The following is a 288,358-nucleotide window of genomic DNA, read 5'->3' as shown; positions in this document are numbered from 1 at the left end:
GCTTTTCTCCCTCATTAACACCCACCCCAGTGCAATTAATCAAGCCCTGATTGTGTCAGCGACTCGGTGAGTGTTACCTCACGCCTGGGCCTCTCATTAGCATGCGCACCAGGGTGACTCATCACACCCCGAGCCTCCCATCCACTTGGCGGTTGCTGCTTTTGCACAAGCTCTGCCTGGTTTAGAAACTGAGAATAACGACAGCTACTGTATGTCCATCCATCACGCACAACCAGGCTGCTTGGAAACTATCATCACTGTGCAATGCAGCAAGATACGTTTAACGGTCACGAAAAAAAGAAAAAACTAAGGAGACTGTGAGCTTGGACTGAGTTTCACCTTTTGTGCCCATGAATGTCTGAAAGGGGAAAAACGTCAGGAGAGAGACCCAGAATATCAGGCTATGGCCAGTGGCTGCTTGGTCTCGACACATGCCTGTAACCCCCCCCCCCCGCGGTGTGGGACACCAGCTGCTCTGCTTACAGCCCCCAAATCAACAGGAAATTACCAAAGTGCTGAGTTGATTTTAAGAAAGCACCCTGATACTTGTCCCTTTGCATTGCAGCAGTTTTCTCAAAAGGTCAAAGACCAGCCTTTGTGCATATGGGGAACATCAACCGCCAGAGGCCCCTGGTCCTGCCTCTTCCACATCCTCCTCCAGTTCTTCAACAGTGCGGGCGCCGATGTGCACATGTCCTCCAATGCCTTGCTAAAAGCAGCATGCGTGACAGTGACACATCGGACACCACACAAGGCACAGGGTTAAATATATCTGCATGATTGAACGGGTGCACACGGTTAGGGCCCCGCCCCCCACACTGACACATTGTATTATTCATCTCCCCCACGCAGATGCTGTTAACAGCGTTAGGGGGAAAAACATCTACAGAGCCAATCAATCTGGCCACGTGGAAGGAAGAAATGAACAAGTCAAGGAAGGGAAACAAACCCAGCTCCGGGAGAAGCCACTGGCTGAGGGTTCAGACACGAACCCTCACACACGAACAAACACAGCAAACAACCTCCAGGACTCCAGTTTGGAGTTTGCTGGATATCAGGGCAGGGGCACGGGGTCACATGTCAGAAGGTGTCCAACCTACCCACCGCTTTGCTATTTAGTCCAGACAAGTGAGAAGACGAGTGAGAAGAAAACACTACCATCGGCTGTGCTGCATGACTGGGGCCTGAAGTGGAAGCAGGCCAAACCCAGTCTACCTCCAACATGCTCTACAAGCATACGAGCTTCTGTTTCACTCACTGTGGTTTGCTTTTAAAGGCTAACCTGGCTAACAGCGAGCAGAAAATGGGACTGTTTATGGTTTTACTGACATTGCTTTGCATAAGTAATCACCCCCTTGAACATTTTCATATCTTGGTGGTACATCTTGCAACTGAAATTAACTTGTTGAAGTGTGAAGTCAAAATAATTATAATTATTTAACTTATCCATACATAAAAAAACCAAAAATAAATAAATAAATAAAATAAAATAAACCCCATAGAAACTGATAAGCATAAGTATTCACTAAGCATGAGCATTGCTGTGAACACAGTTAAATTAGTTCTGGTGCATTCACTTGCCATCAGAAGCCCCCTAATAAGTTGGGTAGAGTACAACTGTGTGAAGTTAATGTTGGGAGCAGACTGCATAATATTTTTGTCTTTCATGATGGTCACTACCATGTTCGCTATATGTAAACAGAAGTCCTCAGAGGGAAAAAAATGACTGGGTTTTGGGAATCGCATACTCTAATTAATAAAGAGGAAAATATGTTTTAAAATCAGGTGGTTCCACAATCACTATAACTGAAATCATCAACAGCATCTCTCTCACTTCACTGTGTTTACATACTTGTGCCAGACAGCAGTCTGGTATCCTATTGGTCAAGGAACACGTCGTAGGAGAGAAAACGCAAAAAAAGTGAGAAAACACAATGTTCTGACATATAAGATTTTCTGTTATTGCTGTTCTTTGATTTTGTTGCACTACGAGGCCCGTTCCTTGTTATTGACACTCATAATGCATGTAGTCTGATTCCTGCATAAGCTGTCATATGATCATAATAGAAGTACACCTTGACACCTTGTCCTGAAATGTACCAGAGTTTGAGAGCACACCTACACAAATGTCATAGAGCTATTGAAATATGTCCAAGACAAATGTATGTTAAAGAGTATTAATCAGGGTGTGGTTATAAAAAAAAAAAACTTTGAACATTCTTTGGCATACTATTAAAACCATTATTAAATGAAAGGAATATGGCACATTTATGACTCAGGCCATTATATGTCTTGTGATTAAGGAGGGTTGTAATCAGAGGAGCAACCAAAAAGCTTGTAGTTGACTCTGAAGGACCTGCAGAGATCCGCGTCTGACATGGAAAAACTGCACAGGACAACTATTCCCCAGAAACTAATTTCCCTAGAAATGGTGGGAACAAAAGAGTTCTCATCAACCTGAGATCACCATGGGCAGTGGTAGCTCAGTGGTTAAGGTACTTGAATCAGAAGGTTGCTGGTTCAAGCCCCACCGCTGCCAAGTTGCCACTGTTGAGCCCCTGAGCAAGGCCCTTAACCCTGAAGTTGTACTCAGTCATAATTCTAAGTCTCTTTGGATAAAAGCATCAGGTAAATCTGTTGTCAAATATTCAAATTGTAAATAACCCAGTTAAGTTCAATTTTACTCCACACTGTAACACGACAAAACGTGAAAAAAGGGGTGTTTGTGTGAGACTTGAGCAAGGTGCTGTCCATAACACCAACTGTCTCCACTGGCTATCAGCAACACCAGCATGTCTGGTCACACTGTTAACGCACAGGAGAGTCTTGTGAAAATCCGTAGGAGAGTCTTGTGAGAATCCGTAGGAGAGTCTGCAGGAGCGAGACAAACCCAGACCTACAAGAGGACAATGACATGCCGGTGGCTGGGCCTTCTTGAGTTCACCTGCTTCACTATCTGCATAAAATCTTGCATGCGTGTGTGTGTGTGTGTGTGATAGAATAGGTTAAAGTCCCAAACTTTTGTAATTCAGGCTGATAGACGACTCCCGTGCACCTCATTCATCTGTGAGGATGAGGGTGTGTGTGTGTGTGTGTGTGTGGGGCGGGGGGGGATGAGGACAACATGCATCCATGTCTACAACCCTCACTGATGCCTACTAATTGTAGGTGCTGGCAACTGTTCAGTCACTTCTGCTTCCAGCCTCTCTAAAGGAGATAACCAGTTCACTTCACTCCATGTCCCTAGGTGCATTTAAATAAATGGCTGAACCTCAGTTAAATTCTCATTTCCCAGCAGGCATAGAGTGCAATGTATGCAACCACTAGGGAAGATCTGATAATGTTTACATTTTCTACACAAAAGAAGTGAGAAATTCACTGATCCTAAGTGCTAAAAAAAAACGCACTTCCTGTAGTTGCACAATAAAGTGTGAGTATTTACATAGACATTCCACCAGTCAACATTACACAACACTAACCACACAACAGCATGGTGATAACAGCTTTACTCATTTGCACAAGCACATTTGTGCCCTGTCTGTGACTTTTAAATAACTTTGAGCCTTACACTGCTGGAATTTATGCCAGAAAAAAAACAGTAAAACCAATTAATCCTAAATCTTCTGGGCGAGTCGAGACCAAGAATATTTACTTTCAATTCTGTGACACCACTGTTAGAACCTTCTTCCCATAAATATGGTATTTGTGTCCTTGGTTGCTGCTCGAGTCTGTGATAAAATAGAGGCCTTTTTAACATTCACAGCCATTTGTAATGAGTGAGGGTCTTGCATTCCTGGTCCAGACTCCTGGAAGCATTTCCCTCGCAAGTGAAAGCCACACGTCTCTTCCTTGGTCTAATTAACCTGCTTTCCAAAATCGCCAATTACTACACAGCAGGAGGGAGCTGCCGCTCATTCTTTGCTTTGTTTTTTTAAATCCTGCTTTGTTGAAATTGATTTTTTTACAGCAGTACATAAATATTGTACTCGGTCGTCAACAGATGAGTCTGTGCTCTTGTCGAGGCTGCGGGAGTTTGCAGTTGCGGCCGCTCTCACTGGAGAGTCTCCAGGCCGGGGCCGATCTCTTTAAGCAGGAATCAGGTGGGTTCTAGCAGGAATGGGGCCCTGTGCGGGCAGAGACCTGGCTTCCTGGGAATGAGAGAAGAAGGCCTCACACTGCCAGGGAAGGCTGGTGAGAACCTTTGAACTCTTATCGCGCTACACAACGTACCGACCTGTCTGGCACTTGCAAGTGGTGCCGGAGTTGATTTGCATATGATTTGCCAAGGCACCTTGGCATGATTCATCCTCTCTGGTGCTGGTCACCAAAGGTGAATGTTAACTAGACATGTGCTCAGTCATTGATATTTAGCTCCTAGTTCCATTTTTAGGTTTAACTGCATTTTGTTCTTTTGGGGACAGGACCACTTTGCTGTTGGCTTTTTATTTATCAACTTACTTTGGACCAGAAGTATCACACATGCACTTACATTCTTACATTCAAACTTACATTCCTATGTTACCACAGTCAGTAGTGCATGCCAAGACATCTACAAGTGCATGTGTCTCTTTCTGGGAGGCACTTTTAGCTTCTAAGTATCAAATTAGTTATGGCTTTAGGCCAGTCTGCATGTCCATTGGTCTGACGTGTAGCGTTACGGGGACATGTACAGTGAAGTGGCAATTTATGTATAGCGCTTTTTACAACACGCGTTGTCACAAAGAAAATGTTTAATCAGCAAGCCAGTGGCAACATTGTGGTCGTTTGTTATGCAAACATTGGGCTTATCAAGTGACAAATGCATAGGCGGAGGAGGTATACAGTAACACTCGGGAATCTTAAGACGTTATTCCAGAATGGTAAGCTCGGCCCGTCAGCCTGTGCGTATGGTAGCATGAATGTACCACTGTAGTGTATAACGACACTATATAGATACAACCCTTCGTGCCGTACTTTAGCAGGCAACATGCAGCCCCACAAAACTGCTCAGACGCAGCCACCATGCTGTCGGTCAACGGACTTTGACTACCCGCAAACTTTCCCCACATCCCACTATACTACAATAATACCATACAAACGCGCCAATTGGTCCCTCGCACTTGCACTTTGGAGTACAGCCACGTCGCCTTGTCCGTTTCCACGCTTGGTAAAGAAAACTTTAGTGCTTCAAAAGACGTCTGGAATGCCTTAGTCCTGCCCCATTCGAGTTCAAGCCATAAACGTATGAAAACTAATAAACAACATTTTGCCAGTGTCAAACCTGTATCGCGTGTCTCGGCACTTCTGGACTCGAATGACAGTTCGGAATCTCGCGCCGCTGCAGGCCAGATTCTATTAGAAATCGCGTATCGGAAAGCTCGCGCACTGTTGCCCGTCAACGACCAGATGTAGTCCATTTTCCCGTCGCTTCCACACGACACTGGGAACCGGTAGGCTAACCGAAAACCGTTGACGAGATCGCGGCGTTATGCGGCGAAATGTCAGCGCACACAGAACTAGGAACCGAAAGAGACAACAAACTGCAAAACTTTCTGTCCCCCTCTGGCGTCAAAGCAGCGCGCTGAACTAACCCTTTCGTTGCAAAACAGCACGCAGTGTTTCGCGGTACCTTTACGTAGGAATCCAACCAACCGCACGTTGCCTACTCAAGGAGGACACCAAATCGAAAAGTTTATTTTTTTTTATTAGTATTATATAATATAATGCATTGGATAATTTTTTCCCCGAACATGCCAATGACTATACATCGCTATTGCTTTAATAAATTCGGCACGTAGCAAGATTCCTTTTAATCAGCTTTTTTTTCTGCCTCTCATCACGAACCAGAGAACGAAACACCGTCGTCAGTGCAATCATTGCTATGCCGTATGCCTAACAGCACCTTACTGCAATCCAAAGTGCACTCGAGTTGGCCTCACCAGATCAGAGCGCTCGATGCGCGTCCACCGTAGGCACGCAGGAGGTTGAAACCTCGAGCAGGTCTTAATGCAGCAGAGGGTTTATGTACTGGGAGGAACAGAGCCCCATGCGTTATTCATAAGGGATGATACTGGAGAAAATTGATAGGAGGAAAAAAATAGAATAGACTGCATACAGCATGATTTCTACACTAATGCAAGAAAACAAAAACAACCCCCCCCCAAAAAAAATGACAGTATAAGTGTAGTGTAACAGGAATTTGTAACCTTGATGGAAAGTAGAATCATGGTGGCCACACGTTGCCAGGAGTCTCCAGCCTCAGACAGCTTCCTCCAGGCCCAGGCTAGCTGCTCCATGTTGCTTTGTTTATATGCACTTGGTGAAGAAGAGAAATTCAATGTGGCTAAAAAAATAAGTCAGGAATGTCTTAGTCTTTCTCTGTCTATCTGTTACAGGCCAGGGCAGGTTGTCCCAGGCCCAGGAGTATTATTTGGGTAGGCTGTTCCAGGCCTGAGAAGGTTGCTTGGGCAGAACTAGGAACCAAGATAGCCACAGTTCCAGGCCCAGAGACACCAGTAGCTATATACCAGTCAGCATTCTCGCCGTTCATCAAGGATTAAAGTCAAGTAGTACAAACAAGTAATTGTATTTATGGCACCAATTAGATCATATCCCCCTAAAGCAGAAACCAAAACACTTCACACACACACACACACACACACCATAAATGGACTCTGAGGAGAAAAGGAATGGATGAAATCATTTCAACACATTCAGAATCACAATAATATTTCAACCCACTTACCGCGTGGAGGGTGACTAATCAGTGAAAGGGCCATTCTATAACTATCTATACCTCTCATAAAATGTGAGCAACTGCTGCTTGCTAAGACTGTTCAGTGTTTTTTTTTTTGTTTTTTTTTTAAATCATCATGTTAATTACATCCCATGCATTTCCTGCAGAATTTAAACCATCCTAAAATTCATAGCACACAGGCGTCTCCCCCTCTACTGGTGAGCTAGAATATTGCGGGCAGCTAGATTCTGGAACCACGGTTTAAAGCCCATATCTAGGAGTCAGTCCAGTTTTCTTTAACAGTGCAACAACATAAATCAAGGCAAAAACAAGCAGAGATGTATTTACTATGCTATGTAGTAATAAACACACTCACAGCTATTTACTGCTATTTACTGAGGCTGCTGCACTTTTTTAGTAATTAGTGACTTGGCCCGGAAACCTTCGGCGAGAGTGTTGCCAACATGGCAGGTATTAAAAAACAACTGCAGAGATTCACCACTCGGAGCGCATTATCATTATGGAAACACTCGGCCGGTGGATTATCGGAGAGTCTGAGGCCAACATAAAATATTAGAAAAGAATTGTAGAAAACACATGACTGAAACTTGGTAATGAGGAAGCGGCAACCATATAGCCTGAAGCAACAGGAAGTGCAGCAGGCCAGACTTGGAGCCCAAATATGGCTGGCGAAGGCAGGGCTTAAAAGCTCCCCAGTCTTCACTGTGACCTCACAATTTGGCTCGTGACCCAGCCGGATCTGCGGAGGGAAGCTGAGAGAAAAAAACTTTTTTTTCAAGCCACTAAAGGTTGCGTGAGGGCCTCCATGTGCTGTTATGTGTGCACACCTGAACAAAAATGTCACGCAGTGTGCTAGTCCAGTCATCCATTACAATCTGGACTCAAGGAACTATCCTGTTTCATATCAGCAGGGGGGTGGGAGGGGGACGACTGGCACAGAATGGAAGAGAGAGTGAGAGAAAGAGAGGGAGGAAAAGAAAGGAAGACAGAGAGAGACAGAAAGAGAATGAGAGGTAAACATTCACCTACACAACCCTCCCTGCCCATACACTGGGACACCCAGACCTGCGTAAGATCTTAAAAGGTCTTTGATTAGGAGTTCTCAGTAGGCCCCATTGTAATTAAGGCTCAGTCTGAGCTGACCAGTCCAAGCTCTCTCTGCTGATTCCAGAGATGAGGAAATAAAACCAGCCTTAACAGCACAGGGAGACTAAAGCAGACCTCCACCCCCCTCCCTGTTCCACTCCTATCAATCCCAAATACTGCAGCTTTCCCATGATGCCACTCTAACTCTCACTCGGTCCGATGTGTGTTAATGGACTCTTTAACTAAAGTCCTACTGAGTATAATTCATTCATCTTGCGCTGCAAATGGCTGGATAAATGAGCATTACGTGGTTTGTGCATTGTGTTCTTTAATGTATTTATAACTTGCAATAGCAAAAGGATGGATAATCCATTGGGGAACTATGGGGTATAAAAATCAAGAATTATTTGCGCTGATCTAGTATAGCGATATAGTTATAAGAATGTAATCACTGGAATGCAAAGTGCAGTCATTAGCAGAGTTCAGCATGCTACAATAGCGACTGGGGAAGGGGTCGTAATATCAGCTACACAGCTGACACATTTTTAATGGACATGTTTAATGAGAATGTTTAATGGAACTTTGTTCTGAAGGGGACACATATTTTTACTGGTGAGAGGCTGGGACAGAACGCAGAGCTGGATGTTGGGGAGAGAAGGACTCTGTTGCGGCTGTTACCCGCTTCCAGCCTTAATTACACACTATGTTTAATCCTCAGAGGAAGAAGGATTTTATTATAAACCAACAAAGCCCACCCCATCAGGGACAACACACACACACACACACACACACAAACATTATATAATCAGGGAGCACACTTCACACACACGCAAACATTTAGCATGATCAAAAAGCATGCTGCACACACACACACACACACACACACCCCGACAAATTCACAACCACCACCACCATGAAGACAAAGCAGCCAGTAATGAACCATTGTGGTGAGCTTTTCACGGTTCACTGGACCAACTAGCCAGAACACACCAGGCCCCGTGCACATGTGCACTTTGCAGAGGGGGCAGCCAAGCACTCCTGATGCTCCCAACATGAGAGGATACAGGCATGCGGATCTGGTCCCAACACTCATGGCTAATACAGTACCCAAAAAAGAAAGCAGCAACACTGGCAATTCCCTGCCTTTTTTTGGGCAACATTTGTAGGCTGTGAGGGTGAACCCATCTGAGCGAAGTGGTGGTGGTGGTGGGGGGTAAGTGTGGAGCACGTCTCCGCTGAAGTCCACGTCCATCCTGTCAGACGTGCTGGGAAAACCCCTCTGGGAGTCTCCCCCAGGGCACAGCAGCTTGGGGGCACAGCGAGCAGGCTGTCAGGGGGAGGCTCCTGCTTTGCGTCTCAGGTGTAAACCGAGCAGTCATATAATAGCCCGGATCGGGCTGCCTCGTCGGGAAAGTACTGCTTTCACTCCCCGCGTGCTGACAGCAGCGTCTAACAGATGATTATGTTGTCCAAGCCGCCACGGCAATTCATGAATATTCACAAGGCGAAAGGCAAGGAGGGAAGCTGCTGGGGCTGGAGCGATCACGGAAGAAGGGGAGGGAATGTTACGGTGCTTACGCGAGATACAGGACGAGCATCACCCACCTCTGCCCCGGCCCACGGGCCGGCGGCTTGCGCGAGGGCGTGTTCGAACGAGGCCGTTTGTTGGCCATGTGCACAAGGAGTGGTGGGCGTGGCTCTCCTCCACTTCTCCACCTTGACTGCTGGGGGAAGCTGGCCGGAGTGGTTTTAATGACACGCAGTTTCCGTCTTCTGGCCGATTGACCCGAGCGGTTGTTAGGCTAGCTCCGCAATTACCCGAAAGCCCCGTGACGGCCTTGGCCGATGAGACTGCGGAGACGCTGTCATGGATGGTCAGCTGTGGGGGCCGTGGGCAGCGTGGACGCCTCACGGCTCAGTGTCCTAAGCACAATGGCTATACACCGAGCGGTTTCTGGTGATATTCGAGACAGGAAAGGGAGTGAAGACAGGGAGGAACACAAAATAAACCATACCCTCACACGCAGACAGGCCGACAGAGAGAGAGAGAGAAAATTCCAGAACAAAGATAATCGCATCAGAGACACTGAGCTATTTCTAGCAGATGAAACCCCCTCCGTCACACTGGATTGTGTTCAGGTCTGTATCAGAATATTCCCTCCCCCAGTCTCTCGCAGCCTTTCTGTTGAGGCGCTGAGTTTGCCTGTGCCATGGCTAGCCCTGCTTCCGGAGCACATGCTGCGAATTCAGTCTCAGCTGTGGCAGTGGATTACAGCGATTACAGCATCCGGATACACGTCCACCTGCCCCCATGGGGGGGGGGGGGGGGGGGTGGGGGTGGTCCCACAGAGCTGCAGTGCATGGTCCCCCAGAGCTGCAACATGTGGTCCTGTGAAGGCAGCATGAGATCCAGCAGTGGCCTCACATGGTCCCACAGAATGGCACCACGAGGTCCCGATGGCAGGCTTCCCTTAAGTGCAGTCACTGAGCCATCACCTGCTGTTCGGCTTGCAGGCCTGAGGTCCTGCGTCTACACCGACCGAGTGAATTCGCCGCTTGTCGACTGCTCCCAACCCCCGCCCGGTGCCACCGAAAACGCTGACCCACCTCCTCCCGAGAGGTCGTCTCCCAGGTGGCCTCATTCATTGCCGGCTCCTTTGTGCCACTGCCCTGGGGCTCTTCTGCGCACAGAGTCCATTAGCGCCATCAATCCCTCCACACGCCAGCCCTCCCGCACGGCCAGCTCACCTCTGTAGACCCTGTCAGCAACATTTCACATATGCTGGTGTGAAGGCCGTATCTCCTCATGTGTTTTGGTTAAGCTTTTAGGTAATTAATTGTGACAGCCATACCGAGATCATTTTGCCAATTTTAGCAAATGACATTGGTGGGACAGAAAATTGTTTTATAGTAGATTGAAATTCAGAATGTGAATGTGAATATAAAAGAGACTAGGAACCCATTTGGACATACAGGACGGATTGTTGGTAGATTGGGAGCAGGACTCTAGTACAGAGAAACCGGGTTCCTGGCTGTATTAGTGGCCGTTTCCCTCAGCGTTGGAGGAGCATCCTGGGTGGAGGTACAAGACAGCACAGTGTAGCCACATAATTGTGGTGACGTTCATGAGACATCCCTCCCTCCCATAAGAAGTCCCTCCCATCAGGCCAGTTTATTATGTTCCAGGGTGGGCTGGGCAAGAATAGAGCAAGGTCTCGAGGAGAACAGTGTGTGTGTGTGTGTGTGTGTGTGTGTGTGTGTGTGTGTGTGTTCAGTTTGGAAGGTTGTTTGGGTGTAAGGTATGTAGGTGACAGACAAAACCCAATTCATCTTGTGTTGAGTCATTAACCTCTGCTGGGGGTTGGGGGGCTGTTGTTTCATTGCTTTCTCTTTGATAACAGACACGGTCATATATTCCACCATTATGTGAAGCCGCGGTGTGTGAATGGTGACGGCCGCAAGGCCGTCTGCTTTCATTTGGAGATGAAAGAAAACTGACAGGTGCCTTGAGATGGGGTGGCAGGGGGATAAGGCGCATGAGCAACGCTCGCCTCCAGCTAATCGCGCAAACGAGGGCGAAATTAAAAACTGCGGCGGCGCGTGACGGAAGGGTGGAACTCTCAGATCCATTCGACTGATTGAGGCGGCATCTACATATATTCGTTTTTGGGGCGAGGCACGCACTTCGCTCCGGCTTGGATTTGCCGGGCCTTTGGGTGACATAACTAACTCCTCAGGAGGCTTCCTTTATCTTCCCTGCACAGATTTCGCAAGACTTCTGGCTGCTTTGTTTCGCCGCCGCGCCTCTGTAGTGGAAAATGACTTCTGCGTTTCGGATATTACACAGCTGGAGGACACGGCGCTATTACAACCAGTCTTTGCATAATGAGCAAACGAGTATGGGGAAAACTCGCCACCGATCGCATGAAAACAGCACCTCATTTGGGGTTGCTTGGATGTAATAAATATTCAGAGTCAGTGATTTGGGAAGGAATACTGAACATTTAGCTGATATTGCAGTTATTTTACCTCAAAGATGCAGTCTGTTTTGTAACAGATTGAGTTGGATAAGTAGAAGAGGGAAGGAATATATTAGACGTGAGAGTTTATATAGTGGGCTTATTCGGTTGTTATTCGGTTGTTGGGTTCCTTTATCAGACTTCTGGTAAGCTTGTCTGTTTAAGCAGTGCTAATGCAAGCCCCGTTTGGGTGTCAATTATCATGTCAACTGAGGTGCATTACATAAAAAAAACCCAAAAAAAACCTAAATGTGTGCCTCAAGAGTGCATTTAACACAACCAACCCAACGAAATTAACAGTCCACCCACTGCGTTGTAATCATTCCTGGCAAACTGTTGTCCCCATGGAATTCGCTGTGAATAAGCATGAACCGCCGGGCCCCGACGGTCTGGAGAGCGGGCATTCGTCACGGCGGATGGGACGGAGATTTGGGCGGCAAGGGAAAAGCTGGGGGTGCTGCGTGAGCCGAGCTGCGCTATGCGGCGAACGCTCGGGGCATTGCAGGCCGGGCGGAAACTCAAACGGCCGTGGGTTCTCCGGGCGCTGCGTAGGAATCGATAGGCATGTCGGAGAGGCGCTGGGGAAACTGCTTACTCGTCCACTTAAGATCCCTGCAATCAATCGCTGCTCCAGTCCACAGCGGGACTGAAAGTGTGTCCAGGCCCGTAAGGACGGACAGTGCTCAGGCATTTAGAAATTGCGCGATTGAGTGGAACCCTGGAGAGTGCCTGTACGCACGCATGCGTGCGTGTGTGTGTGTAAATGAGAGAGAGAGAGAGAGACAGACAGACAGAGAGAGTGTAAGAGAGATATTAGAACAGACAGAGAAAGAACGATAAAAAGTGAGAGAGAGAGAGAGAGAGAGAGAGAGAAAGCGAGAGAGAGAGAACCAGTTGCCATAATTATAGGCCCAAGGCGATAAATCCAGCCTCACGTATCCCTCCGTGGGCACACGGCTGTAAATCCAGGCCTGCAAGCAAAGCCACGGCCAGGAAAGCAAACTGTTTGCCTTCTCGCCCCTGGACCACACCATGAATCTTTGAGGCGCGCAGCTCTTTGCTGTTGCCCAGAGAACATGGGATGTGTTGAGCTGCCAAATGCGGGTAAAGGAACACAGCGAGGTGCGTGGTGGCCACAGGGACCAATCAGACTGCGCAGTTCACACTGTTCCTCACAATCTTGGCCTTTGCGATACTGAAATTGCATAAGCAGATGAGCCTTCAACCAAATGACAATATATATTTTTTACTGCATGCGTAGAGTTTTCTGACCAATGTGAGACACTCCAGGCGAGGATTCTGTGGGTGTTTAGTTGACTCACAGTGTCCAGACGACCCATCAATTATAAATGCTTTCGGTTAAAATAATGCGGGACAATTTTATACCAAATCACATCAAGGGCTCACTGCACACTGCATTATACTGCAGACCAGTGGTGTATTATTCCACATAATCAAAACATTTAGAATAGTTACATGCAAATGATGTTTTAATTAGCCATGTGATATGGCGTAACATAATATTCCAACAATGCGGGGAAAATGTTGAATAAGTACAGAGATTGGAATTAAATATCTTTAGACATTTCTGGGTTACCTTTGCAGAATAATGCTGCCCCGTGTGACAAAACTGGAGTCCCCCCTCCCCCACAAGGGGAAGGCAACATATTGCCTCTCCAGACCCTGGTATGAATCATCTCCACTCATGGCCGTCTTTGGTAATATTTCAGTCAGCATCCAGCAATGGAGAGATGCGTCATCGTCACGCAGGGCCAGCGTAGTTTCTTTGCCTTACCAACTTACTATATTGTGGAGTTGCTTTGCGATTTAACCATATATTCAGTTAAAATGTAGAGAATTGTTATGAGAAAACAGGTCCATTTGTGGTAGGATGAAAAAATGCAGACTGACAAAACAAGATAGCGAGTTGACACTGCGTGCCTGACAGCAACAGCAGCATCGTCACAATGGCGTGACTGCTTGCAGGGCAGGGGTGAAAGGTCACACCTCTCTTGGCACATCTCGCTCCCTTCTGTTTACAAGGCACACTGCTCCTAAAGGTCAGTTGTTCCACACGGCCGTGCACTGTAAAACGGAATTAACACAAACACAAACAGACGTGCTTGCATACATGCGTGCACGCACGCGTGCACACACACACTCAGAGCAGTTTGTGGTCGTAGTGCTATGGACATGGAGGAGCTGAAGCATGAGGGTGGGTGTGTGTGTGTGTGTGAGAGGTTTCTTAGGGCAGACAGAAGTGCTGACGAACGCACTGTCCTTACCTGAGGCTCATCTCAAGCACAGCCACAGAGAACCTGTCTGAAGCCTGGACAATACTGTCATATAACACTGCTGGATACAAGAACTGCTGATCAGTGACAGACCCCTGCTGGACACTGCTGGGACCGACAGATACCAAGGTGTAGCTCTCAGTGCGTTTGTACAAGTTCACAAAAATGATGACTCTGCCATTCTAAAACCAAGGCTTACATAATCCCGCTGGCCACCTCCCCCGCACAAAAAAAGCAGAAAAAAGAAAGAAATTAAAACACATAATTCAAAACTCAATTTATTTTAGAACAACATGCACAAACGCTCCAAAAATACCCCTGCGGTACCACTAATGCTGAGCCAAAACCGAGCGAACCAGTCGCCACCGCTTTTTATTTATTGTCAACAAAACAATAATAAACGGCCGTTCTGGGAGAGGTGTTCCCTTAATCAGCACGGATATGTAGATCTTCACCAGGCTAGCACCCAGCACCACTGAGTCTAGCTGAGTGAAGAGTGCTGAGATGGAGCCTCCTATTAGTCGAGCTTGTAGAGCTTAGAGGAGGCTCATCTGTAGCGGTGTCCAGCTCCTGTAGGCAGTAGGCTACGATCACACCAGTGAGACGCCGTCCGTCAGAGAGCTAAACACTGCGGCTCTGGACGTCAGAGCTGACACCTCAGCAGCTCTGGATGTCAGAGAGCTAAACACTGCGGCTCTTGCCAAGCGAGGTTCTTTCGGATCACGGCCATTTTCCAGTTCTTTAGCGTAATGATCATTACCCATAAGGAGGCTGATGTGTCGTTATGTTGACACTGCCCCCACCCTCCACTCCCGAGTGAAGGATGACACGACTTTCCAGTGACACACCCCCTGGTGCAGGCACAAGTGACTGTCAATCACATTTTCCCCGGGGGGCCAGGGGCTGTGTCCCGTCTCCAGCTGATGTAGCACTGCAGGGAGCGGGGGGTGGGGGTGGGGGGTGGGGGTCAAAAATTGGTATTCGCAGGTTCTGCACGTGTTGCCAGCTACAAAGGCAGCGGGGGGAGCAGCACTCTCCCCACTTGAGGCAAAAACACAAGCCCCCTGGAACCGCTCATGTGCTCACCCATCTGACCGCTCCATTTCACGGCCTCAACCACTCCTGCGCTCTCAACAATCGCCCAGAGAGAAGCCCAGAGCCTGGTCTACGTGATCTACTTAGCCACTGGCAGATTCCAGCCAGAGAGCTGGGTGCGTGCGAGGTTGGCGCAGCTCTGGTGTGGGTGCTCACGTTATACAGCCGCCTCTAACCCCCCCGTACCCCAACTCAGATACAGCCAGTGTCATGGGTGTGATGTCTCAGGGAATAAGACTGCAGGGTCAAGCTGTGAAGGCCCCTGTTGTATGTAAACATGCTCAGCGTAAGACTGCTAATTAGCTTCTCTTAGTCATAACCAGAGGCTATGAGGAAAAGTACAAGACACAAAGGAGGACACGCAAGGGCGGACCACGTACGCTCCTGAAGAGGACATCCTCATATGTGTCATTTAGAGAATGTGAAGTACATGCTTGCATTACCAGATTCTTATGAGGATTATGGGTGACGTATACACACCCAGTTCACTCCCTCACTCTCTTGTAGTGCGTTCCTCTTCTTGCCGCCTATCTGCAGGTGGCAAGCCGTGACGTTGGCAGAGGAGCCTGTCACATCTGTAGGATCGGCGGGACGAGGAGCACGATTTCACCCCTCAGATGGGACATCTCTCCACTGCCCAGCTGTTGGGCTTGTCCACGGTGTCTCCAACCACTGCATCTGACCACTCTACCTCCTACAACTGCACCTCAGGTCAGACACTCTGACCATCCCAGGCCTGTTACGACGATGAGCTGGGCCCACGCGGCCCTCCAAGGCGGGGCCGAGAGAGGAGTGGGAGTTGGATGAGAACCAGCAGTGCGTCCTCTGCCGATACTGATGGAGACTTGGAGATTCAGGCAGGAGAAACCCGAGGTGGAAAGAGTTTATGTGCAGACACAACAGCAGAACAGGAAGTGGAGAAGTAGGGTAGAAGAGCGTGAAGGAAGGGCTGACAGTGTTCGTGTCAGAGAGCTAAATGCTGTACTTACACAAGCATTATGACACACACACACACACACACACACACACACACAGGATTATAAAATTATCAAGTTTCAAATGGCCCTTCATCTGTACTTCACAAGAGTAGGCGTCCATTGTTGCCTCGGGTTATGACAACTGCTATTTTTAGAAATACTGCATCCATTTACTGTCATAATAAGTAACACTCGGACTCATTTCTGTACTGTTGCAAAACAGACATGGTTGAGACTTGGTTTCAATACCTGTATGTAAAGAATGCATTTTCCTGTTGACATGTTATAAGCCATCTGGATACCCACTGTGAATAGCGGTTACGGTGTGTAGTGAAGACAGATCACATCGTGGTTGGGTAAGGCTGAGCTGTCTCACCTCCTGCCCATGGACAGAAAACAGGATCCCTGTGGTGTGACGACGCCTAGCAACACTGTCCATAAAATGCCACCAACTCAGGCTTGCCACCCCTGCCTGACCCTCTGACCTTTCCCTCCAGTCTTCCAGGACATTCTTAGTGTCATAAATCCACAGACTGGAATGCAGGAACCTTCTCCCAGCCTGGTTATACTCCTGGAACCATGACTCGAAATTCCATCAGACTTCAATTTACCAGGACATCCAAACATTTCTGTGCACATCCCAAGGACGAAGACACTTCCACACGAACGCATCTGCAGAAGCTGTCAATATGTACATTCAATTCTTTTCTCTTACAAAGGTACATTGTGCCAAATGAAGAGCAGAAATGCTGATATATATACACGTTTCTGTTCCCACAGGTTTAAGTTTAGCATGGTGTTCCCATGTCCTCAAAGGGTGCAATACGCTCCAGTAATGTCTGGTTATCTAGCGTAATCCTCAAATTGTGATGTCTATTCATTTGCATAATTTGTCCATTGTTTCCTTATTCTCTTCATTGCTTGTTCATTATTATTCATTATAATTAACTTCATTAAAATGTTGCTTACCTCATGCTTATCGTAAACAAAATCGTTAACCAAGTCCAATTGTGTTTGCTAGAAATCTTCTTATATGAACCAATTAGACAAGTTATATAGATCAAAAGTTAGCAGTTTGTAGCTTCAAGATAGTGGGAAAGGAATTAAAATGATTGCGTAATCGCTTTGCATATTCCACGTGTGTGTATGACACTCCACCACTTCATAAACTTCATTCAAAGACTGTGAGGTTTGGAATAGTTTAAGAAATATGTTTGATTGTTTTACTCCATTTAATGAAGGTGACTGTGAACCTCCTTAGCATGCCCTAAAGGAATTTCCCCATCGTTAAAATGCACAAACTTTGATAAGAGGCATGCCCAATCCCTTGATGCATACCTGATTAAAAAAAGGGGTGTTGATAGTTTGAGAGGAGACAGAGGGGAAAAAAGGAAGCTTCTGCAAAGCTTACGCGAGAAGAAGCTAAGAAGTTTCGTTTGTTCCGAGGGACCGGGCAGACAGCTTCTCGCCAAGTCGATTAAAACAGACCCGAGTCATTTTAGTTTGTTTAATTCATCTTCAGTACTGGTTCATCTGAATTCGCCGATCACCTTTTTGGTGACCTACAGGCCCGCTCTTGATCAAGCAAACTCGTTTTTGTGTGCGCTGATGGAGACTGAGGTTTTGTTGTGCGTCTCTCTGACTGAGCCAGCTTTGGGAAACCGGTCCAGGGCTCAAGACCGAGCCGGGCCGTTTCATTGCTTGTGAACCAACCAAACTCTCCATTATCCGTTCAGATGGTTCGACGTGGTTGAAGCCACCCAAGCGTGGGTGAGGAGCTCATACGTTAATGTCTGTGCGTTAGAACTGGATGAGGTGACTTCTTTCACCCATCTGCTAAACAATGTTCAATTGGGTAGTTGATTTTTCTCACAGGTTAATAATAATCTTTAGTTATGTAATTTTTTAATATTTCATTTTTCTTCTTGTTTTAGCCACACTAGGCTCACCATTAATATTGTGTTGGATGATTTTGTTGTTTTTCTATAGCTCCATGTTAGAGGATTTGATACCTCTTGTCATTATTAACACATTTCTCAGTTTCCTTTATCTCCGATTACTCAGTAAACATATCCTTAGCTGCAGCGCTTGTGATTGTGAGCGGTATTCCAGCTAGACGGGAAATAATCACGTCGTCGCATTTGCTGCTTTTATGAGTTGAGGCCGAATTAACAATCATTAAGGAAATAATAATTAAAATGAATTCATTTTCCCTGCTAATCAGGGCAGTGCCCCCATTAATCCTCCCAATTTTGATGGTCAATTTATTAAGGTGTTAATATTGCTATAACTGTGTGAACTTAATAATGAGAAATAATGAGCTTCAGGTGTGTTTGTCAAATGCTTTCAGAAGCTTGTGAGGGGTGTCATGATTAATGAATGATTGAACATCCCATCAGTGACACCCACACTGATCACTCACCCGTGTCCCATTTGTGGGTTGTTACTGCTATGGTTATTGGCAAGATTCCTCCATGACTCAGACCAAGACTCCAATAACAACCCTCTCTAAGTGATGAGCTTTTGAGACCAAGATTAGTGTGCATTCACAGACCAACTGCAGACATCACCAATCAACTCCAGAATCCCAGTAATGCTAATGCAGGCCTTTAATCTTAATGAAATCTTAGAATTATGGATTATAGACTGCGCATCCAAAGTAGCGTGCCGTGACGTTAAACGCTTTCTGCACTGCAGACTGCCTGAAGCGCCGTGATGAGGAGAAGGAGCATCTCTGCCTTAATCAGTACAGCTGTTAATTTCCTGCCTTTGGAGCCTTCGGCTGTGGCCAGGTGCTAGAGACTGCCCTGCAGGAGCTGTCGTAGGCCTGTCAGGTGGGTTGGTAGCTGCCTGCGTCCTGCTGTCCTGCCTGAGCGCGAGCGTGTCCGCCCCCCAGCACCCGTTGCTAACTGAAAGGTCCCTCCCTGAAGAAGTCTAATTTCGCTCCGCTTTTGGTCTGATTCACTTCACTTTTGTGTACAAAAATACAGAACATAATATCTATTTTGCAGAATACAGAGGAGAGTGTGCTGAGAGAGAGAGAGAGAGAGAGAGAGAGAGCTGAGAGAGAGAGAGAGAGAGAGTGCTGAGAGAGAGAGAGAGAGAGAGAGAGAGAGTGCTGAGAGAGAGAGAGAGTGTGCACGTCACACTCCTGTTCTTCTGCCACTGTCTCTCCTCCATCAGGGGGCTTTCTTCCCGCTGCTAAAGCTCGGCCAGCTTCCTGATGGGGGAGCGGCGCCGCGGCGCCCCCTAGAGGGTCGTGTGCCGCCTGCCCATCTCCTCCCGCCTCCTCCCGCTTGCGCCGAGACGGCGGCGCAGCCGGCAACGCCTCCCCTCGCGCTTCCAGTCTGGAAAGAACGCCGTGTGTCCTCCAGTCGCACAACCACTGTTTGCACAGCAGACTCCATTGCGTAAGCTTCTGGTGAGCGTTTGTTTTTAAAAAGATTGGTCAGAGAACGATGTATGGCAGATACTGAGGTTGGAACAAAGTCCCTCGCTTCTGTTTTATTGTGCTATTAGTCCCTCATTTTGCACCACCATTTTGCTGTGTTTTCTATACACTTAAAAAAAATGTAGGCACTCATTTCAATAAAGTGGTTTAAATGCGGAAAAACGAGAAGTAGACGTCATTACCCACGCTGCCTCCAACTGCACGCATTTCTATTCATGGCTGTATAACACAGATCAATCACCTTAACACTACAGCAGTCTTACGCAACACTGCCTTACGTCGATTAAGGCGATGTCAGCCTTGTTATTTAATGCACCCTGAGCGCCTCTTTCCCAGTGTAGTCTGAGTCCCTCTAACTCTCCGCAGTACTGCACAGCTACCTACAACAGGCGAAAAGTCCTCGATCCTTCACACAACTGAAAATGATCTTCAATAAACAACAATAACAACAACAACAACTCCAAAGCCCTTCATTCCCTTGAGATGGGTGTGGTCTGGAGGCTCGCGCCAGGGCCAGGCATTAAAATGCAGCAGATGGAGCGGCTGGACGGCTTTAACGGCACCGCTGTCTCAGAGCCCAGGAGGGGGGCCCAGCACGGCGCCGGCAGCATCCAATGCGAATACATTAGTGCTCTCCTCCAATTAGAGGGATGAGTGCTCCGAGTGAGAGAGTCAGACTGCACTCCAACAACTTTCATTTTCTGCATTTATGTCCAATCCCCACAGTCGCTAAACCGTAAGACACAACATTCTGCCGTATTATTACAGGGCAATGTTACGCAGCTAATTTAACATTGCCTGAACCAAATGGCACAAAAGCACTTAATATGAAGGCAATATGAACGTACTTAACAACGGGTGAGACGGCGAAGCAATCCAAATAGCAGCCATTTACAACCATATGTTCTGTCTGCTACTGTCTCTTCAGTGCTACTTCAGTAATTCTCTTCCTCGCACACATCCTGCTTGATGTCCAGTCAAATCCCACGGACCTGGACCCGTACTCGGAATCCTGACAAACATAGTCCGTTATTGAGGCAGTTATGTGCTCCAAAACGGAAGGGAAGCAGCTCTCTCTCAAGTGAAGCGACCTCCCGGATCACTGATGAATGCTGTAACCAGACACCAGATATGTCCGAGGGCATTGCTCTGCCATAGTCATGCTTCCAGTGAACGGGGATTTCTTAACAGAAAACATTACAATGAACATAATCCCTAAAGGCTGTTTTATACCAGACGTGGTAACCTAAGCACGGCACAAGCAATATGTTAATGCTAATTAATGTAACCTTTGTTGGTGCATTTATGGTGTAATTTGATGGTATAACCGTTGGTCTGGTGCGATGATAAATATAATTGGATACCTCCTCTTCAGCTGGGCGTGAACAATGTGTTCCCTGTGTCATCCAATCGAAATGAAAAGTTTGATTGAGCTTCTTAACAAACTAACTAAACGAGTACGTGAGCAGAATATAGGCTAACAAAATGTAACTTTTTGTAGTAGTATGCAGTAAGTGAACAATACTCGGATGATGTACTGATGTACTACTACAAATATTCTAGTACATGAACAGAGCTTCGTGGTGTACTGCATCCTGCCATACAATGGTGGCAGAAAATCTTTCACAAGTGTGTGGAACCTTCGTACGTTCGCGTGACCTTGTAGTATGGTTTGCATTTTTCACATACTGGATACTATACTGCACACTACTACGGGGACCAGTATACACTATATATGGAGTACAGTACACAGTATGCAGTACAGAGTATGCAGTAAGCCATTTCGAACTTAGTCACGCACTGCATCACCCAAGTGTGATGGGACTGACGTGTCCCACTGAAAATGAATGGGATCAGACACCATAATGTCTTAAGAAACGGCTCATCTAATATGCCGTCACTGAAACACGCCCAGCTAGCAGGGGTGAGTCAGCACCATACCACGGTAGGTCATACTAAATGCTCAATTAACTTCACTTCTCCGTCAGCTGGGTACTTACATTGTCAGCATTTGGCAGACACTCTTATCCGACTTACAAATTACTTACAAATATATTTATCAAGACATCAGTATGCGCGTTGCGTAGGGTTGCTGCCTGTCCATTTTTCACTCTGTATGTCTCGTTTTGACTTCTATATGTCCTTTTTTTTTTTTTTTTTGCCATGTTCTCCCGAACTGCAGTGGGGTTTAGTTTGTCACTCCTCACTTTTTCCTTGTACCGGCAAAGTCAAATACAAAGTGCAGGTGGAAGACACCTTAGTGGTGAGTCCTATGGAATAGGAGGGTTCAGTTTTGGCTTGTAGACAAGGTGGCAACCCTAGTGCCGCCTGAGAAGCGTCGCTTTCTTAAGTCGTTCTTCAGTCTTGTGGCGTCTTGGGGTATTGGGGCGAAGCTCTATTCATCAGTACATGCCTTGTCCAGCCTGTGGGGAGCACGCACGGTCCGGACCAGATCAGAAAGAGAGGCTACACGAATGGGTTAACTGAGCTTCTGCTGTCTCCATCCAAAGGGGAACTGGGAGTGTTTAATGGTGTTTATACTCAATATAGTTCATTATTAACACATATGGACTGCAGTTCCATTGTTGAAGCACAAATTGCATCACTTCAAACTGGCAAACCATCAGTATTAGTGTTTTCTACTTTAATAGACAATGTCACTCAAAAATGCTAATTCTGCTAATCATAAATAAAAACTGGACTGGATGGCAGTGATGTAAAGTGAAACAGTGACAGTGATACAGTGATGTAAAATGATACAGTGAAATGGAGTGACACAGTGATTTGATACACAATTTGGTGATGCACAGTGATGCCGTGATGTGCACTGATACAGAGTGAGAGTGAAGTGCAGTGATGAGCACTGATGTGCAGTGATAGGCAGTGATACAGTGATGCACAGACAGAGTGATATGCAGTGATACAATGATCTGCCTTGATGTGCAGTGATGCAGTGAGGTGCGGTGATGACCAGCCTCGCTCCCGGATAGCTACTACAGAGTTTAGTTTCCACCCTACCATCTGATCCTATATCAGCTGTATAAGGTGTATTAGATTGAGTGCGGAGATGGAATCCGCAGGACAGGGAAGGCAGTTCTGTAGGAGGAGCACTGGTAACCACTGGCTTTGTGTTCTAGAAATGAGATTATTGAATGCGAGTCATTGTCTGCCAAGTTAATGTTCTCATTCACAGTCTGCCTTAGCCTATGGGGCCTTCACCAAGAGTACCACTCACACTAGATGAGATGAAGAAAGTATTCATGCCCTGCAAGCACTGGCTGCGCGGAGGGCCCTGCAGGGGCCAGTGTTAGTCAGAGCACTGGGGCAGAGTGTGAAGTGGGAGAGGAAGAGCGAGTATGAGGCTGGCTCGCAGCGCTGGAGTCAGAGTGTTCAGGCATCACTACAAGTCAGGTGAACAATGATAACCCATGGACACACACACACACACACACACACAAGTATGTTCAGTGACCCCCCCCCCCCCCGACACACACACACACACACACACACACACACACACACACACACACACACACACACACAATGTGCAAATCAGAAAAAGCCAGACGCTCGTTTACCTATGGTGTAGTCCCTTCTCAGTTCACCGCATCGGGGACTGCACCGCTGGGAGTTGGCTGTGTTGTTTTCCTGCACCTCGAATGTGGTTGTCCTGGCAACGGGTGGCGAGGACCGGTTGATGGACAGGCCTGGGAACAGACTGGCAGTGAAGCCCTGGGAGTTGATATCCACCGACTGCGATTTCTTCTGTAGCCTGTGTGGAGGAGAGAACCAAGCAGAGAACCCAACTCAGCCGGTGTGGGGGAGATCAGAGAACCCAACTCAGCCTGCGTGGGGGAGATCAGAGAACCCAACTCAGCCTGCGTGGGGGAGATCAGAGAACCCAACTCAGCTGGTGTGGGGGAGATCAGAGAACCCAACTCAGCCTGCGTGGGGGAGATCAGAGAACCCAACTCAGCCTGCGTGGGGGAGATCAGAGAACCCAACTCAGCCTGCGTGGGGGAGATCAGAGAACCCAACTCAGCCTGCGTGGGGGAGATCAGAGAACCCAACTCAGCCTGCGTGGGGGAGATCAGAGAACCCAACTCAGCCCAGTGCACATGACACTAGTGTGAGCAAAACAAGCATACAGTGCAACACAATATCAGCATGAAGGCTGGAACTCTAATCCATGATGACTGAAGGAGGATTCTTTCTGCCCTGAGCAAATACGTTTATCTAGTTATATCTTGATTACACACTGAGTGCATTTGTTTCATTGTGCCACACTCGCCTTAATAGACAGAGATGAGCAAGGAAGGCGGAGGTGACATTTTGACCCTGGCAGCTCCATCAGTTTGGTCGACCAAAGGCCAATCCGAATACAAATCGCTTGTTCTGGTCATTTTTCATGGTAATTGAGACACTTTAAGTGTTTGTCTCCTGGGGAATAACAAAAACACTGCCTTGGCCCAACATAAATCCAGCACATCATAAGCTTCTGGATACACACATAAGGCACCTGTCCTTGCTGTGCCTCAGTGGAGGCACTGCAGGTGGTGTTGATTAGCCAGGACATCGGGATCAGATACGTGCCATTTGCAAAAGGAAGCCATTAGCGAGCAGGCAAATATCGTGATATCGTGCATGTAACAATGGCATTTACCACGTACTCAAGAAGCCTTTTGTAACGGCGTCAAATCGGTGATAAAGGATACAAAAAACGTACAAGCGCGCGCATAAATTCGGTCAGTTGCCGGACTGGCCGGAGCTGCGTGGTCCGCGTGGAGCCGAGGCGGGAAACCGGACTGGTGCAAGACGCAGGATGCGAGACGAGACTGGGAATCTTTCCTGTGCGCGGTTACGATAGAGCGTGCAGTGACGCTGACTCGTCAGGCATTTGTGCACGTGCAAAAGCGTCATCCAGGCGATGGTGCACCCGCGGCGTGCGCGCGGGAGAGACAGAGTTCGTTCTTCTCAAAGGCGCGGCGGATGTCTCTTCGCTAACATTAATTAGTAATCACCGCATCGGAAGAGGCCAACTTTTATTAACGCATATTATCGATTGTGCAGGCGAGTGGAACGTTCAGAGCGCCTGCAGCCTCCTTTTCCCTTAAACAGGCAGAGACAGACGGAACCACTGAAACGCGGAAAACCGCTCCGCCTCGCTGACAGGCTGCGGGTTCAAACGCTTTCACGACTTTGGATCAGACGGCTGCAGGCGTTAATATACCTGCTTCTCACTGTATGTTGCTGGTGCAAGGTTAAATAACGTTAAACGAGGTTAAATACGGTTACATAAGGTGTCTCCTGGAGCGTCACATCCGTACGACATACATATTGCGATAAAGTTGCTATACATTGTAAACACTGCGTGTGTATGTGTATATATATATATATATATATAAAAATTCCTTGCAAATGTGCATTAGGAATACCGTGATATGACATAAGTTAAAGACCGGCCAACGTTTTAACGAAGGCAAATAATATTCTTTACGTCATGCGAATTCATCCAAAAACTTTTTTTTTTTAAATGTCCTTCATCAAGATTGTTTTCATTAGTTTAATTATGGGCCATTAAAACACCCACTGAACGCGCATGTGGGTTTGTCACACGGTTTATGTACCTAATGTATCCTTCCGCGGAGTCTATACTGCGAAGGGCAACATTGGGATAAAAATCAACAGACAGTGCACTGTGGAGCGCTACTATCTAGCGTGGCAGGAAATTGGTGTTACAATACATATATTACGGCTTTGCGGGTCACTCCGGCATGGCCGCAGCACTCCTCCCTTCTGCGATCCTGCCGATCCCGAAAGGGCTGACGGCATCGGGACTTAGAGGAGCCGGAGCGGGCCGACGGAAGACGTGGCTTGGAGTTGAGGCGGCGTGGCAATGCGGAGTGGTGGGGAGAACCCGAACACACGCACCTAAAAAATGATGTTTCTGTGGCAAACCAGACGCTTACAATGATTGCGTGGACTAGATTTCACGTTTAGTAGTGAAAATGACCGCGTCGAGTGCTCTCGATCAGGCTAACGAGGGGATGAGATTCCCAGGCTGGGGAGGAAGAGTACTCTCGCACCTCACACACGCACACAGTGCTCCAGAGCAGATACACACGACACTTAGCCTTCCAAACTCCCAATGGCAGTTTGTTTACTTTTCTCTTTTATGAGTCAGTAGAGCAAAGGGATTTGGGGACAGGGAGAGGAGGAGAGACAGCGCAAGAGAGAAAGCGAGCTGGAGAGACACAGGAAAATGAATGGGAGAGAGGGAGTGCGGAAGAAACTCAGAGGGAGAGAGACAGAAAGGGAGAGGAGAGAGAGGAAGTGAGAGAGCACAAATGACAGCAGAACAGCTTGCCAAGCATGAAAAAAAAAAAGTCCCACAACCCCTTGCAAAAGTACAGAAATGAGTGAGTGTTACTTATTATGACAGTAAATGGATGCGGTATTTCTAAAAATAGCAGTTGTCATAACCCGAGGCAACGATGGACGCCTACTCTTGTGAAGTACAGATGAAGGGCCATTTGAAACTTGATCATAATTTTATAGTCGCGTGTGCATGTAATAAATGCCTGTGTAATACAGCATTTAGCTACCTGACTGAGGAGCAAGACGCCAGTGGCTGTGTTGGCCTTATCTTTGCTGACGTGTGTGCTCTCAGAGTCATGGTGCAGATTCCTCAGTAAATTCCTCTGCTCACCCCCCCCTCAATCCCTCTATCACACCCCTGCACACTAGCTCGGGGCCATAAGCTACCCCGTGCCGCGCCCTACACCCAGCCGGCCGGAAAGACCCCACACCGAGGCCCCGCCCACCGGCTCATGCCCGTTGCCGACCCCTCTGCCCAATCGCAAGCGTCGTCTTGTTCTGGCTGCAAGTTCCCCGTCTGGTTCGGGTTACGTCCGGCGCGTCGAAGACGATGGAGTCCTCCTCTCCCCCTCGCAGTTCTTCTTCTTCTTTGCGTGCCGCTTGGCGCCATCGATTGGCATCAGAGGAGTAACCGGAGTCCGGTTCATAGAGACCCGAGCCCAGAAGGCAAAGCAAAGACGGGCTCGCTGGGCACGCGGCCGCTGTAGCCAGCCATACCGAGCAGACAGCCAGACAGTGGCACTGACGCCATGTCCCCGAACTCCCGCTGCAGCAGACGCCAAAATGGAAAATAAGTCTGGAAACCCGGGCTCAGCGGGTCTCTCCCTCTCCCTTTCTGTTATTCTCTTTCTCTCTGACCCTGTCTGTCGCTCTCCCACTCTACGCTGCATGATGTGCAAGAACCGGATCTTCAGTCACTTCTCCGATACCAGTCAACGGCGCCAGGCCGCCGGTTACTCCCTGCTCAGAGGGCACGAGAAGGAGAGGAGAAGTGTGTGTGTGTGTGTGTGGGGGGGGGGAGGAAAGTCTCCAGCTACCCCTTGAGACCAGATGTAAACAAAACAGCTCCATTCTAAACACCACCACCACAAGCAGCTTGAGCCTTGTGGGGGCTCTAATTAAAAGAACTCCTTGTGTTGGGATCCGTGTGTCAGAATCGCGGCCGCATGCCTGTTTGATTAAATGCCATTTCCTCTGCAAACACCAACGAGATTACCTCACTGAGAATAAAAACACCACCACCACCACCACCAAGCACTGGCACAAAGGACCTCGCTATGGCTGTTAGAGTTCGCTTTGACACTAGTTCCAACCAGTGCTACTCACAGTAAATCCATGCCAAAAGAATGCTGGGACAGCCACAGAATGTCTTCGCGTCAGCCACAGCCTGAGCATGAAGCCAGGGTTACAGTACGACAGATGGCCTGGGTGTCAGTGGCGTAACGGCGAGCTCGTATCCGGGGTGCGTATTCATCGCTCTTGCGCCTTTTCCCTCTCTCAGCCAACAGTCCTGGCTGGAGCCTGGCCGAGGGGGGCCCTTTGGTGTTGGGGGTACCAAGAGCCTCTGGGTTGAGTTGAGGGGAACGGGTGGATGACTCACGGCTGAAAGCAAAGCTCCCTTTCTTTTCATGTGTGGCAGGCCAGGGAGGAAGAGGAGAAGGGTGTACTCACAAGGGAATGCTGCCCGGTTGGCGTAGACTGCTATCTCCCAGGGGCTAGCTGAAAGAGTTGGATAGTAAGGCGAGGGAGGGTGGAGTGGACTCGGGGACAGTTGGCGATTTGTTCTCCTTCTACCCATCGAGTCTACTACCCAAGCCCCAGCCGGTATGGGAATCGGAACCACTCTGTAGGGATTCACAGAGTTTGGAAAAGCTAGGGTCTTACAAGATGGGGAATTTGGGACAAAGTCGATTCTCGCTTATCTCTCCCAGCAAGATGGATTAGGATCCCGGAAAAGCAGATGGCAGCGGGCGGGGTTGGGGGGGTTGGATAGAACAAAGCACGTAAGGCCTGTCAAGAAGCGGACGCTCATGGACCTGACCACGACCAGTGTCGTGGTGTGCCACCTTTTTTCTGAGGTAAAACGCGACTGTAATTACGCCTGTGTGTCCTGTTACTGCGGCGCAGAGAACCGGAGATGGCGAAAACAGAGCCGCCACAAAAGGCTCGCGAAAGGTGACGCTTATCTCCTCACGGCTGTTTAAGACAATGGCCCCTGGGGCAGCGTTACGGCAGGCCGGCCACGAACAAACACAACACCTGATGCCATGGGCGTAACTTTGCTTCGAAAAGTGCTGGGGAGAAGAACATGGCCCAGGACCTGCTATTGCGCTCAACTCGGCTGCCCCTCAGATTTGCGTTCGAGGCCTCACTGTGCGTTCGCTGAAAAGAAATCTGTGCTGGGACCAAAAGGAAGGTGGATCACGAAAAGGTTTTATGGCTGTGCTTGTCAAGGCATTGAACAACACAAGAAATATCAGTTCTCACACAGCTGACGTACGGTGACGTCACATTGGACACGTGGGACCAAATACATGATCTTAGTACTGTTTTCACAGACTATTTGGACAGACATTGGCAGCAAGATGTTAAAATAGTATACACTAAAAGTGGCAGGGACAAACTCAGCCATCTCAGAGTGATGTGGACGTGTCTGACGCCTTAATTGAGTGAAGGAACGATAGGGATTGAATATGTCCTGATAAGTATTTATCTCTGCAGCTTTGTGACTGTGGAAGAACGCTTTATTGGTGTGAATCATATTCCTTCCAATCGATATGTAGTTTAAAGTGGCATTTAGTAGACAGAAGAAAAAGAACCTGGGGGGGGGGTAATCGGGCTGCAGTCTGATCGCTGCCTTAACGGCGCTTAATCAAATTCCACTTCATCTTCATTACAAAATTTCCATAAATGATATGAGCAGCATTTACTTCCAGAACACAGCCGGTTTTACATTTTTTGCCTCAAAGCTTTGAACACTGATTAACCTGTGGTAAGAATGTGAAGAACATGGTGAATCTCAGCAGATGAATTTGGGTCTACGTGGGCCCCAGCTGACCGGCGCTATGCTGTCCGGGAGAGCTGGGGGCTGCCGGCAGGTCTCAGTGCTGGGTGAAGTCATCTCTCTGGGACACTTTAATGGACATTTCCACTGATGTGTGGGTGGGTGATGAGCAAACAGTAGTCAGTCACGCGACACTGAAGAATACGGCCATGTTCCCGCTCCAGCAGATGGAGGAGCTAAAAAAATGGCCAAGGAAAAGTTTACAATGTAGGCGACGTCGGCCGGATCAATACACGTTACATTTTTTCCTCTTTTTCTCCTCCCTCTGGGATTTGAAGCAACACCTTGTAAACCTTGGTTGGAGCCAGCAGAAAACCCCACATCTTTTTAAATGTTTTAGCCTTTTTGTGTGCATGTTCTTTCGTTTTATTTGATTACCAGTAAATGCATTCTGCTTAGCCAGAACTACAGTAGTGTGAAATCGGAAGTACACTCTATGAAAAGGGTCGTCTTTATCATCAATGTTTGTCTTTTTTGGCATTGTTTGGCTGTGTTTTTGTTACTATTGATGAAATATCCATGTATCCAAATATGTTGAAAAGCACACACTTTTTGATGGGTTGAACTCATTTTCCCCTGGCGATGTACAGAAAAAGTGTCAGTCTGAAATGGCACTTGTTCGGGGCTATTATGTCATCACTGAAATGCCTCGCGGTTGCTCTCTCCCTCTCAGCTGTCAGGCTTGACACCAGACGCTCACAGAACCACACTGAAACTAAGGTTACCCGAGATGACGGACATTTCAAGACTATGCCTTGTAAAAGGGTTCTTTTGCTGCAGATACACTTTTCACGGAAGATATAAAGTCAACAGATGAAGCTTTGGAAGAAGCCCCGTCATTTCTGTCTGTCTAACCAACCCCCAGGAACATTAGCTTCTTACTCATTCCTTCAAATAAGAACATTTAGAGCAAATTATACCACTTGCTACACCAAACAGCATGGCAAACTCCTGAAAGTGAAGAACAATATTTCAAAAAAAGTGAATTTATGCAGGTTTGCGACATATTTACACAGCTCGTGCCAGAGCTTACTGCTGCGCTTTCCGTCAGACTCTCCCCATCTGCTTCTGCTTGGTAACGCAATAACTAAGGGACCACTGTACCCTGAAGAGCAGGGGAAACAACCCTTTCAGTGAGTGGGCAGATTTGTTGTGAATTAGATCTGCATTGTTCTCTTCTCATCACATTTTGATGGGATCTTTCATTCTCAGCGGGGCTTTGTCTGCAGCTGCCAGTCTGCCGGAGCGCTCGTTTGCCACGGGCTCCACGCTGGGCTTCCTTTATTTCCAGTCCCCGTGCCTTGCGCCTCCCTCTCCCTCTCTTTCTGCGTCTGCCTCTCCTCCTGCCTCTGCCTTCCCTTCTCTCATCCTCTCTTTCTGCCTCGGCCTCCAGCGGCAGACGGCAGCTCGAGATCGCCAGACTGTCACGCTTTGTGCGTCGCCGTGGGACGTCTCACCAGGCCGTGAAGGAAACTAAGGTCTGCGCCGGCATGCGTAGTCCTGCACAGGTGTGCGGTACTGGTAGAATCTTTTCATCGCAGGTAGAATTCTCAAGAAATTCACCATGAAAAAGCCTATTCCTAATGGCCTTATTGTAGAGAGAGAACGTGACCATCACACAATAACTTCTCATTAACTGCTCATTACTTCCATCCCAAAATAGTGTCCTGAGCATATTAGGAGCTCAATTGCTAACGTTCTGACTTCACCTCTTCCTGTTCCTTCTTGAAATACTCCTCTGTATTGTGCCTCACTTTGAGCAGTTGTAGACGACGTTTTTTATTGCTTCGTTTTGTTTATTGTTTGTAGGGTTGTAAACTCTGTCTTTTTTTTGTAAGCGTGATCGCTGTGGTTATTTGGAGTTCAACTCACATCAGGGGTCTTTGGAAGCACATGGTCAATGTGTGAACAGCTCATGGTCAGCACATCTCAGCCTATACAATCACTCTAGGGAGTGTGGGATCCTACATGATCGATAAATGATTTTCCATTTGGGGAAGGGCTTCTTGCATTTATCACGTACAACATGTTTCACATGCAAGTGATGTTATATAAACAGGGAAATACCAGCTACTCTCCAGTGCCAAGACTTACATTCTCATTTATAAGGCAAACGGGTTTGGAGTTTTATTTCATCATTAAATTCAATGAAACTTTAGCCAATAACTACACTAACCGAAGATACTCATGGGCTTAATCAATTTGCAGCTTAAAGTGGGACGTTCCGAGAGGAACAGATTTCTTGTCAGATTGTTCCGCTTGCTGTACATCACACCCTTCATGGTGGACACGGTTAATGTGGTTGGATAAAGAGTTAGCAGAAGCCCTTTCTGAGGGTCTCTGCTCATTATGATCTTTCTAAGAAGCACACGTAGAATGGCCCTCTACACCCCAAATGCCCTAACAGACACGTCATGTGTTACACATCCGGGGCCGACACGATGGACCTGGGGCTCTCGTACCTCACTGCCTGCTTCCTTATTCTGGACTGGACTCTTGTAGATAAGGAGCGTGGTGGCGCTTGGTGCAGCGGTTCTGAGCATGTCGGGGATAGAGCGGCGCTGCTCACAAAAACACGCCCAGCACACTGACACGCCCACCTCACTGTAGCCACATGCCAGCTGGGGGGGGGGGGGGTTGGTGAGAGGCTTTGTGGAGCAGGAAGCTTCACTATTTACTGATTGTGCCTCACAATAAATCACAACAGGGAGAATAAACTTGACGCTTACTCTGCTATTCATTTTCCCAATTCTGTCAGTGTGGCACAGGCAGACTGTTGGCTCAGATAAGAGCGTGGAAATGGGGAGACATGCACACCTCAGAGGATATGGCTCTTTCATTGCAGATGCCTCTCTCTCTCTCTCTCTCTCTCTCTCTCTCTTTCTCCCTCTCTCTGGCCTCCATCAGTCTAACTGCAGTCTCACAGTCCGCTCCAGTTGCTAGCCACACTCCTGCTCTCCTGCGCTCTTATTGGTGGAGAGTGGTGGGTGACTGTAAATGCAATTGGACAAGGACTTTGATGAATTCAGTATGAGGCAAAGGCAAGATTGAGTCGCTGCAGAGAAAGCCAGGAGAGCAGGCAGTGTGTGCGCGCACACACACACACACACACACACACACACACACACACACACACACACACACACACACACGTTACAGTGCTCCCTAGCACATTTCCCCAAACAGATTCATCTTCTTTTCCAGATACTAAAGCCCTATGATTTACTGAACTGGCCTCCAGAATCTTCCCTTTGATCGAGACACACAGGCATATTCAGTTTCAGATCAATAAGTAAAAAGAAAATCAGGGGAATGTGGGAAGAGGCACATGGGAAAAACAAAACCAAGGAAGACGGAAGAGAGCCCAAACCTGACAGGCCACGTCCCCCGCATCCGGGATAAGTTGAGGTAATAGTTCAGAGCTACACCAACCTTGCTATGCTTTCACCACACTGGACGTCTGCTCTGCCACTCAAACTGACTCTCTAATCTGACCCCGAACCCTTATCAGTCTTTCCTGCAGCTCGTTGAGTCATCAAGGCATCATGCTGTCCAGAATCCTCGATCTGTAGCTTCACAACCGTTTCAACAGCAGACTGCAGGACAAACCGTATGTCCACGCTCAGGCAGGTCAAAGGTCACGCTTCCCACGTGGCTGACCAATATGTGCTCATTTCGTGCTAGTCTAAGCTAAAAAAACAACAACAGCATTTTGGCTTGAAGCAGGACAAATTCGTATGACTGAGACTTTGGCTGCGAATAGGTTTGGGTTACAGAGATGACACACTCTTCCTATGCAGGGGGGGGTCTGCAACAAGATGAAGGCAATCTCATTTGTTTAGGGTGCATCCTTATTAACGTCTCAAACGAGCACGGACCCTCTCTCAGCCCAGATATGCGCCCCTGAGACCCAACTACACCCACACACAAACTGCTATGACTGCTCAAGAGAAGAACAAAGCGCACTGTTGTGTCCCTGGTGCAGTGGCACTGCGGGGCAGGCCGAGGTGGCAAAGGCCATGGGACAGCCGGTCAGAAGCCTAACAGGCTAACAGGCTAAAGCATGACGGTTTCTGACACCATGGACTGCTGTAAGGAACAGAACAGCTGATGGGCCATTAACACCAGGACAGAGCAGCTGATGGGGCATTGACCCTTTAAAGCTGAGAAAAACAGCCCCCTCCCCTACCCCGGGCCATTTCTGAACATTGATCCACTTCCCTTTAAATGATGCAATATTTTACTGCAATTATTTTGACATGAAAAAGAACACAATGAAACAAAGCTGAATATTTCATTTCTGTCATGTTACCATTTTATACAAGTGAACAGATGTGCACAAATAGAATCACACTTCACTGGCTTCTTATTGGTCGTCCAAGTGGAATGTTTCCCATATTACATGCTGCGCAGGATCTGGATCCAGGCTTACATATCTGGATCCTTGATCACATATATGTCTACGCTTGTTGGGAAACCTTCGCACTGATGGTAGAAATATTAGGCTCCCTTCATATAGCCCTAGAACAACCAGCACCACACACTAAAAGCTCCACTTTCACAGGCAGTTTACTGTTTTACTGTGTTTACTGTGCTGAGAACTTGTCACATTCACCAAATTGCTCATATTCGGCATTTCTCATCTTCTCTCTAAGCTGCAAACAAAGTTTACGAGTTGTATTGTACAACTGTTCATCAAAGAAAAAATGCATTGATTTATTTAATAAGCTTAAATATGAGTTTGGAAAAATAAATTAAATTTCATGTTATTATTATCCTCGACAGGGGTGTTTGACTTTTTTTTCCTGCTTTCTCTGATCTAAACCTAAATCACAAATTTACGTAGTCACAAATGAGTATTCAATTAAAATTTCCCTGATGCCGTTTAACAGCTCGTGATGATTCAGTGTCCATGGAAAGGTGCTCTGTTGGAATGCCTGCTGGTGCAACATTACCTGTCTTGACTGGTATTTTCTCCTTCACCTCCCCCCCCCCGAGCCTCTGTTGTGTTAGTCAGGTACCATCTTGAGTGGCTAGTCTTTGTTATAATATAATTTCATATCTTTTATTATTTCTACAACGGTCTGCTGGTGCCAACGAGACCACCACGAGTGTCTTTCACTTTCCATTTCTTGGCTTTTGCAGCTCTCAATTCCACTGCTAATGTCGTCATAATGATATGTGCTGGTCTGCTGGTGTCTGAAAGCAAGAATATTTTAATACATTTTTACCCCAAGAGTATATTTTTATGAATGCCATTCCCAGACCAGACAGGCCATAGCACTACTTTATAAGGCATTTTTGGGATGTAAAAATATGCTTATTCACGATTCTCATGAACACGTGGTCTTGAACGAACAGAGCCGTTTAAGTTTTGGATACACTGGTGAAAGTTTATGAACTTATTAACATTGGGCCACATCCAATTCAGCAGTCACCCAAACTGACTTTACAAAAAAAGTCAGATAAAAGTGAAATAAATATACAAAAACTATGAAAAGATCTTTTAACGGTTTCCTCTGGATCAAAAAGTGACTCATCTCTTATTACAATGCCAATGGTGCCCCAGATATTCACACACACACACACACACACACACTCGCTCACACAGATACACAACACACCCTTCGCTCAACGTGCTGGCAGAGAGGGTTGGCGTGAAAGCGTCTCCCTCACATCTCACCAGCTGCCACTCAGCACCAGCAGGGACCATGTTGGCATGACTCGACACAATCTGCGCTCACAGACACAGAGAGAGAGGGGGGGGGGGAGGACGAAAGAAGGGGTGTGAGAAAGCAAGCAAGAGAGGGAGAAGGATAGAGATGGAGAGCAAGCGAGCATGAGGAGGAGAGAGAGAGAGAGACACACAGGTATGGATAGAGGGAGGGTGAAAATTGAAAGAGAGACTGAAATTTATGAGGTGTGAATGCTTGATTGGAGAATCAGTGTAACTGCAAACAGATGTGTCCACTGGTTTCAAGCTGTACTCTTTTAATGTGAATTAATTTCAATAATTGTATGTGTGTGTATCCTAAAACATGAACTTAAGTTACCGTATTTGTAATTTTCTTCATTCATTTGCAAATGACATCTGTACCACATGACATAGAGATCACAGGTCAGAGGGTACAAGCATTTGATTGCCAATAATGTGCGTAGAGGACTTAAGCACGCAGTTCTTCAGTTCAGCGGTACTTCACTTGACCAATGATCTGAGAGGCTTCATATGAAAGGAGAGGTGAATATCCGCAAACGTTTCCTGCCACTCGGCGGGGCTCTATTCAAATTCCATTCAAAAGGTCAGGCCTTCAAAAGCACACACAAAACTCCCACAAGAGCAACTCTCCCCCTGACCAGCTAGTGCAGCGTGGTGGCCCTTACGATTCCCGTCACGTGGTTGAGCTCCAACAGGATGTCTGCCCGGGACGGATCCACCCATCAGGCATCGCCGAGACACGTGGGATCATTGGCCTGGCTCACTTCCCACATTAAGCGGGCAGACGAAGAACAGTTTCAGAATAGGCGTCCTGGGGGCAGGGCTACGAAGGTGCCCAAACTGCTGGGCCCAACCACAGAGCCCCAAAGGACCGTTGGAAATACGAGTAAGCTGTAGGCTCCAGGACTGTGACCGTGAGCCCTGGGGGTCCACCTTCAAGCAGGACTTCCCCTTTGTTGATCATGTTTTTCAGCGAGCATCCTGGGGGTGGCGGTGTGAGGGTTGGGGGTGGGCTGCGGTGGCGTGCTCCCGCCACCCCAACTTGTGCAAAGGGTTCGAGGTTCGAGTGGATACCAGAGGAGCTTTCCACTTCTCACTGTGACTTTCCACTTCTTACTGTGTGTGCGAGCTCGTCCTGAAGCTCGCTCACCCCCCCGTTTCATGCTCTCTGGCTGCCCTGGCTGGCCGTCTCGCCCTCCTGCTCCGTCTGGGTTTCTCCAGTTCTCTCGCTTCTCTCCTGATCCGTCACCCCCTGCGACAGGCTCGATTGCGGGAGAGCTTTTGCCCGGCTCGTCCGCCGGGCTCCATCTGGAGGCGGCAGATGGTGGTGGATGGGGAGATGAGGTCATCTCCGGGCAATCGGCTCCTCGAAAGCTTGGTCCAAACTGGACCAGCCAAGAGAAGAAGGAACAGTCGTGCACAGACAGAGACTACGACAGGCATGGCATGGCTGTTCAGAGCCATCTTCACCACACCAGATTGGTTGTGAATTGGTTTTCTTAAACTGTAAAGCAGTGGTGTGCTTTACATTAAAAAAATACACCCCAACAGCCTCACAGTGTCGGCATTAAGGGGGAGGTGCTTTGGTGGGCGTGGCATTCAGGCTTAGGGCCCGCCTTCCGTTAAGCCCTGCCCCCACCCCCCGGCCTTCATGGGCGACCGTTAATACGGTCAGCCCGCGTTCCACCCGTGCTTCGCCAAAGCCCAGCTTCTGCACGGCTTCCAGTCTTAGCTCCCGTGGAGATAACGCCATCACCATCATCCTTGATTTACAGCGCCGATATAGCATCCAGAGGGCTCTCTATGTCAGGAGATAGAGGCACAATATATGGCAGCCTAAGTGAAACTGTATTAGTTATTAGCCATTAGAGCCCAAGGTGCAAGCTGACATACCCACCACCCACACCCACCACCCACACACACACCCAGCCACACTGCCACAGACATACCCACCACCCACACACACACCCACCACCCACACACACCCACACATACCCACCACCCACACACACCCACCCACACCGCCACAGACACACCCACACACACACACCCAGCCACCACCCACACACATCGCCACAGACACACCCACACACACCCACATACACCCCCACACCCAGCCACACCTCCACAGGCATACCCACCACCCACCCACACACACACCCACCCACTACCGACACACACACCCACACTTTCTGCTGAAAGACGTACAAGCAGACTTATGTTATTAGGTACTGTGTAAAGGGGGGGGGGGGGGGGACACAGGTTTGAGTCTTTATTTTGCTAAATATGCTACCAGGGCTAAAATCTGGATCCGTTTGTTTGGGGAGTTGTACAACAGCCCAGTTGAGTGCATTCTCTATTGGTGTGCTGCCATGTAGTTGGAATTGTACATCAGCAGTTTTGCTTCTTTAAAGTGTCTGGAGGTGGGAGGCTCCTGACCCGTCTCATTCTCGTCTCACTCCCGTCTCTCCCCTCTGGCCGATCTCTCGTCCCCCACCATGCTTGGGGTTGTGGGACGAGGCCACTTTCCCAGCTAAGAAACATAGTCCAAGGTGTAATGTGTGCCTAGATGTACACACAGGAGTTCATACTTCAGCACTTTTATATCATTTAATAGGAATTTGTCTGCTAAAGATCCATTAGAGCTGCACACAGAAAATATTCATGATGACTTTTTGTTCCTTTGAAGTAAATTCTTGGTTAATTGGATCAAGGTAAAAGTAATTTAAGATGAATTATGTAATAATCCTTGATGTATCTTAAGGTGGTTTCATATGAGCCCTAGGCTTGCTATGTGTGTGTGTGTGTGTGTTCATATGTACACCAGTGTACGTGTGAAGCTGGCCTCTCGGCACTGTCTGTTCGAGTCAGCAACTTTGGCATCAGCACTCTGCCACCAAACATTCGTCACAGGATCTCTCCCAGGGCAAACACACACACACACACACACACACCCATTCGCGCAAACACACACGCACACACATGCATAGCCACAGAAACATGCTTACCCACACATTCACACGCACATGCACACCCACAGACATGCTCCTTAGACCAAGACGCTGCCCTTGGGGAGGCTTTCAAACACCCAAATTCCACACAACCAAAAGTAAAATGCCCACGCACTCCCAAACGGCCCCGATTGCTGACAGCAAGATTCCAGTTTAGACATTAAATCACTGTTAAATCAGCTCCAGCCAGTAAATACCAACACATTCTCTAATATTTTTATCCTAAATTGCTTTTCAGGCCATTAGGCACAGCGAAATCACAAGAGGGCTGATCCCTTGGCCTGTGCACTGCAACCTGCCCACATATGTAACGAGCCACATGTGACTAACAGGAAAGGTGCAGAAACCCAAACAGCAGCTGTGTGCTGAGGATGGACTCCAGTCTGTCAGCTATTTTTGGCTTCAATTACTGGTGCCAGGCACCTCGAGGCACAACACGACTGCGTCCCGTTCAGCCTGCGCAGGCTCGGACGATTTCGATCCACGGAGTGCATCAGAGCATCCTGAACCCAGTTTCAGTTACTTGTAGTCCTTGTGGGGCGGGGCCTCACAAAGATAGGCAGGACTTGACAGAAAGGAGCGGAAGCTTTAAATTCCTACGTTTGGCATGGCTATTCACATTTTGAATGTGAGGACGAAGGACACCACAGTGATGTTAACAGAGCACGATTTTGCAATGAAACAAAAGTCTCATAGAAAAGTTGAGACACTGCCAGGTGTTACAGTACGGAAGATGACCCTCAATCCCATCAGTGTGCGTTTGTCATGCTCTGTGTGTCAGTTCTGTGTACATGTTTCATGACAACACAATTTCATATAGTCAAATCAAAGGAATGCTTCCGTTTATAATAAACCATAACGCCTTAATCCTCATCAAATGAACGTAGGTGCGTGGACACAGAGGTGGATGGATGGACAGATGGATGAGCTTATTAATAGGGAGTAGAAGAGGACACAACCTTTGCCAAGTGCCATTGCCATGGCGATTTAGGATGCCAGGGTCATAACTCATGACGGAATCCACTTTTTCTGTATTAGCTTTGTCACGATTCATTTCAGGACTAGGACGCTTTCCAGGACCTGATACCCAGGAAGCAGATAAACAGAGCTGGAGTAGAGCCTAGAACACACACCCACCACCCACACACACCCATCACCCACACACACACACCCACCACCCACACATACCCACAGACATACCCACCACCCACACACACACCCACCACCCACATACACCCACCCACACCGCCACAGACATACCCACCACTCACACACACACCGCCACAGACATACCCACCACTCACACACACACACCCACCACCCACACACCGCCACACACACACCCACCACCCACACACACCCACCCACACCACCACAGACACACCCACACACACCCACATACACCCCCACACCCAGCCACACCCACCACCCACCCACACATACCCACACACCCAGCCACAGACACACCCACCACCCACACACACCCACACCCAGCCACAGCACCACAGGCATACCCACCACCCACCCACACACACAGCCACCACCCACACATACCCACTACCGACACACACACCCACACACCCAGCCACAGACACACCCACCACCCACACACATACCCACCACCCACACACACACCCACACCCAGCCACACACATACCCACCACCCACACACACACCCACACTGCCACAGACATACCCACCACCCACACACCCACCACTCACACACACACCACCCAAACCGCCAGACACACCCAGCCACACACCCACACCCACCACCCACACACACACCCAGCCACACACCCACACCCACCACCCACACACACCCACCACCCACACCGCCACAGACATACCCACCACCCACACACACACACCCACACCCAGCCACAGACATACCCACCACCCACACACACACACCCACACCCAGCCACAGACATACCCACCACCCACACACATACCCACACCCAGCCACACACATACCCACCACCCACACATTCACACCCACACCCAGCCACACACATACCCACCACCCACACATTCACACCCACCACCCACACCACTCACACACACACACCACCCAAACCGCCAGACATACCCACCACCCACACACACCCACCACCCACCACCCACACACCACCCACCACCCACACACCACCCACACACACCCACCCAGTCACACCGCCACACACCCACCCACCACCCACACACACCCACCCAGTCACACCGCCACAGACACACCCACCACCCACACACACACCACCCAAACCGCCACAGACACACCCACTACCCACACACACACCACCCAAACCGCCACAGACACACCCACTACCCACAAACACCCATCTGTTATTGTCTGCATTGTAGTACATCTACAGCCTGTTGGAAATATACTTATTTTACATTTAAAAATGTACCAACAAAAAAAAAAACATAAGTGTTCACTGGTGATCAAAAAACTCAACTTTGTGAAAACAATTCTCAACTCAATGTTTACAGGTAATCAAAAAACTAAACAAACAGAAAAAACAACAACAAAGGTAAGCCGATGACAGGATAATTCATTGATTACTACTAACATACACACTCATTGACGCCTGAAAAGAAAACACACAGTTTACAATTCCAGAATGGGAAATCATTCTGATAATTTATCCGTACTGCCACTGGGTACAGAATAGTTAACTTGGTAGTTAACATACTACATAGTTCCTAAAAGTATCCAGGACAAATACAAAACAAACCAGGCACAACCCCATCAAGGCCAAAACATCCAAATCCTCCAGTTAATCCCTGTGTTTTGACTGCCTGTTCTCACCCCGTGGCCCCTGTGACTCAGCACTGTCGGAAATCAGCTTTCATTTACGGTTCCCCCACAAACAGAGGCATTGGAGATCTCTCAATCTGCACAAATCCCTTAATTCCCCTCTCAATAGGGTTCACATGGCTAAACTTCTGACCTGAGGCGTATCAGTCATCTATTGATCGGATGGCTTAAGGCAAACGTATTTAAGGGTGCTTTATGGGGAGACGGGGAAGGGAGTTTCACGGCAGCTGCCATGCTGCACGTTTCTTCCTGTTCAAAGCTCAGGCTTCAGGAAGAGATCCTTTCCAGAAAGACTGGCGCTCGTCTGCCTTCAGTTTCCACAATGAGAATACTGCGCGATCCGGAGCTAAGCCTATTTTTTCCCCGCCTGCCCTCCAAACAACGATGTCTTTTTCAAACAGGAGAGGGCATGAAACCACAGACCTGATCGAAACCGACCCTCCCAGTGCGACACAGCACTGCTAAAGCGATGGGAAAGTGTGTCCAACGTCCGTCTGGTCCATGCGCGTATGGCGGGTGATGCCAATTGATCTGGCTCTGCCGTTTAGGTTAAGCTATGGAAAGGGAAGTCATGTGACCAAGGAGTAAGGAGAAGGAAGCGTTCAGGCACGCGTTCGGTGCTCTTCTGGAGTCGCAGGAGAATCTCTGCTCCCCTTGCTGGTTCTGGAAGCCCGGGGCCATCCGCCCTACCCCACTGGTAGTTGTGGGCGCCCCGGGGCCATCCGCCCTACCCCACTGGTAGTTGTGGGCGCCCCGGGGCCACCTGTGCAGTCCAAGTTGATCTTTGATCTTTGTCTTTTTTCCTTGCCATTTCCTTTTCTTCCAGAGTTCTGTCCTAACAAGGCCACTTTCACAACCTGAAAGATCAAAAGCCAGAGTGGCTGTGATTCCATGTATCTATCCTTTCCTTCACGCTCAGGAGTCTAGCTTGTTCAAACGCGCACACACACACACACACACACACACACACACACACACACACACACACACACACACACACACACACACACACACACACACACACACACACACACACACACACACACACACACACACACACACACACACTTGGCTTGTGCGTGGCGAAATGGCTAAACACAACGCGGCAAAAATGTGTCCCACACACACTCGTTCACACACGTGATCGCCCATCCCCATACACATACATAGATGCATGTACACCTGCCCTTCACCCCACACGCACGCATGCGGCGCACACACACGCATGCGTGCTTCTACCCAGCAGCCCTAATGCTAGTTCGCGATATCAGCCAGCCACATTTCAAATCCGGTTCCACTCAGTGAGGCATGATGGCAGGCACACTGTAGAGCAGTGATAACCCCTCGGCAGCCCTAACGATGCTTTATGTATCGTTTATGAACAGTCGGCTCTGCACGCCACTGGTTCACGTTACGCACGCATCACCTCAAGGGCCCTTCAGCCCATCTCCTTCAGTGGTGTCAGAGTGAGCTGCTACAGTTCGTCATTCAGAGCTGCCGCAGCGTGCGTAGATTATGCTGCAAATCGACGGTGGGCCATTAAAGAGGTCGAGCCACTTATGTAGTGGAATGAAAAATTTGACCATTTTATCCTTAAAATAAAGTAAAGTATCCAAAAAAAAAAAAAAAAGAGAAGCAAAACCTTTGTGGAACAAACACGTGATCCGTTTTCACGGCATTGACTAACACCAACCTCCACACGATATGTTCCGTATTTATAGACGTATAGGTCAAAGTGATTCTCCCTCTTTGATACTCACCATTGGAACAATATGGAACCTCACCCGTTGACTGTAAGGGTTATTACCTGTTTGGAAAATACCATCTGGAGGAAAAGACATGCTTTGGGTGATGCCTCCCAAGTCCTGAGCCCTGGTAGATCCCACCTGGTGACCGTGCTCAATTTGATTAGGTGTGGGTGTTCGTTCTCATGCCCAAGAACAGGACAGGGTAGACCAGCCTAGACACAGGGGCAGAAGGCGTCCTGGACACTACCTGTCATTTAGCCTGGTCTTAAACCCTTACCTTGTAAAGACTCTACTTTAGCAAATTTAGCTGCACTGAACTCGCACGGTGCACCTGTAGGCATCAAATCCAACTCTTACACAGGCTGATCCTTCATCCTGATACCGAAATACGTTAGTCATTCTGCACTACATTCATATCCCCCGGACAGGAATAGACGGGATCAGTGCCAACAGAGCATCTGAACATGGAGATGGGATATATTAAACGGCACACGGGAATCAGCTATCGCTAAGTGTGGAACATCTCATCGCCATTAAATGATTCATTTAGCCACTTCCTCGATATCATCTGTTTCCGTTTAAGCAGGTGAACGAAACGGCAAGCGGAGGACGCGTTCCCGCACGAGGAACTGCATGTCTCCATCCAGCAGCAGACATAGCGAACGACGCGAGGCAGCTCAGGACGCGTGCACAGCAGGCCGAACTGACCGCGCACACGAAATAAAACCTTTGCCGCTAGACAGCTCTCGCTAACAAATGGGTCCCTGGCGGAACATCTGTATTCTGCTCCGCTTGCTGTGGGTGGGGTTGGGTTGGGGAGAGGAGAAGAGAGATGATGGTTCTGGGCCGGCCTTGATATATGGTCTGCTCGCGAAGGGCCACAGAGAGGAATCAACTCCCCGCCCACCCCCATCCATTTCAGACCTCCATCTGTGTGCGGCAGAGCTGAAAATACCCATGCCGTGGCGGGTCGACTCGCACACGCACCTGCACCTGCTGAGCACACCCATGAGACCTGAGTTTTCACAAGTGGGATAATTACGTCATATTATAAAATGAAACGGCAAGAAAAAAAAGAAAAAGCGAAGTGTGTGACTTGTGTTGACTGATGAAGGATTTATGCAGATGCTTTGCAGTCTCTATAGTCCCTATAGCAAAAAGGGGCGTGTCTGCCATACCCACTTGCGACAGTGAGCGGTAGCAGTTCAGCTCAACGGCGCGCAGCCTGAATGAAAAGGAGAATTTTCTTTCCTGCATTTCGAGCACTTGAGAACCATGGAGAGAAAGACATGCACTTTCAGGCGTATATCAGAAATGTATGTACGGCAGGCGCCAAATGACCCCCCCCCCCACCGCAGAAATCAGCGCAGCTACTTTCGGGCTGACTCGGACGAACGAGGTCGTCCGCTTTTGCTTGCAGGAACAACAGGATAGAAAGTCCGTTCTCCTTCATTCTCGCTCCCCACCTTTCTCTCTCTCTCTCTCCCTACCTTTTTCTCCCTCTCCCCATCCCTCTACTCTACAGCTCTCTCTTTCACCCTTCATCAGAGAACTCTCCCTCCTTCTGTCCTTTCATCTCTGGGAGCGGAGAGAAGGCCTGTGCTCCAGAGCCGTGCCACACGTACAGTGGGTGCGTGTTCCTGCGAGCAGACTGCCCTCATACAGCTCTCTCTCTCTCTCTCTCTCTCTCTCTCTCTCTCTCTCTCTCTCTCTGCGGCCACACATCCATCTTCCACTGACCACGGCAGTGGAAGAGCAAAGCCAGGATGCTTCATTAGCGGCATCGGCGGATAACAGCCCATTCATGTCCTCGAATGCCTTTCCGGATGTTAGATACACAGGCGGCGACACTGGAGGCAATGCAAGGGCGGAGAACCGCAAATAACACACACACACACACACACACACACACACACACACACACACACACACTTTCAGACAGAGGTCCTTCATCAGCTGTGCAAGCAGTGCTTCCATGTCTACATCTTTAGCTACAGTACACTGCACTTACTCCCTGAAATCTTTTCTGTTTTGTTTAACACTTTCAAATAACCATAATTAAGTATTTGTCATTTCCATTGGCAAGGCATTTTAATGCTAATGGACACTGCATTAATGACACATCTGTATGCGTTGCCAGCTGTTGCTATGGCAGCAATGAAGAATCTCAAAGAACTGATCTACACTCCTGAGATTCTAAAACCCCACGGAAGGAATGTTATGATTTAAGCATCTAGCTACTTTTTCTAATATAAACTGGTTCCACCTCTTAGAACTTCAGAAGTGCTTTGCTGGCACAGCTTATGAAGAACTCTGGAATTCTCTGGAAACCCTATGCACTTATGTATTATGTACCTATTTACATTACAATTTTGAAAATTTCTACATCTTTTCTATAGTACACTGAATTGAGTCACCTGGAATCATCTTTGGAAATTCTCTCATACACACACGCACGGACAAACAGACGTGCGTGCGCGTGTATGCATACCATACACAATAAAGCCTGCATCACAATAAAGTTACTATTATAAATTGTTACTGAACTCTCTCCAAGCTAAACATGTTCCCCCCAAAAACAAACAAAAAACCACCCAAAAACAACAATAATCATTAACCACAAACTCGAGTAACCACAAATAAACTCGCCTAACAGCAATCTCTGACTTTCCAAAGAAGCGAACCACATAAGCAGAAATGTCAGCGTAGGAATAACTCATTCTGGCCCACAGCTCTGCTCCGCGAAACAGTGCATAACCAGAATGCCGCACGCAACAAGGCCTGACCTTTCATATTAATTAGAGTCAGAGCACTGTCCTGAGGCTCCTGAACTTAAGCGAGACTATTATGCAATCCAGTGATGACTACAGCCTGCATTTCCTTTGAAATGTCAGACTTGTCTTTCACTAACTAGCATGCGCCGGTAGCTTTCCTCTGCCGCTGTTGCGTTTCTGTTTTTTTTGTTTGTTTGTTTTGTTTTGCATGCAAACATAATTATGCAAATGGAGTTCGAGTTGAGATGTTAAAAGTTTGTTATGCCACAGAGCCTACCAAAGGGCCACAGGAAGTGGCCTGGCACCCAGCCAGGGGCAGGGCGATCAGAGGGTGCGTCGGGTCCATAGCGCGCTCCGCGCAGGACGTGCCAGAGCTGACGACATTGCTGAGGTATAAACATGGACACGCTTTATGCAGAACGGCACCGAGTCTGCTTCCATATTTGTGGGCCAAAGCTCTAGCTAACAAGATGATGAACTGGTGTTTCAGAGATATAACAGGACTTTGGAGAGCAAACATTTCAAAGATGGAGAAAGGGGGAGAGAGAGAAGGGGGGAGAAAATAGCAAAGGCTGCCAACATCTTGGCAGATGTAGATATTTCCATTATAGCTAGATAGATCACTTGCCAGATCGCCTCGCAGTTAAAAGCAAGGTGACATTATCAACCAAGTCCCCAGTCAAAGCAGAACCTCCAGCAACAAATCTCCTTCCCATTTCTGAATCTGAGAGAGCCTTTGCTAGGATCATGAAGGAATATTTCAGCCAAAATATCACAAATAGCATTCATGGCTAGCAGTGGTAGCACCTCTGAGTAGAATGGCATTACAGTCTGTTCAGGCATGATTCAGCAGATCAAAAAGAGAAAAATAAAATTAAAACAAAAAGCCACAAAGAAACCATAATAATCAAAATAACTGTGAACAGAAATGTGTGATGAAGAAAAATACTATACTGTGATTACATAGTTGCATTCAAAAGTCAATGATTAGTTAGAAGACTCATTTACATATTACAGCAAACACACAATATATATCAGACCAGCCCTCATTTGCCAGAACATTTTAAACAAACCATCATGTGCAAACCCCCCGTCCAGCAAATTAAGGGACTGGAGGCCTTCTTAGCCATGCTTGTTAAAAAACAGCCTTGTAGTGGAGGGACCAGTTCCAATGAAGCGCTCTAAAGAGCTCGATCTTAGCTGTATGACCCAGCCGGACCTTGGGTCGCCATGGCATGTCCCAACGCTCCTCCGCTGAAGTCCCTGAGGCTCCCAGCCAGCAGAGACGGGAGTGGGTCTCTGGTCCATCTGACCACTGGGCCACGGTTCTCCGACTCTCTAAATTGCAACCAGAGGCTATCCCAGGACATGCAGTAACACAGTGATTCAGCAGTAACACTAATTAATCAGTGGAGCCTGATTTCTAATAGATGGCTAGTCCAAAAAATAGTAGACCATATTTACCAGCCTTCTGTAATCATGCAATATTGAAATGCTGTTGCTACATTGTATAATTTAAAGTTAACTGAAAAATGAAACCTGCTAAAAGGCAGCCATCATTAACTCTCACAGCTTCGCAGTCCATGTACTAATTGACTGAGATATAAACAGCACATTCGAGTGCTCGGGGCCGTAGGTGACCCTGGGTACTGGTGCTCAGGACTCGCACGGTCCTTCTCCACGAGCACCTTCTTCGGCTTTGCTCGCATGCTGGAGGAAGGACGGCACAGCAGCTGCCGCTTCGTTTCACCTGAATCAATTCGCTGCCGGATCCGGGAAGGCGTGCAGGGCAAAACAACCTTGCGGAACAAAATGACCTTTTCCATGAACTTTTCCACTATACTGTGATTACGTAGGTCACATGCTGTGTGCATCAGACAGTTGGTCAAGTTGGTCTTTCCCTCAAAACTATCCGGCACACAGGAATGCTGAGGAGGTGGAGGATGGCTACCACCATGGCAACAGATGGGCAGTGTTCTCTAACTGTACACCTAGGAGATGTTTCTAATTAATAAATGCTTTTATTAAAAGTGGGAAGGGAGTGAAGAAAATGCTGGCCTGGTCTTCACAATCTGTCTTCGGTAATGAAAAATAATAAATCCTAAAATTAGCTTTTATGCATGCCGTGAGGGATGAGACAGTTTCTCATACAACACAGAAAATGTCTCACTTAAATGTCCTGCTGAAGCTGTTTCTCTTTAAATGAGATTCAGTAATATTTTAAGTTGGTTTCCTTGACTTTGGTGCATCAGATAACAGATCAATTACATCACGCTGAATAGCTCTCTGTGTGTTTGTTTGTTTTTGTTTTTTTTGTGTGTGTGTGTGTGTGTGTGTGTGTGTGTGTGTGTGTGTGATTGAGGAGAGGAGCTGCCCAGGTATAAGCTTAGATAACACATCAAATATGAATGCTTCCATATCTTCTTCTAAGTGCTCACAGGGGAAATTCTCCACCAGTGCAGCAGGGGGCACTCCTCTATATGGGTTGTCAGTATTTCAGTTACATTTCTTTTCATCCTTTCCATGTTCACTTCCATTTTTTCTAACTGGTTAATTACCTCTTAATCTATATTTTTGGTTTGGTATTTGAGTAGCAGTTTCACACATGTTCTTTGCAAACCTTTACCTGTCTCTCTGGATTGCAATTCTGAACTTACCCATTTGTGTGTTTTTCTCCTGCTCTCTGGCACCGTCAGAGAGCATTTCTAGATGGTTACTCTTCTGCCGTTGGACTATAGTCTTATGGACTTTCCCGTTCGTGCCAGCCTTGTGTGTGTTTTTATTATTCATATATATTTTTTCCAGGTTTCCCTCCCCGTTTAGTCAGTATGCCGGTTCCTACAAACCATCCTCCCACAGTCGTGACAACAAGCATATCCATGATTGGCTAGTGTCGCAGTGAATGACATGGGGGTGGGGTAATGCCCGCCCTCTCACCAGAGAGCAGTATCAATTTGTTCCTTTAGACTCCTGGAAGCCGGAGGAATCCTTGGCGGTCCAAATAAGGTCCAAGTAAGCTTTTCTGTCGTGACACTCGCGGGCCTGCCAACCGCACAAAGTCTTATTGGATTCTCTGGATTCCTGACTGTGCTCAATACTGTTAATTCCTTTCATAGCAAGTCTCACATGTTCTCTGCAATTGGGGCTAGTCACCGTAATTCCCCTCTTCTCTGGCCCTGCCGCCTACCTAGCAGCGACTAAGCAGTGCGCGTGAGGGGTGAGCGGGGAGTTTGACGCAATACCACACCCCACAGTTCTCGTTCTGCCTTGGCGGAGCACTTGATATGAGAGCTCAGCTAGGTGAGGAAAAGCAATATGTCACCTTCCCCATCTCCTTTTTCATTTAGAGCTTGCTAAGCACTTAACACCACGAGCGCGCACACAAAGAGAAAATGAGAGAGAGAAAATGGGAAAATTGTCTGCCGAAAAGACGAGGAGAAAGATTCAGAATATGAAACTGTGGGCACAAGGCTGAAGTGAGGTGGACAGTTTGTTCCTGTATGTTACACTGGTGAGGGTGTTTGCACTGCTGTATTTCTTCCTCCCATCACATGCTGCGGAAGAGCCCATCTTCCATCTGGCTTAGCCCAGCCCAGGGTGTGTGTCTACATCTGCTTGTCTTCCTCTAGGTCGCTCTCTCCCCCGTCTGTCTCTCTCTCTCGCTCTCTCTGTCGACTCTGCTGCCTACACGATGAGCTGTGCTTTGAATTGGGTCTCGGTCAAGGGGAAAAGTGGGGAGGTGGCGAGGTTTATTGGGAACCGTTTAGCTTCACTGCATTGCTTGTCAAATCAAATCAGAAGATGAATCAACTCTCCAGTCCTTTATGAGGCCTGTAGGAGGTATGCAAATATAGATACTATGATGTACAGTGTGTGTGTGTGTGTGTGTGTGTCTGTGCGTGTGTGCGTGTGATTTCAGATCCACGATCGAAATGCAGCCCACATCCCCCAAAAAGAAAATTGCCCGATTCATGATTTTTCTTCACCTTGTATCAATCCTTTTTATCTCCTCTCAGGAGAAGTTATTAAAAGGTGCTATGGCAACCAGCAGTTTTCCATAGCTTGGGATTCCTGCCTAAAATCATGAAAACCCAGCCTTTAAACTATTAAAGGTGCTCTCAACCACACCAATGAATCCTGTACCGGGCGTCCTCTTCTTCGTGCCGGTCTCCCACAGTGCCGGTGGGAAATCAGCAGACCAGGGCCCGCCCTCCACCGTGCCTCTCCTAACCGTGGCACTCCAAGACCCGAGCAGGACGTTGTTTGCCGGCCCACCTCTTTGAGAAGATCTCTGATCTCAAGAGACATACAAACTCCCTTGGTCATCTTTTGTAAGTTGCTGTGGTTTGGCCTGGAATAGGCCATCAGCGCAGCATGCACATGAGCTTCAGGCCTTCCAGCTGATGCCTTTAGCTTCTCGGGTTTTTGACTGTATGTGAAGCGCTCTCCCCCCCGCTTTGACCAAGGCAGCTCACAGCACGGGCGTCACCCGAGTCGCACTGCACGTCACCGTTAAATGAAAGTGAGGTCACCCAAATCTGCATGGACCTATCTTCGTTTTAGAGTTACTTAATGTGGTTAGAGAACAAAGAATGACGTCGCAAACAAAAGTGACACACGTTGCTCAAAACAAACAGATCAAATGAACAGATCGACAATGGTGTCAGTTCCTCACCTGCTACCAATTAGCCTATGTTAACTTGATTCCCAAAATTCCTAAAAAAAAAAAAAGAAGAAGCAACTCTCCAACCATCTTGATTGGCACCTTAAGCACAGGTGAAAGTCCCATGTATGTTACTACCTTTTATCTGGTCTTCAACCGTGGTCCAAACATCCTCGTGTGTAATAAATTGCTGGATTCAACTCCCAGATATGTAAATTGCTTTTGGATTTTTTTCACAAACGCATCATCGCCATTGATTCCTTTCGTGAAGCTCCACGGTGGTCCAGGCATGGACACAGGAAATGAAAGGGTGTCACTTGTCCAAACGAACACAGGCCAAGACTGCGTTCACCGTGTGACCAGTGAACACAGCCACATTCTCCGCCTGGCCGCCCGGCTCCGCTACTGTGGAGAAACGATTCTGTTGGCCATTTCTTTCTTCGGGTGAAGTAAGAAAAGCCTCTGAGAAGGGAGAATGAAAATTAGAGGGATGCAACAGCAAAGGTTTGTGTCATTGTGCCAGCGTTGATGTCAGGGCACAAAAGGTACTGCTACCGGATACAACTGGGATAAAACACGCATACGTCAGGACATTTTTGCGGCACTGGCTCAAGGTTTGGACAGCTTCCTCTTCACGTCCCATGCTCCCCCCCCCCCCCAAAAAAAACACCCCCATGCCGCCATAGGCAATCAGAAAGTAGCACAGGATGATAACGTCGACATGATGAAAAAGGAAGACGTCACCGGGGGGTGGGGGTGGGGTGGGGTGAGTTCATTCAACACACGCCCTTGTGCGGTTATCGAAAGAACACAAGACTCTGATCTCTGCAGTAATTCCAGCAGGCAACATGGCACGCGTAGCTCCTCAGCAAGCAGCTGACTTCTAAGCGGCCTTGGCAGAAGCTGTTGTGCCTCAATGAATGTTTAAGGCAATTAGTAACCTGCCGTATGTAAGGCATTAACGCCAGGACGTGGGGGTCCTTGGCATATGGACATGCCCCTTTGCCATACCGTCAGCTTGGAGCTGGCAGCGTGGCTTCCACAGGACGCTGCAGGACTGAAAAGCAGTTCAGAATCCCTTTAAAAAGATACAGCGTGATGAGCCCAAGTCATGAGGCTGCACATCTCAACCAGGATAAACAGAAACGCAACCCAACACTTGATTCTGCTCATGACAAATGCATGTCGAACTGACGGGTGACATTAAAGTCATTTCAGTACACAAATGTAGATTACCCACACTTCTTAGCAGGCGAAGCATGCGAGTTGTGGATGAAATATTACACTGAGAAGGATAAAGAAGGGTGGTGTAAATGGCTTTGAATGGTAATCAGTGGATGACGCCGCACGTCTTGGCAAAACCCCCAGCGATTGCGTGGGACTCTTTGAAGCTGGAAAGTACAAATGGAGTTCTACGTAATGGAGCAGAAAACTGCAAGCGTCAGTAGCCTCTTGGCTGGCTGCTGGCTTAGGACTGAAGCTGGAATCTACACTGCATCAATTCAGCCAATTGGAACAGAGGAACCTGCCTTTGGAATACTAGTTCTGTTCATTCAGATTTTTTTTTTTTAAATGCTGTATGACTGTGGGAGCCAACAATGGCTGTGGTGTGCTGTCATGAGGCTGGCCCAAGAAGCACTGAACCAAAACAATAGGTAGGGACAATATTAATTAATAAAAACGATGACTGCAGAACCAACTGATCAATTTTTATTTCTGTAGAAGATTTAAAAACAACCATATTGGACCAAAGTGCTGTACAAATAAAAAGATCTAAGAAGAAAAAAAAAAAACCAAACCAAAAAAAACCACACTTAAGAGTAACCAAAAAAAAAATAAAAAAATGCAGACCGCACAACAATAAAACACAGTAGCAAAAAAAAGGTATAGTCATATAATAAGCTCATGCATCAGTGGCCAGCACTCCAAATGGGCTACTATGAGCCACAGCTAGCAAAAGACGAGGTGATTGGCTGCATGTGCCGTGGAGGAAGCATGTGATGGGCCTCACCCACTCTAGTGGACAACTGTACTGGAATTGGTGAAGAGGCTGAGCATGAGTAAAATGGCACAGTGGCTGGGGTGAGGTAAAAGCAGTAAATCATTTGTTAATTTAAGAATCCTGGAATCAGGATACTGATTCTTGTCCAAATGATTGGTTTTCACTTGGATGTGAAAAAAAACAAAACCCTCCAACACTTTAGATAGAAATTGTCATTTGGAGATTTTGGTTTGTAATTATTCAAATGTTTGGCTTTTTTTAATGAGAGTGTGGATCAAAGACTATGTTGACTTGGTCAACATACCACAAGGATCAAGCACCACAGCACAATCTCATGTGATCTAAAACAGCCCTGAATGGCTGGACTGAGTGCCTCTTGTTCCTTTAAATATTAATGAGCCATTACTCCCCCCCGCCACACACACACACACACACACACACACACACACACACACACACACACACACACACTTTTTTTCATATATGTTGGTGCAACCATATATGAGGCAAAGTGAGATTTGAGAGTTTGTTTGAGGTCAGGTCGCATCTTTCAAAACTTGCATACCTGCACCCTGCCTTCTGTCATCTGACAGACAACTCCCAAAAACCTGACTGGATTGACTTATTTCAAAGTAGGTTGGTAGGCATTCCAGATACTGCAATGTATGTGCACAAGTACAGAAAAACTGAATTTCTCATGATCTACCCTTAAAAGTTTCAAAGCACATCATTCACGTCTCCTAGTCCATATATGTGGCATCTAAGCTGCTACAGCTTGTTTGGAAATCACAGTTTCTCTGATGTCACAAGAACAAACTCATTTACATATTTCTGCCCATTCAGCAGTTTAGCTCCGCCCTCTTACAGTGACGGTCTCAGGCATGCATCAGCTCTGAGCGCTGTTTGAATGAGGTGCATTACAGCGCAGCCAATCAGAACAGAACTCATTTATCTTATATACATCACAGTAACAAACAGCCTGTTTAAATGGTGATAAATAAGAGGTTAGAAAGATTATAAAATGGTCATGTAAAAATGAATTACGGAACATAGACCCACACAAACATCGTAAGTGGACATCAAGGCGTGATATAAAATAAAGGAAATGGTTAGGATATGGGCCCCTCAAATCGCCTTTGAGTTATGGATGTTCCTCAAATCTGAGCAATTTAGCTCGTTACTTTAACCGAGTGCCGGTACATGGTGAGACAGTTCCTTAATATTTCACATGAAACGAAGTTTGTTCTTCCATGTCCACGTTGCCTTTCTGCTTTCCTGCCTGAGGGTACAGTAGTATACCAAGGGCTGAGTTTCAACATTTGCCCCTCTGACTCCCAGAGTAGCTCAAGGATATCTGTGTAAGCACAGTTAAATTAAAAGGACTAGCTTATCCAAATCCTTGGAAGGAAGGAAGACGCTGATGTTAACAAACAAGGGTGAGACTAGGCATGCATAGCGATAGAGGAGGTAATGTAGCAGGAACAATGATCCACAGGGCTAGAATACGAGCATGGCAGTGTGGAGCTGAACATGATTGGTCTACGATCAGGTCCTGCATTTCCAGAGTCCACATATTAAAAAGCACCAAGAATCAGCAAATCAAAATCAATCAATACTAGGAACAATCGAACACAGACTGAACTTTCCTGTATAAAATTCCCGTTTGATTGGGGAATCAGCAGATAATGGTGCACTTGTGCCTCGAAACTCGCATATTTTTTCCACAGGCATTGATTGGCATTTAAAGCAGCTGCCAAAGATAGTGTGCCAGTTCGCCACGCCTTCCTGAGACTCAGTGAGCTGGAAAAGTTACAATCTACTGGAGAGAAGATGAAGGCATGAGGGTAGGAGAAAGTAAGTTAAAACAAGCAAAACAGCCAATGTGTGTGCACGCGCGCGAGCGCTACATCACTCTGTCAACTACTCAAATGTCCACTCTATATTCAGTGTTCACGCAAACCTTTTAACAGAGTTCCGTTTACTCATATTTCAGTCTCTCATTTGCAACAGAACGCTCTCTCTTCTCATCACTCCGGAGCATTAAGTACACCCAAACTACTTAAGGAACGTTTCAATATAGGCCAGGGTGTCTCAGCCAGCCCACATGCCATGTGGAGGAGGGAAAAGCAAACATCTCCGGTAGGAAAGACGAACATACCCTGGTATCAGCTGCGTTCCTTTAATCATTACGGCACATCACCATTAAAGACGCATTCCAAGCACACTGCTACAAGAGCTGAGGAGAAAAGATGAATGTTGAAAGGAGAGAATACCATCATGCAAACTGTGTTGTTAGCATTTTTGGGGAGAGCTACGTTTAATAGATAGATGTCTTTAATACTATCCAAACTCCAGAGATGCCAAGACACCGCAAAGGCCAACCACTGTCAGTCAGAGTTCCCTTCCTTCCTGTTAATAATGACAAATTAATTTTATGAATAATACAATTATTCATAAACAGACTGTAATATGAAATTCTTTGGAAAAAGGGGTGTTTACATGTATTTAATCACGTTTCTTATTTAGGATAGTTTTTAAAACAAGAATCTACAGAACAGTTTTGGCCCCAGTCCTTCCATGACGAGAGTATTTGTCTTTTGATTTAGCGACACATACTAGAAAGACATTCAAGCAGAAATTAAAAAGGCTCCTGTCACTATCGGGTCGCTCAAAAGCCTAGTGTCCCTTTGAGGGCCCTCCACTGCTAGGCTGACTGTGGTCCTGCACATAAAAATGCCCTTTAATGCTGAGTCCAGACCGCACAGGCCTCTCCGATGAGTCTCGGCAAGGTTGGTGTGGGTGCGTGATGCCTTTGGCTGCGCTGGAGGAAGTGCAGTGTGTATAACGAGCAGCAGGAAGCCCACTCTGGTGAGTGCGTTCTCATAGTTTTTCTGATGAGAGAAAAGGAGGACATCCTGGATGTGTGTTAGAGCAAGATCTACTACTAGTACTAGCCCTGCAAAATGTCCTTGTGCGGCTTGAAAACTAACATGGACGAAGGTCGATGGAAGAATTAGTGGGATGTTGATCCCAGCTGAAGTCTTCTCTCTCCTTGACTGATCAGCCAGTTTCTCTGCGCTTGTGGTGTGTGGGTTCTCTGGCACCTATTACGTTTATGTTTTACCTGACAAACCTTTGCATGCCCTCCGGTCTCTCTCCATGCCTCTTCGGCTGTTGTGCATCTCTCTCTCTCTCACACACACACACACACACACACACACACACACACACACACACTCACACACTCACACGTCTGTTTATTTTTGTTTGTTTTTTAAGAGAAAAATTATCCCAGATACGAATAATATGAATAATAATAATAATAAAGGATCAATGAATAACAATTCATCCCATAAAATCACAACAAGTGCAGTTCCCAGTAAACGCAAAAATCGCTAGACTTTTTAAAGCGCCAACCAGAAAACATGGCCAGGACCTGAAACACAAGGGGCATGAAACAAATGGAAAGGCAGAAAGAGAGAGCGAGAGAGAGAGGTGAGAGAGAGTGCGAGAGAGAGCTTCCCACTGAAGTCTGTGATTGGAGAAGCACCCTTGAAGACTCCACTTCTCAACCCTAGTTTCGGAAGGTCATACAGGACACTGACAGACTATCAGCCTCCATGTTATTAAAGCCTGATTGAGCCATCATGGTTTTGTAGGAGATTAAAATATCCCACCAGGACTTGTGCTCCCTGGGGTGTTTGTGGGGTGGAGGGGATGGGGTGCTTGCCTCCAATCCTTCTGCATACATAAATAATTAAGTACAGAGCCCTTGATGTTATTCACCTTACAGTCCTCTAGAGAGGCAAGCTCTGCTGTAGTAACTACATACGGTGAAGACCAGGAGTATATGGAGGACAGTCATGATAATGAGATGTAAAGGCAGTGCTACTTGTAGTGAACATTGGTGTTATTCCCTGCAGCCATCCTTCACACAAAACTTCCATGATTCATAAACTAAATCTTTTAAGCAATAATGTGAAGGCAAGAATCAATACCATTTCATACAGTAAAATGTTTTTGTTTTGTTTTTTTTGTTTTTTTTTACATAACCTTTCGCTCATTTAGTCACAAATTTCCTCAGATACATTCAGCTCGTGGCACAAATGTGACTCGAACCCGAGCCCCAGTGCCAGGGCTCTCCTCTGCATACCGAAGAGAACATTAGCTTGAATGTTAGCTTGGTTCTGTGCTGTGCAGGTTTTCACTTATTAATGTATTCACGTGACATTCATCATCCTGTTTGAAATTTCCCCTCTGAGGACTGCAGGCTGACACTGGTTCCCATTAACGTACGTGCCACTCAGTCTGCAACGACGACGCTCTAATGTCAGATATGCCAATTTCCCCTCATCCTGCCCTACACTCTGGTTAACGAGCGCAACTCGCACCGCTTGCGCATCGCTCCCATGGCTAGCCGTTTCAAACCTCAAGCTTCACGCCAGCAGGGTTCCCCGTCCAACGCAGGCTGGACGACATCCCCTCTCGTGGTTGTCCGTAACGACCGTTCAGCTCGGGAACGGGAGCCGAGGACAGGGGACACGCGGCCCCGAGATCTGGCGAGCGAATCCCTGGCTCGTTACGTCTCCCCTCAGCCGTGCGGCGCCGTGGGTCAGCTGGGAGGTTTTAAGTGACAAGGAAGATAGCTGAACTCAATCCGGGCACGGTGGCTCAGAGATGATGGGCTAGTAATGAGTCCAGTGCCTGGGGCAGCAGAGGAAAGGGGCCTTGGGTTGGTGCTCTAAACCGCCTGTAGCCATTCTGAGAAGTAAACATCAATGAGTCTCATTAGAGCCTAGCCTATCTGTGCTGCTGGGCAGATTCGAACATGGCTCCAGCCCCAAAGAGAATTAGGGCCCCTTATTTTCATACGGTGGGGGTGGGGTGTGTGTGTGAAAGATTTACAGTGGCGTGTCTGGGCGAAGTTTTTAATGAGTTGCTCAAACCAATGGCCCTTGCAAAAAACAGTTTCATTTTACATCACCCTCGTTAACTTCTTAGCGAGCACATCTGAACATAAGCATTTATAGTTTCAGCATTTCGCAAAAAAACATGCAGAGCAATGTACATATTTATTGGTATGAACGTTGGTATGAATGTGTGCTTCCTTAGACTCAAACCCATGACCTTGTTGTTGTTTATTATTATTATTAATAATAATAATAATAATAATAATAATAATAATAATAATAATAATAATAATAATAATAAGACTACCTGGTAGTAAACAAACTCATCAGTAGTTCTGTAGTGGAGAGCATCTTGGGATTTATTACATCCTGTCACTGATCCTTACTTCCTTCTAATATAGTCAACAATGGAGTGCTGTCAGCGGCTCAGCTGATTAAAGTTTCATGGGGGAGTGTTAATTAAAGGTGTGTTCTGTGTATTTCACGGTCAGCTCCTGTAACTCACTGGGATGCACTGGGACAGGATGTGCAAGGCTATATTAGACTAGTAATGCAGCTGAGCGTAAGACTTATAAACTGATAAACCCAGAGGAACAAGTTCTTTCTCTCTCGATCAGATTTTGAGATTTTCGAAGTCCCAAATCTGCCGAGAGAAGGTCTTCTACTTCTTGTCACCTTGGCTTGGTAAAACTGGTTTGATGTATTTCCAGTTTTTTTTATATTCCTACGCATATTCCTAATTTAGTATATAATTACTATTACAATTACAATGTAATTAATATATATTAATAAAATTATATATTCCTAATATGCTTATCATTACATCAGAACAAAGAATCCGTGCCCTACTGCAGTTTTCTGAATGAAAAAGAGGGTCTTTCAGTGACTTCAGTGCATCGTTTGAATGTTTGGTAAAAGCTGGGTTCCTTCCAATGAAGTGTTCCATTGCAGCAGCCTGGTGACATATGGGGTCTTTCTTACTCCTAACAGCCAGATTAAAAGCTCGGTTATGATGGCTTCATGGGAGAATATTTTGCTCTGGGTAAAGTTAATAACATTAACAACAACAACAAAAACAAACACAAACAAACAAACAAACTACAATGCAGGGTGGTTTTGTTTTATGCGGTATTGGACGGAGTAAAAAGGTAAGGAAACACATGCCATAAGTCAGCTACACCAAACCACAAATGTCCTTCTACTTATAAACTTTTAAAATTTATTTATACATTTCCTTAACTGCGTATGTGAGCAAAAATTGCAAATAAAATTGGGATCAATTTGCCGTATTCAAATCCAAATGCAAGGCTCACGCTTCCATCACTACAGTGGTAAATATCACTCTGCGTTTGTCGGATCCTTCGTATAACGCGTGTCATAGTGGTTACCATGACAACAGCACCATGCGTTTGCTTTCGTTTCGCTTTCGTTCAGTCTTGTGTTCTGTATTCGCTACCCTTCATTGTTTTCACTGAACTTGAGTTGTCCCCAGTCTACTTGTGTATATACACCCCTCATCTTCCTGTTTGTCATTCGTCGATTCCTAACTATTTAGCAACCAATTTTCCTGCCATTGTGTTCATTTATGTTCCATGTGCCCAGTTTCTCTGTTGAAGCTTCAGACATCAATAGTCACATGGTAATGATAACAAATGTTATCAAAGTTAACTTTGAATCAGTGCAATTTGTAATAGTGAAACAAGCTGTGTTTCAGTATTGAACATCCTATCGCTAAAAATTTGGAGTTACCTTCATAAACATTGCTCTCAAGCGCACTTCTTTCCTGCCTCAACTTGCTATGAGACTGACCGCTCTACGCAGAGAGGGGATACTCTGGTCGCTTCCTGTAGCAACACATGTCTTTAGACATATTTACACGTTCTTCATTCTGAGCCATTCTCCCACGTGTTGGTGGACTGCGTGGGTACTTTACCAAAGTCAAAGCCAGTGAATCCGTTTCTGCTTACTACAATGTGTATGTTAACATGTTTTCCTGAAGCTATTCCTGACAACTAAATTAACTGCTGTTGCTGTTAAGGCCTTGATTTGCTACTGATGTGCTTCCTGAGGTTCTTCAGACAGACCTTGGTAATAATATCATCTTGTCCATGTTGTTATAACCAGGGCAAACATCTTATAAGGTGAAGCATCACAAGGAGCTATTGAAAGATTCCATCAAACCTTGAAGTCCACACTTCTTACTTGCAACATGTGGCACAGTTCAGGAATCTCTTGGCCTTAGCCCTTCCGAGTTAGTTTATGCTGTGGTCCTTTGCAGGTTTTAAAGGAATCAGATGACAAGCCAAAATGAAATGTGTCATAGATCACATCAGTAGATTCAGAGCGAGGCTCTGTAAGGCATGGGCATTAGCCAGGGAGACACTTGGAAGTAACCAAGGCTCCATGAACAAGCATTATCATGAGAAAACGGCGAGCAGACATTTACCTCCTGGTGATGAGATTTTGGTCTTGCTTCCAGTTTTTGAGTCATGTCTCTTACAGCTGGGCTTTCCGGCCCATACGTGGCCATAAGCTTAGTGATAGAAACTGCCTTTTCACACTCAAGACAGAAAAGGGAAAATGCATTTGGTTACAGGTGATAAAGTGAGAGAGCCAGTTTTAGGTAGAGGCATGTAACTGGCTCACCTAGAAATGATGGACAATATAGAGTCTCTTCTTGGCTATTCAGATGTAGCTTCCCATCAGTATTCCAACGTTCACCTTCTCAGTGCAGTGTTTTGCAGCATGATGTACTACGACCTTCCCATTAATCAGTTTCTTCATCATGCCAACGTGGTTAACAGAGAAGCCTTAAAGAAGAAAGTCTCCTACTTCCTTGAACATGGTTTAGCGAAACAGAGTTTGATCCCCTTGCCCTACTTGGCATTTTCACAAAGATTGTATTTGTCGATTCTGCACAGACTATAGATGATTAAATTCAGTTTCTGTCTTGCTTCCTTTGCCTTGTATGGAATATTGTATACACAATTGGTTCACCTCATCACGTTCGTTACAATTGGTTCACCTCATTACGTTCGTAATTTATATCTACTTAAAGGTCACTGGCAAGTGACTCTTGCTCCCTTGAAGTGTTTGCTTTCGTGACTCCTGATTTCCTCAAGTATGTAGTAATGGATTTTGGTCTTTGAGATGTCCCAACTCCATTTCAAAAGTTGGTTAACAAGCACTGTCGGACGAATCTGGTCTGGCTGTGTAACATGTTTAGATGATATAGTGGCGTAATGGTTAAGAGCACATGAATTCTTTTCGGTTGGGGTTCTAGAAGCTGACGTTAATGCTTCCCATACGCTGAATTTAACCAAGTGTGAATTTGCCTGTGAGATGTTCAACATGAGTGGTTCGATCCAGTAAGTGGGGAGAGAAAGCCTGCTGGCACAGAGAAAGAGACTACAGAGGGGACACTGTGGCTGTGAAGGACAACCATCAGACGCAAGCATGTGCAGTGAACAGAAGAACATTGAAATTTTGTTGCACTACTGTTACGTGCATCTGCTGAGGCACTCACTGTAATCTACAAAGATGATCCTTTATCTGGTTTTTACATCATGTTTTCTTTCTTTTTGAAATTCCCTGAGGTCAGAAGTAAATTTAAAAACCTGAGTTTTGCTCATTAGAGACATATCTAGTCTGTCATGGATATGGGTACTGATATTAAGCTACTAGAAAGTACCAAGAGGTATTTTTCTGAACCAGACAAAACTGAAAAGTACATCCTAGGACACGCCCTCCACACAGGCTCCTCTCACGGTTAACAGTGTGCTCACCAGACCAATTAAAAAAAAAAAAAAAAAACACTGGGAAGGAATAGAGAAGAATACAAAGAAGAAAAGAGCATTTTGGTTACTGTTAGATGTGATCAGTAACTTCTCTTTTTCTATCCGTAAATGATGAGAAGCACTTTCCCCTCCCACACAACGGAGTACAGCCCGCCCCCTGCCTGTGCGGTCTGTGCATGATGGGATATGTACAAGTAAAGTCTGAAATCAACAACAATCTCCTCCACAACAAAACACCACAATGAAACAACATTTTCCTGCATAGAGAACTAGGTGTTTGCTTCCATCAAAGCTCATGCCACCTTCAGCTCCCAACCAAACCGCCTTGTGGCTTTATGAAAAACACTACTTCTCAATGAGCTTTGCACTTGCATTTTTTTTCCTTTTCACCCATCTGCTCTGAAGACAGACAAGGCAGTGTACTGTGGTAATTGAGTTATTAACTAAACTTAAATCCGTAAAGTGTTTCTTTTAAAGCTTTGCTTAATTCATTCAACGATTGTTCACATACTAATATGATTGCCTTGGTCAATAAAATAAAACTTATGTTCCTAATGACAGAATCAGAAAACATCCATGCTTATGTTTGTCACATGATACCAAGATAATAAACTAAACAAAACAAATGAATTTGTCAATGTAAATAGAAAACAATTGTACGACAAATGGGCCATATTTTAAACCAATAGGCTTGACAAATGCAGCCATAAAACCCTTTTGTGAACTTCTCCATTTCTTTTCAGTGAACATGCGCAAGGGGTGACGATTTGTTAAAGGGAACATGAATTTGAATTGAACGCAACACCGGGTCTGCATTCCTTTCCCACCACTTTCCAAAGCAGTTATGCCCAGGAAAAATAATAATTCATGTTACTGACAAGTTGGGGCCAATTTGTTTTGTATTCAACCATCATGCAAAAAGGCCCCTGTGAATTGTAAACGAAAACAATAACTTATGTTTGATTTGATTTTGAGCAACTTCGCTTTTTGTTAACTGTGTTAATTAACACATCACTTGTGTTTTATTTTTAATTTAATGTTGGAGTGCACTTTAATTTTCTTTAATATAATATGCTTTAACATAATTGTCATTCTACTTAGTTCGATAGAACCAAAATGCATGTTGTTGAAGCCACAGTATACTTGCACACGATCGGGATGCAACCCACTCTGCCTCATTTTGAGCCAATAAAATCTCTGCACAACAAAACAACAACAAAAGCAAATCAACTGTCACTTTAGCCCAGATGCATTAGCCTTTCCCAAACAGCCCGCACAGAGGTCTCGTAGGTTTTGTTGTTGTTATTGTTGTTGTTTTCCCTTTCCCCCTTCACAAAGCACCAAAAAAAAAAAAAAAAGACGAACTTTGCCGGCCTCACCTTTTGGTGCTGAACATGTTGACAATGTCTCCGGGCTCCTGAGTGGACAGTTCTGGAAGTCAAGGGGAGAGGCTTTTCCCTTTAGGGAGCTGACCTAAAAAAAAAAGGAGACAGAGAGAACCATTAAAGCAAAAAGAGCATCTTCGAAAGAGAGAGGGTTTTGAGGGTTCCACAAACAGCCCCAGACTGTTTGTTTTAAGGGCATTCAAACTGAAGGATCCTGCTAGCTCAGGGAGGACTCTCAGTAGAGGTCAGAACACCAAAATGCTTTCCTGCTGGTTCCTAATGAAATATAGGTCTGAGTCATTGAATCTCTAAGGTTTTTGGAAAGTCATCATTACAAATGTTGGGGCTGACCTCACTTTGTGCACATTCAAACACTGCAAAGCATTTCCAGGGACCAAAACCGGGTGTGCAAAATAAAATCCGGAAATAAAAATATCCTGAGAAAAGGAACACGGCGAACAACCAATCTTCAGTGGTGTTTCCCATAAACCTTCATCAGTAGCTGAATATTAGCTGCTGATTGCTGAATGCTACAAGCTGGGCACTTTCACAGATTGCACTATGTAGGTGATCAGGGCTACAATGCGCTCTATTGCAAGTCATCATAATCAAAAGTGCCCTCTTTCTTATCATTTAGATTAAAAAAAAAACAAAAACCAAAAAAAAAAAAAACATAGCAGACACCTGCTAATATCAGAAAGGGCAGCAGACATGTGCTAAGACTTAGGAGATGTAGGGAAAGGTTTTTCAAGTCTAGACAGAAGGGGTCATCACACAGCACGGTTCAATGCTCTCCTTGTATTCGACACACCCCATTTGTGATGCCACCGGCAGTCAGCTGATGAGATGAGCTCAGCTTCATTAGCGCAGAGAAGACGCTACGCATGCAGCGCCGTTGCCCTCGATGACTGGCGATTGCCGAGGTATTTAGCAGAGCTATCCATTTACACACAGAGGCAGTGGAAGGTATTAAAAACACTGAACACAGACTCTCACGGATCGACTTTCTCCTGCAGGTCTCCATTCATTTGGAACGCAGTGCCTTCTGGGATACAGGGCATAACGTGTTTGCGATTGAAGAGGTTAGTTCACTCGCAGGGAGGACTGGCCCACGTCATTACTAGTACAACTAGTAATTCCCCCCCCGGGAATGCCTGGGAAGAGAGGGAGAGAAAGTGGGTAGCGTTGGGGACGAGAGGCTTTAAAGCTGACTTCCGTTCGCCAGAGGGTTCAACCGTGCAGAGGTCTTCATTTTCATATCATGCATCCACACTGTGTGTGTGTGTGTGAGTGAGAGAGAGAGAGAGAGAGAGAGAGAGAGAGAGAGAGAGAGAGAGAGAGAGAGAGCACACCAGGGCAAGATGATTGAGAAACAAAAGGGGGAATGAGTGAATAGATAAAGATTACAGAAATAAGAGCAGGAGAGTAAAAACTTAGAGAGGGAGGGCATGAGCGAATAAGAGAACAAGGCATGGCAACACTGCGGGAGGGTATAGATGACACTCCTTTTTATCTTCGGAGGACGTGCTCCTTTGTGGCCGCTCAGACAGTCCCCACTCAAGCTCAGTTGGGATCTGATGTTGTGGTTGCTTTAAAATGATTCAAGTCTGACCTTAGAGCCTGAAGAATTCTGAGCAGGCATTACATTTTTTTTTTTTTTTTTTTGGGGGGGGGGGGGGGAGGAATTGAGAAAAATAAGCAAACAAAAGGTGGACACACAAGCCGTTTCATCCTTATTTAATGACCTAAACCTCATCAAAAACAGTGTTCCTGTAGGCCAGTGTTATAAAATGGGTCAAACACACAAAAACAGTGTTTTGGGGGTCCACATCTTTTTATAAACTAGTAAATCTGAGATGTGCTGACAGGAAAGTATACATGATTCAAATTTCTTTTCCGGTTTCTGTAATGTCCTGGCATAAACTGGGAAAATACATTTTAAAAAATAGGCGGTACCTTAAATACACTTTTGTAATGTGAAAAGTTATTTGTGCGTGTCTTTGTGTTTGGGAAACAGGGCATTTTCAGAGGACTTTCTTCCTGGCCTAATAAAAACAGATTTGCGTCCCTCATCTGACCATTCTGCAAATATACAGTAATTAAACTTGGAGGATTTGAAAAACAAACAAAAACAAACAAACAAACAAACAAACCACAACAACCCATCTCCCTACAGGATACTACAAAAAAGCAGCAAAATGCACAATAAAAACCAGCTGATTCAAATAAAAAATCTTGACTGCGCTAAAAATCTGCACGGCGTACATTTGAATTGCAAGTTCCTAATGCATCAAGCGTAATTTCATCAAACAGCTGATGTGAGAAATTGCTTCTTTATAGTAAAATGCCTCTTGAGGCCAAAACACTACACCACCACACAAACAAACTAATTAAATAATTAAATTACATGTAATTTAATTAAAAATCCTAGAACACTGAAGGTGGAACAGACGAGCATTATTAAACTACAAAAAAAAAAAGCTTCCCCCCCCTTCCCAAATGACTTGATCTTACACACTAGTTACAAATACTTAAGTAGACTTGGTGTTGTGTCTCCACTGGGTGGGAGAGAGGCTGGCTTGTTGCTCGGTGTAATTGCCTTGGCAAACTCCAAGTCCACAGACAAACACAATTAGCATCCAGGCAGCTGACGCGCAGAAGGACTACTCCATGTGTCTCTTGGGCAGGGCGTGAAACACACCCAGCACTCCCTGCACTCCCTGCACACCTGCAGACACAGCTCCCACACAGCAACGGTTAGCCGAGACACCATTGCCGCTGTGTCCATGATCAGCGTCCGTACATGTGTCCATGACGTGGAACATCTTTTCCATTTGACGGACAGGTCCATGCTTCATGCTTCAGAGAAGAAAGGACATTTGACGGACAGGACCATGCTTCATGCTTCAGAGAAGAAAGCATCCTTGTTTTTTCTGCCCTGAACGCATAAGGAATAAAGTAGAAAGTCAACAGTTCCATTTGTCCATTTTGGTCTCAGCAGTGAGGACTTGGCTGTTTTTAATCACTGGCCAAATGACTGATGGGGGTGCGAGTTGAAAACGTGTTCTGTCTCACTCCATCACTCACTCACTCCCTCCCTCCCTCCCTCCCTCGCTTTGTCTCACTCTGCCTCCCCCCTGTTTTTCTCTCAGGGTCTCAGGGGATGATTGTGATTTTAGACAGGCCCGTTGGAGGCACCCATATTCCCCTCTCTGCTTACACATTAAAGGTAGACCATGTTTCCAGAGATTAGAGGCCCCATTAGCCCTGCACAAGACCCACAGCAATTATGGAAATTCCTCCCACAATTACAGCAGATCTGTGCATAGGCCTGGTGTGGTTGCTGAACTCTCGCGTTCACATTGGCCTGCCCAGAGGCCCGTTATCACCTCAGGGCATCGCTCTCTCCTGCCTGTCGGCTCTCTTTCCTGCCTGCGACCTGCTGCGTGATCAATAAACACAGAATTGGGAATTTCTGGGGGAAAAAAAACAAAACAAAACAAAACCAAAAAAAAATAAAATAAATAGTGGTAGATTGATGATCACCTTGGGATGCTAAGGGGAGGTAGAACAAAGTGCAGGAGGACTGCACATTTGAACAAAGCTTAAAGGACGGACTGGTTTTTGGGTAAGCAAAATCACGACTGCTAGTTTGAAACATTTTTTGTTGTAAAGTAGATTTAAAGCAAATCTTCACTTGGGTGCCGTGCTATTACGCATCACAGACATTCATTTCGATGTTTAAACCTGTACTGCATACAAATCAGGGGAAATTCTTCAAGCTGCAATGAGGCCACTTACAGGCCACTCTCGGGTACTGAAGTAAAGTGGCCTGTTTAGGCATGGAAGTCTGAAATAACTGCTCACCAAGGCTGCTTCCTTGACTTTATATTACATTACATTATAAAAGCCTCAAGCAATATTGTTATAGGTCAGTACTTCTGGTTGCACCACAGTTACATGCACGAACATTAACTGTAGGTCAACGCTCTACCTCATGCAATTCCCTTTTTATGGCCGCCCTTGCTACGACGCAAGGTCGAGACCCCACTGATCCTGGCAGGAGGGCATGACGGAGCAAAGCCTCCAAACCATTGGACAGCTTTCGCCCTTACAGATCCACAGCCTCTGCTCCCCAGCCACGCCCCACTCATTTTCTGCAGCTGAAGGTCCTCGTCTGTCACGCCCCTGACAAGAGGCACCCAGCCCCCTCCCTAATTCCAGGCGCCGCCACTACGCCCGGTCATCAAAAAGAAGGCTGGGCGAGTGGCGTCGCATCACTCTCGGACATTAATCCACGGCTTTTCTTTTCCCTTTTGGCATGGCAGGTATGTTTTTCAGCTTCGCATACACATGCTGCCAAGCTGGGGAACAATGCAAGACCTCTGACTCAGAAAGGTGGGTTGCCTGCCAGTACTGTAAGACCAAGTGTAGATATTTGCCAGGACAATCAATCAGAGAGAGCATCTGCACAGGCCGCTGTGCGAAGATCTGCACTGCCATAACACTCTGCTGGACTGGTGGTGATCGAACGAACCGGTGATTTGATTGACAACAAGCCAGATGAATGAAGTGCTTCTGAAATCCAGCAGAGCAAATGAGAAACAGGAAAAAAAATGGCACAGATAAAGTCTCCTGTAACAAGACCATATGACCTTTAGCGGGATAAAACATGGCTGCAACTGATCTGAGCTGATGTGCTTAACAGTTGTATGTGGATGTGGGTAGAATACAACCGTCAAGCGAACACCCGGTGACAGCAAACAAGGCAACAGGATGGCAAAAACACAGAACATTTGCAGAATAGTTTCCCCTCTGTATTAGCTGAAAACAGAGTGCACAAAATAGGATTTGATTCAATCACCATTAACAGCTCTGTTAACCCATCTGCACCCTTGATTCACTGAATGGATCTTTGGGTGTGCCCATGCATGCATTCAAAAACAACCCCCCCCCCCATGCTTCGGAGAAGACAGCCATTTCTTCCATCCTTTTCTCCCAATTAATTAAGCTACTTTAATACAAAAGCAGGAAAAACATCTGGACAGATGCTTGGAGACAATATGAAGAGCACAATTTGTTTAGCAAAATGAAACTTAAGGAGTATCCAGAATTCTTCTGCATTTGTTTGTTACTTTTTGAAAACTAAGGCAAACTAAATCCATTTCATAACCCCAAAAGATGCCAAGAGATCTTCTGTAAAGATTGGTGATTGATGGAGTGCTTATATTACAAGATACTCTACCTCGTTTAAAGGAAGAAATGAATTGAGATGAAGTGTTTCCCGATTTCCTAAATTCGATCATACGGAAGGAATGGATGCGGCCTATATTTAGTGGAAATAAGCCTCTAGCCAGGCTGAGGCTCTGGCCAAACTATACGCTCAGGAGTGACGGCATCAGCAAAACAGTGGAAAACAGCCCTTAGCAGTGTCGTGGCTATTCAGCCATGCCCCGTAAGACTGCCTGCAACATGAAGAGACAAGGTTTAGGGTTCTTTTCGCCAACTCGTTCCACCAGCTAATATTCTGTTGATGGAGGCAAACACTTCTTGGGGCAACTGTTCTCCACTGTGACCTCCACTCCTGGTCGTGATTTCACCGGAAGTGCTGCGGAGAGAGCGGAGTGGCCTGGGAGGTTCTGCTTAGTGAAGGAAACGTACCACAGATGGACAGACTTCCACTGGAGTCATCAAGCTGTTTGTAATATTTATACAAAGTAAGGACACCTTCGTCCTAGGATGCTAAGCCATCTAACAGTTAAGGCCAGTCAGTACCTGTAGTTCCTTGTAGAGGAAGGTGCTGATGACACCAAGATCCTGGGTTTTGATTTCTGTGGAGCGCACATACTGTCATACTGATGAAAAGATGATGAAAGTTGAAATACTTCAGCATAGCCTGCACTGCTAAATGGTCCTCACCAGTTTGCTGCAGTAGCAACATTAGCATTTTTGGGTCACTGGCTACTGGTGGAATTAACTTGTGTAGTTACAGAGGCCCCTGCTTTAGCTGGTCCTCTGCCGTTTCCAGTGATTTTGTGTGTCCCCCACTTACGCCATTACAATGTCTTGAATGCTAATATAATAGAAATCTATAAAGAACAAACTGCATCTTAAATGTTGTTACAAACAACTATTATAAGAGGAAAAAAAAAAAAAAGAAAGTTGAGACTCTGCAAAGCCGACAGCCCGTGGCAGTCGCACAGCATTGGAGTACCTGTTCATGAAATTTTTAAAATCTGTTGATCTCTTCCTGTGACAAACAGTGAGATCATGTTTCCTCCTGAGGCATTTATACAGAGATAGGGCATGTGTGCCAAAACAAACAGCATCCTCAGCATCTGCAACCAAATTCATTCAAGCTCACGCATCTTACCAGTAAGACTATTTATGTGCAGGACGGGGATTAGGCGTGCTGACCCAATAGCATGGGTTACTTGAGTTTAGCTATCCGAATCCCTCCCTAATCCCAAAACAGTGCCATCCTGTTAGGTGTTAGTCACAATCTCCACTGCTCTCAAACTGCTCCCAAACAAACTGGCTACTTCAACTAGTTACCACCAATTCTTCTACACCAAAGCAAAAGGAAAGAAGCTTCCTGATTATTAATTTATAGAACAACAAATCAAAAACCACTGTGTTTACTGGCTCATCTGAGACATCTCCAGGACAGCAGGAAATTCACCAACTAAGGTTAGAGAGGACGGAAAAGTGTCGTTAATAACTGCCAATAATCAGACGGCTAGTCTAATCCATCACTAGTGGCAACACAGGGAACACCCACAGCTAATAAAAACTTGTCTATAGCCATGCTGCAGACACGGGGTCATACACAAAGGTGCACTGCAGGATTAATCGCAATAGTTTTGAAAAAAGGTTTGGGGTTTTTTTTGCTTTTTTTTTTAAAATCCAAATATTTCCATGCACCTTTTAAAACCGAACTATCTGGCAACCTAAATCCACAATGTTCCCTTTTCAAAAAGCGTCTTTCCATGAACAGTCCTGCTCATGTGGGAAAATCCTCTCTCTACTAAGATTTACCTTGTTATGCAACTCTGTGGGGTGAACTGCTGATACAGCTGTGTACAGAGGACAGCCACTGGGGTGTCCTAACTGAGCCATGTGCAGATATTGCATATGCACACGTACGGTGTGCTATTGTGTTCATGCATGGCAATTTAAAGCCTGAGCTTTAAATAAAACTACACCTAATTCAATCAAAACCCATTCAAATCAAGTAGCGGTTTGTTTTGCTGCTACTAAGTCATTGTGCAAAGCCGGAGCACAGGCACAACAAAGGACAGGGTTGTTTCGTGGACATACTGCAGATTACATCTAATCTTGGTTGAGTGCTCTCGTGAAAAAGCTTTCTGATCAGACAAGACTCATACGGGGTGCGGTGCACTCTAAGCCGAACACGCAAACGCGTCTCACCTGTATAGCACGTGACAGCGATGTGCTTTCAGCAGTAAAGAGCGTCTGCTCAAGGCCCGCCACACGCGCGCCCGCCCGCGCGCAAGCACTTAGCCTTTCAGTACAAGGTAAACTGTCACGTTTGCGTTGCCCCTCGCGCTATGCTGCTGTCCTATTTTGCAAACGTGAGCTGAAATTAGCCGTGCGTTTTACCCCGTTCACGTAGCCCTGTCGTTACAGCGATCGGACATCCGGTGAGGTAACTCTGGGCCGCCCTGAGTGGCTTTAAATATTTAAGAGTCAATGTGTGCAGAGGAGACAGTACAGGCTTTGGTGCAGTGGCGCTCTACAAGTTTAGCGCAGGTCGTGTAACTTCTGAAGCATGCTGCCTCTTCAAGAAACACTGACGCCAGCGCCTTTGTTAACAGTCGACAATGAAGTTTCGGAATTGTACGCGTTACTCAATTCACAGTTACTTCGGGCTTTTGTTTTGTCGCCAACTCATTCCATTTATATATATTAATATTTATCTACGACGGGACGCATTTTGAATTTGTGGCTTGTGCTGAATGCTCACGTAAGGGAACAGTCTTGTTTTCGCACATATAAGCGGATTTCCCCTTCTGTGAACTCCAGCGGCGGGGTTTCTGCTCTAGGCGGGTTGCTCAGACAAGCCCCCAGGAATTGCTGTGCCCTGCAGGCTTAGTTCTGTGGTACTGTGCATCCGCCCCGCAGGCAGCCGCGACACTATTATGAAGCCACTCTCACATATGAATAATAGAGCACCGGCCTGCCGTCTGTATGCAATCTGTGAGGCAATGCTGCTTAAGTCATGCCACTTCAATCAACTTCAGAAGACGGATCCTCACTGACGTTGATTTATGTCTCAATTAAACGTTAAAGCACCGGAGAGCTGCCATTTAATCCTGATGTTACATATTCCAACTTCAATTAGAATTTTAGTTACAGTTGTGCTAGTGGGAGGCGTTTAGAAATTGGCTAATTGTTACAAGTAAATCAAATCAAAATTTATGTATACAGCGCTTTTTACAACAGATGTCACAAAGCAGCTTTACAACTGTCTGAGTCCAAGCCCCCAGTGCGCAAACCAAGGGTGACAGTGGCAAGGAAAAACTCCCTAGAGCACGAGAAAGAGGAAGAAACCTTGAGGAATTGAAGAAGTAGAGCCATCGTGATAAAACATCACATCACTTTTTCTATATAAACAGAATCGGGACCAAACATTTTCAGCTAGTTCACCTGACTCAGACTACTATAAGAATCCTGGGACGGCTTACCCCAACTAATACCTGCTTCTAATCAACCATTTACAGGCAAAACCACTGTCCATGATGTAATACTTCCTTTGATCACATGCATTAAAAAAAAATTTTTTTTGAAACCTAAATAATTTAATTGTTAATGTAATTAATTAACTGTAAATGTCTTCTTACTCACCTATTATTAATTAGTATTGTTGGTGTTGGTAATAGTATTGATATTACTATCGAAAAGTCAAGAAGCCATATTTGTTTTTTCGGCCGCATATTTACATTACTGTTATATGCAAAGTATTACTAACTATAATGACACTTCTCGGAGCCACAAGAAATGAATAACCATCAGTACTGAGTAATCATGCACTTGGCGCATTTCTGAGACGTTAATTTAACAAAAGGTCCAACTAACCGGTTCCTATCCCAAGTTGCAGCAGCATTTAAAGTTGACGAAACGCTATCGCGGTTCATCGCGTACAGTTGCATAGATAAAACCCAGTGTATCCGCTCCGTCCGGTATCTGGGCACCATTCAGATCCACCATACATAATGTCTGTCGAATGAAAAACAGCAGCACAAAATTAACGTTCAAGAGTTGTGGTAGTAGACTTTTCGCTGTCCAGGCAAACCGGCTACATCATCTAAGGACCTTTGCGAAACAGGGCAAAGCCGAGAAATATTGTTACTTACTTTTACATTAACGCGTCTGGCATGTTCCAGCGTAGCTATTCGCGGAAAGGTTCACCGAAGAAACGCGCAGGTCCGGCGTCTATCAATCTGACGGGAGTCGCATTTCTGCAGAATGCGGGAGACATGCAGAGTAATTTGACCTTCTCAGAATAGAAAGTACCATTCCTCCCGGGCGGGGGACAGGCTCGGACCATACCAAAGCGCGGCACACTAGAATATATCAACTTTTTTCCTTTGTTGCCGGAAAGGGAACAAACACCTATAAAGTTATTTTAAAAATCAACATTTTTTATTTGTCCAACTATATTACATGCTCCAGATTAGCATTTTTTAACGTCCCAGCTAGCATCCTAAGGATGCTTGTCCTGCGAGTACTCTGAAATAAATATGGAAAATTCCTGCGGGAAAATGACGTTAAAGTACAGCTGTCTTTCTGGCTGTACTTTATACACATAGGTGTAGGTCAAACAAACAAACATCTCACGAAGGACAGTCCATGTGATATGTGCATGGGCAGGGACACAAGACGAAAGTTACTGGCACTTTTCTGTGCTGCCGACGGGAGCTCGCGCTGTCACTGCGGCACGCGGCAGAGCTCGCTGACTCCAGCGTTCTGGTTTGCTTTGAAATGCCACTGTGCTCGTGCTGGGAACCGCCCAGAGACTCCCACCTGGCGTGCAAACATCAGCCACAGACACATGCATTATCAGGATTTGAACCCTAACTGATGCAGTTAGCAGCTTCTCATTTGTTAAGCAACCATGTCGAAAGACACGGCCATGGAAAAGATGATAATCTGTTTCAGAAGGGTCAAATTATTGGCCTGCATCATGCAGAGAAAACATTTAAGGAGACTGCTGAAACTACTAAAATCAGGTTAAGAACTGTCCAACACATTATTAAAACGTGGAAGGACAGTGGGGAAACATCCTCTTCAAGGAAGGAATGTGGTCGGAAAAAAATCTTGAATGATCGTGATCGGCCATCACTTAAACGTGTGGTGAAATCAAATCGTAGAAAAACAACAGTAGAACTGAGGGATGTGTTTAATAGTGAAAGTAAGAGCATTTCCACATGCACAATGTGAAGGGAACTCAAGGGATTGGGACTAAACAGCTGTGTAGCCTTAAGAAAACCAATTGTCAGTGAGGCTAACCATCTTTAATTTGCTAGGGAGCATAAAGATTGGACTCTGGAGCAATGGAAGAAGGCCATGTGGTCTGATGAGTCCAGATTTACCCTGTTCCAGAGTGATGGGCGCATCAGGGTAGGAAGAGAGGCGGCTGAAGTGATGCACCCATCATGCCCAGTGCCTACTGTACAAGCAGTGCTATGATCTGGGATTGCTGCAGTTGGTCAGGTCTAGGTTCAGCAATGTTATGTGCCCAAAGAATGAGGTCAGCTGACTACCTGAATATACTGAACAGGTTATTCCATCAATGGATTTTTTCTTCCCTGATGGCACAGACATATTCCAAGATGACAATGCCAGGGTTCATTGGGCTCAAATTGTGAAAGAATGGTTCAGGGAGCATGAGACATCATTTTCACATATAGATTGGCCACCACAACCTGAACCCCATTGAGAATCTTTGGGATGTGCTGGAGAAGACTTGGTGCAGTGGTCCAAATCTCCCATCATCAATACAAGATCTTGGGGAAAAATGAATGCAACTCTGGACAGAAATAAATGTTGTGACATTGCAGAAGCTTGTGGAAACGATGCCACAGCGAATGCGTGCTGTAATCAAAGCTAAAGGCGGTCCAACGAAATATTAGAGTGTGTAACCTTTTTTTTAGACAGGCAGTGTATATGTGTATGTGTGTGGCTGGGATGTACTACATCAGGAGACAAGTGGCTGGCATAGTATACAGAAAAAAGTGGGATACACCCCCAAAGGTGGTGGAAAATGACCATAAGATCCCGTGGGACTTTGAGATACAAACAGTCAAAGATGGTAATGGCTAACCAGCCAGACAAAGTGGTGGGTAAACAACAGAAGATGGTGAGATAGTGAGAGATGTGGCAATCTCAAGTGACTGCAACATCGGGAACAAGGAACATTAAAATCTCGAGAAATACCAAGGGCTGAAAGAAGAGTTGTGGAAGGTGAAGGCAACTGTGGTTCCCATTGTAACTGTAGCACTAAGGGCTGTGTCCCCCAAACTGAGAAAATGGCTCCAGCAGATTCCAGGAAGAACATCCGAGACCTCCGTCCAAAAGAATTCAGTACTGGAAACAGGTAAGATACTATGCAGGACTCTCAAGCTTAAGATATATACATATAAAAAAAACACAGACGTGTGTGTGTGTGTGTGTGTGTGTGTGTGTGTTTGAGAGAGAGAGAGAGAGAGAGAGAGAGAGAGAGACAGAGAGAGAGATAGATAGCAGTGAAGTACACCTTTCAAGAAACAGAATGTTTGGTCAGATCCTTTACCAGTTGTGCCAGCAAAGCACAAATATACATATAAATGTCCCATTTCTCTGGAAACTTTGTGTGCTTCATTACAATTTTGAATCTTTGAATAAATAAATAAATTATATATATATATATATATATATATATATATATATATATATATATATATATATATATATATATATAGTAGATGGATAGATATAGATAGATAGTGCCATATGTGCATAAATATTTGGGGTGTGCCTGCAAAGTTCCCTATTCTTACATGGCTCTTTTCTCACTGGTCAGATACTGCTTAACTACATAATCCCACTCTTTGAGCTGTACCTGGTTGCTATGGTGATCCAGTCCAAACTCCTCCTCAGTTCAAAGTGACCATACAGTCCCTAACATACAGGAAGGAAGTCTGTTCCCAAGGCTCGATGAGGCAGAAAAAGCATGTTAATAACATTGCTTAAAGAACCTTCCTCATTGGTTAATTATTATGATCATGTTGAGCCTGCCCAGCCCTTAAATTACTTATCCCAAATCCACACAATCATGGCAAACTACAGCTTGTGACATGGTGAGGTAAGATTGTATGTTCACAATAATAATGCTTCCAATGACACGAACCTGAATCGGCAGAATCCGTTATAAAAGACTTAAGTGTCATTTTTCTACACGTGATTATGGTCGGGTTGTCATGGTGACCATAAAGAATAATTAATAAAGAATTCGATGTAAGGCCCTCACACTTCATACACATGCAGAAAATTATTTATCTGAAGAGATAAATAAGGGATGTTGTATGTCACAGTGGGCCTGGAACAAACTCCTGAGTGTGAACGTAGGCTACTACTTTCAACAATGACAATATATTCTCACAAATAATTGACGTTAAAAAAAACCCCACTTTGTTTCTCATAGGTTTGTTTTCAGGAGTTGATTACCACACTGAAGTGATTCACTCTATATGAATGTGTTAACATTTATTAAAGTCCTGTCTACAGTGTTCCCTTAGATAGTACACAAAAATAGCATTTCATATTAGAGTACCATTCACAAAAAACAACTACAGATGAACAGCCAATTTTGTAGCCCTATGTACCAAATACCTTACAGAATATCATCAGAAGTGATTTATAGCAATAGTTGGTTCATGGCTAGGGTGGTCACTTTAATGACCTCTACAAGGAGCACAGACAGGGAACAGGAATATGACACTACAACACACAAAATTAAAAACACAACCTAACTAGCATTACAGAGGTGACCTATTTGATCTGTAATATAAATTAATGTTTACTCACAAAACTTAGCAACTATGTGCAATATTTAATCTGGCACAGTGTACAAAAGGCATGAAATCCATCTTTCCTACTCTTCAAAAGGGAAGGATTTGCTGACCACTGAAGTTATTTTTCTTTTTGCTGTTTCCAACTGTTGCAAATATCCTAACTGTCTAGCATTTAGATTGCATGGTTTCTGTTGTTAGCCGGTGGGTGAGGTACACATCCATCTGTTAAACCAATGAAATGCAAGTTATTTTCTTCACATTTATAAAATTGGCAGACAGTCTTATTTAGAGCAACTTACATTTTCTATCATGAAACAAAGGTAGATGAATGTAGTGTCAGTAGTCTTGCCCAAGGACTCTTATTGGTATAACCAGGCACTTGTCCAGGCAGGGACTTGAATCCGGGGAGGGGGGGGGCAGCATTATTACCCACCACACTATACCAAACACTGTCCTAGACTATAACCTACAGTACACAGACCAGCTCATCTTGACTAGAAATAGGTGGTGACTACTGAAGTTCAAATCACAGCATTCTTGCTGGATTCACATGAGCCGCCAAGTCTAACAGTTTTATGGATAACACAACACTTACATCCAGCATGACTCATACAACCAGATTGTCTTAAGTAATAACTCAGCCAAAAATTCACAGTAACAGTGAAAGAAGGCTAGCAGGCATGAATGTCAGCAGTTAGCATATTCTCGTCTGAGCTAACAGCATGAGCTAAGCACCATGCAATTTCGATTCTTCTGTCTACCTCAGACCTCTTGGCTGGTGAGGATAAAGGCTTTATAATGTTTTGAATACCTATTGTTTTATGCTTAAAATTTGTAATTAAAATTTTTCTTTCTTCTTTTTTTTTCATTCAAATATCTGCATTCCCGCTAAACCACATAACTACATTTCTACGTAATTCAAGGTATATGGAGTAGTCTGGGCTACATAACCTTCGAGATCAAACCCTTATCCAAACACAAGCCACTATCATGGGCATAACTTTACTTTGAAAAGTGCTGGTGACCAGAATGCGGACCGGGTGTTGCGTTCAGTTCGGCTCCCGTCGCATTCCCTTTAAGAAACATGGGTACACATATTCACTGACAGAAAGGAAGAGGTTCAAGTAAGGTTTTATTCGCAGATTTGTCAAGCCTATCGGCATTGAACAACAGCAGAATTAAGGTTTAAAATATATTTGTAGTACAATTGTTTTCTATTTATTCTGATTTTAAAAGGACTAATGTGTTTAATTTCACAAAATGTCAGTTGCATTTATTATATTTATTATATAATAATATATGTAGCATCAAGTGGCAAAATATAAATACTTTGTTTCTGTCATTAGGAACATAATAGATTTCATTTTATTGACTAAAACAAGCAAATCATTGATTGAATTATTATTGAATAAATCAAACAAATACTGCTTGTAAAGGAAATACTAATATTTTCAAAAGTACCCTTTCAAGAAGTGGTGGGAAGGTCAGCCATTTCAGAAGGTGGTGGGGATGTCTCCAGCGTCCCCAGCGTAATTATGTCAATGGCCACTACACTTACTACACAATCACACCACTTTAGTGTTAATCACTCACATAAAAATCGGACATTTTTGGATTTACAATTTTCAATTTTAAAGTCCATTTTTGAACAAACGCACCCCAAAGAAAGCAAACCAAACTCTTTGGGCGTGTGTCCGCCAAATTTGCTGCTGGCAGTTGTGGAAGTCAGGGGCCGCGGGATTGAAAGTGGCGCGTTTTCTGAGCAGAAATGAAGACTTGTTATCGTATTGATTGATGGGGGTGTCAGAGGCGAGAGAAGGAAATCAATGAGCACTGTGTGGAGTCTGAGGGTCTCCGTGAGTGATGTTTCTGATGCCGCCCATGAACACCCTGCTGGGCTTCCATTAATAAGTCAGGGAGCTGGCAGGGTTTCTTAGCCACAGAGAGGGCATTTAAAATAGTATTTTGCTTAAATTGCTAATGTCGTTATTAACGAAGGCCACTGGGAAAGGTTGTTATAACATTATTCAAATGAATCATGTTAAGCTGTCCCCACTAGCGTTCACTGACTGCTAAGCATCGTTAGCAATTTTTGGATTGCATATCCTTTTTAGGTGGATTTCAATGGCCATTCTAGCTTTGCGAGCACGTGTGGGTGACATCTGCACATGAAACGGCAGGGGTCTGTTAATGCATAGTTCTTCAGAGACCCTCCCAGAGCGTTACAGACACTCAGCCTTATCCCCTTCAGTGTACACGAGCTCTGGCCTGTGGGAGCATCGTTATCAGTCCAAGGATTGGGGGGGGGGGGGTGACACTCCAGGACAGGTGTGGAAGCAATAGAGTGCAAACGCTATACCTGTGTGACGTGACCTTCGGAAAGATCAGTGCCAAACACATCGCCTCTCCCTCCTTACACTTCTGCACTGCACTCAACATTTGGAAAACCATTTTAAAAAGGAAGAAGAAAAAACAGCCTTGCATAAGAAAAGGAGACACGTTCACAAATGTCAGGTTAACCTGAAGCGTGATAATATGCCCGTGCCCAATAAAGCACAAGGAAAAATGGGGATGTTTTTTTCAGAGACGCCCTAATGCACGTGTATTCGGACACTGGAAAGCTGCTGCCTGAGATGTAAAGTTGGATTAGATCCATGCAAAATTACCACTTTGAAATAGTGTTTGATTGGATTGCACACTGCTTTTGTGGTCATTGTGTAGAGAAATTAGGCTTTATTATATGTCTTGCCAGTGTTCTGCATAAGTTGTTTTCTGTTCTGGCTCTGAAATACCCGTTGCACTGCACAGTTTGAATCTTTCTACTGCTTGAAGACTCCAGCGATTACATTCTTGATGAGTTGAATGAGTTGTGTAATTTCTATTCTATATTTATTCCTACAAAATCTTTGCAATGCTTGAAAGTAGAACAATACAAATACTCAGACCTTTTCATGTGAGCAAAGGTACATAATTAGTTCATAATTGTATATTTCATCTCTTATGGAAAGGAGATGCAAGCTTACTGTACTTATAGCTTACAATACAAAATGTGTTGAGAGGGTCATAAAAGTCCATAGGAGACCAAAGTTTAAAAAGACTTCTCAGGTACTCCTCTACATTAACATATGAATCAGTGACAGGGATAAATCTAACCTGCATGAAAATAATGCCATGCTTTAAAAAAAAACCCAAACCCAAACAAACTCCGATATGTATTTTACATTAGAACAACGGGAAACTTGGAACAATGGGAAAACTGAAAGAACTAGGGAGGATGCTGACCTGCACAGAGCCAGAACCAATGAGGGAAAAGGAGGCGACGGAATTTGACGACTGCGATGTCCAGGGCTGAATTAATATTGGCAAGGAATCCGGTTGGGGTGGGGGTGGGGTGGGGAGATATGAACACCTGCCGCTTTTCCAGAGGGTGCCTGGCAGAGACGGATGATGCCCTTCTGTGATAAGGTTCACCCTGCGTGGATATGTTTTCCTGTTAACCCAGCCTATCTGATGAACAGATATGGCTTATAGGAAATGGGTTTTCACAGGCTCTTATGTTATCTCAATTACTGCTACAGCTCCCGCTGTCACTGTGGAAAAATGTGGAGAAATGTCGGGGGGTGCTCTGATTTTGGTTTGCTAATGCCACCACTGCTCGCTAAAATTCAACTGCAGTTTTGCTTTTTTAAATGCTCAAAGAAGTATCGATTAAGTTCAACGGACAATGCAGAGAGACATTTAAAGGTCTGCTGTAGATTATTGGGAATTATTGGGAGTCAAAAGACAGACTTGGTGCTACATTGTTACCAGACTCATAAGCATGTGTGAGTGTTCTATTGTTTAGGGTGTTTTTTGTGTATGCACAGATGAGATCTGGACTTCTCTTGTTGTTCACAATGTGTGTGTGTGCAGTCAGTTGCACACGGGAATGCAGACCAAATATGAAAAACCAGTGTGCTTGCGTTTTTTTTTTTTGCCAGTGTTTGTGTTAGTCTTCCAGTGAGATGTACCGCTGGTTGTTTTTGAGTTGCATCTATCGGGGCCAGCTTGGCAGTGAGGAGTAGGTCCTTCCTGCAAGGTGAGATAAATCAGACTGCGCGAGCTGCTACTTCATGTGCCCTTGTTTGTTAAACCTTTTAGAGCGAAAATAAGCTCACCCTGTCCACTAAACTGCACTGAAACTAATATGGAAAAAAAGTTGTCAAATAAGCATTTTTGGAATTTTGATAACTACGTCACATGAAAAAAACTCCAGACTTGTGGGGGGTAGGTGGGGGGTGTCTGGCGTATGAAGACACAGGAAATGTCAGGGAAGATGTCAAGGAGACCTGGCTGTGCTGTGCGTTTCCATCTTAGCAACTCGATTATGCTGCTTCCATTGTTCTGGCAACTAGAGAGAGGCGAAGTGTAGAGGGGAAAGGTCACGTTTTATGACACTGTACAATAAAGAACTTTGGAAAATTACACTGAAATGTGTTTGTATAATTCTGCATATGATTGGCTCTCTAATAGTTGTTCATGGATTTATAGAACAAAAAAATTGGATCATCATGCAATGCATAATCATTTTAAACCATCTAGTTCAAAGTCTTTTTTTTCTCTCTATGGTCTCAAGGCACTGTATTCTTTCTCTGTATTATACAATAATTTGAGAGCTCAAGCACATATAAGCAAGGATATATTCTGTCCCCCTTTAACACATAACATTCTGTTAATGCCTGTACTGCATAGGAGCAGATCAGTCCACTCTGGAACTAAAAACACGGGGGAGAGAGTTGGGGGGGGGGGTGGATCTTGGAATCTCATTCCCATTTTCTGAGCATTTTATCCACAATCTGCAGTGTGCAAGGCTTGGATCTGCGTGCGGGTAATCCAACAAATCACGAACATGTCTGCCAACAGCCGAGCATGTTGAGGACATCTGATGTGTAAATAACGAGACGCCGGCTACTCAAGTCCTCTCGGCAGTCCATGGGTGTCCTTACCTCTTGGCTTTACTGATTCAGTTCAAAGTAGACTAGCGGGATACTTCAAGAATTCAAACCTGCCTCGAGCCTGCAGCACCGTAGGAAAGGAGGCTGGATCAGAGGTTAACCATATGACAATGCAAATTTATGAGTATATTGGTTTTAGCAGTCAAAAGTTGAAGAATGGAATTTTCAAAAAGATTGGTGTTGAGTAACTGCCAAATGTCTTTCCTAAACATTAACTGAATTCTGCTTTTTACCACAGGTTTCAAGTTTCAAGTTTGGTTTATTTGTCACATACATAGTCATACACAGTATAACTCGCAGTGAAATGGTTGAGAGTGCTCCGTCCAAATTGAGGAAAAAGAAAAACAGGGGTGCACAGAGAAATATATATCTATATATATACAAAATATATTAACAATGTATGTACAGTATATGTATATTATGTTTATATACACAATGTACAATGTATATATGGATATGTATATATGTATGTACACAATGTACAGTTCCATCTTGTAATTGAACATGTTTGCAGTTATATGTTACAGGGTGGTGGTGGTCCCCACAGTTTATCAGTTTCCCTGATTCAGGGCCTGAATGGCAAATAGCGTAGAAAGTAATCATAGAAAATACACTGCAGTCATTGTGATGTTAAAATGTGTGGTGAAAATAAAAGGTGTTATTAAGGTGGGGGGGGGGGGGGGATATTATGCTTTTCTGTTTTATCTCTTTCCTTTAGTGGGTTATATTGCATTTCGTACATTTAAACCTTCTTCAAAGTTACAAGGCCCAAAGTACATTCCAGAGTGAGTAACGCTCCTAAAGAAACCACTTTTCTCAGCTGCCTGAAATACCTTGTTTGAATTTCAGCCATTTTCTTTGTTACAATATGATGCAATCTCATAACACTTACCCACCTACCGGCAAGTTTCGGCACACCCTCACACAACGCATGGTAAATACTGCTGTAGACTTCTCGGCTAACAAGGATAGCTTGATAACTAACCTTATTGTGTTATAATGGATTTGTTAATCAGCTGCAGGACAACTTTTACCTAAAATTGTGTGTAAATATTGCAATGTTTTTTTCTCAGTCACTAGAATTGTGGATGTGGATTTATCATCACAAGCTGTAATATCATGGTTATAATTCATTCTACTGTAATCTTCTGCTAACCGGCTAGCTAAGTTTCTAATGACCTGTCACTGTCTAATCAGTAGAGAACTAACTACAGGTTTTCACTCCATTTTGCAGAATTCCTGGGAGAATCAAGAAAATTGTCACAGCACACAATCAGCCTATCTGGAAACAATCCGTACATCACCCTCTCCAGAATACTAATTGAACTCACCTGTTTCCATTTTATAGTCCCTATAAGGACTCTCTGGTTAGATTCTCGCCTTGTGGAGTACTGCTACTGTTTTTTCATTGGCATACAATGGAAAAAAAAGAAGAAAAACACAAAACAATTGCTGTTTACCTGTACTTAGTTGTTGTTTAAAAAAAAAAAAAATCTGGTCTAGTTGTTATTGTTTGGATTGCCCTTAGGATTTGCTTGGTATTCTTTTGCACTTTAGTTATTTTGTTCTTGGATTTGGACTGATTTCTGACCCTGGCTCTGACACCCCTTTGGCTGATGGTTCTCTGCTTTCTGGTTTTGCGTACTCACTACTCTTGTGGACTCATTTTTTCACATTAAAATGTTTGGTCCTTTTCCACGAGCATCTGCTTGTTTGAGATCTGTCACACCCGGGTATTTTTACACACATATTGCGCCAAGTTCTGCCTGCCTGCAGATAACTGCATGTCCGTTTGGAGGGGCTTAAAGACACATGAGCTCTAACAGACCATTTCAAACAGAGGGTGAAAAGAGATGCACATATGAGAAAAATAATGTGTGTTTGGAAGTATGTAAATCTATACTAGTAGATCCCAAAAATTAAATTATAAACACTGGAAATTAGCATAATAGGTCCCCTTTAAATTATACAATAGGCAATGTCATTGTGACAAGTCAAGGTCATTTTGGCTTTGATCTCACACACTCTATAAGAGCACTCAGCCAAACATGAAACATTTAATACGAAACTGGCCTATTAAATGGCTGTAAAGTGCTGAAAATGATTACTAATGTATCACAAGCGCACGTCAGTTTGAAATGCCGCCTCTTTAAAGTCGTGTAATGAATGCTGAATCCGCCAGGGTTTGTTCCCTCCCTCTGTTAAATGATTCATGAACAATTTATCCCCCTTTCCCTGAGCATGGGGTCCAGCAGGATTCGTGTAAGTGGGTGTACATGAAACAGAGAGCTGGCGGTCGCCGCGTGTGCCTGGCCCTGGGTCTCCTTCTCCACCGACCTTCCGACAACAGTGCTGCCAATCTCATCTCAGCAAAGCCGGCAGCGTGATCCACATTAGATTGGAAAGACTGAACTATCGTGTCTTTTTAATTTTTGGAGCACTCTTTCAGGGCGATGAACATGCAGCAAAATTACAGCTAACTGTTAAAAAGGCTCTGGTGTTCTGTCAGAGCAATTTAACATAAAGACCTAGTTTCCAAGGGCCAGCCTGACCATGGCCATCCGCTAAAAGCTGATTTTTCAACAGAGAAAGGCCACTTACGGTGCTGTTTAACACTAGAGTGTGTCTGCAGCTTGAAGTGAACCCAAATGAAGAGTGCTTTTCACTTATATACAAACAAACCAAGTGACCAATGGCAAGACACCTGAAAATACAGCACACAGCTGACTGACATGACCATTTTGCACTTCTCTTTTGCTTGCTTCCCTCAAGCATGTCTTGGAGTTCATTTCGCAGGAGTAATTATTGTAAATCAATGACTAGTAGGAGATAGAGTACCCCAGGATTTCAACCCATTTACATCGGCTGTCGGTGAGACCCAGATTATTATACCCTGAGACAACATAGGCCAAATATGAACAAAAACACAAGATGAATAACAGTTTAGAGAGCGGGAAACACACATCTGACTAGGACTAGCCATTCTGTTGGGCGTGGTACAAATGTGGGTAAAGCAGGCTACCCTTGCGAAGTAAAAATATGGAATTACAAAGGCGCGTTTCTATGTCCTCATGTTGGAAGCCTCTCCTCAGGATTCTATTTTTACTCAGTTACTTAAAAATTTAATTATCTATTGTAACTGAGTCTTCATTGAGTTGATATTCTTCCATAAATTTAGCAAGGTTGGATTAGGCCTACATATGAGCAAAAAATATGTATGCAAGACACTGTCAAGACACCGTTCTGTCATACAGGTTTATTTAACGTGCCTGGAGATGACGAGCAGAGCTGTCCCACGAAAGAGCTGAAGGAGGACGCGTTCACCGGCACACCCTCCTGTCTCAGGAAACATAACCCTCCGCTAGGCCTCAGCTCCGCTGCTTGGAAATACATAACCACGCCACCTGACATCCGAGTGAATAACTGCCATTTATCATTCTTACCTGCCTGCCTGTTTTTAATTACCGCAGTGAATGAATGCGCTGCTCCAGCACCCTTCACATGTGACATACTCGCTTTACGCCTTCTGAGGTCTTTTGGTTCCCGTTGTACAAAGCAGTAACAGGCTCCATGCTCGTACAGAAGCTGAGCATTTGAGGTGTTTTCTGTTGCAAATATCAAAGGTGTGTGTGGCAATATTGGTTTGAAATAATATAGACTATCTTCCCAGAGTTGTCTGAATAGTGTGTGATTGGCAGGTGAAGATTACTCCTATCTGCTTCCATGCAGCGGTGCTATCAGGGAAGACATTGCTTGTGCTGAACGTCGCAGACAAACTGTGTTTGCAATTATGTGCGATTTGCAGACCCCGATTCCAAACATAGCGAGGATCTATTTCTCTAGGCCTGGTTCCCTTTTACATGGTTTCTTTATCTGGAAACAGGCCTGGTTTCATTTAGCCTACCTCAGTGGCCTCCTGTGGAGAAGTGTTATTCTTTGCCAGAGTATAGTTTACAACAGTCAAATATATTTCAAAGGTCTTACAGAGGATGATACTGCTTTTGACTTTTCATTACTTCACATGAAGACACTATTTCCCTCTTGGAAATTCCACTTATCATTGCATACATAATTACAAATCTAACTGGACATTATAGATACACGGCTATAAGCCTCTGCATGTTCAGAATATATTCTGTTAGCTATGACTAAGACTAGCTATGTTCAAATTTCTCTGTTGATGCAGTTTTGAGCTCAGTCTGTATATAACTTTGCTCCAAACACCAATCTCAGTGGAATTCACCCGTTTTTCAATCTCGAACATGTGATGTTACTGACTAGGAGCGAGTGCATCAACTGCTGCCAAGCTGCAGCCCAAAGCAGAGGATGTTGGTGGGAGACTCCAACAGGTCATTAGTGGCACTGCAGGGTGGACCTATGACAAGTGAGCTCCCACTGTCTGGGACATAACACAACAGAATGAGGATAAAGTCATCGCGGTTAAAGTTTCACATGTGGTTGATGGTTGGCATGGGGTGAAAACATGTGTAGATCAATCATGCAGTAATAAAATAGGTGTTCTTCCCCTTTAAGACAGAGGGCATTGGAGCTCTGTTGTATTCTCAGTGGATGCCACTCACCTACTTCCCTAGTGACAGATGCATCTTCCTCTAAGAGAGTATTAAAAGCATCTTCTGGAACTGCGGTCCACCAGTGGCCCAATTCCTGAGAGAGTGAAACCTGCTATATCTAATCTGCTCCGGAAACCGGTTAGCACAGTAGCAGATGGAACAGTACAGCCCTATATGAGAACATTCTAATTACTACACATGCTAAAAGAAACTCTGGATACTCCTGTAAATGATACATGGTGTGATTTTTCAGTCATATAAGAATGGTTCTAACTGGTTTATGATTGTGGTCAGTATTGTTATTTCAAAGATAGGGTGGAATTTAAATTTTTTAAATATGTTTTTGTATTGTGGGTGAAACCTGTTTTACCAGTTGCCAGTTTTAAGTTCATTAGATACACCTACTCTATACAGGCACCTATACGCAACCATGTTTTATGGGGTTAATTCTATAATCTGAAGTTAGTTCACGGCACACTGCCTTGTTTCCAGTGGCATTTTACATGAATGGGCCAGTGATGTGGGCATATTCTTTGTATGTATGTATACATAAGAAAACTGACATTTTTGACCTTGTGGTTCCCACTGTTACAAATGTGTACATATATATGAAGACCATTCCAGAAAGCAAGTGGAATACTGTTAAGTTAAAGAATGCAGTATAGTTTACAAGGTTTCCAGAGAAATAGGAATATCCTTTATCATCTGTGCGAGAAGTGTTTTTGTTCATTTCGATAACATACTTTGCAGTCCAACGTGTGCACCTCGTTGAATATAGCATCCACAAGATCGAAAAACGAAAGTGAAGTGAAAACAAATATGTTAACGTTAACAGTGAAAACTGGTTTCACGTTACCCAAATCTTTGTGGAGCTGTCATATAAACGAGCCAGAGGTCTCGATTAGCTTCTTCACGCACTTTAAGCTGGCAAACTGAGCTAACCTACATGACCTATCCAAATTTAGTATATCCACCAACTCCTATTCGCCAATTTAACGTCCAAAGGCACGCACCTGATCATTGTTTTCCTGCCCAGACTGCTTATGTTTGCTCTCCATTAATCTGCAGTAACGTTAACTAGTGCTTTTGAAGAGTATACGGAGTTCTGGTGGCTGAAAAAACATATCATTAGTGACCCAGCTAGGACAGTTAACGTGCTATTGAGGCGTCAGCACAGACGGTCCCCTACAAACCGAACGTAGTTTGGTCTCCGGCGGCCACCGTTCTCTTCTCTTCCCCATTCATTCGCCGAACCGCGGCTCGGTTGAGCGCTGAAAATGTCACGAAAGAGAGCAGTCGCCCAAGAAACCGGTGAAAACGTTCGGGGTGACGGAAGGAAGGTTATATCCCTTTCCAGTCTGCGATTTCAAAAGCTTGGATTGATCATATATTGGAGTAATCTGTAGCCATACATAGCTAGCGGTTAGTGTTGAGATAGGTTAGGTTAGCACTAATGCATCGTAGCGTCACCTCACATCAGCCCCTGGCAGTGGCTTGGTCAGCGGAGGCTTGTTTTGCTGTCACTGCTCAGGCCAGTAATGATGGCCTCTGGGTACCGGGTGCAAAGTAGTTTTGGCTATTTTTAAAAGGCCAACTTAAACGTTGACGTAGCGGTTTCACTGAGCATTACAAGAGCATTTCAGTCTAGCGAGGTTATACAGTCAGCGTTAGCTAATGTTTAATATTAATTGTAACAGGATAGCTAGCTGTCCAAATAATATGCTAGAAGAGTGACCTCAGATTAAAGGCACAATAAAGATAGATAACAATAGATAGCTAACGTTATTTGATTGTTCACAAGAAAAGGTTAGCTATTTGGCTAGCTCCGCAGCTGTCGTCAGCGGTCATTCCATATGTAGCTTAGCTAAACTTAAATCCTACAAGGATCACGTCCGTTTACCTACTAACGATTTGCTATAGCACGTACAATTCATGCTAAAATGATACTTCCAACCTTAACAATAGTTAACACAGGAACCTCCATGTTGTATAAGACCCGTATGCAAGTATGTGAAAGGGCTCACGTCAAAAAATGTTACTCTGTATGAAATAAGCATAATCATGTAAAAATGTACGTTTTGTATAACCCAATAACAGTGCACACAGGACGTTTTCTGCATTTGTGTACGCTTCAAACTCATTTTAAAATGGATTAAACTCCTCCTGCCTCATTACTCTACAGAATATTCCATAATATTCAACGTGGGCAAATATTCAGACCCACAACTCTTGGAAGACTTAGTGGTTATAAACTTCCATTTGAGACTGATGGAGACCCTGCTCTTGGACACACACACACACACACACACAATATATATATATATATACACACACAGATGCTTCATTGTAAAATTGTGTCCTGCACATTAGTATGTGTTGTTATGAATGGAAAATTATGGTCAAGCAGCATTAACAAGAAGAAAACATTTCTCAGCTCAGTTGGATATTGGACATAAAAAAAAAGATCCTAAATGATGGAAGATATTGGAGAGGTTGATTTAAACAAGAAGTCCAATTCTGTAAAATGTGCCATGTTTTTTCTTGCAGGCCACAGAGGAGCCATTTACTGTGAAGCAACAACAGCCGGAGAAGAGCTGCTCAGCCACGTTTATTTTTTTAGGCAAAATTGTCCTCCTCGTTTTCTTTGTACCACCTTTCCTCAACTATGCTTCACTCCAACGAGAAGGACAAGAGCTCAGACCCAAAGGTAGGGCTGTCACCTTACCTGGACTGCACGATCTCAGTGAAGCATGCTGGCAAAAGTATTGGGACACCCCCCGGAGATTTTGTGGCGTTCCATTCTAAAGCCACAGGCATTAATATGGAGTTGGTTCCCCCTTTGCAGCCATTACAGCTTCCACTCTTCTGGGAAGGCTTTCTACAAGATCCTAGAGTGTGTCTGGGAATATCTGGATATTTAATTACATCCAGGATAGCATTTGCGAGGTCAGACGTTGATGCTGAATGAGAGGGCTTGGCTTACAATCTCCATCCCTGTTCATCCTAAAAGTGTTCGATGAGGTTAAGGTCAAGTCCAGTTCTCCCACACCAGGCTCACCCAACCCTGCCTTTATGGACCTTCACTTTGTTAACTGGGGCACAGTCACATTTCCAGTTTTCTACAATACCACTCACAGTTGATCGTGGAATATCTAAAAGGGAAGGCATTTCTGGCTTGTTAAAACAGTGGTATCCTACTACTGCACACCACTTGTTAGAAGGGCCCATTCTTTCAAAATGTTTGGAAAGGCAGACTGCATGGCTGCCTGCTTGATTTTATACACCTGTGGAACTGAGTGAATCATCTGAATTGAATAATTAAGAGGTGTGGCCCAATATTTTTGTCCGTATAGTGTATCTGTAAGTCAATTTAATCCAAAAAAAAAAATGATATTGCAATTTGTAATATATTTTTTTCTTCTAGGTGCACAAATGGTAGATATAGGTCTTGGCCAGAAGATCAGCCTAATTTGCAAAGGACAAGGACAACCAGTTGGTAAACACATTACTTGTTTTGGTTGTTGCTGCTTTGTTTTGGAAGTTAGGGCTACACAATATATTGTTTGTTACTTGACATTGCAATATTGGCTCTGAAGGTACCGATATTACACAAGTCTGCAATATGCAAATGAGATGTCTGACATCACAACACTACTTCTTGTTTGCTGTGAGCATGCTGGCCAGTCTCAGTCTTGGGAGATTTAATGAATTATAGGAGTATTCTAAAAAGAGTAAATAAATTTGACTATAAATAATAAAAGCTAGTGTTTAATTACATCAAGGGGTCCTCAGAGAATTCTTAGTGTTATCACAAAGCATATCACAATCATCGCAACGTAGTATATTTCTGCATCGTCCACTGTGATGTTCTGCTGGAAACCGCCAGCAGTCAAAAAATACATCCGCATATAAAGCTGTTGCTCCACGGCCTAAACTGCCTTTGCTCTCCACCCATTTGTAGTGATTCTCGACGCACCAACGGGGATGTCCTCCGACATTTGGCATCACGTGCAGGAGAGTGTGTCGCAAGCAACCAAGGCAAGTTGAAACAGGTTGTTGACTTTCTAGTGGTTGCCTAGCGATGGCAACACTGACAGACTACTCAACCGTAGGTCTTTCTGCAGTCTTTCAGTGGCGCAGGCGTCATCACACGTTGCTTGTGCGTGCGCACTTTATACACTGAAGCTGGACTAAACTAGACTGAATGTTTAAGAGAATAGTTGGTTGTTTTGGGATGTGTCCTAATGATTCCGGATTAGGGACCGGGAAAGCGCATGTCATGCGAAGTGATGCCGGGAGCACCGCGGGACAGATGGGTGTTACGGATGGGCCGAGAGCGTGTGTCGGCAGGTGTCTGTGGTGACTTGATGTCGACCCCACCTTTGAGTCCGCATCAGTCGAGACCTTGCTTACAGCCAACAGTTACGCTAGGCAGTTTACTTGTTTGTGGTGGCACTGTAAGGACTAGTGAAGACTAATGAATTTGTAATGTGTGCAGTTATTATCAAGAGATCAAAAGACCGAGACCTGCTTAAGTCAACTGATGTGAGATTTTTGTACTTATCTGCTTTTGCATCTGAGGATTGCGATTAGATTACGATTGCCTGAGACCTGTTTTTGAGCAAAATATAGCATTTTAATAGGTTGGCTAGTGTCAGCTACTTACGTCAGCCAAAGAAGAACACACAATATCACCTCTTTATATCATCAGATCTGCTAGTTTGCAGCGTCTTGTTTAAAGGTCACTGGCTTTGTGCGGATCGTTACGTCTACACCTCAGACTTGAAAAGCCGTTTCCAAAATAAATAGCTCCATCAAACGTGATTTAACAGACAGGAGTGAACCATTCAAGCAGGCGAAGCACGATGGTGCTGAGGTAATGCCCCCAGTGAATCGGTGTGGTGTGTGTGAAGAGCCTGGGCGGCCAGCCGCAGGTGCGGAAACATCTGGAAGGACATGCCGCAGAGCTGGACCGCGTGGCTGGCCCATCCTTTCTGTATATATAATGGGCTCGTGATGAGACAGTGAGCTCGTAATGCCAGGTGCGCGTGCCAACTGAAAGCAATCCCTTTCTGCGCCCAGCTGCTGGCAAACAACAGAAATAGTAGCTCACCGAGTGACCTGATTGGATTGTGCTGGCACTGCAGCCAGGGTGCTTGGTGCGGTCCTTAAGGTGCATTGAGAAGGATCAGCAGCTATATGGTATATATGGTCAGGATTATTCATCTTGTGGTCTGACCGTAACAACATGTAGATCTGTCAGCCCAAGGCATGAAGACATCAGCCTAATACCTCTTCAGAGTTCTTTGTTCTTCTGTTGTGGCCTTTATTGTGTGAATTTATGGCAGATTCATGATGGTTAGGTTGGACAGTGGCCACCGGAAATTTCCGTGATACTGAGATGTTTTCAGAGGTAGGTCTGTGGAGTAGAGATGGCCATGACATTGGTTTGTCGTAGATGTGTGGCGCTGATATACGTCTGGTGCTGAGATGGGTCTCTGGTGCTGACATAATGATATATGTCTCTGGTGCTAATGTTGGTCTGCAGTGCTGAGGCATGTCTGTGGTGCTGAGGCAGGTCTGCAGAGCCGAGGTAGGTCTGTGGTGCAGAGGTAGGTATGTGGTGCTGAAGTAGGTCTGCAGTGCCAAGGTAGGTCTGCAGTGCTAATGTTAGTCTCCAGTGCTGAGGTAGGTCTGCGGTGCTGAGGTAGGTCTGTGGTGCAGAGGTAGGTATGGTGCTAACGTTGGTCTGCAGTGCCAAAGTTGGTCTGCAGTGCCAAAGTTGGTCTGCGGTGCTAACGTTAGTCTGCAGTGCTGAGGTAGGTCTGTGGTGCTGAGGTAGGTCTGTGATTTGTTCTCTTGCAGGTGTGTGCCTATGACAGAGCTGGACTGGGCTTCAGCAGGCGAGCCATGCAGAACGAGACCACAGGAATGGAGAAGGTGTGGCAGCAGTCAACATCCGGAAGGTACCTTGGCTTTGAGGCCACGCCCCTTCTACACCTACCCAGCTTTCTCTTACAGACCTCCCATGACCTCCCTCTCCTGGTTTACCTTTCCACTTAACGGCCAGTTTTGCTTGGAATAAGAACTAAACCTATCGAAGAAAAAAAAATGAAATTAAAATATAAAGTGGATTATAAACTTAAATGAAATTAAAATCATCATCACAGTGCTTCATGGTGTGAGGAGAAAAGCTAAATGCTAAATGTGAAATGCTAATTGATGGTCTGTATATTAGTGGCTACGTGAGTACTCTACTATGATCCCTAACTAAAAAAAATACATAAACACTTTCAAATATTCAGAACTACAACTAAATGAAATTTGATTGGATAATGGAAAACCTATATAAATAAAAACCATCATATACTAACAAATGTTTGACTAACTCGAAGCCTCACAATCCAATTTTCAGATGCACTACAGTGCCGGCGTCTCTCTTCCCAACGCTGCACTCTGTCACCACAGTAATTGGAAATCTACAATAAGATATTCCAAAAGGGATTGAGACTTTTCCCACAATAATTGAAGTGATCATAGGTCATCCACAACATTCCAATGCAATATGCCGGATGAATCGGTGACGGGAGATGTCGGGCTGGACGTGATTTAAGCTGACATTGGCACGGCGGTGGGTCATGACGTCCGTCTCCATGGCGCGGGGCTTCTGTTTGCCATAATAACTTGCTTGAATGCTGTGAATTAATTTGAAATGATTTCTGAAATCTTTCCACAGCGTTCAGCTTGTTAAATGGACCCATCTCCGAGCAGCTGGCCGCTATGTCACCGTATCCACCACGGTGACTGTTCTCTTGTATCGGCTCTATCAGACTTTTCCCAAATGAGCCTGTCTGATATCTGAGCATCGGTCTGCCCTGTAGCCTCGAGGCGGCGATCCTTACCTCTCCCCTAGGGAAACCTTTCTCATCCCAATGAGGGCACGCGGCCGGCCCCTCTCCTGCGTGAGGGCCGGCTCCTGTTTTCAGGCACCGCAGGGCTCCCCATTTAACCATGTCGTAGAGTTTAGATGCGTATGTGCGCGCCCGCGTGTGTCCTTGGCCTTCCACCTTTTTCCGTCCTGCTCCGCTGTGTCCATGATTGTCCGTGATGCTCGCTTGCTGTTATGCCGTCGACACAGGTTCGCTCCACCCACCCGTCGGGACAGTGACCTGACTCCATATCAGCTGCGGAGAATGCAGTCCAATGCTGTTGCATTCATCAGTTTTTAGCGATGCTGATTAGTAATACTCAACACAGCTGCCTGAGCTTTCTGATATTTCTTATGTGGCTTTTATGTGTTTTGTAATACACATTTCTTGGAAGTGACTGTAAACAGCTTGCAAACAAAAAAACCCCACAAGTTTAGTTTGGGCACTGGACCAGCTAAGACAGTAATAACTCTGCCTCTTTTGTGCAGAAAAAAAACCCTCACAAATAACTTGCCAATTCAACAAATAGGAAGGGCGTCCTAAATACAGCCTTGACTCGCTTATGTTGACAGTTTAGGTACCGAGCATCAGTAACAACGCTCTTACAGACATCTGAGGTGCCTGATGTCTTGTGACTATTTCATGCAATGTGTCACTGAAAATGCTTCCAGATGGCATTGCACAGGACAGAGTTGTCTAGAAATCAAGACAAGAATCATTACTTTTTTTTTTTCCTGTCTGGTAATTCAACATCACGCCTGTAACGTCAGTCCAAATGGCTCAAAGATTTATGATGCCTTAAATCTTCCCAAGTATGTGTTTTGGGCCCTCTGGCTAATGACAATGTCAGAAAAATTCTCCCTCTCCCTCTCTACATGGTGCATATTGCTAATTGAATTTATATGTTTTGACCTGGTGGGTCTCCTGTGTCACAGACGAGGACGGAGCTGACCGCTGAGCTAATGACTGCTCCTCTGTCTAGAAAATCTGAGCTTGAGGGGGGTGGGGGGGGGTGTCGTAGGTCAGCGGACATGCTGAGTCTGGCCTCCACTCACTGCGGTGCCTATTCGCTGGTGCGCCTCCAAGACGTCGCCTTATATAACTCCTCTTCCTCCCTCTCTCATCAGGATGGTGGACGACCTTCACCGGTTGGTCAAGGCTGCCGAGATCGCCACGCCCTTCATCCTGGTTGGCTCGGAGCTGGGCGCGCTCAACGGCCTGTTCTACAGCCACGTCCGTGACGTGTAAGTCTTCTCGCCTCAAATTGCTTGACAAGGGTTCGGCAAACTTTTGGACGGTAGTTCGGCAAACCTGGAAAGCGGCCGATTTGGAGCGTTGAGGTCACAGCCTGGACGGTTCCCTGCCTGGCACGTTTTAACTAATGTAATCATTCAGTGGGGGAGAACAGTACAGGGATGATGCCAGAATCACAATTCTTTTTCTATGAGATTGCTCAGAAGTCATTAAGGTTGATGTCTCCAGCAGTCTGGAGGCACTCAGCGGAATGAGTTTGGTGTCTGCGGTGCCCGGTAACAGACCCGTAATTGGTTATCTCCTCATTATCATGCAACACATTCGGTGCTTTAAAAGGCTAGTTCAGTCAAAAATGCTAATTTTCTCCAACAATGAATAAAAGTGCCTCGCCACCAATAAACATTATGCAAATGACAGCGAATGTAAACTGGTAGCCACCAATTAGCATGTTTGATCGAGCTGTTCCTTTAAAGCGCTGAATGGGGTAGATAATTACAAGGAGCAGGGCCAACGCGTCGCAGCTCTGGGCCCAGGACTAAACAGCAATTATAGCTGGTGGGGGTGATGGTTGCTGACCAACTTCCTGCTGTGATGTTAATTTCACCTTGCTCTGATTTGCAGTAGAGAAGACAGCTCGTTTGTGTTTACTTATGTTTGCTCATTTGTGTTTACTTTCGTTTGCGTTTACTTTCATTTTCTCGTTTATTTACTTTCGTTTGCTCATTTGTGTTTACTTTCATTTGCTCATTGGTGTTTGTTTGCTCGTTTGTGTTTACTCCCATTTGCTTGTTTGTGTTTACTCCTGTTTGCTTGTTTGTGTTTACTCCTGTTTGTGTTTGTCTTCTGCGCTCTTTTCTCTTCCCTTTCGTTTTTTTTTTTTCGGCTTTACCCATGGGGCTACTGTGGGCAATTTTGTTTTGTGTTTCAAAATTAGCAGGACTAAACCCATCAGGCCAAATAAGAGGTAGCTCAGCAACCTCTGACCAGTTTTCTGTATTTCATCTCATTATTATGGAGGAAATCCTCACATTGTGTTTGTAGCCCCCCTCGTGAGTTAAGGAGGTTCTTTCCAGTTTTTCATTTCATATTTCATTGACTCTATTTTTTTTAATCTATGTTTGTTGCCCTGACACGAGACAATAGATCAAGGGCAGTTCTGGAATAACAGATCCTCAGGATTGTAAGGTCATGGAGTGTACTGTCAGCAGTTGCTGCATTTTAATGTTTACTCCCATTCTAAGACAAATAAGAGAGCCAGACCTAGTAGTGGCAGTGATCCCCTCTAACCACATGAAAGAGCTTTTGGACCTTTCCTTTAGGGCTGTGTAAGTTCCCATTACTTACACCTGCAGGGCTAATCCACGCCTCCGCCTCCACCTCCACCAGTGCTGGCCAGAGGCGCAGCGGTGAGCGGTGGCGCTCCATAAATCCCATAAATCCCTCCTCCACCGCAGGTTAATTATGCTGCCTCCCTCCGTCGGGCAGATTTAGCTCTCCATCATCGGCGATGCAAAACCGCAAACCCCATAAATTTATCCTGCGCCGCAGAACGAATACGCCGCCCCCGCGGCACCGCCAACCCCATCTGTCCCGGGGGCGGGGATTGGCCCGGTGACGGCGCGCGGCCTGGCCCCCTCGTTAATCACCCGGGGAGGCTGCAGCTGGACCCCGCCCCCGGCCTGCGCTCGCGCGTGCTCGGCCTTCCCGTGCGTTTCCTCTGCGATGACCCAGCCCTCCGGTCGGTCATGCCCAGCACGCCGGACCCAACTGCCGTCTCTGTCTCCGTTCAGGCAAGTGTCGGACCTGGTGCTGATCGATCCGATTCCGGAGGACATCTTTGAAGATGAGTCGTGGCAGCAGTACTGGTGAGTCATCAGGAGAGTGAGACTGAGTGAGTGAGTGAGTGAGTGAGGTGGAAAGGACACACTGGCATAGTTCTGCTGGCCATTCGCTTCAACATGGAGCCCTCTTATTGAGTGGGCAGACATGGTTAGCGTCCCTCCTTATGTCAAGAAAGATCCATCTCCTTTGTTAAACTCGTCCCAGCCAGCAGAATCGATAATACATCACTCATACATTTTTTAGCAGAGCAGTAATTGGTCATGGAGGCACAAAACACACACAAATATTGTCCTTATAATGAATAAATATTTGCACTGCAGTTGGATCAAGAAATGGTGAATACATTCTGTATGCAGTACATTTACCGCGTTTTGCAGACGCTCTCATCCAGAGTGATTTAGGTATTTGTCAGTATAACGGTACATGCGTACCCTGGGGTTTGAACCCATGACCTTGGTGTTGCCATGACCGTGCTCTTCCTGTACTATGTGGAGCTACATTTTTTATTCTAAGAAGCAGAACGGAGTGGTGAATAGGGACGGTGTGCCAGAGGTTTGCTGCGTCATTCTGAGCAAACAGCCAGGGCTGCCTGCCCCTACCATGTCCCGTCCCGTACCGTTCCGACTCCCAACCTCTTGACAGCCGCTATTTATCCCCCTGCTTCCGTGACGCCGGCCGAGCTTGGCGAGATAAGGCATGAATTCTTCACGCTGGGCTCATTTATATGTGACCGAAAGTGATGCAGGCGCCATTTATTTGGGATGCGTGTCCAATTACCCTTTGATTAATAGGCGCTTGGTCCCCGGCAAGTATGAAATGGCGGACATGGAGTCCAATTACTCAGGCACGGCAAATAAATAGCCGGGATATTAACTTACGACTTAAGTTAATATAATGTACATGGAGTTGTATAACTGATTTTGTTACTTCTGTAACAGGAGGATGTCTCCCACAGCAGGCTCCCTGAATTAAAGATGCCCGTGCAGACACCTGATACGTTGTTAGCCCTGTGCTGTTTAACCCGGGCTGTTGCTTGCTTGATTTATCGGAAACAGGTTTTATTTGTAAGAGAACCCTTGCCGTCTGCGCGCCGCTGTGACGTGGCGCAGGATGCGGTCAGTCACGCGTCGCCGTGGTCCGTCGTATCCGAGAGATGTAACGGCATCGTCAGCCTTTTGGGTCTCTTGACGGACCCTTCACGGGGTTTCGTACCAACGACATTAACAGGAGTGGCGAAGGTTTTAGTGCGCGGGTGAGCGCAAGGCGTTGATCTCACACCAAAGTATGAAATGCGTTCGTTATGACGGGGGAGATTTTGGTCTTGCTGAAGTGTTCAGACTGATGTGGGGCCCCGTGTGAGTTAAAAGCAGCGAACTTACCGGCAGGTTTTGGCCCGAGACCTGCAATCCCAGATACATTTTTCAATATTTCACACCACAACAGTGACTCTGTGAGAGGTTTTCCATTGAGTTATAGTTCACAAATTGTCTCTTGATTAAAATAAATGTGAGAAAGAGTTCTAAAATGAGTTTAAACGTGAATGAATATGTGCTGTATATAAAATTTTAGCTGCTGAGTTAACAATAACCTGAACCTTAATAGCAATGAATGCAATGAACATAATAAACAGTTGATCTTTTTCACCCACAAATTTACACGGTACCGTCACTTAGCGGCTACTTCATTAGGGATTGGATAATGAGTGTCCGATTACAGCCTGCTGCCTGTGTGTTGCCATACTTTTTCCATCAGCCCTCTCTGTCCCAATTAGAATTGTAGTTTTAAATGATTATCAGCTGCCGTGTCCATTCCTGTCAGTGAATGCTGGATGGGCGTCTGTTTGCCTGGCCTCCGGGCCTGCTCTAGGTAGGAGTCTACCTAATAGGAGCTAGAGGGAGTCCTTCAAAGCCGTATTGATCCAGACGCTTCCTGAGTTTACTCAGCAGGCTACGGGGAGTGGACATCAAACCCGTTTTATTGACCCGGCCATCGAGTGGGGCCGAGGCAGACGGCGTGTGCTGGCTGGTCCCGCCGCCCGGCCTCGGAGGAAGAGGGCCAAATGAAAAGACTACAAAAGAAAAACCCGCATCGCGTCTAAAACCCACCACCACTTTCAGTTTGAGACGTTGGTGCCTCAGGCCGAGGACCGACAACTAGGCGGCCCATGGAGGTGTCCTAGATGAGGTGACGCAGATTAAGATCAGCCGCGGTCTTAATTACATGGCCAGTGGAGATTTGCGTTTGAAGATATCTGGGACAAGGTCGCTCTACATTTGGTAACAGGGTAGAATCCGTTGCGCCCGGCCCCGGTCAGGGAGCTCAGGTTTCTGCTGGACGCTACGCCATATTTAGCCCCATATTTATTCTCGATTTGCTCCTTCTGACAAGTTTTCCAAGCTGGAAGTGAATTTCCAGGTCGGGAGCTCGATTCGACCCGACTGTCGCTTCATCATCTTGTAGAATAAAGGGGTAAATGAATCAGTCTTGAGCCTTCTTATATTACTCTAGGGTGATGAGTCCTTCAGATGTTACGTTTTACAACATTTAGCTGACGCTTTTGTCCAAAGCGACCTACAATTATGGCTGAATACAACTTGAGCAACTGAGGGTTGAAGGCCTTGCTCCGGGGCCCCACGGTGGCAACTTGGTGGTAGTGGACCATGAACTGACAACCATCTGATTACTATTCAGGTACCTTAACCACTGACCTACCACTGCACCAGATGTTTGAGAATGTACGGAATGTAGTGAGAGATCGTAGTTGATGTATTTAGGCGACTAATACGTGCAATACAATACAAGGAAAAATTATTATTTGTAAGTGATGTATAATGTAATCTTTTTATATAGTGTGCACACCACAATACACTTGTGTGTGATAGTTCATCTAGTGACTGGTATTGGATTGTATGTAACCTAAAGGAATACTTCTGCAAAGGATCAAATTGTTAACCACTCTAGCTCTGACATGTAGTCATTTGTAAGAAACAAAATGCGTATATAGTATAGATAAAAAAGCTATCCTAATCCTGCCATCGTTTTTTTAGACTTGTATATTAAACGTTTTCCATTTTAAATGCTTTCTCTGACAATTTAGCAAAATGCATTAATTACCTAAGAATATCTTTTGAACAAAGTGTGATGCTGTAGGCACAGTGCTTACTGGCAGCTGTTTCTTTTTACACGCGTTAGCCCGGAGGCACCAGTGCAAAACCGTAGACACAAAATCGAGAACAGGACTTTATGGTATGGTAAGACATACATGAACTAACTAACTAAATAATAACAATTACAGGTATTGCTCCTTCTAATGGTGTCAGCTTAAACATACATTTTGACCATAAATTGCATTTTGTTCATTGTAACATTATTGTATTTTGACAGGGGACATACTAACTGAGATACAAAAGTAGGGATTCAACAAAATATGGCGTCCATAAAACAATTGCAGAAAAATAATCAAAGACAGGAACGAGGAAATAAGCAAACAGCTTGCACGATGCCTAGCCATCAAAGTAACCCGTACTTTGGCATTCAGTGTCCATGAACCAGCAACCTACCGATAACAAGTCGAGTACCTTAACCACTGAGCTACCACTGCCCTTATGTAAAAAAATTATGTAACATTTAAGGCAAAAGAACCATATGCATGTCAGGATTTGCTTAACTTGGACTATTTAAGACACGTCCCCAGTCCCCGTTCTAGTGAATAAACGTGTCTGAAGGTTTAAGAGGATACAGACTCACTGAAAGGAGAGCAAAGCAGGTAAAAGAACCACGCCGGGACTCAAGTGCTCCCATGTCCTTGGCCCCGCCCACGGCCTTGGCCCCGCCCCCGCCCCGCCCCGCCCTCGCCCCCGCCCCCGCCCCCGTTAGGGCTAGTGGGGAATGGCACTAGACGTCAGAGGTCTGCGGGGTCTGGGGCTGAGATCGTGCGCTAGAAAACGACTTCAGAAGCACAAATATGAAGAAGTACGGCTGCTACACACTGAATGTGTGTATGTTACATTTGTATGTTACAACATCCTTTGTATATCTTCATACATTATTTATGTGGTGAGTTCGTTGTTGTTTGTTTTTTTTTTGATTACTTATGTGTAGGCTAACGTGTGTGTCTGAAAAACAGAGTGAGAGAGAGAGAGAGAGAGAGAGAGAGAGAGAGTGAGAGTGTGGTCTTTGCTATGTGAATTAAAGTAACTAAGTTTTACTTTAGTACCAAACACAATGGCCACGCATGCTTTGTATATAGCAGTTCTGTTCAAATCTCAGAGGCGATCTGTTCGTGGTCCGATGAACACTGCTCTGAATCTTACCTGAAGAGCCAGCCTGGCTCAGCGGCAGCAGCTTTTGATGTCCGTGTGCTCATTAGCATAAAGTATACGCTACGGTGATGTGAGAACCCCTGTGAGATTTCAGAGGGGAATCCGGGATGTCGTTTAACAGCAATTAGCACTCCTAACGATATAACTCCTCCTGCCGTCTCCCTTAATGAAGCAGACTGTACAGAACCTTATGTGTTTGCCTCTGCCTAATCTATAGTATTGATTCACATTTAGAGGGAATCGCAGGGCTCGGCGATACTGCAATAATGCCAGCGAGTGGACCTCTATTGCCCCCTTGTGGCTGTGAGGGACACTACGCCAAATGCATGCTGTCGTTCTTTTATTGCGGTGTCGAGCTAGGCTGACCTGCGATTTTCACTTACAACATACACTTCTTGTTTGACGGTTACTGTAAGAATAGTTTCGCAATAGGCTTTGGGAGAGAGATACTGTGCTCATCCAGCCAAAAGACCACGTGTACAGTATTTAGTGTTTGTCAGATGTGTTTGGACCCAGTGACCCCACCAGGGCTGAGTCCAGTAAAAGGACCATAGCACAGACACTATTGTAACATTATTATAACGTCATGGTAGTGATACTGTTCTGCAAGTGTCTCGTCTTTAATAGTTGAGATAATCTTGCACTCGTGCGTTATCTGTACTCTCATACCATGGACGATGGGGAGGTGTCCAGGCACCCACACACACAGCCACGTAAATTTCTAATGGTCCTTATCGGACCTGAGGATGATCGGACTGTGTGAGCGTGTGCGTCCGTGCTTGCGCGTGCGCGCGTGTGCGCGAGTGGCAGAGAGAGTGAGTGCGTGACATTCCGACAGTGGGTCATGCGTTTGCTCCTTACAAAAGAAACAGACTCCATTCAGCCTGCACTAATCCAGATGGGAAAGTCAAAGAGCAGAAAGTCCACAGCTTCAACCTCATTTCATCACTTTCATCGCTACCAAAGGAGAGGGAGAGACAGGAGGAGCGAGGGGGTGGGGGTGTGTGTGTGTGTAGGGGGCGGGGGCGGGAGAGGAGCAGCTCAGGAAATGACCAACATCGGCGCCGCACCTCGCTCGACGGCGCCTCACAGGCCCGGTCCTCTGTGCCTGTTATCTGGTTAATTCATCCCACCAATCTGGGCTGTCTTTTCCCTCGCTAAATTGCCCTTTGACACGCATGCCTTCCCGCGCATAATCCAGAACTCCCGGGCTGAATTTAAAAATTTTTTTAAAAAAAAACGCCCGTGAATGGGACCTGAAGATGACAGGAAACCTCGAAATAAAATGTCAATGCCGGCGGAGTGATTTGACTCCGAATCAAACCACCTCGGCAGACACTGGATGTGTGTGTGTGTGTGTGTGTGTGTGTGTGTGTGTGTGTGAGAGTGTGTGTGTGTGTGTGTGTGTGTGTGTGTGTCGGGGGGTGGGGGTGCAGGGGGGGAAGGACACGTATGCAGATGCAAAGGTGTCAGAGGAGCTCTCAAGCCTCCAAAGTCTCCATGGCGATGGGGGAATCTAAATTGGGAGTGGAAATGACTTTGGAAACGGATGGCAAGGTAGCGAGAATGAGATGAGTGTCAGAGCGGCTGTCTTTAATTTTCGGTATGAACATTTCCCCGTGCTAAAGGTGGCAAGCGAAGCAGGAGTGCAGGTTTCTCCGTAACACCGGGTTATCATTTTGTCACCGGCTCCGAGGAGCTTCTGAACAAGTAGTGCCTGAAAAGTTTCTCCCTCCCAGTACTGAAACGGAGGAGAAAGGCGTTTTCTCCCAGGTTCAGTCCCGGTCTGGCAGCGTTTTCTCAGCTCCGTAACCGCAGAGCCAGTATTAACCTGGCGAGGGCCTTGTTAAAGGGCTGGGGAGCTGAGGTGGAGCTGCGGTGAGCCGTGAGCTCTCTGCGCTCTGCGGTGGCCAGGACCTCCGTAGCCACGCTGGCAAGGATTCATCTCCTACAGGATCCATTTCAGCAGGGCACGGAGCACAAATAAAGTAGCAGGCTTTACGGGAGCAAAAGAATAAAGTCTGCAACTTTACGGGTCGCGATAAATCTCTCGCCTAAGTAGCTCTTGCAAGTATGGGCCACACTGCTGCGCCTGTGGGGATACCTCTGTGTGTGTGTGTGTGTGTGTGTGGGTGGGTGGGTGGGTGGGTGGGTGGATGCCTGTGTGTGTGTGTTTGTTCTGTATTTATTGATTGGGCTCAGTAGGCTAAGACTAGTCAATTCACAGCACCAGTGAGCCGAACCGGATGGGGCCACTTGATTTACAAAGCCCCCAGCAGCCGACCAGCCCGCCCCCGTTTCCCAGTCGCAGGGCAGGTGGAGGCCCAAGAGCCAATAAAGACACGCTCATACTCAGAAACGTGGATTATGGAAATAGACGCAAGACTGCCGGACTCTGTGCGGCAAGTCCGTTTTACAGGTGAATGTCTGTGTTTGACGCTCCTGTTTTTGCCTTTACGGATCTGTTTCGGAAGCCCGGAGTTTCTTAATGTCTCACACACACACACACACACACACACACAGAGTGCTTACACAGGCAATGACCAGCTAAACGCTTCTGCTTTGACCGGTGGCTCGTTTCGCTCCCTTAAGCCTCGGGGGGAGAGACGTCTTCTCCCACTACCTGCTCACATAATAAGCGTTCAGTCGCTGCGGCCTGTCCAGCACAGACACTCGGCCTGTGCACACGGTTGCCACGTTTACCGTGTTGTGCAGTGTAATCTCCACACAGGCTCTCCTGTGGTAATATACGATGTGCGAGTGCTGTCTACCCACCTGGCCTGTCTTGTTTTAATCACCTGTGTTCTCGGGGATAGTTGAGTGTGTTTGCCTAAGCGCTGTGCATCTTTGCGATGGCACCAAAGCCAATCTCGGAGAGGTATGGTGTGTGTTTCAGGTCGGCCCACCTGGTTCCCTCCCTGCAGGCGATGCAGCTCTCTGCTGCGGCGGGCGCGAGCCGCCTACTCCTCATCCTCGGCCTCCTGCGACCGCCGCTCGACGGAGACGCCGTCCCGGAGGATGTGCTCCAACGGCAGGTAAAGTCCCAGAGTCCTCGCCTGCAGGCAGCCGTCTGCACCCATGCGTGCTGCGCACGCTGGAGCACTGCTACAGCCGTAGTGCAGGTCTTTGCGGCCCGACCGCGCAAACCTCACGAGTCCACATTATAAACCTGAATTTTTACGGCAAACTCGGTTACATCAGCTCTAGTGTGTAAGAACGTTCCGTTTAAAGATGGCTCATTCGTTGGAACTTTTTAAGGAACTTTTGAACTTTTTTCATGCATTTTAAGTGCATTCGTGAGCTAGTTTGCGAAGACTGAACCGGACTGAATCGGCTTCCTGACTTTGCTCTCTTTTTCATGTCTGACTAACTCTTTCATCCAGCATTTGATTATGACCGTGACAATGAATCTCCAGACCCTGTCCTTTCCTTAAACATTACTGCCCAGGTCAGCACAGGGTCAGGTCGTCTGAAGCCCCTCCCCCGTCTGCTGCCCGTCTGGCCCACGTGCACTCTGACTGGCCGTGTTCTTCAGCTCTTCTGCTCTCTGAACCCGAATAGGTTACTCTTACACCATCACCTATGGGTTTTTGGGTTTTTTTGTGTGTGTGGAGGGGGTGTTGTTTTTTTTTAGTGCACACACCGTCTTCACCCCTGCTTGATGTTTGTCCACCTCGCTCCACGCAGCAGAAAACGTTAACCAAGCCGTGCGATTCACGATCTGTGACCACGATTTTGTGCGTGCGCTTCTCCCAACGGCCACATGGTGGTGCTGTAGCGCAAGCTATAGCAGACGCCGACGGTTTGACGGAAGCGCGGGCAGCAACGCGAAGCTTAACGACTTCCCACCGATTTGATCGAGCGTGGCGGCGGTGAGGCCCCGGCGCCGCGGTCCATTCGGGTCTTCTTTTTTTCCCTTTCGTGCTCCCTTCTTTTCCGTCTTCAGACAGGCTCTCCGAGGTCGAGGCGGTCAGGGTAGCTGCCTGTTCTCCGCTCTACTTCCACCCAATTTCATGCACGTTAACGTGTGTCCAGGAATATGCAAACCGCTTATTAGAAATTTTTAATTTTTTTTTTTTGTATAGCCACTCTGCCTCTCAAAAGGCCGCCGATTCCCATTTGCGACATGAATCGAAAGTTGACCTGAGTAATAGAGAGGAGCGATACAGGAGGAATGTTTGGCTAAAGGAGGTTGGAAATAATGAATGCTAGAGAACCGGCAGCAGCGGTGACGGTGGTGGTTTTTTTTCCCCCCTTGATGCGTCCATCACATTTGCTCTATCTGTCCAAACACACCCGCGACGGTTTGAAGGCCTCTGTCTCTTTTGTATAGGAATGCTAACAAGCCGCTGATGGAAGTAATACTAATTAACGTCTGCCTCTTGTAAATAAACAAACAAGCAAACAAAAAGTCCAACAAAAAAGTTTTCCTGCGCCGATCAGAAGGAAAGGGCCGACGACTCCGTAACACCACCTACACTGCGTAGCTTTAACCCCACCTATGCTGGGTGGTTTTAATCCCATTGAACTCCATGCTGTCTTTGGATGCGACGCCACGTTGGTGTGCGTGATCTTTATGTCCATAATCCGTATTCTCTCGTCAGCAACACGTCAGATCATCACAGCCGTGACACTCGCCGCGGAAACGGCGCCTACGCGCTCACGCTCGTCTCTTCCGTGAGAGACGGGAAAATCTGCCGGTCACGTGGCTCTTTAGTGCAACCGACGAGACGGACCCCAATGATACAGACTCCCGTGGGACAGACTCTGTGATTGTTCTTCGCCAGCAGGACTGGGACATTTGTTGTGCAGTGGAAGCGTTTGTGTTGAGGCATGAGAGGGCGGGAGTGGGTCCCCCTGTTATCTGATCCGACCTTACCAGTGCCAGGTCATGGGATCGCTGGAGAGAAGGTCACCAAGAATAAGTGTTTCCGTTGCCCAGGCAGACAGGTGAAAGAACACTGCCAGCTTCTCTAAATGCAGATGTTTTAGCTTATTCCAGTTTTCATCATGTTTATTAAAATGTCACTCACGCTGTTGGTATTACTGATATCAATAGGGAATATTAGAGAATATAGAATAGCTCATTGTAAATTGCATGTCTTTTAACGAGATGGCGTGTAGTCATACTGCACGTTGTACAAATGTCAGAGGAAAAGTGATGTGGTTCAAACTCAAATGGTTCAAAACCACACTGTTCAAAATGAACCCAGTGTTCCTTGGCGTCAGGCCGTGTGTATGATTTTAGTCATTGCCCCTGTGATGGTCCTCTCTGCTTGCTTCAGAAATACCTCCTGAGTAACCCGGCCCACCAGAGCGGCGCTGTGGACGAGCACTTCTTCCTCAATGAGAGTCTGGCTCAAGTCAGGTACAAAAATCAACCCACAGCAACAAGCTTATTATTATTAATGGTTCCAGATCCAGAGTGCATCTGGATTATTTTTTTTTTTTACCTCCTTTTCCTTGAAGTGTTTGTGTTGGATTTGCGTCGCTTTGCCCTTTATTCAGGGAGATCTCCAAATTCAAGCCACTTTCTACACAAATCTCCCTGAGCGTCATCACCGGAGACTGTTTCGACGAGCACCTCCCTACGCACCTCAACCAAGTGAGTGTTCCCTGTATGAACAGCGCCTGACTTAAAAGTGACTTTAGTTTTTTATGAGGATTCTGGGAAAACTAGTTGACGTACGTTACTCCCTGCTTTCTCTCGGCATCAGGTTTTTGCTGAACGTCAGAGCAGGGCTCTGGCGCGCATCTACCCCCAGGCCTCGCGCATTCACATTCCAGGGGCGGACCGGCGCGTGGTCTATAAAAAGCCGTCATCTGTGAGCAAACATTTGCTGGAGCTGGTGTCAAAAAGACAGACTAAACAGCTCAGGCAATGAGGCGCCTCTCAAACATGCCTGACTTCCTAACAGCAGCCTGAGGGGGGGAATAGTCACTGGCATTCACAGCTCTGCTGCGTCATCAGAATCTGTTTTGCAGGCTTTTATTTTATTTTTTTTATGTAAATAAACGACATAGAATGTGAAACCTCAACAAAATGTAACTTGTCAAGTTTTGATGCTTCACTATAAATGTAAATAAAAAGTTTTCTGAATTTTTTTTGATGAAGAAATCACATTTGTTGTCGTGAGAGAATACTGTTTAATATTTTTTAAAAGAAAAGAAGACAAAACATCATCAGATTTATCCTGAGGATTGAAGTTTAATTATGACACCACATCAAAATAAAAGTTTCCAACAGCTCTGGAATTTTATTCCATCCATATACATGCATAGCAACAACATTTTTAAGAAATATTTTTTTTCTTCCATAATAAGGACATTGGAATGATCATCTTTACAGGAACCCTCCCAAAATCCCCTTGACCCTATTTAATAATTAACATCAATAAACTTACTTTCATACAATCGTTTTTCCCCATGGATTAGAAATACTCTGCCACACTTCCATTGCCGTAATACTGCTTTCCGTAATGTTCCCTTGTTTTTTATTATTTTTTTTTTTACAAAGTATTGCGTCGAGAGCAAATTTTAAAAAGGGAGACCAAAATGTTTCGCCAACTGAAATACGAGTACTATACAAGAACGCTGCCGTCCTGGTTATAACATCCACTTCTGAATTGAAGAAAAGGAGACAGAGACCAACAGCTACATACAAATGCAAAGCCATATGTATATGCCAAAACATGAGATGCAGAGTTGTGCCTGGTTATCCCTCCAAACAGTGTTTTAAGGCTGAGAAGTCATGAGTATCGCACTGCAAATGACATTTAGGCATATACAAACAAAACAACAACAAAAAAAACCTTACAGCAAATGAGAATACACAAGTGCTTCAGTAGCTATTTTTGTGTCTAAAATGCATTTAAGTTTTGTATTGTGTCTATCGTCTCATCGAACCTACAATACAGTGTAAACAATGTTTGCTACACAAGAATGACTATACAATAACATTACAAACAACTCTGATATAAATTTGCTTTGTGTTTAAATTAAGATCACTACTCCTATTAATACTGATTGTAAAATAAATAAATGTGAAAATGGCACCAATATTACACTTTTTTTTCTTCCCTTGTCGATTTTGCATTAAGTCGTGATGAAAAATGACAAAAGATGAAGCTTCTCTTGATTGTCCACAAGCAGCTCATAAAACTGCATGATGCTCTATTCCAGACACAACAGTGTAGCCAAAAAGATGGGGGGGGGGTCGAGGGAGGGGCCGATTTCATTTCACATGCTCGGCTGCATGTGATGAGCAGTAAAACTTCTTGTGAGTGATAAAGTTTGACAAGTTATTGAACTGGATGTCACAGAGGCGGCAGTACTTCCCGCTCCCTGCTGGCTGGGCCGACCCATTCATGCCTTTGGCTGCGGTGGGCAGCGTATCCTCGGCAGGCGATTTAGACGTGGGCGATGCATTGTCACTGAGGTCCGGGGGGTTCTCCGAGCCCCACGTGGGCGACGCTTGCCCGTCTGGTGGCGAGGTGCTGTTGGGCTGGTTCTCTTGCTGAGTGGGTCCCGGCGCCTGGCACTCGTCCAATTTGTGCCCGCCGTTGACGATCACCATTCCCCTGCTTTTCGGGAGCAGAGGCAGGGCCTCTTTGCCAGGGTGTGGGCAGCCGTTGGCCGCCGGTTGCTCCTTGCCTTCTTCACCTGCCCCGTTGCTGCCCTGCTCTTGCTCGCTGGGTTCACCCTGCTTAACCGTGCCCCCCGCCATGTAATCACTCGGCTTTATCCCGAAATATGGCGATATTGGCTCTGCGCCTTTTGCTTTTTTTATTGCTCCAGGATAAAGGCAGTGAGGCAAAAACATATTCTTGTTCTCTTCTTTGGAGGGCAAGAGCTGGGGGTCACCGAAAGCCTTCAGCTCCGGCATGGTCCCGAGGTGTGGAGGGAACAAACCGCCGTTCTGCCCCATCGGCTTGGTGACGCCGTTTTTCTCACATTTCACAGGGCTCTTGTCAAACACGTCATCGGGATTATTGCCTTCGCTCTTCATGCCTGGAAACACGGGCTGATCCAGGCTGGCGAGCTCGCTGTGCTGAGCAGCTGTAACTGGGCAAAAGTTCTGTTTATGGGCTAAGTAATTCTCCACCTTGTTAAAACTTATCTTGCAGACGGTGCATTCGTGATAGTCCAAGAGTCTTTTGGGCGAGTTGCACGTCTTGTCAGAGACCGGCGAGCACTTTTTGCTGAGATCGATCGGCGCGTCCAGCTCGTGTGGGTCGGTAATTGCATTGCTTTTGGGAGCAAGAATGGATTTCGTGACCGTAAGAGAAGCCTCGAGGTGTTTCGGGACCATGCCCGGAAAGATGTCGCAGCGGGGGTGGAAGCGGTCAGCGAGGCTTTCCACGCTTTCTTGGGATGTGCAAGGGTTTCCCAGAGTGGTAACGCCCAGGAATCCAGGCTGTGGTCCCATGGGCTGTCTCTGTTCCTGGTCTGGCAAGCACATTTCGTACATCTTCCTACGCTTCCGTGTCCTCATGGTCCTCTGCATGGCGGGAACCTTGTTAGAAGACATGCGCTTCATGGGAGGGTCATGGCGCGTAGCGCAGTAATACTGCTTGTGTACCATGTAGGTTTCATGGCGACTAAATGTGATGTTGCAGGCCTCACAGGTGGTCTTGTTTGGGTCAATGTCATTGTCCACCAATGAAGTGTTTGGGCTTTTCACCTCTGCCTGCTTGCCGTTGAGCCTGTCCTCAGCACCCGTTGGCGTGACGACTTTCTTCACCTGTCCCGTTAGGTCTTTTTCAGGCACTTTGCCACCAGCATTCATAATGTCCAAAACTGATGAATTCAAGCAAGCCGAAGGCATCAGATGACTGTCGGCGTCTGATGGGAGGCATCCGGTGAGCATTCCGACTGAACTGTGCCCACTGTTGGGACTCACAGAGTCGGTCACCTTGTCTGAAACGCTGGAGAAATCTGGAGACTTTGCCATATGTTGCCAACGACTGTTGCAGTAGTGCTTCTTATGGACCAGGTAGTTGTCCAGGTTATTGAAAGTTATGTTGCATTCAAAACAGGTTGCCCCTTTGGGCATCAGGGGACTATAAATGACCGGTGGGTAACTGTTCCCACCGTGGCGTAGTCTTCGGTGCACGAGCTCTGACATTTTGGCTAAAATTTCGGACGCTTGCGGCACTACTGAAATGTCTTGGGAGAACGCGAACTGCGACAGGAAGGGGCCCATGGGAAAAGTGGGTCCCATGTTGTGCTGAACCGGTGAAGAGGCCAGTCTGGGACTGGAAGGCTCCGATTTGATCCTGGTGTACGAGAAGCTGGCCTTGCCACTGGGGTGGCCTTCTCCCTTCTGCAGACCCAGCGAGAGCTTTTTCTCTGTCCTGTCCGGCTCTCCGTCGGGGCTGCCGTCCTTGTGGGGCGTGCCCTTGGGACTCTGCATGACGACGTCCTTCCTGGCGACCAGCTCGGCCCGGGCCTGCTGCAGGCTCTCCTCGGCGCCCCGCGGGGAGTGCTCGCCGTCGCTCTCCCGGTGGAGCTTGCCGGAGTGGCCGTGCAAGTCCTGGTGCTGTGAGAGCTCCCTGTGGTTCTGAAAGCTGATATGGCAGTGATTGCATCTGAAGGCCGCCTGAGAAAGGTGAGTGAGGATGTGGTGCTGGAATGTAATGAGAGAATCCGCTGTGTAGTTACAGACTGTGCATTTCAAGCTGGTGCCAGGGGGCAGAGTCTCCTCCATTTTGACACCTGTGAGTGAGATAAAAGGCGCATTTCAGATCCTTTGCTCTCACGTCTCCCTTAAAGATAAGTACAACACATCACAAAATCTTGCATTATGCCAAACGTACCCCCCACCCGCATGATACTGGACTCAAATCACACAGAAAACACTCAAGAGAGTTGGCTAACAGAGACGGGTACATTTCTGAGACACCGTAGAGCTGTAATGCTAAGTGATTTACTATAAAACATCAAACCATCAACTAAACCATTCAACCAAAGAACACTTGATCGCTGTGGAGACCAAGCACACTTCGCACATGAAGGACACAAAAGCAAAAAGCCGTTTAAAATGTGTAATTATGTCACTTCTTTGAGGGCGTAGGCTTAACGGCTTGATGACATTTCGCTCACCGCTGTGAGTGCTGAGGTGCATCTCCATGGCACGGGGGCTACTGAAGTTCTTGTTGCACTGTGGAAAAGGGCAGATGCTGGGGGTCTGCTGGGGGTTTGCCTCGTTCTCTTCAGTCACACTCTCGGGCTCCCTCTGCCGCCCGCTGCAGTAGTACATCAGATGAGCCTGCAGGTTCCTCTCGCTTCTGAACCAGATCCCGCATGCCTTACAAGGGAAGATGTCCTCTGAAAGACAGGTGGAGAAAACCGAGTACAAAGCTGTTCAAACCAAGTATTTAAGCCAAGTACAAATGCACTTTCATTCTAATTGCATTCTGGGGTTCGGGTTTGGGATTTTTCTCATAATAGTTAAATGGAGGAGGTTTGAACAGCTAACAGGAATTAGATACGTGGGTAACCAGAATTTTCACTGTAAATTACGAATAATTACAAATCATAAATGACACATTTAGTCTCTACATGATGTGTCATCAGCAACTTGCTAAATGGCTCTCCATAACCTCTTGGTTCCTTTATTACCAATATTAACCCCTTTAACATATCTGGCTAAAACATTTGCTTCAACAACAATCCTGTCATGCAAATTTGAACAGCAGCTTGAGAAACTTCCAGAAGGTTAGTGGCCTTTCCTCCAGGGCAAAGGAAAGCAGAGCACCATCTATTAGTAGAAGCCTCGCTGGCATATTCGAACTCTAGACGGGTTAATCTAGTCAACAAAAACCATCTTGAATTTGTCACAGGTCGGTCTGAACGAACCGCGCCGAAAGACGGCTGTTCTTCCACGCTACAGCGACTGATCCGTGAAAACCTGATGCGTGCGGCACGTCGCGTTTTGTAGGTGACTATGTGACGGGGGCCGGGCTGGCTCAGATGGTCGGCCAAAACGGGGGACAATAGGGGTCGGGGGAACAGGTGAGCGTCCGTACGAAACGCCCTTGCCGCCAAATTTACAGCGGGGGTGAGTGCCGTGGCTCTACCAGGACACTGTGTGACTGGGCTCGCGTGCCGTTGAGCCTGCATGCCTCCCACGTACCATAGCCTGAGAAGGGTCCTGGCGTGGGAGCTAGCTGCTACTCACTGTTGACTATAGCAGTGGGGAGGATGGAGGCCATGGCAGCTTGCTGGGGCAGGAGCTGGATGGTGTCCAGCAGGCGCGCCGGGTACATGCCCTCGCTCAGGGACATGTGGTTGACCGCTTGCAGCCGAGAGTCGAAGTCCACGACGAACGCCACCAGCTCCTCTCCTTCCATGATGTTCTTTGTTGTTGTGCACCATAGCTGGCCGCCTGCAGGAGAGACGAACACAACGTTGACTGGCTTCGCACTCGTTTGTTTCCGAGCCCATGCGGCAGCTGGGCACAGACATATATGAACATATTGTTTAATGAATTGTTTGATGCTTGCGATACTGGTCACCGTGCCAAATCATATGTGGTAACACATTTAAAGGTGCATGTGCAGTTAGCGTTGCGTGTTTAGACTTTTACATAAATAGACATGTCGGCATATGTAAAACAATTCCGCTACGTATAACGCTGAAGGTAGCTATGTTCCCGCTGCTGTTGCTTTCGGAACCCGCGGTGAGGATGTCGGCGGATGATTCACGGCAAACAACCGTCGTTAGATTAGAAGCTGGTGTGTGAACAGCTGAAACTTTTCTTTAATCAGTTCGTTCCTTAGCACTGCGGAGGTTCAGGAATTCATCGATAACGCTGAGAGACTACAAAGGAGACGGGTAGAAGCGTTTTCCCTTCAAAAGGGAACATCCAGTTATGTACAGAACCAAAAAAAAAAAAAAAAAGGGGCGTACTACTCTCTAGCCGTGGGTAGATGAAACATTCGACTGGAGTATTCTGAACACATTTATTAACGAAGAAGAACAGAGACAGCGTTGGTGGTGGCGTACTGGAAGGTTTAAGCTCAGATAATATTTATCTCTGCACATGACAGGGCTTTCACTGGCTCTTCATTTTCCATTCAAGAGATTAAAGTTTTTAATATGACTATTTACAAAAATCTGGCTGCCGAGATAACAACAAACTATGATATGCCGGCACTAAACGGCAGAATTAGGACATTGTTTCGGAGGGAAAGCCGGACAATTAATTAAAGCGCTCTGTTAGCTTTCAAAGATGTGCAAACACTCTGACAGAGTGTAAGAAGGAAGAAGGACCTGTAATTTCAGTCCAGCTGTTGGCAGAGGGAGACGAGGGCTGGGAGGGGGTGCATTCGTAAGAGCAGAAACAAGAGAGGTACAAGAACGTTAGTTCCAAACCCAGTGCCAAAGGAGCTCATTAGGAATGTTTATAATAAGAGGAAACTTGAAGTGAGGTCGCTGCACGCACACGTCCTCGCCCCGCAAATGCAGTCCTCATTCTCAGTGGGTTTCATTCTGCTTCCAGACCTTTTATACAAATGCCACAACGCTGCAGAGACACGCCGTCGACACGGCCCACCCAGCCGGGAACGGAGGGGGTAAAGGAGCGCTCGAAAGCGGGCCCTATCTCTCGGCGCATCTGCAGCGAGGACACGCACTCTTCACCCCCCCCCCCCCCCCCCCCGGCCTCTTCATCGGCTGGAGCCTGTCACCCATGCTGGCTGGAGAGACTCTCTTCATCCTTATCTCCTAATTAAAAAAACAGGTAGCATCAGCACAGGTTCAAACTGTCACCTTTGGGGGGGGGGGGGGGGTCAGGGCCGGGGGTGCTCTCCACAGCACTCGCCTGAAAAAGTGCCAGGCGTTTCATTAAAAGCTCGTCACTTCACCTGGTGAGGGTGGAGATGAAAAGGGGCCAAAAAGGCAGAAACGTTGCGGGGATGATTTCCTGTCAAAACATCCTCTGCCAGTTGCATGTTTGTATTTTCCCAAACCAAAAGGCTTGTTTTCTCTTTTTAAACGAAATAGCCACTGTTATGGTGAACAGAGCTAGATGCAAACATTTTATGAATGGTAATAGTCGCTTCTTGTCTGTTAATATGTTCATACCTACAACATAAGCAAGAACACAACTTAGAGATGGTCATACTGGAATGGGAACACTGGTATTGGTATTTATTGGAGGCACACTGATGATGTAACTGAGCATGAGGGATGACCAAGAAGGCCAGCAGAGTAAGAACAAAGACTCTAATGATTCGCATTTTTCATATAATTAGAGTTTCTCTAAAAGGCACTTGCAAATCAGATGTTTTGTTATTATTATTACTACTCTCTCGCTTGTTTTATTACTTAGAACAGATGATAACACGTCTATCGATCATCCAAGCTATAAAAATCAAACCATTTGTAGGTGACACTAGAAACCCACACGTCATGCCGATTTACTGCAGAGCCCAAGCAAGGCTCGACCTCGTTCAAGACTCAAGAGGCAGCAGTCGTGGAGGAGCAATGGCTGAGCACAACCACACCCAAGAGCGACCATCTCCACTTCTCCACTGCAGCCAGGTCAGATAAGCTGCAGGCAGCGGCACGGTGGTCACCGGCGTTACCATACGCACCGGCGCGGCACCTGTAGAGGCCCGAGGCTGCCCAAGCGATTCCCAAGCGCGTCCGCCTCCCGTTTGGAGGCTGACTCTTGCTCCCCCGGCGGGAAGTGGTCGCTCGAGGCTTCCGGTCCGCTTCTCTGCGTTCTGGTTGGCTTGGAAGCAGCTGGGAGAGCACGGTCGAGGCTGGGGTTTGTGGGTGGTGTCCACACCTACCACGCGCACCCCCCACACCACCCCACCCCCACCCACACCACCCATGACAAGCAGCACGCAAGTGCTGAGGGCCTTTGTGTGCCGGCCACTGCCGCTGCAGCATGAGGCTATTGTCTACCTCCTCCTGCATTGCACCTGATAAAAGAATAAAGAACTCTGACATATTCCAAAAACAATGGAGCAATTAAGGGGAGACAATAAGCCAGCTGCTTCATTTAACCAATCAAAACCTCGGCATCCTGTACACAGTCCAGATGATTAAAAAAGGAAGTACGTTTTTTTTAAAAAAAAAAAAAGCCTTTTTCTGCATTCCCTCAGTACAGCATCTGGTAGCGGACCTACATCAGGACTACATGTGCATCCAGTCAGCAGGCTAATAAAGGCTTTAAACACACAGAAACGAGGAGATGGGAAAAGAACAGAAAGCAGAAAAGGTTGTTGAGTTGCGCAGCTGAGATCCCTCCCCCCAACACACACCCACACCTCTCTGGCGATCCAAGGGATGGGGTCCAGCCCCCCCCCCCAGTGTTCACAGGGGGCCCGATTGCTTGGACGTTGTAGAAGCACATGAGGGGGCGGGCCGGCACACGGAGCGCCAGTCCACTTTGCCCAAACACTGGAAGCATACCTTAATGCTAATGGAAACACACACCGCGTCCACACACTCGCCCACGCCCTCCCCTTCTCCCAGGGAGATGAGAAAGTAGTGATTGCTGACAGAAGGAGGAGGCTAATGAAACTGGCCAGAAGACAGGTATTCAAATGTTTGTGCGTCTACACGGCACCGAGCCTCCAACAGTTCGCAGTAAAACGCGTAGTTAAGCACACCAGCTTGTCCCTCGCCCATCTGTCCAGACGCGCGGCCGTGGCGCGAGCCGTTACAGTGTACAGGAAAGCCACGGCACACGAAACGCGAGTCCAGGAGAAACACCCACTCTGCCTGTTCCAGCAATTACGGCGGGTTAAAAGGTCCGACAACGATCAGATCTATCGAGCTGGGCTCCTACGTTCGGTTCTCCACGCCCTGCTCCAGTCGGGCCACAACTTCAACCACTTCATACGAGCGTGGGCCTGAAAAATCCTTTTCGGATCCCCTTCAGATCTCACCATGCTTTAGGGTAACGCGCGATGAACGACCCGTCAGCGAACATGGGGTCCCAAGTGATCAAATTTCCAGTTCCCACCTCTGAATGCCAGGAGACAAGGCCTTGGAGTGACTCACACTGACTGCAACCCCTTTTACGATGATCTTAAGAAACAAATAACAATAAATGTGGTGTGTGCGTTCCATGAGATGCACTGTGTGGTACCTGAAATTTAACAGCTGCAGCTGTCTTCAAACAGCTGCAACAAATTGAAATATTCGAATCCCGGATAGATTTGGGCACCATTCCAAGCGCTGACATGGTGGGTAATACCTTCAGGATGTCCCCAAACTAAAACGGCTTCTCTTCAAAGCAAAAGTGGGTTTATGTGGACGAGAGGTGCAAGGGTCGAGGCGATCCGGCCAGCGGCATCGGCACAGCGGGGAGCCAAACGCGGATGCTGGTGATTCCGGTTTGTGTTGATGGAGCTCATGTCCATGCCCACTGTTGGCCTGCTAAAGGTGGCGTGAAATTGTATGGAGAATGCAATCGGGCCTGAGGCTGTGTGCTATTAAGGTCCTCCTTAAAAAGTGCAACTGACTGCAGCGCACTGGCGGGGCTGTCCAATCACATGCTCCTGTCCAATCACGTATTCTGGTGATAAGTACCCAGGATTCTCTCGCAGCCTCTAATGGGCTTTAGAACCTGATATCTAGAATCTGGAGCTTGATGGTACACACGGTACTAATCTCTGCTGTCGCGTTCCAAGCGGGAACAGGAAACCTCGGGCTGCGGCCGGCCAGCCTGCCTGCTGCTGCTCTGCTTCTAACCATAAGGGGGCACTGTTCCCATGCTGCAATACAGTGGTGAGGTTTCATGATGGCAAATTGGGGGATTCTTAAAAGCTCTAAAAGCCCTAGACAACTGAAAGGTGAGAGGAGAAAACTAAAAGTTTTTCTCCTTCCCTCTAGCCAAAAACAGGAACCTCAGCTTTAAAACACAGGTTTTGTTTGTTTAACGTATTGAGGGGGCCTGTGTGGCATGCTATATGTATGTAAATACATATGTACATGTAGGCATGTCTGAAAACATGAAATCAGACTGACTACCTGTAACGCACGAATATAACCATGGATTCTTCAAAAGAAGAGAGAGCTTACAATCTTTCATCCTACAAACCAAATGTACAGTGATCAGTCTGTGCCATAAGCTGCGTTTGGCCAATGCAAAGGAAACAGGATTTTTTTTTTTTTTTGTATCTTTGTTTTCAATAAAGCAAGACGCACGTATCCAGGTCACTGAGACATAACAGGTCCTTGAGAGAGGACCCGAGAGAGCCAAGACATCAGGCTCATTTAGAGGAGTACAAGAAAACGACATCTTTCATCAGTTCCCTTTTATTCTTTCTCTGTCGCTCTAAGTCACACACACACACACACACACACACACACACACACACACACACACATTGCTGCTTAGAAAATACTCTAGCTTCAAGTTCTGATCTGATAAAGCCAATGATTCATAGTATCTAAAATGAGATATTTTTCCACATAATGAAATGCTGTTTCTTTGATAGGTCTCTGGAGATGCCAGCTCGTTCCTGACTGAAACTGATACTGGCTCAGTTTGCGGAAATGGTTGGAATAAAAAGAGCTATAACGTGAATTACTGTAAACCATTCTACACGTCAATTAGTGCAAAATTACCATTTATTTATACACTACCTTAAATAAATAAACAAGAAAGAAAGAAACAAGAATCTCTAGAAATTGTTTTTTTTAAATGTTAGTTAAAATAAATAATGTAATAGCTAATTTCTAATTGTAAATCATTTTGGTATGACCAATATATACTATTCATTTACAACGCAACAGTTTTGTATAGCTTTCTTCTCAAAAGAGCACGCATACAAACGAAACAAAAAGCAGAAACAAACAACTCAAAGTCTACATGCTAGTTATGCTAACCATTAGAAAAATAACCGTTAGAAAAATGACCATTAGAAAAATAGTTACAAATATTCCGAATTCAGCAAAGGGCATTCAACAGCCAAGTGAAGGCCACAGAACGTTCCGCAGTGGCTTTGGCAGAGGGATGAATTTCAGCCACATTTATCAACACAGTACCAACTAATCTCTCCGGCGCTTATTTCTAATGGCCATGCCACAACCTCCACGGGAGTCAGTGGGACTCCGAGACCCTGAACTCCTGCCTTTTCCCCAGAATAGCAGGTCGCGTCTTATTTGTTTTCTTCTCTGTGTACTGGTTGTGGCTAGTCGACATGTGTTTACCGAGGCCCCTGCTGGGATTCTCTCTCACACACACACACACAGCCCTGACCAGCACCATTAATGGGACACTAGTCTCCCTGCGGCAGTGGTAAGAGGCGCAGGGATGAGCGGGCCGCTGGACCCCCAGCTGTGGCCGGTGGCCCGTGTCCCCCCTACCCAGCATGCCCTGCTCTGGGGAGCAGGTGAGCCACGCGGCCCGCCTCCAACATGGCTGCGTCTCCCTGCCACATGGGCCCATGGAACACTGCCCTCCCACAATTGCGCTTTGGCCTGGATGAGGCCGGGGGGGGGGGGGGGAGGCGGGAGACGAGGCTCTGGCTCCTCTTTGGAAAAGGTCCGTTCAGGCCTGCTGGCAGGGCCAGCGCCCGTGGGAGAGTGCGCCAGATTGATGCACCTGTCAGCCATTTCGGAAGATGACAGATCGCCGCGACACGGGCTAATCGGCGGAGGAGAGCTGACAGAGATGTCGGCTGGGTCTGCGCCGCTGTGATCTGGCATTCCGGGATGGGCAGGGCGCTCACACACGCGCACGTGCCACGTGCACGCCCCACATCCACCCAGAGACGGGACCCGCGGCGGCCCCCGTGCCGGCCCGCAAGACCGCCCCCCCCCACCCGAACCGTCCTGTCGTGCCGTGCTCCCGAGCCCCTTCCGCATGTTACTGGGCGAGGGTGCTAATTATGCTCCGCCGCCGCCTCGTGCGGGTAACCGCTGCCTGAAGGGGCCTAATTGCGTTTGTCGGCTGGAGCGGAGGGAAGGCGCCCGCCGCCGTTCTGTCGTCCTGGCGCGTCCCCTCTCCTGCCCCCAGGTAGCGCGGCGTGGCCATCTGGAGCCGACATCTGTCCTTCCATTGATCGTGAGGGTTTAGCACTTGATCAAACACACGGCGACAGGAAATTGCTCCTCTCCCTGCAGGAAACGGCGCGGGGCTTATGCGGGGGTAATAGAGCGGAACAGAGCTCCTCGGCCCGCTGCTAACACCGCCACGGGCAGCGGGCGTGGCCCCGGCCGTGGGTGGTAGCAGTGCCGCTGCCACATGAGCTGCCAATGTGTGTGTGTGTGTGTGTGTGTGTCACGGGGTATTTTAGTCCAATCTACATATCATTTCTTGTCTTACTTTCTCCTTTTCACCTCTTTGTCTCTCTCTCTCACTCCTTCCACCACCCCCCCCCCCCCCCCCCCAAGCATCCTCAGAAGAAGAAGGAGGGGAAAGGGGGAATTTGAAATTAAAATCATCCCCTCAAAAGGTGTCAACACGGCGTTAATTGTGGAGAGGAGGGAAAGTTGGCTCCTGTGAATTCCGCAGCGGGCTTCACTCCGAAGGCACGCGCTCGGAAAAGACGAGAAGCGGGAGAGGAGATCGAATCGATTTGAAGAAAAATAAAAATAAAGAAATAGAACGTCAAACGTGACTCTCCCCCCCCTGCAAAAAAAAAGACTCCTGCAAATCAAATGCACCAGATGGTAAGCAGTTCTTCTTTGTCCAGGAAAGCGCCGGTATCTTTGTCCAGGAACCGGCAGTATCGTTGTGGTCTCAGCCTGGTGATGACTGTCATTTTGAGTTTAATGTTTTTGGAACAGCTGCTAAAATTCCTGAAAATGCCCATTCCAGATGTCACTAAAAACTCTTCCGACTGTTCGGCACTGCCACCTAATGCCTGCGTGATGATAAATATTTGTCTTTTCTTTAATAACACAAGCCAACTAGTCAATCTCAACAGTGCGTTAGGAGCTAAACGTGTGAGGCATTTACTACAGCGTGTCGTTCGACAGGAGAAAAGAATATAAATGACCCTGCCTGAGTTCATAATTAACCTGAGTTCATAATTAACCCTGCGGTACAGGGGCTGTGGTCTCCTAAGCCAAATAACCACTTGGGTGATTTCAGTGGTTTTTGAAGGCTTCTGTGCGCTACTCACTTTTAAACTATACGTACATGCTGACATCACAACCCAAGCAGCGGGGAACACTCATCACATTCGGTCCTTGGAAAATACCGCGTCCGACCCGTGAAGGTTCGCGGACCTTTCCCACTGGCGTGCTCACAGCACGCGCCACCCTCCTGGGAGAACCCGAGCAGCTGCACCCAGCCGCCGCGCTGCCTCTCCGTCACGCGACCGCACGGGCCGGCGCGGTGAGGTGCTCCGTCACTTTCGGGGGTCCCCTCCGCCCAGGGAAGGAAGTGAGGCGCGCGAGCGCGCACACGCGCGTCGGCACTCGCGTGTTTGCGTGCGTGGCGAGGAATATGACCAGGGGAGGTGATAAAAAAAATTATCAGCGAGTATGTTTTCCTGTTTGGTTTTAATCTACATTTAATTAAATTCTTATCTACTGTGTGCTTATGGGTGCATTTGAATTGCGTTCCTGCATTCATTATGAATGGTAAAATTGAACGGGCTGCATTGTGCGCGACCCAATAAAGAGGTGCGACTCGTGCTGTACCGCGCGCACGGGGCTCGGGAGAGGCGCGCAGGAAAAAATAAGTCAATTAAGATGGGTCGTTAAATTACTGCTGTATGAAAACAAGGGGCGAGGGCGGGCAAGTGGGTGGGTGGGGGCAGGGTGGTGGTGGTGGTGCTCCATAATAGAATCCTGACAGTCGGGTTGCGCGGAGCTGACTGCGGCTAATGTACATCACATTCCAAACAGCCAGCCAGCTTGTTAGCGCAGAGCGCGGGTGTAGATTTAGCGTTCCTGGTGCTGATAGGGTAAAGGCGCGGAGTCGGGGATGCTGTTTAATAAACACAACGAGGTCAAGTTAAATAATATTTGTCAGGAGCGCAAAAGTGAATTAGCCATTGCAGGAGGTAATGCAGGAATGCGGAGAAAATATGTGCGACGAAGGTGACAAGATTAAACGCTGGTAGGTAGAAGACACACACACACACACACACACACACACACACTCGTCTCTAAACAAAGGTTAAGAAGATATACTGCATCCAGCTTATGGCCTGTGTGCTCCTCCATAAAGCTCAGAGATGGCGTGGGGCGTGACAAAAGCAGGTGGTGGTAGAAAGCGATAGACGCCTGTGCTCGGCGAGGCCGGCCTGCCTTTTCCTCGCGCCTGCCCCTGCTGGTCCTTCTGCAGCCACCCTGCCCTCGCGCTCTTCCTCATCTTCATCCTCATCCTCAACTGCATACAGTACTAGCGGCATACCCCTGGTTGGAAGCACACATCAGTGTGTGTGTGTGTGTGTGTGTGTGTGTGTGTGTGTGTGAGAGAGAGGTGTATGCGTAAGGTGTGTGTGTGTGTGTGTGTGTGTGAGAGAGAGGTGTATGCGTAAGGTGTGTGTGTGTGTGTGTGTGTGTGTGTGTGTGTGAGAGAGAGGTGTATGCGTAAGGTGTGTGTGTGTGTGTGTGTGTGTGTGAGAGAGAGGTGTATGCGTAAGGTGTGTGTGTGTGTGTGTGTGTGTGTGTGTGTGTGTGTGTGTGTGGGAGGATGAACGACTGCTGCGTCGGTGAGGGATCGCGGCAGATAATCGCTGCACGGTGGAGCGCTCCGATCCGCTCCTCTGAAGTAATGTGGGGAGTGTGGAAGGTCCAGACCCCCCCTCCCCCTCCGCTCCCCAACCCCCTCACCACATGCTGCAGGTTATCTCACCCCTCCTCTGTCTGCTGTTTAAATCTTAACGGGACACAAACGGCCGTGGAGAGCAAATACGTCTGGAGTGGAAACGGGAACTGGAGTGGAAATGTTCCTGCAGGGGGGGAGGCAGAGATTAGCTGTCGCGCAGGCCTAAGGAAATGAAACTCCTGTATTGCAACGGCTTTTGCTTCCTCCCGCAGATGAGCAATAAGCAGAGGTGGAGAGTTGGGACGTCTCACCTGCCGCCGTCCGGTCTGACGAGCCCCGCCCTGTCCGTCAGCACCGCATTAGTGCATGGACCACGGAGACGCCGCTAACCTATGGCGCCGAGGCCGTGAATACGTTACTGCAACTATAGGAAAACACTTCTGCAATATTTATGCAAGTATTTCAGTCCCAAAGTAGGTCAAAGGCATAAATTCTTTAGTTTCTTCGATGAATACGAGTGCCTCTTAGTGCTGTCGCTGCCATCACTTGAAGTTTTGTAAATCTTTTAAGCGCGCCCAGGCGCGCGCGCGCACGCGCCCTCACACCACCCCCACGCGCCAGTTGATAGCCGTCTCGTTTTGTTTTATTTATTTTTTGGGGGTTTTTTTTTTTGCCATGCTGTCTGAATGATTCATTTGTGGCACTGTTTCAATTGTCTTTGTAATTGACCGCTGCCACGGGTCCAGAGCGCTGGCATACGGCCGTTATCAGCGCGGCGTGCCCGTCCGCGAGGCACCGCGGCGACCTGCGCGCTCGGCCCGGCCTCCGCTCCGCTGCACGCCGGCCCACTTCATTACCATCACAAAGCTGAGCGTCAGCGCCGCGGCGACATCCGCCAACCTTTATTTGCGCGCGCTAAAACAAAGGCAGACGGACGCGGGGGGAGACAATTACCTGTGCTTTTATCCGCCAGCTAATGTATGCGCCCATCAAAGCTTACGGAATATTCATTTTCCCAGACACTGGATCTGGAAGGGACAGCATGTGATATTTACGCAGTCCATAAGGATGGAGCGAAGTTCGAAGAAACGCGGCTCGGGGCTTTTTAGGAAGGATTGCGGCCGCTTCCGGCTGGCTGTCGGTCCGGGTAACCGGCTTGCTGTCGTTCGGTGCCACTGCGCTGCCCGGCTGGACTAAGCTGCTTTAGAACGGACACTCTTCGATAGGCCGGCGCTTCCCAATAGAGCCTACCCGCGCCATCCAGCCTCTCCGGGAAGAAAGGCAGCCTGCCTGGCACGCACCCGGAGTGGCTGCGCTGTCGCCGGGGCCAGGGGGGTGGGGGGGAGACAGGGAGGGGCTTCAGATCGTCGCATCCGGGGCTGAGGAATGCGCGGCGTGCCACACGAGATGCCCCTGCCTCTCAGATGCCCCCAGCTGGATGTGGGGATTTCATCAGGGCGGCGCAGTGGGTGGACCGGCGGCCCTGCACCTCATTAAAGACCCTTTGACAGACTACGCCTTTAATGCTCCCTTAATCTGCTCCAAATCACTCTAAATGTCAAGCCCGGGTTGGGGACTTAGAGGCCGTTGCGTCAATGGCTTAGCGGAGGAGGAGCCCCGCCTCCCCCCCCCCCCCAACACCATACCCAACACCGCGGACGCGCAAACTTTTGGAGCTTTTGTTAGAGAGCTCTTTTGGAACATGGCGAAAGTCTGAGAAAAGCAGAACCTCCACCCATGTAATCAGAGCCTCTACCCCAGCGAACAGATCCTCCACCCATTTCCCATCTTCCTCACCTGAAACCGTCCGAATCTGTTCTCTGTCGTTCTCCCTCGGATTCTTCCTCTCTTTCCTAATGAGAAGCAACGTCCCTCGCTCATCTGAGAGAGCCAAGGGTGGGGGGGTGGGGGTGTCGTCAGAGAGGGAGTTTGAGAGGGACAGAGAGAGAGAGAGAGACTGGGGCTGTTTATTAATAATGAATTTGGATGTTGGCGTGGAGGAATGTTATCACCCCACACACAATCCGTCCAATAGTCTGCCCTGATGGGCTAGCTGGGTTCCTCATTAGCCCAACATATTTAATCCAGAACTTTCTTATCAAATGTCACACCTGCATCTCCAAATGGCATTTTCACATTGAGTCGCATGTATTTGGGAGATGACGCTCCAAGGTGCTCGGCCGAGATTATGCGCCCAGTAGAGAGAGCGAGCTTATTTTATCATTCCACGGGTCTGGAATGATTCCAAGCAGTTTTTGTCTTGTTGTTGTAATTAGAAAGCCTTTTAAGTGATAACGCCGGCATCGGAATATGAATATGGAGCGATCAGCTTTGCTCCATTCTCCTGTTCCCCCACCCCTTCCTGTTTTTTCTACCCCCCCTTTCCCCATTTAATTGTTGAATGCAATGTGGGCTTTTTTTTTTTTTTTGTATGGTGAAGCAAGGATTAACTCCAGCTTCAGAAGTTTAATGAAAGACTTGAAAGTAGGCAAACACTCCACTAGGGAAGTCAAACATTTTTTTTTTTTTTTTGCTCTTGACAATTTTTTTTTTCCTTCCATAAAATCGGAAGGCAGCCGTGACCAGACCCCTCTCTTTGCGGCCTCTGTGGGACTACAATAAGTGAGCGTCTCCCCTCCCTGAACTCGAGGCGGGCGGGTTAGGGAGGGGCGCCTGTAGGGCTGCGGCCTCGCCCCTGCCCTGTCCGAGCTCGTGCGGGGCGGGGGTGGGGGTTTATCCGCGCTAAAAGGGGGCTTTTACGGGTGCAACCTCGGACGGGACTCCTGCACGTGACAGAGACACCCCCTCAGCCTTGTGAGATGAAAGGGGGGGGGGTTAGAGAGAGTGAGGGGGGCGGCAGAGCGCGAGTTCGGTCCCTGGTGTGCTTGAGGTGAAGCTGCTAACCACTGGGCCTGAGATAAGTGCAGAAGTGAGAAGTATTGATCCAGTAATAGCAGCGGGTGCTTTGGTGGAGACACCTCGCCCTGCTCTGCCAGAGTGACAGGGCCTCTCTGGCCCGCCCCCTTAACACCTCTCTCCCCAAACCCAACAGGGCGCACTCGCGCACCGCTCCCAAAGTGCCCTAATTCACCCAAATCATGGCATTTTCCCCATATTGGTTATTTTTTCACTTTTAAGAGAGAGGAAAGTGCAAAGTGAGTTAGAGTTCAAGAAAAAATGGTTGTTTCTTTTTTTTAAATTACTAATCCCCAGTTAACCTGTTTAATTGTTCCTTCTTTGTATGGGGTGCAGTACAGCAATTACCATGGAAATGGGGGGTAATTGTTTGTGGCTACACCGCATGACATGCGGCGAGGAGGGGGTGGGAGTGAAGCGAGGGGTTGCTCTGCAGTGCTCCGCCTTCCTCCTGCATGTGCCGGAGCTCGGAGCAGTGTGGCGGCCTTCCATGTCGTCTCGCTCACCGCGCAGAACTGTGGAGGGCCACCTGGGTCACTCGGGCCACGGACCAACCGCAGCGTCCGACACCCTCACAAGTATCGTCTTACCCTCACTGCGGCTAGCAGAACCGCAACGGTAGTCCAGGTTTTTTTTTTGGCTTTGTGCCTTTTTTTTTTAACGAGCAAAGGATGATGGGAGACTGCAGGAGGGTGGCGCCAAACGCTGACATTATATGCAAATGTTGTTTATGAACCGGCGGGCACTGCGGCGCCTGGCGCGGCTGAGCTCGAGGAGCCCACGGCAAGTTCCCATCGGCGTGGCAACGCCGGGGCTCCTAATGAGATCTCCGGGGCCGTAGTTAGCGCGCCACTTTGTTCCACGGTAGTTGGGAAGTTGTGCAGCAACTCTGAGCCTTCCACACATTTCCCAGGAGGCTGGGAGATGAGTGTAGTGGGGTTCAGCAGCGCACACAGACACACAGACACACACACACACACACAAAGGTAAAGAGTGCATGCTATACCAGAGGGGATCATTGTGTGTGTGCGTGCATATTTTATATATATATATATATATATATATATATATATATATATAATAAAATAAAATTTGATGGCAAAAGAAAAGTTAAGCAGCTATGAGCACAATGGATATGTATGCCTCTGATTTAAGAACTAGGCAGACACACACACTTGCTACACACACAATGTATACTACAAAATACTACAACGCAGAACTACAAAACTCATAAGAGATGACTAGTACCCCCCCTTGTTCTGCCTGATTCACTGGCTGGAAGTGTATTTTTCACACACACACACACACACCCATCTTGAGGGTTGCAACGCCGTGTCGTTACTGGCCACTTGACGTGTACGTTAAAATCCAGCCCAGCTAGACCCAGGTCCATGGAGGCCCTCTCCCCATGCCCAGTCAGCTTTCCCATCAGCAGGCCGGCTCTACCCTTCAAGCCCAGCACCTGTTCTCACGCCGGCCGTCCCTCACCTCAGCCTCGCCGTGACGGGTCACGGCGTATGAATGGAGAAAAGGAGTCTGTACGGCTCATTAGCTGAGGTTGAAACCCCCCTCCTCGCAACCCCCCACCCCCACCCCCACCCCCTGGGGTTTTTTGTCTCATCCTTCGAATCCGGTGCTAGATCTCTATGTTAAGGAACGAAAAGGCGGGAGATTAGCATCGCGCATACGCCGCTAGTCTCAAATGAAGAGGTTCACACCGAGCAGATAAGAGAGATGCGGGGAGATAGTGGAGACACTGTCGAGACTTTGTGCGGGAGCTAAAAAAAAAAAAAGGGCAAAGAATGTGTGCAAATTGGGACTCACCCACTGCGCTGCCGTGTTATTATCAATTAGCGCTAGGTTTTCACTGACATCTCCGCACAAAAGCCTCCCCCCCTCCCTCCCATAGAAAGAAAGAGGCTATTGTGCGGTGCGTTTATTCGAGCAAGTGCACCAAAGCCGCTCGCACTTTATTCGCGTCGCCAGAATGCGAGCGCTTTAAGGCGGAGACCGCGGCCTGAAGGCCGGCGAGGAATCAACCAAGCGCAAAGCGATTAGGGAGCGCGTTTTTCTCTCCTGGGTCGAGTCGGGTGTCGGAGGTCCGGAGCCCTGCTCCCTCACGAGGCCACTATCCAGCCCGTGCCGAAAACGGGGTTAACGACTCTGGCGATTAGCCGGTGCGGAGTTGGGGACTGATCGTGCGTCACCGTGGTCCGATATGCCGCAGACCGCGATAAGGTTTCGGATACGGAGAGGAGTGTTCCTGTGTGCCAGGACGTTATCGCCATAGCGACTGAAGACAAAACCAGCATCAAGGTGAATGGACCGTGCGTTATTTATTTTTTACTTCCGTGCGCAAATTCGACGCCTCCCGCTGCGATTAGACTGGCTTAGCTCTTGTAAAATTGAGAGTGAAATGTGTATGGGGCGTCCATGTGGGAAACGAGTCTGGCATGGCGGGGGAGAGAGAGAGAGAGAGAGAGAGAGAGAGAGAGAGAGAGAGAGAGAGAGAGAGAGAGAGAGGGAGAGGATGAGATTGCTGGCAGGCGGGGCTGAGGCCATATCAGCCATGCCAGCGCCATGCGGAGAGGCGGGGGAGGAGGGAGCCAGCGAGTGCTGTGTGAGGAGAAAAGATCAAACAACCAGGGCTGCAGATCTCCGCCAATCTGCTCCGCGAAGGCAGCGGAGCCAAGGGGGAGGCGGAGCCAAGGAGAAGGCGGAGCCAAGGAGGAGGCAGAGCGAGCGGCGGCCACGGACGCGTGGCGGGGCGAGGCGAGGAACCAGCCTGGGCGGGGGACGGGACGGGGGCATCGCTAGCATGTGCGCAAACACGCACCCGCGGACACACAGCCCATACAGAGCCCTTCTGCTCCAAACACACACACACACACACACACACACACACACACACACACACACACGTCGGTCCAGCTGTGTGCAGGCTCAGACCCAGCTGCAGCTCACAGACGCTCAAACCACTCCGCGGTTCCATACAGCCCCTTCTCCACCTCCTCTAACATATGCCTGTTCTGCAGAACATTCAATTAAAAAAAAAAAAGTTTTTTTTTTCAAAAATCACCCTGAGTGGAACAGAAGGTGCTTCCTCACAAGGTAGAGGCATTTCCTGAGCCGGCTGCCTTTTTCCCGGAAGGCCCAGCTCTGCGTTCTCACACAGCCGCGGTGGGGCGCGTCAGCGTGGGGCCCAGGTTCACCACGCGGCGACACGCTCCAGGAAGCGCCCACCGCAAAAAACAAAAGAAAGAAGTAACCCACAGCAGACGGCGTACGGACTTGGGAGGGGCCCCTCCATCTCTTCCTCGCGGACAGATGGTGGAACGAGACAATATGCTTTCCAAAAACACACACATAAACCCCCCCCCTTCCACACACCCCCGGCGGCTGTGGTCATGTGCGCCGGGTTTGGAGTGGCAGCCCTAGCGATGCCGGATCTGATGGCACGCGGGAGCCAGGGTTGGGGCCAGGTTTGGCACGGTCAGTATGTGGGTGGGGTTGTGGCCATGGGTGAGGGCACCCAGCAGGTACGAGTGTTTCTTGGGAGCTGGGGCCTGCAACCAAACTTTAGTGGTCTAAGAGAGTGAGAAGGGCAAGGAAAAAGAGATGATGATGATGATGATGGTGATGATGATGATGGTGGTGATGAGGGGCCTGGCCTACTGAAGATATGAGGTCAGAGACAGAGAGGATCTCACCTGCGGTGATACAGGAAACAAGATACAGATTTGAAAGAACAATGCTTCTAATTCTCTCTTAATGTGTTAACATGAGACCCAATACCGTGCAAGACATAAGGCTCTGGAGATTTATAATAAAATAATGCCATTAATACGTAGCCTCCTGTGTGAGCCATCTCAAATCTATATTCAGCACACGTGGTTATCACATGTATTAAAATTAAAATATGTCCTACTGTATTTCCCACAAGAAAGCAAAAGCTTCTTTGTGTCAGAAATTCTATGAATTTCATAAAATAAAGCATATGAACCTGATAAGAAGGAATGTTGTTGTTTTGTTTTTTTTTTAAATAAGGAGTGAGAATTCAAGGCATTTTTAGGGGTTAATTACAGAGCGATGTGCTGTAAAATCAAATCTCCTAGGACTCCCAGGCAGCAGCGAGGACCCAGGTGACTGGAGCCGACACGGCCCCCGGGGTCCCACCGAAAGGGACCATCCTTTGTACCCCCCCCCCCCCCCGTTCAGGCAATTAAGCCCCACGCGCTGTTTTCCGAGCGGAGCGGTGGAGGGGGGGGTGTGAGGCTGTCACATGAGGAAAAAGTCATTTTGTGGCAGCGAGCTCCTCAGTTCCAGTTCTGCTCCATACCGGGGCAAATTAAAACCTCCCGCTGGCCCGTATGTAAATACGGCCCAGCGGCCGAGATCCGCTTTAATGAGCCGTGATATGAAGGACCGGCGGTAGACTCGCACAGTGCTCACTAGCCACTTGGCCACTCACAGGTGTGACAAACTTTGAAGACGTTGCGGGGGTGGGGTGGTGCTCTGGAATCTTCCAGCAAAGTTTGGGCGCGACACGGAGCAAGCTCGAGGCACTTTGGAAGGAGGATTGTGGGTAGAGGTGGGGGGAGGGGATGAGATGTGTACTTTCTCCTGCTCTCAGACGCTTTTAGAGAAGAAACAGAAAGAATGCACATGATTCAATCCTTAAATAAACTAACTGCTAAAAGCGTGGATTACCAATCGCTAAATCTGCTAAATCATGCAGTGGGCTAAGCTGTGAGGAAACTGAAACTGATGTATTTAATATGACGTCTATCACGGGATGCTGCACCTCCGATTAATCCTCGAGGCGTGCGCCTGACACGCCTGCACTACACGCTGTATCGCAGGAACCGTAATCAAGAATGGGCCAATGAGGTGTGGGGGAGTGGGGGGTGGGTGTGAGGGTTGCAGTTTTGTTCCATAACCTTTAATAAGGGGCAGATGCACATGTTTGCGTGAGGCGGAAGATCACCGTGACACTCGGTGGTGAAGGATGTATCAGCTTCGGCTGGAGCATGGGACGCTGCTGCTGACCCCGTAACGGACACGGTCGCATCGGCTAGGTAGCGGACGTGCAGGAAAGTGGTGTGTTGTGTGTAGAGCTAATTGCGTTAATTAAGATTTCCGTGTTTGCTGTTGAGATTATGGGCTTATTTGTGTTAATGCCAAAAAGGCAAACAAGGTCTATGACTGTCAGTGCTACTGGAATAAAAACATAATCTAGTCAACTGGGGGGGAGATGTATGTGTGTGTGTGTGGGGGGGGGGGGGGTAAAAATAAATACTTTCCTGAAGTAGTAGTGCATACGAGTATACTAGTAATAGAGTATCTGTGTACTAATGTAGAAGTGTACTAGTGTATTAATGTAATAGTGTAGTAGTACACTAATGTAATAGTGTATTAATGTAGTAGTGTACTAGTATACTAATGTAGTAGTGTACTAGTGTATTAATGTATTAGTGTAGTAGTACACTAATGTAATAGTGTACTAATGTAGTAGTGTACTAGTGTATTAATGTATTAGTGTAGTAGTACACTAATGTAATAGTGTATTAATGTAGTAGTGTACTAGTATACTAGTGTAATAGTGTACTAATGTAGTAGTGTACTAGTATACTAGTGTAATAGTGTACTAATGTAGTAGTGTACTAGTATACTAGTGTAATAGTGTACTAGTATACTAGTGTAATAGTGTACTAATGTAGTAGTGTTCTAGTGTAATAGTGTACTAATGTAGTAGTGTACTAGTATACTATAAGTGTACTAATGTAGCTGTGTACTAGTATACTAGTGTCATAGTGTACTAATGTAGAAGTGTACTAGTGTATTAATGTATTAGTGTAGTAGTACACTAATGTAATAGTGTACTAATGTAGTAGTGTACTAGTATTCTAGTGTAATAGTGTACTAATGTAGTGGCGTACTAGTATACTAGTGTAATAGTGTACTAATGTAGTGGCGTACTAGTATACTAGTGTAATAGTGTACTAATGTAGTGGCGTACTAGTATACTAGTGTAATAGTGTACTAATGTAGTAGTGTACTAGTATTCTAGTGTAATAGCATACTAATGTAGTAGTGTAATAGTGTACTAATGTACTAGTGTATTAGTGTAGTAATGTAGTGTGCCAGCATCTCCGGAATGAAAACAAGGAGAGCAGATATGAAGATTTGGGGATTTTGAGGCCTGAACCAAGCAAAGTCATGTTAAATCCGTTCTCTAAAGTACCAGAGCAACTACAAAGGTGTTCCAGAGAAATGAAATAGTTCTATTGTTGTCTCATCTGACAGCTTTGCGCAGGAACAGCAGGGGTGGGGTGGGGGGTGCGGAGACAGAGAGACAGAAAAATGGTGGAATGTCATGAATTTAAACTGAGCTGCAATTCAGAATCCACCATTTCATACCAAATTCCCAAGGACTCAAAAAAGACAGGGAACAGGAAGGGTGTGTACATCCAAATATGAAGGCATCACACGCTGGTCTAAAGAAAAACGGGTCAATATGTGTTAAGCCACCGTTATATGAAAACAACAGTGGTTCCTTTGAATCAGTCTAATGGTCCGTAAAGTACTAATTCCAGGGCGGAAAATCTTAAAATGCAACCAAACTCCAGTTATAGATCAAGAGTGTGGTAAGGAGCCTTCACGGACCAATGGCTGTGGCTCTCAATGCACTGACAGCCAGCACTGTTCAGTTCTCTTCCTTTCTCTTTATTTCTCCCTACGCACTGCCAGCTAGCACTCAATTTCTCTTCCTTTCTCTTTATTTCTCCCTACGCACTGCCAGCTAGCACTCAATTTCTCTTCATTTCTCTTTATTTCTCCCTACACAGTGCCAGCTAGCACTCAATTTCTCTTTATTTCTCTGCATTTCCCTCAATTTCTCTTTGCCACTCTGCATTTCTCTTGATTTCCCCTAAAAGCGCTGATAACTTCATTTCTCTTCGTTGCCTGGTCCATGGAGGCTGTGGAGCACTGATCATGGAAGCCTGCCTTTATTGATTTATTCAGATGTATTTTTTTATTTTTAACACAAGCGGCTGGTTTGTCCTGACAACTTTGCCTGACCTTGCATGAGGTGTGAACACGACAGTAAAATTGATTGAGCTCCTGCTAATAAAAGGGCTCCAGCATTATCTGCATTCTAACTCTAATGAACAGAAGCTGGGGCGGATGAGTGATTCTTTACGAGGAGGCCGAGGGGCCGTTCAAACCCCATAATAATCAGGGTCCTGTATTTCTGTTGATGTGTTGATGAATGACTATTTTAAAAAAACAAACAAAAAAAAACAAACCTGGAATGTCTCATAGCACCAATCACACACGTGCACACACACACACAAACGTGTGTTTGCTAGTACAAGATGCACCCTCCCTCCCTCCCTCCCTCCCTTTCTCTCTCTTTCCCTCTCTCTCGCTCTCTCCCTCTCTCTCTCTACTGTTCTTTCATTAAGTCTTTCTGTGTGGGCATCATCTCACTGACCTGAACCTTCATCTAGGGCAAACGGTTTAGGTGATCAAATTGCCCAGGCCAGATAGAGCTGAACCTTCCTTGAAAGTCACATATAAGCACATGGATGCGCATACCCACACACACTTTTTAAAATGTAATTTTAGGGACAAATTCAGCTGTATACATTCAAGGCTATAGCGTAAACGATCACAGTAGCTCGGCATACTAATCAGATAACATACAATACATGTAAAACTGTATTATAATACTGGGCAACACACAGGAGCCTATCCAAGTACCACAGAGCACATGTCCAGGAAAGGCTGGCAGTGATCTGGTTAACCTCGACAGTCTGAGGTGAGGTGCTGGACACTCCGATCCAGCCCGCCTTGATAAATTGTGGGGGAGGGGGGGTGCATCTCAGTTATCTCTCATAATTAGGAGCCCGTGAAGTCAACACTGCCCCCCTCGGTAAGATAACTGTGGTCCATCCTTCCTAATTTTGCTAAGGAGGGAAAAATCCTGCATTTGTCCCCAACGTCTTATTAATTCTCGCAAATCCTTGATTATTTTCCAATCTTTCACTCTGATAGGATGCCTCAGTTTCCCCCCCCCCTCTCTCTGGCTGGCCTGTCTGCCTTCTCAATCGCCTGTTTTGTTTCTCCTTTTAATGAACAGTTGGATTCTTTTATTTCCCTACAAGGGCTGGATTTGCCTTATCAACCCCGCTCCCTTTGAGGGTTGCCAACTGGTTTTATCCGTGGATGTATCACTTCTTCGTCTCTCTTTCCCCCTCTCCCTCTCTCTCAATCACTCTCTTCCCCTCTACATCTCTCTCTCCCTCTCTCCGTATGGAAGAAAGGGAGCCTCTTCGTCAACGAACCTCTCTGGTGCGGGAGAGATTAAAAACCTCGGCATCACCTAGCTTCCAGCTCTGCTCCCGACCAGCACGCGTAAAACTCAATTAAACGCGTCCCCGCTGAATTCCACATTACAGAATGTTAAACGGGAATTCTTCGAGCGTGATGACAAAGCCGCCGACGTCAGCCGTGCCGATTCTCGCGCCCTCTGGAGCCTCCGCGGGGCTCGGGCCTCTTCCTACACAGCCACAAACAAAGCTGGCGATCCGCTGAGGGAGAGGACAAAACTTCCGGTTCTCCGTCTGTAGAGCAGGGGCAAAGTGCGGGAAAGGGAGGTCGGATCAGATCCGTCCGTGGCCGCCGTGTGAAATCCCAGCTTTTAATGGCTAATGAGGGCTAACTGGAGGCCGCTGGCCCCTTTGACAATTAAAGGTAAATATAATCATATGGTCTCCCGTGCTGAGAAATTGTGTCCACGGTGGGATTACGCCTTAATAAGGTGAGACGGTTCCCACGGTTACGTGTCTGGCTGTGAAGCTACTCAAACAGGCTTTAATGGCATTTTGCTGGCAGCAGTATACTGCTGGCTTGAGGATGGTCACATGACCGGTCACATGGCTTGCCCTGACAGACAAAAAAAAAAAAAAAAACAAAAAAAAAACCCTACATGTTGACTTAGCAACTAGAAAAAAACCCATCCTACTTTCCCAGTCTATTATGTTCATTGCTTCCTACTTACTACCATGAAATAATATTCATTTTTTATAAACTTATCCATGTTTTAATGGATATTTCCACTTAAAGCATTTCCCCTTTATGTTGACATAGCATAAAATCAAGATAAGATGATGAAAAACAGGCCAATCTGATGACACTGAAAAATATCATAATTACAGTTTTATAATAATGGATGAAGTGTTATCTAATCCAGGCCTAAGCGCTCTGCCAACACACAGATAAGAGCCTCGCACTTTAAACATCTCAATCTTTAAAAATTAAGGCAGGACCAATTATTTTGGGATCAAAAGAGGGAGCCAACCACACCGAATTCAGCTGCAGCCTTTAAACTGCATGGAGGATCTGGCCCCCCACTTCAGTATGTCATTCTTATCAGGGAGGGTGTGTGTGTGTGTGTGTGTGTGTGTGTGTGTGTGTGTGTGTGTGTGTGTGTGTGTGTGTGTGTGTGAGAGAGAGAGAGAGAGAGAGAGCATGTATTTCCTCCTTTCCTGCCCTGGAATGCAGGAGAAGCACCCACACACCCTCAGACACACACACACCCACACACACATCCACACCAAGACACACAAACACACACACACACACACACAGTGTGGTTTACTCCCAGGTTGGGTGCAGGCCCAGCCGCCCTCCTTCATGTCTAGAGTGGTTCCTGCGTGGCCCAGCAATGGCCATTCAGATCTGCGCATGCGGAGATACTTGGGATGAAGGTCAGAGCATGCACACATGCGCGCGCATGCGCGTGCGCACACACACTAAAAAACACCTCACTCCAGGAGTTTTTAGGACTCATGTTAAGCATTTAACTATCAAGGACATGGTTTCACAAACATCCAGGTGGCTCTCAACTTTGCACCCTCCATGGGTCAACTCCGCATCCTCAACTCCACACCCTCCGTGGGTCAACTCCGCATCCTCCATGGGTCAACTCCGCACCCTCAACTCCGCACCCTCCATGGATCAACTCCGCATCCTCAACTCCGCACCCTCCATGGATCAACTCCGCATCCTCAACTCCGCACCCTCCGTGGGTCAACTCCGCATCCTCCATGGGTCAACTCCGCACCCTCAACTCCGCACCCTCCGTGGATCAACTCCGCACCCTCCATGGATCAACTCCGCATCCTCAACTCCGCACCCTCCGTGGGTCAACTCCGCATCCTCCATGGGTCAACTCCGCATCCTCCATGGGTCAACTCCGCACCCTCAACTCCGCTGCTTTGCGAAGCCTGTGAATGATTCGGTGGGACAGGGCTGTGTGCGGCTGGAGCCCACAGAGCCTCCCACCGAAGCAGAGCCTCTCTGAGCCTGTAACTCCGTCTATGCTCATGGCTCCGTGCTCTCCCTGTTTAAAAGTACTGCTCTGTCATTCGCCTTTGTCAGAGAGGAATTACGGCACATTTTGGAACACATTAATGAAGTTAATGTTGCGTCCCCCCCCCCCCCCCACTGCTGTGAATAGGCTTGGGTTGGTGTGTAAAAGATTTTCACCAACACACTACTCACCCACACACACACCCACACAAACGGTCTACTGTCGCCTGACAGCTCAGGCTTGCTGAGGGAACTGTATTTATGTAAAATGAAAACACACACACGTATACAATGCTTATAGCCCTTTAAGTCCTTAATGACTCACCCATGCCTATAACAGCATGTCTGAAAAGCCCCCCGCCTCTGAGACCTCGCGCTTCCGAGGAGATGATAGATGCTTCACTTTTCTACTTCCGTGAAAAAAAGAAGAAGAGAAAAAACAAAACAAAACAGAAATCTCACAGTGCACGTCGGGGTGCACTTGCCTAATTCACAACAAGAAATATTACCTGTACCGTGCAGCGAAAACGAGCATCTCTGTTCGGCGGGGGCCGATAGCATCCGTCCGCCCGGCCCGAAAAACCAACAGCAAAAGGATGGGGGAAAAAACAAAACTCTCTGACCTTTCACCTGACACAGGAAGTACAACTGATAAGTCCCTACCAGTTTGGTTTCTTTGTTTTTTCTCCACATGTGACTTTTCCTGGCTCTCCCTCTTCTCTGGCCCGAGTTTCACCTTGCTGAGCGATTGCCCTTCCGTTAAAGACGGGAGCGGCTGCCAGCCTCCTTTCTGCTTCTCCCGATTTGTCAGTCACGAAAGGGGAGCGGGCCGGATGATAAATCTTATTTTGCCAGCTAAGGGCTTCTATCTCACCGAGCGGAGAAACATCCGGAGCCAAAAACACTTGCTGTGTGCGCTCGGGAGCTCCGGATTTAAGCCTTGTCCGCTCTGATCAAACCAGGATTTATAGAAGCATCATAACTCCCGACAACATCCAGCAGCTTATTAATTTTATATATTTCTGTCTGTTCCCTGATATTCCTGGCCTTGACAGTCACTCAAGATAAGCCAAAAGCCCTCTGACAGGATAGAGTGCGTATATATTTTTCACTGCACGAGCTCCCTCTCTGTGAATAGGTCTGAGCTGAAACCTTGAGAGAGCGTTCCTGGAGTTTGATTTGTCGGGCCCCTTTTCCCTTTTTTTGTCTTCTCTGGCAGGTCTGTAGAGCTTTGCGGCCTTTAAATCAAGCCAGAGTGGTGGAGACCCTCACGGTGACTGACACACACACACACACACGTGCGCACGCGCACGCCCAACATATACCCCCACTCCACACACATGGACACAAAACATCCAGAATCACTACTAGTTGCCAGATACTAGTCAGAGATTAAAATGCTATTTATTGGGACACCCTCTTATATGAAAGGGGAAAGATGCTCTTGGAAGTTTGATTTCCTCCATGCTGGGATTTAGGGACCACCGCTCGGAAAACCTCTCCGACACATGTCCTGAACACCTCTCCGGTCCTGAACACGCCTTGAACACCTCTCCGGTCCTGAACACACGTCCTGAACACCTCTCTAGGTCTGTTCTGAGCACTGCCCTTAACACAGTTCAAGCTTAACTTCTTTCTCCTGAAAAGCTGGAAAGATCCCCTTTAAAGACAGAGGGAGAGCATACTGAACGAATGTCTTACAGGGTGCTGGGGGGGGGGGGGGGGGGGGGGCGCAAGTTCGAGACCACCACTCCAACAGCAGGCTGCTCCAGCACATCTGAAAGCCACCTCCAGGTCCTCTGTCTTCTTGACATGAAATTCAGTATTTACCGAATTTCCTTTACAATATCTGAGCCATCCTGACATCTACTAAGGGTATTCTTGTCAAGTGTGTCATGTCTTGTTGTGAACCAAAAGAGGTTTGATTCCCCCAAACAGAAGAATCAGAAAAATTATTTCTTCACTTCAAGAATGCCCAAAAGGTCGTGTCGTCATTTGGCCTTTTGGTGAGACTGTGTTCCAATGTTCGCCTCATTGATGACTCGTGAGTTCATCTGTCATAAATTTTCATGAGCCTCAATAAACCAGGATGACCTCGGCCATGTAAAGTTTATGACCGCATTATGGCCACTTTATGATAGCACCCCTAGAGACCGTCCAGATGGCAGTACCCACCGTCTGGTGGAAACGTGACTCCCCCCCCCCTTACACACGTGTGTGTGTGTGTGTGTGTGTGTGTGTGTGTGTGTGTGTGCTGGGGCATGGAGGGGTGTCCTCATCTGAGTGATCAGCTGATAAAGAGCAAGCCTGTAATTTTTTTCTTGTGGGGGGGACAGTGGGAACAGGATTAAGGGTGAGGGAGATTATAGCACCACTGACTTCACACAGCAAACACAGCATTAGCAGCGCCCCCTGCAGGTCTAGCAGGTCAGGGCCACAATCATAGGGCTCTCGGGGTGACCCCGGGTGACGGGGTGGTCCCACGCTGCAACATAACTACACCATTTGCACAGAGGGTTGTGGCGAGCACTGCAATGCACAAACAGCAGGGCAAAGATAGGGAACGTACACACACACACACACACACACACACACACGTGCCTCCGTGAGGACGTGACAAACGGCCTCCACACGGATGGCTCACTGGCAGAATGTAGAGGAAGCAACATGACCCTATAACATACCCCCTCTATACACACACACACACACACACACACACACACACACACACACAAGGATGGATGGTGCTGTCTAGCCAAGCAGACACACACTGTCATCCAGTCTCCTGTACCTACAGCAGGTCTGTACACCAAGCAGCAGCCAAGTCCTGTCAGCAAGTGCCCACACCTCCACAGAGAGGTCACTAGTGTCTCTCTCTCGCTCTCTCTCTCTGTCACACACACACACACACACACACTATTATCAGCATTATGGCCACTTAAATCAGCAGAGGCACAATATCATTCTCAACCACACTCAGAGATGCCATGACTATACAAATCCAATCATATCCTTTAATTTTAAATAATTTACTTTTTAAAAAATATTTCAAGTTTTTTTTTTCTTTCTTACAATTTTTTTGTTTACAAAAAACAACTGCTTACATTGGCTATATGGTTGAAAACATAATATGCTTATGGAGGTCAGAACAGGACCGTGCCTTCAGAAAATTGTGATTATGTTGTTTACAAACAAGTTACAGCTTATTCACACAAATGACTTGAATCAATCTAATATTCGCTCAGAACAATGGCTCTCTGATCTGTAGATGAATTCAAGCCTTTCCTTCACATTTGTAGAAAATAAAAGCAAATCCTTAGCGATAACTATCGCAAATCTTTCTTCTTCTTCTTTGTTTTTAGATTTAAAGCGAATTCTAACACAGCTTGGGTCTCTATAATAGTCACTTCCTTCAGCCAAGGTGCTTGGACAGCTCCGCGGACAACCGGATGCCCACACGCCGCTGACCGCGTCCTCCCGGACAAGACCGAAACCTCAGAACCGCACGACCCCTCAATTACACCGAGCCAAAATGCCCGGAAACATCCGAGCGGCGTTAAAACGGCATATAATCACATTAGTCTTCGGCGAGTTGTTGTTTATTATTAACGCTCGGAAGCGGGCACCGGGTAAAGGGAGCGGAGACCCACGAGGAATCTGCACGGCGGAAAGATCCTAAATCCACTTATCCTGATCTCCAAACATGCAGCGAGATAACCGCTGTAATGCACTTTCCAGCCGCGCCGGAGGGGCTGGAGAGGGGGCTGGGCCCGGGGCAGGATTTCCGCGTTCCGATGCTCCCCTCCGTCCTTTACAGCGCGCGGCTGAACGGGGAGGCATTACAGAGCACAAGCAAGATGTCGCGCGCTGCACACAAAGCGGAATTAGAATGTAAAGATTAGAACGCTTAAAAAAAACAAAACAAAAAAAACCCCAACAAAAAACAAAAACAGGAGCCCAGATGTCTTGTATTTAAAGCCCTTTGCTATATTAATTTGTCCTAATGTAATATTAAATCTAACTCTGACAAACCCCGAACAGCGCGAGGAAGGTTTAATGTTAGAATACAGTGTGCTGATTTGCCTAACTGTTAGAAGATAAGAGTACCTTTGTGTATTTTGTGTATGTGATTGTATATATGTGCATGTCATGTGCACACACACACACACACACACACACACACACACACACATATATATTACACACACACACACACATATATGTGTGTGTGTGTACACACGTATGTATATTGTGTGTATTTGTGTATGCGTCTGTGTCCTGCTTGTGTGTTACACATGTATGTTGTGTGCATGCAGTGTTTGTGCGTCTACACCTGTAATGTGTATGAGGGTGTGTGTGTGTACTGTGTGTGTTTTATTATGTTTATTATGAGTGTGTATGCTGTGTGCATCTGTTTGTGTTTGTGTGTATGTGTGTGTGTGTGTGTTGTCTATGTGCATGATGTGTGTTTGTATTTGTATGCATGTGTCTGTGTGTGCTATGTATGTGTTACGTGTTTGTGTGTGTGTGCGCGCATGTGTGTGTTTGTATGTGCATGATGTGTGTATGTGCATGTGTGTGTATGGGAGTTGTCTATGTGCATGATGTGTGTTTGTATTTGTATGCATCTGTCTGTGTGTGCTGTGTATGTGTTACGTGTTTGTGTGTGTGCTGTGCGCGCATGTGTGTGTTTGTATGTGAATGATGTGTGTATGTGCATGTGTGTGCGCATGTGTGTGTATGGGAGTTGTCTATGTGCATGATGTGTGTTTGTATTTGTATGCATGTGTCTGTGTGTGCTGTGTATGTGTTACGTGTTTGTGTGTGTGTGCTGTGCGCGCATGTGTGTCTTTGTATGTGCATGATGTGTGTATGTGCATGTGTGCGCATGTGTGTGTATGGGAGTTGTCTATGTGCATGATGTGTGTGCTGTGTATGTGTTACATGTTTGTGTGTGCTATGTGCGCATGTGTGTTTGTATGTGCATGATGTGTGTGCGCGCAGGTGTGTGTGCATGCGTGTGTGTGTGTGTACACGTATGTATATTGTGTGTGTGTGTATGCGTCTGTGTGCTGCTTTTGTGTTACACGTGTAGGTTGTATGCATGTGTGTGTGTGCATGTGTATGTTGCGTGTATGTGTTTGTGTGTGTGTGTGTACATATGTATATTGCGTGTATATTTGTGTCTGGGACTGTGTGCTGCTTGTGTGTTACACTTGTATGTTGTGTGCATGTGTGTGTATGTTGCATGCATGTGCTGTTTGTGTGTGTATGTTGTGTGCATGCAGTGTGTGTGTCTATACCTGTAATGTGTATGTGGGTGTGTATGTGCTGTGTGTGTGTTATGTTTATTATGAGTGTGTATGCTGTGTGCATCTGTTGTTTGTGTGTGTGTGTGTGAGTTGTCTATGTGCATGATGTGTGTTTGTATTTGTATGATGCATGTGTCTGTGTGTGCTGTGTATGTGTTGCATGTCTCTGTGTGTGTGCTGTGCGCGCGTGTGTTTGTATGTGCATGATGTGTGTGTGCACACGTGTGTATGTGTGTGTGTGTGTGTGTGTGTGTGTTCAGATGAAAGCCGAGACCAAGGCAGTGCTTAAACGTCCTCGCTCCCATGTTGACAGCGAGCTCAATCTGCCTTCTGTGAATCGATACGCAGGCATTTCTCACCATCGATTATATAATTATGCCGGGTTAAGTCATCACACCCACATACACCATTTAACGACACACACACACACACACACAGACGGAGCTGCGGCACTCCAGGTTGCAGGTACTTCACAGAGCTGATTAGGATGCCGTTCGGGTGCAGTACATCACTCTTATTAGCCCCTCTGCCACACAATGGGATCATAATTAATGTGAGCAGCAGGACCCAGCCCAGGCCAGACACAGGGCGAAGCACAGCGTGTGTACGCTTCATAGCCACTGCAAACACACACACACACACACACACACACACACACACACACACACCTCGCCTCTTCACTCCGCTTTCACTGGTCTTCTCTCTCCCTCTCTGCTTCACTATCTCTCTCTCTTTCATTCTTTCTGTCTCTTTCTCTCTCAAATAAACCTCCACAGCACTGATGTAAGTGCCTACAAAATTAACGCCCGGCATTTAACTTACAGGGGGAAAAAAAGTCATCAGTCAAAATACACAATGTGGTGCTATTTATTGATACTCCCAAGTGGATCATTTATTTTGGGTGAATTTTGTGGATTTATACTTACACATCGGTGGATGCCTCCTAAAGTAGTGTCTGTTTGTGATCAGTGGGGGGATGAGTGATGTGGTGAATGGGAGGAAGTAAGAGAGACTGGAGTGAGTGTGTGTGTGTGTGTGTGTGTGTGTGTGCGCGTGTGTGTGTGTCCATGATTTTCCCTCCATGCATGCAGGTTGGTTCGAGGTTTGCATTTTCTCAGCTACTTACATTTTCCGGCCTAATATACCTCACCACACTTTTACACACACTTTACACAGATATACTTTCACACAGCTACACACACTTGTACACAGCCGCACACGTTCTAAGCTTCACAAATTCCAAGCAAAATGGCACACTGGTTTCAGCATCAGTACCACTCCTCCAGTTACATCAAAACACCACTTGCCAAAACATAGCACACATCCTCCTTTTTGCTACAAATTTGCTACAAGCAGACAAACTGACAAAACAATTCTTCGTGTTCTGCTGAACTTGCGATCTCCACTCATACCTGAATAAATGTGAAATTTCATTCAAAGATTAATTTTCTGAAATGTACTTTGACATAAAAGGGAAAAGCAGAATTAAAAAAAAATGACATTCTTGGGAAGAAAATGATCGTCCTGTCCAAACAAAGTTAGAGAAAGGCGCTGCGCACCGACAATGACACGCTTCATCTCCGTGGGCGTGTAGAATCATCGACGTGTACTCGCTACCGTCCCTGAGATCCTGTTCTTACTGGCAGACGAACCGGCTGCCTCAACGTATTCCCTGCTTGCAGATTACTTAGCGGGATTAGATGGCAGAAAGTGTTTGCGTTTCGGGGGAAAATTGCGTTCTTGCTCCGTCACGCTTTACTCCCGATCAGCTCTTTTGACGGACTGGCGGATCTTTTTCCTGCCTTTGGACTGGGAGGAACTACGACAGAGAGGTCACCGGTCTGAAATGTGGGTCTTTTTTATTTTGCTGTGCACATCCACTCAGGATGCAGACGTGCCTAAATGTCGCGTCGAGTCCGGCGTCGGGCCAACTGAAGGCATGCGCACTAGATTTTTCTTGAGCGACTTCTCGAGTGTGTTCTGACGAGCTGTGAGAGCAGCTAACGGCGCCGAGGAGTGTGTGTTTTTAAAACAGGACTCGTCAAACACCGGAGATACTGTCACGAGTGTTATGCTTCCAGCTCGGGGGGTGGGGTGGGGTGGGGTGGGGTGGTGGGAGGTGTTTTGCAAACAGCGTTTTGGGAGTTTGTGATTAGAGAGAGCGAAAAAGGCTGGGGGGTGGTTTGGACGAGCGGTTCCTGGAGAAAGGCAAGGGTGCAGCCAAGCGCCCGGATCCGTGTGAAAACACTGAGCGACGGCGCGCAAGCAATCAGGAACACTTAGAACTCCCGTTCACCTTCGGGGTACAGGGATCTTCTATGTGGATTTTCTCTTTTGAACAGAAACTCTTGCTCTGCCTACACAGTTGCTTCTGAAACACCTCAGCTAAGAAACAGCGTCTCGAAACCCCCCCCCCCCCGGCGCCCTCGTTTAGTCAGTCTCTCTCTCTCTCTCCACACACGACCCTGACCGCGCACACTTATCGCCTGGCTCAGTGCAATCAATTATTGTTGCGGCGGAATCATTAATAATTTCCTAATGAAAACGATTCTGTTGATCTCCGTTGTGTTTTAATTAAACGTAATTACGGCGCTGCTCGGCACTGCGGCAGGGACCCCTTCAGGGTGCCGCGAAGTTTTAATACACTGATAATGAATTTTTTACATTGTGTTGGGTCGTTCGGTTATTATGCGCTCGCGCTATTTCCCTGTGTTCGCAGATACGAGATAAAAAAAAGTAAAAAAAAAAAAAAAAAAAAAAAGAAGAAGCAAGAAAAGAAAAAAGAAATCCCGAGCAGCTCTCCGTGCTTCGTTGCCGTGGCGCTCAAAGGGGAGGTTCAGACGGAAAAAAAAAACAATTATGGCTCACCGGCTGTTTTGAAACCGCGGCCTCTAGCTTTTGCCGAAGCCGTCCCAGAGGCAGGCGGCCCGGGCGGAGGCTCGGTGTGCCGCTCGCCGCCTGGCTGAGTCGTTTCGTCCGGTACGTGCCTGTCGTGCGGGAACGGAGGCAGACGCTTTGCTGTGAGGTGCTGATTTGTTTAAAAAAAAAAAAAAAAAAGGCAGGATGGGAACGGTTTGGTACCTCGTGGCAGGGGAAGTCGGGGCGACAGAGAGGGAGGGACTGGAGGAACGAGAGGGGGTGAAAAAAATCCCTCGCTGGGAACAAAACGAGAGAGAGAGAGAGAGAGAGTGAGAGTGTGTGTGTGTGTGTGTATCTGGGGTAGAGGGCTCCGAGACCACTGTGCATGAGGGCTGAGTGAATTAGTCTGATCCAACAGTGCGCAGTCTTATGTAAAACACCCTCGTTACACTGGTCAATTTGCACTGGCACAAAGGCAAGCACTCAACCCCCCCCACCCCCAACCCTCCAAACCCAGCCCATCAAGAGTCCTCCGGCTGGCTGTAGCTGAGCGGATTTGGCCTAAGAGACTTAACACTCAAAATTTAGGTGACCTTTGCAGAATAATAACACCATTGTGAGATATTCATTGTCCCATGTCCGAGCTCAGGAGCGCTGTGATATCAGGTGATGGCAGTGGAAAAGACTAATTGTGAGATTTGTTCAATGAATAGATCACTTCTTTCCCCTTTGGAAACACTTTTGGAGGCACAAAATGTAGTAATATTGTTCTGACGTGTGTAGAATATTGCATAATCCATCTGATTATTTTGGTGATGTGATTATTTTGTACTTGGTAAGAATGCAACAAAAAAAGTCCAAAAAGTTTAATGCATAACATACAAAGGATGCTAAGCTTAATCCTATTTTTTCATAAAAATGTCTTAGTTCTAAATGTTTAGTGAACAGTATTTTCAGTTCCCTTCACTTGAGCCAGTAGAGCCAACACTGCTACCACTGCCCATGCAGCATCACACTACCATCTGAGCGCTAGCTCAACCCTATTTGCTTTTATTCATTTTTAGCCGAGTTAGCAAGTTTGGCTTTACAGGTTTAATGGGAGTGGAGCGGTATGGGAAGGGGCGGAGCTTGTTGGAGGGGAGGAGCTAGAAGAAGCTACTGTTGTTTATACATAGTGAGTGGCTAGGGGGAGGGGCTTAGCGCAGGCTGGCTGGAGCCCGGGGGAGGGGCGGGCAGTAAATACGGTCATGCGAACTGCAGCATGCATGGGCAAATAAACGCACGCACGCGCGCGCACACACACACACACACACACACACACACAATCTCTCTCTCTCTCTCTCTCTCCTTCTCTCTCTCACAAACACACACTCTGTTTTACCCTCAGAAACACAAGCACCCCCGCACACACTGTATTCACACACGCCACAACAGATAAAAAGAAATGCTTGAATGGACAGCACAAGGCAAAAGTAACTGCTCCTCCACGCAAGTGTCAGTCTGAACGTACGAGACTCCGCAACCAAAGATCCATCATCAGCCTGTGTGACATGAGTTCTATTTTACAGTACGACAACCAAACCTGGAAATGTAATCTGGCCCGATAACTCTACTAACTTGGCTCGCCTGCTTGCTGTAGTTATTAGCCAGTGTTCTATATATAGGACCGAGCCTGTCCTAGCTGCTCAGCGCCTTACAAAGAGGACTCGCACTCGACCAGCAGGCTTCTATATAATGAATTAACAACCACATGGCATGCTGGGATACATTCATTTCCAGTGCATCCAAACATTTTTCATACAAGCCCCTCTCCTTGCCGAGCACGTGGGGCCTGGGAAAGGTGTTGCCAAATGCAGGTTTGATACACGCTTGTGAACGTGTGAGGCGTAGAAGATTTGACTACGGGCTGATGCAAGTGCTAGCAACAGAAGTGTCGCGTCTGTACGCACGGTGGGCATCGCGCTCCCCCAGTGCACTCGGGGCACTGGGGATTGTCTCGGGCAAGCCGGTGGAAAGGGAGAAGCGCCGTGGACCTCCGGCCCACGTTTTCCACCCTCCCTCCACCCGGCAGCAATGACACAGTGGCGGCCCCGTGGCCTTAATGAGCTCCGTTAATGACTGGCGAAGACTAAATCCAGGAGTGGATTTAGAATCAGTGTGCCGAGTTTAATACCTGTGGACCTGTTTAGGCAAGCTGAGAACGCAACACGCACACGGGGGAACGCACAGGGACCCACCACCACAGCCCTGGCGCTCCTCTATTAGTGTTCCTTGCTTCCGTTTCTTTCGCTCCGTTATTTATTTATTTATTTTCATATATTTCAGTCCTCTGCCGAAAAGACCGGGTGACTTTAAAGCACAGTGTAATCTTCTCCAACAGCTTATCAAAAACTTTAATGATTTCATTGATAAAAGAGCAGAAAGTTAAGTAGCCGGTTAAGAGGATAACTCCCTCCAGTGCCGGCTAGTGATTAGCAGTCGGGAAGCTGAAAATCCCGGCCGGCAGATCCGGATCCTGCCTCTTCTTGCCGAACGGAAGGAACTCCGTTCTGGAGGCGAGGTGCAAACGTGGAGTAGTCGGTTTGGAGGCTGATGAACGCGTCCCGCCGAGACCCCTCCTCCACCTCCCCCTGTCCCCTCCCCTATTTATTCATTTATTTCCCCACCCGGATGTCTTGTAAAGGAGCATACCCATCAGGAGGGAATTACCAGCCGGAGCGTCGTGTATTCTTAAAAAAGCGAGGCCTTGAAATTTGTGGTGTCAGCGTGCCACGATCTGTAACCGCGGCGCGAGCGCGCCAGCCGCCTACATCCGGGATGAGATAAATGCGTGTTGGCGGCGGGTCACGGATATCATCCTCGATGCTTTGTTGCGTCCTGACAGCGCGGTTGGGTCACGCCGCCTCACTATGAAGATGTTCGTGGAGGATAACGCGCGAGGCGACTCGACAGGGCGGAAAACGACAGGCGTTCCTCGCTTGGGACGCAACTTACTTACTTAATGACTGACTTGCTGGCTTTGGCGTTTATTTATCTCAATTTGCGTTCTTCTTGCATGGCGGCTGCGTGGCTCCGGGAAGGACCGTCCCGGTCCTGCCTTCGCCTGGCCTGCGACTGTCCCGGGCTGCAGAAGCGGGGCTCCTCTCCAAAGCTACATGCCAGCACTGGGAGCAGGAGAGATAAAGCCAGCCACTTACCTTTGCTGTACACCACACAGTTGTTTTTGTTGTCTTCTGCTCCCTGCCAAGTGACATCCAGAAGCCACCTGGGGCCTGAGCTCAGAACTACTGGCACTGGAGCCTTGGTCTTCTGCAGGAGGAGAGATAACACACACACACATGGCATTAACTTATTTTGGCGGTGATTAAGGAGCACATTAATAAGTGCGAGATACGCTCAACTGCCATGAAGCTATAAACATGAACCCTTTTTGTAATGCCGGCTAAGGGTGGGATCTCGTGTGCCTATGGCAGGAAGGGGAAGGGGGCGGGGCCTGGGGTGGGGGGGTGGTCAGGGGATCGAGGGCGAGGGTTAGAGAGTTGTTAGGGCTTGGTGCAAACCACCCCCCTCAATCCCCCACCCCCAACCACACTGTCCTCACACAAGAGTCCAGAGCAGGGAATTGTGGGAATTTTTCCCCCTCAGAAAACCGGTATCAGATCGCCCCGATTAGCTGCTGATCCAGGGTGCTTGGGAAAATTACGAAAAGAATGCAGATGGCTTTGGGCGAGGCGAGGAGCCGCGGGCTGCCCGCTGAACTTTGGGCACATTGTCCCGTGCTTATCCCGCCTCATCTCGCCATTTCCTGCAAAAAGCGGAGGAGCCAGGGAGGAATGTAAAGAATCGTATCCGTTTCAAAGGCCGGCAGAGGTTACGTTTCATAATGCGCTGGCAAATTATTCCGAATGGGTAACGTCATTTTTCTTCCTCGGGAGCCGGGTCAGAACCCGGAGCTTTGAGTTATTTCTCTAAATCAAAAGGGAAGATACCGGGCCAAGCCTCTCCAAACGGGCCGCTGCACAGGGAGGGGCCCAACCCCCACCTGGGATTCATTCTCCATCTGATTACTCAGTTTGTTGTTTGTTTGTTTTTTTTGTTGGGGGGGGATTATTTGACACCCCCCCCCCCCCCCACATACATAAAGGGCAGTGAGAGCTTCGAGTGCATCCTCTGTTCGGGAGGGGTGCGAGTTGGTCAGCTGTTACGGCAGCCTATTACCAGCAGGCAAAATGTCAGACTTTCTAGGCCATTACTTGTGAAGCCTGGGGCTCTGCTTCATTAGAGAGCCACAGGAACGCTTTAGCTAAGAGGAACCGGCTCGGCGCGCTGCCTCCTCTCCCTCGCCAGCGGGGGCGCGTTCTCACGTGAAACCAGGGCCGCCTGGGCGCGCCGCCGCGATCGTGTTGCGGGAGTGGCGTGTGTGCCCCCCACCACCCCGGACTCAAAACAACGTGTTGCATGCGGGCATTACGCAATCCTGCCAGGGATCCGGGCCGTGAACGTCGTCAGCGACGGGGCTCTGAACTGGGCGTCGGCCGGTGCCCGCTGACCCTCGCTGCACCCCTCCCCCACCCACATGTGCGTGCGTCTCCCCGCTGACAGCGAGACCGCGGCGGTGGTCATTCATGTTGGCTCTCGTTTCACCAGCTCAAATTAGCCGGACAATAACGTCTTACATGCAGGCAAACCTGCAGATCCCGGGACCTGTCACAGGAGCAAAGGACACGGCCTGATTGTTGCCACGGTTACTATCTAAAATGAGAATCGGATTAACCCTTTCTCTTATCCTCTCCATCCAGAGCCGATCTCTTGTTCTAAGGCCTGAGGTTTTTTTCCTCCCTCTCTCTCTCTCTCTCTCTCTCTCTCTCCTATATTCAAGTTAAAAAGATGCAGATGTTGCTGACTGGTGTGCGACCATTTTGATTCTGATATAATTACTGGCGTAAATCAAACATTTGTTTCACTAATATCAATGGCAAGATTTAAAATGATAAAATGGAGCTTAATTAATTGAACTGAAATCCTGTTAAATAGATATCAAATATCTTCTTCTGTGCTTCACTACATTAGTATTTTCACAGATGCAGTGGTAATAACGAGATGTAAGAATATGTACATGTACATATATTACATGTTAACATAATAATAACTACTACTGATGTAATGACATATTAATATATCAGGTTGATAAACCAAGGGCTAAAAATGATAAATGTACAATTAAAGTGATAAAAGACAAAAAGTCAAAACACATACTTGGGGGGGGGGGGGGGGGGGGGATTAATCTACCTGACATTTGTTATATACAAGTTGCTTAAGGCAAGAAAGGGTACAGTTTAGCTTCCAGTTTGCAGCAAATATAACAGAGGATTAGGTGGTTACAAATATCTGAATCACGTTTGGTGGTTGCTGACAAGTTGTTAAACAGTGACGGGGTAACAGTGCAGGTTTAATAGTAAGCTGCCCTCTCAGCAGTGTGTGTGTGTGTGTGTGTGTGTGTGTGTCCATGCGGGTCTGCATGTGCGTGCGTGTCTGTCTCTGTGTGTGTGTGTGCGCGTGTGTGTCTGTCTGTCTCTCTCTCTCTCTCTGTGTCTGTCTGTGTGTGTGTGTGTGTGTGTGTGTGTGTGTGCGCGCGCGCGTCTGTCTCTCTCTCTCTCTGTGTGCGTCTCTGTGTGTGTGAGTGAGTGTGTGTGTGTGTGTGAGTGAGTGAGTGAGTGAGTGAGTGAGTGAGTGTGTGTGTGCGCGCCTGTCTCTCTCTCTCTCTGTGTCTGTGCGTCTCTGTGTGTGTGTGTGTGTGTGCGCGCGCGCGTGTGCGAGTGAGTGAGTGAGTGTGTGTGTGTGTGAGTGAGTGAGTGTGTGAGTGAGTGTGTGTGAGTGTGTGTGTGTGTGTGTGTGTTGGTGGCGGGCCTCCAGGCGTCCTCTCCCCTCCTCTCCGTGTCCACGCGGCTCTCGTTTTTCATCCGAGCTCGGCTGCCTCTCTCCGTGTAAGAGATACAGTGGGCCAAACGGGGCAGTCCGCGGCCCAGTCATTACAAACTGATGCTCCAAATTCGCTATAAAATGAAAATCAATATTTCCGCGAGTTGCTGCAACATAAAAGATAACCTTCATTGATTTTCCCTGACTCGGGCTCGTGCGATAAAATCTAATATAAATTTTCAGCCGCTTGGATTTGGATCAGAACAGGAGAAGCAGGGCTGCCGATAAGTTTCCCTCACACATCTGTTAGAGGTGATTTTTTGTTCCTTCTGCCCTTCTCTGAGCCACGGCTGTACTATTTATAATTGCCCCGATGCGAGCGGAAAGCTTCTATCAGGAATCTGCTCTAATTTTTTATTTATTTTTTATAACTGAGAAGCTAAAGCCAGTTCCGGATAATTTGGAAATTTCAGGGGGAATTGTGATGCCGCTGATGTCGGCGGTGGCGAGGCTGGCGCAGAAAGACGAGCTAACCTGTAATAGCTTGTGCGCCCGACTCTGATTAAATGATGAAAGACCCTGCCTTCGCTGCAATAAATTAACCAATCGCACAAATCCCAAATCACGGCTAATCCCGCCTTGATACCATGATCCTCTGATCAGCTGAAGGAGGTGAGAGGAGACAGAGTTGCTGGTGGCAGCCGCGACCCTCCCTGACTCCTAGCTCCCGGTGTAAACAGCCAGCTAATGATAGCACTCCTGACCGCCTTCGTGACACCCCAGGAGCCTTTTAAACCCCAGTCTTTGCTTTTTCGAGCTGCCAGAAACAGGAGTTAATTTGTTTTTTCCCCCCATATTCCTCTTTTTCCTTTCCAAACATTGAACTCCCCCCCCCCCCCCCCCCCCCACTTGCTATTATCTCTGACTGTTAGGCGTTGCATTAACCTTGTTTTGTTTGCTTACCCCTAGAACATACAGTCATTTAGAAACGATGGAGGATGAACTATGAAATCCTGCTGTTTCTTCCTTGGGCCAAGCGTGGGTTGAGGGATTCCCCCCCCCCCCCCCCCAAAAAAAAAGCCAAAAAAACCCCCAAAAAACAAAAAAACAAAAAAAATTAAAAAATAATAAAATCAAACAAACAACCCCCCCCCCCAAAAAAAATTTTAGTAATGCAAATTCAGCACCACGAGCAATGCTTTTGGTAAAGGCAGCATATCCACGGTAAGACTCCCTGAAGAAACATTTTAGAAATTTGGGTTGGACCAAGATGGTGATGGTGGGGCAATTTATTCAGCACTGGAACATACCATTGGCATTTGGTACCTTGCACGCACAGACTACTCTAAGACTTTATTCAGTATTGTTTTCCAGGAACATGTATTGTTAATAAGCATGCTATGGACGATCACAATCATAATATAATTATTGTTAATTATGTAAAGCGATTTTATCAAAAATATTTAACAGATTATTATAGTTGTGTGCAGTGCTGGAACTGTGTATAAAGGGGATTAAAATAGCTAAAGAGAAACCATCTGTAATTCCATCTACATCTACATCCATTCGGTGTCTCGTCAGAAAACGAAATGCTACATAATACACTGAACAGACCTTTTGTTTTTGAAGGAGGACAAAATAAGGGTTAGACTTGATCATTATTTCATACTTCCTATATACCTGAGACCTCCGTAATATCTGCGGCATGTGAAAATGGTACGATAGAGGATAACACGTCTTTCTTCTGTCCTGGTCTCATGGACAACCTTCAGATGCAACGCATCTGCCCTAAAATCACGTGTAACGTACATCATCGATTAGGATATTTAAACCCACAATCCAAACCAAATAACAGCGATTTAACTACACAGGAACACCGTTAACTATTTACAAATGCAGTGAGAACCAGTACAGACCAGTAAAGAAATGGAGTTACTGTGTTGGGCTGATACGGCTCTCTGCTCCAGGAGGGACCCTCCGGCCCAGATCCACGACGTCAGCGAGCAGTCAGCGTGAAGCGGTCATGTGCGGGGTGGGGGTGGGGTGATCGCGGCACGCACGTGTAGGACAGGACGACGGCCGTCCCAAAGATTCTGTTTACATCCCGCCTCGTCCTCCCACGCCCCGATAACGCGACCCGCAATTAGTTGTTCGCCATGATGAAACAAATTGCATGTGGTCAACTGGAACTTTCATTAAGGGAGATTTACCTCCAGCCGGCCTTATCACTGAATATTAATATTTCCCCCTGGCTTCTGGCATGGATGACTTACAGGGAAGGTTTCCTCCCCATTTGCAGACGAAAGGTCCCAGGCCTGTTACGTACACACGGAGGCGATCGTGGATTGAACGTTAAAAAAAAACCTAAAAGAAGCATGCCACATTTTATTTACATTTTCTGTCCCACTATTTAGAAGGTGTGCGTTTTAAAATCGCTGTCTGCCTAAGAAACGCGGCTTGTCGAGTAGAGGCCAACATCTGCTTTGCTTCTTCCCTCATTTAAACAGCGGTGGCTTCATCATCTAAAAAGAAACGATACCTTCTTAGTGCTTTATTACTTGTTTATTTATTTAAATGATGCATCCCCCCCCACACACAGCCCCCCCACCGGCATCTGCTATCGGGAGACTAAATAACAGAAATATGCAAGAAAAAGGAATTGCACGCTAATTCCCTTTGGAGATAGATCTTGGCACCTGCCCTGTCATAAATCAGAGAATTTTTTCGATATGAAATGAAGCAAGCTGCTCTAATCATTTCTGCATTTCAAATTGGATCACTGGCTCAATCGCTTGGCTTTTAAACTGCTCGCCTAAGAGCAAATGTGAGGTGTGAGATAATGGGGGAGATTTGGAGGTGTCGGGTGGGGCTGGTCTCGGCAGTGCCGTGCTGTACTTAGTTTACTGCTTGAGTGAAAAAGAAAGCGTTTCTCTGCCCCGCTCCCCTCCGCTCCCTGGCTTTCTCTTTTCAACTTTGTTAAATTGACTTTTTCTTTTGAAATCGATAAAATTGAGAATCGCGGCGCGGCCGCCAATCTCTTAAGGAACACCCATTAAGGTTCCCACAAGCCATTATTTCCTGCCATTCGCAGTCACTATAGGGACAGTATGTTGCGCACTGATTCAGAATCGCCTTTTGCAAAACACCATTTGATTGTATGCTGATTCAGGCTGCAGAAAGGCTTTACATTCCCTGGGATGGCAATTTGCGCAATGCAATGTCAACATTAGATACTGACTATGCACAGAGAGCGAGGAATGTAAAGATTACACACATGGCCAGATGTCGGTAATGTGACAATAGGCACAAGGCTTTAATGTGCGATTTCGTAACAGGCCAGTTAGCTGCTCCCAGTCCTTCCTGACAAGCACGGCCTTAAAGTGTTAATGACGAGTGTTATTAGCGTTTATCTGATGCTGCCCAGGAATCATTTCGGAATATCTGTGTTATCTGTGCGCATTTTCTTCCTGAAACGTAAGACACAATAAAGTGTCAGCGAATGCAATGAAAAGAGTGAGGGTAGAAAGGAAAGGAGTGTGTGTGTGTGTGTGTGTGTGTGTGTGTGTGTGTGTGTGTGTGTGTGTGTGTGTGTGTGTGTGTGTGTGTGTTCATGCGGGGGATGCCTGCCAATTCCAAGCATCTTACATTCTCACAGAGCTTCAGGCATGGAAGTATGCTCCAACTCTAAAGCCATCAAGTTTAGTACATGCTTAGCCTGCCTTCGGGACAAGAACTCTCTCTCTCTCTCTCTCCCTCTCTCTCCCTCTCCTTCCCAATGCTTTGCTCACAGTACTAGTTTTAAAATACAAATTTTATAAAAACTTATTTTGACAAAGCTCTTGAGACATTTACAAAATGCATCTTTAAAAAAAAAAGTTATTTGCAGTAAAGCACTTCGCAGTACTGGACATGTTTATGCAAATATATTTACAGTACCTGAAGATACATGCATTAGGTGAACTTCACAAATAGAAGATGACCAAAACCAACTCATGAAATACAGACATCCTAGACGGTGGTAGCAAGAAAAACCACCACACACCTTAACCGAAGACGAATCCGCCTCCAACATGCGCGCAACAAAGCCACAAGTGTCCGGGACTCGGAATTTTTTGCTCTGCATTCTAACAGTGACTGGAAGGGACGGAGCGCGCCCTTTCCTTGGGTCCCGAAGCAACGCGCAGTGACATGCCTGTTTGCGAAGACCTCGCCATTTCAATTTGAATGTCCCCCTCCTCGCTCCGAATCCCGCCGCTGGTCTGTTTGATCTCGTTGCGGGGGGAGGGGGTGTCGGCCGCCTCCCGCGGTGGGGGTGAGCAATAATGGGGCTGCTCCCTGCCAAAGTCCCGCCAACCCGTGCGAATCATCCCGACGCCCGAAGGGGAGTGGGGTGCATTCTGACCGGCCAAGCCAGGCACAACACAGAGGGCCAAGTCTCCATATATGCCGCACTGCACCACAGACAGGCAAATAAACCCCCCCACCCCCACCCAAAACATTAAATGCCAGACTTTTCTCAGAACTCCTGTTGGAGCGCGCACCGGAGAGATATGGCACCCATGGCCTCCTGAGAAGGGGTTATTAACACATGCCGGGAAATAACACGCAGGTTATTATAGACCTCCAGAGATGGGGCAGAGAAATTACTTAACGATGCCCGAGTCAAGACCGTATGCGAACCTTTCGCACCTTTGTAGGAGAAGCGACAATTTGCATAATCTGACAGAGGCTGTACTAAAGGTGCACAATTTGAGCAGGGTGGGTGTTTTTTTTTTCCTTTGAAGGATGCACTTTGGAAAGATGGGTTCTTCGCAAATGTACTCTAAAGAGCAGCAATATTTACTCAGAGGTAAAGCTGATAGATAACCGGGGTGAACCCGGCCCCCATCTGAATGCATTAGACGTGAACTCCCTTATCGGGGTGTCTCGGCACCACGGCATGTCACTCAAGGACGGGCTTCCGGCCCCTGCTATGCTCTTTGTTACTCAATTAATTTACCCACGGGCCCCTGCGGTCCAATATTCCTGCTCCGACAGCCACATAGACACGGGCTTCATGTGCTAGACCGCCAGCACAGACGGCCAGACGCCGTCCAGACGTCCGACTCTCCGGCCCCTTCTCGAGCGTTTTCATCTTACGAGAGAACCGGCTGCGATAGCGCACCAGATGACTGCCATGAGGAGAGGGAGAGGAGACGAAAAAAGGAAAAGACAAAAAAAAACAAAAAACAAAAAAAAAAAAAACCCACACAAAAAAAAAAATCCAAAAAAACTAAATCGCCAACGATTTTCGCACTGAATACTTTCATTCTGTGCTGTTCGTCCATCTGGAGTGGCAGGGGGCTGGCGCAGGGGGGCTCGCTGGCATCCGACAAAAGGAGAGCGCGTATGGATGACCACGGGTTTCGGGGGGGGGGGGGGGGGGGGGGTTGGGCTTCAAGTTCTGGGGCTCGGGGACGGCGGTCGGGGGCCAGAGCACGAGGGCTGGGCGGCAGAAGGGCCGCCCTCCCGCTCGGAGCAGGGCAAGGCGAAAGGTTTGAAGTCCCGGCCAGAGCGGCACGTGGGGACGCGGAGAGACTGAAGTGTCGGATCTGAGAACGGGAAGGGAGTCGCGCAGGGAGAAGCGCGCCGCATTCGTTACAGGCCCCCGCTCCGAGACGGCGGCAGAGTTTACGGCGACCGAGTCCAAAATCAGCCTAGATCAGAGTGGCAAAGCCAAAAAACCCCCCCCCAAAAAAACAAGCAAATTCCTACGGAAGAACGAAGGTTTCGCGTTAACCGCACACGATGGGCTGCCAAGGCTCGAACGCGGCGGGCCGGCGGCGTCCCGCTTCACACTCCGCGCTAGCAATTAGCTCGCTCGCCGAGCGGAATGCCGAATTCCGGTGGGGGTACCGCGTTCGGCAGCGAAAAAACAATTGCGGATTATTTCCCCGACTGCTTTCCAGGGAAGTTGCCTGGGCGTCCCATGCGGAGAGCCTTGGCGGCGACAGATGGAGAAGCAGCTGGCGTAGCTCATGGCCCTCTCCATCCCACTCGGCTCTGTTTGCCGTGGAGTTTACTAGTGTACTGCCGCACCTTTGGCTGGAGCCTTGCGCGCAGGCCAGGGAGAAGACAGAGGGCGCGCCGTAACCGGGGCCATCTCCACCGAAGGCGAATGGCATTGTGGAGATAGCGCTGACGTGCAGTTTGGTTTTCTTTTTTTTTTTTTTTAACGATCGATTTCGTAACGGATGTGGCTTCTTCTGTGTTACGGAGGCGCGATCTTAAACGGGCTCGTGACTCAAAGTTCTCGCAGGGAATTGATGACAGACTATTATGTTGTTTTATAGGCAAAAATAACGAGAAACGCTGTACTTTGGGAATCCTGAAGGATGCAGCACATGCTGGCATGTCGTTGGCACGGCTCGGATCCCATGTTCCTGTCAGTCTCCAGGACCCCTCGCTACCTCCGCCGGACACAACGGAATTGTGGTAGAGAGACGTCTTGCCAACTCTTGATCTGGGATAGGTTTCAAAACACCTCTGTCCTGTTCCCAGACCATTTTCCTTCAGAGAACTTTCCCTTACTGGCTTCTCCCTGAGCCGAGACCAACCGAAACTATCCATGCAAACAGCTCCTCACGTTCCCAGTTCTTCCCTGATCTGAGACCAGCCTGAACTTTTTATGCAAATGGGACGGTACTGTTCCTGGGAGCTCCCCGTGTTCCCAGCTCTTCCCTGACCTGAGATCAGCCCAAACTGTCCGTGCCAACAGCACTATCCCGTTCTGTTCGTGCTGTCCAGATAAATCAGCTCTTAACATGATTCAATGATCTCATGAGCTTCAGGTTCCGGCTCGTAAACAAACAAAAACCACCTTGCTGTTTCTCATTTTTCGCTCTCGAGAAACACTTCTGGCTGACTGTAAACACACAAAGAGGGAGGAGCGGGGACTACGGGAGATGAGATCTTGCCAAATATCAGGCCCTGAAAAGCGAGCGAAAGAAACCGAATGGAGATGAATAAAACACAGCGAGTAGCGAATAAACATCACTATCTGGCACGCTGCCCCCCTCTTTCCAAAATGAGACGCTATCGTATTATGGCCCAATTTTTGCCACTCTGTGTCTGGGAGCAGCGTTCTCCGGCCGAGCGTCGCGAAGCTTTGAACCTGCCGCTCCGCCCGCCGTCCGACGAGCAGGGGTACGACAAGGGCCACGTTCGCACGGCACGCAGGATCCCAGCATTGCTCATCTGTGGCCCCCAAAAGAGGCCCGCATGACGAACGCTGTCTGGCCAAGAGCCGCGGGGGAGAGTCTTTAGAGGGAAAAACGAAGAAAAAAAGAACCCCCGACACCTACGTATCACAACACCCCTTCCTCGGCGGGGTCGCCCACCCCTGCTAATCTACGCTTCTCCACCCTCTGGGTTGTCAGGGTTTCTTTGAGGAGAAAGAGATGAGAGAGAAGCCCGTCTCGAGGAACATGGCCTCTGTGTTTGTGGTTCCGGGTGGCGCCACACGCCGCCGCCTTCTGATCCGAAATCGACGCCACACCAAGCGCCATTTATTTATCTGCCGCCGAATTCTTTTGCTTAATTGTAAATGAGTTTGCGCCAAAAGCAAACTGCAAAGCCGAGGTCCAGGAGCAGCAGATCATTAGAGACGGCCCCCCTCCCCCCGCGTCTGACGGCTGGGCAAAACCCAACAACGTAATTGGTGCATGCAATCACAAATTGGTTCTCCGCCTAAAATTTGGGCCTATTATTTCATTAGATAAAGCCACACTCTGGATGCCAAAATCATTTGTGTGTCCAACATGGAATTAAAATCCTGTTATTGCCTGATACTAGACCACATTACCAGCCTCTGACGGGGAAGATTTCCACTCGGATAAAAATAAAGTAAGCCGACGGAAATATGTGAGAACGTTGTAAAAGAAGAGCGGTTTGCCCAGCTGTGCTCAAGTGCGCTGCGCGTCTCTACGTCAGTACTCCCTCGGTTACGATTATATAAATACCACTTGCATATATAATTAGATGTAACTGTATATAATTGGTTATGCATGTGTGCACATGAGAATAATGTTTGTGTGTGTGTGCGCGTGCATGCCTTTTTCGGGGCGTGCGTGCGCGTGCATGTGTGTGCGTGCGTGTGTGTGTGTGTGTGTGTGTGTGTGTGCGCGCGCGTGCATGCCTTTTTCGGGGCGTGCGTGCGCGTGCATGTGTGTGTGTGTGTGTGCGCGTGTGTGTGTGTGCGTGCGTGTATGTGTGTGTGTGTGTGTGTGTGTGCGTGTGTGTGTGTGTGCGCGCGTGTGTGTGTGTGCGCTCCAACCATACTCCACTCTCAAGTCCCACTGATTCTGGGTTCCAGCCACGCTGAATCCTCTTTCCTTATCAGGCCAGCCCAGGCCTGCATCAGGCTCTCCTTGCTATGACAGAGGCTACAACAATGGGCGTGCGATACCGCTGCTTAGCGCTGCGTTTCGGAGGGGAAACCTGCCACGGGCACAGATTAACAACACACACACACACACACACACGCGAACTCTCCCTCACAAACATACACTCGGTATCACACGCGCACATCCCCGCGCATCCCACAAGAACAGATTGCAGCCGCCAAAACAAAACATTTTTCAGAAGTTCGAGCTCTTGATTAATGAAGTAATGACAAGAAGAAAAATATAATTTGGGCACGGGAAAGAGGAAATAAAAACGAGCCGCGGTCCGCCGCCGCCTGCTCGGGTTTGGGGCTGTGAACAGCAAGCCTATGTGGAGGAAGAGGGGAGGAGAGAGGGAGGGGATAAACAGAGGAGTGACGGCTTGAAGAATTCCTCCTGTGCTTTGCCTGTGTTGGACCCTCTTGCACCTAACCTCCTGCCAAATTACAGAATAAAAGCCTCCAGTTCACCCTCTCTCTCTCTCTCTGCAAAGGAAGACACTATCTTGTCATTCTGCACTGGTTATGTGCTCCACAGCCACCGCCACTGTGACTGGCTACAGGCTGATGCTCTGTCGGTCTCATTAATGGCTCAGAGAAGGCGCAGCACACTCTGGACCGTACAGTCCAGCTCTTCAAGGTTCTACAAGCCACACCTCCTGGACGTAGGACGAACCTTCTGGACAGAGGACATGCCTCCTGGACAGAGTGCACATCTCCTGGACGCAGGGCACACCTCCTGGACAGAGGGCACGTGTCACGGACAAGGTGCACATCTCCTGGACGTAGGACACGCCTCCTGGACAGGGCGCAGGCGTCATGGAAAGAGCGCAGAGCCGGACAGAGAGCCCACACGCCTACTTGGACTGAGCTGGCTCAGGACGGGTGCCCTTGCCTCTAGCTGGACGTCTATAGCCTCTGTAGGTGTTTATCCAGTGCTACGCCCGTTCGTTAGCCGCCGTTCAGCAACGGGTGCTGCCCCCTGACCTCCAGCCACTCCCCTGGCAGAGTCTGGGCTCCGTTATTAGTCGGCTTCCGAATCAATTATGGGTTCTTAAAGTGGGATGCGGGCGGACGGGCAACCCGATGCCGTAGGGCACCCGCGAGGGCCCCAAGGGCCGGGTCTGGGCCCCGTAATTATCGCCACGGAGACACCTGCTACTCAATAACCCTGACCTAGACTGGCAGGCGGGCCGCTGCTTGGCACACATTTGTGTCGGCGTGTTTTCATTAATTTGCGTCAATTTCGGTGGTGTGTTTGTGTTTGCACGTGTTGGGGGTGGGGGGTGGGGATGGGGATGGGCGGGGGGGCGAGCTCATAGCTCACCTGGAAAGGACCTGCTGGGTAATTGAGCTCTAATGACCTGATTGATCTGTGAAGAGAGAAAAGAAAGAGAGAGAGAGAGAGAGAGAGAGAGAGAGAGAAAGAAAAAGAGAGAGAGAGAGACGGAGAGACAGGGAGTGGGAAGAGAAGAGGGAGATGAGGACAGAGTGACAGAAAGAGTGGGAGAGAGAGAGAGAGAGAGAGAGAGAGAGAGAGAGAGACAGAGAAAGATGGAAGCATTCAGCTCAGCCAGCCCTAATCACACACACCTACGCAGGCAGGGAGAAAGAAGACACCTCAGCAAGACCAGGGGCGTGAACATCAGCACTGCCCAGGGACTTACAGCGTGCTGAACATGCAAAACACCACAAACCTCCTTCACCAAGCTGCCTGATTCAATTTTCAGCCTATAGTCCTTGTTTCTCGGTTTCTCTCCCTACACGCGCTGCTCCTCCTCCCAATCAAACGCTCCACGACCTGCCCAGAAGTAGATGAAAGTGCGCAAATTCTTATTTGAAGAATGAAGCTCTTTTTTTCGCCCCTTTAATGCAAAACCTTAATTTGAACGCACAGGGCTGAGCAGAACAGCAGCAATGCTGCTTGTTTCCTGAAGGGCCAATATTGTATGGAACAACGTCACAGTCCGAATGATTCACTATCCCGACATCTTTCAGGCAAGCACTTCAATGTTTAATCAATAACTGGAACTTTTGTGAGAGATGACTCACAGAGTCATACATTATTCCGGTGAGTCATTTAATGGCATGGTGGATGGCGTCCAGGCTGCATTGTGTTTTGTGTAAACACACACACACACACACACACACACACACACACACACACACACACAGAGACCCCCCCAAATACACACACACACACAAACAAACACACACACAGACCCCGACTCCCACACAGAGACCCACCTCCCCCCCATACACACACACAGACCCCCCCCACATACACACACAAACAAACACATACACCCCCAGACCCCCCCAACATACACACCCCCACACACACACACACACAGACCCCCGCACACACACACACAGACCCCCCCCATACACACACAGACCCACCTCCCCCCACACGTACACACACTATCACACTGTCCTATCAGCTGTGAGATCTGCCCTCCATGCTGGCCAGGTGTCGTTACGTCTCAGGCCTGCGGACGCCCAGATTTGGCATTGCCACACTCGCTCCGTCTCTCTAGCCCCGATTCCATGACACCATTGCCCCCAAATCTGCACCAGGCACTAGCCCCACCTCTCTGCAGTCTCATCCATCACCCCCAGTCCGGGTCTGGCCCGATCGCGCCGAACCCGCGACCTCCTCATCTCCGCGCACACGGGCGATCGCGCGACGATTATTCAAAGAACTCATTAGGGCAAAGAGATAGTGGGGTCATCGTTCACATCTCGTCACCCGCATAATAATAAAATCGCAGATCTGCTCCGCGGCACGGCCAAGATCACCCCGGGGCGAGCCGATATCGGCCCGCCCCTGCAGGCGGGCCTCTCTCCCCGTGTCTGAGGCATATAGGAGGGGTCGACCTGCTTCAAAGTCAGGTGGGGCAGGCAGTCCTCCGAATGGTTTAGGGATCCCTCGGAAGGGGGGGGGGGGGGGGGGGGGGGGCATAAAAATGGTGATTTCTCCCACTGACACGAAAGAACCAATCAGCTGATCTGTGAAACCGTCTGGTTCTGTTTCTGCGGTAATAGCCCTCCACAGACGCAGTGGCGCATTTTGGACAGAATGGTTCAAATATCTCATCTCTCGGTTATCAGCCACACCTGAGACCTCACCAAGGCAACTGATACAGTACTGACATATACTAACACTTATATAACAAAGAGCAATAAATTGATTTATTCACATAATGCTATAATGCATTATAAAGCATAAACTTATAATGCTGATTGAACATGTTTTTAAAAACGTACTTCCAGAGCCTCATATAATATATAAAATTGTATACAATTTAAATGCCAGGAATGTGTATATAGAGATTTCAGCACAGATTGTACCTTCAAGCACACTAAATCCTAACTGTAAACGTCTGAATAATCTATAAACAAAAATCTAAAAAGAGTTTTGGTGTTGAATAGAATGTCACAATCATTGAAATTACAATAAATTAAAAGCTATTTCAGATTTCTATTAAGAAACTGCTCTGAAATGTTATGGGGAAATGATTTAATAATGTATAAAGTTACGTACTTAAGTAATCCCTAAGAACAGCGTCTCAGAGTGCAAACTCCACCCGGACTCTCCCTTATGTTTTTAACAGGATAAATATAAGATTCGTTGCAATTTTTAATAAGTGTTTCTTAATTAATCCACATTTCAAATGGGGTGTTAAACCCTAATGGACTCTTCTTTCTTCTACAGTAGCCAGGTCAACATGTCTGTCTGTCTCTCTGTCTCTGTCTCTGTCTCTCTCTCTCTCCCTCTCTCCTCTTTCACAGTTTTAAAAGCAACTGCCCTTTAAACATGTGGGGCCGATTGATTGATAAAGAGGCGGTCTAAGAATACCATCCAATACAACAGATCATGAATCCATTCTATCGTGTTCTGGACTCTACTCAAAATCCACCAATTAAAGTATTTAGACATAAAATATGCAGATTAAATGGTTAAAATGGATGCACTTCAAAGGTTTTTGATGGAGGCCAATTTGACTCCAGAACAGTCAGAGTGATGAGTTTGTGTTCGAATGTCATGGGAGGTTTTTTCCCCCCAACCTTTTCTCACTCTGTTCATTAAAACGGGCATAACTAGCTCAAATGTATTTGTGCATGGAACTGTCTACAAAGCAGGAACTGAAAATAAAAGGCTTTGAGGAAAACTGGCTTCCGGTCATCAGCACACCCGAGGATCAACCCCCACAAATATTTATCTCTATAGGAGCTCGCGTGGAGAAACCACAACTCGGAACATTGCGGACGGTTCGTGCCAGGGCTGAGTTCGGTGCCGGAACGGAAGGCGGACGTACCAGGCCGCTGGCGTTGGTGCTCATCTCAATCTTGCCGTCGAACGGGCCCCACGTGGTGCCGACGGGAAGCTGCTGCCGGCTGTGGATCCGCCGCTCGCCGTCCTTGGTCTGCAGGTCCAGTTCTCCTGCGGGACAGAAGGAGGAGCCCGGGTCACTTCCTGTCACCATGCAGTTGCTGCTAGAAACTATTCTAACTAGCTCACGGTGGACCATGTTTATCATGTTCATCTTCTGTACTGATCTGACATCAGTTTTGTGCCTTCTAATGCGGATACATTTATATGAGAAGAGGCAGATGATCCGAGATCAGTAGGGTTTTTTTTTTTTGTAAAGCTGGATAGTTCTGGTCATGTGAGTAAGTCTGTAGGTGTGTGGGACAGTTTTCTCCATGGGGCACCTGTTCCCATAGCTGCTCTCCATCAGCCAGATTGTGTCCAAGTGGCGTGATGCTAGTCGCTCCTGACCAAGCAATGCCCCCACCCCCCACCCCGCCGACAATAAAGCCTCGCTGTGACGCGATATGCTGTCTGGCTTGCTGCGAGGGGGCCTATTTCAGTTTTTCCGGGAACGGGCCCAGGCCTCTTGTTAGCGACGGGCAGAATGCGGCCTTAATTAGCCGTCCTGCGACACGGCGCGGTGCGGCTAGCTCCCCGGACGCCGCTATCTTATCAGTCCGATTTAGTGGACTTTTTTAGGACGGTGATTAATCTAATCTAACGAACTGCCTGCTCCCAGCTCCTCTGTCTCATGCTGGCGCGTGTTGGGGGGGGGGGGGGGGGGGCACACGTCTCCAGCGCATAATTCCGGATCGGAAGTCCTCGAGATCAGAAGTACCGAAGGAGGGGTGGAACTCGGAACTCAAGGGTCGTCCTCTCCATCTCCCCGAGGGCGACCCGGATGGATAAGGGGGAGCTTACAACCACACAGCCCCTCGTTTCAGAGACCTTGAGCATGTAATGCCCAGCCCTAGACTGTAGCACCAGATACGCCAATGACTCTACAACCGCATAGCAACAAAATTCACCTACTGTCAAATCCTGTCCCCACCCCCCCATGCCTACCCTTGCCACATTAGAGCTCAGAAAGTGTACCTCCCTCTGAGATCTGTAGAAAACACTGCGCTGCCAAGCTCACGTCCCCCTGACATGCTCTTTGTATAAGAACCAACATGAGGCCTGAACTTTATAATGACCTATTCAAGTGCTTCTTTCCCTCTGTACATATCAGCCGTGTATCAGCGACGCCCTGCCTTGTTGCTCTGCTGGCGTGGAGCTTCTCTGTCACACCGCTGCCGGCCGAGGGAGCGCCGTCAGGTGACTTGTTTGTTAAATATCACGGCCACCTCCGTAAAGGCTCACGCGGCAGGTCAGGGAACAAATGTGGATGCCTTTTTTCCCAGCGGGTAAATGTCTAAACCCGTAAACGCAGGCTACCTGTCAGTGGACGTAACGTTGCACGGCTATGTCAAACGCTGTCTGTCATAAAAATAGACTTTACAATGAATGGAGTACAGGATGTTTTACTGTAAAATTAACAGGATTCCAGTTAATGTAAAATGCATCTCACTGGGTTATAAATCTTGGGTCATGGATGGTAGACTCCTCCTTTACTAAATGTAAATGTAATAAATGAAAAAGGATCCAAAGCTAAGCATAACTATGTTGACACTGAGCGGGTTACCCATAATCCCCCCACATAGGTTTGGATTTTAACCCATAAGCCCTCACACAGGTGTGGATTTTGGTAGGACTGCAAACAGAAGCAGGGGGGAATCCAGTGGCACCGCGCGCCCTGAACGCGAGACGGCCCCACGATCGCTTGTACATCGGGACGGAGAAACGAGGCCGCGCCGGGGTCTGTGGGAGATTTTGCGGTGAGCGGGTCCCTCTGAAGCCTGACGCGGCCCCCACTGCTCTGTCAGAAGGTGGGCAGGCTCATTAAAGGGATGTAATTAAGCAGTGGAGCACAGCTGGGCCACATCAGAGACAGGCTCGCTCTCCAGCGCCTGACGCTTCCTGTTCCCACTCCGATAAGACCCCATGGCCTTTTGCCATGCGCACACACACACAGACACACACACACACACACACACACACACACACACAGGGTCTTGCGTCCTGCATGCATACACATTTCTCTTTAGCCTCCGCTTGACACTTTCAGCAAAGTCCTTTCAGCGAAGCTGTGCCATGACGATGGAGTTGGTGACTGGCCGTGTGTGTGTGTGTGTGTGTGTGTGTGTGTGTGTGTGTGTGTAAGCTGCGCGTGTGGCAGTGGGGTGTTTGAAGTCGGATAGTGATCGACTGCCAGTCGTCTGTGGGCCTGCATCCCAGCTGCTGCGTGTTCTTCACACGCCCGAGAGACCCAGCGTCACGGACCGCCCCCGGGGGTGCATAATCAACCCGTCCGCTGCCAAAAAAAAGAACCCCCACCCCCCTGCACCACCACCGTCTCCTTCCCCACCAGCATTCAGATGCCGCACTTCTTTTGGTAACGAGACAGAAAAATACGGGAGGTTATCCAGTCCTGATCCCAACTCGGGAACGCCAGGAACCAGTGCCGGAATCCTCTCCGACAGCCGCCTCTATTCCGGCCCGTCAGGAGGCGTAAGCTCACGGGGCCGTGAAAGGAGGATGGGGAGTAGGGCAGCTGCCCCGCTCCGCTCCGACCTGCCTACCATGTAAAGCCCCGGTTTGGGGGCCTTTTAGGGGAGCACGTTCCTTCCCACATATTGGCTATAGGAGATGGCACCCATAAACTCCATATCCTTGTTCAGAATACGGGCATCGTTTGAGTCTACAACCTTTATCTGGCAGAAAACTTGTGTGTGTGTGTGTGTGTGTGTGTGTGTGTGTGTGTGTGTGTGTGTGTGTGTGTGTGTGCGCGTGCGTGCGCACGCTTTACAAGCAGAGTAATCAACATGGACACAACTAATCTACAACTACAACGCAACTCCAACCACAACACTTCTAATGGCACATTCACACCCGAGAACTCCGAACGATGGCGACATATGAGAGATATTAGGTCTGATATACAAGGCCTACATGATCCATTTAGTTTTGGAATCTAATAAAAAACTATACTGTGATCCATTTTAATGTTGGCGCGGGCTAAGAGGTCCCTGAGCTGGGATTTGAGCTGCTCCGGGGTTCTCCTCGCCATGCCTGTCGGCGCCCTGTGCCGAAATGCCACGATCCTGGCAAGGTGCAGCCGACGATGCGACCAAAGAGTGAGCTCTCCTCCACCCTTCCTCTCCTCCCTTGATAAGATCATCATCTGTCGCTCCTCCTTGGGGCCTGCTCCTCTCTGCAGATACTTGGCAGGGGCATGAATGTCCCTTTTGTTGGGAAAGGGGGGGAGGTGTTGGGTGGAGGGGTGAGATCCTCCTCCCGATTGCAGCCCCGAAAGACACTACGTGCAGGCATGTGTCTGTCGTCCCGGTAATGGCGGAACGGTCGGGAAAGGGGAGACGTCGTACCCCGCATCCTCGTTGCCGGGGTACGACGTGGCCGCCGGCCACAGCAGAGATAGTCCAGAAAAGGCCATCATAGATGGGACCGTGTCTTGACTATGGGATCAATTTCTCATAAATGCCATGATCAAGGCTATATAAACTATAATGAGTGGGTAATTTGAAGGCTGTGGGGGTGGGGCTTCTATTCATTACTATTCATCATCATTGTTTCAGTCCTTCAGTGCTGCTCGGTCCATTCAAATTAATTTAAAACATTCCCGTGGAGAAGAAAAGACTGCGTGAGACCAGCCTGGCTGGAGCGGTCAGCGGGATTGAGGGGAGAGGGAGGGACGTGGAACCCCAGTAGGAGCACTGCTACGGGCTTTCAAACATCTGCAAGGCACATACGGCACGACGTAACAGAATGGCTTTGCCATGGTCCAAGAAAAACAATAAATCTAAATGTAATATTAAATTGAATAAAAATGTGACAAAATAAATATTCTATTTTTATTCCAAAGTGCACATTTCAAAAATAGAAACGGACATGAAATGAGATCGAAATACGTTACTGCCGATCGGTTAGTAACTAAATGTTTTTTGTTTTTTTTTAATTGCGAGGCGACGTTTAAAAAAAACAAACAAACAAACAAAAATGAAATGTTAATGATCCAAACTGAAATGGTACCGCAGGACGGCAAAACAAGAGTTCCTCTTTTCTCAGGCCAAAAACGACAGCCGTCCAAACAGCCGGCTTATGCCGAGCGTCTTCTGAAGGCATGAAAGCGAGGCCGGGTCCAATCGGGGCGTCTCGGAATCAGCTCCGAGACGCGCGGGCAACCTGCTGTGGTGTGGAGGCCGTTCCGGGCCGGAGCGGAGGCCTGGGACTGTCCCTTCTAGGCGGCGTCAGACGGGATACAAATTAATATACCGACTCAAGAGCGTGTGGGCGGGGGGTGGAGACGGAATGTGTCGTACTGTTCCACAAAAGGGGTCTTGAGCTCGAAAAGAGATACGCGATATGAAATTTTACAGCTGAAGGAGAAATGTCAGAGCGCTTTGATAAGGGAGCGATGAACTTTCCCCCCGCTTCCTCGCCCCCCCCCCCCCCCCCCGCAAAGCCCCATTATCGGGACTGGGAGAACCAAATGCATCATTTATATCCCACAGTCTCTATTATCTCTGCTTCAGACACTTGTGTTAAAACACAGGAGGACCTTTTTACCTCTCTCTCTCTCTCTCTCTCACGTGCGCGCTCACACACACACACACACACACACACACACACACACACAGCTCTCTCTCCCCTCCTCCATCAGACCCCCCCCCCCCCTCTGACTGGAGCCTTCCTCTGAACTGAAATTCCCCTTCTAGCAGAGGAAGTCCGTACCATCGAGCCTGGCTGTCGGGAGACGCAATCGGTCTCCAGCTCGCTGCTCCGCCCACCCTTCTCGCCAACGCCACAAAACACTCCGCCTGCCGTTTATCTGCGCGCTTTGGCACGGGCGCATCAGCGCCGATCCTGAGGTTACCACCGGGTGGGTCCGGAAGCGGCCCGAGGCCCCGGGCTCCGCTACGGCCCCGGCGCCGTCAGGCGCGGCGGACGCGATGGCGATCTCCCGGGTGCATCCATCTCGCTCGCCACGTGGCGCCGCCGGGTGCTGGCGCGTGAAGCGGGAGACGGCGGTGCGGGGGAAGAGGGGCTATCTTCGGCGTCATCTAGAGGACAGGCGGCCGTTCCCGGCCTGACGACTCTGCCTTCCTGTGAGGTGGAACGAATTCCGAGCGCCTGTGAGGGATATAATTCCTCTTGCCTGTCAGCACGAGCTGAGTAATAGCGGCTATATTTACGGGGAGCAGCACGATCGTGCCTCGTTGATTTTGCGCCGATATCCGTCTGATCCCGGCCGCGCGTCTTTGCGGAGAGGCAGGCGGGACCTCAAGCGAACACACCGCATGCGCTGCAACCGAGTGATTCTGGAGGGTGCACAACCCTTCACACTTATGAGCGCTCACTCAACTCTTAATGCGCCAACGACCATCAGAGGATTCGCCCCACATATGTCTCTGTTTCCAGGTGCCATTTTCATATGGCCAGCCCTAGTGAGTCATTAGCCCCTCCCCCAGACTGCCCTTCCAGCCAATTACAGCTTCTCCCACTCCCCTCCTGCCTGCGACGGCCTCGCCCGCCTTGCCTGACCCAGTTGTCTTTTGTGACAAGGTCTTAGCCCCAGCAGTTTGACAGTCAACAGATAAGATGGATTAAGGATTTTTTCCTTCCCCTCCCTCTCTCTCCCTCTCTCTCTCTCTCTCTCCTCTCATCCAGTTGGGATAAGAACAGCGTAAAAGGCAGGGTTAAGTCAGCTGGCTTTCGGGACGGAGTTTTTAAATGACTGGAGGAGGGCGGAGGATCTAAACCTATGAAAGGTCAAGGTCAGGGCTCCTAATCGCTGGCCTGCTTCTGATGTGGGGCAGGAGTTCTCAGGGCGGGGGGGGGGGGAGGGTTTGAGTGAGTGCAAACAATCCCCCACGGCAGAGTAATGGCCCTGGGTCGAGGCCGCACAGGTGCCTTGCGTCCAGACGCGCTTCATTCGAAATCACAGTGGCGGCATACGTGCGGCGCGATGGGTCATGCCGGCCCCCGATGCACGGAGGGGTCGAGGAAACGTCTTTGCGGGGTGAAGGGTCAGGCTAAGAGGGCTTACCGCTCCCTTCATCCTCTGGCAAGCACAAAGCCCCTCCCCTCTGGCCCCTCCCCCCAGCCTTGATGGCCCATAACCTTCCTGTTCCTACGGGGCGCTATCGCCGACGTGCTACCAGAGGAAAACGAGGGGAGACGTTGGGGAAGAGACAAAGCGTTTAAGGACATGTTCGGAGAGCATGAGCTTGAACGTGGCGCGCGTGTGTGTGTGTGTGTGTGTGTGTGTGTGTGTGTGTGTGTGTGTGTGTGTTTCTCTTTTTGCTCCCCTCATGTCACTGACAGGGAAAAGTAATCCTATACACGGGCTGCTATTGTGAAATGGGAAGCTAGCCTCCTTGGCTGCCAGGGAGCAGATGCACCTCTCTCTCTATCCTAATCTGGAAACGACTTAAAGGAGTCTTATCTCCAGGCTCTCCTGCTTCATTTCATGCTTGATTTACTTTAATTTGTCTGATAGGGCACAAGGATTTGGAAATGGCCCATCTTTCGCTGGAAAATGTTCTGATTTTTCTCTGGCATTGTTACGTGGAGGTTTTTTGACTCTCTCTCTCTCTCTCTCTCTCTCTCTCTCTTCCCTCCGCGTCTTCCTCCCTCTTTCCCTCTTTCCTCTCTCTTTCTCCTTTTCTCTCCCTCTCACCCTTCCTATGACGAGGCCTCTCCGCTCTGGGCCTGCATTCCGCTCAAGTGTGTACCGACTCGGGCAAACGTGGCACCCAAGTAGAGGTCGTGGCGCAGGAAGTCTTGTGGAGGAGGGGGAGGGGCTAGCGGGTGTGGGGGCAGTATCCGGGGGGGGGGGGGGGGGGCAAACACGGGTTCTGCTCAAACACGCACTTTTATGAGCAGGCGTCCGGGTGAGAGCACATGTCCGCGTGCGAGGCCAGTGTGGCGATTACACTGCACTTTCGTTGTGATGGCAAGAGGAGTAGAAGATTTTGGGGGGGTTAAACCCCAACGCGCCCCTGTTTGACTGCTTCTGGAGGCCGTTGCTCGTCCACAATCTGCTCAGCGAGGAGCTGAGGGGAGAGGAGGGAGAACTCCAATACCCCCACCCCACCCCACCCTAGCTTCTCCATAGTAAACCTATGCCTGTTCCTGACCCCAACTTTACACCTTTGTCGTACTTTAAAAAAAAACAAACCAAAAACAACAACAACATTGCAGAGTTCATTATGCAAAGAAGCTCACGCTCAAGGTTACCAAAGTGCCCTGACATCTAAATACATGCAGATACATGTGGATACATGCCTTCTACTCTAAACAAGATGGTTAGACAGTCCATGGATTGGATGTCGGTGTAAGGACAGGAGCGATTTTCTGAGAGCTACATATTTGTCCAGGCATCTAATGTGATGCGGTGTAAATGCTGATATCAGACAGACAATAAGCTGAACATCTATTTCAGATTGCGTTTACTCTGACAGCAGGCAGGGGTGAGTCACCCAAGCAGCTGACACAGGCAGGTTCAGAACTCCTTCCCTCTCTTTCTCATGCACACACCCACCCACACACACACCCACACACGATAAGCAAGAAGAAGGCAACATCAGTCTGCTGCAACTAATTACAACACAATTCGTCTCTATAAGCATGCAGACCTCCTCACAATGGAGGAGTCTCTCCTGGACTGCCGAGAGGCCGCGCTGCTTCCCGCGCTCCCGTATTCCTGCTCCCTCTTTCCCACTTCCCATCACATGCAGCACAGCGCAGCACATGCTTGCACATGTTCATGAAAATGTAGCCCCCCCCCCCCCCCCCCTCAATTTCTCTCTACACCCCCCCCCACACACACACGCAGATTGCCAAACATGGTGGGAATAAAAGGCAGGGGGAGGACATTGAAATTCCTCTCACAGGCTGAATTTGCCTAACTGCGGGTGTGTGAGCAGCGATAAACAGAGTGATGATCCGGCAACACGTCTTTATCCGCGCTTTGCTTTAATTAACGCCAGCATGTTTGGTGAAAAGATGATTAATATGCCAATGAAAACTGCATAATTGAATACCGTAACACTCTCACAGTGAGAAGTAAAGTATCATTTTTCAACTTCTACCAGTATTATTATTATTACAAATATTACCCATTCTTTAGTTATCGTCGATAATAACAGTGGTTAATAAACGTCTGTATTTATGTCGCAACCCAAGAGCCGCAAGTAAGCAAGCTGCGGCTGCGGGTGTGGGAGGGGCCTTTTTTTGCTAGATTCCTCCATAAAGCCCTCCCCGCCCATTCCCCGCCCCTTACTCTCACGTCACTTCCTCGTATTTGATTCCCTGTGGGAGAGTTAGACCAGAAATGGACAGCCTGAAGCTGTAGGAGTTCCTTTCTGAAACTAACAGCAAATCTAACAGCAAAAGTGTAGTATGGTAGCATTTCAGTCTGTGTGTGTGTGTGTGTGTGTGTAAATCAGTGATGTGGTCAGAAAAATGTAATAACATTTGTGGCCGTCCTTTAAATGAATATAAACTAATATATCCAACAGTGTTCTAATAAAAATCACAGCTTTTGTCAATTCATGGAAACATATATAAAATATTTTAAATTATGCACGTACAATAAATACAAGTGTATATTATCCAGTGTGTGTAAAAAAAACAAAAACAAAAACCACCCTTCCACAGGACCTAGGCTAAACTGTCTAAATAGTAATTACATTAAATTCACACCATAAGCACCTTATTACAATAAAAAAAAAGTCAGACTACAATCTTCAGATGTTAAGAAGAAGGGCGAAACGAGTGCGCTGGTTTGGGCGCCGTCTGGAACGTGTTGCGCTGCAGGATGCTAAACACCTGGAGGCACGCGACAGCATCCAGCCTCGCGCACAGATCCCTGAGGCGAGAAATTCTGCCCCGAGCCGTGTCAAAACATCGCCGCCGTATTTAGCCGCAGAATTTCAAATCCTGTTGAATTAATCGCACGCTGCTTGTCGACGGAAGGCGGGGGTGGGGGGGGGGCAAACAAAGATGGGATGGCGGGTTGCTTGGTCTTTCCGCGCAGAGAACGGAAAGGGCGAACCCCGCTACACGGTCTCCGCACTTTCAACAGCTTCCTGGCTGGCGGAGACCACTGCTCATACGGTCTTAACGCATCGCTCCGTGATGAAATAGAATAGTCGTATCTTTGTTTCGATTATAATGGGGAGTGTATTTAGTGCCTTCAGATTGCATTAGGCCTATTCCAGATTGCTTCCATAACTAACAAGCATAAAGTTTTCTCTTAAAGCCTCTTAGCGTATCGGATCAGTGGCTAAATTTGCATCAGGGCACTTTAAGACTGCGAGCGGAGTGATTTGTCTAATCTCTTGTTGCATATTTCATCGCCCCAATCAGACACTGTGCCTTATTTTGAGGGTGTGAGTGTGTGTGCGCCTTTCTTAGGGAGGGACTTTTTAAAGGCACGGTAAGACAAGGTAAGTTTTTTTTTTTTTTGTATATTTGACACCGAGGTCATTTGTATTGCTTCATACAGGGATATTGCTTCAAACACTAAGAGCATACGGTTCTTAGAAGTATAAGACAAAATAAAGAGAGTTAAAAAAAATAAGACCAACTACACAGGCATTTAAAAAGGTATAAAGCATACAATTTGAAGGCAATTTACAGTGATTAAGAAAAATCTGAAACATCAATTTAAAGAACAATGTTTTCAGTCTAGATTTTAGTTTAGCTGAGGGGCTAGGATCTCTAAGATTTTCTGAGAGTTAGAGAAGCACTGGCTGTTATTACAAAACTATTAAAAACATTATGCTCTTTAAATAATTACATTATTTTAAAAAATACCTTTTTGTAATATTATGCTAAATGCTATTCCCTAAGTGATTCTCAAACTACAATCTTGTATCCTAAATTGCCATATCAAATAAATAAAAATGGACATCTCTGCATGGCTAATAGTTTTTACCTTTTGTTATTGCCCGGCAACAAATCTGCTTTGTGCGTGTTTGTGAATGAGGAAGCATGTTTGCCCTTACATAACACATCTGGACTGGGCCTAATTAAGACCCTCTGCTATAATAAGGGCAACGTTGCGATGCCGTTTCCAAACAGTGCGCCACGCACATACAAGGCGAGCGCTGGATTCTACTGGCTCGGTGATGCGATTTCGCCACAAAAGCCCCCCACCCCTTGCCCCCGTCTCTGCCTGACTAGCTGAAGCGCTCGCCGCTAAAGCTGAGTGAAAGGCAGGAAGAAGACGCTCTCGCTGGGAGACAGCGCGGCGGCGAACCGTGCCGCCGCTCCGCGATTAGATCGGGAGCAAACAACTCCGCGCCAAAAAGCTTCCTCTCCAACCTGCACGCTCCTTCACGCGTCGAAATCTCTGGGGCGAGGCGCATTAAGACGCCTAGCGTGCCCCGCCGATGCTCCCTCCGGGTGCCTGCCGCCTGGGAGTTCCGGCTGTCGCGGGTGTCGGCCCTGGCGGCGGCTCGGACCCCGGGACGCGCTCTCGCCGAGGCCCGAGCCGGGCGGAGTGCCTCGCCTTTTTAATCCGAGCCTTTCCGCCACGTGATCCGTCGCCGTCGCCATTCCCGGCCTCGCCGGCAGTTTACCAGTCTCTGCTTTCTAAGACTTCCTCACTTGCTCTCTTTTTCTCCCCCTCCATCTCTCTCTCTCTCTTTCCCCCTCTCTCTCTCACCCCCCCCCCCCCCCCCGTGTGTTAAAGGCTTGAGGGGTTCAATCAATGGCTCTTTGATCTCGGCTGGAACTATAATTATTTAACATTGTTACAAGGATTTCTCTAATCCATCGTACCATTAAATCCCCTTTACACCCTCATCTCCAGGAGTCCCTAATCTGCATCTGGGCTGCGCGTTCTGCCTCTCGTAACCCTTCTGACGACACCCTGAGTGAACGGACATCTGCGAATAATTAGGCAAATTTATTTTTTTAGGAAAGTAGTGAAAGGGGAAGGAAAAAAAAGTCTTTGGCTGTGTGAACAGTTGTTGGCAGGTGTCTGGTAGCTGGAGGAAGACTTCGATGCTGCTGCTTACAGTATTTACCTGTTTGGGTCATTCCCACATACCGCGGGCGAAATTTATGTGCAATTCAAAGAGATGCCGTCGGACATCATTTACCGGGCTCGTCCAAGGAAATCGGAAAAAAAAAACTCCGAAAACTTCCACAGAGCTTTCAAATAATGATTTAAGCATTTTTTTTTTTTATTGAGCTAACTTCTCTCCATCTCCTCCCATGATTCCACTGGAGAGGCTTGTGCCCCCGACCTCGTCTCCTGAAATCCAGACATGAATTTCATGCTAGCGACATTGACCCTCTAAGTGCCATCTGTTTGTTTCTGGGTCTGGGGCGGCGCAACCTGCTCATGGATCTTCCTGACGCACGTCAAAAGAGAGAGTTCCCGCCGGCTCTCCGCAAATATTTGTGCCCGGGCCATTTCTCGGCGATATAAATAGCAGCGCGGCAAACGCAAACATTTGCCGGGGCACCTGCCGTGCCGCTGCGCCCATCTGCTCCTCCGATTCACTTAGTGTGACATATGTGTGTTGAAAGCTGAGGTGGGCACTACCTTGTGTGCTACAGGGAGCTGGACTTGCTGGTTGCCTGGGGTGGAACAAGCAGGGGATTGGGAGGGGGCAGGGAGCTGCTTTGTACCCCTGTAGCTGCCTCCCAATTGGGCAGAGAGAGCAGCCTGATCTGATACGTAACCCCGCCCCCCCTCCCCTCCGCTGATCCCACAGCTACTTCCCGGCAGTCTGCTTGCAAACTGGGCCAAGGCCAGTGGCTGGCACCCAGCTGGCATGGAGGGATGGGTCAGGCTCAACCGGGCACAGAGCTTCACCTGCTCTGAAGTTTGTGAGGCTCACAGATCTGGCCGACGGGTGATAAGCTCTAGGTGTGGGTTACTTAATGCTCACTGGGTGGTTCAGACACCTTGACCACTCGGAATAATTCTTACGAGAAGAAAAACTACAAAAGAGCTTCCTAGTTCCTAGTTAGCTAGATGTACTAGATGTACCACTGGGGGAGGGGTTTAAATATGACCTCAATTTGCCCTATAGCAGTTTTAGTTGTGTTATTTAACATATTGGGTTGGGATAAGGTAGGTGAAAGGAATGAGAGATGCAACAGAACCATCAGCGTGAGTCACAGACGTTTTGCCAGTATATCTTGAATAAACGTCCTAATTAGGATAAACTGAGATCTAACCTGGCTTCTAAAACACATTCATCTACCGTGACAACCGTAATAATCCAGCCAATCCAGGTGGGGCACGTATTCATGCTATGACTCACATAATGAAGAAATATACACTGTTTCGTGTTTATTAAACTGCACCTTATTTTGACCCGTTCTTTAGACTCCATGGTTGCTGACAGTCACTGTCGTTTATAGTTTCTCATGTGCAGGCTTCCTCGTCCGTTCTTCACCCTTCAGCGAGTGCAATGTGACCCAGGCCTAATTACTCGTCATTTCCACCCCGTATTTCACTCGGTGTCATCCAAAGGCTCAGCGTAAAAGAAACCATTTTACATTTACGGCATTTAGCAGACAATCTTATCCAGAGCGACTTACAAAAGAGCTTTGTCATCTACTCATAGAATACACCCCAGCTAGTAGAGTAGGTTAGAGTCCAATGTACCAATGATCTAGAATACTGTAGAAATACAGTAGTAGTGATGGTAGTGATATGCTTCTGTGCAACATATAAGACGGGCTTCTAAGGCTGTTCACTGGAGTATAATCTACTGGCCCAGCCAATAGGAATAGCCTGAGCAGTGCCTCATTACCCCCCACCACCAGCTTCTTTCTGCCTTGAGGAACATGTCGAGATGTGTATCAAGCAAGTCCGTGATAATTAGCAAATTGCTGTACAAGCCATCACCACTAATGTACACGAGGCTGCAAACATCCATGACGAGGCAGAACAGAGCGGAAGACGGAGGAGATAAGCGAACGTGTCCAACAAGTGGCTACTGAGGAGCATGCAGGGAGGTTCTCCAGGTTCTTCCCTGAGGAACCACGTTTATTATGGTTCAGCAGGGAGGTTCTCCAGGTTCTTCCCTGAGGAACCACATCATTATGGTTCAGCAAGGAGGTTTTCCAGGTTCTTGCCCAAGGAACCACCTCTACTGTAGTTTCTGAAAGGTGGAATGCTGGAGGACCTCGGTAAACCCAAGCACTTGAGACAGACAATGTTCACAGTGATACTGTGATACAAGGATTACAGGAGGAGTCCAATTAGGGCGATGAGTTGGCCTTGGTCACTTCTAGCACCGGAGACGGATTGCAGAGTTGGTTTTAATGGATTCTTCACAGTAGGTGGACTTGGTCAAAGTCACTTCATTAAGAAACACTCCCTCTTTTAGATGTAATGGCCATTATACTTCCATTCAGATACCCTTGCTGGGAGTGATTAAGAATTATCTGTTACCGATCGTAATCGCACCTACTCTAACTTAAGCCTAGGAATAACAAAGGGGATTGGAACGTTCCGGATCTGAGCATTCACAAAAAGAGAGCGATAACAGGATCGACTGCCTCAAACTAAATAAATTTGCTTTTAATCGCTTTGAACAGGAAGTCATGTCATTTCAGATGTTCATATTTGATTGTCTGATTTTCCACTTTATTCAAATTATAACATGCTCATCTGACTTTTCCGACACAATGGGAAAGATGAAAAGGGGGAAATGGCCTTTCAGGGAAGACATGATGTGAAAGTTAATGTGCTTATTACGTGCAGAGATTAATGCCCTGCACACTGTACTCCTGCATAAAACACAATGTTGTCATTTTCGGAGCCGTGTCATTTCCTGTTTTCGGGGTGGACCACTTCCCATTGGGCGACCACGGGATGCCTCTCATTTACATTCTGTTCTCCCAGAAATCCCCAAGCACGTAACATTCCCCCGATGGTCTGTGACACTAATGTGAGTGTCTGTGAAAAAGGTGGGGGGGATGTTGGGGGGTGTTGCGTGTATGCAGATGAGATCTTATCTGGGTAATGTAACAAGATTATCAGTAACATGGACAAGCGTCGGTGCTATTGGTGAAATCTCTGCCTGTCTGAAAAATGTAATTCAAAACTAAGATGAATCAGGCAAATTAGGTAATTAATTAGGTAGATCTGGGCCAGCTTTCACAGAAGTATCATAGTGTAACAATCGCCATAAATGCCAGAAATATAGTTTAAGTGCATAATAAAGGTACTGCATTATAATGAGCTTTGCACTGTGACGCTCTTGAATAAGCAAGAGTCAAAATTGATTCTGAGTTCAAGTTTTCCAGACATATAAAAAATAACTTGCAAATAATATGATGTAAACAAGAATTTCCTAGGCCAGAACCAGGCATAACCTGGATCTGATCCTTTCCGGTTGGACTTTCAGAAAACGTGTAACACCAGCAAAGCAATCATTTCTTTTCTCAATAAAATGTGCACGAAAGGTTAGTTCAACTGTTCAGTGTCTGTCTGTCTGTCTGTCTCTCTCTCTCTCTCTCTCTCTCTCTCTCTGATGACTGGACAGGACTGATAATTACAGTCACCCTAAGCTACAGTATCTACCACCCCCTTCTTTCTTATTCCTCCTCTGCTTCTTTTTCAAAAGCCCAATTTGAAGATCAGCGTTTCTGCAGTCCTGGTCCGAACGTGATGCTTCCTCCGTTTTTTTCTTCTCCTCCTTCCCCCTCCTCCCCTCTGTGCCCCCCGCGGTTGCGGGCCTGACCCCCTCAGCCTCGCCCGCCGCCTGATCAGAGTGATGGTTTATTACCGCCGTCGCCGTGCTCTTATCGCCCACTGCCAACGCTCATTTCCTTCCGCAGATTGAAATGCAAATGTGAAATTTAATGATAAATGCATTATCTGATAGGTGCTGATAACACTGATTCACTGTCAGTGTAAAATACACACCCCGGGGGGCTTCCCAGCCGCCAACTTGCCCAAATCCACTTTTTTTCCCTCTTTTTTTTTTCGTATATAAAAATAACTGTATGTACCTGCAATAAATTCTGGAGGTCATATGCATTAAAAGGGGAATCATATTTTGTGCATTCAGCAATGTGACGCCACTGGCGAGCAGTAATTGCTGGTGTTGCTATCTTGTTCGATGCATTATCCATCACTTTGATGAAGTGACTTTTAAGAAGAGAGAGAGAGAGAGAGAGAGAGAGAGAGAGAGAGAGAGAGAGAGAGAGAGGAGGAAAAAACCAAGATAAAACTATTTTTTTTTCTCTTCAAACCCTCTGAGAAAGCATGGGGGGAAAATCTACATGGTAAAATGAGATTCCTCAAGAAGAAAAGATAAATATGTTTTTATGCGTGTGTGTGTGTCTGTGTGTGTGTGCGTGTGTGTGTCATAAGCTTTCTGTTGGGGGTGCACAGTCCATGTGGAAGCACACATGCAATAAAGCTTTGGAGTAAAGCTATTTAATCCATTCCATTCAACCCTGCTAACTTTACTTATAATTCATTGGTGATAATAAGTTAATTTAAGTCCATCGTTCCAATGGTCTGCATTGGCTTTCCTCAGAATGCAATTTAGTCCAACTTAAGATGCTCATGGGACCACTGAAGCATGCAGCTGCTGGGTTTTTACACACGTCTCTCTGTTTACTAAAAGGCATGTTTATGTTCATGCCCTAGAAGAAAAAAAAAAAAACCACATCAAAGTCTTATCTATGATCATTTCAAAAAGGCATTTTGATCAGCCTTGTGAAATTCAGTGCAGTAAGATCCCAACTACTGTTGAAATGCCAAACCCTCGTCATAAACTTGTTACTTTGTTAGAATCGACATGCATGTATACGTTGACTCGGTCAAAAAACTCAGCATAGCTTTTCTGCTTGCCGCGCAGTTTTGCGGTAGCCATATTCAGACTCTGTGACAACTCTCCCATTCATTGGCGCCGAACTTCTGACCACAGGACCGCCGTTGACCAGATGTTACTCGTGAGCCTGCCCGTCTTCAACGCAGAGGGGCACAGGTGGCTAACACTCTGTATGATGGCAGCAATTTGGCTGCAGTGTGAAACTGCACACCTGTAAATCGCACCTGGAAGACAGGTGCACCCAGGGAAGCAGCCGGGGAGCGAAGGCGTAAGGACAGCGTTTCTAATACAGAATGCGGTTTGTTTACAGAAGGTTCGGCGTAGCCAGACTTCCGTGGAAAAGTTTTAATCCAAACGATGAAGCTTTGGCTACTAATTTTGGCCCTTGTTAAAAGCTTCTCGGAGCTCAGGGTTTGTACCTCTGTACGGCAGCCTTGTCAAGGATATCTTCAGATGCCCTGCCATTGAACAGCTCCAATCCCCTCGATCCCAGATGGATTCGTTTAAACCGTGTCGTAATGGGCCGCTTACAAGCGATTACTAGCCACCGCCTAATGGGCTGTGAGCTCGAAGAAAGGCCAGGGACAATCTGATGTCAACCAGACCTGGCCAGATAGGACCTCGAAAGCCCCGTCACTGAAGGCTTGGCCACGTGTTCGGTCCTTTAAAAATGTAAGATCGAGGCCACGTCGAAAAGCTGATCTCAGCCCGCGATTCTCCGTAAGCGGCGATGGTAACACGGTCGCTGTAGTGGAGGATGAATCTCCAGCCTGTTACAGTCAAGGTTCCTCACTCAGATGTCTTCTAACCCTGAATGATGTTCGCTGGGCGCTATGTAGACTACGATAAAACCACACCGTTAAAAGTATAATGTGACCTCGAATGACACCGTATCTGACTTTGACTGAAAGTCAGTAGCGGCGCTAGGAGCGACACGGCTATCTGCTCCCACGCATGAGCAGACGCGACCTTTCCCTTCGCTGTTCATTAAGTGCACGATGCAGGAGACAAACTTGGGCGTGCGGAGCCAAAGGGCCACCACGCCACGGCTAGTCCAGGACACTTACTTGGGCCGTCCCACTCTTCTGCTTCCAGAGTGGGGGGTCTGGTCTTGTCGTTCACTCCATCCACATCCGTGTTCCCCAACTCTCTGCTGCTGTTCTCTGGAACAAGGAGAGAAGAAGCGGGGGTTATTCCCTTTTTTCCCCCGACGTGTCTGTCTCCAGATCTCGGAAGGAGCCGTGACCCCCACAGCTGTGGATTAGCGATTGTGAGTATGTCTTAAGGATGCAGAAATGCTATTTCATGTAAGCTACGGTCACTGCGGAGCTGGAAAAAAACCAATCACAAGTCATTCCCGCCTGCGGCAGCATTGAACCCAACAGTTATATTCAGCTGGATGTGCATCGCGTTCCTCAATTCAAACAATTACGTACCCAGTAGAAATAACGCGAATGACACAATGACATATACCCCAAACTCACATGGTACGCATGTTAAACCTCACATGGACAGAAAGCACTAGTCCTTCAAATTCTGAAATCACACGGAAATGATCCGGGTACTTGTCCTGGTGGTCTGTACTGCGTAGCTGGGAGCAGCTGCAGTGGAGTTGGGTTTTACGTTCGGAGGCCCGTCAGGCTGTGTGGAGATCTGGGAAGGTCTGGGCGGATCCTCCTCAGAGTGCACTTCAGAGTGGACTTATATTCACTGTTAACCCCATTACCAGAGAACTGTGGGTTTCAATTAGTCTTTGCTACATTTGTAAACACTCCCAAATACTTAAGACTGGCACTTTCTCTGTTCAAGGGGAACCTTGGCCAAGACTGAATATATATGTGTTTGCCATCTCACAGAGGTTTATGGTTGTCCATGTGTTCTATGGCACACGCGCAGCGGTAACACGGGTCCTCTGCGGCAGTGGCCGAGGTCTGTACGGTAAAAATCTCAACCGTCTGGCCTCCACAGTTTCTCTGTTTTACAAACAGTGATAGCCAATGGAAAGATAAAGATAAAAAAAAAAAAAAAAAAAGCAAATGTCAAGCTCAAGTTTTGCCTTGCAAGTCTCCAGCTCCTGTGTCCGGACCCTGGGGTGGAACGGCGCCCACACGCCCATGCTGGTCACATGTCGGGGACCAACAGGCATTCTGCTTGACACTCTGACCTTCCCTATAGGGAATAAGAACAGCTCTAACAGTAATGAGGCAATTTTTGTGACGCTGGTTTATGACAACATGTGTCAAAAATGTAAAAAAAAAAGCTGAATTGTATTACAATGTCTTATACATGCAGCTTCTCCTTGAAGAAATGTAGCAGGGACTGCTTGCAACTTTCTCACCTAATGATATTAGTAACACAAATAAGAACGAAACGTTAAGAAAATTCACACCCATTTTGAGCGGAGGATTAAGACATTGCAGCTCTGATCCAAGTGATTTCACTGTGAAAAAGGGGGTCGAGTTGGTATTCGGCTTCTTACAGCTGTTCTGCTCCCACAGAACTGGGCACTTACGTAAGCGTCTCTGAACCGCAGCTGTAATGGAAGCAGAAGCGGACGTTTGCTATGCTGCGGCGGCCGATAAGATTTACTTCTGAAGGGGAGAAGATCGATGGGCTGGCATTGATAAGAAACCCCGCTCGCTTGCCCTGCCCGCGCAGTAACGAAGACGCGACCCGCGCGGAGGCCACCCGGCTAACGCACCGGAACGGCCGGCGGCGGGGGCCCGTCCAGGCGGGTTAATCTACAGATCGAGATGCCTCTCCATGGTAGGCTTAAGCCAGTTAGGACATGGCGCACTTCAAAGGCGGGCAGAAAGCAGAGCGGCTCCGGGCGCGCTGCGCGCCGCCCTACTTACCCATGTGAGGTCGCCGCGACCCAGATTCCCTTACGCAGGCTTCCAGCCTGGCTCGGCTCCTTTCCGTCTCTCTCTCTCTCTCTCTCTCTCTCTATGTGCCTATCCCCACCCCCCACCCCTTACAGTTATTAAACCCCCCGAATGCCTGTTTGCACTGTCAGGCCAGGGAAGCCTCCTTAAAAGAGCCTGCATGTGTAAGAATGAGGAGAACGATGCAGACTATCAACAGTTGCTGGGAGGTGTATAAGAAGCAAGGGGTGAAGCGAGAGAGATGGAGAAGAGAGAGGGAGGGAGTGAAAGACAGAGATGGGGGGAGAGAGAGCGAAAGCTGGGGAGATAACATTAAAAGCACTACCTTGATCTGAGGTGAACACGCTAAGCCCTGTAACGAAACACACTCGCGACTGTTTAATTACTGCTCAGGAAATGAAACTACAAGATGATTCCTTAATTAACCAGTGATTAAGGATTTTCTGCCTTCTATCTAACACAGTTTGCAATGCATTTTAAACACAATCGCCACGGCAACCTCTCCGGGAACAATGTCGACAGGCTTGATGAAGTTTTCTATATATTTTTTTAATTCCAAGAGAGCGGTGGGAATGGGAGGGGGGTGTGAGGGATCGTGCACACTGGCACATACTGTCCCGGGAGTTATGCTATTCATCAGAGACTAATCTGCACCCTGCCATATAGGTCGGTTCTACGACTGCTGAGGCAGAAATTTCAGCAGGGCCATCACTTGTTTAATAATATATGCCCTAGTATTTTGCCATATATTGAGAAATTAGCTGCTTTCCAGGTACAAATATTATAGTCAACGAATATAATATGGCAAAAGACCTTCTCATTAGTGAAAAATCGGTGCTTTGCATATTGCAGTATGAGACGATAGAGTGTGTGTGTACGTGTCTGTCTGTCTGTCTGTCTGTCTGTCTGTCGCCGGTGAGAGGGCTATCAGTGGCCTATCAGAGCGCAGCCCCTCTGTTAGGCCTAACGGTAACCAGGGACACGCAGGTCAATAAGCTTAAAGGCGATTTCCACAAATGCTTCCTCCAGCAAGGTAGAAACAAAGTCATATCGGCTCCCTCCCCCCTCTCAGACTGAATTCATCGGCCGAGCCCTTGAAAATGTCAATCTGACGCGGCCACGTTTAAGGAGATGCAGAGTTTCCTAATCCAAAACAAAGTGAGACTGAAAGAGAGAGAGGCTGAGGCACAAACAGAGAGAGAAAGAGCGAAAGCACGCACATGAGAGAGACACAGAATGCAAACAATTAGCTATTAAGGATAATTAAAATGTTCCCACTTTCTTCCCAGTGTTCAGTAATCACATGATTGAGTCCATTGTGTATTGTTTTTTGTTTTTTTTCAATGTTAACAAGCTAAGGAAAGCTCACCAGACATAAAGAATAAACAACCGAGTCTCGCAGCGCAAACTGACAGAGCACCAACACTCAAGAGTTCAAATGGGCATCGGCAGGACTAAACCGCCGATTCACAATCCGTCCTCAGCTCAATTTCGCCCAAATCTCTCCCCACAGTGACGCCCAACAAATATGAAATGTTGTCTGCTAGGAAAATGATGGGGAGCATGAGATTGGGGGGGGGGATGTGGAATAAACCCTGCAAAATCCCACCAAGCGCCCTGGTGGAGAGAGGTGATTAGTGAACGATCCCGCCACGGTCTCCTCCGAGGCCTGTAAATTCGCCGTCATTACGGCATCTGGCAGGTGGGCCAGCCTCTGCTCCCGGCCCGCCTCATCTCCTCCAGCTGCTGCCGGTGAGGAGGAGGAAGATCTGCCTCGTCCAGGTTGTCATACTTTCCGAACGTTAATGAATAGTTTCCCCCGGCCCAGCCGAGCGGAGGGTCGAAAGGGGACGGCTCCGCTCGTCACACCGCTCGGCAAATTAGCGCGTCCCCGCCACATCCCCAGACCCTGCCGCGGCGTTCCGGTCCCGACTCCGAGGCCGGCTCCTCGTCACTCTGCTGAGGGAGGCCTTTCTGCCAGTGGATCTCACAATTAGCTCTGAAATGGCGCAAAACAACAACAACAACCACAACAACCACCACCACCACAAAAAAGGAGCGTAATTAATACTGCCACTTAACTGCTGGGCGGGCACTCCGGACATTTCAGGAGTGGCGCGGGGAGCAGGTGGGCAGAGCCGCGGGGTAGAACGACTCCCCCGGCCACGCTCGAGGGCTATTATCTGAGACGGTGACGTGTTGTCATGGCAGCAGCCTTCCGTGGACGAGAAAGTGATGCGGCTGCCTCCAGTGCTGCTGGATACTGGTGTTAATTAGCCTGCAAGCCGTCTTGACTGGGACTAGTTCTAGTTTTTGAGTGGCACCGAGTCCTACAGGAAATGCGTGGCTAATGGACAGAATTTTCACAAGACATTTGTTATTGCAAATGTGTGTAATTGGTGGGCAGGAAGTGTATTACTGGATCTCCATAGGTTCAGTGCAGCCTATACGCATGATCTTATAACGTGCCTACACCCGGCCAACATTCCACTGTGTGTTAACAGTCTCAATTATTTTCATTATCTATTCATTCTATTGCAGATTAAGAATATCTGTAAAATTTTGACATGTCCTGGTATGTTGGCAAGGGCAACGTGCTCTGCGATGCCTCCCCTCGTACCACGCTACCGTGCACCAATCACAAAATCCATCCAATCACAAATTCGTCTGCGGGAGCAAGGTGAAATTTCATAATTTCTATAAAAACGTAAATAAATAAATAGAAAGCCCTGTAACAAAGCCCAGTTAACAAAAAAAAAAAAACCCCACATCGCTCTTACAATTACAGATGAGGGTGTGACAAAAGGGTGTAAATTCTGTGGGACTTGGCGTCCTGGAGCGCCCCCCACGGGAGGGGAGCTGTAAACGTGGCCTCGGCCTGTCCTGGGGTTTCAGAAGGGCTTCTCTATTCGTCAAGGAGAAGGCAGGGTCGCCTCTCCGGAGTATTTGGGTATCTTGCGTTCTCCATTTTTTTTTTTTTGTTTGCAGTGCGTGTGTGCGTGCGTGCGGGGGCGTCTGAACGGGGCTCCGTCATGTTTAGTCCCATCCTTCTCCTCAGTTTTCCCTATTCAGTGCCCAGAGTTCATTTCACACTGTGCTGTTTCAGCACCATTACGTGCGAAGCTGCTGACGGGGAGCCTCAGATCGTTCCACGGTACGTGACTGGGCGGGGCTCCGCTCAGGGTGGAAACGCTGTCCAGATGGTGGCCACCAGGGAGAACGCTTCTCCCCTCAGTCCGGGGCCCCTGCAAAAACGCTCGGGGGTTCCCTTTCCTCGAGATGTCGCAGTGGCCTTACCGCTGCGGTCGGGAGGGATCCGGCGTCGTCGCGCGTGACGTTTTTGACGGACGTGCCCGAGCCAAGGTCAAAGGGCACGGCTGAGGGCGAGCTGCGCTCACCAGAGCCTCCCCCCAAAACAACCGGCCAACGAAAACGATAGAGCTCCGTGTTTGCTTGCCACACCGTGGATTAAGGAAAAGGAGAAGGTTTTTTCGTAAGTCGCGACGAGGCCCTCAAGGTGCATCAGTTATCGGGGGGGGGGGGGTTTGGGGTGTCTCGCATCCCCCCGCATCAGGTAGACGGTCGCGGCCTCTGCCGCCCTTCCGTTTCCTGACCTTTGTGACTATAAGCGGCTTTGCGACTCTGCCGCGCTCCGATCGGAGTTAATAAGAGTGGCGCCGTGTTCATTAACACGCCGTCTCTGCTCTTTGTGTTCCGACAGCTTTCTAATACCTCTCACGGCCCCCAACTTTTAATGGAGGTTTTAGGCTCTGTTTGACAAAGCCCCGCATCGGGCCGGGAGGCTGGGCTGCTGTCGGGTCTGACGGGGACTTCGCACGGCACGGCGCTGGTTCTCCGCCCCCACCCCGACCGATAACGGCCCGACGAAGATCGGCTCCTCTTAAGAAGCCCTGCGTGAGATTCAGCACTAAGACTAATTTCACATGGGCATTGCACTGCGGAAGGTTTCCTTAAAGAGGAGGCCTTTGCTCATATGTTCTTCTAATGGGGCAAGAACACTCGTACGCCGTTTCAACGTCGCCAGGGCGGCATTTACGGTGGCCGGAGAGAGTGGGGCATGTTTGAGCCATTTTGATGCAGGGCTGAATGACTTTTAAATAAGTCTACCTGAATAGAGGATCATGGGGGAATACGGATACACCTACACTTGCTTGCCAAGTGGATGAACAATTACTGTGCTCTGGTGTGACAGGAACGTGGGAGACTTAGAAACAGAGCTGACTGGAGAACAAATTGACAAACAGCAGGTCTGTGACAAAGGAAAGCTTTCATAAGTGTCCGAAAAATTAAACAGCTGGACGTTTGGGCCACAGATGGTCTTAGTTTGGACCCGGACATCAAAAACATTAAAGGAGATTTAAAGGTTTACTGCTAAATCTCTTGGTGTCGTCAAAACAAAAGTTACTGAGTAAATAGTAACACACTCATTTTAATTCAGTGTAACAAACTGCTGTGGCGTTATTGCTTAAGGCAAAACTAATCTGGCGCCTATGCCCGACCAATCATCTTGTTCCATGCAGTTATCACAATCCATTTCTTTTGCAGTGGTAACATTCTCTATATACTACGTTTGTATGCCTAATTTCAAGATTTATTCAATATATAAAAAATTAATATTCAACATTGAATTTTAAATATAGTTGCTCTATAACTCTGGCTATAAAACTGTTTTTTTTTTTACTGAATAACCACTAATGCAAAAAAAACAAAAAAAAAAACCCCACACAACTTTTTTCCTAACCCAGCAAATATTACTCCATCTGCAATAATTCTTAACAAAAAGTTTTTTTTTAAAGTTGAAAAAACTTAACATGCGTGTCTTGTATGTACTTACTGCTGATATTGTACAAGTCTGTAAATGTCCCTTTGAGTCAGAATGTCAATTACAAAAGCATAAACCCTGTTTCACCTTGAAATGAGACACCGACACTGTCATCAATATTAATGCCCTCAGACTTACCTGCTGTTTTCTCTTCTTTTCAAACAACAGAAGGGAACCATCATTACGCTGCATAGCTAATGTGGAACATAAAAAAGATGTTTTTCAAAGAAGCTCGCCATGCAAAAGTCCCGGTAGGCACAATGGTGTTTAAATGGCGTGTGACAGAATCGTAATTCAAAAAAAAAACAAAACTTCCGTTTGAAGGAAAGGAAGATGTTCAGGGCAACAGCCGTTCATTAAAAAGTCAAATGTCTGGCGAAGGCAGGCGGAAGAAATGGGGCACTTCTGGGGTTGTGCGTCCTGGAGCTTGGAGGGGTGAATAGGGGTGTGTATGTAGTGTGTGTGTGTGTGTGTGTGTGTGTGTGTGTTTTGGGGGGGGGGGGGGCTTGATTGACAGCTCTGTCGTCTGTCCCCATAACCCGGAGCAGGCCGCAAATCAGCTTGTGATGGTGAGGTGAGACCAAACACACAATATATGTAACGCATCTGAACAGCTGCCTAATTGAAATTGGAGTTCAAAGAGGACCAGTACACTGAGCTGGCCTTGGCTTTGCTAGTTTGTGTGCGCTCGCACAGTAAGCCATACTACTTTTGCTGGTAATAAAGTGATGCTTACAAATGCCCAACCACACACACACACACACACACACACGCACGCACGCACGCACGCACGCACGCATGCGCACAGAGCCTGGCTGCAGTAAGACGGAGGCTAAGCCAGGTCCGTGGCCGTCTCCCAAATCAAACTGCCATCCTCAGGTACGCAGCAGACATCGTGCATCAAACAGCGCTTCTCCGGACCTGGGTGCAGAGGTCCTGGAGGCGTTCCCGCCTTTCCCCTGGCCAGGATCACGCTGGCCCAGCCGAACCAGACAGGAACCCCAGTTCTGGAGAGCCCGGCCCGCCAAGAGAGACCAGGCCTCTACTGGGAGCCAATTATCCCAACTGGGTACTTCTTTCGATGTTAAGTGCTTAAGATGTTCGGCCACGATTCATCTCGCTCACCGTGATGAGCGCCGCGTTGGAAGGATGCTTCGGTCCTATTGGCAGGAGGGAGGGATTTCGGGTAGGGAACGGGTGGAATTCCGAAAGCCCTTCGCCACGCACTGAGGTGCATCCTTAATGTGACGTGTAGACACATTTATACTGCGAGAACTTTTGCCTCTAACAAACCTAACTTTGTGCAATGATCTCTGATCAGTGCTGAGACTTCCCATCACATGAGACATGTGATGGGAAGTCTGCGTGTTAAACGAAGACTTTACCCAAAAGGGGTGAAGTTACAAATAATTAACCAAAAAAACAAACTCTCGACTTATGCTAGCTGCACTAACGTCCAAGTCCCTGTTAGCGAAATGTCCCCGTGAACGTGTTCTCCATCTCTCTGGGAGGCCGACCTTTATTGCAGAAGTACTCCACGTCCTCGCAGGTGAGGTTCTCTGCCTCGAAGTCCGCCGCAAAGTTCTCGTCCGCGGAGAATTCCTCCTTGGCCGCCAGCTCGTTCCCCTCCGATATGCACTCCTCCTCCTCCTCCAGACCATCGTCCAGGGGACCTACGCACACAAACATACGGTCGCGCACCCTCATCAAATGCCCCAGCGTCATCGTCTGCGTCACCAATCGGTCGCCCTCGTCGCAGGACGCCACGGCGTAACAGCTGCATATTCTTTAGTCAACGCCAGGGACACCACCTTCACTCCCAAATTAACTGTTTGGCTTCGATCTCAGAAATACTGTCAGAATTAGCAATCCCTGCGACATTACACCAGTCAGTCAATCGGATTCTGTAATTCCAGTTCTGATGGAACAAACAGGTTTCTCCCCAAAATGTATGCTGGGACTTCTGACAAAGAAGGGATGCAGAGAATGTAGCCAAAATCTAGATTGATGAAAAAGGTTTGAAAACGGTACAGAAAACTGACCGACTATCAGAACATACTCTGATACGATCACCGTGTCTGAGGGCCTTTCTTGGAAAGGTAAAAGAAAGTACTGTAACATTCTGCAGCATCTCAAATGGTTCTTCCTTTCCGGAAGCAAACAGTAATAGCTGGGGCCATCGGCTTTGTAGCAACCGCAGAAGAGCACCATCCCACACGGGTCACCCCACGGTGCCCGCACTCAGAGCTGATGACTCAGACGTGGTCTCTAAAAAAACCCCGCGCTGTCCAATACGGTGCGCACACTCGTTGGTGAACATCACTATTTCCAGGAGAGGTAGTGTGGCTGCGTATTCAAAACACACACACAGACACCCACACACAGCCTTACTATAGAGTCAAATGTACACGTCCAGAAGCAAAACCAATTGCTCATAACCAATCACAAAAATGCAATAAATCAGCTCATAAGCACATGCAGGAAGAGCAGGACTGGGAGCCACTGCGTGTAAACTCCACAAGCGTCAAACCGTCAGGACAGGAGAGGAAAGTTGCTCGATGCCTCTCCACTCCAGAATTAGCACGGGAGCGGCAAAGAAACTACTTTTATTAATTTGTTCGCCTTATCACGGGGTGCAATGTTGATTTTCCATTTGCGCTCCATGCCTTTGGCTACTACAGCACCGCAGTCTTAAAGGCGGTGCTTTTTCCGTATGATTAACAACCCCCCCCCCCCCCCCCCCATCCCCATCGCGCAAATATTATTTCTTTAAATCTAAATGCTTTCAGGACTTTTGGCTTGTAGCTGTACATCTCTCACACTCTGATAATTGCATGTTACAGTTTAGCAGCAATCAGAGGCAGTGACGGAATTACATCTACCTGTATTACCTACCACCGGGAAAAAATACCAATTTGAATAAACCACGCGGCTTTAATCCCAAAAAAGGGGGAAAAAACCCGCCTCACTATAAATTAGGTGCATAGGGGAAGGTGAGTGATTGCAGAGCATTGTCGTGAGAAATGTAGACATTCAACATCAGTAGTGAGGTACACCAGGTTTCCAGAGAAATAGGGTGTTTCCGACCGAAGTCCTTCATCAGCCGTTCGAGCATACGAACTACTGGGCGATTATTCCGGTACTTCTTTTATTCGGCGGTCCGCTTCGCCGGAGCCGTCGCTGCGTTCGTTGGACGTTCCCTCGCGCCAAAGTAGCGGGGTTCCCGCGTTCACAGCCATCCCGGGAGGAGAAGGCCCCGGCGCGCCCACACACCGCAGTCCGGCCTCGGCGGTTCAACCCCCCCCCCCCCCCCGAGCGGCTTTTCTTCCTGTGAAAGACCGCCCCTCCCTGCCCCCGCTTCCCGATCTGCGGCGGCTCCTTCCCGGCCGACCCCCCGCCCCCCGTCGCGGCTCTTTTCATTAGCGCTCATAAGCGCGTCCTTTGTAGCGCGGCGGCATCCGCGCTAACGTGAAGAGAATTAGCGCGCCGATCTCTAATGGAGCGCTGGAGTGCCGCACTTTAAATTAGCGGACGGCTGCGCGACGTTATCGCGGCACGGGTCCTTTTGCGCCGACGCACGGGAGCGGGGGTGAGCGAGGGAGGGAGAGAGAGAGAGAGAGAGAGAGGATGGGGGGGGGGGGCGTTCAGGCGCCCGCTCGATACGTCTCAATATGCTAAAGTGCTGCCGTGGCGATAAGCATCGGACGGCGTATCTAGGGGAGACCGCTGAAGCTCGACATGTTTGGCAGTGTGGAGGAGAATGGAGAGGAAATGTTTATAAACACATAGCACACGCAGAAAGCACACGCGCTTGCGCACTCACGCACGCACTTTTTGCATTACTCTCAATGGAAATATCCTACAAAGACTTGGACATGGATAGACAAATAGTGTTGTTCCTAAATCTAACCTGAAACTGCACATTGCTTTTAGTTTTTCAAGTTTTTATTGGATTTACCTATATGTTTATTTTTGTAGAAAAACATTTTTCCTTGTGGGTACCAACATGTCCACGATTTTATCATGATTTTCTATTTTCTTGGGGCCACAGGGGTCCCCACAAAGACCTAAATACATGCCCACCCACCCACATACCTACCCACACGCATACCCACACACCTTTCAAAGAAATAAATTCATGGCACCAAGAGAGGGGACCCCTGTGGTGTGGGAGAATGCTAAACAAATCTCCCTGGGCCCCGGTCAGCAGAGCAGAGCAGCTAACGCAGCCACTAAGCACTCCAGCTACGGACGCATGGCGTCTACGGGACGCCCTCGGTCGATCACGTTAGACAAATGTTCGACCCGTTCCGCCCACTCCGACAGGCTGCTTCGTACATCCAGCTGCCGCCCGGTTCCAGTAGAAGTTCTCAGGTCCTTGGTACACATCTGGTTTATTATACTGTACCGAGAGGCTTTGCGATAACTTCAGACAGCAAACGAGAAGGAGAATGGCTCTCTGAACAACGGGCGCCTCTCCTCGGTTCCTGACAGGGCTGTCCATTGCTCTGCTGCTGAGAACCTCGCCATGCTGCGGTCACAGGCCTGTAGAGATGAGACTCACTGGATGCTGGCAGGAAGAATTCGGTATCGCACCCCTTTCAGCCAGCAACGGACCTCGGGAGGCCATGGCTCTGTTTTGTCAGTGTTTGGGGAACACAGAGAGCAGTAGATAGAATGGCCGTCCGCAGACAAGAACTTTATAAAACGCATCTTAGAAAGCGCCATGGTCTGTCATGTACACTGACTGTCTGTCTGCATATTACTTATGACGAGTCATGTATGTCCTGAAACTATTTTAGAAGATGTTTAAAGTCTAAACCAAACAACACTTAAACTAACTGCTGCTGCTGTAACTTGTAATTAGCTGTAATTAGCGTTATAATCTGGAGATATAACTGGTCTTCTGAGCTCTTTGGGGACTTACTGAGTATTACGAAATTGCAGCAAACTCGTATTACCAAACTTGCTGGAGTGAGGGGAAAGGAAGTGTATCATGACACACCAGAGAGCACCCCAAAATGGCACGGAGCACTCCAACATGGTAGAGAGCACACCAAGACACACTTGTCCAGATTAAACAGTGGAGTCCTGCAGCGTACAGTCACGCACCAGGTCCCGTGGGAACACCACCAATGGAATGAGGACTGTATACTCACTGACAGAACCTTGTCCTGTCCAGCACACACACTCCCTCACTCTCTCAAATAAAAAATCCCACCGTGGATCGAGCTAATGTGTCCAGGCGTGTCCAAGAGCTGTCCGGACCACACCTGCCTCTCGTCCCTGCGGCCTCTGTCAGACAGGTGTGAGGGAGTCCAATCCGGAGATACCCTGCACGGCCGCCTGGAAACACCCGAGCGTGAAAGCGAGAACCTCAGCCGACGCGGCTTCGGGAACATCGGACCCCGGGCCGTTCACGGGGCATGCTGCCTCAGAGAAGCGCTAGCTAAACAGGATCAAACTGAGGAGGGGTCTGGTGCATGGCAGGCCGGCGCCGCTCGGTGGCCCCTCTGATGACAAGGCTGCTTGATCAGCGCCAGACCCGGCAGGTCACCACCTCCCCTCCTCCGCACCGCCTAATTAGGGTGGAGGTAATTGAATCAGGACAGAACAAAGCATCAGATATCAACAAGCATGCAAATCACTTCACTCCCACCTCCATCATGTGGCTTTTTAACATTCCCCTTAAATCTCACCATGCCCGTTAAAAGCGGGGCTAAACGCGGGGGTGGGGGACAGAGCGCGGCGCTGTGACATCACAGCGACACACGCGCGGCTGGTCGATGTTCACGTCGCCGCTTCCACGGGTTTTGCCCATCATCCCCACAGGAGAGAGCAAATCTCCTTCAGCTAAGGACGCTCGACAGGAACTGATCGAACATAACGGTAGCGGAAGGGGACGAGAACTGGCGCTTTCCAGTGTGGAAGTGCGGGGGTATGCTGGAACATCCGTCCGCCCACGTTGCTTCCCAAGACGGACAGGAGGGAGGCCAAGATCTCCCCCGATCGCCTCTAGGAGCCCAGGAGACACTATTAGGGACATGCATCTGCACCTCCAAGGCCCACGCGGTACAATCTCGGCACATTGCCAACGATGCTATACGTTACACATACGAAGCGGGTACTAATGCGATACAATACGATTCACCCCATTGCAATGCTGTGTGAACTGATACGATCTGATTCAACACAGTGCGATTACAAATGATACGATAAGGTGCAGAAGTTCACCACGCCGTGCTGTTCAATATGAATATGATGGTTCGACTTTAGATCTTGGTTCTTCTTCTAGCTTTAATTATTAATTCGCCTCTCTGTGCATCTTTGGCTCTCTCTGTATGTCATGTAAGTGGCAAGGTCAAAGTAACTTAAGGTGCTGAGACCTATTCATTAATAGGAGTACAAACACAAACCACACATTTATGTTTATGGGAATTAACGCTAGTTGACGTCTGAGTTCATAACATTTGCCAGCTGGTCTGAGGTCAGTGGAGAACCAATCATGCCATTGCTGAGTGAATAAAACTTGCAATGCAACTTTAATGCAACGTACGCTGCGCGCTGCCATAACATGACCTCACTGTTTCCACATTCAATTTAACATTTAAAGATATGAGAGTGGGGGAAAAAAGCTTCTAAGTTGTTGGTGTCCTCACGGGTAGTTACTGCCCTGGCTGTGTGTGTGTGTGTGGGGGGGGTGGGGGGCGTGATAAAGTAAGAGTCGACCGGCCATGCCTCCGGCTCACGCGAGACTTGGCAATGAGACTTGGCAAGAACTGGCCACTGACAGCAGTGTTTAGAGAGGAGGGCTCAAATGAAATATAAAATTGCTGGTCACGTTTCCAAAAAATAAAGACACAGGGCCTCCACTAGTGATTCTATTCAGATATATTTAAATCAGATTTTACTGATACAAAGACGTTAGAAACAAGGCATTTATCCTCATTTTTACCCAGTGCACACCTTTTTAACAGGCGTAGTCCCATCTTGAACTGTAATGCCAGTAGGTACCTTTAACTCTAGAGTCTATACGTTACAATAGGTTCCTGCACTAAGAGGCCAAAAACTAATACAGCGCTAAGAGTTCTGCGTTTACTCTGATGTATCGCTGCTGCTCTAAGAGGGGACACTGGCCCTTTTATTTCTGTGGCTTGTGTGAAAAATGAAACCAGTTTATCCAAGTCTGTGCAGTGATCAGAGGAATGGGGGCTAATATTCTGATCGCAGGCCAAAGCTAGCGGCCATCTGCGAAGCCGAGGTTTAGTGGAGGGTGGGTGTGCAGGCGTGTGTGTGTGTGTCTCTCTCTCTCCGTGCATGCGCGCGGGATCAGTTCAGACCGGTGTTCTCCCGTAGCTGCAGTCTGTGACCGAGAATGAACGGTGGCATTGTTTAACTTGATTTTCCAGTTGCTAAGCAATGTTATTCCCGGCGATTAGAAATGGCCATGCTCCTGAATTCGTTCAGCTCGCAGTCAACAGTCAACAAACCGTTTCCGAAGCCTGAGCAACAGGACCGGAGAGTGAATGTCTCGGAGAGGAGAACGGTAATCGGGGCAGCAGGCACACATGCTAACGGCGCTGCGCGAGTGGCAGCGGGAATGCCCCGTCAGCACCACGGTTGACATTTCACAGTGCCACAAGAACAAAGAAAAGCTGCCGTTACTAGAGGAAGACGCTAGTGTAAATGCGTTTGTTGGAGTTCTGTGCGAACACTTTTAAAATGCCAGATGTTCACTTAGAGAGGGATCTCTGTGCTAAATTACCCCAGTCCCTGACCAAATACGCTGCGCTTCTAGTATTACTCTTAAGAGTTAATGAACGCAACAATTTGGAAGTTCAGTTTCAAATAGATGTTTGTTAGTTATATCCATTAAAGGCAAAGAGTCCTAATTATAAGATTCGACGTTTATCACAGGTCATCAGCACAAATAGCATTTCATTATAATCACTGTGGGAAATAAACACGCACGCACACACACACACACACACACACGCATAAAACAGAAACACAAAACCAAAGTCAGCATATCCGAGTATGTGTGTGTGTGTGTGTGTGTATCCTGCTGATTTCCGTGTCCAGCTCCACCAAGCAGGAGAGGCATTAAATCCTGGCTGCCATTTGTCTGGCCTATTAAAAGTCTGGAAATGCCAGCCTCTCCCAGCTCCTGAGATCTGGCCATGACCTTCCCCCACCCCCCACCCCACACACACACACACACACACACAGACAGACACGCGCGTGTGCAGTCTCACCCAAATTGGCAGCTGCACCAATCACAGAGTGGCGTGCTCCGTGAAGCTCAGGTGTGAGCTCTTATTAGCTCCTGCTCTCGTCTGAGCGTGAGCCCAGTGTGGAGCGTGGAGTCTTCCGCACGCCCACGCACGCTCACACGCCCACGCATGCCCACTGACAGCTCTGCACCAGTCCACACGACCCACCAAAGAGGAACAGGCAGGCGAGTGCAACTCCGGCTTTGTTTGTCTGTTTGTTTCATACACTACTCCTTTCACAACTTCGTTGTTCAAAGGGTGAAGTTCTGAGCTGGTAAACCCAGGCTGTGTTGATGCAGAATGGTTTAGGCAGGAATGATGTTCCAAAACCCAAGTGGGGGATTATTCCAGAATGGTTTCCAAGATATGTAATTTACGTTAACTGTCTGGTTGGCGTCTGTGATGGGGATCAGCTGGCCGAGCTCTCCGAGGGCAGCGTGGCCGCCAGCGTCAAACTGTCGCTGCGCCCGTCGCTGTACTTTAAATCAGTCAAATTCCACATTAATGAACCAAATGGGAAGCCTTGGAATTAAGCGTGTCAAATACTCCAGATAAGGGATACACATACACTTTTCTTCCATCAAGGAGCAGTTTCCGAGATGGGTATATCTGACACGGCAATTTCATTCCGACAGTAAAAGACAGTTTCTTTTGCAATAAATTCCTCATTAATTCTAATTTGCTTCTGGTTCTCATTTCTGCTATTGATAGTGCCGCTTCTTAACATCCCGGCCAAAAAATAAAATAAAATAAAAAACACACAGTGTAGTAAGTGTGTGGAACCAGAGTAAAGGATAAGATCTAAATATTAGCCATGCCAAAGAGAAGTGCGATGAACATTTCAAAAGAACAATTCTTTATGGATCAGCTAAATCTTTTCCACTTTTTAATTAAAAGTAAAGAAAATAGAAGTTAATTATCCTGTAAAGATTAGCTGGTGGGCATCTTTCTGTAAATTAGTTCTAATTAAAAGGAAATTGTCAAATGACATTCAAAGTGCTGTCCTTTAAAAGTGAGACAGAAACAAGCCCCCCACACCCCCTCCCACACACCCCGCCCCTCTCTGGTTCCTAATTCTAGCCTCTTGAAGCTTATAGTTGGAGATTAGAATTCTGTCTGCGGCAGCAGGGCAGTATAAGGAGGAAGGGGACATGGTAGAAACACGTAGCCCCTCCACGAAGACTCCTCGCTGGGGAGCACCTCCTCCGCTCGGGGTGCTCACGGCTGCTAGGGGAATTGTTTGATAGTGCTGATTGTTGAGTGCTGTTTTAGGGTCAGGGTCAAAAAGACAAAGGGTGGTTCAGGTCCGCAGAATGTGCGCATGACGGGACGACACGGCTCTTCGGGGGGCGGGGGGTTGCCTGGACGAGGGACAATGCCCAGTGACCACTCCGACGACGCCTGCCGTGATGGAGCTGAACACCACCCTGCACGGCTGACGGTCGGCGATATACACACCGCCCTCTTTACCTCCTCACTTCATTTAGCCAGAACAGACTAACGCAAAAGCTACAAAGCCAACATGGGGAGGGAGAGAAGGACCAACTGCAGGCCTTGCAGGTTCCCAAACGCACGGCAAGCGTCGTCGTCTTAGTCACACGTCATTACGTGACATCAGTGACGACTGAGAGTGACGTAGCAGAACAGCAGGGCCTGGAAGAAACTAAAAAACCCTTTTATCTTAAGCTTCATTCACTGCACGCTGACTGGTGATTAGACTTCATAAAGGAGACATAAGGAGCACTCAAACACTGCTTATTACGTGAGAAAATTTAAGCTCAGGCTATAGATTTGAAGACCATAAATGGCAGCAGTGTAGTTTGGCAAAAGGTGTCGACGGTCCGTTAATTAGGACAAATATTTTCTTGAAGACGGCGGAAGAGGAATCAAACGTGTCCACGCGTTTTATTTATTTTTAACCTTTTCTTAAAGGTCTTTATTCAGCAGAGTTGCCTAGGGTTGCCTGTAGAACCAGAGATCCAGCTCTCCCTCAGAGGAGTGTGTGGTGTGTGTGTGGTGTGTGTGAGAGAGAAGGGGAAAGCCTCCTCCATAGGGAGGAAGAGCTCTGGCAGAAACATAGAAGACTCCACAGTGACCTTTCAACAGAGCAGAGGAGAGAGAGGGCCTCTGTCAAAAGACTCCTCCAGAGATGACAATCCACCCTGCATTCCACCTCACACACACACACACACACACACACACACACACACCACTATACTGCGACCTACTCTACACCTAGACAACCTTGTGTATTGCAGCTCTTCAGTCAGTAGAAGATTATGGTCTGATGTACTTCACCACTGCCCTAGAGCAGGACCTAAACACCAATCATTTTAAAGAATCCCATCCATTTTCCATCAAAACCAAAACATTTCAAAAGGACAACAAAACTATAATTGCTCGCACCGCCAACGCCATCCTCATCGTCATCTCCGTTACCGGTGTTACCGTTCTAAACGCCACTGTGGAGCTAGCAGCCCTGATGATAAGAAGTAGTATATTTGTTACAGCACAGAGCCGCGGGACAAAGGAGGGGTCCATTACAATCGTATCGCCCAGGCCCTGGGAGAATACTCCATCCCAAATATCCCAGGCTCCCTTTTACAGAACGCCACCACATTACAAGCAAATTACTAGTGCAGCACGATCGCGGCAGGCTGGAACAAAGGCAGGCCGCCGTAATTATGCCCGGCCGTGTGTGGCATGCGAATGGGCGCCTTCCTCCAGCGGGGCGCTCCCTCGAGGACCCCGGGCATCAGGACGCCGGCCGAATCATTTTGCGCTCGGGCCCCTGCCCCGTTATCGTGTTTGCCGCGGGTGCCCGGTGTTTACACCTGACTCGGCCAGAGAGGGTGACGCTCGCTCTAATTGCACTCTAATGTAGGAGCTCGGCGGTGGGGATTTAAACAGCGGTCTGCGGCCCGCTTCCACCCCCGGGCGAACCTGTACAGTCCCCCCACCCACACCGCCCCCGTCCCGGAACCCGTCGTTTCTCCGTGTGCTCCTCTTCGACTTTGCTCAGAAACCCACGCGACAACGGAAGCCTTGGCCACTGCAGGAGTGTGATATGTGCAAATCACATTTTGCAGATGAGCTCGAGACTCCTTAATATTCAGATATCTGACGCGCCGCTCTGCACACCCCCACTAAGATCTGGGGGGGGGTGGGATGGCTGGCGAGAGAAGAGAGAGAGAGAGAGAGAGAGAGAGAGAAGAGAGAGAGAGATCTGCTCATCATTACAGCGTGCATTTGCCAGGTTTACACTATTAGATGTTTCTCCCCGCAAATTTGCAGCCGGATGCATACATCGTACTTATCAACGGCAACAATGCAGGGAGTCAAAACCCTCCGGAAGATTCGGGGCGAAAATCCAAAGTCGTTTTTACCAAGCCTTCCCCTCGTCTGCGGATTACGGGTGCCCCCCCCCCCTTGCAGAGGAAGTTACATGCCGTAAGCTCACTTGGCAAAACGTACTGTTGCCGCGAGAAACGCAGAACGCGTGCGCCTCCCCACCGCTGGCAGCGGAGCGAGCCCAGTTCGGGACGGCGCCATCCAAATGCGCCCGGGCCATTTTTAGTCCATTAGCTGCCCGGAACTGCGACGGGGCCGAGCCACTCCCGCTCAGCGCTCGGCTTCAGAAAGAACCGACCCCGACGTTCACTCGGCGAGTAAAAAGCTTTCGGTCATTCCAAAGAGCTTGAGCCAATCAAGCGGCTAGTTTGTTAGCATTAGAGAGTGGTGACCGGTGCGGGTGTGCCCCAGGGGTGTCTGCTCGGCCCCTTGGGTTCCATTACTTGCTGACATCTGCCCCCTTATCTCCCTTAAAATTTCATTCCTCACTAATTGGTTGACAGCAGCGCTGCAATTTCGATAAAGCAACCTCCCCTCCCTCCCCTATCCACATCGTATTTGTCTCCGGCTTGTTACACCCTATGTCAAATTTGTCTCCGTGCCATTTTAATTACAGCCTCAGCAATCTCTCCCGTGGCATTCTGGGACAACACTGATCTGCAAAAAAGGTGATAAGTGGCAGACGCCACCCAGCTTTGGTATCAGTCATAAACAGACACTTAATTGAATCATTTGACCTCAGAGGCTGATCCGCATGCGGTAGTGCACGGCAAAGAGAGGAGAACGATTTTGGGAATATCGAAGGTGGTTTGGTCTGCAGCCCGACGCCCGCAGTAGGTAAAACGCAGCGGTTTTGGCCGCACGCCCACACTTCGCCAATGTGGGCCACCCTATAGGACTGATAAATGTGTCTGGTTGGCGCACGCGCATGTACGTATGCGCGTGCGAGCGCGTGTGTGTGTGTGGAGGTCCCATGTTCCCTGTATTTACTACAGCAGTCTGCTCTTTAGGGATAGCTGTCAGGAGATGATGGCATGGGTTCAACACTGCAGCAGGTACACACACACACACATATACACACACCCAGAGTTCAGCGCCGATTTGACTGCTAGCATTCTTTTCTGCCCCCCACCCCCAACAGGCGGGCCTCTTCCAGATGCAGCCCAGTTATCAATCCGAACAGACACGCAATCCGGGTCCAATGTCACTTCTCCTCATTATGTTAATGGTTAATACATGCAAATGAAAACATTCCGGCAATTTGATTTCTTTGAAGATAGTTTGCATATTGTCTTAGCCATAATGACTGCACACTTTGCGCCCTGACTTTCGATTTATGCAAGGCTAGTTAGTTCATTTTTATCAGCACCAAGTTCATTTCTAGGGCTACTGGAATGTGGTGCCCCCCCCCCCCCACACCCCTTCTCCTCTCCTCACTATTTAACTAATTAGGATTCAGGTAACATAAGCAGATTTTTCACGCTATTGGTGTTTTTCTTAATTAAGAAACAAATGAATTCTCCCCAGCAAAATAGATGGAACAGCGGGATACGGTGCCAGGGGGCAGATGCCACTGGTCTTAATTAGAAGTCACTCTATTGTCTGAGCCTTTCAAATGGAGCTCCAATCTAAATGGATATCAAAAGAACTGCTGGAGTTGTGTGTGTGTGGGGGGGGGGGGGGAGGATACGACCATGTAAAATAATAAGAACATAAAGATAATGGAGGACAAAAGATTTGTCCAGGCATTCGGAGACTTCAACCTACGGGGGAGCGGGGGTTACTTACGCACACACACAGAGTTCATGGGTGGGGCTAGCGACTCTGATCCCCGGCAAAGGTTGTTTGTCGCCAAGCGGCTGCTCTGAAGAGAAGACATTCGTACTGTCGCCAAAAAAAGCGGGAAAAGTGTGGTGCAGTGAGTAGGAAGTGCGAGCCCCTTCCCCCCCCCCCCCCCCACACACACACACACACATCAGGTTACCAAAAGTTACAAAAAGAAACAAACTACAAACCACAAGGGGGGGGGGGGGGTGTCTCAGGGCGGAATTCTGTGCTAAGTGCAGCCATTTAGGTCAGCTGGATGTGTGCGCTTGCGTGTGTCTGGTGGCGATAACATCGCCGGCCCGTCTGCGTGCCCACTTGAGCTGCCAAGCCCACGGGTTCTTCTTCAGACAGCATGGCTCAGGAGCTCCCAGCGGAGTGGGCCAGGGGCGGGCCATCCGTGCCCAGGACCGCCCGCATCCGGGCCAAGCCGCCCGGTGCCCAGGGGCTGCGCCATCTATGCCCGCCTGGACGCAGCCCAGCGGCCCAGCGGCCCATTTCAAAGGGGGTGGGGGCGGTTTGGTGGATCAGGTATGCGGTGTGATATCCTTTTCTCTTTGTAACGCACCCTGTCAGAGACAGAGCCAGATGGACGGTTAAAATCGCACAGAGTCGCGCTTTTCATTCAAGCCTCGCTCTTGTAATTGATTTCGGAGTTTTTCCGGAGAAAAAAAAAAGTCCGAATGCCATTTGAATGCCGGATGCCATTTGAAATTCCGAACGTGGGGGAAAATTCTCCTCATTGCAGCTTTTGTTTCAAAAAGTCGGCTGTTAATTGAGGTTACGTTGCAACACCTCCCCCCCTCCAAACATACTGGCAGAAAATTTGAACAAACTATCTTATCAAGGACTAGGCCAGATAAGTCAAAGAGGATTTGAGCTTTGTACAGCTTTACTGCTTCACACTACAACTTCAATCAAATAAATTAGCCAGAAAAATGTTTCATCACAACACAAAACATGTAATTTCATCCATACTGCTGGCAGTGTGCTGTCAAAACATTTCCAAGAGAAGGGGGGGGGAACACACTGAACCATCATTCAAAATCTAACAGTTTCATGCAAAGCTATGCACATATGGTTGCCTAGGCCGTTAAGAGTGTCTTCCTCATTAAAACAGGCACGTTTTAAACACCTCTACTTATCCCGCCAAATTACCATAATCCTCCCTCCGTTCACCCCTGAGCTCTCGCTCATCTGCACTGCCGTTTGTTTATTCCCGTCTGCCCGGGAGATTAGGAGGGGAGATTACCTAGCAGCGAAACACGAGACGCCATCAAAGACGGCTGGGATAATGTCGCCGTCTCCGCGGCCCCCCTCGTGGTCCCCTCTGCCTGCGACTCACCGCGCACTCGGCGGAGCGCGGGAACAATGGCGGCAGAGGTGCTCCGCAACGCGTGACAGCGGGACGCGCTCGTCCTCCGGGACGGGCCGCGTGTCAACGCTCGGGCGGGACACGGCTCCGCGCTACGTCCCGACAACCCCCCTCCCCCGCACGCCAAACAGCACCCGCACCCCAACGTGGCTGCTAGACTTCTTCTGCCAATTTGGAATATTGTTATTATTCGAATCACTCGGTGGGTTTACGTATTGAGAACCGCTGTAAGGGAGGGTGGTTTGCCCTTCTATAATCAGTGACTGACTTATGGTTTCAACTGCAAGTAGATAAAAATGTGACTAACTTTTAAAAAACAGTGCTGGCAAATGTTCCATGCATAATCGAAAGATTTAACTACATATACTACATAAAAACGCTGATACCAAAAGCAACAAATAACGAAATAACTAATCCTTCAGAGATCCTTCTTAAATCTGTCACACTAACTCCCCCCCCCCCCCCTCACAATCTATGCACAGAAATGCAAAAATAGAAAGGACATTCAGCTTCAAATATCCAATCTGAATGATCAAAAACTTAGACAATGTCGCCTTATGCAGCGCTTTTCTGTTGCTGCCTAATTATTTGTCAATTTATTTATTTATCAGGGCAATACACATTGATCAGCGTTAAGTAAATGTGCCAGCCTTCATCCTTGGGATCCTTCATGGTAGCCTAGCAGTGAGCGACAGAACGCTGCGTGTATCTGATCTGATCACCCATGGGGGGGGGGTCAAGAGTCGACGAGGTCGCAGGTGTCTGGGAGAGAGAGAGAGGGCAGCACACCTCTCTCACGCCGGCCGGAATTTACACAAAAAGAAAAAAAGAAGAAAAAAAAACCAACCGCCTGCACCCTGGATCCAGGAAAACTGTGTCACCCTGGGTCTTGGAAAACTGAGAAAGCCGCTTTAGCCCCTCTTGCAAGGACTCGGCAGTTCTCCTGGTGAAGGCGCGGCGGGTCGGGGGGGGGGGGAATTGGAGGAAAGACAGATGGAGCAAAAAAGGAACAACAGAAAGAAAAGAGAAAGAAAAGGCAGAAGGGGTGAGACGGGGACACTAGAGCAACTAAAATAAAAGCGAGATTTCAAACCTTTTTAACAATTCTACATTATAGCTCGTCACGCTGTAATGGGATCTACAGGTTGCCCCCGACAACCTTGGTCGAAAAAACCAAGAGTCATTGGATTGGAATCTGCCGGTGAGCCCAAAGGTCGCAAGCTGGGCCTGACCAGTTCACACCATCTGTGGCTCAGGGCACAAACGCTTGAGTCCTCCGAAGTGCATGAAGATGGACATCAGCTTCCTGCGTTACTTCCATTGAAGCATTCAGACCGTCAGTCCGGGTCAGACCAACTCTATCTTGCGGGTAGAACTGATGAGCTCCAGGTGTGTGAGACGACGGCCTCAGGCTGCATTCACACACTACCACAGGTGTTGGCTTCAGCTCTACCGAGTGCCGGAGCTCAGCTACACACGCGCTTACTGGCCGGACGGAACCGCCACGCCAGTCTTCCCCTACCGGACGGACCCCCTTCCCCCGTACGACAGCCGCGCTCAGGAGCTTTCCGCACAGAATCCTGCTCGGCTCGTGAGGGCGAGGGACGTCTGGTGGACGTGTGAGGACTGAGCCAGCTGACCAGCGTCTGAGGAGACCGGGTCTTCAGACTGGGACGTGCACTTCGGACACCACCATAAAAATAAAAACAACAAACACCAACTCCTCTCAGTTCCTGTCAGTGATGTATTGTATTGTACACTATGTCATGATATATATGATGCGTGTAATATATTGTATGTTAACTGCTCTTGCAAAGGCCTACTGGCCTTTGCAGTATTGATACTCTATTGGTTGCAATATGCAAATGATTCCTCAAACAAGACTTTTTTTTCCCCTAACTGTGGCACTGTGGCTTCGGATGCCGAGGTCGACAGTTCTCTGGATGTTTTGATGAATAAAGGCAGTCTGGTGATCCAACGATAACAAACATTTATCTCAAAAATAACGCAGGCCAGTCTTCAACACAGTCCCATTTAAAGGTTCGCAGACGTGTTTTATAAATGACGTTTTGTTTAGATTTTTAAAAAATATGTTGCCAGGCATAAGCACTGCGGCAGTGCGCAGCAGTGTAACTGCACCAGGACGTGCTGTCAGTAGCAGGCAGGCCTAGTTGCTACCGCACACGCAGAAAAAGTCCCACTCGTGTTTTTATTTAGCAGTCGGGAAAATCGGCAACCCACCGCAAACGCTTTGAGGTCGTTACATGGCAAATAAACCCGAGGGCCTTTTTGCTCCGTGCCATTCCTGACATCTCCTCCGACAGTCCGGGGATGCCATAAGCACGATGCAGACTCTTCCCGGCCGCTCCGAGCCGTGCCGTATGCCAGCGAGAGTGGAATACGGCAAACACGAACGGAAATTCTGCGCTCAGTACACCGTCCCAGGAGCACGCGTGCTGATACCTCGTCGAAGGCCCATGGCATGGACGGAAGCCACACCACAGTCGCCCTTCCCTAAATAAGAGATTTTTTGCATCCGGAGTCACAAAGCTCAAGGTCAAAGAGACATAGCTGTGCCAACATCATATATCTGAAATAAAAAACTCTACATAGATGGAAACCTCGTGTTCTCTCCTCTAAAAATAAAGATCATATTCTGTGGTACTCATGTCATTGACATGTCATGCCAATTCTTTTAATTGCACATAAACACAAAGTCTCACACACGAAAAAGTCTCTCACTCAGAAACTCTCTCTCACTTTTTTTTTTTTGCAGTTGCATGAATAGGTTAATCATTACTTGCAAAATCTGAAAAGAATCTGGAATCTATGACCGTAATCTACACCTGTAATCTATGTCTGGAACAAACTATACAGGGAGACAGTAAGATAACTGCTGCATCACCTTTTGATGTAAAAACTTCACAAAAATGTGACAAATATAAAAGCAGGCAGACATTAGAAAAATAAATAAAAATATGACCGTCAATAAAATCCCAGTGGAATCTGATATTAGTGAGCAGGCCAATCCTGTAAGGACTAGATAGCTTTGTTATCCATCGTTATCATCCTACAGTCTTAGTTTCATATGGAGTACTATGGACATAGATTCCATACTGTAAACACACACAAATCAATGATTGGGGGACCCTGCAGCTCAAAACAGGTTAGCTGAGAACAGAGAAATGCACCCAAAACACAGAGCTAGGATCATGTTCTCAGATGGGTTTCTCAGACGGGAACCTTACGGAAGTTTGCGTCAGTCTAATCGCGTATACTGTGCAAGACATGCCTGTTTGGCTTATTAGTACCAAACATCCCACATTTGTGCGCGCGCGCGCACACACACACACACACACACACACACACACACACACAGAGAGAGACAGCATTTTAAAGGTCTCTGGACCTGTGCACTATTATTGATAAGAAACAGAAGCTGGTCAATATACATCATCTAGCTGAAAGGATTACATTCTTATCTGAAATGATATTCAGTAAAGTATGACCACAGAAACGCTACTGGAGTGTTCGTTTGGATCTGGTCTTGTTCTTATTTTTAAAGGGGGAGTGGACACTTTATTGGAATTAAGATCCGTGTCAAGATTAGCCGGAGAAACAGAGTGTGATTCTCCTTTAAGCCTCTCCTCCGCCGAAGTTCCTCGCGCGTTTGATGCGGTTTTCCTCCGGCAAGCGACCGATACAGGAAGTTCCTCACGTGACGCATTCGGTAACGGTACTGTGTCTGCGGCTTAAACGTGTCGCACTAAAAAAACAAAATACCCCCCCCACACACACACACACAGGACAGTTCTCCTCGCTGCTGCTACTTCAATCGACATTTTGGAAAGAACTGTGCTAAAGCCGAGCGATCTCCAAGTGTCACGCTGATAAGTGAGCGGGGCGGGGGTGTTTTTTGTTTGTTTGTTTCCTGCCCTCAGCACTTTATTATAAAACATATTCAACATCAACAATAACTTAAACAACAACAACAACAATAATAATAGGCAATAAATTACTTTGATCGTGGGGTTAGATGGCTGGTGCAAACTTGTGTGTGGCTAGTGTTTCCCCCACTCTTCCCTAGAGTAAAGACCACCATATTATAACCCGCTGTTCTAATGTTATCGAGTACGGCCCATATCACTCGCTCATTTGCGACGCTTAATTAAGAGCCTCTCCTCCCCTCCGGTATGCCCACCAATTACAAAAAGATCATTTGCATACTCCACGCAGGCAGTTGGTGGGAGGGACCTCGGACAAAGAATCTGCATTCATCACCTGCCTCCGCCTCCCGCTGGTCAGCTACTCAGCGAAAACAGTTTGCTGTTAATGCCGCCGACGTGAATCCACCACTCTGCACACGTGCACCATCATTAATCACAAACCACTTGAATCAATATGAAAAATACTGGAATACTTTGATCTGATGATTAATTACAAGGTCAAGTGTTGAAAGCATCTACTTGGCAGGTCTCTTATAATGCAACCTGGACAGCTATAACTAATAACAGCGGTGTAGCATGTATAGTAGGGCCACATCAGGCCTCCTCCTCCTGAGACGGTTCAGAAGCAGAGCTGGACGTGTGTGTGAACAGCTTCCCGGGAACTCTGGCACCTGATGAAGGGCACAGTCACACACACCCACAAGCCATGGTCAACGCACCTGGAATCAGCTTGGCACTAAGGAGAGGGGTGTGTGCTAAAACAAACACACACACACACACACACACACACACATGCGCGCGCGCACAAACACAGACCCGCACACACACACCCACGGCCGGCGTTTCTAATTGGCTAATGTATGCAGGAGCCTCTCCAGGTTGGAGGGGTATCAAAAAGCAATCAACGCTCCATGCTTGATGAGGCCGGCGCCGCAACTCGGCCAGGCCATGAGGAGGCGATGCTCTGGCACGGTGGAGGACCGCTCGTCTCCAAGCGCCGCCCCCCCCCACCCGCCCCTCTCGCATATCCACCGCCCCCGCCCCATGCCCCGGCCCTGCCGAAATACCATGCTGTCGCAAGACATTGTGCTCACATAAGGAATCCAGGAAAAAGAGAGAGAGAGAGAGAGAGAATGAGTGCGGGTTCATCATTCCCATCACAGTCGGAGCGGGAGAGACCCATTTGTGCACTCGTGCATGCGGCCGCTGGAAGCCAGTGGCCTTAGCGTTGACTCGGAGGGGTGGGGGCGGGGTGAACGGATACCGCGGGAGCCCCGGGAATGATGTCTGTGCTGTGAAAGGAAGGTTCAAACAATGGAAAGAATAATTATCCTGAGAGGTTTTAGTGCAGTCCTGCCATGTGCGCTGGGATCGGACAGGACTGAGGGCATCTCCAGCCTGAAAGCAGCGCTTCTGTTTTGACTTTAGTAAAGAAAACCCATTATTGGGACCTCAATTTCAATTTTTCCATGACTGAAAAAACATAATAAGGGATTTCTTTGGGGGGGTGGGGGGTGGATAATTCTTCAGGTTGCATGTGTGTGTGTGTGTGTGTGTGTGTGTGTGTGTGTGTATGTGCGCATGCGTGTACATGTGTTTTACTGTGTTTGTATAACTGTGTGTATATGTCTTCAGGATTCCATAAAATCTCATTTCATGCACAAAGCTGCCTGCTTCAGTTATACAAGGTACAGATAGGCAGGTAAAGTGGCTAAGCTGAAGGAGTGCGTGTGTGTGTGTGTGTGTGTGTGTGTGTGTGCGCACATGCATGCGTATACGTGGGTGTGCACGCATTTATTTGCATGTGCTTCCATATGCATGTGTGTGTGTGTGTGTGTGTGTGTGTTGTGGTATAAAATCACCGGTCAAAAGCTAAAACACACAGAAGCTCCTGCACCTCAGAAGAGGTCCTGAGGGGTTGTGTGTGTGTGTGTGTGTGTGCCTGTATGTATGTACATAAAGTACGTTAATACAGTGTGAAGAAGTCCACACGCATACAGGAGGAACACAGCGAGTCTATACAGAGCACACTGGACCCTCATCACTCCTGATTCCCCCCATCGCATCTCTCTCTCGTATCAATCTCTTTCTCTATGTCCCAACCCTTCTTTCTCTCTCTCTCACACAGACAGAGAGAGAGAGGGGGGGGGGGGACACTGGGATCAGAGCTCCACTTAGACCCAGAGCAGGAGGATTTCACAGATGGCCACAGCCAGACTTCAGCCTTTGCCGAGAGGAGAGTGAGAAGCGCAGGCCTGATTTCACACCGGAGCACGTGTAGATGCGCGCGTGTGTGTGTGTGTGTGTGCGTTCATGCCTTCCTGCAAAAAGCAGACCTATAATCCACCGCCTGTGACAGGCCTGGAGCGATCCAACCTCCCAGCCTCCGCCCAAACCCCGGGTGGAGCCACACATGAGCAACGCCTTGCCGCTCATGCCCACCTCTGGGCCACAACCCCCGTGACCGACCCCCTCCCCCCCCCCCAATCACATTGCCCTACATCTAGCCATGAGACGACACTTGGGCTAACGCGACCCTCCGACCGGAAAACTGCACGGACACTAAACCCGACGGAAGCATCTGCAAGTGTCAAAAAAAAAAAATAAATAAATTTTAAAAAGTAGAAAGATGACTTGCCATCAGAAAGGAAAAGATCCTGAAATCTACAAACAGGGGGACGAGTTCTAAAGAAATCGCCGCAATGAAAAGAGGGGGTTCGACTAAGGGAGCGGTGGCACGTCGGACGTAGCGGGACGGCCGCGGCCGGAACGCCTGGGAGACGGTCCCGCAGTTTCCAGACTATCGACCGGGATCTGTCCGCAAGATGGCTCATTGTTGCCGTCAGAGGCAGTCACCAGGACCTCCGCGCGAGGAGCAGCTGAGGTCCTGCTTGCTGGAGACAAACGGTCTCCGTCAGACGTCTCGTGCACAGCTCGGGCAGGACCGCCTCCCTTTGGCCCACTATGTCCGAGGGGTAAAAGGAAACGATCCTTTAACAATAAAGGCCCGACTCCCTCAGTGGAGAAGAGGCGAACGCTGTCAGGCTTAAAGATAAGGGCGTGGTTTTGGATCCAAAGGTGGTAAACACTAGCCAACGTGCCCGTTTAACCCAACGGCGGCACCGCTTGGAGAAAAAGAGGGACTTTTATGCTGACAGTTTGTGAGGCAATTTTCTACTGAACTCGCCACTCAAACCTACTTGAGGCAAAGCAGAGCAACAAACTCACCCCCCCCCCCCCCAATGTCCAAGGCATATATCCTAATGTACATCCTGCTTAGTAGGTGCATGCTAACAGTTCAGGGTAAAGTGACCAGTATATTAGTGCGACACATAGTAACACTAATATTAGTGCTTGTTCAGGAAAGCCTGTGATGACTAATAAAACACAGCACTGCATAACAATGTAATGGAACATGTGCTCCAGCCCGCGCCATGACCCGTTTTCCAAAGCCAGTTTCCTGAAAGCGCACAAAAGGTGGAGCAGCTGAGAGGGGAAAATACGGAGAGAGAGGAAGGGAGCGAGCGAGAGAGAGAGAGAGAGAGAGAGAGAGGGGAAGACAGACATCTGTGACCTTCACGTCCTTTGTATTTGCTTAGTTTCCTCTGCACTTCAATCTGAGAGCGTGGAATCATCGGATCCCAAACGAACTGTCAAATGTGGGTGATGGAGGCAGAACTAGGCATCAATCAATCAGGCCCCCACCCACACACCCCCTTTTTTTTTTTTTTTTATCACCCGGGTTTTTCTGCTGTTCCTCTTATCGTCTGACCCAGTCATCCTCTTGATCTTAAAGCTTACGGTGAACCGGGCGATGGTGGACACCTGGGCCAGAAGCTGAGAGCACCACACAAACAAATAAGCACTCTTTCCTTCTTTCTGTTCAAAACAGCATTAGGAGACTTCTGTTTTTTGAAACTGGAATCATTCAAAAAAAATAATAATTTTTTAAATCCTTCGAAAAATCATCTCATCACGGCCGAAGATCTTTGCGAACTAGCTGCCAGCAACAATGGGAATTATAATGGTCAAGCATGGACGCCATTTCGGCTCATATCGGCCGGGGTACAGTACACACGTACAGTAGACTACACACATATACACAGCCAATCATAGTCACTGTCATTGCTTGCTGTATAATCACCCCCTGCTCCCTTCCTTAAGGACTGAGGTCAGGAACGTCCCGTCGACTCACCCGAGTCCTGACGCTCCCGGAGCCGACGTTCGGGAACAAGCGAGCGGCGCTAATGCCCCGGGAAAGCGAGACGTCTTGGCAATCAGCTTACTCTCGGTGAGGGTCAACACTGCTCCACAGTAATAAACTAACACTTTACTATGAGCTATTAAAGACACTTGATATGCAGTGAAAAAAATTAGGTGTGGGGGTGGGGGGAAATTCAAAATAAAGGCAGAAATCATCTTCGCTGAAACGCAGAGCAGGCTGCATTTGAATATAACTCAACTCTTGAGAATCACCGCTGAGTTTAAAACCAGTAGCTACTGATGAACCGTAGAATTCACCCTTACAAAGGACACAGTCCCTCGACTGTCATTAAGCACGTGTGTGTGTGTGTGTGTGTGGGGGGGGGGGGGGGTATGGTATGAGAGGGGCAGCGTGTGGGCCCGACGTCTGTATCCTTTACACGCTGAGATTGCAACGACAGAAACTGCTCCGGCACGGAGAGAGCGTTCCTGCAGGCCGGGCGGCTAACCAAACACACTTAATTGAGCCGTATCCGCGCAGCGGCGGCGTGCGCAAAGGTGAAAAGGAGTGCAGGAGTGAAATGAATGAATTCGTAATGCAGACGCTGCCTCCCCTCCACCCGCCTCCTTCCACCTCCACCCCACTCCCCACTACCTCCGGCCTGATGCCCCTTTCAGCTGGAGCCAGACTCGGAATGTTAAATGAGGCAATTGTGTCCCCGAGGCAGAAGTGTGAATGTGTGTGTGTGTGTGCATGCATATGTGTCCGTGTGTATGTGTCCACGTGTGTGTGGGGGCGGCGGGGGGGCGGGGGTGTTGGGATTGGGGAGAAAACAAGAAACGCAAGTGTGTGTGTGCGCTCCTTACTCCTGGGACTGGTCTGAGGTTATGAGGATTATGAGTGCAATGGGTATACCAGTATACTTGGCTTTCTTTGGGAGAGAGAGAGAGAGAGAGAAACAGCAGATAGGAAAGACGTAGGAGGGAAGAATCTTCAATGATTACAGTGTCATGTGATATTTATGATATATGTGACTCTGTTTGGGAATATTAAGTGATCTCTACCCATATTTGGAAAATGAAACTTTATTAAGCTTATACTAAACTGTCAGAAGAATGAAAACACGCCGTAAGGAAAACAAGACACTCCATGAACCTCGAGAGGTTTTACATCACACTGTCCGTAAGGAGGAACTGAGATTGATTTATCTCAGAATTACTATTCATCACTGATGTATTCAGTTCAGTCAGTTCATTCTGACGCACTGTAGGTGCATCACAGCAGTAATGTGTACGTGTAGTTTACCTAAATTGCACTGTGTGTAAAACACACCCACTGACACAACACGCACGCGCGCACGCACCCACACACACGCGCGTGCACTCTCTGAGGTGGCAGGCTGATAATCAGGGCTTTGTTTGGGCTTTAAAAGGACGTACTTGAGTCGCAGGACATCTCCAGGGCCCTCCAGTAAGAGCGTCAGAACATCAATATTTAAATCTCACATCTCTGTTCTGATTAGAATGCTGAACCGCCCCTCCCCCTACCGTTAAACAGCAGCGAGGGGGAGGCGAGTGGCTAGCGAGACAAAAAAAGCCCAATCGATGATCTTAGAGTCTAAGCTAGATTCCTAAGCAGTTTGTCACTCTCCGGCACAAGATACGATAAACTTCCTTTGACCTCCGAGATGAAGTTGCCATGGCGATCAGGGGAGTCCACTTTCTCTATTGATATTTTGCTGATGTTACAACCAGGCGAACGAGATGGCGGGGATGATAGCGCTGATTAATTAATACCGATATTGATCCGCGCGGGCACGAGACAGGGCTGTTAACTGGCCGGCTGAAAGTCGATTGGTGCCCGCGGCCGAGTACGCACCGGCGATATCGCGGACGCGAGCGGCTCGGCGACAAGCGGGCATTTGTTGAGCGCGGGTTCGCCGCTCGATCTTGACGGGGTCCTCCGAGACAGAGACGGAGCGCGTCCTTCTGCTTCCCGACAGGGCAGAAGAGAGCCAGGACCCGGCCGGGGTCGCCTGGACGCCTCCGCGTTCCATGCTGCCGACAAGGGCTGTTCGATGGCCAGTTCCCTGTCGTCGAGCAGGGGTCAGGGGTCACTCCCGGTGCATGGTGCCTTGTGGGAATCTTGGCAGCAGAATTCAGAAGGAAACAGGAAACAGGGGATGGAAGTGACCTCCACCTGCGGACGCCGGCATGACATGCTGTTTTCCAGGACCGACAGGGAGAGAAACACATGCCACGTGCGTCTTTCACACAGCGGTATAGACTCCCGACCCCCGCACACAAACGTCTACGTCTCCGTTACAGGAAGCCGCCATCTGCTCGCGCTGCGCACCCCGGCCCCTCTGACACTGCAGCAGAGTCGGTGAAAGCCTCTCCCGTGAGATAAATGGTTCCTGATCGCTTCCCTGTCTCTTCCGGACGTACCCCTACTGCCGAGCGGGCAACTGACGATAACAAAAACAACAATAACAAATAATCTCAAACGAATAGCTGGTGCGATAAAAAAAAAAAAGAAAAAAAAAAAGAAAGATAAATAAAAAGAAAGACCCAAAACAAATTGTCTGTATATTGCTCCGGGCGGAATTTGCATATGCCCATTTGCATAGCATAATATGGCGGCTTCGAGCAGATACTCTCGGAGGCAAGCGCCGCTTCCTGAGCAGAGGAGAGGCGAAATAAAGGGCCAAGCTGTTAGCTGCCAGCAGATGTCCGCAGAAAGCTGGCACGTGGCGGGCGCTTTGGCCGCGCCGGGGAGGGACGACGGCGGCGAGCACGGAGGCAGGAGGAGCACTCGAGCGCGAGAGGACCCAGCCGGCCACGGCGGGAGGGAGGGACTTCAGACCGAGTCAGAGACGCGACAGAGCGGCTTCGGGTCCGGCGTTACGGCCAAACGTGTAGGCGAAGCTGAGGGGGGTGAACTACAGTTACCACAATGCACTACAGTTCCACCCCTCCATGTTCCAAAAATGACGAATAAGCGTCAGTAAAAAATATAGGCCAAGCCACTAAAAAAAAAAGAAAAAAAAAAGAATGACGCTTCAAACGTCACATGCCGCTGCAGTTTTGAAAAAATAAAGACACACACATGCCCACACACGCCACCCCTTACTGTTGCTAAACTAAGCACTTTCCCGTCCGTACGCTTGTACAGGAATCTATAACTCTTTTCCTCTGCAGTACCAACATTCACATCCATTAGCGCGCGCGCACGCGCGCGCGCGCACACACACACACACACACACACACACACACGTTGGCAGCCAAGTCAGCAAACACTCTCACAGCACCACACCATTATAAGCTGCGATAAATCCCGCCCAGAGATCTGAGTGTCAGCTGATAGGCCCGAGCTTTGAAGTGACATCATCGGCTAACGCATCGCAACGCAAAAAGGCTGCACGGGTGCGCATCGGCGAGAAGCTATGATGTCAGAATGACAACCTGTGACATGTGCCGTTACCGCGAAGGCAGGAGCTCGGTCAGAGCTCTCCATCTTGCCAGTCCCACCTCAGCGTGCGAGGCGGATGTCTTTGGTAAGCCTCGAGGCTCCCGGTTTACCCTGCACGTCTGACTAAACCCCGATACGACACATTTAACACCTGCCTTCCTGTTCATTCCACGTTTACTCAAGGTGCTCCCTCACCGCACCTGTTCGCACCTGATCATCCGACGAACCGATCCATTCCCTGGCTCCGCAATTAAGACGATGGATCAAAAAGTTCTTTGCAACAACTCCACTAAAGGACGCGGATGAGGAATTTGGCCATATAGCAGAAACACCTTCACATACATTCACCAACATACATGCATTCCACTGCGTCCCTCTGTAATGACGGTGAATCGCTTGTCCAATCACTAAAGCGCAACAGGCCTGACGTGGCACACGGATGCAGCATCAGACCAAGAAGCGCCGCGCACACACGTACAGCCGAACGCCGCTACACAACAGAACGCGCAGCCCCTATAACTGGTCCATTTCCCTCCCTGTCTGTGGAGAAACAGAGAGGCACCCTCCTTAAGTCGGCCAGCCCTCTCCACAGCCCCTATCCCCAATGTTTTGGGGGGTGGGGGTGGGGGGGTCAATTTTACAGACAAATTCCACCAAAGGCCATGGTTTCATTTTAACTCCCTGCATGTCCGCCCTGCCAATTAGAGCAGCAGAGTACATCCAGTGTGAACGCACCAGAGAACCTGAACAAACGCTTTGTTTGGGAGGTGGGGTGGAGAGGAAGAGAGAGATAGGAGTTCACACCTCACACATCAGCCACGGCCGATTGCGAATCCGTCCGGCATCGGCTATATTCTCGACACTTTCCATCATAAATTTGACTGCCTCGACGCGGCTAACAATCCGGGCGATTTATTGGCACACGGGCGAGCACGGCGACACGGGCCAAGACCACAACAGCAGGCCTCTGGCGCAGAGATACAGGCCCGATAACGCTGAACTGAGACTGCATACACTCCCATAGCAAACACCTCCGCTCCTATCAGCTCACCCCATCCAAATCTTATTACAATACACAATAATAGTCAAGAAATAAAATTGGGGGGATCGGGGGATGTGTGGGTTCTTTGTCTGTGGCGGGGGGTGGCACAGAAAACACCAACCTCCGAATATATAGATTTATTTTAAAAAGATAGCGAGTGAAGAAATCAGATGTAACATTTGCCCACCAAAAAACAAGGGAGAAAAATACATAATTTATCAAGGTATTATCGGGATATCCAGGCAGGCCAATCAAGGAGCGGAGAGGGACCCTTTTTTGCCTTATCATCCAAAGGGGTGGAAACGGAGAAGGGAATTATCAGGCTGCTGCAGATTGCCGAGCTGGAATTTTAATGGTAATAATCGGGCCCTCTGATGGTATATCGCTCCGTCCTATCTTTCCCATTATCGGCCGCTATCTCCCCAGTCATCGGAGCAAATTAATGGCGCTCTTTCACCATCTCCTTTTTATCAGGGCTCCGAGAGCGCCCGAGGGGAAAGAAAAGGCAAAATATTAAAATACTGCATAAATCACAATTTTAGATAACCGGGGGCCCGACGTGTGCCGGTGGACGGGTGGGGTGGGGGTTTAGGTTGTGGGGGTTGGGCGTCAGACTGCCCGCCCCCCCTTCTCGTCCTTCAGAATGACTCTGACTCGCTGGTTTTGATCCCCCCCCAGAAGCCAATGGTTCAACCCGATGGCAGCACAGCACAGTGTGACCTTTCCTCTTTCAAAGTGGTGCGCTGCAACAACGTCTGCGTTTTTGCGCTTTTGATTCGGGCCTGCACGACAGGTGCTTGGGGACGGACCTCGTGATTGGCTCGCCTGCCCGCCACTCCTAGCGGTGTTCCCCTGCAGTCCAGCACCTATTCAAAATATTTTATACCATCTCGTCATGCATGTTCTGATGCTTGTATGTTACAGGGCCAACAGCACAACCAGTGTTCGCTGCATTCCATCAAACACACCTTACTCGCTGAACTCTCTGGCCCACGGTTCGATCAGTAACCATTGTTACTGCACACTTGGCAGCCTCCAGTCTTTACACCACTGACCAAAACTGAGCAAAGCTTCTTATACAGCCAATTGGGTTAATGGACATCTACCAGCCTCGATCCGTTTTTACATTTCAGTTTCCTATACCATTTGTGGAATAAAATAACAATTAAATGCTAATAGAAATGTTCATGTGAAAAATCCACCTTCTCATTTGTAAAAAAAAAAAGTTAAATGAATTTAACTGGACATAGATTATAAAAAATAAATAAACAAAACCTTTTTGACTGTAAACAGCTTGAAGAAAACCTGGACTGTAAACACACACACACACACACAAAAAAAAACACTGGTACAAATGGGCATAAACACAAACAGACAATATTGATTTGAGAAAAAAGGAAATGAGTTTAAGACATACTATCCCCTCAATCCGACTGAGGAGAATACAGAGTCAAGTAGTCCAGGGGGAGAATTTAACCTGTCTCTCTAAACAATTAATAACAGTACAGACACAGTATATACACACACACACAGCTACTTTAAGGCCTTGCCTCCTGAATATCAAACATTCCATTCAGTAGTGTATAAATCACACGAAATGCACCAACGACATTTTGCTGTCTTCAAACTGTTCTTCTTCTTTAATACATCTACATCACATCATATGACAGATTCTGAAACCAGACAAAACATCCTGAAACCAAAACATCCTTTGCCAAATATTAAACAAGGACCCTAATCCACCTTTGTTCTGTTTATGTATTTTCATAAAATATAATAATAGAAATCACAATGTTTACTGTTATACTGATCATTTATATTTATTTTTATACATATTTTGTGCCACAAAAGCAATCAGAAAAACTCAGAAAAGGTAAATATTTCTGCTTCAAGCAATTATAGGAAAATAAGTTCACACACACACACACACACACACACACACAGATATTTAAAAAGGAATGCAGTTAACTTCCTGATATAATAATAAACCCTGTAACAAGGACAATCACCATTATTGTTATTATTATTGCCATCATCATCATTATGGTTAAAATAAGTTATTATATTGTTTACCAAAATGATATATGCCCAAACCTTAAGATTTAAAATGTGTGTGTGTGCATTCATATAAAGCAACATATCTTGAGTATCCCAGATGATATGATGGCATGCTCCTTAAATGTACACGTACACACACTCCCTTTTTTCCCCTGTCGAAATGACGACTCTGGCGCTTCAAAGCATGTTAAGATGAAGATCTGCTCAACGTGGCCCTGTGGCGTACAGCACCATAGTCTGACCGAATACCTTCGATGGAAACCGTGATGACATTTCTCCAGGAACAGCAAAAGGAAACGCAACGATTTGTTTTTCACGGTAAGCCTAAAAGAGTGACGAAACGCCACAAAACTAACCCCAAAGTCACACACATATACCACAGCTTCCTCCACAGAACATGGCATGCATACACACACACACACACACACACACACACACACACACACACACACACACACACACACACACGCGAATAAACCCCCACAACAGCCCCGCACCTGCCGCCTAGCCAGATTTCAACCATGCTTTACAACTTGTGGGCCGTTATCATCAACTTTTCTCCCCCGAAGACGCTGGCCTCGCTTGAAACCCACTCGAATAAACGAAGTGAAACTTACGTTTGATTTGCCGGGGGTTGCTCTGCTTTCGTCGGGACATGCCTGTTGTAAAGTGGCCAGTGGATCCAGGTATGACACGGACAGAGCGATAGGTTATGCTTCATCCAAGACACCAAAGGGTCGATGATGAAACCGAGAGGGACGGCAGCGATGGCTTTCTGCTCAACTGTTATTCACGCCGCCTATCGCTCCGATTCTCCTGTCCTCTCTCTCTCTCTCTCTCTGTTCTCTGGCACGCTGCTCCCTCCCTCCCTCCCTCTCTCTCTCTCTCTCTCTCTCTCTCTCTCTCCGTCTCTCTCGCTCTCTCTCTCTTCGTCTCGCTGTTCTCCGAGGCGAGGCTTGCACAGTGCGGCGATCCGCTAGGACTGACTGGAGAGGTGAAGGCGTGTGTCGGTTTTGTTTGAAGATAAGGTTTGTGCCTGCCCGGGTCCCGTAGGCGCTACTGCTCAACTTTACCACCGAGTTCCGCCGCTCCGGTGCATCCAAGCGGAATAAATGATCATCCACGTGTTGTTTGCTCTAATGCATCACGCACGTCGACGCAACAAATTTTCTTTTATGTTTTCTAGATTGCTTTGATAGGTTGGTATCATGGTTAAACGATTTTACCGCGATCAAACCTGACTGAATAATAAAAATGTTTGCATGTTATTTGAGTGAGCTTTTTCCACTGTTGACCCAGCATTGATGCGCGCACGTGGGATCATTTTTCTTCACCGAACACATATTTCTCACATAAAGTTTTATTAGGATGAGACTTTATCCTCATTAGAGTCTGTCCAAATGACTGGTTTAGATTTGGTTTAAATATCCTCCCCTGTCATGCGCGGAATAAACTGCAGGACGCGAGCACACAAGTGGCGACTTTTCGCGTGAAGGTGAATGACGTAGCGGCGATATTAAGACTTGGACGCTGCCCATTACGTCACGGTGGCTATGCACACGGGATTTTACTACTAATGTACTTTAGTCTAATGCGCCATAACGGTGTGTTAATAATAATAATAATAACAACAACAACAATTATTATTATCATTATTATTGTTATTATTATTATTATTATTATTATTATTATTATTATTAATAATAATAATAATAATAATAATCGAATAAAACATCACAGTGTCAAGAATTAGCCTGTTTCACGTACATGCTGTGAAACTGTAGGTTAAGATAAAATTTGAATTAATTTCGGTTCTGTAAATCTGACAGGCAGTTGATGTTTTTGACTTGTTTTTCCCCATAAACTCCCCCAAGATAACAAAAAATTTTTTTATTGTGTGTGTGTGTGTGTGTGTGTGTGTGTGTGTGTGTGTGAGAGAGAGAGAGAGAGAGAGAGAGAGAGAGAGAGAGAGAGAGAGAGAGAGAGAGAGAGATTATAAGGAACAACTGCAATGTACTGTAGTTAGGAATGTAGAGGTAGTAAAAATAATTTTTTAAAAAGTCAATTTTCTAACGAAACAGGATGCTTTAGACATCATCTCTGGAAATCTACACTGATTTATTTTTTACTCTGCATATATTCTATAGGAATGCGCAAACATTGCGAGACAGAGCAGTTTAAAAGTTTAGATGTGCTGCAGTTACATTCCTGCTGCTGCTGTTGCTGTTGTCATTCTTGGTGTGTTGTTTTTTTGTTTTTGTGGTTTTTATATAATGATTTGATGTGTCATTTTTGTGTAGATTTTAAAAAAAATGACAGTACTTTTGCTTTAGTAAACAATTGCAAATAAATATTTAGTTTGTTGTCCTACATTTCTTCAAACTCTGCCCAGTTACATTACATTCCTTTCTGCACCCTTAAAAATGTATGCTGATAAATTAGCCCATGGTCATACACGCCAGTCTCTTTATGTCCACATTTTGTTTTTTCCCTCATCTGAAAACGTCCAGTGGTAAGTTATAATTTAGTCTCTGTGTGCTGGTTCCAGATCCAACAAAAACTGAAAGAAAACTATAGTCATATAGCTGGCCAGTAAAATGTAATGGTAACGAATAGTTTCTCTCTGAAATAACTACTTGAATCAATTTTTTTTTTCAGTACTGTTTCCAGTGGCGCCTGAACCCCGATCCAAAACAATTTCAGTACCCAATCTGGCACAACCAAACTTTTGAAAAAAATTTGGCATGTTTGCATATAGGGAAAAAAAGTCATTTTCTCTCTCTTGTACACATGTCCAAAATAAGAAAAAAAGCTTGAGACAACTTTGAGTCCTTTACGATTTTTTCTTCCCATGTTTGGCCTTGCATAAAGTGAAAATTTGCTCATATATATTTGAAAAAAAAAAGAAAAAAAAAAAAACTCCACGTCACCGAAAATCCTTTTTATCATCATTACTCAGATTTTAAGTATCATTCCTTAAACAGTTGCAGGGACTGGAAATCGCCTTCTTCAATTAGCCAGTTGAACTGCCAAGTAAGACAAGCAAGTCGCCTGTGAAATTATCTTGTAACCCAATTCCAGGACTTTGGAACGGAGTGGGAAACTGCGGCATAATTTCGAGGGTTAACTAGTCAGCGGCACCTTGAGGAAGCTTTTATCTGCCTTGCTCCAGTCTGCCTCTGCCTTCCCTTCTGCTGGCATGAGGAAAAGCCTCAAACTCTCTCTCTCTTTCTCTCTTGCTCTCTCTCTCTCCATCTGTCTCTCTCATTCAGCGGAGGGGCCGTGTAATGGTGCTACCCTAGAGGAAACACAGATTCGGTAAGGCTTCAGAGCTGTTGAGGTGTCCGTAGGGCTGATGGTTTTTTGTTTTTTTTTCCCCTTAACTCTAGAAAGACCGCCATGATGGTGGAGTACAGTAAGACCTTCACAGATGCAAGCGTTTAAGCTGTTGCATGCTGGGACTGTCTGCGAGATGATACTCCCAGATACAGTTGCGGCAGAGAGCCTGCTGCTTCGCCTGCTGTAAACAAGGCAGCTGCCTCCAAATTGCGTGTGGGACATACAGTACAAAATTAAAGAGAATGAGACATGTGCATTCAAGTCACACAACCCACAACTTTCTTCTTTGTTTTTCAACTTTCATTTGTTTTCTGTTTGACCGTGTGCTTAAGCTTAAATTGGAGAACTGATGTGGGTGCCGATTCACAGCCCCAGTGACTACTGCAGCCTAATCCCGCCTCGAGTCACTCCTACACCTGTAGATGGGGCTTGATTTTTTTTTTCCAGTTGTCACTTTCACTTCTCCAAACCTCCATCTTTGTAACGCACCACAATTTAGTCCTGCCTTTTCTTTAAAAAACAAACAAACAAACAAACAAACTATTCTTAAGCTTCTTAAATAATGTAACTGAGGGAGGGACTGTAAGATTTATAGGGGGAATCTCCCTACATGTCAAATGCTCTTCATTCGCTGTGGTTTGGGTGGTTTGCTGCCAAGGACAGAAGGCCCATTATGACTTAGTTGTTTCTGCAGTTAGCTCCTCCACCCGCAGTAGCTCCAGTTTCTGCAGTCAGCTCCTCCACCCGCAGTAGCTCCAGTTTCTGCAGTCAGCTCCTCCACCTGCAGGTTGTCAAAAGGCTCTACGATTTATAGAAAGCGGCACCTTTAAAGTAATTAATTTACCCCAGGCAATATTCCACATCACCCTGTTTTTTTCCTATCACCATCACCAAGGTTAGAATTGTTAGATGTATTTGTCCTTAAAAAAGCTACAGGCAAGGCCCAGGAATTAACCATTTTATATATATATATATATATATATATATATATATATATATATATATATATATATATATATATATATATATATATATATATATATATATAGAGAGAGAGAGAGAGAGAGAGAGAGAGAGAGAGAGAGAGAGAGAGAGAGAGAGAGAGAGAGTTTATAATACAGTTTGCGAAGGAAGGCTGGGATCATCTCTGACTCTCTAAGAAGGCAGTAGAATTGATATTTTGGTTCTCCTTCTGTTTTTTTTTTTCAGACCCAGATCAAATAAATCTCAGCAGGGCAATCAATAAGTGACATGCAGTGTTATGAGTTCCTATTGTTTTTATGACACACACACACACACACACACACACACACACACACACACACACACACACACACACACATACATACATACATAAATATATGGAAGCACACAGGTACATGTGCGCACACACACCTGCGCAGACACAAACTTCAGGAATTTCATAGTGGTTAGAATGTGGGTAGGGACATAAATGTTTTAAAGGATTTGTAAAAAAAAAAAATTTTTTGAAGTGGAATTTTTATGAACAATGATTTTATTCTTTGAATCAAATAATACAGCACTTTTCGTGTACTTTTTTATTAACCTGGTGCCATAATGAACCTTGGAGCTGTCTTAAAGGAACTCATGTCCAGTTGAGCAAGCTCCAGAATAATTTCACACTCTTTTTAAATCCCTCAGGATGTATTTATGGGTTGGACCCCATTCCCACAGCCACTGGGCCTCATGGTAGCAGCACAGTTTGACTGACAGGTACAAATCTGTTTGGGGTGGAGGATGCCTGTACCATGGGTTAGACCAGATGGTTGAAATAATTAACATGATACTGTTCCCATCACTAGGGAAATCATTCTTCTGGTAATCTAAAGAACATACAGTGTGTGTTGTGTGTAGTTTCTCTGTGTGTGTGTGTGTGTGTTTGGTTGGGCCAGGTTTTAAAGTGGAAACAGGAGAGAATCTGTTGATGGCGCTGATACATTTACTAACACTTCTAAATCATATACAAATACAGTCCGTCCACTGACACCATACACTTCATAAGCAATATTTTGATTTGTGAATATGAAAGGGCTGGGTTTTTTTTCTTTCCCTACCACGTTTCAGCAGCTCATATCAGAAAAGAAGGCCCTTGATGCTATAGTGTCAAAAGAAGGTGTGTAAGGAGGAGAAATGATTGCACACGGGGGTGAATAATGGCAGGTATGGCGCGTGATTGTTCGCCCGGTGCCCAATGCAATCGCCTGAAAACGAGACCCTGCTGTCCTGGCTTCAGAGCAGCATCAGCAGCGTGGCTTGATGATGTGCCATTTGCTGTCACGCTGTATGATGGGCACACCAACTGGCATTATGGGACTGGCGTCCATCCAGGAGGGCCGAGGACAGAGGGATGGAGAGAAAGAGAGAGGGGGAGCGACGCAGAGAGAAAAGGGACCGAGAGAGAGAGAGAGAGAGAGAGAGAGAGAGAGAGAGAGAGAGAGAGAGAGAGAAAAAGAGAGTGGGAGACAGGGATGAGGGATAGAGAAAAAGGGAGAAATGGGGAGAAAGGAGGAGGAACAGAGAGGGGGGAAGAAAGACAGAGAGGGGGAGAGGGAGTGTGTGTGTGTGTGTGTGTGTGTGTGTGTGGTCACACAGACAGCTGGAGCGGTGGGCAGTATCAAGGCCATTCATGCTTGTGTGTCTGCTCAGAGGGGGATTGAAGGTCTAATGTTGCTGATGAAAAAAGAAGAAGATGACATCATTAAACATTACTGGGAGGCGGTAGAGACCTGGATTCTGCCTCCACTGACCAGAGACCTGAAAACTGTAAAGGGTACCACCAAGCTTTTACCTCTCCCTGCTTTCCTGCTCCCCAGTTTGTTTCGAGGCACGGCGCCAGCCTAAGGTACGCTGTAGAGACTGTTGCGAGAGTCGCGGTGGGCATCGCCGTGGCGACGCCTCGAACGGGGGCATTATCAGTGTGCCACGATCCTGCCGGCCGTGGCACCGTGCCCCCCCCCCCTCCACCCCCCACCCTCTGCCAATGGCATCGGCAGCAGCCGAGCGCAAACAGATGTCTGAGCGCGTTCCCGCTCCGCTCCTCGGCCTGCCAACCCCTCCGAGCCATGCCAGCGCGCTGGCCCTCCACCCGCTCCTCCGCCCGCTCCATGCCTGCGCACGCGTGCGCCGCCTCAGTCCTCGTCCCCCCACCTTCTCCTCCATGTCTCTGCGCCACGTCTCGCTCGTCTGCAGTTCAGGATGTATTTGTTTGCTTGTTTGTTTATTTACGTATTAAAAACAAAACAAAAAAAAAGGGGGAAGAAAATGAACAAATTTTCACCCAAGCCGCGGCAGAAAAACAAGTAGGCAGTTCTCTTGTTGGGGAAATCTATGCTTTTTTTCTTTTACATTTTTCTTTGCGTGTGTGCGTGTGTGTGTGTGTGTGTGTGTGTGTGTGTGTGTGTGTGTGTGTGTGTGTGTGTAAGGAACAAGACAGGCCAACAAGTGCTGTCTCTGTTGAACTTTCTGATGACTGCATCTCTGAAACTTCCTTTACCAAGATGGCCACAGTGACTCAGCATTTTGACGTGTTTTCAGAGGCCTAAGACTCGAACGCATCCAGGCAAGCGTAACACTATAAACTGGCAGGCAGGGAAGGTTTATTTTATTTATTATTTATTTTTTTAAACGTCGTGCTGGCTTGATTAAGATTGTGGATTATGCTGATTGGAGATTTGTACATTTTTATGAAAGAAAACAGAATGCTGAAAATAATGATATTTACTTGTTAACTAATTTCCTCACTTAAGAATAAAATATAGTTAAAATATATGAATATGTGAATTCCTTGTACAAATTTTTCAACATTTAAAATTCTGAAAAACATTTTCTTCACTGTTTTCTGGAAATTATAAAGAGTATCAAAACATGTCTCGAAATATCCCAGACTGTCTGTTATAAATACTTCTAATGAAAATACAGGTAACAGAATGTCCAAAAAGTTGTCTTTTCTGTGACTTGGAACAGATGGAGTTGTCTGCATTTTTAATTTGATTGATTTTATCTGAGCGTGTGTTACATTTTCCCTTGAATCTCATCTTCATCTATAGCAATACCAAACATATTGTGGTGTTTTCATCTGCAGAAGAACCCAACTCTGGAGGGTCTGAAATATGAGCAGCTTTGATGTCATGCAGTGTCTCATTTAATATCCTCAAATGATTTATTCCATATTATGACTTGTGAGCTGTATGATATAACTGTTATAGTTGTTAAAAGTGTCCACAGAATAAAATTATCACAAAACACAAAATTAACACAAAATTGTACAAGGAATCTGCTGAGCAGTATAACATCAGTTCACCCACTTTTTTGGTTTACAAATGTTGAATTCTTTTACTATTCGAAACACTGTTTGGAAAAAATAAAACGTTTGGATGAGCATGGACCAATTTAGAGAACATTTACAGAATTGTATAAAGTCTCAGAAACAATAAACAGGTGACGAACTTAAAAAAAAGAAAAGAAGAACATCTGCTTGATTTCGAAATGAAATGTTGCAGACCAGGAAAGGCATCACGGTATCCTTTAACAGCTCAGATCCACACGGGACACTCGCTCAGGTTCAACTCCCAGCGGTGCCATGTGGCACCCCCACCTCGGGGACTCTCTCAGCACAGTAACCTCTCTCCTTAGCTCCTGCCTGTATGCGCTGTGCTGACTTGTCAGACGTTTGCTGGCTGCTCGTCACCCAACCTCCCTCCTCCCAGCACAGGCAAGCACTCAGCAATACTGCACGCTGGCCTTTAATATGCAACCCGGAGGGGGAGTGTTTCGCTTTTTACTCGCATGGTCATGCAAAAGTACACAAGCTATACAACAACAACAACAACAACAAAAAATGGTACTAAGTTCAGTTTCTCTTCTTTCGTCATTATTCTCCTTCTTATTATAACATTTAATAAGGCATACAACATTTTTCAGTAGACCTGTATCAGATGGATATGGTGAAATCATATAAACATCATCCAGAGATTACGATCCACTGAACTAAAGTTCATTTGTATGTACGGGTCAGAATGCTTTCGGGTCTTTCCGCTCCATTGTCATCATTTGTATGTCTTAGTAGTTCCCTTTCAGTCGAGCACGTACACCATTAAAAAGATACCAGATAACACCTTCTACGTCTGCTTATTATACATTTCTGCATTATTATTTCCTATCGTTGGTTCTGGGTGTAATATACTCCCTTGGTAATTTATGTATGCATGGCAACATCATTTGGCTTTGTGAGAATAATATACGATCAGTATCAGTCAGCAGTGGCATATGGATACTGAATGCATAGTGCTCAGACACAAGGTTTTGACAGATTAATTGTCGTGAAATACAGCTGCATCCAATTTAAGCAGTATCTTCGCTTAGACTTCCAAGGCAGATAGAGAGAGCGAGAGAGAGAGAGAGCGAGAGAGAGAGAGAGAGAACCCAGACAAACTATCATGTTGATTGAACCATAATTATTAAATCAGAAGATTCCAGGAATGGTCCACAGCAGTCTTAGTTAATTACATTCTTGCAGTGGTTGCTGCAGCACATGACAGACGCAACAATAACATCATGATGTCCCGTTTCATATCCAACAGTAGCTGCCAATTAATCAGTGTTGCTTATTCTACCACACCATCCACTAGGAAGTGGAAGGCTGATGCAGAGTAAGCCGGTCGAGATTCGGAACATATCCCTCACCGGCGAAATAGAGCCGGCCGCGCCGTTTGGAGAAACAAACGGCGTTGCTTTTTATTCATCATATTTCCCCGCTACGCACAAGTTATGCACATTTTAGTAAACATATCCATCATGATGCAGCTGTAAATGTTTTTCCAAGGTGCGATCCTTGCCTGCTCTGTCACCGTGCGTCGGTAACCCCGGCTGGCTCCCTCTGTGATTATAATACCGACTGCTTGTATTAATGCATATGCAGAAGCAACAGTACACACCAGGAAAAAAAGACGAAGCGGGGGGGGGGGGGTGAACCAGTGGGGAAACGCACAAGAATATTCGCAGGCAGACTGAGCGTAGACAGCTCAGAGAAATAAATCTACATCTGCCAGCCTCCATGCAAAATAGCGCTGCCTGCCTTAATGGTGAAACCATCGATGAAAAAACAGATAAAAATATTAAATATTCAGACTCCCTTTTCACCCAGTATCAAAAGCCACCAGATGTGTGAAGCAGGAGTTGTTATCAGGCAGCCAAACGACAGGCATTGAAAGAAAATTCCTCTGAATTTCCAAACCATATAAAAGTATTTTATGCGATGCAAATGAATGGTAATTTCTGACTATGGAGGAGAGGAGGGGATGAGAGAAAAAAACCATGCCAATAAACCCTATGATTTGGGACTGAAAGTCCACAAACAGGAGTCACTTTCAATTTGCCTCGCCCGTCTCCCCGCGTTAGATGGTACCGATTGCCGCGAAATTAATCCATTTACCAATCTGTGGCTTAAATTTGAGGATTTCCAGGTTTTTTTTTTTTTGGAATATCAATAAGTTCCAATTGAAGAGAGGAGTCTTTTGCAATTCAGGCATGTGAGGGCGATAACGGGGGGAGTTGGCATGAGGAGAGGCAGAGATGGATTAATTATGCAGGGAACATGGAAATTCCGCTTATCATCACTCAGCAAAGGAGCCCGGCTCACACAATCAGAAAACCCGGAATGGGGGGGGAAACGGGGGAAATAACAATGCAGTGCCACCTTCCAGCCCATCATCTTACAAGTTAGATTTTTCCTGTAATTAAAAAGTAACATACAATTATATTCATATCTCATAGGCAGACTATGAGTGGGTGTATATTAAATAATTGCATTGGGATATAAGGGTTGGGGGAAGGGATGAGAAGAGAAGGACAGCAGTAGAGAGAGAAAGAGAGAGAGAGAGAGAGAGAGAGAGAGAGAGAGAGAGAGAGAGAGAGAGAGAAAGAGAGAGAGAGAGAGAGAGAGAGACAGAGAGAGAGAGAATAAAGAAAGTCTGTGAAAACCTTCTTACACTTGGGTATAGGTCCCCTGGGCTGGATTGAACTACTTGGAAATGAAAAACTCAATGAAAAAATCATTTAAAACCAAACAATGCCAAAGCTATGAGGGGAATACACAGACTACACTTATTTGTGGCTCAAAAACAGTTATTGAAATGTGCTATGATGCATTTAGCCAACGTTTATCGGCCAAACTTTGAAGTGAATGTCCATGGGTGGACTCAGCAAATCCCCTCAGAGCAAGTGTGATATCGGCAGATAGGCTTTGTTCTGCATTCAATTCCACTTTGCTGATAGGACTGCTATACATAGAGGGGAAATGTTGGATAATTTCACATTTCCATGAGACAAATTGGGAAACTTTGCAGCAAGAGCAAAGAACAAAACCCTTTGTTCACGACGCCATTTGCTTTTCCCCCGGAACAGGAACAAAGGTATCGGTCTTTCCCCAAAACAAACTGGTACTGGTTGGTGTTTCACTTCGCCCTCAGTCATAGGAATGATAGCAACTCTTATTCACTTATTTCCTTCCAGTCAAAAACTTTGCGAGAACTAGAACTATTAAAAAAGAACTACAAAAGGAGAGACCTTGGATGGATCCACACTCGAATTCCACTGTAGAGGAAGGAGCGGAGTGTTTACTTTGAGGAAATGAAAACTGAGTTTTTAACGCTGAATTACACCAGGAGTATAACAACAACAACAACAACAACAATACTCCTCCTCCTCCTCCTCCTCCTCCTCATCATCATCATCATCATAATTAGCTAACTTAGTTTGTTGAAGGAAAGCTTGTATTGTCATTTCACTGCCTTACATTCTCTGCAGTAGACCAGCCTAATCGATCACGTGCACTCTACTGGAAAACTGGGATTTAGCACCACTCTCTCATATCAGTGCCATTCCCTCTACAGTACTTACATCATGCATATGTGTAGTAAATACCAAAATGATCTGTATGTGACCTGTACTGTACATAGTACTCTTACGGATTAAGCGTGGTTAAGCCATGTCCATATTCCTCAGTGTATTTTCCTTTTGTGCTTTAAAATAAGCAATGTGTAGGGGAGGCTAGCCTGTAGCAAACACTTTGATGGTTTAAGTAAATGAGCAAATGAGAACATTTTAACCTTTAATCTTTAAGGAAGATGGGAAATGTACAGAGTAATAAAATGTTTCCAAACCATGTGTTAATTTGCCATGTAGCGTGAGCTGTTTATGTATTTTGTGTAACAGTAAAGCTAATAATATAGCACTATAAACTAATAATGTAGCATCATGTCTAGTAGACACACTGATCTTTAAATCTTTGCTTTAATTCTGCCAGTTTACTTTTTAAAAAATAAAAAGATCTCTTATCCCACATAAATATATGCTTAGCCAACTTTGTGTATAATTTTGAGTGTGTGTGTGTGTGTGTGTGTGTGTGTGTGTGTATGTGTGGGTACATGCATGTGCATGTGTGTGTTTGTGTGTGTTTGTTTTAGCCAGATCTTATTACTACACAGATTATAGTGCATTGTTCCAGTTTCCATATATACATGAATCACAACCTAATCTATTCTTATAGTTGTGCTTTGGCAGATAGAATTCAAGAATAGACCAAGAATAGCCCGGAATCCTAAAATGGTAAATGCAGTGATAGCTGTCACAGAGAATTAACTTATATATGCATAGATTTTATGTGATTTGTGGGGGGTGGGGGGGTATAAGATTTTATGCATTTTTTAATGTTATAAGATTAGTGCAGAAACTTCCATCAACAACCATTCTACAGCCTTTAGTGAGCCAAGAATGCGTATGTATTTTGAGGAGAAGGAGCACCACAGTAGCAGACCATTATTTCACCCATCCTGGTCCTGCAAACTCCTTCAGAGTGTCTCGCCTCCCTCTCCAGGCTTTGCCTGAGCAGCAGACCCTGTGATCACGAGCTCTCTTCCCGAATCCTCTCAGATCTTCTCGTCTTCGCCGAACCCGGACGGGCGAGCGGAGGAGCTTCAGCCGCAGGACGAAACAGACCCTCCACGCCGGGGGGAAGAGGGGTACGCCCGTCATCAAGGCCTTTCGATCTGGACGCTGTTTTGGAGGTCTTGGGGGGGGGGGGGCAAGATGTGGAAGAAGAAAAAAGAAGATAGCGAATGAGAAAGGAAATAGAGAGTGAGAGTGAGAGAGAGAGAATGAAAGAGAGAGAGAGAAGAGAAACAGGGAGGAGAGAGTGAGAGAAAGTGGAGCAGAGATCTTTATCAAAAGGAGAAAAAAAATCTCTCCAATGGACAATGAGGCTTTTCCCCCGCCATTCAAATGTATCTGCAGAATGCTTGAGTGATTCATTACAGATGATCCAGCAAGGCCACAATGGGCCAGAGAAATGAGTGATGCTATCTCCTACCTGATGTCATTTTCCTGATCCGTCTCATCCCTTGGCCCTGTGTACCTCCATTAATTAGAAAGTAGGGGATTTCCACTCATCAGCGTGGACCCTCTCTCCGCGCACCGTTCCACCACAAAGCTCCAGCCCCTGCTATCTCCAAACCTCCCGAACCTCCCCCATCTCCGTGGAAGGAAGATAAAGAAGCCAAATTCTTGTTTTGACCAACACCTTGCTGACTCCAGAATGGAGATTGGATCGCGTGTGCACTTAAGACTTACGAAAAGAGCAAAAAAAAAAAAAAAAATTGTAAGAGAGTGGTCAGAGCAGTGTGACAGTTCACTTGATTATTATTTTACCTGTTTTTGTGAAGTGATTTGATTAGCAGTTATAATGCAGTTTTGTCGTTGGATTTCCTGATATTAGTGAAAGTTCTAGAAGGAACCTCCAAAACATGAAAATCCCTTTTTCTTTTTCTTTTTTTGGCTCTTTACAGTTCAGATAGGGTGTTGTATAACTGTTACAGCATTGCTGTTCTGATGTGCTCTGCCATTGGGCCCATCTGTGAGGTACTAATGAACATTAATATGACATAAAGGTCCTCCCCTTAAGCAGTAAAGATTTTCCCTTTAGGAAACAGGGTTAGAGTTCGAATAGACTCATCCATAACCATCCTGCCTACTGACCATCTGGTGCAATTCTCACCACTCCCATGTTCTAGTGATCTTGGCACCTTCCACACTGGCCAGCCTAGCCTCTGATGTTGCTAGGTGACATCAAAATCTATAGCCACACTGACTACTCTTCGTGTCAGTCACTATGGCTACCGCTCTGAATGATGCAAATGGCTTGCAACAGGGCCCTTTGAAACCCAATTTACAGGATTCTCCACTGCACTCTAGGTGGTTCTGCCGCAGAAGTGCTGGAAGCTGCTGGTCAAAGGGCCGGCAAAGGCTTGTCCGAATAGGGCGCAAGATGTCAGCCTGCTGGGTGCCAGGAGCCTGCTTCAACATAAACAAAGCAGGAAAACAATCTGCAAAAAGGGTTCCGATACATCAGAAAAAGCTCCCAAACAAGGCACAACAGATGACCTCAAAAGGACCGAGCATGTACTGAAAATTAGAGACGTTGTTTTCAGTGCCATAAAATGCATTAGTGTAGTACAAAGCATGCTCATGGTTTAAATGACTGTACGTTAGACAGAAAAAGACAAAAAATAAACAGAAGAAAGAAAAAGTACCATGTGAGAAATGTTAGAGACACCAAGTCATATTGAGAAACAAAATTTAAAAAAACAAAACCAAAAAACAACCATTTTTCACTTTAAACACAGCAAACCCAGGGAAACGGGAACAAGCGTCATGCATCCTTAATGTGAAGCACTGCAGCTAAGAGGTCTTATGGATTTCCTCGTCGTGTGTGTGACTGTGAGGTTGCTCGAGGGCAGAGACCTGCAATTAGCAGATACGTGGGTGGCCATCGCCGGCGACGCCGAGCAGCGGTGATGACAGCGCGCGAATGAGGCATGAGGTACCGCTAAACACGCCTGTTTTCTGCTTGAAATACAAAGGCATTAATGTTGATTAGGCTTTCTAATTAAAGCACGCTCTCTTGGCAATAGAGGTATTTGGGTGCAAGGCCTCTGAGTGTCTGCGTAGTTTGCTGAAGTAACGCTAGATATGCAGTATACGCATGCAGTATAGGCGACACGCGTGTGTGGGGTATGGGTACTGCTGGGGTTCCCTGGGTACAGGGGTCACCGTCCTTGACCTGGGAAGTCGTGAGCAACCACAGCAGGTGTTTTCATTCATGTATGTAGCATGCAGGTGTTGCAACGTCACGTCACAAGTTAGTAAAAAGCAACCTGCATCATTTGCATGTGCCTGTCAGTGTGTGTGTGGTGTGTGTGTGTGTGTGTGGAGCAAAGGTCAAAGAGTGAGGGGCCACTTGACTGCTGATGTGGTTTCTAATAAGAGTTTGATCCACAAACTCTTACATACAGTCATGAACACACACACACACACACACACACACACACACACACACACACACACGGGACATGACTGGGCAGAAAAAGAAGCCCCCTCATCTGTGAAATTAGCCTTGGCAGGATGGCCTGTGGACATGAGGCTCCTGGTCAGTGTACAGTTATTATTATTGAGATTCACTCACAGATGACAGATGAAATCTGTCTCCTCAGGCAGGTCAAGGAGCTGCAGGTGATACTCACACACACAGAGAGAGAGAGAGAGAGAGAGAGAGAGAGAGAGAGAGAGAGAGGCCTTTAGACCCTTCATCTCTGCTGGGTTGATGTCACAGCTGCAGGTGGCTCTGATCCCCCTATATTACCCCTCCCTACCATCACATCATCACTGAGAAAGCATTGTGCATAGGTAGGTGTGTGTGTGTGTGTGTGTGTGTGTGTGTGTGTGTGTGTGTGTGTGTGTGTGTGTGTACACACAGAGATTCATACAGAGCTTTTATCTCTAGCTCATCTGTGTGGTCTCAGGCATGATGATCTTGGACTCCAGCCATGTCGGCCTTGACGGGGCTGGTGTGGGGGGGGATATCAGTAAACCTGTTCCATTTCAGAGCAGCTTGTTCAACTCACTCTCTCTGCTTATGCTCACAGTTTCTTCCTGCAACATTCTTCCCCAATGTTCTTAGGCTGTCATGGCAGCACTGCTGCTATTCATGTTTCCTGAGAGAAGCTACCCAGTAGCTTAGTTCTACATACAAAGCTGACAGAATTAGCAAATTTACGATTGAGACATGAACAGCTGCTAGTCGCCCACCCCCCCCCCCCCAAAAAAAGCCTAGTTTTCACGCTTTTTCCTAGCGAGGAATGCGTGGATATCCTTATTCAATTCGGTTCTGTAAAAACAATCTTTTGCTCAAGTACACAACACTACACTGTAGCGCCTTGAATCGTATTGCATTGCATTAGCCCTGCGTTGCGTTTCCGCCCGATGTTTACCGCACCATAAGGTGAACAGCCCGCGAGACACACTCGTCTGCGCGATGCGGCGTGCAGTGCTGTGCAGGTCCTTGGTTGCGCGTTATCTTATCGCTGGAAGACACCTGTGGGCGGATGAACAGAGAACAATTATGTGCTCCCGCCGCCGGACTGAAACAACGCGAACCCTAAAACAAGCGCTCGCCCGTGCAGCCCCCGGAGGAGCCGCGCACGGCTGCGGCGGCGGGCCCCCTCGCGCCGCCTCCTCTTCACAGAGCACGAGGAGAGCCTGCGCGTGACCTCAGCGTAAACTTTTAGAAAGCGAGTGAAAAGCGGCGTCGTTTGCGGGTTAATGTCAGGTGGCTTCTGCGGTAAAGAAGACCGTTCGGTTTTGTCCGCACACGATTTCTTTGTCCAGTTCGTCACATGGGAGCTCGTAGGCATTCACATAAACACATAAAAGTTAGAAATAACTACTTCAGTTTTTCTCTTGCAGTGTAATAAATTCTCGGCATTTATCCTGTTCGCACAGTAGTAGAACAACAATTGCTTTCCATTTTGGCATTCAAAACTGCACCTGCCTAAATGTAGTAAGGTGGGGTTGTATGTGTGTATGTGTGTGTGTGTGTGTGTGTGTGGGGGGGGGGGGGGGGTTACAGTGCACAATAAGCATGCCATTTCTTGAGTTAACCGCTGTAATCACTTCATCGCGAAGGAGTGTTGCTTAATTAATTTCAGTAATTAAATGTTTAATCAATCTCTGAATCCAAATAAGAATGAGCGGAGACGTCTTAAGATTTGTGTGAGAAAGGTAATACATTTGACCAAAAAGAGGCAGAGGGAAAAACAGAAGACTTAAGCCTGCTTCCAGAGCCTTCGGTGTGGAAGTTCCGAAGGCTTCTAATTAACCTTTGCCTCGATAATGTGCTTAATTACTATTGCGCTTTTGTTATACGTCCTGATTTCGCTTCCCCTAAGATCGTGCCTCTGTATTCCGAGCTTAATAAGTTATTCGGAACGCTTCAGAGCTGTCTGGTGGATGAGTGGAATCAGCGTTCCTTTTTAAGGGTATAGATATGTGGTGCAGTGATTTTTTTACATTGAAATCAACGAGAAGCAATCGGTATTTCAGATCAAACTGGAAAGGGCAGAAGTAAATGTGTATGTTTAGCCATTTCATTGGTTTTTAGAAAGAAAGAAGAAATCACTTGTCATGACAACTACCATTAGTATTGCAGCACTTTAAAAATAGGCACTGCTCAACTAATACCAAATGTGTCAGCATACATTCAGATCTTCTAAACCTATATGCACCAGTGCACACACGCAGTCTTTTGTATGTGTCATTCCATGTTTATATAACATGCTTGTGTCTCCTGCCACATAAACACGCAACACATACAGCGCATACATAAACCGGGCATATTCTAGGCTTTCTTTCTTAGAATTAGAACATCTGCTTTGTTTTTCTCGGTCCACTTTAATCGTTTTGGGTGGCAGGGCAGTCTGGCCGAGGGCCGCCTGTTAGTGACTGTGTGCTACTGCCCCAATGCAGCTATATTTCTGTGGTCAGTGATGGCGATGCACAATATATTACAGGCTGTCAACACATACTTCATCTACTCATCCTGCAAAACGCGTCCATATTGAAGATCCGTTTTGAGTGGTGTTTTCAGAAACGACGCGCTGCAGAAAAGTGAGAGGCGAGAAAGTGGCCCAGACGAACCGCTCACCTGCCAGGGTCAGTCCCTCTTCAATTCGGTCGCATTTGTTTTGGTTCGGTTCATTCGGTAAAGTGTAACACCTGCTCGCTGCTCCGTTAATGGCCTTTTTAATGCACTCCTCAGACCCATTTAAGGAACAGTCCTTTCACCACTTCCTTAATTTCTGATGTAATTTCCCCCCTGTAATTACTCTTTTCGTTCCCCTGTTTATCAGACAATGTACCTGTATTGGAAATATAAGACCCTGACTCCACTTCCGCTGGACCACGACGAAATTTAATTTGATGTGTTTGGCCGTCGAACATCATTGTCAGAGGGACGTAATTAAGACAATATTATCTGTTTTTTATTTGTTTGTTAGGTTTTTTGTTTGTTAGTTTTTTGGTTTTTTTGCATTTTAGCCGCAGAGCTGAGACATGTGGAGGCTTTCTGATAAGAGGGTAAGAATGCGACACAGAAAGGCAGCTGGCCAGTAGCGGCGCCTGCAACTTCAGTGGCTTCCAGTGCAATTAATGGCGTGGAGATTGCTGGGCGGCGGCGCTAATGCCGGATGCAGATGTGCTTGTTGGCTGGCCAGGTAAGGAAACAGAACCCCCCCCCACACACACACACCAGGCCGCCTCCAGCCTACTCACACACTGAATGGAAGTCAACACCTGAGTGTGAGTCATACACACTCTGTCTCCCATTTCCCACCGTTGAACTCCTATAAAGGCAACTATGGCTTTTTTTTTTATCACTGTATCGCTTGTCTCTCTCTCTCTCTCTCTCTCTCCCTCCCTCCCTCCCTCCCTTCTGAATATGTCCTTATTTCTGTCTCTGTCAGTCAGAATTGTAACAAGTTGGAATAACAGTTTTTCAAGAGTTCCAACTACTCTTGATGAAGAACCAGACTGTTCATTTTCGGCAGCAACGCTAACAAGCAATCTGTCAAATATTTTCAAAACGCAAATTGATGAGGGTGGCAGAATGTGGCACATTCTGACAAGCACGTGAGAATTAGTTGGGGGGGGGGGGGGGGGGCAGCTGATTCAAATGTAAAATGGAGATTCTGTTTGCAAAACTGCAGGCTTTGTTATGGTGACTGCATGCTAACAGCAACAGAATTCCTGCTCATTACGACAAGTGAGACAGATCTAGCAAGCTCCCAAATGGCCTCTTTCATTTGTCAAACTTGGGCAATCGTTACATGCAAATGTATCTCCTATTTAAATCTCTCTGCAGGAGTTGGGGTTCTGAAGAGACACAAACCTGCTACCGCATCGAGAGGAGCGCCTACTTGGACATCAGTGTCTTCCTGTTAACAAGGACCAGCAGACTCGGCCGGGCCTTTGCAGGGAAGTTGTCGTGCTCGAAAAAGCCCAAATTATGTAGCTTCACGTCACAGCCTACAAAAGTTAGAAAGTCAGCCTTACAGAGATAATTTTCCCCAATCTTTTTTTTTTGGGGGGGGGGGGGGGACTGTTACGCTGTTTTGAGCAAAGCCAGGTTTTTGAACACAACCTGCTATATGTTATGCTGTCAAAACTGTGGATGTCCCAGTGCAGGAAAATTAATGGAGCTGGCTATGGAGAATTAGTTCTCGCGTTTGTACTGGTTCTGGAGGGTGCCAGAATGCAGGTGCACAGCTGGGGGGGGCGGCTGGCCAATCCCATACCTTCTGTGTCTCACATGGCTAACTGCACAGCAACTCTCTCACTCACTCTCTCTCTCTTTCTCTCTTTCTCTCTCTCTCTCTCTCTCTCTCTCTCTCTCTTTCAAAACAAAGTACTTAGAAGCACTACTGTAGACAGAATGAGAGAACAAAAACACACACAGATATACTGGAAGGACAGCGATGGCAAAACATGCTAAAGAAAAACGCGTTACAGTAATGACGTAATTACAGCAGACCGGCTTTTGGTCATCTGCACTGGCGCAGCTTGGCGTGTTTGAAATTTGTGACAAAATGTCGTGCTTTTAGCTGAACTGCCAAGAACCCTGCAGTGCACAAACGATGCCGTGCAGCAACATAAAGCGAGTGTTTTCTGACAGGAGTGCTTCAGTACTGACACTTCATTTAAAGCACCAATCAGTAATTACAAAAACAATGACAACGCGACCCTCTCAACGTTATTAACACAGCGCTCGGCAAACAACAATAGCGCGCTTTTTAGCGTCTGCCGGCTCGCAGGACTTTAACATCTCATTAATGTTTCGGATTATGTAACAGCGCTTTGTTTGGGAGTAGCGAAAAGCTTGTCATAAATATATGTCATGTATAATGGGAAGACACTTAGGTGCAGTTTATGCAACAAGACAAAGAAGTAAAAGTGGAAGTGTTGAGCAGAAGTATAATGTACCAAAAAATGCATCAGTTATGGGCACATCAGATCAGACAACTCAAATGAGTCAAGCACAAGTACAGCTCAAATGAGTCAAGCACAACTCAATTAAGGACAGCTCAAAGGAGTCAAGGAAAAGTCGAGCAATTCGAAACGTTTGCATCACGCAATCCGTTTGTGGAAACCGAACCAGCTAGCTGCCAGTGTACGCGACCTCGCTTTGGCTTATTTGCATCCCCCCTCCTTAAACGCTACCAACACGCACCTCTAAGTGAAGGGAGATGAGGCGATAGGAACAGACTCTCAATTAACAGGAATCTTCATTACCCTCACACTGCCAACGCTACCAATGCAAATCGCGGCGACGGAGGGGCAGGGAAACGGCGCGCGGCCCTGGGAGGAGAAAGCGGCTCGCTTCTGTTTGCCGAATTAATCGCTTCCCAAATGGCTCGGGGCCAGCCAAAAGTTAACATTTGCAGTTTCAAAGGTTTTCAGCGCCTGCAATGAGCCATGAAATTACTGCATGCCAGGCGAGGAGCAGCAGCTGATGAAAAGGCTCGAGGAGCGGGTCCCACCGGCGGCCGAGGCGGTCCGGGTGAGGGGGTGGGGGGTTGGGGGCGTGGCTCCTTCAGGATGGCCTCCTTCTGCGGAGCAGGGAGGAAGAGGAGGAAAGCGAGGGCTGGGGTTTCGGGCGGAGGCTCTGTACTCCGCGGGAAAAGAGGGCGCTCGAACTTCGTGCCTCTTAGAACCTTGACCGATTCGCTCGTGTTTGAAAAGAGGAGGGGTAACAAATGGACATGGAAGCCCGGACCCTGCCACTGTAATGGGAGAAGCCACAACTGGTTGAGGTCGTGGAGGAGGGGGCAGGACTGAGGTCATAGTTCTAGCATCTCTAGACAAAATCCAACAAAAAAGCCTCATAAACACGATGTGCACGACAAATTTCCCTATGCCGTAAATTAGGGAATGTTAATCTCAGTTCCTACAAATTATTTTTGTGGTCCAAAGTGGAGGTTTGAATGGTAATGTGTTTGTAATTATAGTGATGATGAAGATAATATATTTACTTACCTGTAATCGTTCAGTCTGCTTTTATGTGTATGAATGTGTCCATGTATAGCATGCATCATCAAGTGTGTCACCATTTCAGCTGCTAGATATTTTGGTAGGGAAAGTATTTGTATAAAACAAACATAAATATAAGAAGTGAGCAGGGTTCTCTTTGAATGATCATGGGTCTTACAGGCAAAGCTTTTTTTTATTTGCTATTTAACCATTTCTTCCTGATTGGAAAGCAAGTTTTCTGGATAACTTGTAAAATAGCCTGAAAAGAACATATTTCAAATTCTCTGGGTTGGAAGTTCCAAAAATCCAACTAAGCACAAAACCCATGGACTTGATGTCATCACTTTAACAGCTCCGGTATTCCGAATGCGACGGTGATTTTTGCGAAGGCATTCCGTTTTCACCTCTTCTCCTTACAACTTTCTTCTCCGCACTCGGTACACTTCCACACTCCATACCTCTGTTCCCCGCTGCCCGAGTGAAACACGTGTCACTCCGAGGAAGAGCGGGAGGAAGAGGAGGAGAAGAAACGGCGGAGGTCTTAAGAGGAAAGGGGCAGAACCACCCCACCCCCCCGGCTCAAACTCCCTGTGCCCTGAAAAAAAGAGTGCGAGAAAACAGAAAAGTTAAGTTCCTCTTGACTGCCAAAAGGTGCAAGATTGCAGGCCAGATAGACTGCATGGGTCCACAGGCATAAACATTCTGAATGAGTGCCAAAGGCAGGGCGCTGGAAAAAAAAGACTCTCTGAGAGACTCTCTCTAGCCATTTTGTTTGTGTTTTGGAGATGATGATGATGTCATTGAAACATTAATGATGCCAAACAGAAGCATAAAGTGAGTGTTTTGTGAAAAAAAAAATGTGATATTGATCTGCACCTGTTTTTCACAACACTCCCGAGTGCCAAGGAAGTATATTCAGAAGCAGATCTGAAGCTGTAGACATTTTTTTGGTGTTTGTTCTAGCGTTCTGATACTTTAATATGGTATCTGTGTGCAAACTGTGTACTCTGATGAAGGGAGACATTTTGGAATTTTCTCCAAATAAGTCTGATTCTTATGACAGGATCTGCATAAAGTGATTCTTGTGAATTTATCCCAGAGGAATAATTCCTCAGAGATTACGCTCAAACGAAGGGGACCAAAGTCTTTATCATGTTATCCCTCCATAAAGCCGATCACATTTGAATAAAACTGGAATGACATCATACGGAATGTTTTGCTTATCTAAATTTCACTAGGATGTTTTTTTAGTAAATAATTTCTGACTAAACCCCCCCAGAATATTTCATGTGGCTTCTTTGCCGTTTGATTTTGCATTCCTCAGTACGTTGGCAATGCACCTTAGAGATTACCTCTCTTCTCAAAGCCGTAGACACCTACTGAGCGCGTGCAGAAGCACTCTGGGTGTGCCTCATGGATCAGACTGAGCTGGAGGTGGGAAACGAACATGGTGCCGTCCAAGGAGGGGCTGACCCTTATTTCAGACCTGTTTCCCATCTCCGTCCTTTCGCAAAGCTGAATGCTGTCCTTCCGAAATGTTATTCAACAAATGCTTCGTACACTATGGGTCAGGTGGGGCACACTCGTCGGAAACGTGTTACAGCAACGTACGACAATGTCAAGGACTATATAATTAAACCATCTAATTATTATTATAATGATTGGCTCGGATACAACATTTCGATTTTAAAATCTGCTAAGGTCAAATGTAAAGTTAATCTGTAATTATTATTTGAACTAAATTGAGGGGAGCCCCAGTCTGCTCAAGACTCCACCTATTACTGCTAATAGGTTCTGAATATGTTTATCTAGCTGTTAACATATTAATGACATTTAAATATGTTATGCCTGAAACATAAAACATTAATGCTCCATTGTTAGGTCGGATTCGGAATGGAATGTTTATAGATGGGCGCTTAATTAATTAAAGAATGCATTAGGATTTAATGTGAATTGTTAACTTTCTGGCGTCCTCATTAATATGAGCCCTCTGGGCAATGCAGTGCTATAATTTTAGCCGTATCCTGCAGGTTACTCTCTCTCTCTCTCTCTCTCTCTCTCTCTCTCTCTCCCCCTCCATCCCTCCCTCGCTCTGTCTGCATCCCTGGGTATTTCATGCTGCTGTAGATTGATGGCTGACAAAGTAATTAATCACTGGGAGAAATGAAGGAGCTCACTGGCCCATGTGAGAGTAGCAGCAGCAGCAGCTGAGTTGATTCTCTCAGGTCTGACACACGTCCCACGGCTCGCATGGCCATTTTCAAAGGCATCCAGTCCACATAGAACACCGAGGGCCCGTTGCCTCAACGGGGCTTAACTAAGACAACTAAGTCGTAATTGCTAAACGGGTAGCTAAGACCGTTTTCAGTGAGGGGCTTATGCCTGTTGCGGCAAGTGAAGTTACGCCTAAGCGCAACTAAGATTGGTGGTAGCGGTGTGTGACCATGTGAAGCGTGTAGCGATGATAGTTGCCAAGAAACTTGCACTACTAAGCAAAACCGCTACTCGTGTTTACTATCGACAAGCTAATCTGCTATTTCCTACTAGCCTTCTTGGTAGGGAGCAAAGAAATAATTTTAAAAATAACAGCAACAGTGAAACACGTAAATGAATTTAAATATGTAATTTACATAAATCCACACCGACCTCTAAATATAGCAGCATATTAAAAAAAAAGAAAAGAAAAAAAAAAGTTACCTCAAACAGTTCCTCTCCTCCTACTGCTCCCACCTATGCCTGGCCTTAAGAGAAAATTCAGCCTGTGACCCGTTGGTTTAACTGTCTTAAAAAATTTACAGCTGACTTAGCTTATAAATTAACTTATGACCAAGAATAAGATCTGTTCACGCAACCGGCCCCTGGAAAACCTCACAGGGCATCAGCAGAGACCTTCATTCAGATTTATCCCTCGGTATCAAAAACTCAGTAGTGTCAAACCCCAACTATAAGGGGGATTTTATATTCCTAGCATCTAGACCGATCGTGAAGTACTGCCTTAAAGAGCAATTTTTTTTTTATTTTTACGACCAATCACACCAATCCATCTTGTTTACTTCATTCATATTCAAATGGAACGCGCCGGAGCAGAGCTGCATGAACCGAGCCCCTCCCGCCAGCGCAAACATCACGCGGCGCACGAGGTAACGGTGGCGGAGAAAGAGCAGCAATGTGGCAATTGCTCGACCAGGGAGCGCTGCCATGGCGAGCGGCCCTAGGGCCAAGCGACTCCCGGGTGCCCGCCATTCACCGCCGGCCTGAGCCCCAACCCCCGCCCCCCACAACTCCAACCTCCCACCTCTATCCACCCCCAAGCTGAAGCCCCCCGGCTCTGCTACTGGCCCCTAATTACCAGCGCCTCTCCAGAACGTCCTGCGCCCCCTCCATCTGTCCCGACGGCGACGGGCAGGCGGGCTCCGGTCACCTCGGGGAGTGACTAACAAATGGCAGGCTAGCACCCGGACGTGGCAGAGGTGCCGCCACAGCAGGGAGTCCCCATTTCCCAGCTCACACCAGCAGGCTCGAGGGCTAGCCAAGCCCAGTGGCCACCGCTCATGTGAAGAGAGATTGGAAACATATAAGAGTTATTGGGAAAGACAGAGTGATACAATTCAGAGGACACGTAAACAGTGGACAGAATTGGAGACATACACTATGTTAGTGTGAAGAAAGTTCCGACTATTTGGCGGGCTTATCTGAAATAATATGCACAGACCTCTATATTCTCCTCCATTTATCAGTGTGATCTCAGAATACGGAATTGCTGAGAGGCTCGCACACTACGGGGCTTGATTCGGATCTTGGGCGCAAGCCATTGCTACCGTGAGATGGAGACAAATCTGCAGTTCCAACAACCCTCCTTGGTTCTGAAATCCTTCTGCTCCATTTGAGTGCCCACTAGTATGAGCAATGATGCATGGCTGAAAGCATTCAAATTCCAGGCACAGTAAACGGCCCCCTGCCCAGGATTCTGCAAGGGGTGTCATCAGATTCTATAACTTTCAGTAGAGACTCGATACTGAGGCTTTTATCTGCAACTGTTCGGATTTTCAAGGGTTCCACCTCCGGTCCATCCGAAGTTTCGAACCATAAGCTCCAGCACCTTAACTTTCTTTAAGTAACTTTCTCTGATAACTTTCTTATCGAGCACGGCTTCCCTCAAAAACGACATGTGTCATGCAGCATGTCACAAATGCCCCCAGTAACCACATCCAGTCCCTTTTTAAATTTCTCGGCTGTCCTTTTTGGCCTCACAGGTCAAAGACTGACCAGGCCTGCTCTCAGCTTTCAGCAAGGAGAGTGTCGAACGATCTTTGGCAAGTTCTGACGGGCTCGCGTTAACGCAGGCGAAACTTTTTGAGGGCTGGCAGCAGAGTCTGAGATCTGAGGACAGGGCAGAGCGAGAACTCTGCGCGTTTGTCAAACTAAGAGAGACCGGGAAAGGGCAGGCGAACCTCCAGCGGCTCGGGCTGTGCTCATCTCGCTCTGATCCAGCCCAGATTCTAAGCTCTCGTCTTCCAAGCTCCCTCCCCCATCCAGAAACACTTGATCTTCTGTGTGTCAAAATCGCCTTTCAGGAGACGAAGGAAATGAGGGAAAGTAACTGTTTGTCACGAAACTTTCAGACTTTGGAGAGAGAGGCTTGATGGCACTTTGAAATCTCCCTCCGCACTGGACACAGTTTGAAAAGCAGCTGAGAGGCTGTTGTTCCCCATGAAGCGTCTCAGAAAAAACAAAACCCAACCAAAAAGACAAAGAGACCACCAAAAGCTGATGAAAACAACCATGCACTTCTTCCCCACAACATTCCTCACAGACGCTGTTAAGCAACCAGCTTCTCAGAAACACACTCACTAGGGTGAGTTCTCCGCGTTTATAAGACGGAACTAAACAACAGCGCTCGGAACGCTTCCTTGCCAGTTCCAACCAGATCCAACCAGATTAAACCGACACCAAACCGCGAGCTTATCTTTAACTGGCCAAGGACCACAGCGCACCATAAGAGAGTGCCATTGTTCTGCGAGTGCAAGGTGAGCTTGATGAGCATGTCTGGAGACAGAGGGGCAGAGCGTCCACGGGGCCCCACAGGGAGGATCCGGCTCTGCTTGTTAAAGCGGGTTTCGACTACACTGCTCCGCTCTACTTAGGCTGACATTTCCAGCAGCATTGTCTGTGGAGAGACTCTCAAACAAGGGAGGGGGGGTGGGTGGGGTGGGGTTTGGGGGGGGGTTAGTGGTGAAGAGGGGGAGGGGGCGGCGGCACCGGAGTCACTTCCACGGAGGTGAACGCTGGAGCTGCCGCCCGCCACCGGTGTTAAATGAGATCCCAAAGGGAGTCTGGGGAGACAGCCAGGGGAAGGGAGACGGCATTATCTAACTCGCTAATGAACGATTGTCTAATTTCCATCAAGAGCAGTCCACAAGGCCCACTCTGCCATTGCTCTATCTCTCTAAACACTGTCACGATAAAGGAACGCTAAAAGAAAGGGGGGGGGGGGTGAGAACTGTCAAGAGGGGCACCATGGTCAGGCTGAGAGAGCCGGAGGAGGGGGGGGGGGAAGAAAAGTTCTCCCTCTGTCTCTCGTTATCTTCCATTTCCTGAGCTCTGCCTGACTACATGAATAATCTTAAAGTACAGACAATCACACACCGCTGCAGAAGATAAAATGCGGGTGACAAAATATCAACTTCCTCCTTAAAGAAAGAAGCGCCACCAAAGTGGTTATTAGAATATCAGTACAGGCAGTAATTAATTTCAACTTTAATTACTCATGCTCTTCCTGCCGATTAGATCACACTTCTTAGATGGGTTATTCAAACAGCTGGGAACTATACCTTGTGTAAATCTGAGTGCGCATGCAGAGGAAAATGTGCATATTCGTTTTCCCAACTTCCTCTTAACCTGCCTGTTGAATGTCGCGGATGTGTGTAACGCCACAAAGACGTGCATGATAGGGGTGAAATAAAAGGGACTTGACCAAGGGGGGGTGATGAAATGATGAAGGGGAAAGCTCGTTTAAAGAACGCTGACGGAGGCGGAAACGACGACAGCGCGCTATCGCCGGGCTGAATAATGCCACGGCAATAGTCAAGTTTTCGCCTGTTTGTTTGTTTCTGTTTGAAGGTCACTAACAGTTTAGAATGAATATGGCTTTGAGATATCCAGGGAGCGTGATTAGCAGCACATGCTCTGCGGATTTGGCTGGGAATCTAAATCAGTTCTAGAAGGACGCTGATAAATGGCGCGTGATTAGCGTCTTCCTCGGCACGATGTGGAGCCGCTGAATTAATGTTTTATCATCATTTGGTATCAATGCGTAAAAAAAAAAAAAACATTGAAGGGAATAACATTAAAATCCATAGCTTCGCAACGCCCCTGTGGTTCACATCAACACGATGTAGTCAGCACCCTCGCTATTCACTGTTCAAGGTCCGGTTTAGCATTTATTTTTTCAAGCAGAATCCTGCTTGACCTGTATGTACTTCTGAATGATATCAAACTGTAGCATTAGAAGCCATGAAACACCCCAACAGGATCAGGTCTTTCAAACATATACAGTATATTACCTTTGATTGCTTCAGTGCCTTTCTACAAAATGCTGCATCGTGGCTAGAGTCATTTACATTTACATTTACATTTATGGCATTTATCAGACGCTCTTATCCAGAGCGACTTACAAACATGCTTTGTCATCTGCTCAGAGAAAGCATCCTAGCCAGTACAATAGGTTAGAGTCTAAGATACCATTGAACCAGCATTCTGCTAAATAGAGTCAATGTTGATACCGAGAAAGAATTACAAAATGAGTATAAATGCTATAGCAAACAAGAACAAGTGAGTTCAGTTAATCAATCGTAGTGCAATACAATATGTCCTTAAGTGCAGGATTAGTGGTCATTTAAAATACTGCAGAAGTAGAAGAGTCTTCGGTCTGCTCTGCGGGTGGATGTTTGGCCCACCATCTGGGAGCCAGGACAGAGAAGAGGCTTGAGATGCAGATCGGGTTTTGACTGTTGCCATCTTGTAGGGAGGGGTTGGTCCATTCTTGGCTTTCTAGGCAAGCGTCAGGGTTCTAAATCTGATGTTTGAAGCTACTGGAAGGCAGTGAAAGGAATGCAGCAGATGAGTAACTGCTCCCAACTGAGTCACATTAGAGCTGTTGTTTGGTGAAGGTTCATATTCTGTTCTGACAAATAGCAGGCCAGGAAAGAACTAGTTACCAGCCTGGGCTGTCTCTTTCTCTGGCTTGTCTGACTTTATCTCAGACTCCAGCTCAGACTCCAGCTCTGGCTTTAGGTCTGCTTAGGCTGACTCCAGCTTTGGCTTGCCTGACCCCAGCACTTGCTAAGACAATTTCAGCTCTGGTGTTGTTGACTCAAGCTCTGACTCCAACTTTGGTATTGCTGACTCCAGCTCTGACTCCAGCTCTGGCTTGGCTGACTCCAGCTCTGGTGTTGTTGACTCCAGCTCTGACTCCAACTCTGGCTTGGCTGACTCCAGCTCTGGTGTTGTTGACTCCAGCTCTGACTCCAGCTCTGGTGTTGTTGACTCCAGCTCTGACTCCAACTCTGGTATTGCTGACTCCAGCTCAGACTCCAGCTCTTGCTCTAACTCTGGCTTGGCTGATTCTAGATCTATCAAGGCTCACTCCAGCTCTGACCCCAGTTCTGGCGAGGCTACCTTCCAGTCAGATTCCACCTCTGTCCAGGCTGACTCCAGTTCTGAGTCCAGTTCAACTATGATTCCAGCTCTGGCTAGTCAATAAAATAGCAAACATAAACATTGTGTGTTTGTGTTTGTATGGTGGAGACTGGAATGTACGTGAAGACACCACTATAGTCACACTGTAATGCTGCCTTTGCAGTTATGTCCTCCTGATGGTAATGATAATATTCATCAGTTGCTTTTGACTATCTTATATTCCACCCCCTCTCTCCCTCTGTTTCTCTCTCTCCCCCTCTTTCTCTCTTTGATGAAGAGTATGATTTATGTACTCAATAGATCTGATGGCAGGTCATGCATGATTGCGATTTATCGTCATGCATTAATACGCGTGCGTTAAGCCGTTTGCCTTAAATCGTGCGAAGCGAGACGCAGCCGGGTCTAATAACTGCGCTCGGCATCTCTTTCCTCATCAATCAAAGCCCCATCAGAGACTCCGCCCCCTTCTCTACTCCGCACAGCATATGCAAATTATCCCGTGGAGCATTTTTTCCCATCCTGCTTTCCCGTAGGGGTATTAGCTGCAGGACTGCAGCTTGCCAAGAGAAACAAAATACATCACCATATATGCCCCACTGAGATACCTGCATCTCCCCCAGGTAGTCTAATTTATTAAGTCAATATTTTGCACTTTTTGTCAAGGGTGTGGCCTACCGAGGTCGAGGATGAAGGGGGTTGGATGGCCAATCTGAAAACACTCTCAATCGGCCGCTCAAAGCAGGGAGGGAACGAGATATGGAAGATAGGGCTTAGTAACAAAAGTGGATACCAAAAGAGGAAGATGCTTCGTAATGAAGAGAGTGGGGGTGGCTGGGGATGTTGAGAAGAAGTTCGAGAAGACAGATAAAGCCTTGGAACGATGCTATCTGCCGGATTGAAGAAAGCACTCAGGCAACCAAAGAACACTTCCAATCACTTAATCAGTGAGACTCCACCCAAGACCATATGCCTTCCTCCATCATATGTTGTATCCCCACTCCAAACAGTCTATTTTCTTTGTGTGTGTGAGTGAGTGAGAGAGAGCGAGAGAGAGACACAGGATGGAGAATGATGGTTTATAGTTCTGATACAGATAACACTGATGGATTGCGAGTTTGTATCGAAGTGCCAATCCAAGTGACCTTATCAAGGTTCAATTAAAATATTAAGTGACCTTTTATTTCTGAAATGATGACCAGCCGCTCGCTTAGACGTCATCGCCTAGCACCGACGGGCTTTTATTTATACCACGTGCATTAGGGAGATACAGGATATTTATGTAGTGTCAGCAGAGGTTATCACTGGGCTCCCAACTCATTTTTACTTTAAAGGGGCCGATCCCCATTCGTTCCCAAATTTACATTTGTTTACTTGCATAGTGACTTATCAGCCGGGGAGCGTAAGGGTATTCGCTGAGCCATATGTCATGAGAGTGCTATTAGCACTCGAAAAGTCCAGCAGGCCAAAGTCCCAGATGATGACCCAGCTCACTCCTGTTAAGACAGACGGAGCGTCAGTGTTACAAAGCTGCGGAGGCGAAGGCCAATAATGTTCCCCGTTCAATCAGGCTTGCTCGGGTGTGAGAGCCGTTTTTGAGGACGCGTTCCCGGAGAAAGCTTCTCGGCTCACCCCGAAGCTTGTTTCCAAGCACGTGGCCAACGTCTCCGCGCGTGCGCTTAGCAGGCCGGTGGCCACCCCCGAGCGAGGGCCAGTGTTTTGGCTTGGCCGGCGGCTTGGGCAGTTGTAAGAGTCGGAGAGGCCAGAGAAACCCCTCTGAGAAAGAGGGCAACAGTACCCTGTCCCCACATGGTTGAAGAAAGATGCTCTCTTGTTGGTGAGGAGTGGGCAGTAGAAGGTTAATGAATTGCAATGTAGTCTGTGTACTGGTGCTCAGTGGCTGTCAATGAGAACTGGTCAGTTTAGTATGCAATCCAGCCATAAGAGGCCAAAGTCACGCGTAACTATTATGTAATAAGTTAATACGTAACGATGGTGTCAGGCTGAGAATGTGCTTCTGTAGTGAACAAAGGGATGGGAGGTTAACTAAGAGAGAAAAAGGTAGAGAGAGACACAGAGAAAGAGAGAGAGAGCAAGACAGAGAGAGAGAAAGAGAGTGAGAGAAAGAGAGAGAGAGAAATAGAGAGAGACAGAGAGAAAAATAGTGAGAGAGACAGAGAGAGAGTGAGAGAGAGAGAGACAGAGAGAGAGACAGAGTGAGAGAGTGAGAGAGAGAGACAGTGAGAGAGAGAGAGAGAGACAGAGTGAGAGAGAGAGAAAGAGAGAGAGAGCAAGACAGAGAGAGAAAGAGTGAGAGAAAGAGAGAGAGAGAAATAGAGAGAGACAGAGAGAAAAATAGTGAGAGAGACAGAGAGAGAGTGAGAGAGAGAGAGACAGAGAGAGAGACAGAGTGAGAGAGTGAGAGAGAGAGACAGTGAGAGAGAGAGAGAGAGAGAGAGAGAGAGAGACAGAGTGAGAGAGAGAGAAAGAGAGAGAGAGAGAGAAAGAGAGAGAATGAGGGAAAGAGGCACAGAGGCAGCATGAGACAGAAAGAGTAGACAGCTATTTGAAGGCCTGCAGAAAGGCATGACTGCACTAACTGGACACGGCTGAACGGAGCAGTGACTGAACGCTTGCAAATTCTGGAGCCCACTGCATTCTGCGAGCTAGGTCCATCATTTTCCATTGGCAGCTCTGAGCAGAAAGAAACATCTTTAAGCCAGCACTCAGGCCTTGCTGAAATATGTACAAGGGATAATCAAAGATATTAAACTGAATATTAAACAGTTCTAGTAACTTTGTGTACAAATTTAACTTCCTGCATCTCTCCCTTTACTGTAAGCAAGTCAAGTCAATAAAGGCAATCTTATTTTCTAAACGGAGCAGGACAAATGAGTTTATTCTCTGCAGAGATGATCTAGATGGAGGGTGCATGGACACACATTGCTGGAATGTCTTGGCTTCTCTGTTTAAACAAAGGCAGAGATAAGATTCAGAGACAATAACAGAGTTGAGGCAACCCCCCCCCTTCGCATCAGAACACAGCCAGCACGGTGAGCTATCAGACCTCTAAAACACTCCATCATTCTGCAGCTTTCTTCCCACGGTCAGGGCACGCGCTTCCACGCTGTTCCATTTCCACGGCTGTCCAGTTCTACAAACAGTTCCATGCATGTCCACGTGTCCGGTTCCCCGAACGTATCAGGACGGGAATAGCGATCAGGAGGGCGTCTTTAACCTACACACTCAAACTCATACGCAATTCCAAGGCTTTCTAGGTAACGGCTGCATAAAAAAATATCCAGCAGGACTGTAAGCTCACAGCATCCATTTTTCTTGCTGATGTATACCATATTCATATGTATAACGAATTGTTCACGGAACGTTGCCTCTTTGCCTTGGTATGCATTTTATAATCTATAATTTCCTGTTTACTTATTTATTTTGCTATGTAAATGTATCCTTTCCATTTAATTGCAGGAAACTGATAAGGAAATACAACTAGCAGGAAGCAGGTAGGAAAATGGGTCAAAGTAAACTTTTGTTATTCTTCTGATTGCGACATCAAAAGAATACATAACATTTTGTAACATCGCACAGTAATTTATGCTAATATATATATATATATATATATATACGTTTACACATAAAAACACATTGGCAATTGTATGAGACATTTTATGAAATTGTAGTGCATGAGGAGAGAAGTTTCCCACAGCAGTTTGAAGCGCGAGAGAAATAATTAACAGATAAAAACAGATTGCGTTAATGAGACTAGAGTTTGACTTGGATTCTTCACTTGACCTCCATATTCTTCTCCAGGCCATCGCAGGTGTAATTTATTATTTTTTTTTAAATTGGCTGATTTATAATTACATCCAGCAATGCACCATGACATTATTACTGCGGAATACCTTTTTGAAAATGTTATCAAACAATGACTTTAATTTCCCCCTCCGGAAACTGTTGCTGGTGCACACTTCGCAAAAGTAGACAGGGTAGACCGTGTGCCGCGTCTGCACCCTGCAGCCTCGAGGAGGGCTGGTAACGAGGGGATGTGTCTATTCCCTCACCTCCTTCTCTCTCTCTCTCTCTCTCTCTCTCTCTCTCTCTTCCCTTGCTCTCTTTCCAAAGAGTGATGCAGCGGCAAATAAAACAATTCGCAGATAAAACCGAACGGTTTTATGACACGATGATAATCGTCGCCAGAATACATGCCAGTGATAACCATGCAGCTGTGTTTGGAGAGAAAAAAAAAGAAGAAATAATCCCTTTTTGTGGGCCTTTAAAAAAATGAATCTCAGTTGAATCACATCAAATGAGAGGGGGAGAGGCAAAAAAAAAAAAAAAAACCCAACAACCCAAAAGACAGTTCAGAGATGAGCCAACTCTAGGAGAATATGACCTCCTCGTTCTGGTGATAAAGTTCTAGCCAAAATATGATATCAGCTCGGGACGTGACTCATTAGAAATGTGTGTATAGCGTGGAAGCTGTTCTCGCTATCTGGCAGTGCCTGGCTTGCGGACTGATAAGCGGCAAATGCAAATATCCTGATAAGAACTGAATGCAAATATTTATGATATGATATTCCCTGGGAATTATGCGTGGATAAAACAAAGTGTATTATTTCCTCTGGATTCCTTTTCAGGTTTGCCAAAAATACCCACACTCTCTCCCCCCTTCTGTTACTGAAATTTGCATTTCTTCAAAATTGATTGGGCCTGCGTATTATGTTAAGCTATTTGTTTGCTGTGGATGGTAATTAGTTACTGTAATTACAGCGATGACAGTTGCTAAATTGTTTTTAAAGCATTACAGTGTGTCTGTGCCAGAAGATTGCACTACTTATTTTAGGATTTAAGCAACTGCTGGAGAAAGAAAAATCCCACTCCAAGACCGGAGTGCTCTGTTTTTGAACTACAAAGGCCCTATTTTCCGAGCAAAGGCATTTTTTGAAAATGTCTGTTAATTTGTACTAATTGCCCAGTTGACTGTGTTTCGCACTTCACTGGTTGATCACGGACTCGCCTCTGATAGGAAGTCTGGTGGGATCACAATTGGCTTGAAAAGTTGATACACGTGTTTGTGTTTGCTTTGTGGGATCCTTTTAACATGTACTTTTATGCTTTGTGTCAAGAAGCAAATTGCTGGCGCAGGCATAATTGCAATTATAGCACAAAGTCTTGACGTTGCACACGTCCTTTCAAGCTTGGTAAACATTCATTTATTCAGCCGTGGACTTTGATCATTTAAAGAGCGTTTCTTAAACTGTACTAGAATTGGGAAACTATATGGTTCGGATTGTAGAAAGTCTTTCTACACAGGCATTGTACTGGTCACCCAAAACAATTTAATTAAGTACACTGAACCAGCTGCACATAAGATTACTGTGTGCAGCAAAGGGTGTTCTATTTGTTGTGAATTATGTGCAGATTCCTTATGTTCCTGTGGTACTGATTTATTGATATCGAATTACCCTTCTAGATTATGTCACTTTTACCAGATTCAGATAATACGTTTTATCCTGGACCCGCAGCTCGGTAAACAATCAATGTCTTTATTCTATAAACTACTGGCAACATTTCTTCCAAATTCCAAATGAACATGTTGCCATTTAGAGCAATAATTTGCTGAAGATAATTGGTCAAAATAACAACAACAAACAAAAGATGCAGTGTTTTCAAACCTCAAATAGCTCAAAGAAAACAAGCTCATTACCATTTTTAAACAACACAATATCAATATTTTACCTCAGGAAGTGTTCAGCAATCAATATTTGATGGAATGCCCCTGATTTTCGGTCACGGCTGTCACGCCTCGTCGTGCCCTCCATGGGTCTTTTGCATGGCACAGTAATTAGATGTGTTTCAGGTGATCCTAGAATCAGTACCTAGATAAACAGAACCACGTGTGCCTATGCCTGGAAGACACGGGAATGGCTTCCACACATGTAGAGGTGCAGATCAAGAGCGCACTCTTCACTTTTCTCCAGAGCTGTGTATTTATTTTGTCTTCCACAAATGCCATTTTATGCAAGTAGTTATGAATGTCTCTCTAGAGCCTTCTGTGAAAAAAAAGTACATAATACATAACACCGGGACATTGTACAGAAGTTGAGGTGAAAATCTTTTCAGTCATTTCAAATGTTTCTAGTTGCATGACCAGCATGCAGCGCCTCTGCCGTCGAACAAGATGTTGGTTCCTGTTGGTCACGTGGAAAGCACCTTTCTGCATGAAAAACACCAACGCGAGACATAACAGTAGAGCGACTAGGTCTGTATTAATAACCCTTCCCCGCCCCGCCCCGCCCATTTCCCAGCAAGCCCCATTACCAGCTCGGCACCAAGTCCCCACCCAATAAAGAAACGAGTGTCTCACCCGTTCTGTTGCACGGGTATAACAGGATTTATTACAGCCTTAATCAGGAAGCACACATGTCGACCGCCCGATTCCCTGAGCTGGACATAGTGGGAAACGACTGTTAAAACAGGCCTGAACATACAGTCCAGGGTGCAGACTAAATCTTTACAGCGGTGCTAAGAAGCAAGAAAACACGATGCAGAAACTCTCAGAGGGACGACAGCGTGTCCTATATCTGGACACCAATGTGTCCAGCGAGAGCAGAGAGGAAAGCCTCCTCTAACTGGCATAGCAAGGCAGTGTGAGAGAGCGAGTGTGTATAGGAGACCTGGGAAGTGCGTGCAGGGGACACAGGAAGGGTGTGGGCTCGACTGGGAGCAGGGCAGGACTGAGGGGCGGGGTGGGGTGCGCGCCTCCGCCACGTGTCCGTATGAGCAGGGCAGGACTGAGGGGCGGGGTGGGGTGCGCGCCTCCGCCACGTGTCCGTATGAGCAGGGCAGGACTGAGGGGCGGGGTGGGGTGCGCGCCTCCGCCACGTGTCCGTATGAGCAGGGCAGGACTGAGGGGCGGGGTGGGGCGCGCGCCTCCGCCACGTGTCCATATGCGTTCTGCTGTCATGCTGTGGCGCCGTCGGCAGTCGAAGATCACGACCGCAATGACGTTTTTAACGCAACAGACACTCAAGAGGGAGAGAAAAAAGTTCAATTCCAGTACACTTTGCTCTGAGCCGTACAGAATTTTAAAAAATTCTGCGGTATTTTTGTGGAATAAAGACTTCTTCTACGATTGATATCAATTGTAGAAGTAATTAAACACAGCACTAGTCAGGAAGGAAAAAACAGTATTCTAACTGAATCTGTCCTGCATACTCACTCTTTCAGAAACGTCATCGTGATTTTATTTTTGTGTTGTTGTTGTTTTTTTGGGGTGGTTCTGAAACCTGACGGTATATATGATTAATGTTCCAGTACTTTCCTTTGTCCCGCTCTCATCAAACCACACAGCCTTTCACTGTCAGTAATTAGAAAGCTGGATCTTCAGATGTTTGGGGATTTAGATGTGGGTTGTTTATCTCTTCCTCGGCTGTGCAGGAGAGCAGCATTGCGCCCCTGGTTGTGGGCTGACCTCCCAGGATGCATTGCAACAGTATAAACAGCCCAGATAGGCTCACTGCACGGCTCCTAGGCAAACGCGGCCTTTAGCGAGAGTTTAATTAGCACCTCGCTGCCCTGATCTCCCAGCATTTTGCCTTCCCCAAATCCCTCCAAAATCATGCAGGATTAACAGAAGTTGCTGGATAAATTGGGGTGTGCATCTGTAAATTAATTGCATCTTAGACGATTAATTAACAAGGTACCTATGTAATAGTTAACATGTGATTTCTGTTAATTAACAGCTAGTTATGATAAAGTCTCCCTGAAAAAAAAAAAACAATTAGCACATGGAAGCAAGTGTCTTCTATAAGCCTTCAATTGTTCACAGTAGAGGTAATACAGCTTGAATGATAAAGATTGAATAACACATTTTAATTAGTAAATCTAAATATTTAGCATTCATGGGGGAATTAACATGCTCTCATTACAAATACTAAGCCCACTACAACAACGAATGTAATACAGCCCGTATTTTGAAATTGAAATATTCACTTGAAGTTATTCTGTCAGTGCTCATGGTGATAGGAGAGATCCAAGAAAGGCTTTTTTTTCTGCTCAAATGATGCTCTTCAAATGACGCTGCTCAAATGATGCTCTTCAAATGACGCTGCTCCAATGACGCTGCTCCAATGACGCTGCTCCAATGACGCTGCTCCAATGATGCTGCTCAGTACTCAAGCAAAAGAATATTTGTTTGCTTGTAAAATAAAAAAAAAAAATAATAATAATAATAATAAAAAAATATATATATATTTAATGTGAAAAGAAGAAAAAGAAGTAAAAATAAAATAAAATAAAATGTGAAAAAGAAGAATATTGTGACAATCTCTAAAATCTAATTTATTAATTATTATATTAAAGAACAAGTGATAAAGAACTTTCCTGAGTGAACTAAACAAGGTGAAGCAACTGCTAAAGTGATGATAAGTTAGCTAGCAGAGCTCTAACAGCGCTTGTTCTCGTCTGGAGGTTTGGCAGAATTGTCTAGGTGCTTCAGTGTAGCAACAGCTTAGATGCACTTTGTAAAAAAAAAAAAATGTTTGAAATGTTTAACAATAACTGAATTAGTGTGTAATTTACAGCATAATATCACCTGCAGTAATATCACATATAATCCTTTAATGCCCTGATAGAGTTTCAGATTTAGATTTGCAGAGTCTCTGCTGTCTATGGAGCAGACATCTAGCCATAACATAACTGTGCATTATGCAACTTTTCAGCATCGGAATGTAGCCACAGTTTTTGCGATGACAGACTAATACATGTGCTTAGCACATGACCAGTGATTTATGGATTCTCTGGGTCTGCGTCTTTTATATTTTGGTGCTGAAAAGTTGATATTTTTGCAGATGAATGATTATGATTATGCAACACCCACAAAAAGAAACCAAGCCTCATGTTGTACTACAAACACATGACAGTATGACCTCAATAGACCGAGAACAAGCAGACAGCCTCTCAGTATCATGAGTCTTTTTTTGGCTTTGGTTATGGTGCCAATAGCCTAGTTATTTTGGGTTTAAGTGAAGAACCCCCATTTTAGAATTAGTCAGTCGGATTACGCAGTATATTGGTCAACATACAGTAGAACAGAATAAAAATTGAGGTGCGATGTTACCCTCAGTATGTTCACTGAGGGACTGGATCCACAATTCTGTACATCTGCTTTGAGACAACAGCTGCTGTGAACCAGCACTTCAAAGAAAACTAAAATGAAAGTAAAACTCATGTCAAATATAGATAGCAGAATAGTGGGGACATTTCTAGGACAAAAACAAGCTGTGTGTCTAAAACCCTGCAGACCTATCCAGCCTTTTACAGGTCAGTTTGTCGGGTTATTAGATGTTCTTCCATGACCTCAGGCCTGAGCAGTCCCGGTGCTGACCCCGACCTCCCTGACCTCCCTGACCTGGGCTTCATCTTGTCAAACAGCCACACGCTGGGGTTTTGTAACCAGGTTAATGGACAATCACAGCCTTTCCATATCAATGCTGTCAGATATTTATCACCTAATATGCAAGATTCTGGGTAAATTCTCCAGTCGGTTTGGTTTTGTTCAAGACGCTCACACATTTAAAAGTCTTATATTGCCTGCATGTTTGAGGCATTCTTCATCTCTCTCTCTCTCTCTCTCTCTCTCTCTCTCTCTCTCTCTCTCTCTCTCTCTCTCTCTCTCTCTCTCTCTCTCTCTCTCTCTCTCTCTCTCTCTCTCCTCTCTCTCTCTCTCTCTCTCTCTCTCTCTCTCTCTCTCTCTCTCTCTCTCTCTCTCTCTCTCTCTCTCTCTCTCTCTCTCTCTCTCTCTCTCTCTCTCTCTGCATGTTACAGATAGGGAAGAGTCCAGTGGGAAAGAAGGAACGGTTGGATCTCCACTACAACGACTCCTGTGTGTTCGCCTGTGTGTGCATGTGAGTATGTGTGTGTTTGTGTGTGTGTGTGTGTGTGTGTTTGTGAGAGAGAGAGAGAGAGAGTTTTGTGTGTGTGTGCATCTTTGCACCTACATGCATGTTTGTGTGTGTGTCAGTGTATTATGTGTATGTGGGAGCATAATGAAGTGGATGTCGGAATATACTGTTTATTAGTTCACTTAGCTAATTCAGGGTGTTACTGATCCTCACAGTCAGAAGAGACAATCTCAACAGCAGAAGCAGCGATGAGCAGCGCGCCCGTCTGGAAAGCTCCAGCAAATGTTGCTCTCCGCAGACACTGATGACTTACCAGAGGTCCTGTAGGGAAACACACATAGGCTATCACTGCCTTTTGTTCACAGGTGAAGATGACAAATATCTCCTACTTTTGTTAGTGAAGCGCAACCGTAGGCAAAGTTTTCCCGAAGTACCATAAGAGAGCTAACGCAGTACTAAAAAGAGCTTCACAGAAATCACAAGGAGTGCGAGACGATGTACGGCGTGTGAATGAAGCCAGAGAAGTGTGCAGGGAACTGCCCCTCACTCCTATCGTCCTCCCTCCTGGTCCTTCACGCGAGTCATCTCCTGTGCATTCCTTAAGGCTCTTCGATCTCGGGATCCCGTTTAAACGGGTCCAGAACAGTGTGTGTGGGGGGAGACAATAGCGTCAGCATCATTCAACGCCCGCAGCACACGGCGCAATAACAACATGTCGCTGAGCATCGTTTAACCTTTACAGGGCCCCGTATTGATCCGCACGCCGCTTATCAGGACCCGATCGGAGCTGTGGGACGGCTCCCGCACAGCTTCTCCGTTCCTAGAGCCGTCGGTAGAGACAAAGTGATCCCAACGCACTCGTTAGGCGGGATTTTTCTCGGATGGTCACACCCCCCCCCCCTTTATGTTCTTATCTGTTTTCTTCCTTTCATGCATTGTCACTTGGATGCCTCTTTATTTTGAAAGACAAAGACACGCTGCAGGCAGAAGTTGGAGATATAAAACCTGCAAAGCTTTGAAGCTTCCCAGTGGCACCTGAAAGCCTGAAAACCCATTTACTGTAGAGTCCTGAAACTGCTGTCCTGCAGACCTGTTTACTGTAGAGTCCTGAAACTGCCGTCCTGCAGACCTGTTTACTGTAGAGTCCTGAAACTGCCGTCCTGCAGACCTGTTTACTGTAGTCCTGAAACTGCCGTCCTGCAGACCTGTTTCCTGCAGAGTCCTGAAACTGCCGTCCTGCAGACCTGTTTACTGCAGAGTCCTGAAACTGCCGTCCTGCAGACCTGTTTACTGCAGAGTCCTGAAACTGCCGTCCTGCAGACCTGTTTACTGCAGAGTCCCAAAACTGCTGTCCGGCCTGGTTTCAGGTTTCCTTTTCTTTCACACACCTAACGCAGCTTGTAAAAGACATGTAAAATAACTTTGATATAAAATCATTTTGTCTTATGATCTGGTTATACAGAATTCGACTGATTAAGAACCATTTTTGTTGGCAGTCTTAATGATTACTGAAGAAGTAAGTAGCAAGTGGTAATGGGAAATTGCCCACAGTGTCACCCCAGTATACAAAGCACCCACTAAGGCACTGAAACGAACCCCTGCTCCAAAGCAGACCCTCAGAAGAGTGTGCCAGTTCACAGATAGATATGCTCACCAGAGAAGTTCTTAAATCTCCTCTACATGCTGATAATAGATATGTTTGTCATCAAGGGAACTGGCACTATAATAGACTTTTTTAACTTGAGATCTTGGAGCAAAATTAAACGTATTGTGTAATTGAATTCCTGGTTCTAATTGCACCACTCCTATTGTAAATCAGTCCCACTCTGTTCTACAGTCTTCTCGCGCTCACTAACATTCCTCACACGGAGGTAGGGCATTTCCAGTCTCTGATAAGCACTAACAAATTACTCAAATTTCAAAATTAATGGCTGACTGCCTGCCACTGAGAGATATCATTGTGTCCCTTAAATATTTTGATCTTGCGATTAGATCGAAATGTGGTGAATTCCTAAGCAGCATCGCCCAAGCTCGCATGATCGCAGAAGAAAGACGCTTCCCTATTTTTTAAAAGAACCAAATTGAATTTTGAGTAAATGTGCTGATATGGAATAATTAGAAAAAGTTGGATCTGCATTCACATTACTATTGGTCACAGAATGGTGTGATCTAGAGCTGTGCTCGCTCTCTCTTTCTCTCTCTCTCTTTCTCTCTCTCTCTCTCGCTATATATATATATATACATAGAGAAAGAGCGAGAGAGAGAGAGAGAGAGAGAGAGAGAGAGAGAGAGAGTGAGAGAGAGAGAGAGAGAGCGAGCGAGAGAGAGAGAGAGCGAGAGAGAGAGAGCGAGAGAGAGAGAGTGAGTGAGAGAGAGTGAGTGAGTGAGTGAGAGAGAGAGAGAGAGAGAGAGAGAGTGAGGGCAACCTCCTGAAATTTTATTAAGATATTTAAAAAGGCAAGTATTTACCACTGACTAAAGCATGGTGAGATGGTGAATTTAATTTGCAAAGAAAATGCAAGTTAAAAAAGTGTGAAAAACCCCCACACACGTAGCACTTAAATGCCTTGTATTTTTCAGCAGTCTTCCTCTAATTACACCCATGCGAAATCACATCATTTGTGCTTGTTCTGTGTTTGGAATGTTATTATAAGCACCAATCATTCCAAATCTGAATTAGACTCAATGGCTACCAAGCAACTAGTATGGTGATCCATATGCAAACTTCAATATAAGTTGGAAATCATTATGGCTTTGTAATTGCTTAACAAGGTTTCTTTATTTACTCGTCACAATGATCCCCTCCTAAACATCACCGAGCACGCTAACACACCTCATGTGTGCGCCATCGTATTGAAACTGGTGACTTTTACCTCCATTTCCACCTGACAGGCGTGGTCATTGCAGCCGGCGGCGCTGCAGTTCCAGAGCGCGCGTGTACCGTTGTCGTTTGGGTCTTGGTAGGCACGGTAACGGTGGCAGTGATTTTCCATGCGACGCCAGGCGGGCGGGCGGGCGGGCTAGGGCCTCGGCAGGAGTCCGCCGAGAGGATGGCATCTGCAGAGCTTCTCCTGGGACGGGCCGGTGAAGCCTGAGCATCCGCGACGGGCTGCTCATTAGCCAGAGCGGAAAGGAACCCTCACAGATGGCTGTCAGCGTTCGAAAAAAAAAAAAAAAAAAACCGCAATCGTCTTCACCCGACAATTCATTCGAGGTTTGAGTTCCTTCTGCACTTTCACGTGACATTGCAATATTCAAGCGCTATTTGTTTATTTCCTCCCTGTTAGCAAAAGTGTGTGTGGGTGGGAACAAGTTGAGGCAAATAGAGGAGCATGCTGACATCTGAAAATGTGCTCTCTAACGAGGTCGCCAGTACTGAACTCCAGTCCTGCAGCCTGTCACTCATCAGCCTAAATCACTGGCGCCGCTCCTGAGACGTAGACGACAGAGCGGGCGCGGGCGCCCCCGCCAGCAACGGGCCCCGCGTCCCTGTCACAGTTTCAGCTGGAGGGCCCGGCCCCTTCCCAAAAGCTCCGCCCTTTCCTGTAACCCCAATAAGCATACAGTCCATCCAGATGTGGGGCAGTAATGTCAACGGTGCCAGCCCTGCCTGATCTGATCAATCTCATGGTGGGGGGATAATTACCGGCCCACCTGGCGCGGCACTGGGCTTGCGGAAGCGCCGCGCGTGGCCGGGAGAAAGGATTAGGATAAAGCTCGCTTCCTGAGTGTGACACGGCAGTGTTTCTACAACATGCACGAGTGTGCACATCTGGGCCAGGACGTACCACGTGTCTACAGAGCATGCTACAGAGCATTATGACCTGGTCTCATCTTGCATTAACATTGTAATTACGATTGATAGTTATTTAGTCCTTCATGTGCCTAATAGAATTATTATTTCAAGATCATTTAACTATGCCTGTGACTACTAAAGAAATAAGAACAACCGTTTTGCTGGGGAACCTATCCCAAAGCTGTATTATTTAGAAACTCTTTCCCACATTTATCAGTCTTCTTGGGGTAGAACTCTTAATCTACGATCTTGAATAATTTCTTCCTAATAGATACAATTATTTGGAGAATGAGGTCCTGTTTCCAGATCAGTGGTGGTGAGTTTTGGGGTAGCCGAGCTTGGGTTGCACCCAGTAGAGTTTAGGCTGCGTTTCGTCACAGAAGAGAACTGCAGGCTAATTGGTGCAGCTTAGGCAAGTTTCACTGGGGAACTGTAATTGAACCAGGAGCAGTAGGAGGCAGCGTTCGAGATGACCTACTTGTGAAGCTCTCAACCCCCCCATCAACTCTAAAAATAAACCCACTGTCCGCTTTTAGCGGTCTTTTAGGAACACTTTGGCGTCGTGGTGTAAACGATGCCATTAGAAGCTCTGTCCTCATTAAGAACCATATCCTACTAAACTCACATCATGCCACCATGCAGCTGATTTTCCTTTATCCACACAAAATCCAAATAAATTGTATTAAACAATTCAACCCAAATCCAGAAGTTGCTATTTTCTGCACTTCTAATAGTGTGAGTGAGAGTTGCTGCTATTCACAATCTTTTTATTCCAAAATAGCCTTTTCTTTCATTACATAATGGAATATCTTAAAGGCAGTAGTTACATCAGGCAGATAATGAATTTAACTCATACGTTATCCATTTAGATTAAGAATTAGCTTCAAAGGAAAATGAACCCACTGCTGGATTCCCAGGCTGGGATATGTGATGCTGCTGACTTATGGATCCAGGCCACCGAATTTCCCTTCCCTCTTTGTGGACTTGCACTGCATCCTTCTGTAGTGCTTTTGAAGATGGTGGTGGTGGTGGTGGGGGGGGGATTAGTGGAACCCGGACAGCCCCCGTATTGTCCAGCCTGGCGGGGGCTCCATTAGCCAAACCCGAGAAAGCCCGCCGGATCTGACGGAGTCGCACAACAGAAGGACGGCCCTGTGTTTACGGAAATAAACACCCGAATCCGCTCTCACCCAAAGACCACGCAAACCCGTTGAAGGGATGGTGCTGTCCACGCCAGCTGGTATTATTCTGGGACACTGGCGTGAATCGTATGAGGCCAGCGTTGGAAACCAGGCCCTAGCTTTGGTGCGGCGCATAAAGTGGACGGAATAACGAGTCCCTCTCCAGCACCGGAACAGTCCAACCTCTGAGAGCTTTATGGGCAGACAGCTTTGAAGGGGCTGGAACCAGGAGAGCATTTTTCTATGAGGCCCAGACAATGCCATGGATTATCGGCCCACACGCCTGCTTGCGTGAGAGCATGGGGCCCTTCAAACTGCATCCGTTCGCTCGCATGTTTGCTCGTTTGGTGGAGAGAGACTTAGGGGGCGAGGTTACGGGGGGAAAACGTCTTCACGACGGCTCTGTGATATCGCCCTGCATGTCACGGGATGTCAGACTATGTTGCCGATGTCCTCTCCGTTTCATTTGATGGCTCTGTCCCGGCAGGCGAAAGCGCTGTGGGTGTGTAGGCGAAGCGCGGTTCCGCCGATGGCGCGTTGGAGTAAGCCCTAAAGGCACACCGTCCTTCACATCTCGGCCTGCTACAGAGAATGAAGCACCTGAGAGTCTCTCCCTACCCAGACACATAGCAGGTCCCTAATGGACAATAATACAACCATGTCAGATTCCTCATTACGGTTTCGAAAGTTGCTCCGGTTGGAGACACACACACACACACAAACATACAAGTGCACACAAACACACACACACACGTACACATACACGTCCATCGTTAAAGAGGATGATTGTGATGGCGGCTGACGGCCGCCTAGACGCACCTCCTGCCTGACCTGCCCGTCACTTTGAGTGACAGGACGAAGGCGGGAAGGGGGTGGGGGTGGGGTGTGCTTTTCAGCAGCTCAGGCAGCTGCGTGTGCACCTGCGATTTCAACCACTGCCCTGCACATATGCACGTTCACAGCCGGCACTGCCCCTCTAACTAAGCCTAAGGAAGCCTAACGAAGCCTAACGAAGCCTAACGAAGGCAATGAAGGCATTTGCAAGCATTTCAAATGATCTTTGAGTGAAAAGAGTCACCGCACAACGAACTTGACAATGAGGAGGCTCTCTAGACGGAGAAAGGCCTGTAAATGTCATTAGAGGTGACCCTGGAACTAACCCTACTTTTAATTGTCATACAGTGTTTTGTATGATCTAACACTAGCATATAAATGAAATCACAGGCTTGCAATGTGAACATCAGTGTCCACACTGTGCATGGATAAAAAGCCACCGTGTTAGTTTATACTTATCTTAAACACGCAAACACAGTATTCATCCGTAGACGTGAGGGCAGAGCCGCGTTTCTTTCCCTCTGCCACCTACTACCATTTTTTTTTCTCATCAGTACCATGGCTGCCTCATTTTCTGTTTTGTTTTGGGCTTTTTTCTTTTATGTCCATCCCCCCCCCCCCCCCCCCCCCACCCCCCCCCGAGGGGTTCTACAGTGCTACTTTGTTGAGCCCACTTCCCTGTTCACATATACGCAGGGAGCTGTCTGATCTTCCTATGTCTTTATGTGAAACAATTAAGGGGCTGTTTTAGGTCAAATAGGAGCTCGGCTGCTCCGCCCGAACCAGCAAAGCTAGCGCGAACAAAAACGGGGGAAAAAAAAGAAAAGCATTTCAAGGCCTCGTCGCCCACACACGCTTTTTTTTTCTCATCCTGGTCCTTTAAGACACTGAAGGGACTGCACTTCGCCCGTGTAAAAAGAGCCCATTATCAAAGCATTGAGATACAATTAGACCGACATTTTCTTAAGAAAACCAAGCGAGCAGGGGTAAGAGAGAGAGAGAGAGAGAGAGAGAGAGAGAGAGAGAGAGAGAGAGAGAGAGAGAGAGAGAGAGAAGAGAGAGAGAGGGAGAGGGGAACGCGGAAAAAGAGCATGAAACGAAAGAAGGACTCCGCACTCCAGATCTTATCGTGGGGGGTAGCACACATACTGATCTTTGAAGACGCTTATTAGGGTGTGCGCTAAGAAGACAAGTGCCCCGGTGTACAGATCAGAGGAATGCGCGTACAGGCGCGTAAAGGCACCTGCTAGATGTTCACTATCGTGGCGCGTCACTCAGCGGCGCCTGGGACCGTTTTTTAATATCGGACTGTTCTTGTCTTTCATGGCCCAAAGAGACTACTTGGAGCTTTAGAAAAAAAAGACGTTCTGATTAGGATCACATACAAAAATATATATATTTCCCCCTGCCTCTTTCGGTAGACAGGAGAATGTGTTACATGCACACAGATCTTACAGCCGCCGTTTCCCCGTAGGCGTTATATCACTGAAGAAAGGGTCCACTGTTTCGCACGCGGCCATCGCTGAGTTAGCCGGCAAGGTCCTTGCAAAGAGGCTTAGACCACAAGTGTACTTCAGCATTTCGGCATCGCTTGTGATGCAAACCAAGGCAGAATGCGTAGCCTGTCTGTTTGCTCGCTGTGAGTCACGCTACCATAACGCAATATGGAAGCCACCAATTTTTGCTGTCAACAGATTTGACCCGCAATTAAATCTGGACGTTCTGATTTATGGTCTGGTCAACTGGTCTTGTGAAGCGCAAGCTTTTACATCTATGTCTATATAATATGTAATAAGCTCGCTCGCTCTCTCTCGCTCTCTCTCTCTCTCTCTCTCTCTCTCTCTCTCTCTCTCTCTCTCTCTCTCTCTCTCTCTCTCTCTCTCTCTCTCTCTCTCTCTCTCTCTCTCTCTCTCTCTCTCTCTCTCTAATGAGGAGTGCTGTACACTGTGCTTCTCCTGCTGCGGTAGACCCTCATCGTGAGTCGCTCTGGGACGGCTGGAGGAGCCACGACCCACCGTTTCGCAGCTCTGCGCAACCTGCTGTCTCCTGCCTCACCAGTCCCTACACTGGGCTCACACACAGGGCCCTTGCTTAATTAAAATAAAAAAAACAATAAAAAAAACATCGTCCACAAAAAAAATCTAATAAATAAAAATAACGAAAGTAGGAGAATCGCGATGTTTGAGAATGATCCTGACTGCCTGCTCCCACAAAGCAGCAAGAAACCCACGATGGATCAGTTCTGCGTTTTTATGCATGCAGGGTTGTAGAAGAAAAGAGGTTGTGGAGGTTGAGGGAAAGGAAATCTAAGCGTTCTAAGCGTCTGACACTGGATCTCTGACACCTGCTCTCGTCTAGCATCCTCTAAATGTCACCTTGCAACAAGTCCACACACTTAATTGCCCTTTTAGCCACATGTTTACAGTGGTTACCATAGCAGCTCTGTGACAGAGGTCCAAAAGGATGTTTAGCGCACGGGAGCGACGGGGCTTGGGAAAGTGGGCTTCTTGCTAATGTTATGGGGAAGATCAGAGCCTGCATCGGTTGATCCGCTTGCCTTTTGCCATCTCATGCGCTGGCTGCTGCAGCCACTCGGGAAATAATGCCACGGCTGTGCTTGTTAGGAGGACATCATTATCACAAGCTTTCTGTAGTAAGCTGGAGATTTGGTTAAATGTAGTGGTGCTGTTTTGTTTCTCCCTCAGTCTGTTTTTTGGTTTAAGAGGGGTGGGGGCAGATGGAGAGGGGGTGGTGTAAAATCGGGGCCGAGCCGATCCCCCCTGTGACGGGTCCCTCACATCAGGCAGCCAGCGTTCCCCTTCTTCCATGGCTGCGGCCAATCTCGATGCTAAACTCAGCCCAGGGAGGCGCCTGAAAAAGCGACTTACACGTTTTCAAAGCATGCTGGGAATTTGGGAGCAGGCGAGAAACCCAGAGAATTAAAGCTTAGACATTCACCAGGGCTCTGCAAAGGGCCTGGGCGTGCCCGTCCGAGCAGTCTGCCATTCCGAGCGGACGCGGGAGCTTGCAGATCTCGAGTCTGTTTCATGTCGATGTTTACGTTTTCCATCGGCGGAGTTGGAGGGACAGAAACATTTGAGTAAGTAACACAGAGGTGATCTTAAAGCGAGAGGAGCTGAGCCCATTGCGAAGGTATGCAGTGCCAATAGCATCACAATGTCCTCCACTTGGGAGCCTCTTACCACTAGTGCTCTTTTTAACACAAGCGCTAAATCCAGCACTCTGGTCTTGTTTTCCGTCCTCGTATGCATTGAGAAGCCACCCCCTGAACCATGTAAACGCATTCAATTTGCACACCCACAAATCCACCTCGGCTCCTCCCCCCCAGATTTCCAGTCCCACGTTAATTAGAGCGATCATCTCCTCCTGGCGCAAAACAACAGCAAACACAAAAGTCTCTCGCTGCACCGTTACGGCGATCACCTCACGATAAGAGCACGGTGTCGTTTGCAGTCTGCAGGCGGGTACGTGTCATCTATTTCCACGCGGCAGTGCGCGCTCCCTCCGAGCCCCCGTGGCTATCCGCGAGGAGAATCCTATGCAACATCTCTGCTGCTCCTCTCCGTATTTGCTTAGCTGTCATGGAGTGTTTGAGCAGATCATTCCATGCGGGGGGGGGGGGGTAATTGTTCCCTCCATGGGGACTGGCCCTCCCTCGGTGGGGAAGTAGGATGCACAGGCGCGCTGGGGGGGGGTTGGGGGGAGATGGCCCCACCCAGACATTGGTGGGACTCGTTTTAGAAGGAAAGTTCCTGGAAAGCCAGGTAGAGATGACGAAATGCCATGCATGCCAGGAAGCAAGACCTAACAATTGAACTAAATGCGGTTTTTTTGTTTTTTTTTCTAGCGGCACATAAACAGGACTCGGCCAAGTGGGCAGTGGGATTGTGTTCAGATGTAAAAATAGAATCTGTGGAACATGCAATAACCAAACGAGGTATTAATATTTGTTGTACATGCATCTCCAGCACAGCGCAGAGCACCAAGTGTGCGTCCTCCTCGCTTTCATTTAATTTGTTTGTTCTTGTCTTTGCATAGTTCACCTACGTGACCTTTAAGAAGAAGCTAGACAGGGTCGTGATGTTTCCTCTTTTATTTAACACCACTAAAAACTTAAGACACCGGGAAATGTCCCCGTGGATTCTGAGGGAAGTTTTAATACCGGCCTTTGCTCTCCACCCCAGTCCCTAAAGCCCACTGACCCATAACTCCTTCCCGCGTTTCAAAGTGCCGCCATTTAAGTTCCTCGAAGAGCTTGTTTGGATGCAGTTCTTCGCGAAAGAGGGTAAAATACCTTAATTTACTTCGCGAAGAGGGAAGGGAGCCAGACTGACCGACTGAATGTAAGAAAGGGGAAAAGAAAGAAGGAACGAGAGGGGAAATGGGATAAGAAAGAGAAAAGAGCGAAGAAGAAGTACGAACCGCACCATTGCTCAATGGTGTCATCTAGTGGTCATACCATATCAGAGCCAGCAGGGGGAAAAACGAGAACGAATCGGAGGCTGTTCATAACGTAAGAGAAGGAGAAATAAGAGCTCAAATGTGTGTATTATTATCAGTATTATTTGCATTGGCTGATTCCCTTTGTTCTCAGATTCATCAGACTTCAATTATAAGAATAGCATTAAAATATCAATTAACTCAGTGGTAAGCAGATTGATTCCTTCTAAATAAACATCAGATTGCAGAAGCAAATGAGTTGAGTACAGGGCTGTAGCAGGGGACCGGGGACGGGGGGGGGGGGGGGTTGTATGTGACTATCAGCTGACACGTGTATTTGCAAATCTTTTAATTAGCCCAAATAGATAGTACGAGGACTGCGGAGGAATTGCGTCAAGCATCCGGAAGACGAGGAAGGAGGAATGCCGGATGCTCTGGAATTGTTTAGAGATGTGCAGCGAGATCGTGACCTTGAACCATCGCCTTGGCCTGAGTTCTGAGATACATGAAATCCACGAATGGCAACACATCCTTTTGCAAAAGCCAAAGAGACACAGAACTGAAAATGCATCTTATGGAAGTGCAGTGGCTCAGATGAGGTACCTTCTCCAAATCTAGCACATGCTCATAATATGTGAAAACAATGCACATCTCTTTTCTAAATTTAGATCAAAGAACCTGATTGGTCCACATAAGTGACGTTTAAGGTGCTTCCGCATGTTACAGGATTGGACACTCAGAAGAAGAAAGAAATTTGATGCAGAGTTTGGTCAAATCTAGAGACATCTGCCTTCAGCTCAATACTGAATGCAACTAAACAACTGCACTGTAATTTCATTTCATCTTGGGCATTTTACATGGTCACAAAATTACAGAATATTAACCAGAACTGACTATGCACTGTTCATGTTGGTATCACAACCTTCTCTGGAGTCTGTGCACTAAAACTACAAAACTCAAATTCACAATAGATATAAAATACACAAATTCAGTCTCTCTCTCTCTCTGTGTTTGCCTATCTTGCATTTCAAAGCAAATGTTTACTCAGTTTATTAAAAGCCTTACTATAATAGTTCTACATTATATGTATAAATACTCATACAAGAAATCAGAGAGAGAAACCAGTTAAACCAGCGTTATCACCTTTGTGGGAGAATCCCTGCATTTGCATTTAAGATGTTTATTCGCTTTTGGAATATATTGCAGTGTAAATTCGCTTTTGGAATATACTGCGGTAAACAGTAACTGTGTGTTGTGCACTTGCAGAATGGTGCCGCGTGCCAGCGTTGAGGAGCGAAGGAGCTTAAAAGCGACGCGCGCAGAGAGCGCCGCGTGAAGCCGCCCTGTCTGGGAGCTACCGTCAGCATCTGCACAAGCAGAAAAGCCTTAATCAGAAAGATACCGCTAAAGTGCATGTAATACTTTCTCGATTTAATGCAGTTTTTAATTGGATAGAGGCCCATTATTTTTCAATACAGAAAGGGCAGTGAGGCACGCAAAGCTCTTGAATATTTTTGCAAATCGTGTTCGACAGCATAATGATTAGCCGTGGCACTAAATTTGCCTCGCAAAATGAAAAGCAAACTTCATGCAAGGCGTAATTTAATTGTTTCCCTTCACATCTGCCGCCTCTCATTGTTGGAAGCTTAACGTTTTTTTTTTTATTGTCCCGGAGTCTGCTTAACCTCTGCCGCGATGCTCATCACGCGACACTGTGGCACGTCTGGTAGTACCTGGGAACTTGGCGTTTAGCCCGCCCACTAAAACAAACTTACCAGTGCAAAAAAATTTAATAATTATAAAAATCCACAAATATACAGCCATATATATCGTAGTCATACTGTGTGTTCAGCACAATAATCTGAAGGTACCCTTATACAGACCAAGACTGCATGCTGTTTCTGAAATTTCCTTCTGTAGCCGATTGTTTGGATAGAACTATTTAGTTAATTCTATGAATATATAATATATATTGAAATATTTTTTTTCAAATATTCAAATAATTTACTGAACATGTAATGCATTAAGAGCTATAAACATAATATTGATATTTAAAAAAAATAAATCTAGTCAGCTTGTAAATAGTTAGTAAGCCTATTTTGCGTTCGCCTATGTTAAAAGTTGGTTCTTTTTAAATAAATATATATATATATATATATATATATATATATATATATATATATATATGATTTCGTTTTCTAATATGATTTTAATATGTTTTTATATTAGTTAATTTTCCTCAATTCTATGGATCGAAATTGTTTGTTATTACTGTACGGCTAAACACACTGCGTTCTACCATTAGTGGAGACGAATGCTGCCATCTGGTGGTAGAAGCTGGAACATATTTAGCGTTTCTCCCTTCATACAGAGCTTTTGTGACTTCAGTTGTGCTGATCTGAAAGCAGTAATACTCAGTATGATCACTGCAATTAAATATAAATAAGTATAAAACAATACAAATAAAAAGGTGTTCACAGCAACGATTTTCAGTGATAAGAATCGTTTTCACCAATGAGACCTTGACCTTTGGGATCAGCTAGACTATAAAAGTTCCGTTGCTGGAATCAGTTCAAACACCATGTTCACAAAGCAGGAGTCAAAACGAATTTGATACCAAATGTTTGATGCAGAGGTATGGCAGTCAAAGTAGCAGTCAAAGATGACTGAGCCCCTTAAATGTTTTGACCGGCTTTCAAATTATACAATTAAAAAAAACCTCAAAATGGTGAAATAATTATTAGTCACGTAACTGTGAACAGATCAGGCCAAGGTTTGGGCTAAAATAAGATCACATTCTCTTAAAACATTCAGTGCTACTGAAAAGGAAAAACATTCAGTACTCCTGAAAAAGAGAAAAAAGACTTGAGCCGAGTTGCTTTGGAGCTACCAAGTCTTTCTCGTTAGCATTTCATACACTGATTGCACTTCACATTGCACCGCAAATCCTCTTAAGGCATGCGGTAGCATTTACTCTGTGTATCTGTGTGTGTGTTTGAGAGAGAGAGAGAGAGAGAGAGAGAGAGAGAGAGAGAGAGAGAGAGAGAGAGAGAGAGAGAGAGAGAGAGAGAGAGAGAGAGAGAGAGAGAGAGAGAGAGAGAGAGAGAGAGAGAGAGAGAGAGGTATTTGTAAGCCCAAAGGACTTGCTTATCTCACCAGTACATGCATCTTTGTCTCTCTGGAGCCTTGTGCTTTTCTAATTCTTAAAGAAGCAAAAACAAATAAAGTTGCACAAAAAAAAAAAACAAACCCACGATATGACACTGACAGTAACCCCCCCCCCCCCGCTGATGGGATGCCAACACATTGTTCGTCCACTGATGCAACCATGTCATGGCCCAGAGGATGTTCACACACCTCCAGTAATGAACTAATGGTCAGGGCAACGTGGAATAGACACTATTCACATGTTCCAGGGGGACGCAGTGAATGCCTTGAGCATGTAACCAAAGAGAGGGATTGCACAGTCTCTGGCAACCATATGTTAATCTGTGTCTTACAGTACACCTATTGCTGCTGTGATCCAGAGTTGCAGACATAACTGACATTCACTGAACACATTAGGAAAGGGCAAATTCAAGCCATCACTGCAAATAAATAAATAAATAGATAGATAATCCAACGTGAAACTCATAGAAGATCAAAACTAAAGCCCCCAAAACCTGTTCGCTGATTAAGATAAGTCAAATCAAGGCCCCTATAGACAAAGTGCAAGGTAATTCTTACCTGCGTGTTTTTCCAACAGACTTCAGCTATACAGCACAGCAGCAATTCAACATTGACAGTGACTTCTAAACTGCATCAACACAAGACAGGACCGTTATACACATGCAAACATTTATACACATACAAACAACACCCACAATATACATGTTTGACATGGTAAGAAGAGCCAATAAAAAGACAAATGTCAATGAAATAAAGGGCCTTTAATATTTTCTGAAATAGTGGATCTTTTTCTTAAACCTACACCCCAAAATCAACAAAGATAATCTGCAATGAAATACCACAACCAAAACCCTCTTTTTAAATCAAAATGCCATGCCTCTTTTTCCCTCATGCTCAAAGCCCCACCCCCTTTGGGTTCAATGCTCGCCTCCCTAATTTTCAATGCCACACCTCCTTTAGGTTCAAAGCCCCGCCTCCATAATGTCCAGTGTCCCAACTGCTTCATATTCAACACCACCCTCCCTTATGTTTAATCAATAGTTGATCACATGTTCAGTGGGACAGATCTCATCCCCACTCTTCGCCATACTCATCCTCCTCAACCACTCACTCCTCACTCCACACTTAAGGTGACTATTTATCAAGCCCTGATTTCTTTGTGAACAGATTTCATATGTGTTTTCCCATATAAGGACTGGATGTGGCTAACTAGAATACAAGTTGTAGTATTTTGGTCGACTGTGCTTTTCAAAAGATTTTAAAAAGCTGTGTGTAGTGTTTGGCAAAAAGATTTACATTTCAAACCAGACTAAAAGGCAGGACATGTGTTTTTGTTTTTGCAGACATGGTTTAGAGATTTGGTGCATAGCTTTCCAGTTTTAGTCACTATGTCCCAATTTTCAGCTGTAGTATGTAAAGGATTGTGAAAATTTTGTTAATTTATTATCAGGCTACTGAAAATTGTTTTAATTTTTGATCAGGCTATATTAGCTCATAGGTTACACTGTAAGATCAGCATAATGTAATACATGAACAAGCAAAGCAACAGCTGGATGTCTTTCCCTGCATTACTGATGCCAGTGCATTTGACAGGTTTGTTACATGTGTTTTGTTTTTACTCCTGTTATTGCCCCCCCCCCACGTCTACCAATTAAAATCTACTTATCCTATACATATACAAACAGCGCTCTCTTGTGGACACAGTAATAGCTAAACGCTTAAAGTAAAAAAAAAACTAAACAAAAAACCTGCGTGACTGCTAAAAATGAATAAAAGCTGATCCAGTTAGAATAGCCCGATTTGCATCATAATTTAGTAACTGGCTGCTACTCGTTAACTTATGAGTTGGGTCTGACTTTGTTTGTTTCTAGCATTCCTGAGCCAGATGTTGGGACGGCTGACGCAACACAGATCTTACTGGGGTAAAAGTCACGCGCGTAACTGAAAGGTGTTATTTATGGATCCTATTCTCGGGAAATATTAAGTTAAGTTAGTACTTGATGCGGAAAAAAGACTCAAAACTGGATGGAGTTGTATTGCTTTGTTGTATAGATGAATGTGTCCTAACCAAATAGAAGCCTCAACGTCGTTTATGTTTCTTTAGCTGTGGTGCGGTTGGGGTTACAGTCTGTCAGTCACAGTTCTATGGTTCGAAACCGACCGCAAGTGAAAGGATGCAGGATGGCTAACACTACATGGCACCAGACAGGTTGCTAATCAATGAATTCATGTTTCTAAATTAGTATACTGAATAACGTATAATTCTCCACCCCACTACATGATTAGTTGCAACCACCTGTGAGGTAATGTGTTCAATTCTGGTAACAAATTCTCTCCATCTACTACTTACATGAAAAATAACAGTGCAACATTGCAATCATGGGATGCGTTAAAATAACTTAAACAAAACGTACACATTTTGGTACGTGCTTAAAGTCGATATATATGACACATAAGCGATCTGATTCCGAGAGAACTCATGAAATGAAAAAAACCCCGATGGGTTTACGAGGACAGAGAAAGGGGTGTTTTCTTATAATAATAAAAATTAAAACAACAACAAAAACGAACCCTTTTTTTCGGGTCTGGTTCGCAAAGGAAGTTGAGGGAAATATTTGACACGCTGACTATGAGCAAACCCGAGGGTGTGACCCCATGCGTTGCCAAAACAGGTTTTTGCAATATTTGCTGCAGATCAGAGGACACTTCTATCACCAAGCACCATAAGTCGTGTCATAGAACTGTTGCTAATTGTTTGTTTGTTTTTTTTAACGTCGTTGGAGAAGAAGAGGGGTTAAAACATTAAAAGAGCGTGAACAATATTTTGTTTGGATTTACCAGGCCGAATTGAATGCAATTTGAGTATAGTCATTTTTTTTTCATTTTCATTTTACTTGGTAGTCTCATAGTTTCATTAGTCAGGAGGACACGGTTAGCCAAGTATGACAAGCCAAAGCCGAATTTTGATAAAAGGAGGCAAAGTTGTAAATGAGGATTACTCTGAGATTGCTGACGTTTATATTGAAAATGGGGTTATACATGCAGTGGAGCCAGATCTAAAAGTTCCGGCTGGGACGCGAGTCGTCGATGCCAAGGGCAAACTACTGATGCCCGGAGGAATCGACACGCATACACATATGGAATTGGCATTTATGGGCACCGTGGCGGCAGACGACTTCTACACTGGTACAAAGGTAACAGTAACCTAATATCAGTTCCATTTTAGACCACCTCGGTGACGTCCGCAGGCAATGAAGAATTCAAGTGCGTAGACGCGCGCGGGTGTGCGCGCGCGCGTTTTGATACTGACAAATTTAGTTTCTCACAAATTTTACCGCCTCAGTTTTTAGATCCTTTTGTCAGATGTTTATATGGCATAGTGAAGCACAATTGTAAGCATTTTATAAGTTTAACTTTTTACTGACAAATACATCCAGTTTAAGCAAAGACTTAATATTCACAGTGTTGACCCTTCTTTTTTGGAATGCTGGATATCAGCTTCTGGGCAAAATCTTGACTGATGGCAACCTATTCTTGCCTAATCAGTGCTTGGAGTTTTTTTGTTCTTGTTTTGTTTTGTTTTTGTTTTTGTCCACCCTCTTTATGAGGGTTGGCCACAGATTCACAATGGGATAGAGATCTGGGGCGTTTCCGGGCTATGGACCCAAAATTTCGATGTTTTGTTCACTGAGCCACTTGGTTATCACTTTTGCCTTTTGACATAGTGTGCCATCATGCTGGAAAAAAAAACAAAAACATTGTTCATCATCAAATTGCTCCTGGATCGTTGGTAGAAGTTGCTCTTATAGGATGTTTTGATACTATTCCTTATTCATGGCAGTGTTCTTAGGCAACATTTTGAGGAAACCCACTCCCTTGGATGAGAAGCAACCCCACACATGAATGGTTTCAGGATGCCTCACTGTTGGCATGACACAGGACTCATGGAAGCACTCACCTCTTCTTCTCTGGACAATCATTTGTTCAGATGTCCCAAACAGTCCGAAGGGGACTTCATCAAAATAAATCGTCTTTTGGAGTCGGTCCTGGCGATTGCTTGACTTTCTTGGGCACCCTGAAGGCTTCTTCACTGCAATTGAACCTCTCTCCTAGGAGTTCTTGATGATTCGATAAATAGTTGAGTTAGGTAGTATCTTACAAGCAGTAATGTCATTACCTGTCACGCCCTTTTGATGCAATGCAATGATGACTGCATATATTTCCTTGAAGGTAACCATGTTTAACAGAAGAAAACTTCAAGCACCATCCCCCTTTTAAAGCAACCAGTCTACTCTTCTAATCAGCAATGCAGAGTGATATCAGCTGTCTTGTCCTCATTAACACTTTCTTCTGAGCAAAATTATGTTAGCATGCCATTCTGTGGCAGGAGTGAAATGCAGTGGCTGGAATGCAGTAATTTTTGTGATTACGTTCATTTTCATGGCAAGGAATGACTGCAATTAATTGCAATTCATCTAATCACTCTTCACAATCTAGAGTTAATGTAAATTGCCACCATAAAAACTGAAGCAGCAAACTTCGTGAAATCCAAAATGTGTGCTAGTCTCAAAACCTTTGGCCATGACTGTTATAATATTATAATAGTAAGCATTATCACCAACTATGTTCCTATGAAGTTCAGTGAAGCTGCTGTTACACAATAAATTTCTCATGAGTTCTCGGTGAGCCCAGACTGGCTTCCTGTGACACCTTCTTACTCTCTTCCCATCTCCACAGGCTGCATTAGCTGGCGGGACCACCATGATCCTGGACTTCTCCATCCCACAGAAGGGGGCTTCTCTCCTGGAGGCATACGAGAGATGGAGGAGCATAGCCGACCCCAAAGTCTGCTGCGACTACTCCCTTCATGTGGCCGTCACCTGGTGGAGCGATTGGGTAGGTTACCCCACAGCAAAACTCAGCAGCGTTTAAGGTTTTAAAGCTTCAAGATGAAAGCAGGTTAAATCTGTGCGATTACAACATGACCTTGTTCACGGATGAGATGGAACATCATTCTTTTTTTCTGTTATGTTTAATAATTCCTTTGATTATTAAAATTAGTTGTTGACATATTTTAGGTGAAGCAAGAGATGGAGACTCTGGTTGAAGAGAAAGGAGTGAACTCTTTCAAGATGTTCATGGCTTATAAAGACGTCTTCATGCTGAGTGACCAGGAACTCCATGCTGCATTCTCCCAGTGTAAGGACATCGGCGCGATTGCTCAGGTGCACGCAGAAAATGGAGACCTTATTGTTGAGGTCAGTAACATCATGCACCCACCCACCCACCCACAAACACACACACACACACACACACACACACACACACACACACACACACACACACACACACACACACACACACACACATATATATATATATATATATATATATATATATATATATATATATATATATATATCTATATATATATATATCTATCTCTTCTCAAGGTTATAAAATGGTTAACCCTAGACTGGCCTTTGGTTTCTGTGGATTGTTTGCCAGGGGTCATGACAGCCAGTGGCGAATAATTAACTTTTCGCTTCCCCGAACACAGCCAAGTCTAGCCACATCTAAACTCGGTGTCAAGCAGATTAAATAAAATTCCTGCCATTGGGATATGGGAATGAACAAGAAAGTGTTGCAGTACGAAAAAGGAAAGTGTACTTGAATGTTCATAATGTGATCACATAAGACCATAAAGAGACCGTGGGAGGCAAACAGTGCTCAGGTGGAGCAGAGGGTTTGCAGAGGGAGAGAACCAAACCCACTGCAGACCTCTCGCATGTCTTTTGACACCAGGGTGGACCTTCCTGCCCCGGTCATCACAGACCTGTGTCGGGAATGCCACGTGATTGGCAGAGCACGCTGCTCTTCATGGCTGAACTGTCACACGTGGCTCCTCGTGGGACGAATTTGAGCAAAGCCTGCCTGTACATGCCTGTGCATTCTTTAGTCATGAAACTCATGATGTTAGTCAGACATCAGACACGTGACAGAAAACGTTCGACAGGTGATGTTAGACAGATATCAGATGTTGGCAGAAACACGAAGTAAACGCCGAGCCACCGAACATCCCCATGCCACGTTCCAGACACAGAGCAGATGTATGTCCTGCCTCATGGCCAAGTCCATTTAGAGTATTCACAGAATGTTTCGGTCGAGGGCCATATACGTGTCTCTTATGGAGACAAACTACAAACTACAAACTACAAAGCTCAGGAAAACTAAAGTGCAAACCTCTGTGTTCATTTATATAGCCTGTAACACTCCTACTAGTAATATGGACATGTCAAGTTAAGTTTCTAAAAATAGTGAAGCCTCTGTTATTGGACAGCATTTTTCCAGTTTAAAAGACTAGCTCTTAAAATACAGACAAAAAGCTCTTAAAATATAGACAAACAAGACCATAGTTATGGTAGTTATGGAGTTTTTGTGTTTCATTATTTATGGATTTATACCAGCCATTTTTTGAAGACGTTATGGTAGTTTCTGTATTGCTTGTTTTACATGCCAGGCATTACATTAATAGTCTCTACCACTAGAGGGCACCAAATACAAATTTACCAAATGGGTAAACCGGTTGTTCTATCTTATGAGGAGCTGCCTTAAGTGGATTACGGGCAGTAATGTACATTATTTTGAAGCAGCAGTGATGTCACAGAGGTTTTACGGTGTTGACACTGTGATTTCATTTTATTTAAGTATTTCTTACAGTGTTTATTTGAATCCAGGCTCCTTGACTAAACACAGCTCAGAAAATTCACATATATTTCATGTAACTTCGTTCTGAATGATGTCGTAATATAATGCTGAAGACCCCATAGTTTGTTTTTCACAGAAGCACTTGTGGGCGGTGTGTGTTTAGGGTGCCAAGCGGATGCTGAAACTGGGCATCACGGGGCCCGAGGGACATGAGATGTGTCGACCTGAGGAGGTGGAGGCCGAGGCGACACAGCGCGCCATCACCATCGCCCACGCCGTCAACTGCCCACTCTATGTCGTTCACGTCATGAGCAAGTCAGCCGCCAGGGTTGTGGGAAACGCCCGGAGAAACGGTGGGTGGGCTCTGCACAAACCCAGGCCTCAGGGGTCACTGAGGGGTCACTTGGGGGTGCTTAAAAACATCACACAAAACAAATAAACTGGAAATGGTCCTTTGGATTCAAAACTTCAGCTGACTCCACGAAGCCAGATGTTTCAGGTATGACTGTAAAAGACTGGTGGCACTGAAATGTTTTACATGGGTTTAAGTGGCAGACTGAAGCCGACACTTTTTATAGCAAACGTTATGCCAGAAAGCAGTTAAACTGAACAAAGTAGCTGAAATTGGCTAATTAAAAGCAGTTCGCTTGAGGCAACTTTCTTTGTTGTTTCCTTGGGGACGAAGATGGACGGTCAGGGTTTGCTGTTAATTTAGATAACTCAAATTCAAATTTCTTGTTGCTATATTTCCTGTGTCCTCTAGCTTCTGCACTCTAATCGTGTGGTGTGGTCCCGGGTGTGTGCAGGGTGTGTTGTGTTCGGGGAGCCCATAGCAGCCGGCCTGGGCACTGATGGCACTCATTATTGGCACAAGGACTGGGCCCATGCAGCGGGTTTTGTCATGGGCCCACCACTGAGACCAGATCCCAGCACTCCTGGCTACCTGATGGACCTTCTCGCTAAGTAGTGTGGAACTTCCATACAGTGATTTCAATGTCATTGTTCTGAATAACCAGTTAATAAACATGCTTGCTTTCTCCACTGCAGTGATGATCTGACTGTGAGCGGCACAGACCACTGCACGTTTTCGGTGTGTCAGAAAGCTCTGGGCAAGGACGACTTCACCAAAATCCCCAACGGGGTGAATGGGGTGGAGGACCGGATGTCTGTCATATGGGAGAAGGGTGTGGTCAGTCTCTGGCTTTCTGGATTCTTAGTCTTCTTTTCACTCTTTTCCATTAAGCTCTCAAATGTCAGTGCCATGTAAGCCGCTTAAACCCAGTTATGCAAACCCCACCCCCACAGCATGACAGAATACAGTATGTTATGTATAATTTCCAGTACATGTCAAACAAAACTAAGAGCACACACACAATCATTTCTCAGAATTTCTATTCTTTTTTAAACTGTAGAATTGTCTTGTTTAGAGATATTGTGTAATTTAGCTAATGTGATAAATGCCGCATAGAGAAATACACTGTGTACATTTACCTGGTTGCAGTACATTCTCCAACTCCCACTTACTTATCTTACGTGTTCACTAGTCACATCCTTATTTCTATAAGGACATTAATTTTTAGGACATCTCAGCTGTATCAAGCAAACCGTTTCCCTTAACCATTTTAGTGCAATTTGAGCACATTTGAGTTATACCATGCGTACCGTTTCCCCTTCAGCTCACGGCAGTGGTGTAGAGCATAGGAAGTGCGTGCCTGCCGGGTAACCCGTGGGTCCGTCTCAGTTTTTGCCTACTCGACTGAAAGTGAAAACGCTGTGGCTTGATTTATGGAGCAGGAGAGGGACCTGCTTCTGGCAGTTTAGTCCATGTTGGACTCACTATGCGTGCGAAGGGTGATGCAACCCCTGGGACTTGGTGCAAAACACCCACAATGTTCATGTTTGCTTTCCCCAGCACAGTGGTAAAATGGACGAAAATCGATTTGTAGCCGTCACCAGCAGCAACGCGGCAAAAATCTTCAACCTTTATCCCCAGAAAGGGAGGATTGCCAAGGGCTCTGATGCAGACCTGGTCGTTTGGGATCCCAAAGCCACGAGGTAATGCAGTGCTGCTCTTCCCACACGAACGGATGTAGCTCCCTGCAGCCCATGTATTCGGGAATCTAACAGCAAAGCTCAGATTTGTCAACAACCTCAAATACCTGGGTTAATGCGATTAACAAAAAGTGAAGAGCAAGTAAGCAGAGCGCTCCACTATTAGAAGCCTATGTTTAAATATCTTGTGAGAGAGGTAACAAGAATGAATGCTTTATGTGGCTCTGTAATCTGAATGGATTATATAAGAGCTTTGAGATGAGACGATAGCTTTTTAAAAGTTTAATGTTATAGAACACTGCAATTATTTATTTATTTTTTTGCACTTTCTTATTTCCCACAGTTCTAAAGGTTTCACTTGAGAAAATGTTATGAGTAATGAGCTGGAATTATCTGTTAAAATTAAATAATATAGCACCGTCCCTTTCTCTTTTAAATAAAACACTGTAGTATGTGGAACGTAATTAATCATAGTTTAGACGTTGGCATGTCATCATACCGCTGTATTACGGTGCATCGGGCGTGCTGCGGTCGGCACTAATCTCACGCATTTACTACGATGTTGTCACTTGACGCAGAGTAGGATTCTGCGGATCGGGTGAAACTGTCGAAGCATAAATGGCAGCGCATGTAGCGCCTGCAACCAAACGTGCAAAAAAACAAAAAAACAAAAACCCAAAAAAAAAAACCAGCGCAAAGTGCAGTTGGATCATCCTCGCGATACAAGAACGCGAGCACGCGCAGACGAGCGCGCGCACAGCTTGACACGAGGCCACGTGTCTTACGTAAGTCGGTTTTGTTTTTTTGCTCCCCATCCCTAGAATCTGGGCTAGTTCCCGCAGGGCCGATAACTGAGCGAGGGTCGGCGCGCTGAGAGGAAGATATGAAACTGAACAAGAACACGCTAATAACGCGCGGCGAGCGCAGTAAGTGCAGGCCTGGATAAGGACAGAAATGAATTGATTCCTTTTTAATTAAAGGATGCATTTATGATGATCAGCAACCGAAAGGATGTTGATTGTTTATATGCGTAAAGAAATTAAAGTTTTAACGGTTTGCCCAAACGAATCGCTTCCCACTGCTGTAAAAACGTACATTCACCTTCTTTATTAGTAACAACTAACTGAAAGATATACTGAAACTGTACACATATAAGAGGTTTCTTTAAAATATGTGTACAATAAGGTGACTCATGATCGTGCATTTCCAGATAATGCGGCTATCAGCTTTCCAGCTTTTCCGAGTTCCAAGTATGAGCCACGGTTCTTAAAATTCACCCAGGCTCTGTTGTTAATCAAGCTTCAAAAACAAAGACAGCTATGATTGCAACAGCAGCAACAACACCCCTGGTTTCGAAAGGGTTGCATATTTCAAACACGTGTTATTTTATGAGGCAAAACGTGTTCTGTCATTTACATATAAATGATCTTATTTGTCGTCACGACGGACATACGCCTGTTTTCCGTCGCGGCAAAGATTCTGAGACGCTTTGCGCAACGCATAATAGCAACATTTTTGTGGGTTGCTCTTTTTTGTTCGTTGCTCTGGATAGCGCCGTCTGGCAAATGACTAAAAATAAATACAAAGCACTTCTGCTTACCTATTTAATTTCCGCAAAACGGGCCGCTTCCAGCATCTAGCACAGATTCGGGTAAAATCGACTGGATGAATAATGTGTCTTTGTGATTCAATATGTAACAGTAACGTGGAAGTGTAGGTTATATGACTAATATATGGCTAAACAAGGTATGCCTACAACATAGCTCTGGCTTTATCCAGTCAGTCATGATAAGTTTTAACAAAGCACCAAAGCTTAAAACTGCACTTGTTTCTTTGTTATGAGTTGTTAACTCATTCGTACAAACCAGATCATGCAGGGAAGAAAACAGTTCCTTAGCTAGATGCTCACCGAACTGAAAACCACAGCCATAATCCACCTGTCTCTTCATTCATACACTGTTGTATCTTCTTGTATGCTGTGCAGGTTGATTTCGGCAAAGACCCACCACCAGGCTGTGGACTACAACATCTTCGAGGGTATGGTGTGCCACGGGGTTCCACTGCTGACCATCTCCAGAGGGATGGTGGTGTATGAAGGGGGCCGCGTGATGGCCCAGCCAGGTCAGGGCCGGTTTATACCACGCAAGCCCTACGCTGACATGGTGTATAAGAGGATCAGGCAGAGGGAGGAGGTAGGTTTGCCTGATACTGCCCATCACGACTGCATTCCTCATCACTGAACTTAACGGTGCTGTATTATTGGATATAACAGAACCGGAAGGCATACTTTAATTTAAAAAAAACTGTGGCACCAGGTTGACTTCTCGGTCAAAGGGCATCTTGCGGTACATTTGTATTTTCTATGTTTATATTTCAGGTGAGGAAGCCTAGCGCAGTGGCGAGGAATCCCTACGATGGTGAGATCATATCTTTGGCATAAAATGGATTTTAAATTAGAGGGAAGAGCATGGAATTCTTTAGGCTTAGGAAGAGCAATCTGAGCATGGAAATCTGCAGATTAACCAGCCATCATAGTTTACCAGTCAGCCCAATCTTATGTTTTGCTGGGTGAGAATTCACTTTCAGATTTTAAGTGGTGTTAAGGTACACTTCAGCCTTCAAACTGTTCTTTTGTGTGCACATTGAGCACAAATCCTATCAAATGCACATTTTAGATGGGTCAAGGACAGATTTTGCAGTACAGAATGTATGAGAATATTTTGAAAATGAACACTCTTTAAATAACTCATAGACCTGATTACACAGACCATAACTGAACTTTGCCAGTGTATTTCTAATAAAAATTGTATATCAGTTTCACCTTTTTTGTTTTATTGATTGAATAAATATACATAAAGCATGTTAAATATGATGTAAGAGACACAATGTTATGTTTGCTGCATGGACAAGATACCCATATATATATATATATACACACACACACACACACACACACACACACACACACACACACACACACACACATTTAGCCTTAGAGTTCACCACCCCCATAACTCACATAACATCAGTACAAGTTACATGTGTTTCACCAAAAATATACAAGATAAAGATTTTTGGACACTTCAAGTCTGTAAGATAAAAGAGACACAAAAACAGTAGAATTCAGCTGAAAACAAACTTCATGGAATTTTCTTCATGTTGTGTTTCTGATGACAATAAAATGGGGAACCAAAACCTGAGCTGGAGAAAACCAGAAGACAAAAATCTAATTGATTAAAAGAGATAAACTCCTCCCCGGCAGACTTAAGAGAATCCAGGGCCAATTATTTGAAAATTGTTCAGATTTTTACATGAATAAATTTCCTATGTTTCTGAAAGCACTAAACTTCCCTGTGCATTGCAAACCAGAAGCCAAATGACTTGCGCATCTTTGAGAAAACATGTTCCAGATTCTGTGGTGAATGAACCAGATTCTGTGTTCATTATAAAGCAAAGAAGTAAGAAAACAAACCTGAGTCACAAATGATTTCAGGCTTGGTTGTATAGTCTGGACCTTCCACTTGGACCTCCTGCTCAGGATCTTTGCATGAAGCGCTGCAATCCTCTCCTCAGCAACATCAGCAAAGAATTGTTCAGACACCAGGACCCTCAGCTGGTCAAGCTTTGAAGATACCACAACCAAAAGAACCAGCAAGGCGAGAATGCCTGACAGTGGCATGAGTGATTTGTACAGCCACAGTTCTGGGGCTGGTAAACACTTCTTTTCAAAGATGAACACATCATAGGAAAAGTTGTACACCTTTTGGTCTTCATTGAAGCCAACACCTGCAACAAGTATTTCCTTCTGTCCCAGCAAGAATGGGCAGGAGGCAAAAAAGGAAACTGTCAGAAAACCAAAACTGTAGAACAGTGGGAACTAGTGCTGACTTGAATGTTCTCAGGACTGAGAGAACCAGTGTCCATTTGAATAACTAAATGATGAAATACAATGAAGTTGGCATTGATTGCCGTTTGCATGGGTTGGTTTTTACCTTCTCATTTAGCACCACAGGGACATGAAGGGGTTGCAGCTCCTCCAGTTGCCTTCTAAGAATGGTGATGATCCAGTACAGCAGAGCATCCACTCCTATGAAGAACATCCAGGTCATACTGTGGGTTACGATCGGGAAACTAAATTTTAGCATGGTTTTTGCCTCCCTCCTCGTGAACCTAGCTGACGGAACCATGATGTAACGTTCTGACTCCTTCCGGCTGAGCGGGAAGACGGAGGGCTTCCCCAGCAGTCGCTGTTCTTCATCGTACTTCAGAAAGTTTCGGGTGATGAAGATGTTGTGCTCTCTGTCAGAACGAAACCTTCTCAGATACAGGGCCGTGAAGACGAAGAGCAGCAGAATGCCCAAGGCTGGAGACACTATCTTTGCCACTGAGGAAGCTGTATCGATGGCCACCAGCACATTCTCGGTGGTCTTGTTCAGCGTCCTTTCAGCTTCAGCTATTTTATCTTTGAAGTTCTGCGAGTGCACAGTTGGTGTAAGTGTGAAGCTTGTGTAGTACCTGCCAAAAACATTCGGCTTCTCTTTGATGGCTTGCATAAGTTGGCTCGCTACACATTTTAACAATTGGATGTAATTGCTAAGTGGAGAAACGTCGACATCCAGCAACTTTTCCTCCATAGTGCACAAGAGACTCTTCGCCAGTCCCCTGAGGTTCCTCAGTGAGTTCTGAATGTTCAAGAAGACAATTGCCGTCGTCCCAGCCGTGATGAGCAGATTCCTGCCCTCCTTCAAACTGATGGAGATCAGCAACAGAATCCCGAAACAGCGGGCTCTCAGAGAAAAGCACGTGGCCAGCGTCACGCAGAGCCAGAGCACACCAGTGACAGGGACAGAGACCTCGAAGCCATAGAGAAAGGGCACATGGAGAGCAAGGAGGAGAAGCAAAGCCAGCATGAGGCTGGTGATCAGACAGGAGATGAGCAGAAGAGCCCTCTCCATGCAGCTCAGCCTGCTCATGGCTGTGTCTGAGGTGCAAGCGTCGGGCAAAAGCTTACACAGGCTCGCTTGGAAGTTTGACCCCATCGCTTGCAAGCTGTCTGAAACATCATGGAGAAAGCTAAGGTGAAATACCAACACCAGCATTTTTCAAGCTGCAGCTAGAACATACTTCTGTTGCACATGCTGATTATTGTACACAATGTACAGAATGCAGATCTTCAGATACATCATTAAATAAGGCCGTTAAACGCCATTAGCTGGAGTGTCACTGCAGTCTAACTCTGAATTCAATCTGTCAGCCCTCCAAGCTCCATCCCTTGAGCTACTGAACAACACAATAAAACAATAACTCTGCAATGTCAACGGAGTCAACTAATACCCAGCATGCTCTTTTTCCCAAATTAACAATGCAAGAGTCTTATTTTCACTATATTTTCACCTTTCCAAAGATATTTGAATTTTTCACCTACCCTGAATTCATACGCAGATCTAGGTACCGTTGCAACTCTGAATAGTCTGGTCTTAAGAGGAAGCATCGTGTTTCCTCTTTTTTTATTAGAGATTTTATTTAGTCAGAGCTACGTTTTTTCACAACTTCCATGAAATGACTCAGAAGCTGGAGCCACAACCACAGAGACAAAGTGAAGAAAGATTGAGTGACACACTGATACAGTCCCAAACTGGACTAAAATTCACAAAACATGTAATTTTAGATAGAATTTTAGATAGATGTTTTAGACGTTTTAGATAGGATGAATTACTTATATTTGAGTGTCAAAAAAATTATATTTGAGTGTCACCATTTTTTGTTGGTCTGCTTTGGGTATTCAGGTAAATGTTGCAGGACACTTCACCATTGCTGAATTCTACTACCCATCCCAATAGAGTTCATATACAATGAAATCTTATGGTTCATACTAATGGTAGTAGGTGCACTAAACCTAACCTTAACCCCAACACCAACCCCAGTGCTTGACTAAACCTAACCATAATCCCAACACCAACCCCAGTACTTGACTAAACCCAACCATCACCCCAACACCAACCTCAGTACTTGACTAAACCTAACCATAATCCCAACACCAACCCCAGTACTTGACTAAACCCAACCATAACCCCAACACCAACGCCAGTACTTGACTAAACCCAACCATCACCCCAACACCAACCCCAGTACTTGACTAAACCTAACCATAATCCCAACACCAACCCCAGTACTTGACTAAACCCAACCATAACCCCAACACCAACGCCAGTACTTGACTAAACCCAACCATCACCCCAACACCAACCCCAGTACTTGACTAAACCTAACCATAATCCCAACACCAACCCCAGTACTTGACTAAACCCAACCATAACCCCAACACCAACCCCAGTACTTGACTAAACCTAACCATAACCCCAACACCAACCCCAGTACTTGACTAAACCCAACCATAACCCCAACACCAACCCCAGTACTTGGTCTGTCTACTCCTCACATCATTGTGAATGTATGTTCAGTTATATTTGTTTGTTAAGTTCTTGCCTGACTGTTTGCAACTACTGCAAATAATTAGTATGTAATGTGCTAAGTGTTTAATTATATGGTATTCTTATTAGTAACACTAGTTAGACAGCTACCCCCTAATTCCACTAATAATACGTGCTTCCCTGGACTTGCATGGCCAGTACTTACAGAAGCCTCAAACGCACAAGTTCAGTGTGGTATCCATTTTTTATTGTTTAATTTGAAAAATAACTTACATAAATCTCTGTACTCAACCATACTTGACCAAGACATAGCCTTGGTATGAACACATTGCACCAGAAAAAAATGAGAAGGCATTCAAAAGGGTGTACAACATGTCTCTGTCATCAGGTGAGACATTATCCCAATTCCGCAAGGTGTTCTCTATAGATGGATGTTTGTTTTTTCATCCAAATTCCATGACTTATGACACCTAATATTGAAATCTGAGGAAATCTACATATACCATGTTGCAGAAAAAAAGCTATTAAATGAACACCAAAATATAATTCAACTTACATGGAAGAGGAATAATGTCTCCATAGAGTTCTATTCAGACATTATAACAATAAGAGTCATCTACTTCCCAGATATGAGAAGTTTTGATAATTACTAAAAATAGAAAATAAAAAATTAACTGGTCTTGGCTTGTAAATAAACTAACAAAAATATATTAAATGAACTTTCTGAAAATTAAGTGAGAAAACTAAAGTCTATAAATTCATGTCATGTGGCAAATTCCCAAATCATGCAACCCTACTCATCAACTGAGCTCCAGTAGTGCGATGTTTGTGCATCTGCACTGCCCAATACTGCACAATAGTCGGTGAGATGCAGATTCTACTCTTACAAATCCAAGTTGGGATCTTTTTTTTCTGGAATATTGGTGGGAGGGGGGTATTCCTCTAAACTATTTCTAACAGGATACAAATTTTCCCATTGCAATATTTTTTTTTCCAAATAATTTTAAAGAACTGCCAACAAAATGTGACATTATTGGGTGGAATGTTTCATTCAAAATTGTAGTGTGGAAGTCTGCCACAGTACAGCCAAATTCTCTAAAAATTTAATTCAGGGTAAGGGATGAAACTAACATAGTTGACATGCACTGTACAAGAAACTGCAAAAATGTTATTCTTTTTTTCTTCTTCCAACTATCATCTTTATCAAAACATGCTGTGTTCTGCACGGTGTGCCCGAGGCATGTCGCAGTAAATTCTTTTCAACATGCTTGTTAAAACCAACTGAACCTAAATGAGGTGCGAACGAATAGAACACAAGACTGCAGGATCACCAGAAAGACACAAGGGTGGGCGGAGCTAATCTGATGACAGCAGCAATGGAAAGTACAACAGCCACCCTGGGACAAAAGAGACGGAAAAATAAAGGAACGTGTACAATTTGCACATTATCTTTATAAGGCTTCTACCTTAACAGTGAAATAAATGATCATTTAAAAATGTTTTCTTTACCTTCTTTTCTACATGAACAGGACTTTCTGGAAATAAATCTTTAATTTCTTTAACTTCTCCAAGTTCTCGGTTTGTATGTGTTGTAAAAATACAGTTTAGACCAAGGAATGTTCTTCAGGATGATAAAACAGGGTTTCCCTTTTTTGAATCACAGCATTGCATTCAATCTCCATGAAAACCATGCACTAGTGAAATTTATCTTAAAAATAATACAAATTGTTGAAAACGGCTGCGCTCTGTTTCTTTTTCTTCAGCTTTTTTTTGCAGGTTGCAGTCAAGAAAATAATTATTTATTTAAGTTCAGCTAAACATGAGTCCATGCAAAAAAAAAAGAAAAAAAAAGAAAAAAAAAATTTAAATAAAAAAACAAATATTAAAAACCAAAGGAAGAAAAAAAAAAGAGAAAAAGTCCCCATTTAAATTTCATACACGACCACCAGAGAAATCATTCTACTCGATGTTCAAAGTTCATCCTGACGATTTCGAATCGTCACTTCTCGGTACACGAAGGCCTTTCTCTGTATTGCATTTAAAAATCTAGAAACAGTCTCACTTCTTCTCAGCTAGAGTGTGTGCATATCGGGAGGGCAGGTGACTGACGACTGCGACAGCGCGTGTTTCGGGATCTCCATGTGCCTCTCTGGGTCGGTTGGCATGGCATGACCCCAGGCACTGAGAACAAACACTGTTAGCCCATTCATATACAAATACATCAGCATTAAAACAAACAATGAACCAAATGCGGAGGAAAAAGAAATCTTGAAGATTGAAACTGTTTTTTTTTGTTTGTTTGTTTGTTTGTTTGTTTGTTTGTTTTAAAAAGCAGGGCTACTGTTGAACTCAGTGACTGGTTCCTAGTTCAAACCCTCACCCGATGGCTTCGAGCAGGACTAAACACGAGTCCGTTTCCAGCTTCATCTGCCTGTCCCCCGTCTGTAGGGGCAATCTTCATGCACGATGTGTGCAAGATTTCAGGTTATATTTATTTACTTATTATTATTATTATTTTTATTATTATTATTATCTTTTTTTTTTTTTTTTTGCGAGCAAACACAGGACCGCTTTTTATTTTCACCCCTAAGAGACAAGCTCAGAAGACACGACACCAAGCATGCAGTGTGTTACGGGGGGGCAGGGGTGTGATCCGCCGCCAATCTCAAAGTCCCGCCCACTTGCTGCTACAACAACGCTACCGCTCAGCTCACCGCTATGAGCGGCCAAATGGCCCGGACCCGCTGTCCAGAGACGACTGGGAAGCTCTTCTGGTCAATGGGGCCAATGTTGGGTCCACCAATGAGGAAGGAGGAAAGAGCTTGAACCAGCCAATCACCATGTTGGACAAGTCCAGCTCGTCTAAAAGTATCTGGACGGCTCCCATAAAAGATTTATGGTCCATGCGCCCATAGTCCCCCCACACAATGATCTGTTGGGGCAGAAAGACAAAGAACAAAGGGCTTTTGATACTTAACAAGTTATCATTATGGAAAAGACATCTGGACAAAGTGGACCAAACAGGACACCAACAGCATCCAGGGTAACCTTTCTGGGGTAGTTTTCCTGGATTGGACCCCCAGGATGGAGATGTGGCTCACCTGTAAGACCTTCCCTCCTGGACTCTCTTCAAATGACAGCTGCTGCTGGTACAGAGGGTCCAGGGTTTTGCGTGCCACCTTCGTTTTCTTCTTGGCTATGCAGGCTCCGTTCTCCAGAAGATAGACCTTCACGTAAGGGGCTGGACGGGAGCAAATGGGTTTGGTGGGATTTAGCTAAAGATGGGTTTTTTCAGGACATCGTCGGTCTCATCGGTGCATTCAGCTCTTACCTGGCAGTGATTTGGACCCTGGTTTTCCTACAAGGCCTCTGGCCCGAATGACCTCCACTTCCAGAGCTCCTTTCTTCTCCACCATTCCGATCTGAATGTCACCTGAACGTGGCAAGAAGGAATCCGGAATAAAAAAGTTACACAGCTGTCATGCTATTACTACGAATATCATTTTACTGTGGGGCTTTCATCAGTGCAGAATTCTGCTCTTGGAGCACTAAGTGTATAGAAAGTGACACGACAAAGCTGGTATCTTTAAATAAAGGGCTTTATTTCTGGCACTTACCCATAGGAGGTGTGGCCAAAGTCTGCCGGCCCACAAGCTGGGCGGGGCCTAGTCCATCCAGGAAGTCACTGAACTGGCTGTCTGAAGACAGTCGCACGCCAGGGAAGATAAGGCTGCAACAGAGACAACTTTGGTTGCTAAGACTCTTGAGTAAACATACTTGTGAACATACTGAAGAGATGGGACCTGTGTTTTTTTTGAGAGTATGTTTGGGTGTGTGTGTGTGTGTGTGTGTGTGTGTGTGTGTGTGTGTGTGTGTGTGTGTGTACTACTTACTTTCCCTCAGAGCTGAAGCTGTTCATGCTTCCGTCGGTGGACTCGCGGCTGGCCTGCCGGGTCATCCTGTTCCTCATCTCCACAGCCAGACCCGTCTCCGTGCTCCGCTGAACCGTACTGCGTAGTTTCTTTCCCCCTGCTTCTGTCGAGAAACGGAGGAAGAGCGAGCGAGCGGGTTAGTCCTGGTGGAGAGCATCTGTTGCGCACCTCTGAGATCCAGGAAGGGGCACCATGAGCTCAGAGAATAGTTTGTTGCTACCATACACAGCCAACAGCCAACACTAGCAAAGCCCCATACCAAAAAAACCACTGCGACTCAGCAGTCACCGGGTTGCAGTTGGGTTATACCAAGCACAGAATAACAAACAGTCCCACAGAAGAAGCAAACTAAAGAGAAGAACACAATGTTCTGCAGTGACTTTATGTCCAATACAGGATGTGACACATTCCTCTGTGTCTCACACACACACACACACACACACACACACACACACACACACACACACACACACACACACACACAGGATCAGCTTGTCTGGCAGCCCTGGGCTGATGTGGATGACAGAAGACTTGCTGCCTGCACTCTGGAAGTCCCAGGTACTCAGTGCCTTCCTGCAGACCTGCACGCACACAGCTTCCTGATACACCCTCTGCCACCGTACCAGCTCATCACGCCTGGCAGGCATTCCTGCTCTGGGTCATGGCACCAGGCATCCAGCAGCGGCAGCTCAGAGGCGGAGAAATTTACCTTCTTAAAGATCTCCCTCCTGGAGCTTGTCATGATATGATTGCACCTCACGCAAATTCACAGATGGCACCATTTCAGCCATTTGATAACTCCCTTCTGACATTCCAGTTTTTTTCAAAGAATCATTTAGCTGAGAAGGCAATGCAGGCCGCCTGACTAATCACATCCCACCAAAGAGATGCACACAGTGATCATAACCAGCATGCAACCTTGCTGGCATCTTACTCATGTCGCGATGAAAATGTGAGACATTTGGGTGGTGTTTCGCGAGTACGCCAAGCGGCAGCTGGAGGAGGATTGAAGGACAGAATGTCCTTCATGTATCCTTCGTATTTCGAAATTCAGACTAATCCCAGGTGCAAAGCATTTACGCATACTGATCAGCTCCCTCTCCCTCTCCTGATGTGGACCTAAGTGCTGCAGGATAAATACATTTGAAATAATACATTCTAAATAAATACATTAATAGGTATAAAAGTTGAAAAAAAATGTAATATTTTGTGGCAGTCACATCAGCATTTCTCCTGTTCGGTGAACGTCTGTCTGATGACTAATAGAGGTTTAATATGAACTACCCATCCCCAGGAGACATAAACAGTCTACTGTCATAAACATAAACAAACCTGTTATTTTAGCCTGAGCTTTTTGTTAGGGTTTGTAACAGAGACCAGCTTTAACATGTGCTTAAGTGAAAATGTAGCTCTGTTATTATAAAAAGGGAACAGACAGATAAATATTTTAACAGCAGATGTATTGCGACAGTCTGGTCTCAGATAGTCGGGATTCCATTGCAATCACACACACACACACACACACACACACACACACACACACACAGACATGTAGACAAAGGCTTGCAGACACAGACAGACACACACACTCACTCCTTGCTTGTAATTTTGCAAAATCCATCTCAAGTCCGAGGTGCTAAGCCCAAAACAATTAGGACATGTACACTGTCTACCCTACCCCACCAGTGTCCCACAGTGTCCACCCCCTACCCCACCAGTGTCCCACAGTGTCCACCCCCTACCCCACCAGTGTCCCACAATGTCCACCCCCTACCCCACCAGTGTCCCACAATGTCCACCCCCTACCCCACCAGTGTCCCACAATGTCCACCCCCTACCCCACCAGTGTCCCACAATGTCCGTCCACTACCTCACCAATGTCTGCCAATATTCGTCCACTACCCTACCAATGTCCCTCACTGTCCACCCACTACCCCACCAGTGTCCCAAAATGTCTGTCCACTACCTCACCAGCGTTTGCCAATGTCCATCCACTACCTTATCAGTGTCCCACACTGTCCACCCACTACCCAGTGTCCAACAATGTCCATCCACCACCCCACCACTGTCCAACAATGTCCATCCACCACCCCACCAGTGTCCCACAGTGTCCGCCCACTACCCCACCAGTGTCCCACAATGTCCACCCACTACCCCACCAGTGTCCCACAGTGTCCGTCCACTAACCCACCAGTGTCCCATATTGTCCACAGACTGACCCTTCGGTGATGCCAGAGTCACAATCAAAGCCTCAGTGCATTCTGGGTTAATCAGCCCTCAGTAACGAGATCTAATTACCTCAGAAAGATAACCATTTCTAATCGGCATCTACAGAAGGAAATGCCTGTCGGCTGCCTCTTCCTAATGATGACTCCATCATTCATTACATCTGACCGGGCTGGATGATGCTTTGATGGCTGCAGAGGGAGTATGGGAAGTGGCGACATCGTTTGTTACCGAGATAATCGGAGATTCAAGACCTGATTTGGAGAGCTCTGGAACAGCCTGGTCTTTAAGATTTTTTAGATTAGGATTCTCCCTTCACATCTTGTTTAAACAAGGTTAAAAATGCTATTTCAACTAATGTCCGGGAGATTATTAGCCCTCCGATATAGTAATAATGCCAAGAAGCTGGGAGAGAGAGAGAGAGTGAGTGAGAGTGAGAGTGAGAGAGAGAGTGTATGTTAAAAGCTTCAAGGTCAGAATACTTGCACGCTCTTTCGATACTAGCCACTGCACCATCATCTTCATCGTTATAAGCATAAAACACATTTCATTCATATGAACATCAAAGGTACATTTAATCACATAGAATTATAATTAGTAGCACATGGTGACATGGGGACCATAATTCCTGCAACACAACACTGTTGTCTTGCACACTAAGGGCTGCAGAGGCTGCAAGCCCAGCAAGACACTGCAAACAATCTGTTGGTCTACAAAACTGGGCTTTTTTTCATACCGAAAGTGCACCATCACTTGGAGTAAATCACACCAAAAGGCATCTACATTTTTACATCCAACTAAAGCGCAATGCACGAATGCACAAACCCCCACAAGCAGACTGTGACATTTCTTTGATAATCTCAAAATCCAAGCAGTGCTAGATCTTTTCAAAGGACCCCCGCATGAGACATTAACATGTGCCCCACTGCTCCCAGACCACTAACAAATATGCGCGCGCACACACACACGCACACACACCCCAGGGTCTCTCTCTCCAACCCCTCACACCCCCCGCCCCATTCTCCCCCCATCCCCCCCCACCCCCTCGGGCCACCTGCCCCTCACCACCGCGCCTCACCTCCGTCCTCCTCGTCGAAGGAGTTCATACAAGGGAAGTAGACGGCCAGTGCCTCGAAGGACGCCGACAGACTCAGGCGGCTCTGGGAGCGATGCATGCGCCCGCCGCTGGCCGCTCCGGCCCCGCCGTCCTGGCTTTGACGCCCCATGTTCTCTTGCTCCGCAAGGGCTCTGACGCCGCACGCTGGAGCTCCCGGACGCTCCCGGACGATCGCGGCTGCACTGGTCTAGGGGTCCCCTCCTTGACGACCAAGGCCCATAGACGCCGGCTCAAGCTCGGGCAGTTGCTGTCGTCCCAGTGGATGGGCCTCTGGGCAGGGGGGTTGGTTGGTTATGGCCTGTGTGCAGACGAGGATGCTTCCTAGTGTGGAGAGAGGTGTCTGCTGGTGTGTGTGTGTGTGCGCGTGTGCGCGTCAGAAAGGTCCGTCTGGCAGAATATGCAGCAGTCGAGTACGCTTAGGCTCTCAGCTCGGAGCTCGGTGAAGAGAGGCTCTGTGCTCTTTTCAGCTCCTCTGCCTTCTCCAGCACACGCACGCACACTCACATATAGCAGGGAGTGGGGGAGAAGAGCCCCCCTCCCCTCCTCCTCTCTCAGCCAATCAGAGGATGCGCTGCGGATGAGCATCTCGAATGGTCCTCCGACCGCATGAGCTCTACCCAGAGATACAGCAGGAGTGTGTGTGTGTGTGTGTGTGTGCGTGTGTACGCATTAGTGTCAGCATCTCGTCTGCCCTGGCAGCCAGACTAGCCACAGGCCGCATGCCAGTCACTCACAGTTCACGTGCTGAGCAAACACACTTACACAAACAACCACGCACACACACACACCCCCGCCCCACTTATCTGTTCTTCTCTTCTCCTGACAAACACAGTAGGCTGTTTTTCTCCCTATAATTACAAATCTCTCACCTTGTCTTTTTTCCAATCCATCATCTCCCCTTGTGCATGCTGGCCAACGTGAACACATCTGAGCCTCTGAGTGCAGCGGGGAACCAAACACTGCTAGCTACTGGACTTTGCTACTATTTACACTTACCACTTATAAAAAAAAAACAAACAAAAAAAACCGTCAAAAAACAAATCAGGTTTGTAATATACATTACATGTGTACAACAACTAACACACGCAACATACATCACAGCCTTGGTAAGG

At 46.8% G+C, this 288,358-nt stretch overlaps 6 protein-coding genes and 1 long non-coding RNA gene across 48 annotated transcripts in view; 3 read left to right on the top strand and 4 right to left on the bottom strand.

Moving 5' to 3' along the window:
• The window catches only part of oxr1a (oxidation resistance 1a), a 108,161-nt gene extending 36,712 nt beyond the window's left edge, over nucleotides 1-71,449 (bottom strand). For 3 of the 6 annotated variants that reach the window (XM_027009529.3, XM_035525886.2, XM_081715108.1), the window contains exons 1-4: nucleotides 71,305-71,449; nucleotides 71,027-71,167; nucleotides 61,922-62,015; nucleotides 23,237-23,430 (exon numbers count right to left, since the gene is read on the bottom strand). In XM_027009529.3, coding sequence (XP_026865330.2) covers nucleotides 23,237-23,430; nucleotides 61,922-61,938 — 211 coding nt within the window. In that variant the 5' untranslated portion in view covers nucleotides 61,939-62,015; nucleotides 71,027-71,167; nucleotides 71,305-71,449. Of the gene's footprint in view, nucleotides 1-5,260; nucleotides 5,544-20,506; nucleotides 20,692-23,236; nucleotides 23,431-61,921; nucleotides 62,016-71,026; nucleotides 71,168-71,304 lie in introns of those variants that run through there. The other 3 variants (XM_035525883.2, XM_081715109.1, XM_035525885.2) reach the window with 3 other exon arrangements.
• A 14,322-nt stretch (nucleotides 71,450-85,771) lies between these two features.
• si:dkey-122a22.2 (uncharacterized) lies at nucleotides 85,772-105,020 on the top strand. 2 transcript variants are annotated; one of them, XM_027009474.3, is made up of 11 exons: nucleotides 85,772-85,908; nucleotides 87,116-87,275; nucleotides 87,993-88,064; nucleotides 88,530-88,606; nucleotides 90,434-90,534; nucleotides 92,625-92,741; nucleotides 94,542-94,616; nucleotides 101,812-101,950; nucleotides 104,201-104,283; nucleotides 104,424-104,520; nucleotides 104,633-105,020. In XM_027009474.3, exons 1-11 carry the CDS (start codon nucleotides 85,846-85,848, stop codon nucleotides 104,798-104,800), a joined length of 1,152 nt encoding a protein of 383 aa, XP_026865275.2. In that variant the 5' UTR covers nucleotides 85,772-85,845; the 3' UTR covers nucleotides 104,801-105,020. The 2 variants fall into 2 exon arrangements, with proteins under 2 accessions (XP_026865275.2, XP_026865274.2); XM_027009473.3 differs by having other exon boundaries at nucleotides 85,805-86,574.
• On the bottom strand, nucleotides 105,017-213,990 carry zfpm2a (zinc finger protein, FOG family member 2a). 3 transcript variants are annotated; one of them, XM_027009469.3, is made up of 8 exons: nucleotides 213,574-213,990; nucleotides 184,929-185,084; nucleotides 176,751-176,846; nucleotides 159,744-159,868; nucleotides 144,278-144,389; nucleotides 110,098-110,304; nucleotides 109,020-109,244; nucleotides 105,017-108,632 (listed from the first exon to the last, which is right to left on the bottom strand). In XM_027009469.3, exons 1-8 carry the CDS (start codon nucleotides 213,611-213,613, stop codon nucleotides 106,150-106,152), a joined length of 3,444 nt encoding a protein of 1,147 aa, XP_026865270.3. In that variant the 5' UTR covers nucleotides 213,614-213,990; the 3' UTR covers nucleotides 105,017-106,149. The 3 variants fall into 3 exon arrangements, with proteins under 3 accessions (XP_026865270.3, XP_026865271.3, XP_081571192.1); XM_027009470.3 differs by lacking the exon at nucleotides 184,929-185,084 and having other exon boundaries at nucleotides 105,018-108,632; XM_081715066.1 differs by lacking the exons at nucleotides 144,278-144,389; nucleotides 159,744-159,868; nucleotides 176,751-176,846; nucleotides 184,929-185,084; nucleotides 213,574-213,990 and adding an exon at nucleotides 144,079-144,237 and having other exon boundaries at nucleotides 105,019-108,632.
• Nucleotides 213,991-265,840: 51,850 nt separating this feature from the next.
• dpys (dihydropyrimidinase) lies at nucleotides 265,841-276,360 on the top strand. Of its 5 annotated transcripts, XM_081715009.1 has the most exons (12): nucleotides 266,340-266,373; nucleotides 266,652-266,702; nucleotides 266,885-266,989; nucleotides 267,826-267,974; nucleotides 269,518-269,676; nucleotides 269,859-270,038; nucleotides 271,652-271,841; nucleotides 272,295-272,451; nucleotides 272,536-272,677; nucleotides 273,401-273,543; nucleotides 275,525-275,732; nucleotides 275,918-276,360. In XM_081715009.1, the coding sequence occupies exons 1-12, from the start codon at nucleotides 266,355-266,357 to the stop codon at nucleotides 275,978-275,980; spliced, it is 1,566 nt and encodes a 521-aa protein (XP_081571135.1). In that variant the 5' UTR covers nucleotides 266,340-266,354; the 3' UTR covers nucleotides 275,981-276,360. The 5 variants fall into 5 exon arrangements, with proteins under 5 accessions (XP_081571148.1, XP_081571139.1, XP_081571135.1 ...); XM_081715022.1 differs by lacking the exons at nucleotides 266,340-266,373; nucleotides 266,885-266,989 and adding an exon at nucleotides 265,841-265,910; XM_081715013.1 differs by lacking the exon at nucleotides 266,885-266,989 and having other exon boundaries at nucleotides 266,288-266,373.
• Nucleotides 276,361-276,511: 151 nt separating this feature from the next.
• dcstamp (dendrocyte expressed seven transmembrane protein) lies at nucleotides 276,512-279,344 on the bottom strand. 3 transcript variants are annotated; one of them, XM_081715043.1, is made up of 3 exons: nucleotides 277,533-279,344; nucleotides 277,013-277,345; nucleotides 276,512-276,741 (listed from the first exon to the last, which is right to left on the bottom strand). In XM_081715043.1, the coding sequence occupies exons 1-3, from the start codon at nucleotides 278,637-278,639 to the stop codon at nucleotides 276,664-276,666; spliced, it is 1,518 nt and encodes a 505-aa protein (XP_081571169.1). In that variant the 5' UTR covers nucleotides 278,640-279,344; the 3' UTR covers nucleotides 276,512-276,663. The 3 variants fall into 3 exon arrangements, with proteins under 3 accessions (XP_081571169.1, XP_081571164.1, XP_081571161.1); XM_081715038.1 differs by having other exon boundaries at nucleotides 276,512-277,345; nucleotides 277,533-278,593; nucleotides 278,966-279,344; XM_081715035.1 differs by having other exon boundaries at nucleotides 276,512-277,345.
• A 2,975-nt stretch (nucleotides 279,345-282,319) lies between these two features.
• Nucleotides 282,320-283,735, top strand: LOC145658019 (uncharacterized). The gene is made up of 2 exons (XR_014123975.1): nucleotides 282,320-282,455; nucleotides 283,595-283,735. It is a non-coding gene; the product is annotated as an uncharacterized LOC145658019 (long non-coding RNA).
• Nucleotides 282,451-288,358, bottom strand: part of rims2a (regulating synaptic membrane exocytosis 2a) — a 123,185-nt gene continuing 117,277 nt past the window's right edge. For 25 of the 28 annotated variants that reach the window (XM_081714886.1, XM_081714910.1, XM_081714929.1 and 22 more), the window contains 5 exons: nucleotides 283,865-284,006; nucleotides 283,589-283,701; nucleotides 283,303-283,404; nucleotides 283,073-283,212; nucleotides 282,451-282,903 (listed from right to left, as the gene is read on the bottom strand). In XM_081714886.1, the coding sequence (XP_081571012.1) occupies nucleotides 282,688-282,903; nucleotides 283,073-283,212; nucleotides 283,303-283,404; nucleotides 283,589-283,701; nucleotides 283,865-284,006 (713 nt within the window). In that variant the 3' untranslated portion in view covers nucleotides 282,451-282,687. Of the gene's footprint in view, nucleotides 282,904-283,072; nucleotides 283,213-283,302; nucleotides 283,405-283,588; nucleotides 283,702-283,864; nucleotides 284,007-287,207 lie in introns of all 28 variants that reach the window. The other 3 variants (XM_027009478.3, XM_027009479.3, XM_081714895.1) reach the window with 3 other exon arrangements.

The sequence above is a fragment of the Electrophorus electricus genome, chromosome 1 (genome assembly GCF_041902795.1).
Source record: "Electrophorus electricus isolate QZ-2024a chromosome 1, ASM4190279v1, whole genome shotgun sequence".
Taxonomy (NCBI): Eukaryota; Metazoa; Chordata; class Actinopteri; order Gymnotiformes; family Gymnotidae; genus Electrophorus; species Electrophorus electricus.
The sequence above is the reverse complement of the archived record's forward strand: the minus strand, read 5'-3'. Positions and strand labels throughout refer to the sequence as shown.

What these genes read in the sequence shown, in the direction of transcription:
- si:dkey-122a22.2 (XM_027009473.3), top strand. Translation starts at nt 86,509, where the DNA reads ATGATACTTCCAACCTTAACAATAGTTAACACAGGAACCTCCATGTTG. An exon ending in GTGTGTCGCAAGCAACCAAG is followed by an intron (nt 88,607 to 90,433) that starts GCAAGTTGAAAC and finishes GTTCTCTTGCAG; the next exon opens with GTGTGTGCCTATGACAGAGC. An exon ending in GAGAGTCTGGCTCAAGTCAG is followed by an intron (nt 104,284 to 104,423) that starts GTACAAAAATCA and finishes CCCTTTATTCAG; the next exon opens with GGAGATCTCCAAATTCAAGC.
- zfpm2a (XM_027009469.3), bottom strand. Translation starts at nt 213,613, where the DNA reads ATGTCCCGACGAAAGCAGAGCAACCCCCGGCAAATCAAAC. An exon ending in AGAAGAGTGGGACGGCCCAA is followed by an intron (nt 159,869 to 176,750) that starts GTAAGTGTCCTG and finishes TCTGTCCCGCAG; the next exon opens with GAGAACTGGACCTGCAGACC. An exon ending in CCCCACTGCTATAGTCAACA is followed by an intron (nt 109,245 to 110,097) that starts GTGAGTAGCAGC and finishes CCTGTCTTTCAG; the next exon opens with AGGACATCTTCCCTTGTAAG.
- dpys (XM_081715009.1), top strand. An exon ending in GGGAAACGCCCGGAGAAACG is followed by an intron (nt 271,842 to 272,294) that starts GTGGGTGGGCTC and finishes GGGTGTGTGCAG; the next exon opens with GGTGTGTTGTGTTCGGGGAG. An exon ending in TCATATGGGAGAAGGGTGTG is followed by an intron (nt 272,678 to 273,400) that starts GTCAGTCTCTGG and finishes TGCTTTCCCCAG; the next exon opens with CACAGTGGTAAAATGGACGA.
- dcstamp (XM_081715035.1), bottom strand. Translation starts at nt 278,639, where the DNA reads ATGCTGGTGTTGGTATTTCACCTTAGCTTTCTCCATGATGTTTCAGAC. An exon ending in CTGTGGTGCTAAATGAGAAG is followed by an intron (nt 277,346 to 277,532) that starts GTAAAAACCAAC and finishes TTGCTGGGACAG; the next exon opens with AAGGAAATACTTGTTGCAGG.